The sequence below is a fragment of the Protopterus annectens genome, chromosome 3.part1 (genome assembly GCF_019279795.1).
Source record: "Protopterus annectens isolate FY-2018-M chromosome 3.part1, PAN1.0, whole genome shotgun sequence".
NCBI classification, from domain to species: Eukaryota; Metazoa; Chordata; order Ceratodontiformes; family Protopteridae; genus Protopterus; species Protopterus annectens.
Window position 1 is genome coordinate 1,821,646,762 of NC_056732.1, and position 288,358 is coordinate 1,821,935,119.

The 288,358-nt window shown below is 40.1% G+C and overlaps 1 protein-coding gene across 1 annotated transcript; it reads right to left on the reverse strand.

Annotated features, from left to right (window-relative positions):
- Positions 1-84,496: 84,496 nt before the first annotated feature.
- LOC122797886 (zinc finger protein 300-like) lies at positions 84,497-241,012 on the reverse strand. Its single transcript, XM_044066405.1, has 5 exons — positions 240,885-241,012; positions 212,942-213,068; positions 186,460-186,582; positions 123,670-124,601; positions 84,497-84,664 (listed from the first exon to the last, which is right to left on the reverse strand). The coding sequence occupies exons 1-5, from the start codon at positions 240,894-240,896 to the stop codon at positions 84,497-84,499; spliced, it is 1,362 nt and encodes a 453-aa protein (XP_043922340.1). The 5' UTR covers positions 240,897-241,012.
- Positions 241,013-288,358: the final 47,346 nt, after the last annotated feature.

The window sequence follows — 288,358 nt, forward strand, 5'->3', positions numbered from 1 at the left end:
AGCATTTTACCTCCAAAACTGGAGACAAAGCCAGAAATAATCAGAGCAGACACACTTCTCAGAATATGTGTACTATTATTAACTAGAGGAATTGACAGAATAAAAGAATGACATTAATTTGCATTTATTGAAGTAAAACAAGTATATGTCTATAATCATTGTCATTATTTAAAACGTGTTTTCTACCTCTTCTTTCAAACTGGCCAGTTTATAGGAAAAAGTGGGAGGAACAGGTGAAACTTTTAAGTCAAAATCAGGGACATTTGGGAGGTATGCTAGTTCTGTATATTTACATTTTCCTTCAGACTCCCATCATGTGTGCTATTATTTATACATTATGTCTTACATTTTAATAGCTCTGCTGTCACTGTTTCAGATGCTTTATCAGATTAGGATCAGTGTGAACAGGTATCAGGGGTCTTAATATCGATACAGATTACAAAACTGCGCAAGGAGTTCTGTTCAGTCTTTGTACTGTACTGTATTGTATATATAAAAGAACAAGGTTCACTGCCACTTGTGACAGGCTCATGTGTAGCTGTATGATAAGTTGTCTAAGGAATACAACAGACAGGGGTGCTACTGTGCTGTGTATTTTTCCTTCATCTACCACTGATCAGAGAAACATAGGCTTCTAGCAAAATATGAGGACCATTTGTCCCATATTGTCTGCACATTTCTCTTCCTTCTATAAAAGTTGCAGATAATTCATCTTATATCCCCCATAAAGTACAGTTGTATAAGATCTTACCATAATGGTAGATGCCCTTCTCTTCCATGTTGCAGTATTCTTTACAATAGGGATCCCCTGCCAAGGGTGGCCCAATGTCCAGCCAGGATACCAAAGCCTTTATGTTGCCTATGCTATGCTGTACATCATCCAGACTCTCCCTGCATATAAGAGCCCCAGTAGGAATGCCAGTCCAAGAAATAGAGAGGTAACAAGTACATCCAGAGGAGAAAAGATCCAGTTGGAGGAGGGAGGGTGTGAATACTGCAAAAGTGAAGATAAGGACATCTACCATTACGGTAAGATCTTACACAACTGTATTATGTCCTTCCATTTCACTGTTGCAGTACACTAGGCAGAGTGCAAAAGCTCAGGAAGATGAGAGGGAGGAAGAAGGACCAGCAGAGCCTCTAGGAACCCATGAAGGATGCCTTTAGCAAAGCCAGCTCTAGCTCTGGATATCACATCCAATTTATAGTACTTGGTAAATGTATGAACACAAGTCCAGGTGGCTGCCTCAAGAATAGGGTTAGTACCCAAACCCTTGAAAAAAGCACCAGAAGAAGCCACAGGCCTAGTAGAATGAGCCTTAACAGAAGAAGAAAAACAGCTCTTGCCATAAAAGGAATAATAAAAAGAAATGGCTTTAAAATCCAAGAAGAAATAGTTTGATTGGAAACAGAAAAACCTAAGGATCTGGGATGGAAGGAAACAAAGCAATGATAAGATTTATGAAAAGTTTTAGTTTTGTACAAATAAAATCTGAGTTGCCTATGCACATCCAAAGTCCGCAGCATCTTCTCACTAGCAAACTGTGGAGAAGGGAAAAAAGTGAGCAAATGAATAGACTGATTAACAGAAGACTCATTAACCCTTTGGGCATAAAAGAATGATCAGTACAAAAGGAAATCCTGTCCTTATGGAACACTAGAAAAGGAGGACAAGCCATAAGGGCTTTAAGCTCAGAAACCCATCTGGCAGAAGTAATGGCTAACAGAAGTACAGTCTTCCAAGAACAATACTGTAAGGAAGCTGAAGATGCAGGCTCAAAAGAAGCCTGGGTCAATTTTTCCAAAACAAATTTAAGATCCTAAAGAGGAGAGACATGTTTCCTGGAAAGTCTGATGTGAAGGATGCCTTTAGAAAACTGTTTAGCATCAAATCTAGAAGCTAAAGGAGGTGATAAAGGCAGGCAAGCAAAACTAGCTGATAAGTGGGCCTTAACAGAAGAATAAGCCAACCCCGCATTGAACAATTCACACAGATAAGAGAAAACCAAGGAACATCCACAGAAAATGGATCCAGATTACGAGAAAGACACCAAACCTCTTCCATATGGCTAAGTAGGATTTCCTAAAAGTGTGCTTCCTGGCCTCCTGCAGGATCCTAAACATGTCCTCAGAAAAATGGTGTCTGTATGGAATCAAAATCCTATAACCAACAGTTACAGTTGAAGAATGAACAGCTGGGGATGGATGAGAAATCCCTTCTCTTTTGTGAGTAGATCCACCCTGCAAGGTAACTTATGATGATTTCCCTTTGCTAAATGCAGAAGAAGAAGAGGGAACCAATACTGTCTTGGCCAAAAGGACATCACCAGCAATATTTTGGGAGTATCCTGTTCTATTTTGAACAGGACTTTTGAAATGAGAGGAAGGAGGGAAAGGCATAAAGAAACATCCTCTTCCATGAAAAAGAGAGGGCATTTATCTGCCAAACCAGAGGACTTGGGTTTCTGGTACAAAAAAGAGGTAGTTGTCTGTTCAAAGAAGTAAAAAAGATCTACTTGAAGAGTGCCCCACTGACGGACAGTACCCAGAAACACATCTCTGTGCAACATCCACTCATTGGATGGTGTTATGTACCTGCTCAGAGTGTCTGCCACAATGTTCTGGTCTGAAGGAATGTAAACTGCCTGAAGTGTCACATGATACTGGATAGCTAATTCCTACACTAGAAGTGCCATCCTGCATAGAAGGTAAAATCTCATCCTCCCTTGCTTGTTGACTTACCACATTACTGTAGTATTGTCTGCAAACACATTGAGAGGCCCCGGGGAGAAGAGAGGTTGGAATGCCTGAAGAGCCAGCAGAAAAGCTCTCATCTGTTTGACACTGATGAGGCGACCTAGCCCTCTGCACTTTTAGAGAGCCAAAGGATGCCCCTCGTCTCACATCTGAACCATCTGTGAACAGCTCCTGAGCAGAAAGAGGAGTTTGAAAGAGGAGCCCTGGGCTGAACGTCAGCTGGTGAATCCAACACTGAAATTCCAGCTTTAGACATGGATGAAAAGGAGTTAAGTAGTTGAGGAGATGAGAACTCTGAAGCCAAACTGACTTCAGAAACAACTAAAGTTTTCATATTTGTAGTTTGCCAATAGGAAAAGAATGGTGGAGGCCGTAAACCCTACATCTCTTGGAAACTCCCTGGTCATGATAGAAGTCAGAGGAAGAAGGGACGGAAAGAAAGAAAGTAGAATTAAGGCACTGGGAAGAAGGAGGGATGGCAGCACTGGAACTGTCTCGATCCTGCACTCTAGAAGTACATGATCTTGAGAAGGAGTCAGCAAAGACTTTTGGAAATTTACAGTGAACCCTGGCTTTGCAAAAGGGACATGGTGAAGTGCAGATGCTGCAGAAGAATCTCTGGAGAAGATGCCTGAAAAAGATCATCTAAGTAGGGAAAACATGTATCCCCCCCAAAACAATCAAAGGATCAAGGTATTTGGTGGATACCGTTGGGGAAGTAAAGAGGCCTAAGGCAAAGCAGAGAACTGAAAATGCCAGGAAACAACAGGGAAATGTAAAAACTTCCTAAAAAGGGGATGAATAGAGATATGAAGATAATAATCCTTGAGGCCCAGAGACACTAGTAAAGCCTGAGGGAGCAAAGTCTGAAGGGGCAACATCCAAAAGGATGGAACTTTTAGAAAGGTGTCTGAGTGAGAAAGATCCAGAATGGGTCTCCAAAAAGTGCCTTCTTTCATTGGGACCTAGAACATTCTGGAATAAAACCTCTTCCTCCTTTGAGAAAGTGGAATCTCCTGAATAGTTTCCTTAGTCAAACGATCCTGGAGCACCCCTGAAAAGAAAGCCAACTTTTCCTAAGAGGGCTGAGGAATGCCCATGAAGGGGGAAGAGATTTCCAGACTATGAAGTACCCTAGGTGGATAATGGACAGAACCCAGGAATCCTGAGTAATTGTAACCAAACAGGAAGAGACAGGGAAAGGCAAAGATAAAGAGGAATGTGGCTGAGAAGGACAGTATAGTCAAACAACACCTCGTTTGTCAGGAAAGGAAGATTTCTATGATACAGGAGTCTATGTGGCTTTAGCAGGATAAGCCCATTTACTATATTCTTACTCTTTGTAAGGGGACTGGACTGCCTAAAACAAAGGTCGGCTTATTAGGGTAATGTCTAAAGACATGTTTAAGTTCCTGTAAAGCCTTGCCCTTATTTTTATTTTATTATTTATTATTTATTATTTGTTTGACATTTGTTAACAGGGTTAGTCTGACTGGGCAGCAACCCTTTTTCAATGGATGCCTGAGGAGAAAAGCTCCAAATAGTACAAGTAACAAAGTAAACGTATAACAGAGCTTAAAACTAAAACAAAACTAAAAAATAAAATATAACATTACAAATACATGAAACAGTACGAAGAAACAAAATGGTACAAATGGTCAATACAATTATGAGAGTAAGATAAAAAAAGATGCTAGAAATGTTCAAATAAGTTGAACGTAATAGAGTACAGAGTACATACAATATTTAGCACGATACATAAAATATTGACCAGTTTTCAAAACGGAGAAAACAAAATATATTGTAAATGTTGAATCTATACAAAAGATTATCCAAGGCAAAGACCTGATATACAAGACTACAGCTCTGGGACTACTGACTATTTGTAGATTTTTAGAAGCAGAGGCAGAGAAATGGTTTAAACTGGGTCACTGCATGGGTAATTCTATGATATGCAGAGAGTGTCCTTTAGTGTTGTTCTGAAAGAGTTAGGGTTAGAGATCTGTCTAACACTTGATGGTAGATTATTCCAGCCATTTGCTAGTAACTATAGAGTAGTTTACCTATATTTTTATTGGGCATACAGACTTGCAGATGATGCTGTTGGGAGCTAGAGAGAGACAAGCAGCTACCACAAATAAGTGCTTGTTATCTAAAACAGCATCCAACAACTTAGTCTTAACATCATCAAGCAAAGGCTGAAGCTGAAGCCAGGGATACCTGCTCGTCACAGAACCAAAATCAGTAACTCTAGAGGAACATCTGCATCATAACTGCACTTAATGGAATGGCAGGTCACACGAGAGGAAGTGCTTACCAAGGAAAGAGCAGAAGTCTTACCTTCTGAACCAGGAAGGTCAGAAATTATCTAACAGGCCTGAGAAAGGAGAGCCAAAAGATATCTTGACATATGGGTCTGATAATTGGCAGTGCTAAAATCAATGGCAGCTGAGGTATACACCTTCTTACCCAGCCTTTCCATATTTCTGCTGTCTTTATCAGAAGTAAGCAACTTAGAGGAAGACCATTACCAACATGAGAGATAGATGCTCCACACCAGTGGTCACCCCCTCATTGGTCAGATCTGACCATAAGCAAATCACCCTTGGCATCCACATCCCACCCCTACCCCCCAGTAAGGAAACCTCTGTAAAAACTTCTCCAAAGCCAACTTCATGCTACTCAAGTCAAAGTGACAAACTGCATGACACCCATGCAGAAGGGAGATGAAAGTTCGACTGCTGAATCCTACACTAAGGCACTGTACAAGCACATCCACTCGTGCATTAATCGTGCCATCCCAAATAGAACCAAGACGCTCTCCTCCAAAAAAAAGGAAGCCAATCTGGTGGTCTCTTGCCATAAACAAACTATACAACAGAAGGAAGAAATTGTTGCAGTAAAGGGAAAAATCCCAGGATGGAAAAAAACTCCCTTACCAGCCTCAGTAAGAAGCTGCGATCCCTCATAAAATCCTCCAAAGCTAGTTACGAAAATAAAATTGCCAAAGATTCCAAAGACAACCACAAGACATTCTATAGTTATGTCAAGAATCTAAATGGCAAAGCTCAGATCTGCTCTGAGCTACAACAAAATGGCATTAAATATACTGATCCCAAGTATATTGCCAATATACTGGCAGATCGATTTAGTGCAAACTTCACCCCCCTCTCACTCCCTAAAGGGCCCATCTCAATACCAAAAGATTGCCAAATTCCAGTAATGACAGCCACACAGGTAGAAACCGCACTATCCAAAGCTAAGAATACAGCATCCATGGGACCAGACTGCATCCCGGGCTGTGTACTACATGAACTACAAAATTAACAGGCACCTCACCTAAGTGTCATGTTTAATCATAGCCTCACCTCAGGCTTCGTGCCCACTGAGTGGCACACAGCTACAGTTATCCCACTCCACAAGGGGGGATCCACCTTGGATCCTGGGAACTACTGTCCCTTCAGTCTGACAAGCCTGATCTGCAAGGGCACGGAACGCATTATCATGGAACTTATAAACAAAGACATTGGTGACCTTCAAACACTAGACCCCACCCAGTTTGGGTTCGTGAAGGTCCGATCTTGTCTTCTGAACCTGATTGACTTCTTCGAATCAGTCTCCAGAGCTGTGGACAAGGGTAAGACAGTCCACACAGCCTATCTGGACCTTGCTAAGGCCTTCAACATAATCCCCCACTCTGGAATCATAGATAAACTTACTAAGCTGGGCATAAATCCCTACGTCACTCGATGGGTTGCCAACTGGCTTACTGACAGAACCCAGACTGTAAAAGTAGCCGACTCCAAATCCAGCTCTAGACAAGTGACAAGTGGAGTACCTCAGGGTTCAGTCCTGGGACCGCTCTTGTTTGGCATCTACTTCTCTGAAGTACGGGCCAACACTAAGGGACTCTGGCTAACAAAGTTTGCAAACTGGGAGCCATTATTGAATTCCCAAATGATGTGGATATTCTACAAAAGGGTCTTACAGAAACAGATGCTTGGTGCCAGAGCCATGGGCTCAAGCTTAATGCCAAGAAATTTATAATTATCCCCTTTGGGAAAAACCATGTGCCCATGAATTACCACATAGGTGGCAGTACACTAAACACTGAAAATGTGATGAGAGACTTAGGGACACAGGTGGACAGTAGTCTCACCTTCGATAACCACATCGCCACAACAGTCAGGAAATCCTTCTATGTGGCACACCTCATCACTAAGGGCTTTTCATCCAGAAAAAAGGAGGTCATTGTCTTACTGTACTCATCCCTCATTAGACCCATTATAGAGTACAACGTCCTGTTTGGTATGTACCTCACAAGACATCTGCAACAGCTGGAAAGGCCACAGAAATACCTCACTAAAAGAATCACAGGCCTAAAGCAGATGCCTTATGCTGATCGTCTAAAAAAACTCCAGCTATACTCTGTGGCATATCGTCTACTCAGAGGCGATCTCTGCTTAACATACAGGGCCATGTCAAACCCTGAGCTGTTGGACATGCTCCACTTAAAGAAATCCGAATCCCTCAGAGCCACACACTCCAGGGATCTAAACCTTGCCATCACAATGAACAAAACATCCTGGAGGGATAGGTTCCTGACCCAGAGACTCCCCATATTCTGGAATAGACTGCCCATACATGTCAGGCAAAGCACCTCCTTGGTCCTCTTCAAAAGGAACCTTGATGATTGGATGGGAGATAGGAAATTCACCCCAGGGATCATGTCAGTCACCCTGCTAGACAGGGGTCCAGGGAAGTAAATATTGTGGGAAGAAATATCCAGGGAATTGTTATGGCTAGGCTTGTATAGGCCCTAGGGTCGATAGTTTAGTACCAACCTATGAACCTATGAACCTAAGACAGTAACTGAGTGGGCTTGTCAGATAACACAGACACCAATGAGGGGTCTGCAGAAGGGAATCTATAAAGAAACTTGCAGTCATCAGGCACCCATTTTTTTGGGGGGGGCTGGGAATCTGGGGCCTGAGACGCAGTACAAAAGGCATCCAACAAGGTAGTCAAAGTCTAGGAGAATCCATTTGCAGAAGTTCATAATACCTCTTCTGGACCTCAGAAACCTGGGAACAATCCCATTTAAAAAACTCCATCATTCTGGAAATATGGACACCTCTTCCCCAGAACCATAATATAAATTAGAGGGAATTTCAGAAAAATAAGCAAGGGATTCCTCATCAAAATCCTACTCCTCCTTAGAGGAATCCTGTTCTCTAGGTCTTTTAAGAGGAGTGGAAGACCAAGGAAGGGCAGGAACAGAAACACCTTGAACAGCCATAAGGGTGATAAACAAACCTTGAGTGAAATTTCGCCATTCACTCTGAGGGTCCTTAAGAGCAGGAAAAACATGTTTTGTTTTTTGTTTCTTTTTCAAAGGGATGTCTGGCCTGTAAAACTGAGAAGGCTCAGAAACTGGATGGCATTCCACAATTGTAGTCAGACTTCCTCCTTAACCAGAATCTGAGGAGCACCCTTAGACCCCTTGGTAATAATCAGCCGCGGTTTCCCCTGAAGTCCAACGTAGACATCTGCAAGGCCTCCTGGTATATGCGTGAAGTCGAATCCATGCCAGCCTGTGAAGTGGTTGCAATAGAGGAATCTGGCAAAGGAACCAGATGTTCATACTAACCTAGGGAGAAACATCTAGGGAGGCACCACAGAAGAAGCATTGCCCCTGGACTTCCTGGCCTTCTTCTTCAAAGACTGCTGACCCTCGGACAGAGAAGTTCCCTCAACAGTGTCTTTCGCTAAAAGCTTAAGATGTTGATCCTCCAAATACAGGACCAGAGAGGAAAGCTGACTATGGAGAGTCTTCAGGATGAAAGCCTGACAAACTGTACAGGACATATGGTCATTGGAAGCACTAAGACAAAATAAACAAGGCTTATGATGGTCTTTATAGGGAATCTACCCTTTCTGGATAACATGAACCCCACAGCAACAAACAAAGGTTAAAAAAAAAGGAGATGAGAGAAAAAAAAACAATTGGGCATTTATCTGCAAATGGCTTGGTAAACCAGCAAATGAAGAGGGTGTTCAGACCAATGATCAAATGCTGACATTCAGACTGGGAGCAAAGAAGTTCTGAGGATGGTATATTCAACATCCCTTTTATGTCCTACGCTATATGTGTGGAGCATATGTGTGACATATGGTGTACCATATGGTGTACCATAGGCAACCTAAAGGCTTCGGTATACTGACTGGATGTCAGGCTGCCCTTGGCAAGGGTTCTCTATTGTAAAGAATCCTGTAATAGTGAACTGGAAGGACATCTACTCTTGCACACTTTCTCGAATTGTGATAATGTTTGTAACTCTACCACCTCCTCATGACCACTTGTCCATCCATAAGTGCTCATTCACCCAAACAGACAAACACTTGCAAACAGATAGATAACTCAGATAACACAGTGTGTGTGTGTGTGTGTGTGTGTGTGTGTGTGTGTGTGTGTGTAACTATAAAATGTGATCACAAAACTGCAGTCTCTCCTATAAAGAGCAAAATTTGAAACAGTCTTTAACTATATAAATGCTTTTGCCTGGGGTGAGCTTCACCCTTCTACAATGTCAACATATGTCTCCACCTTCATCCCAATGCTATTTATGTATACTATGAACTCGCTTTGCCTCAATGTAAAAGGGATTCTTGGAGACACCACAATCTCAGTCTTTGCATGTGAACTACAATGTAGTGCATCATACTAACTGCCACACACAGACAGATGTATACTTATGTTCACTTACTTTGTTTAAAGATAAAACAAATATAAACATTTATTCACCTAGACATCTATTTTCTGAACTTTTTTTCTTAGTGAAGGCTAGCATGGAGGCAAGTTGAGAAGAGAATATCAGGATTCTCAGTTCCCAGCTGGACTGCCCACCTCCTTCTTTGAGATCCTCTAGCCTTCCCAGGCAAGGATGAGAGATGTAATTTCCAGCACATCCTTGGTTTGCCCTGGCATCTCCTCACAATGGACTATGTTAGGAAACGCCCAGAGGATAACAAGACCATGTGCCCAAACCACCCAGCTGATATGGTTCTACTCCAATACCATCCTAGATTGCTAAGCTTCTCACTCTTTGATGGACACTGAACCGGCAGCCATGCAGATAAACTTCATCTATGCCACTTGGTTCTAAAGATAAATGAGGCCATAATAATAGGTGAAACAACTGAGATTGACAACAGGTAAGAATGGAATGACTGCCATACTCACCATCCCATGTCATCAGTGAAGTACATTATTGCAACTTTCATCTTAGATGTCGAAAATGGTTGCAGTGTCAACATGGATGCATTATATTATATAAATATACATACAGCTATGAGTGCCATTAAAGGATATGGAATCGTTCACTTAATTTTCTGTGGAGTTGAGACGTCAGGGAGAAGACATGTCAGAAAAATAATTGTTCCCAGTATAAAACTCTTGTCAGACCAGCCACTGAATACTTTACCATGTAACTTAATCATATGCCAGCTGGTGCACCTGGAAAACATACAAAGATTCCTCAAAAACAGAATCAAAATGTTTAAAGGTCTGTGATATAGTCAAAGCCAACAGAAGCTCTCTCATTTCTCTGTGTCTTATTAGCTTCTTAGAGAAGATCTATGACTGAAATTCAAAGTATCGAAGGTGCTACTACTGTATGAAGTTTTAATATGATTTGAATGCAAGAGGACACTCAACCTCCATAAAATTAAAGGCAATCATACCACAAATTGTGACAAGTCCTTGTCTTGAAGACTTGCACAACATATCTCAATGTCCCTCTATGACAAGCCACAAAACAGCACTCGGCAAGTGCTTTACCATATTTTTTTTATTTTTCACATTTCAACCTCCAGCCTCCATTTCAAACATGTTTCTCATCTTTCACTTTCACAGTGTTATCAATGGTTTCACACAAACCATGCAATACATTTTTTAAATCTACTTCTTCTACTTCATCAGTTCTAAACTCAGTGGTGGCTGGTGACTTCAAATCAAAGGGGGGGCTGCAGGAGATAGCTGAATGGGTGGGGTCAATAGGAAGGGGTGTGGCCAACTAGAAATGGGAGGAGCTATGCTCAAAACCACAAAAACTAACTTTAATTAAATATGCCGCCCTGGGTGCCAAACCCTCATTATGAGAGACCAATCAACACAAATGAAGTATAAAAGAATAAAAATATTTCAATGCACTGGCTGCATGACAGCTTACTTAATATCTAGATGGAAACAAAAAGGTTGTGAGGCATGAAAAAATAAATTACTTTTTAAATACATTACTGGAATGCCAGTCAAAATCAAGTATAAGAAAAACAAGCAGCACTCAACTCAAACCGCTTCTCCTTGCACTGCAGTTCTAATTATAATTTATATTCAGCTTTATTAACATACCAAGTAACATGCTAAAAGTAGCAATCTCTGTGATGCCCTCACTTGTAAAAAATGTTTCTTATCCAAAAAAGACCTGCTGCCTGACAACTATCTACTTCTTTCATGGGGAAAACATGATCAAAGTAAAAAATGATAAGCAAACAAGAAACAAGTTCAAGATACATTTCTTAAAGGATTACTGTATAGGTTATGGACCACACATGAATGGCATTCTGTTTAGTTTACGGGTAAAGCCCTCAGAGATCACTGGAAGTCTCCAACAAGTGTAATGAGCTTCTTAAAATAATGTAATCCTGTCCTTTATTACAAATACTGTCATATGCATTTCAATACCCAACGCTTATACATTATCTAGTTAAGTATTCTCTACATGGCAACAACAGAAAGGCTTTCAGTGTTGGCAATTCTTTAACAGTATGCTTATTAAAGCTTACTTGCATGTTATGATCTCAGACAAGCTTACCTGATGGTCATTAAAGCATTGCTACTTAAACACAGAGCAACAGGCACTTTCTGAGTAATAAGCATAAATCAACAGTACAAAAATATGACAGAAACCAGACCATTCTGCAAAATCAAGAACAGATGAAAAGCCGCTGTAATACTTGTGTCTACCTAGGATGGGGGGATACCCTGCACATTTACACTGCATAACTGCTCCTTGCCTTGCTTGGACACATCCAGAGTCACTACATGGGGGAGTGGGTGCAACAAGTATGTCACAATTTGAAATGTCCCTGGCTGACTGTGATGGCCCTGACACATTTGTTATACCTCTCAACCTCAGAGCAAGAAATCTGGACAAAGCCATACATAGAAGTGGGACAAAGGCCCAAAAATAAGGACAATGTTTAAATATTGCTCTTATAAACTTAGAAATATAATAGAATAGTAGGTCTTGCATTAGTATGAATTTTCTGAAGGATATGAAATCTGAAACTCAAATGTCTCATTATTTTCTAACTTCAGTCTTTAACGATTTACCAGTAATTTGCCAAAAAAACCCCACAATTTTATGAAAAATGGACCAAAAATGTGATGCAAAAATATAAAATAGCCACACAATACAGCTGGGAACCTGTCAAAGAAGGGACACTTTTTTAATATTAGTACTGCTAACATGAGCAGCTGACAAAATAAAAGAATCTACATGCATTTCTGAAATAAAAGTAATCTATAACTCTGATTATTACAGTTATTTCTTAATTGTAAACCCTCCATGTTTTCTTCCAAAATTGCTATTTTGTGGAGGGATTATTAGGGGAAGAGCAACATCTTGAGCCAAATTCGGGGACAGTTGAGAGGTTTGGCTATGCCTAATTCTATAAAGCAATTTATTTGCATGTACCTCTTAACCTTTTAATGCAATAAATCTGGACAAGGCCAAATATATTGGGGGAACATATAAACAGTACTAAAAATTGCCCTTGTATAAACTAAGACAGTTGATAGAATAACAGGTCTTACTTTCGCATGCATTTTTCTGAAGGTTATGAAGTCTGAAACTCAGTTTGTCATTATATAGTGACTTCATTCCTAAATGATTTTCCAGAAAACCAAATTTTATGAGGAACAAACCAAAAATAAGAAGCAAAAATCTATTCATTCTGTGAAAATCTGGACAGTTGGGAGGTATAGTTCAGCTGGGGCTGTCTGAGTTTGCCGCCCTTCCCCCTCACAAAATCATGGTCGAATGGAGCCATTCCAATGATCCATTACTTGGCTATTTCACTCCATTTACCATAAACACTAATGTGCATACTGCTTTACTTCTATGATGATTTGGATTTCATTTGAAAGTTTTATTTTGCATTTTACAGTACAAACACTAAGACATCTGCTAAACAAAGCAACGCAGTCTCACAATGAAAACAGGCTTAGCATTAAAACTTCTCTGCCCTTGAAGCTCACATTCAATGAAACAGCATTGAAACCCACATTCAAAGAAAATACATTTTGCCAGTGGCAGATAAAGATTAACTTTGGGCTGTTTTCAAATCATAGGCCCCTTGCACATGAAACATAAGGCAGGATTCACGATGGCTTGCACGGAGTCTAAGAGTAGTGTAAGACTCCATGCAGCCATAGCGATCCAGGAACAGCCTGTATTTGCGTGTAAGAGAGCACCTAAAATGGCTCTTACACGGACAGGGCGTGGATATGTTAATTACCTCACTTGCAGCCGAAAGGCATGCAAATGAGGTAAGTTAGTGATCCAGGAAGCAGAAACCTGCCCGTGTAAGAGCCGTGTTATCTGCAGAAATGTACTCAGTTGACAACTGACTACCATTCTGCAAATAACACAATGGAGCCTTGTCAGCTCCAAATAAAGGTTGCATATGTTCCAGGCAGCATGCCAATGGCCAAATATGTGGCCATTGGCAACGTACCCCGATGCAAAAATGAAATAAATTTTTTTTTTCGTCGATCGCCAATGTTTAAACATAGCGCAGTGCTGCGCAAACGGGTTGCGCTATAAAAAACAGAAAAATAAAAATTTAAAACCCAAATGTAAAGGAATAGCAGGCTGAAAACAACATGGCCACCGAGTAGGGGTTGCTAAGGGGGGAAGCTGAGTGTAAGACATGTAACTAAGCATTAGTAGGCAATCCTATGTAAATGAGTGGTAGGATAGTGAATCGCACTGTAACATAGCAAATGAGCACATTCCCTGGAGTGTAGGAGTAGGATAAGGGAGAGTAACAGAGTAGGAGATAGGTGACATCACAGGGGGGTATGTATGAAAGAAATTAAGCTCATTGGAGCACAGTGGCATGTGAAAGATGTCAGTCACACATCATGGAAAGAGGAGTGTCAACAAGTAGCCATGGGAAAGCCAAAAAATGGAAGGTGTACACTATGGATAACACCAAAGTTTCTTGCTGGGCGTGCAGACGCATGTGTGCATGCTGGGAGGCACGAGTAAGATAGAATGCGCGCGTGTAAGCGTGAGTGCGTGCATTTAAGCTGGAGTAAGCATGTAGGGGCCTGTTTAAAGACCTGTAAGCTTGTTTGCGCTGGTGTACGTGTGTTTTAACCCAAATAAGCAGATTCTAGTCCGTCTAAGCATGTGTGCGCACGTGTTAGCCGCTGTGAGCGTGTTTGCGCTTGTATGCTCATCGCTCCTCCCTGAGGAAACAGAAAGGAAAAAGGAAGCAGGAGAAATAGCAGGAAGCTAGCAGGGAATACTGGTAGAGCTAGCAGGTGAAAACAATTAGAAGCAGGCAATTACACAGGCAGAACAGTAGCCCAGCCCAGCACTTAAAACCCTGCAAACAGCATTGCAGTATGTTTCTCTCAGGAGACATTGCAACAGAGGAGTAAGCTATTAGAAGTGAAAATTGAAAAAGCTTCACTCAGACCAAAAATGCTAGGGGCTGCCATAGCTGTTATAAGGAGACATAGGAGACTTGCTGAGGGTGGTGACAATGCAAATGCTGCCAGACAACCCACAGTGAGGAGACGGAGAAGAGTGTACAGGCCCAGGGTCACCTACCAGGGGTTACATGAGCTGGAGATAGTGGAGCGCTATAGAGTGGACAGAGACCTCCTACAGCAAATTGTTGAGCTATGCAGGCCACGCCTCACACACAGAACCAACAGAAGGGAACCCATCTCAGTGGAAACCAAGGTATGTGTTGGCCTAAGAATACTAGCAACTGGTACCTTCCAGAGACCAACTGGTGATATGATGAGGATATCACAGACATCAGCATCCAGGGTACTGCACCAGTTCCTGGATGCCATGTCAGCACATGCCGGTGATCATGTATATTTCTCCAATTCCCGTGAGGTATTGGCCAGCAATATGCGTCTCTTCCAGCAAATAGCGGAATACCCTGAGGTAGTGGGTGCAATAGACTGCACGCATATACGCATCAAAGCAAGAGCTGGTGAGTGGGGTAGGGCCTACATTAACCGCAAGGGCTTCCCCTCCATCAACTGCCAGGTTGTGTGTGATGTCCAGGGCATAATAATGAATGTGTGTGCTGGCTGCCCTGGAAGCTACCATGATTCCCATATCTGGCATTTGATGCAGCTGTACCAGACATTTGCCAATGGGGACATCCCACATGGTCACTTAGTGGGGGATGCTGGTTACTCACTGGAGCCGTGGCTGATGACACCCATCAGAAATGCACACACACCTGAACAAGAATGCCATAATGAGGCACATGCACAAACACGAAATGTAATCAAGCGGGTGTTTGGGTTGCTCAAGTCACGGTTCCAGTGCCTGGACACATCTGGTGGAGCCTTGCAGTACTCACCAACTACATATACCCAAATTGTCATGGTATGTGCTATGTTAGATAATATGATTGTGCGAAAACAGCTACAGCAGGACCAGCATAGGGCTGGGCCAAATAGCCCCCCACCATTGCCAAGGCCATCACAGGCAGAGCGTGACTCGGAGGAGGAACAACCTGAGCCTGCCCCAGTAGGCAGAAGGAGGCATGCCCAGTATGCCTTGGCCTTAGCAAAGAGGCAACGCATAGCACATACACTGGCTCAGTAGGAACCCTAGAAATGATACCTCTCTCTGACTCACACATATAGTAAAAGGGATGCCTAAGTTGACACAACCTGCTTTCAAACATGTACAGGGAGTGTAGTATGTGCATCCAACATAGACAGCCCTGCAGCACCACCTGAGGCATGATTGCCATGTGTTAAACAATGTAACACCATGTAGTATATGCAAACTTGATGACCCTGACTAACATCCTGCCCTCACCAAGCATGATGCCACAATATGAAGACAAGATGATCAATTACAATAATTGGCTTAAGTATTGCTTTTAGTCAAAGGGGATCCAATGCCTGTCAGCCTGGGATGACATGCTGAGCAAGACACGATGCTCCACCTGCTACGGATGGCTTGCACCTATCACCCCTGGCCTTTTGGATACTGGCAAAGGCTGTTGTCACCCCCACCGTGCCTTGAATAGGTAAGGCTCAAAACACAAACCCACCTCCATAGGTATCACAAGGGATAAGAACCTAGAAGTAATGCTACCCAATGCCAGAAGTCTAAACTGCAAGATGCATGCAGTCCAAACTCTCCTCAGCATGGAGAATGTTGATATCTGTTCTGTAACAGAAACCTGGGTCAAGGCTCACAAGAGCACCCTAACACTACCAGGTTACACCTCATACCATGCTTTACAGCCCCAAAACATGGAACACACTACAAAAGGAGGGTGACTATCAATAATTGTCAAGGATAACTACACCCCCAGGTTGTTGCCACAGCAAGAAGCAGCATGGACTATCCACGGGCAAGTAACAGTGGCTAAAACTGCATCCCAGTTAGTAGCCTGCTACAGACCACACTCCTAACTCCAGGAACTGCACTTGGCCTACTTCAGAACACATGAAAATATCAAGGTCTCTCCAAACATCATTATACTGGGCGACTGAAAATACTCAAACATAGACTGGGAGCATTATTCTAGCTCCAACACCCTAGGCCAAAGGTTCCTAGAATTCATAAACCAAAATGCTATGGAACAACTTACCAGTCCCACAAGAGGGGTAAGCATATTGGATGTGATAATCAGCAACATGGGTACTCTATGCCCAAGATGAGAAGTGTATCCCTCACTGGTAAGATCAGACCATAGAGTAATCCCACTGGATATTCACATCCTGACCTCAGTCCCTGGGCAGAAAACCACAGTGAAAAACATGTGTAAAGCAAATGTTGCACTCCTCCAAACTGAGGTGGAATCCATTAATGGCCTTGTGCCTGTGGAAAATATGGGCCAGACCTCAGAACCCTTTATAAATGCATTCTATGAACACATTCAGGAAAGCATGGATTATGCAATCCCAAATAAAACCAAGACCCAATCCCATACATGCAGGCATCTGGCCTGGTGGACCCCAGCCATTACCAAACCATGCAAGAGAAGGAGGAAGCTACTACATGATAGAGCAAAACCCAAAAAGGGAAGTAATCACTGATCAGTATTATGGCAAAAAATATGGCCACACATAAAATCCTCTAAGGCCAGCTAACACATGTTGAATCTGGGAATCTTGAGGCAATGTTACACCTGCCTCATGTACACAGACAACCTCCTCCTCCCCCCAACAAATACAAATATATGTGAGAGATGCAACTATTTAGCCAAACTGGAGGCTGAGCTCTCTGAACTCAGTACTGGCAAAAAGAGTCAGGAGGAGAAGGTAACCACACACACCACAAACCCAGTCTCACATAGACCTATCACAACTGCAAACCAAACACATAAACACACAAAAACATTTCCGGAAGCTCTAATTAAAAATCTACCAAAACAACAGAGGCCTCCAAAGCAGACACCCAAGCAACCACTACCTCAAAACATAGCACATGCAACACATAGTTCACAAAGTCAGTGTGCCAAAAAGTCACAGCCCTTAAGGCCAAACAACATGCCTGATACAATTGTAATAGGTGACTCCATAGTCAGACACACTGATGTCCCGCTCACCAGACTGAACTAGGAAACGGTTACAGTAACCTGCCTGTCGGGCGCTAGAATCCACCACATAACACAAGCACTCAGGTCACTCCAAAGCAAGTACAAATATGACTCAGTCATTGTCCATGCCTGTGTGAATGACCTGAGACGTACCTCCCTGGACTACATAAAAAGAGACATAGAGGAGCTCTGTGATTATGTAGCCCAGGCTGGTATGACCCTGACTCTGAGCAGCATCTTACCCTCACCAAGAATGATGCCACAGTACAAACACAGAATGATCAGCTTTAACAATTGGCTCAATTACTGGTGTCATTCTAAGGGGATCCAATGTCTGTCTGCTCGGGATGACATGCTTGACAAGCCACGCTGCTTCGCAAGGGATGGCTTGCACCTGTCACCCGTGGGCTTTCGGATATTGGCCAAGGCTCTTGCCTTAGGCAGGGCTCAAAAGACAAACCCACCTCCCTAGAAAACACAAGTGGAAAAAAACTAAGGGTAATGTTGCTCAACGCCAGAAGTCTAAACCCTAAGATGCATGCTCTCGAGGCCCACCTCAGTATGGAGAACATTGATGTCTGTGCAGTGATGGAAACCTGGTTCAAGGCTCCTGAGAGCACCCCAGCACTACCAGGTTATACCTCATATCATGCTTTTTGGACCCAAAACTTGGACCGAACCACAAAAGGAGGGGGAGTAGCCATATTCATCAAAGATACCCACACCTCCAGGTTACTGGCAATGCACGAAGCATCGGAGACCATCCATGTGCAACTAACCGTAGGCAAAACTGCCATACAGTTTGTAGCATGCTACAGACCACCCTCTCAAACTCAGAAACCCCACTCAGCCTTCCTGAAGACACTGGAGAGTATGAATGTCTCTCCAAATACCATCATATTGGGAGATGTCAACTACCCAAACATAGACTGGGAGCATTACTCAAGCCCCAACACCCTAGCCCAAAGGTTCCTAGAATTCATAAACTCAAATGCAATGGAACAACTAGTCACCACTCCCACAAGAGGAGATAATATACTAGACCTGATCATCACAAACATGGGGACACAATGCTCCACACCGGAAGTATACCTGTCATTGCTGAGATCAGACCATAAATTAATCTCACTGGAAATCCACATCCCACCCCCACCCCCTGCACAAAAGACCACAGTGAAGATTTTCTCAAAAGCCGACTTCACACTTCTTAAGACTGAAGTGGTATCCTTCAAGGCCCCTGGGCCACTGGAAACCACAGACCACACCGCTGAATCCTTTATAAACACTTTCTACGGACACCTTCAAGAATGCATGGATCATGCAATCCCAAATAAAACCAAGACCCATTCCCTCAAAGGCAGGCGTCCTGTCTGGTGGACCCCAGCCATTAACAAACTTTACAACAGGAGGAGGAAGCTACTACATGACAGAGCAAAATCACTAAAAGGGAAGGCATCTCTGATCAGTACTAGCAAAAAACCACGATAACTCATAAAATCATCCAAGGTCAACTTTGACAGAAAAATCGCAAAGGACACAAAAGACAATCACAAGGCCTTCTTTACTTATGTTAGAAACCTGGGTGGAAACGCCCAGATATGCTCAGAGTTAGTCCAAAACAACACAAAATACACTGAACCCACAGACATTGCCAACATTCTGGCAGACAGGTTCAGTGGAAATTCCCCCCCTCCCCCCCAAAAGGAGAAATATCTATCCCAGCAGAGTGTAGCCTCCCTAACATCTCAGATGCCCAGGTGAGAGCCACCCTCTCCAAAGCTAAAAACACAGCATTAATGGGACCAGACGGTGTCCCGGGTTGCATGCTACATGAACTCCAAGAGGAACTAAACCCGCACATAAGGCTGCTGTTTAATCTGAGCCTTACTACAGGATACGTACCCAAAGAATGGCATACAGTAACAGTGGTCCCACTCCACAAAGGAGGTGCTTCTACAGACCCTGGAAATTAACGCCCCATAAGCTTGACGAGCCTGGTCTGCAAAGCTATGGAGAGGATCATTATGGAACTCATAAACAAAGACATTGGGGACCTACAGACACTGGATCCTACCCAATTTGGCTTTGTCAAGGGCAGATCCTGCCTTTTGAACCTGGTCGACTTTTTTGAAACAGTCACTAAGGCCATTGATGAGGGTAAGGCAGTTGACACTGCCTACCTTGACCTTACAAAAGCTTTCGACACAATACCCCACTCGGGCATCATAGACAAGCTCACCAGCTCAAATGTAAACCCATATGTCATAAGATGGGTTGCAAACTGGCTCAAGGACAGAACCCACAAGGTCAGAATTGCTGGAGCCATGTCAGACTCCAAGCCAGTCACAAGCAGTGTCCCACAGGGCTCTGTCCTGGGACCCCTCTTGTTTGGCATTTATTTTTCCGAGGTGCAAGCAAACATAGGAGGATTGTTGCAGAAAAAGTTTGCAGATGACTGCAAACTGGGCGCCATAATTGATACTCCAGCGTACACAAGCATCCTTCAGAAAGGCCTCATAGAAATGGATAACTGGTGCCACAGCCATGGCCTTAAACTGAACGGCAAAAAATGTATAGTCATACCCTTTGGGAAAAACAAGGTACCCACAAATTACCACATAGGTGGTAATCCATTAAGTACAGAAGAAGTAATCAGGGACCTAGGGACACAAGTTGACAGTAACCTCTCATTTGACACTCACTTTGCCAAGGTGGCTAGGAAGACTTTCTATATTGGCCACCTTATCACCTAACCACCTTACCTCTGTGATTATGTAGCCCAGGCTGGTATGACCCTGACTCTGAGCGGCATCTTACCCTCACCAAGAATGATGCCACAGTACAAACACAGAATGATCAGCTTTAACAATTGGCTCAATTACTGGTGTCATTCTAAGGGGATCCAATGTCTGTCTGCTCGGGATGACATGCTTGACAAGCCATGCTGCTTCGCAAGGGATGGCTTGCACCTGTCACCCGTGGGCTTTCGGATATTGGCCAAGGCTCTTGCCTTAGGCAGGGCTTAAAAGACAAACCCACCTCCCTAGAAAACACAAGTGGAAAAAAACTAAGGGTAATGCTGCTCAACGCCAGAAGTCTAAACCCTAAGATGCATGCTCTCGAGGCCCACCTCAGTATGGAGAACATTGATGTCTGTGCAGTGATGGAAACCTGGTTCAAGGCTCCTGAGAGCACCCCAGCACTACCAGGTTATACCTCATATCATGCTTTTTGGACCCAAAACTTGGACCGAACCACAAAAGGAGGGGGAGTAGCCATATTCATCAAAGATACCCACACCTCCAGGTTACTGGCAATGCACGAAGCATCGGAGACCATCCATGTGCAACTAACCGTAGGCAAAACTGCCATACAGTTTGTAGCATGCTACAGACCACCCTCTCAAACTCAGAAACCCCACTCAGCCTTCCTGAAGACACTGGAGAGTATGAATGTCTCTCCAAATACCATCATACTGGGAGATGTCAACTACCCAAACATAGACTGGGAGCATTACTCAAGCCCCAACACCCTAGCCCAAAGGTTCCTAGAATTCATAAACTCAAATGCAATGGAACAACTAGTCACCACTCCCACAAGAGGAGATAATATACTAGACCTGATCATCACAAACATGGGGACACAATGCTCCACACCGGAAGTATACCTGTCATTGCTGAGATCAGACCATAAATTAATCTCACTGGAAATCCACATCCCACCCCCACCCCCTGCACAAAAGACCACAGTGAAGAATTTCTCAAAAGCCGACTTCACACTTCTTAAGACTGAAGTGGTATCCTTCAAGGCCCCTGGGCCACTGGAAACCACAGACCACACCGCTGAATCCTTTATAAACACTTTCTACGGACACCTTCAAGAATGCATGGATGGGGGGCGTGGCTAGGATGCTGAACTGATAGCTGCACTTCATTTCAGCTCTCTTACCTCAATACAATTCCTGACAGGAATTTTACAAAATAATATTTAATTTGAAGAAATTTTTATTACTAACTTATTTCTAATAACTCTGAGCATCTATAAGAAACATTTTATTGTCAGAACTTGAATAATTCCTGTCAAATTAATTACTGGAAAATCAGCACCAATATCAGCTTTACAGCATGAGTCATCTAAGGAATACAGCACAAGACTCTTCTCTCAAAAAGACCTGCAGTCTCTCATTACAAATATACAGGAACTTACAATAAAAATCGACAAGATGGACAATAAAATAGATACTTTTAAAGAAAAGTGCTCACAACAACTGGAACAGCTTCAAGAAATGTTTACACAGCAGAAAGGACAGATATCACTTATTGAACAGTCATTAAGTGACATTGACACTAGAGTCCAAATAGAAGAACAACAAACTGAATTCTTACTTCAACAGAATACATATTTACTAGAAAAGCTTGATGATATGGAAAACCGAACAAGAAGAAATAATATTAGAATATATGGTCTACCAGAAAAATCTGAAGGGGACAATATGATAAACTTTCTTACCACCTGGATACCAGATGTAACAAAAATACCTGAAGCTCTTTCATATGGTATAGAACGGGCATAGATCACTAGCAGCTTCTGGAAATGCTTCTTCTCCGGTAAGAACAAGCCGAGATCTATAATTGTGAGACTTTTTCTACACAAGATAAAGATCTTATATTAAGAAATGCTTGGGCAAATTCTCCCATCAAATACAATGATTCATTAATAAGATTTGACAATGATTATTCTACAAAGGTGGTTTCAAAAGAAAAGAATTTCTACCAATAAAAAACCTTGAAGAAAAAGCAACTGAAAGTCCATCTTTTATTTCCAGCAAGACTGAAAGTTTTTCTACCAAATGGAATAAAAATCTTTGAAACAGTAGATTCAGCAATAAAATACCTTACCAACAACAACATCCTAACACATGAAGAATCTATGGACTGGACAATAAGTACACAAGAGAAATGCTGAAGTAAATAATTGGAAAACTGTTGAGCAAAAGAAAAAAAAACTAAAGGACAAATAATCTTACATATGTTATATTCTGTAAAATCTAAATAATAATACTAACAACAAAAGAAAAGTTCTTACTGTCTTCAAGTTACACCAAAACAGGTACTGTTTTCAATTATATTTTAAATGTCAAAATTAGCATAAATGTAAATACATTTATTTCAAATCACATCAATATACTAAGCATAATTTAAACATTACTCTATTTTTCATTATTATCCATCTATTATTTTCATAATCAGAGTAATCAATGCATAATAATGTTCCCAAATAGTTTATTTATTTATTTATTTATTTTCTCTCTTTGTGTTTTGTTGTTTTTATTTTTCTCTTCTTTTTATTAAATCTTCATTAACTTATAATACTTTAATCAGTATATGGTTATATTGCTTAATAGGTATAGTAATGGCTGCTATATAACTTATTATTAGTTACATCCCTGATAGTATTACTTTTTATAAGTTAAAAGTGTCCCTGTTTGGATAAACGCTAATGCTGGGCAGAAATGTGTTGCTTTTGAAATGAAGTATTTCAGTTAGGATGTATCATAAGACTACTTTAAATAATCTTAAAAGATGTTCTGCCTTTGACCCATATGCACATACTGATATAGTCCAGTGAAAAAATATGTTTTAAGTGATATTTTGAGGCTATAAGTCATGTGTGTTGTGGCTCCAGACATCCGGAGTTGAAAGATGCTTGTGACTAGCTTAGATATCCTGTTGTCTTTTCTTTTGTAGAGAAATAAGGCATAGCATGTTTAAAATGCAAAGTTTGATAGTTGTGAACACTACTCCGTAAACTAGAGTGCTCGCGTGCACACTACATGAGTTTGTCACCAAATAAGAGGAGGGAAAAGAAAAAAGAAAAAACACATACCTTTTCCCGCTTGGTTCTCGAGACAATTTAACAGCCACAAACATCACTAGAAACTTGAGTTACTTATTGCTTGTCGCATTTACTTGTGTACGCCATCCCTTGACTCTTTCTAATTGACGTCTAGTCAGAAAATAAGCTAGGTTCACATTTAAAGATACAGAAACCTAAATTCCTTCTAAGGAAACATAAATAATATAAAAGGTTCATATAAATATACACAGATATTTATTTTTGAAGCACTTTCAGTTTATGGCTACTGATGTCTTCTAGCACCTTGATAGATAAGGACATATATCTACTTGTCTTTCTATCAGTTTAGATTTCCAGACATTTTAGCTATCCCTTACTATGTTTTATACAGCAGAGTTTAAAAAGCAGAAATTAATCATCAGCAAATAAAATCACTGCTGTTTTACAAATTCTCTAAAGAAACTAGTAAATGTCAAGCAACTGACAGGTTTGTTCCGGGGAGGGTTGCCATTTCCCACGCTGGTGCTCCTGCAGAATACTACTGATGTCCTGCTGCCAAGGTATGCCCTCAGGTGGGCAGGTGGGATGCAACAAGAAGGTTGGATGTGCATTTGGCAAATCAAACATTTAGATGGCGTTATGGTATACTAGATGGAGAAAGTGGAAGCAATGATTGTATAGGCAACTATAATGAGTAACATAACAACAGTGGATTTGACCCGGTGTGTCAGTTATACAATGTTTATATCCCATGTGGCTTTGGGCTTTGTCGAAGCATCTGTGTTCTACACACATATTGTGTTGGATCTGACTTGAGTGGAAGGGGGAGAGGCTTAGCCCACACCCTAATTTGTTACTGGGTTGCCATGCATTATGGGCATGCATTGTAGCAGGTACTCAACGGGCTATCCATCCTTAGATGGCTCATGCTGTTCCCGTTTGCTCATCTGAATGGTGACTGCGGCTGTGCTCTTCTTGTTATGTTGCCTGGCTGTGGCTTCACCCTTCTTATAATATTGTCTGGCTTTTTACATTATCAAGAATGACACAATACTAGTGTATGCGGGTATATCATGTTACTGTTAGTGTGGACAAGGATGCTTGACAATGCAACTATGATTCTTGGACCTTTCTGCAGACGGGTGTGTTGTCTGGCAGTTGAGAGCCTGGTTGTTCCTGATCAGCGGACCTGTATTTTTGTGTTTCAATGTGACTGCATGAAAGGATGCCAGTATTGGTCTGCAAGTTTGGTGGGCAGTAGATTCGTTGGGGATTGATTTGAGGAGACACTTGTATTATGGCTGGGGCACTTGACATTTGATAAATGTATCCTCTCAATGATGCGTTCTGTCTGGTCATTGGCTGTAAAACAGCTTTTCTGAGAAATATTGTTGTGGTGCCAGTTAATGATTTGGATTAAATGTTTCTATATACAGTCGTGAAGCAATTGCCAGGATAAAATGGTACTCTTGCAGTGCATGGATCATCATGGCTGTCCTCCGATGTTGGAGGAAAAACAAGCTTCTTGGACACCTTTTGACGTGGTAAAGGTGTTACCCCATGGTTTGAATACGTTTTGTCTCTTTGCTGCAAAATGGGTTGGGAATTTTGGCCTGTAATATTTTCATACATGGTGGTTTGAATCTTGGCAGCTTCCATTGTTTTGATGTGTTCTCCAGTATACTTTTGTTCAGTCATAGGATTGAATTACTGGTGTTGAGTAGGTCAGGATTGTATCTCCAGCACTTGTTATCAGCAGATAGACTCACTGGTTGGGTGTCAGTCTAAGCTGTGGGAGTTGATGTGTGATATACATAGATGTTTGCTTTGAGGGTGTGGTCAAGTGCGCTGCAGTTTTACCTCTGTACTGTGTCAGTTTTCATTGTGCAGGGTCCCTCTGAGGGTTGATGGAAGTGTTGGCAACAAGACACTCAATCAGGTAACAACATTATGAGTGGTCTCTTGGATAAGGGAGCTGTCTAAATTGTGATCTTGTTGTCTCCAGCCATGGGAATTGTCATTGAAAAGCTGAAAAATGCAATCAGAGGAACATATTTAATGTCTACTAAAGAAATATTAATATACTTATACATTGTATCGCATTTCAGTTTATGTTAAACATGAAATATGATGTGGTTTCAGAACTATTCATGTTTTTATTCCAATATGACTTTGCAAATATTAATTTAAACACTGGTTTCGGACTTGAGTAGTCTAAAACAATTGCACAACAATGGTACTGTATTATACAGTAATGTCAGTAAATAGTTTTCAACAGATGTATGAAATATACAGTTATAGATTTTAACATGTTTATTAATACCCTAAATTATTTTGAAATGATACTACCTTAATCTAAATATTTGTACCTTTTTGAAACCTGCTTAGAAGTAAGTATTATTGAATTACAATAAGATGAGTAAAGAATATATGTATATATTTTAGATGATTAGATTATCTTAATATATTATTCAATTATCTTTATTTAAAACTAAGAGGATAAGAGAAACTGATCCAAATATTATTTGTGAGGGTAGAAAGTTTGTTTGGTTAGATTCACTAACCAAACGAAGAGGTATATTACCTCATAGCAATAGGGAATGGTTTTTAAGGTTAAGAATTACAAGTTTGGAAGTTCTTTGTTTTTTTTATTCTATCACTTTGGTGTCACTCAGAAACATGCAAAATCATACAAGAAAAACTTTTTGAATTCTGTATCCAAGATGGAACTAAGAATAAACAATATTTACATAAACTCACACATAAAACAAACTCAAAACTAGGAAATGAAATGTTTATCCATAAATTTTAATGGTCTAAATAATAGTAATAAAAGGAGAAGCCTATTCAAGTACATAAACTTACATAAACCACAAATAGTCTTTTTACAAGAGACACACTTATTAGATAGAGATATAAACAACTTAAATATTAATAATTACACAGTACTAATAAACTCTCAATACAAAACAAAAAAAGAGGAGTAGCTATACTACTTAGCAACTCAACTATAACACCTAAAATAATTACTACTCATCAAGATACATCAGGTATGTTTTGTCTAGTTTCAATAGAGTTAAATAAGAGAATCTATACGTTAGTAAATCTATATTGGATCCCAGGACTAGGATTAAAAACAGTTAAACAGCATTTTGAAGAGATAATTCATTTAACTAAGGGTAGCTTGATATTGGCAGGAGACTTCAACTGTATAATGAATGAAAAAGATACAGATTCTAAATCCAAAAGAAGAAAACAACCCATCTCTAAAGCACTATCAAAATTTATAGATACATTGTATTTAAAAGATATAAATGAATTTGCAGAACCAGACTCACTAATTTTCACATTTTATTCTCATATATATAAAACTAACTCTAGAATTGATAGAATATATGTTGCCAATGACCTAATAACAAAAATTGACAAAGTCAAAATCATAAATTGTCCTTTATCTGATCATAATGCCATAGTCTTTGAGATAGAGCTTACACCATTTTATTCAAATCCCATTACTAGGATACCTTCCTATATCACAAAATTGAGAGATTTCAAAGAATTTTATGAAGAAACAATCAAAAACTTTCTAGAAATAAATTACACAGAAGATATTTCAGAAATATGTGTCTGGGATTCATTAAAAGCAGTTACATATGGGAAGATATTATCCTGGTACATAAATAAAAGGAAGTTATGGAATAAAGATATGCTAGACTTACAAAACAAAGCAGATAAATTGAAACTGGAAATACAAAAGGGTAATGCTACTCAAGTTCAAGAACTTACACAAATCAATAAGAAGTATACAGAATTGCTACACCATAAGATTATGATTAACTTAGAAAAGATAAAAATAAACTCATACTCTACTAATTCAGCACACCTGAGATACTTAACTAATAGAACAAAAAATAATTAAATCTAAGCAAATAAAAGAAATATTTATTCCCAATACTAACAAAAGAGTTACGGAACTAAATGATATTTTAGAAGCATTCAGACTCCAATTTAACATTGATAATTCCATAAATACTCAAGATACACCTACTAAGGATATAAAAAATACTTAGAAAACAATATTCATATTAAATTAACACAAGAACAAATAGACATTATAAACAAACCAATCAATATGACAGAATTAAAATCAAAATTAAAAAGCTCAAGACAAATAAAGCACCTGGCCCAGACAATATGCTACCAGAAATGTATAAATTAATACCCAATCAAGCCATATCTTTATTATTAAAAGTATATGATATAGCCAATAAAGATTTGAATATACCACCCTCTTGGAAATATTCATTGATATCCCCAATTATCAAACCAGATAAAGATGAGAAACAGTGTTCCTCATATAGGCTAATATCATTACTCAATATAGACTACAAGATGTTTATGGCTATGTACGCAGATAGGATCAAACACTTTCTTCCTTTCTTAATTCACAAAGATCAAACAGGTTTTATTAAAGTAAGAAATACTTCAGATAATATTAAAAGAATACTAACATTAATAGATTATAGCAAACATAAAGTCCTAAATTTAAATGAATCTCATTAGATATTAATAAAGCTTTTGATTCGGTTAATTGGAACTTTCTTTCACTAGTTTTAAAAGAATATAACTTTCCTTCTAATTTTAATAATCTTATCCAAATACTATATGAAAAATCTACTGCATATGTTAAACTGGGATCATATAGATCAGGGCCTATAACAATAAAAAAGGGAACTAAACAAGGTTGCCCTTTATCACCATTGTTATTTGCATTACTCATAGAACCCTTTGCAAATCAAATCAGATCAAATAATAACATAAAGGGCATTTGTATTAATAAAATGTTAAACCTTAAAATCCAACTCTTTGCTGATGACATACTATTAACTCTCTCAGATGCAAATGAGTCTTTGAATGCTCTATTTAACTCCATGAATAAATTTCAAAATATTTCAGGCTTAAAATTTAATGAAAACAAAACTAAAATTATGCCCTGTAATTGTAAAAAAAAAAAATAATATAAACAAAAGATTTTCCAAATATATAGTAACAGAAAGTAAATTATTATATCTGGGAATAAATCTACTCAATGAATTAACAGATTCTCTAATATCTAACTATAATAAAATACTAGACAAAATAGAACAAACAATTGGTTACTGGAATAAATATATCTTTTCAACAGCAGATTATATCTTATTAAAATAATCATATTTCCCAAAATATTATATTTAATACAACATTTTTCATTGCCACCTCCCAAATATATTATTCAAAGATACAATAAACTAATTTAAAATTTTCTATGGTTTCCAAATAAACCCCGTATAGCCTTAAATAAACATTTGCCAGATTGGGAAGATGGTGGAATTAATTTACCGGATATTGATTTATATATTACCTCATCTGTTATTAAAAACATAACACTATGGTTAAATAATTCATACACACCTATATGGAAACAAGCCCATGAGCAGATTTACATAGAAATCAATTATAATCACATACAAGACAACTTAACAGTAATACCATCACCCCTTATATGGATGTTAAAAGATTATTTTTTAAGGAAAAGGAATAATATTAATAAATTGCCATCAAACTATGTAAGTTCTACACTTTCAGTGTTCAGAACATATATAAACAAAATACCAAATATTAATTCTTGGATTTTTCTTATTTTCCTATAGCTTTTACACCAAATATTCTAGATACATTCCAAATATCTAAAATAAATATACTTAAAGAAGAAACATTACTCTTTTGGCATCAACTTATAGAGAAAGGGAAAATTCTAACAAAGGAACAGATAATTTATAATTATAATATAAATAAAGACAATTGGCTGTTTTACAAAATCTAAGGCATTTTCTTATAAATAAAATAGAACAAATGCAACCTTCACTTAGACATGAAGCTCCAAAACTCATTGAATACCTTATTCTTATCACAAAACAGCCTTATCAGGGTACAGGTTATTTGTCTAATATCTATAAAATTGTTAAAAAACAAAAACTATCATGAAAAATCATACTGGGATTATTATACTTTAATAAACAACCATCCTCCAGTTGAAGAAGAAAAAGTAATATTCTAAAATCTTCCAAATTTTCTACATTATCAAAATACTGGCAATTATTCACTTGGAGATATCTACACAGAAGTTTCTATACACCACATAGGTTAGCCAAAATGTATTCTATTGAAGATCAATGTTGGAGATGCCATATCAAGATAAAAGCAGATTGGCAGCATGTTTTTTATGAATGTATATGTCTCAATATGTACTGGAAATCCATTAATTATTTTTTCAGACTGTTTATAATGATAATTTTCAATTAACAAAGTCTTTAATTTTATTCAACTCTCCTATTCCAAACTGTGTACCAAAAAAAGACACTAAAATCCTATGGTCACTATTGGCAATTTCACGTAAAATCATAACTATACACTGGAAAAATGAGGCTTCGCCTACGTTCAAGGAATTTGAGACTTTAACAACAACAGTTGCTCACATGGAAATATTAACAGTGAAGAACAGAACTAAAAGATCTACTTCTTACTATTACTCTTGGATGAAAGTACTGGAAATACTTGAAAATATCAAAGAAGATATATCATCTTATGTTTCTAACTCTATATAATATAGAATTTCAATGTTATTTGCATAGACACCAATGTAACTAGTTATATAATGGTTTGAAGTTAGTAATGTTTTAGAATTGTAAATATGTTATTTATCTTTATTTCATGTAATGTTTAAGACATCTTATTTGAAATAATAAAAAAAATATTTAGTGAAAAAAAAAAAGAATGCATGGATCATGCAATCCCAAATAAAACCAAGACCCATTCCCTCAAAGGCAGGCATCCTGTCTGGTGGACCCCAGCCATTAATAAACTTTACAACAGGAGGAGGAAGCTACTACATGACAGAGCAAAATCACTAAAAGGGAAGGCATCTCTGATCAGTACTAGCAAAAAAACACGATAACTCATAAAATCATCCAAGGTCAACTTTGACAGAAAAATCGCAAAGGACACAAAAGACAATCACAAGGCCTTCTTTACTTATGTTAGAAACCTGGGTGGAAATGCCCAGATATGCTCAGAGTTAGTCCAAAGCAACACAAAATACACTGAACCCACAGACATTGCCAACATTCTGGCAGACAGGTTCAGTGGAAATTCCCCCCCCTCCCCCCCAAAAGGAGAAATATCTATCCCAGCAGAGTGTAGCCTCCCTAACATCTCAGATGCCCAGGTGAGAGCCACCCTCTCCAAAGCTAAAAACACAGCATTAATGGGACCAGACGGTGTCCCGGGTTGCATGCTACATGAACTCCAAGAGGAACTAAACCCGCACATAAGGCTGCTGTTTAATCTGAGCCTTACTACAGGATACGTACCCAAAGAATGGCATACAGTAACAGTGGTCCCACTCCACAAAGGAGGTGCTTCTACAGACCCTGGAAATTAACCCCATAAGCTTGACGAGCCTGGTCTGCAAAGCTATGGAGAGGATCATTATGGAACTCATAAACAAAGACATTGGGGACCTACAGACACTGGATCCTACCCAATTTGGCTTTGTCAAGGGCAGATCCTGCCTTTTGAACCTGGTCGACTTTTTTGAAACAGTCACTAAGGCCATTGATGAGGGTAAGGCAGTTGACACTGCCTACCTTGACCTTACAAAAGCTTTCGACACAATACCCCACTCGGGCATCATAGACAAGCTCACCAGCTCAAATGTAAACCCATATGTCATAAGATGGGTTGCAAACTGGCTCAAGGACAGAACCCACAAGGTCAGAATTGCTGGAGCCATGTCAGACTCCAAGCCAGTCACAAGCAGTGTCCCACAGGGCTCTGTCCTGGGACCCCTCTTGTTTGGCATTTATTTTTCCGAGGTGCAAGCAAACATAGGAGGATTGTTGCAGAAAAAGTTTGCAGATGACTGCAAACTGGGTGCCATAATTGATACTCCAGCGTACACAAGCATCCTTCAGAAAGGCCTCATAGAAATGGATAACTGGTGCCACAGCCATGGCCTTAAACTGAACGGCAAAAAATGTATAGTCATACCCTTTGGGAAAAACAAGGTACCCACAAATTACCACATAGGTGGTAATCCATTAAGTACAGAAGAAGTAATCAGGGACCTAGGGACACAAGTTGACAGTAACCTCTCATTTGACACTCACATTGCCAAGGTGGCTAGGAAGACTTTCTATATTGGCCACCTTATCATGAAAGCATTCACATCTAGATCAAGAGAGATCATTGTGCCCCTATACTCTTCTCTTATCAGGCCCATAATTGAGTACAATGCCCAATTTGGGATGTACCTTACCCGACACCTGCAGCAGTTAGAAAGACCCCAAAAGTACCTCACCAAGAGGATAAAGGGTCTCAAACATTTGTCATATGCTACCCGGCTGAAGAAAATCCAGCTCTACTCAGTCGCATACCGCCTACTCTGAGGCGATCTATGCCTGATGTACAAGGCCATGTCCAATCCGGAATTAATGGACATGCTCCACCTCAGAAAATCCAAATCCATCAGAGCCACGAGAGCGAGAGATTTGAACCTCAACACAGAAATAAATAGGATGTGCTGGAGGGACAGATTCATAACCCAGATGCTCCCTACACTCTGGAACAGAATCCCAGTCCATGTTAGGCAGAGGCCCTCACTGACTCTCTTCAAGAGAAATCTTGACGAGTGGATGGGAGATCGTAGGTTTACACCGGGGGTCATCTCTGTGTCACTACTAGACAGAGGCACAGTAAACTAAACCCTAAATGGGCATAATATTCACATTCCAAGGGGTGGTGAAAGCCACACACACTCTGGCTAGGCTTATAAATGCCCTAGGGCAGATAGCCTAGTATGAACCTATGAACCTATGAAGATACAAATTGTACAGGACACTAAGGATAATCACAAGGCTTTCTTAACTGATGGTAGGAACCTTGGTGGAAATTCACAGATATGCTCAGAATTCCTCCAAAATTACAAACAATAAACCAAACCCACACACATATTGCCAACAACCAACCTGACAGGTTCAGTGCAAAATCCCCCCCCACCACCACCAAAATGCCAAATATCTATCCCAGCAGAGTGCTGGCCCCCTGAAATTGCAGATGCTGAGGTAAGAGCCAGCGTCTCCAAAGCAAAACACACAGCATCAATGGTACCAGATGGTGTCCTGGGCTGCATCCAACATGAACTCCAAGAAGAATGGAACACCAAATAAAACTACTGCTCAATCTCAGCCTTACCTCTAGGATATGTACCCAAAGAGCAGTGTACAGCAACAGTGGTCCCTCTCCACAAAGGTGGTGCCTGAATGGATACTGCAAACTATCACCCCAGAATCCTGACTAGCTTGGTCTGCAAAGCTATGGAAAGGATCATCATGGACCTCAGAAATAAAGATATTGAGGACCTACAGACACTGGACCCTATCCAGTGTGGCTTTCTTAAGGGCAGATCCTGCCCCTTAAACATGTTTGACTCATTTGAAACAGTCGCCAAGACCATTGATGAGGGGAATGTGGTCCACACAGCCTATCTGGACCTTGCAAAAGCCTTCCATACAATACCCCACTTGTTCATTATAGATAAGCTCACCAGCTTAAATATAAACCCCTATTCAAGTAGATGGGTTGCAAAGCAGCTCAAGGACTGACATGGTCAGAAATGCTGCAGCCATGTCAGACTACAAACCAGCTACAACTGGCATCCCACAAGGCTCAGTCCTGGGACCTCCCTTGTTTGGTATATATTTCCCAGAGGTACAGGCCAACATGGAAGGACTGTGTCTGAACAAGTTTGCAGATGACTACAAACTGGGCACCATATCTGACCCTCCAGCTGACACAAGCATCCTACAAAACGGCCTCATAGAAACAGACAACTGGTGCCAGAGCCATGTCATCAAGCTAAATGCAGAAAAGTGTATAGTCATCCCCTTTGGAAAAACAGTAAGTGCCCACCAATTACCACATAGGTGTTAACCCATTAAGTACTTTCAAAGTAATGAGACCTGGGGACGCAAGTTGATAGAAATCTTGCATTTGACAACCATGTGGCCGTAGTGGTTAGAGAAACATATCATATACCCACCTAATCATGAAGGTATTCACATCTAGATCAGGGGAGGTCACCGTGCCTCTTCAGTCATCCTTCATCAGCCTCACAATTGAGTACAATGGCCCTTGTGGGATGCACCTTAGCAGACACCTCCAGCAACTGGAAAGACCCCAAAAGTACCTCACCAGGAGGATCAAAGGGCTCTAACAGATGCCATGTGTTGCCTGATTAAACAAACTTCAGCTCCACACAGTGCTATACTGCCTGCCCAGAGGCGATCTGTGCCTGATGTATAAAGCCATGTCCAAGCTGGAATCAATGCACATGCTGCACCTTGTAAAATCTGAATGCCAGTGAGCTATGCACATGAGAGACCTGAACCTCAGCACTGACATAAATAGGACATGCTGTAGTGATTGATCCATAACTCAGAAGCTCCCTCCACTCTTGAGTAAACTCCCAGTCCAGTTAGCCAGAGAGTCCCTCATTGACTCTCTTCAAGAGGAATCTTGGTGAGTGGATGGGAGATGGTAGGTTTACCCTGGGTATCACTTTTACGCCATGGGTAGACAGAGGGACAGTATACTAACCTTGAAAAATGTCATGGCGAACTCCAGTTAAAATGTGTGTTGAAGGACAAACACACTGACTAGCATTAGAAATGTCCTAGGGCACATAGCTAGTGTTTGTCAATGTCCACCCAAGTTGCGGAATACACTACTAATGTTGGACAAGCCTGGTTTAAGTAGTCCATAGCTGAACAAAATGCAACATGGTCATATTTGCACAACTGGCCCTTATCCAGTCTGGTGTGCTCCGTATGAATATTTAAAGCAGTGATAGGACTGAAACCCAGGATACTGTCCACCACAGTGAAAGTACTGAACCAGCACACTATATGATATTACAGTGTTTGGTCAGTATGAAAGAATGTTGACAACTGTATGCAAACTATCCCATGGAAACCATGCAGGCACAGCATAATCCCTGTTGGGTTCAGACACAAAGCAGTTGGGCAGTAAGAACACAACATGACTTCCAACACACAACTATAAATGTGAAATATTGTTGAAGTTCACACACAACCACAAATGTGGTGGACCTCAGATCTCAACATATGGAAAGCTCACACTGAGCATGCTCGCACACTTTGATAAATGAGACATATGTCAGGCAACAAGCCATGGAAAGCCTGAACTGGGCATGCTTACACACTTAGGCCATGTCTCAGTACAGCAGTTGGCCACACATATCTGGCATTTGTATGTGTTAAGCCCGGAAACTCCCACAATACAGCAATCTGCCCAGTGCACACAGTTAAATGACAACAGAGACATAAGTAATATAGTGGATCCCTCTCATATTCAAACATCTTCCACAGATACACAAGTTGTTCATAGAAACAGGGAAAGCTATGGCAATAAAGACCTGCAAACAGTTTATCAGCAACAAATATTGTGCGTCTGAAACTTAAACATATGGGTGTAGAGGTCAATACTAGGCTGTTTGCCCTAGGGAATACATAAGCTTAGCCAGAGTGTATTTGGTGTGTGCCTCCCCAGTACAGTAGGCTACTGTGCCTCTGTAAAGTAGGTCACAGAAGGCACCGTTTAAGGTTAGTGTGCTGTGCCTCCATCAAGTAGGGACACAGTGGAGATCCCAGGGCTTGAATTTGCAATGTCACATCCATGTGACTGGAGTTTGCTGGAAGAGGGTTGGCGAGGAGTTATAACATTAATTGGGATTCAATTCCAGACTGAGGGGAGCCTTATCTGCAGTGTCTGGACAATTTCACTGTCAACACTTGCAAGTGATGATCTTGAGGGATTGAAGTGTCTTGCCAATACTGTTCAGAGATGTCCTCCCTTTGTGGGATATTGCTCTGTAATGTATTAACTCCCTCCTTCTGTTGTACAGCTTATATATGGCTGGTGTAAACCAGACAGGTCTCCTATTGAGGAGGAGTCTTGGTTTTATTTGGGATAGCATGATCAATGAAAACCTTCCAGATGATCATCGAATGCATTTGTCAAGGATTCTGCAGATTGGCCTGTATAATCCTCCAGCATGGGTCCTTTGAAGTATTCCACCCCAGTCTTCACAAGTGCAAAGTCTGCTTTTGATAAATACTTTGTTTGCAGTGATTTCCTTGCCTAGGGGTGGGGATGGGATATGGATGTCCAGGGAAAGTTGGTTATGGTCAGATATTAAAAATGGTGGTCTACCTCTGGTGTGGAACATAGAGTCCCCATGTTGCTGATGGTCAGGTCCAATATGTGTTCCCCCTTGTGGCTCTGGTGATTGGTCCTGCCATAGCACATGGATTCACAAATTGTAGTGGCTGTAGGGTGATGTTGTTGAGGCCTGAGTAGTTCCCCCAATCAATATTCCTGTACCTGAAGTTAACCACTGTAATGGTGTATGTGAACACCCTCATATCCTACACTGTTCCCAGGGAAGCCAAGTGTGGTTCCTGGATATGGGAGGGGCGGTCTGATCTGGTTGTGTTGTGTGTTACAAGTCCTGTGGTCTCGAAGCATGGTATAAAACATAACCTGGCAGTGCTGATGTGCATATGTGACCCTGAAGTAGGCGTCTGTTAATGCATATATATGCTATCCCCCATACTGATGGAGAGTAATAGATGTACATACCTCTTTCTAAATAATGATGTCAGCACCCTATAAATACAGCAGGAGAAGAAAAGACACCCAGTAATTCGAATAGCGCGCTCCGCTAATGCATCTCTCTCAAGTGTCATAACATAGTTAGGTAGGCGTTTGGATCCTGCAAATTCTCTGTGTGTGTGTTTGGGGGGGGGGCAGGGTGTGTACAATTCTCTTTGAAAGAAATGGCCCTTTTGGCAACTGGAAGAACACACTACATGATGTACATTCCTCTTTCGAAAGACTGATGATGTCAGCACCCTATAAGTATAGCAGGAGAAAGGAAACCTCCCAGTAATGCTAATAGTGCGCTCTGCTAATGCATCTCTCTCAAGTCTCATAACATAGCTAGGTAGGGGTTTGAGTACTGCAACTGTTCACTGTGTGTTTTTTTTGGGGGGGGGTTAAGGTGTGTGCAGTTTTCTTGGAAAGAAATGGCCCTTTTGGCAATTGGAAGAACACACTACATGATGCACTCTTTTGAAAGACTGATGATGTCAGCACCCTATACGTATAGCAGGAGAAGGGAAACCTCCCAGTAATGCGAATAGTGCACTCTGCTAATGCGTCTTTCTCAAGTGTCATAACATAGTTAGGTAGGGGTTCGAATCCTACAAATGCCATGTGTGTTTTTGTCAATGTGTGGTGGGTGTTGCTTTTATTATTGTATGACATATATTATAGCAGTAATTTCAATGCACACATGAGGTATGTGTGTGCCACATAGAGATATGTACCTGTGACCTTAAATAGTTCCTATGTGTGAAGCCTGCCTCATGTGAATACATGGAATTTGCATTACACAACTTTTTCACTGTGGTTTTCTGTGCACTGGCTGGGGTTGGTATGTGAATATAGTGAGATTACTCTATGGTGTCATCTTACCAGTGAGGGATACCCTTCTGGTCTGGAGCATAGAGTCCACATGTTGGTGATGATCAGGTGCAGTATGTTTTCCCCTCTTGTGGGAGTGGTAACAAGTTGTTCCATAGCATTTGAGTGTATGGATTCTAGGAACCTTTCGCCTAGGGTGTTGGAGCTACAGTAATGCTCCCAGTCTATGTGTGGGTAGATGCAGCTGCCCAATATAATGTTGTTTGGAGACACCTTCATATATTCATGTGTTCTTAAGTAGGCCAAGTGGGTTACCTGTGTTTAGGAGGGTGGTCTGTAGCAGGCTATGAACTGGAAGTCAGTTTTACCCACTGTTAGTTGCACGTGGATAGTCTGTGATGCTTCATGCTGTGGCAACTACCTGGGGGTGTGGGTATCCTTGACATTTATTGAGACTCACCCTCCTTTCATAGTTAGTTCCGTGTTTTGGGGCTGTCAGGCATGGTATGAGGTGTAACCTGGTAGTGCTAGGGTGCTCTTGGGAGCCTTGAACCTGTTTTCTATTACTGTACAGATATCAACATTCTCCTTGCTGAGTAGAGTTTGGACTGCATGCATCTTGCGGTTTACATGTCCGGCATTGAGTATCATTACTTCCATTTTCTTCTCCCCTGTGCTACCTATGTCGGCGGGTTTGTGTTTTCAGCCTTACCACCAGAATGCCAAGATGTGCAGACATTACAGTGTTGTAATTAATAGTGGTGTATAAAAAACTACAATGACAATCACACTGTTAATGCATCAGGCATGCTGGGATATACCCACAATGATATCATTACACTGTACTGTTAACAGCATAGGTTCATAGGTTCATACTAGGCTATCTGCCCTAGGGCATTTATAAGCCTAGCCAGAGTGTGTTTGGCTTTCGCCACCCATTTTGAATTAATTTTGCTATGCCCTTTTTCGAGGTTAGTATACTGTGCCTCTGTCTAACAGTGACACAGAAGTGATACCCAAGGTAAACCTATGATCTCCCATCCACTCATCAAGATTCCTCTTGAAGAGAGTCAATGAGGGACTCTGCCTAACCCGGAATGGGATTTCATTCCACAGTGAAGGGAGCCTCTGGGTTATAAATCTGTGCCTCCAGCATGTCCTATTTATTTCAGTGCTGAGATTCAAGTCTCTCGAGTGCGTAGCTCAATGGGATTTGGATTTTCTGAGGTGCAGCATGTCCATTAATTCCGGGTTGGACATGGCTTCATATGTCAGGCACAGATCGCCTCTGAGCAGGCGGTATGCCACTGAGTAGAGCTGGAGTTTCTTTAACCGGGCAGCATTTGGCATCTGTTTGAGCCTTTTGATCCTCTTAGTGAGGTACTTTTGGGGTCTTTCCAGTTGCTGCAGGTGTCTGGTAAGGTACATCCCAAAAGGGGCATTGTACTCAATTATGGGCCTGATGAGGGATGAGTAAAGAGGCACGATGACCTCCCCTGATCTAGATGTGAATCCCTTCATGATTAGGTGGGCTATATAAAATGTTTTTCTAACCACTTTGGCCACGTGGTTGTCAAATGAGAGATTGCTATCAACTTGGGTCCCCAGGTCCCTAATTACTTCTTCTGTACTTAATGGATTACCACCTATGTGGTAATTTGTGAGCACTTTGTTTTTGCCAAAGGGGATGACTATACACTTTTTTGCGTTTAGCTTGAGGCCATTGCTCTGGCACCAGTTGTCCGTTTCTATGAGGCCCTTTTGGAGGATGCTTGTGTCGGCTGGAGAGTCGATTATGGCGCCCAGTTTGCAGTCATCTGGGAACTTGGTCAGCCACAGTCCTTCCGTGTTGGCCTGTACCTTCGAGAAATATATACCAAACAAGAGAGGTCCCAGGACTGAGCCTTGTGGGACACCACTTGTAACTGGTTTGGAGTCTGACATGGCTCCAGCAATTCTAACCATGTGGGTTCTGTCCTTGAGCCAGTTTGCAACCCATCTAGTGACATAGGGGTTTATATTTAAGCTGGTGAGCTTATCTATAATGCCCGAGTGGGGTATTGTATCAAAGGCTTTTGCGAGGTCCAGGTAGGCTGTGTGGACCACCTTCCCCTTGTCAATGGCCTTGGTGACTGTTTCAAAGAAATCGACCAGGTTTAAGAGGCAGGATCTGCCCTTAACAAAGCCAAACTGGGTAGGATCCAGTGTCTGTAGGTCCCCAATATCTTTATTTATGAGGTCCATGATGATCCTTTCCATAGCTTTGCAGACCAAGCTAGTCAGGCTTATGGGGCGATAGTTTCCAGGATCCGTTGAGGCACCACCTTTGTGGAGAGGGACCACTGTTGCTGTACGCCACTCTGTGGGTACATATCCTGTAGTAAGGCTGAGATTGAACAGCAGTTTTATGTTTGGGTTTAGCTCTTCTTGGAGTCCATGTAGAACACAGCCTGGGACACCGTCTGGTCCCATTGATGCTGTGCTTTTTGCTTTGGAGAGGGCGGCTCTTACCTGAGCATCTGAGATGTCAGGGGGGCAGCACTCTGCTGGGATAGATATTTGCCCTTTTGGTGGGGAGGAGGGGGGGAGTTTGCGCTGAACCTGTCAGCTAGGATGTTGGCAATGTATGTGGGTTCGGTGTATTTTTTGTCATTTTGGACTAATTCTGAGCATATCTGGGAATTCCCACCCAGGTTCCTAACATAACTAAAGAAAGCCTTGTGATTATCCTTATTGTCCTGTGCAAGTTTTCTCTCGAAGCTGGCCTTAGACGATTTTATGAGTGCCCGTAGTTTTTTGCTAATACTGATCAGAGATGCCTTCCCTTTTTGGGATTTTGCTCTATCATGTAGTAGCTTCCTCCTTCTATTGTATAGTTTGTTTATGGCTGGGGTCCACTAGACAGGACGTCTGCCTTTGGAGGATTGGCTCTTGGTTTTATTTGGGATTGCATGATCCATGCATTCCTGAAGGTGTTCATAGAATGCATTTATAAAGGATTCTACGGTCTGGGCCATATTTTCCACAGGCCCAGGGGCTTTGAAGGATTACACCTCAGTTTGAGGAGTGTGAAATTTGCTTTGGAGAAGTTTTTCACTGTGGTTTTCAGGGCAGGGGGTGAAGTCGGGATGTGAATATCCAGTGAGATTAGTTTATGGTCTGATCTTACCAGTGAGGGATACACTTCTGGTCTGGAGCATAGAGCCCCATGTTGGTGATGATCAGGTCCAGTATGTTTTCCACTCTTGTGGCAGTGGTAACAAGCTGTTCCATAGCATTTGAGTTTATAAATTCTAGGAACCTTTGGGCTAGGGTGTTGGAGCTAGAGTAATGCTCCCAGTCTATGTTTGGGTAGTTGAAGTCACCCAGTATAATGGTGTTTGGAGAGACCTTCATATTTCTCAGTGTTCTCAGGAAGGCCGAGTGGGGTTCCTGGGTTTGGGAGGGTGGTCTGTAGCAGGCTATAAACTGGAAGGCAGTTTTACCCACTGTTAGTTGCACATGGATAGTCTCTGATGCTTCCTGCTGTGCCACCAACCTGGAGGTGTGGGTATCTTTGACGAATATTGATACTCCCCCTCCTTTTGTGGTTCAGTCCAAGTTTTGGGGCCGAAAAGCATGGTATGAGGTATAACCTGGTAGTGCTGGGGTGCTCCCAGGAGCCTTGAACCAGGTTTCTGTTACTGCACAGATATTGATGTTCTCCATGCTAAGGAGAGTTTTGAGTGTGTGCATTTTGAGGTTTAGACTTCTGGCGTTGAGTAGCATTACTCTTAGTTTCTTATCCCTTGTGATACCTATGGAGGTGGGTTTGTCTTTTGAGCCTTGCCTAAAAAAGGCACTATGGGGGTAGCAAGAGCCTTTGCCAATATCTAAAAGCCCAGGGGTGACAGGTGCAAGCCGTCCCTAGCGAAGCATCGTGGCTTGTCGAGCATGTCATCCCAGGCTGACAGGCATTGGATCCCCGTTGAATGACACCAATACTTAAGCCAATTGTTGAAATTGATCATCTTGTCTTCATATTGTGGCATCATTCTTGGTGAGGGTAAGATGCTACTCAAGGTCAGGGTCATACCAGCCTGGGCTACATGCTCAGAGAGCTCCTCTATGTCTCTTTTCATGTAGTCCAGGGAGGTACGTCTCAGGTCATTCACACCAGCATGGACAATGACTGAGTCATATTTGTACTTGCCTTGGAGTGACCTGAGTGCTTGTGTTATGTGGCGGATCCTAGCGCCCGACAGGCAGCTCACTGTGACCTTCTCCTTGTTCAGCCTGGTGAGCGGGACATCAGTGTGCCTGAAGATAGAGTCACCTATTACAAGTGTATCAGGTGTGTTCTTTAGCCTTAAGGGCTGTGACTGTTTGGCACACTGGCTTTGTGAGCTATGTGTTGCATGTGTTTTGTTTTGGGGTAGCGGTTGCTTGGGTGTCTGCTTTGGAGGTCTCTGCTGCTTAGGCAGATTTTTATTTAGAGCCTCCGAGTATGTTTTTGTGTGTTTATGTGTTTGGTTTGCTGTCGTGGTAGGTCTATGTGAGACTGGAATTGTAGTGAGTGTGGTTTCCTTCTCCTCCTGACTGGTTTCACCAGTACTGAGTTGAGGGAGCTTAGCCTCCAGTATGGCTATATGGTTGCATCTCTCACATGTGTTGGAATTTGTTGGGAGGAGGAGAGGTTTGTCTGTGTACATGAGGCAGTTGTAACATTGCCTCAAGATTCCCAGATTCACCAGCTGGACTGGAGAGGAGATTGACAACTGACCTTTGGACATGCTAGAATAGTATTGGGAATTCCTTTATAATTGAAAAAACAGGGCCAATGGGGAACGAGGTACTCAAGGGGAGTTTGTGAGGGTGTAGTGCTTTTAATATTTTAGTGCTGACTTATATATTTGCTTTAGTGAGCAAGTGCCAGGTAACTTGAATGCAATGTGTTACAGGTAACTTAAATGCAAAAATGACAAACAGTAACTTTCTTTCAAGTGAAACATGATAATATTACTACAGTTCTATGTAGTCACCCTGTCCATCAGCACCATGTTATCCTGTTCCTGCATCAATGTGACAGATTGCAGGAGGTGGCACAGTTTCATCTTATGCACAGGGTGTGTACTTGGTTTGCCTGAGTCTGCCACAGATACATCCAATCGACATGTATGTGTGTGTGTGTTAGTGAGGGACAACAGTACAACATGGGGCAATGTTGATGCGGTGTGTGTGTGTGTATGTGTTAGTCCTAGGTGTTAGCATTATGCATGTGTGTATGCATGCACACAGTTCCACCTCATGGCTGCCATATACGGGTGTTTGTGGACAGCCACAGACTGTACCTGCCAGGTCATACAGATCACTGTCTCTGGCCACGGACACGGTACCTGTGCCTGGCAGGGGTGCTACGGACAGTATCAGGTACTAAGCCAGACTGGGTACTGTCATCAGAAGCAGTTGGTTGATGACTGGACACATGTCCCTGCTGGGACTGTCCAGAGCCACGTGCACGTGGTCTCCTAGGGCGGTCTGATGACAGCACAGACCCAGCATTGCTGGGGCTGGTACTGGCACTATGGGAGCGGCTGCGGGTTTGTTGTCATCCGCGACGACTGCCAGCTGCTGATGCTGCTGGCATACGTCTACATCGATGCCTCAACCGTCCTGCGTTGCCCTGGCTCATGGACATGTAGTTGTGGAACAGATCTAATGTGTCCCCCCAACGTCTGTCAATGACCTCGCCGACAGTATGGATGGCAGCCGCAACGTCACGCATAGTGTCATTCATAGCAGTGCGATGTGTTCTAAGCTCCCTCAGACCCTGTCTGGTGTACCGTTCCATACGTGCCTGTGCCTGCATTACAGCCCGGAACAGAGCTGAGGTTGAAAGACCTCTGTGTTCACGTCTGACAGGGGCAGTACAACCACGGATGCTCCCACGAGAACCCCTGGACATCTGCCTGTGTGGTACCATGTCAGGACTCTGGCCATGGCTGCTGTGAGGGGATGCATGTGCCACTGATACCACATTACCCTGGTCAATGCCCACTGTACGCTGTCCCTCAGCTAAGGACATTGGTGACAATGGATGTATCGGCAGGATGACTGTGCACATTGATGGGGTTGACTGCTGTCCACTGTCGATTGGCTGACCAACAACAGACCCTGACACACCTCCCTGTGCCATTACACATGTATCATCATTATCACTATCCCAGGCAGTGGCTTCAGGTTCCCTGCTGCACACCACCAGAGCAACACCAGAACCTGTGAGAGGAAGACAGGAAACACAGTTTACAATGTGTACACAATGTTACCACAGATGCACACGGGCACATGCACACATGTGCACATGGGCACATGCACACATGCACACATGGGCACATGGGCACATGCACACATGGGCACATGCGCACATGCACACATGGGCGCATGCACACTCCTCAGTACATGAGATACAAACACACACACACAAACACACCTGCAATCCAACACATAACAATACTGTCTGAGGGTATTATTACTATTATTATCATTAGTATTAAAAATATTGTTATTACACACTCACCAGCATGGATTGGCTGCCTTGCTGTTACTCCAGAGGGACCTGCACAAATAAGACAGTTATTGTCAGTGGGCACAACTGTGCCATTAATACTGTGAGTATGATACAGTACAGTAGTACAACAGTTGGCTTTCACAGGTGCACTGTTGATATTGAGAATATAAATCTTGCACAATAATGTCCATGATAACAGCTACAAACACAGTACACATCTCACACATGCATAAACTACCAGTGCAGAGAACAGTCAGCTACAGATATGGCATGTTACCTGCACACTCCATGTCCACATGCTGGGTGGCTCCAGCCTCCATCATTACACACGTCTGTGGATGTTGTTGTTGTTGGGCTGGAGCCACAACACTTAGGAGGAACTCCTCCAGTCTGGTAAGGGGGGGTGTATAGGTGCCCCACCACCTGTGGCAAGCTGTTGCCTGTGGATATCAGATGCACGCTGACGGACATTTCTAATTAAATCACTACAGTGATGGCGTACCTGCTCATATGTCCGGTTATGCATGCCTATGTCATTTACCCAACAGACATGGTCTTGCCACAGTGCAGCCCTCCCCTGCTGGTTCTGGCTGGTCCGGGAAGAGAGTGATGAAAAATCCCACACCAGGCTCTGGTGTATCTCCTCATCCTCTGCTGCCGAATAACAGGGGTTGCGCTGATGCACCATTGCCCTGGAAGGAAAAGGAAAATATGTGAGCAAGTAACATGGCACACATAATACTCTACTGTACTGATATCACTGAACTGCCATATATAGCATCTGTCTGTCTATCAGCGGATACACATGTAAATGACCACATATCAGTGCTCAGCCAACAACTGTGTGACAGTGCCTGCCACACTCCTTACAACAAACTAGTATGCACCAGCACTCAGCACACTGTTTGAGGTCCAATGCACAACCTCATACTGGGGGTATGTATTAAGGTAATGGATGGGGAATATTGTCATCCCATGCAATGCATGCAATGCACAGTTACAATTTCAATGGTAATGCACACTAGTCTTTGTGGCCATACCCCTACCTACACCGCAGTCATATACATGGAACCACAGCACAACATATGGCAATGTAGTATGTTTGTATCCCAATAACTGACACATCTTTCTCTGGCCTCACACCAAGGACACACACTACCATGACAGACACAAAGTCATGCTGAGCAATCACACCATTACAGACCTTGCACACAGTCAGTGGCACACTCATTCCACCTCACATAGTTGGTATTGCAATGAGTACATGTGTGTGTGCATTGTGTCATAGGTACGTAGTATGCTATTGGCTTTGGGCCTACGACAGCATACTGTCAGCAACCTTCAGCTACAGATGTATGTCCAGCCTTCACTAACAGTTGCAGTATGTCCCTTGCCCTATGCACATCTTCATATAAATATAGATACAGACTGATAACACATATGGAGGGTTCACAGTATGTAGATTATTAGATTATGTACTTTACATTACCTTTGTTTCTGACTGCTGTTTTGGGTGGCTTGCTGCTGGCTGGCTTGCTGCTGCTGTCTTGATGTTTTTTTCTTTTTATTATTTTTTTTTTGGTCTCTCTCTCTCTCTCTCTCTGTCTCTGTCTCCCTGCAGTTGCTGCAATGATATTATTGCATGTGTGGACTGGGAGTACAGGCTGCTTTTGTAGGTATCTGCACATGTGCATGTGATGGCCTCTGCACCAATTGTTAGCCAGCATTTACTAATTGCATGCAGCCTGCTGTGTGGTAATTGCAGTTCTCACTGTGATGTCAGGACAGTGCTATAAAATGTTAGGTTAGGTAGGCATAGCCCTTTCAGTTTTTCAAGGTGGGGACCATGCTGGTTTGCTGTGGACACTGTTCTGTGAGTGTAAAGGTTGGTATGTCTCTTATATCTAAGGCTGTGTTGTAGGCACTGAAATGCATGTTGTACTGAAACTTGACTGTTGCTTCTTCCAGTTCATTCTTCTCAGTGTGTATGTTAACTGACACCTAATAATACTAATACTGTTTACATGGGAGTATGTGCTTTCCTGTGGGACTTGTGGATTAACTGGTATACAACAGTAGCTCTTGCAATTTGTTGCTATGGCTTCACTACTTAGCCTTTACATTCACTCCTTGAAGGCCTGCTAAGTGACTTTACTGGAATGTGTTGCTATGGCTTTCCTATTTTCCATTTACATTCACTCCTTGTAATGCATGATATATTTCTTTCAGCAGCAGTTCCTTATATGTTTGGTGTGGTTTGGTGGTACTGCATGCAGTCTGGTAAGGCCAAGGTGTGGGGTTTGACACCTACAAGGGTATCTTATTTTGCTGCTGAGCAGTAGTGGGGCCTTGTACTTTGTACTAACAGTTATGAATAGCAGGCACATGCAGTGCTTGTAAACTGTTATACTGTCCTTACTTTATTAGATGGCTACATCCTTTAATATTTCTGGGTTGTACACCTACATGAGGGTGTGCTTGTGGAAGCAATTCTACAGCTATTCACAGAGTGTGTGACAGCAGACAGAATGATGTGCCTGTGAGTTTCTGACGCTTGCAGGCCTCAGATACTCTCAGGTGTATATTTTAGCAGCCTCAGGGAATGGTACATATCAGTGGGATACACCCGTGATATATTTCAGAAATTCTGCAGTTGTGACTGTGGGGTATTTTGAGCATATGTATTACTACACCATTTCTGACATGCAAGTAGTGTGCACTTTAACTAATTGAGAGTTACCATTACGTGGGATTCCACACCTTTCTGCCTACTGTTAGTACATTTCACAGGGAGTCAGTGGGGCACAGTTAACATTTGTTTGCAAATCAGGAACATCCCTGTAAATCAGTCACAGTTGCGAGGTCTGGCCTCTTACCTTTTCAAATATGGCAGTGTTTATCCTGCTCTGATAGTGTGTATGGTTTGCAAGGTGCTACTGTCACATTATTACCTACTAGCATGGCTGTTTCTCTTATCACACTAATGTAATGCAATTCCACATGAATTGCCAGTAAAGATACAAGAAAAGCTTTGTGTAATAGCCTTCCTATATTCCCTTTACATTCAGTCCTACTATTTCATGATATATTGCTTTCAGCACAAAGTTCTTGTATATCAGTCATGGCTTAGTGGTAGGTCATGCAGACTAGTGTTTCCAAGGTCCTGGGTTCGAGACTGACAGAGGAATTTTATTTTGCTGCTGACCAGACTACAGGCCTTGTCATTCAGAGTGACTAAGGCACTTTTAAGCAGTTGTAAGCGGGTTAGCGCTGGTTGGTGCGGTGCTCACGCATGCGCACTGTCACTTAGCTTTGCGCACACATGCTTAGCTAAGCGCACACAAGCGCATGCCCGCTGACTACTGCTTAAAAGTGCTTACTCTCGTGCACACCCGCAATAATTTCTTTTAAAGAAAAGAAAATGGGGAGATAGGAAAGTGGTGAAAAAGGGGGCACAAAGAGGGTAGGACAGTAGGAAAACAGGCTTGGGATTTGCAGGAAGGATGTAGGAAAGGCCCATAGCTGCCCATTTCTTTATCAGCAACAGCTGTGCATATGTGTGTAATTTGGTGTGAAATTTGAAACCTTCCACCCCTGAGAGGGGGGTGAGGACAACAAAATTTGTTGTACAGCCAGTTGTAATTACCAGTTGACAGGTCCAGCAGACATGTCTGCAAAATGGGCAGCTATGTATGGGGCGTAATTTTTTTGTGGGAACAGAGTGCCCTTTTTTTATTATTTTTTCAGGTGAGAGTGGAATGTGAGGTACAGGAAGTAGGTATATTTGGGGAGGTAGGTAGGGGAGGTTAACAGACAAGACAAACAAGACGAATACAGAGGCAGAGTATGACATATGTGGGGGGGGACATAATTGACGGGGACGGATGTTTGGATATCGCGAGCCCATGAGCCCACAGATGGCAACAGTGGAACTGAGATCCCCACCCATGGGCAGTTGCTACTGCACCTTCACTGCCCAGAATGGGGCTGTGCTGGGGGCTGTGTAGGACGGGCAGGCACACCTGTGAGTTGCGCCACCCGTGCCTCAAGCTGGTGTAGGGGTTCAAGCACAGAATGCCTGATCTCGCTATGCACCACAGACCGGACACTTTGGAGGGTGAGTGGACGTTCTCCTCCGGTCACGCTTGCAGAGGGGGGACGAGCCCCATCCCCTGCAGCGCTTCCACCCGAAGGTGGCACAGGGCCACTGGAGGAGGTTCCGGCCTGGGTACTAGTGCCAGGTGCACTCGCCAGCTGAGGTGGGAGAGGTGGGTCCGCTGGAACCCGCCTTCCCTGTTGTCCTATGTTTAACAATATTTTATGACATTTTGGGTTAGTAACAAACAATACCATTCAAAATTAGTTGTAACAGCATGCATCAGTATTCCCATTAACCAAACACCCATGAATTCCAAACATTGAACAGCAAGCATAATACACGCATATTTTGAACAACAGTACACAATCCAACAGCATGCAGGGTTGATTGATGGCAACAGGCCATCAGGTTTGGATATGTGAACAGGGCACATGCATCAACGTACATGCAAATATGTATCAACCAACAGGACAAATGTCCATGGGAATTAATTGTGAATACACATACCCAGTTTGGTGTGGAATGGCATTATTTGTGAAAATAGGGTAGGGTGAAGAAATATTTCATTAACAACTTCATCTACCTATACATATGCTGTACATTTCTAGTAGCTGCAGATATATATACCCTACAGGTCTTAGTACAGTTTCCTATATGTAACCTTAGGAATGTTGGTGATGGGAATGTTACTGCTACATTAATATACATTGCATTTTTATTCATACATGTTCATATCTGGCTGTGTTCAGGTACAGCATCCTGCTACATTTGATTTATATGGCTCTAGACAACTATGGATGTTCAGTATTTCATACAACCATACTATCTCCATATTGCAAGGGTACAGCAACATATCCAAATTGTGGGACAGACACATTTCAGCTTCAGTACTTTATTACAAACATTTCACTCTTTAGTTGTGGCTGTCTCATTCATTTCATTATGTACTGACTGCAGTATAACTTTATTCAAGTCTTATTACAGCTTTCTTGGTCGATTCATACCTCTTTCTCACACTCTCACTTGTTTTATTTTTACAATTCAAGATGGTACTTAATTCTAGGCGCTATTAACATTTATTACTTGGTTACAACAATCCTTTCCAACAGACTCACTTGTTTCATATGGCAGATTTTAAAAGGGGATGTATTTGACACATGGCTATCGTCTTTAACTTGTTTACCAGTAATTTTCAGGCTGAAGCACGTTATCTGATATTACAATACAGGTGGAAAATCTCTATTTCAGACTTGTTTAATTTTTATTTCTGGATTACAGGCTGCATCACTTATCTAATCTTACAGTACTAGCAGAATCTTTCTTCTAGTGTTATTTGAACTTTATTAATATGTAACAACACTGAACTCTTTTACAAGCTGTCTCACTTATATTCTATAACAATTCCAGCAAAATAATTACTAACCTGCCTGGTGGCGCAACCGCACCAGCCTATCACCATAGGCTCGCCGATTCACGGAACGCACACCTGCAGCTGTAATATAAATGAAGTAATATTGGAACATACATCACCATAATATCAGCTAGGATAATTTCTTACATACTTAATTACATGGATACTTACTCAGTAGTGGGGCGTTGGGCATTTGCCGGGCCTCCTGGATCCAACAGTTCAGTTGGTCCTGCTTTCGTCTCTTCAGGTCCGCATGGTGGTGATGGACCTGTTCATCAGTCCTTGGTATGCCTGTGGCACTGGTGAGATCATGTGCCAACTGGTTCCATGCCTCTGCCTTGTACGCACCCTAGAGAACCTGGCCCTGCATGAGTTGAGCCTCATGATCGTGGACTAGGAGCCAAACCATACATTTGGACTCCTCAACACCCCACCTCTGTGCTCGGAAGCGACTGCCCTCTCCTACACCTGCCATCCTGACTGCAAATAGGTTCCACAATCGGTTATGCTGTGTATTCCCGCCTATGGGGCTTATATATGCCGTTTTTCCCGCACTTATCTGTGATTGGCCATTTTGGAAATGTATCAGCTTAAAAAAACCTGCTTTGTCATGCTTCTATTTCCATTCATTCCTATATATATGCTAATACTGCATTGTTCAGTACAACTGTCATGGCTTAGTGGTTTAGTACTTTGACTATGATGCACAGTATCCTGGGTTCGAGCCTGGGCATTGTTTTTTTTTTATTTTACGACTGTCTAGACAGGCTAGGAGGTGTGTGTCTGTGTAAAAGCAGCTTTGATACAGCTTGCTCAATGTTGCCCGCCGGTAAGCCAGTTGGCGCGCTGCGCAGCTCCGTGCAAATGGCTCACGCTGGTTAACACATTATTTGGCTATGAGCACGCATATTACGTTGTGTGAAGCGTTGCTCAGCTACGGGCACACAGTTTCAGCGTGTTAAAGTGCTGCTCAACTCCAGGCACTCATATTACACCTGTTAAACCACTGCTCACCTGCGGGCAGTCATACTCAGCTTGTTAGAGCGCTGCTCAGCTATGGGCACTTATAACATTTTTTTTTTATTGTGTCAGATTTCTTCAAAAATACATGGCCCATTTCATTACATTTTACTTAAATTATAGTTTTATATATATATATATATATATATATATATATATATATACATATATGTCAGGGGATTGTTTCGTGCTTATTTCACTAAAAATAGAAAATGATGTTGTTGGGGCTCGAACCGTGACTACCTCCTCTTTGGCCAACGTCTCTACCGCTACGCTATTGCTACTTGGCTTAATTTGCATATTTAGATCTTATATGCTTTTTCAATGACTGCTAACTGTGGCTGAGCGAAGGGCACACCCGTGCAAATGAGCGCAATTACGGGCAAACATTTTTGAAATTATAAAAAAAAATTAAACTGTTGATTTTTACGTTTTACATTACAGTTGGGTTTATAGTCTGTGGGGGCATGTGTGGTGTGTTTCTTGACATTCCCGCAGATTCGCTCGTGGGAGTTTACTTTCAGGACTGTGACTCTTCTGGGGGCATGCCCCTTTGCAGAACTCGCCGTGCGGACACGCCCCCTACTTTCCTACACGGACCGTGTTAGCCTAGGTTGTGATTCAGCATGCCCTCATGAATATGCATGGCATGCTGATGTCACACCGTTTAACTGCAGCCTCCGTGTAAGACATATTAACTCTTACACGGAGGTTTCTTGAATCCTGCCCATACATGTGCTCTTTGATACACCTTCCTGATTGTACTAAATTATATTCCTTGTACAATACAGTACAGTTGTTAGATGAAATTTTAAATTTATTGTTTTGAACATTTTTCCAGTAAACAATGAAACAAAATGCATGCACCAATGACAAAACTACCCAATTCAGAACATTTCCATCATAAAAGTCTACTCAACCTTCTACAGTTCACCAGTATGAGTAAATATGCACAATCTCTGAAGTAGTAAAAGTCATCTAAATAATTCCACATTAAAGAAATCTGTAACAATGAAGAGGTTGCTGCTAGCAAACAACTTTATATGTCACTGTTTATTCATCTACAAATAAAGTGCCTGTTGCCCTTGAGGAATAAATTGCCTATGTTGCATGCATTAAAAAAAATGATAAGCTAGTAATATCGCAATAGGAACTGTATGGCAAACTGATAACAGGTTCATAGTTACTACTCTAGGTATCTTTGACAAAAAGGACTGCAGCATCCACCCACTTTACAACACAGTACAGTATCAGTAATGCATCTATCTACTGTGGGAGTAGAACCCACAGCCTTCTGCATCAAAAGCAAGTACACTACCTGTTGTGCTATTAACAATGCAAGCAGACTCAGAATAAGCAGCACTAAAGTTTTGTTCCCCTGCAGCTCTCAGCTCCTTGTAAAAATCTACTCGACACGCAGTTGTATCTCTGAACTTTGCAGCACAAGAAATCTGGAAAAAGCCAACATTTATTGGGGGGGACAAAAGCCCAAAAACCAGGGACACATTTTAAACATTGCTTGTGTAATGTTGGAAAGTTGCTAGAATAAAATGCTGTGTTACCACTATACATTTCACTGCCACGTCTTTAACCCAGGGGACCCTGTGTAAAACAGTCAGAGAAACATACCACTATGCCAAATCAGCTGTTTTGTGAAAGACAGGAAGACGAACTTAAATGGCTACCATTTAGTGAATTCAGTTCTCGCCATAGCTGTTAACCTCTTGGCACAAAACACCTGAACAAAGCCAATAATGGGGGAATACAGCCCCCAAACATATTCAGTGAATTCAGTTCTCACTATAGCTCTCAACCTCTTAGCAAAAAAACATGTGGACAAAGCCAGTAATGGGGGGAATACAGCCCCCAAACATTCAATGAATTCAGTTCTCACCATAGATACCTCTCAACCTTAGCACAAAATACCTGGACAAAGCCAATAATGGGGGAATACAGTCCCAAAAATAGGGACAAATTTCAAATATCCATGTTATAAACTTAGACAACTGCTAGAATAAACAGTTGTGTGTTACCATGTACTTTCTGAAGAATATGAAGTCTGAAATTCAAATGCCTGTTATTTTTAAACATTTAACCAAGAAACTAGTCTGACTTGGAACAAAAGACCATTTTCAGCAGAGCAGGGAGAAATGCCAGACACATCTTTGTAAGATGGGAGGACATGCAGACACCACACAGAAGGCACCCCAGCCAAGAATCAAACCAGAGAACATGTAGCTGTTAGGCAGCAATGCTACCAGTGCACCACTGCACTACATTCTTAGCAAGGAAAAATGTAGATACAGAAACCACAGATTTTATGAGGAACAGAACAAATATGAGGCAAAAATCTGCAATTTTTTTTAGAAATGGTGGTGGATAGGGAATTCAGGTCCTTGCCACCTGCATCCAAGGTACAGGGTTCAAGCCTGAGTATCTCTACCCACCACCATTTGTTCTCTCTAGTCACCAGTATATAGTAACTGGGGCATTTCACACACACACACACACACACACACACATGCACACCCCTTTTGTTCAGCAGTATAAAAGCCCAAACTCCAGCCAGCGATATAAAGCCTTCACCTACCAGCCCAAACTCCAGCGACCGAATGAACACCTACCCGGTTTCACGAAGTAATCCAGATTCAGTGAACGAAGAAAGCCCACAATCCGAACACCTACCTGAAGCCTTTGTCCAGCAGTAATCCACGAAGCCCGTGCACTGAAAGTCCCGCGAGAGCAGCTCAGTCCTCCTCATTGGTTCTGACTGCGACTGAAGCAGTCCGGAGCTCCTCTGTTCTGTGCAGTCGTCACCGCACAGATTCCTGGTATCTCACAGCAATGATTGCTGGGTACTTCTTTGTCCATATCCGGACTGCTGATAAAGGTAGTCTGTGCATGTGCAGAGGATCGGGACCCGTGTCTTTTTTTTGTTTTACAGATTTTTCTTTTGTTTTTTTCTAGGTGGGAGGGCTGCAGTCTGGCAGTCCGATAGCACAAGCCGCCCCTATCTAAACTGCAAAGAAACATTTTTATATTTAAGTTGCTACCAGAAAACAAATACTTGCTCCATGAATAAATGTTTTTCTTTTTATCACACAGTTCAAGAAACCTCATCAGTTCCTCTGTTTCAAATGTTGTCATAAAACAGTTCTGTCCCTCTCCCTCTTTGTATAAAAGACCAAATTTCTTGAGTTTTAAATCCCAAAACAGTTACCAAGTTGTCCCATACATAATATGTCTATAACTGTCTCATTTTTGTTCTTATTTTCATAGCTGGTCTTCTCTTCTTTTTAAAATGAAACAGTTTTACTTACGGTTTGTAGTTGCTCACCTTTTTTATCAGCTGTCACTGCTGTATAAGTTTTAACTGCTGCATTCTCTAGTGCAACACCACATTGTTCCGTCTACACATAACATTTTTTGGAATTGCTGAAAATGGTAATCTACCATCTCACTCCATGACACAGCAGAACTGTCACCTGGATCATCCTGGTTGAATATTTTCAACAGAACATCATTTGCAAGCCCTGCTGATACCAATTATGTTGTCTGCACCACTCCAATGGACTGACTCACTTCATTTTCCATTGAGACAAACGGTACTCATTTGTAACATCCACTGCACAGAAATCTTTAACTGCATTCTGATTTGCCATATCAAATAAATTTTGCTCCAAATTCTCATTTTCCACCTCCAAATTCTCCTTAGCGTTTCTCTTCTCCCTGCTGCTGCAACTTTTAGATATCTTCCTTGCTGCTATAGCAGCCATCCGGCACCATCTAGCGGCTCCAAAGAGAAAAGAGTAGGGGAGTTCCCTGATGCCTAATTTCCCCTAGTTGTATAAATACCATCTTGGGTCCCCTGAAAGGCATTCACTAGCCTAGTGGGGCTAACCAGGACATCAAAGGATAGACAGGAAGATAATGGTGCTCATTGCTTCTTTCTCAAGGTTGGTATCTGTCAATCCAGCCTGATGATCTTTATGAAGATGGAGGCACTTTCCCCTGTGCTGTTTGGTCTGAAACAATGATAACCCTTAAATCTCAGAATTTGTGGGATGTTAGTTTAATCTATGAACTACATGTCTATGACAGTACAGATTTCCAAAACATCCAGCAACAAGAAAAGTCCAAATTACAGATCTTCAGAACAAAATGTCTAACAGTTTGACCTGCATCAAAAAGGTAAATTACAGGAAGAACATCTATTATAGACTCGCATCCCTGGGGAAGGAAGTTGGGACCATCTCATGCAAATTAGGTAGTGAAACACACATCAATATCAATGTGAAAATGGTTTTAATCTCTCATGAATGGCAGGAATATGAAAGGCAGTTATTAAAACCAACTGTGTTTATATTTAGGCTTCAGAAGGAGATGCCTTATATCAGTGGATTTTTGCATGGTGCCTCAGTTTTCTTCTACATCCTAAACATATTTTGGTAGATGAATTGATGATGTTTAACATGCCTGAAGATGTCCATGCAGTTTGGAAGTGAGTACATGTATGTGCCATTTACAGATTGGCACTCTATCCAACAATGGTTCTATGACTCAGGCACTGACTCCCTTTGATCCTACCTAGAATAAAGCAGATAAATAAGCAAAGGTTCACCAAAAAATGAGAAAACTCAACTATACTTTTATATTTTTTAATCAAAAAAAAAAAAAAAAAACAGTAAATGCTTTTGAACTTCAAAGAGTTCTTCTTCAGGCTGCTTAAAAAGTACCGTCACAACTTAATATACATGCACCATGGTCATATGACAAGTCTCATCACACCGGGGATCACACCAACAGCACTACTAGATAGGGGCCAAGGGTACTAGCTACTAGTACAAGGGTCTAGGGAACTACTAAAGGGGCGGTGAATACCGCACAACATGGCTGGGCTAATATATGCCTTCGGGCAGATAGCCCAGTACCAACCTATGAACCTATTCAAATCATTGTTTATATCTTTTGTACTTCCTGTTGTGTTTAATATGCTTATGAACACATTTGTTATTAAAAGAACCATTTGGTCATGAGTGACCATGCTCATTTAGTCTTGTCCAATATGTTTAGAGATTGGCTTTAACCATCCCATGTTCAATAATTATATATTACTGTTAATGAAAATAACTGGGATTATACCACAGATAACTTCAGGAGAACCATGCATGGGATAAAGCATTTAGGAGCTGTTTTTTCCCATTAGTAGTGGGGGGGGGGCAGTCCTGGAGTAAATTCTCTGTTTCCCACCCATAGATCCAAGTTGTTGTTGAATATGGCGAGGGATCAGATTTGTTTTATGTGGATGGGGAGTCTGTCCCAAAGTAAAAGTATCCTCTGCAAGATATACCTGTCCCTCCAAACCATTCTGCTGATGTTGCAGAAGAGGTTTACATTCCTAGACCAAGTATTTATGATGCAGTTTGACTTGCTGATGTGTAGTAAATTGATCAGTATTGGGTCAGAGGAAGCCTTGTATGCCAAACACAGGTCAACTCTTAGCAGTCTGTAGGATAATGAGTATTATGACAGGGCTTTCAGCCAGTCCATGTAGGAGATGTTTAGACCTTATATCATTTTAGTAAGGCATCTCTACAAGCACTCAAGTTATTGCATGTGTCTGGACAGATACATGATAAAGGGGGCATTATATTCAATTACTGAGCTAATGAGGGCTGAACAGATTTCCTTTGTAATGTGCCCAATCATGGTTAATAGCATGGAATATAAATCTCTTGAACTTCTTACATTTTTCTTTGTCTTTATAATAAGGCATTAATTTCACTTTTAGTTTAAATACCATATTTATGGTCATAAATAGGAGTCTTCAACTTTCTATTAGTCTTGTCTGAATCACATGTCTGTCAGTGGGGACATACTGTTGTATATTCTATACACTCAGAGTTACAATCACAGTATCCATGCACAACTTGGACAGCCTGCTATAAACCTGCAATAAGAACATTATAAACACTGACAAGTTCATTTTTCATTTGACTGCCTTGCATGCCTGGATATTCTACAATTTTATGCCCCTTGGGACCCACAGCACTGTAGTCACAATGTGGTTCTTCATCTTTCTATCTATCCTCTTAACTTGTACATTCTAAACAGCTGGTACTGGAACATTAATTCTTGGTGGCTCATTATTTGAATGCTTTACAAGTGCTGGTGCATTCTAACATCTGCAATAGTCTCCAATGTAACAACCATGACACCTTTCAGTATATACACACACATTTTCATAATATAGGACAGCCAGAGACAAGGAGTTCAAATATTTCTAGTGGAAAATTACAGAATCTCTGTTTTGTCTGTATTGCCCCGGTTTAAATTCTCAGTTGTTTAGAGTTTTTTAATGCTATGACAGTCTTTAGATAGGCCAAACTCCTAACTTAGGACAGTACTTAAAGTTTATGAAATCATCACTGCTCCAGTCTTTGACATTTGTTATAAGTGCCCTCCTTAACCCATGCAATGCACCACAAGCATTGTTGGTAGTCCACTTAAATAAATATGGGAAATATTTTAATCGGCTCTTCCTCTCCCAGAACTACTGGGATTGTGTTGGTGGCCATTTTCCACACTGTCCCATTTCCTCCTTTTATTTATTGATATTTTATATTTTTACATAATTTAGTTTGCAGTACCCATGAGTCAATAGGGGTGGCTATTTAATGTCAGCTGCAAAATTGTGCTTCATGTCTAGTTTCTTAAGTTGGCTCCATATGATCACTGATTCTTCATTTTCAGTAATTCTTTGTGGTTTTCAAGTGTTTCCCAGCTACTTCTATAATATAATGTCTGCACATATTCCCATGTATCAGTTTGGATACATAGAACCATTTTGATTAAAAAAAACCAGCTGTAACTAAATCACATTATACCATGACCCCCATTAATATTCCAAAACGTGCACGCTGATTGGCCAGCGTGCACGTTGTAAATCGACTTATACTAATGGAAAAAGGTCCGGTCGCCCGGACTTTTTCCATTAGTATAAGTCTCTTTTAAAACACTGTCTCGCTATGTTAAAAGAGTTTAACATAGCGACACAGGTTTTAAAAGCAACGGAGATCTCCGTTGCTTTTTAAAGCTGTCTCGCTATGTTAAACTCCTTTAACATAGCGACACAGTGTAAAAGCAACGGAGATCTTGCTTTTTCGTTGCTTTTTTAAACCTGTCTTGCTATGTTAAATGGGTTTAACATGGCGAGACAGCTTTAAAATAAGCAACGTAGATCTCCGTTGCTTATTTTAAAGCTGTCTCGCTATGTTAAACCCATTTAACATAGCGAAACAGTAAAAAGCAACGGAGATCTTGCTTTCTCCATTGCTTTTGGCCACAGCTCTGATGTACTGCGTAGGCATGCGCAGTACATCAGAACTGCCGCGGATACCAGACAGCTGCGGAAGGGTAGCAAAGAGGCATTATACAATGCCATTATTTAAGAAAAGCAATTATTTCTTTTCTTAAATAATGTCATAGTATAATAGCAATAACCCACTTCTGGGTGTGGGTAATGCAGGATTTACCCACGGTTGTCTTTGTTTGGTTCCTTGGGCTTCGCCCTCGGGACCAAACCATGCCAACCGTGGGTAAATCCCGCATTACCCACACCCAGGCGTGGGTTATTGCTATAGTCACTACAAACTTGCTAGCATCAGTATCTCCCACCTTTTTCTTTCAGTTTTGTGAACGTTTGTGAAAATGTATGTACACAGACAAGTGTAATATTTCATTTTTTTATTTCTCCAAATGTTTCTGTTTTTTTAAATTTGTGATGAGAACAGACCCACTTTCTAAGTCACAACACAGTTAAATGTCATGAAAATGGATGGCATTGTTTTCTTTTTATTTCTCCAAATGTTTACTGTTTTTAATGTCATGGCAAGAAGAATCCCCTCCCCCATTCCTAAGTCAAGGCACAATAACATTTTGTCACATTATTTCTGCAATGTATTTGTTTCATTTTGTTATTAAAATGTTTAGATGTTGAACAACCATACAACTTACAAGAAAAAAAACAGAGAGAGAGAACAGGCAGCAACAGATTGAATAAATACAATAAAATAGGGCAATTAAAAGCATTACATATATTAGACGTGTCCAACCTGCGGCCCACGGGCCGCATGCGGCCCTCAGAGCCCTTCCATGCGGCCCTCAACCTCTAACTGCAACATCGATGTACGCATGCCCCAAAACACTTTTTTTGTTTTGTGTTTTTCACTCCCGTGACCTGTAATGCTAATGTCGGTGTGCGCATGTGCCAAAGCACCCTTCTAGTTTTGTTTTTGAGCCCAAAAAGCGTCAGTGTGTTTACGCCATTATTTTGCACCAAACAATCAGTGTGTGTGTGTGTGTGTGTTCTCGCTGAAGAGGGACTCGTGTATGGATTTGCCGCTGTTGCCTTTGAAAGGGACAGCAATTACCTGTGTTAATAGGTAAGTACGGAGTGAGTGCATGCATGAAATCAGAATTGTGTGCGTGAAAGTAGAAGAAGAGTGTGTGTGTGTGTGTGTATGTGTGTATATGTGTGCATGACAGAGAGATATGCATGCACAAAGAGGCTAACAATGATCAGTCTACCTACTGAACACAAACAAGTTAGCTCACAAATACATCATACATTAAGAGTACACTTTCATTAAATTGCGGCTTTCCTGACAGGGACAGTGTTGTATTGAACATGAACACATATCTCTTAACTGTATGGATTTTCAAGGAATGTCTGGATTTTTGCTTCATCTTCCAATTTGTGTCTTTTGCTTAGGAAATAAAAGTAGTCATCCAAGGTAATGCAGTTCCAGGGAGTAAGAATGAGACAGCAGCCTAGGGTTAATGGGTCAGTAGTGGACTGACTATGTGGGACTGTAGCATACAAAGTTGTATTGTTTTTTCAGACAAACAAAAAAGCACTTAGTACTGTTTTTTCATTGGTGGGTTCTAAGCAGTGGTAAATTGGACAACAGTAAGCATAGCTTTGGCGGATCATCAATACTGGAAAATCAAATGGGTACAATGTTATTTTTTAAATGTTGGGGATTTTAGTGTGTATGTGTGTGCCTATGTGTTTGGAGTGCTGCAAAAATAGATGATTATTAAAGACAGAGACTTACGGACTGTGGAGAATAGGTTTCTTTGTTTCAAAACCTAATACTTGGGTACGCATGCCAGAAGTAGATTTTTTAAGACATAGCTTCTTGCCATTTACAGTGGATGGATATTTACATTTAATGGACAATGTATTAGCTTGGGCCTGTGGGGTTCTGAAGGATGCCAAGTCTACCACTGCCAATGTCTTGTAAAGTGACCTGGAAATGGATATTAGATGTTACTGAAAAGATACAATAAGTGGGCATAGAAATATAGTTTAATTAAACAAAGTGTACTTTCAATTTACAGGCCATAATTTAATTTATTTCAGGTAGTCCAGATACTGGTGGATTGTATACCATTTGACTTAATTAGGGAGAGCTGTCATTCTGGGGAAACAAGCAACCCTAGTTTCAGTGAAAGCTCTGTGGTTGCTTGCAGGTAGGAAGTTGCAGGATGTGGATGCAATGTGTTTTATTTATTATTTTAATGCATTTGTCATTTCAACGCATGGTTTTCTTTGATGCAAAAGAAGGCAGGACTGAATGAGCCACATAATGTTTAACTGACACTGATGGGATAGAAAGATTATAAGTGATGTATAATGTTTGCAGCTACAGTTGTTTCAATGGTGTCTGTGATGCATAACTATTTTTGGGCCTGTGTCCCACTTTTATATTTCGCTTTGTCCAGATTCCTTGCTCTAAGGTTGAGAGGTATAGTTCCATACTAAATCAGAAGTTGTATTTACCTTGGAAGACTTTTCGGCATAATTATGAAAAACAGAGCCTTTTTAATATCTCTGCTTATTTCCAATATAAACTGCCATGTAACCTTGCAAATAACCTTCTTATTAAGCTACTTTACTTCTTTTGGAATTGACAGGTATGATTCATCTGTTCGGACATAAGCATAGAGTGCTAATGTGACTTTGATTTCTTGCAGCAGTTTGTGGTTTACATAATCACAATAACTTTTCTGTGTTTCTGGGTGTGTATGTAATCAATTTAATAGTTTTAAAGATGTTTTCCAAAAATAAATAAATAATCCTCTCTACACTTTGAGCTATTGACAAAGCCTGGGAATTTGTTTTTTTCAAAAGCAAAGGTCAGCATTACAGCTCAGTAAATGTCAGTCTGTGAGTAACTTCTGCACAAATTAAAATGTCGGAATGTCAAATGGCTTTAGATTGGAGGGAAGTTTATTTTTATTTATTTTATTTTATTTTACATTTGTTTACCGGGAAAGTCCGACTGGACACAGGTCCATTTTCAGCGGAGGCCCGGGGAGAAAAGCTTCAAAAATAACACAAAACAATATAATACAATACATGAGAGAGAGACAGCAAATTATGAATGTAGTACTCATACAATATGGCAGAGATTACATCTTGTAACAGTGAGAATCATTGAGGTACAGAATAAACTTAAAAACATTTTTTTTACAGTTATAATTGCAGCAAGGCAAATATCAATGAGTTAAGTTTTTAGGATAAAGCTGTTTGTACATAGCTGAAACTCTGAAACAATCTTTTGGTATGGATTAACCTGGGGATTGACACAAGTTATATGTTTACACCAGTATGTAGCATTATAATTTATGGTGTTCTTATTGATTTACTTTTTGCCGAGCAGTTGTTTGTTGATTTATTGATGGTCCTTTTGGTGGTTGGAAATTGCATGGATGAATCCATCTCTATTATGATTTTTTTTTTCAAATATTTTGACTTCCAGACAATTTAATTCAGTGAGTGTGTCATGTGATTACTGAGGTTGCCTATTTTACAAGTAGATTTTTTTTGTGCATGTGTGCGTGTGTGTGTGTGTGTGTGTGTGTGTGTGTGTGTGTGTGTGTGTGTAAGAGAGATAGAGAGATTTAATATGTATACTGAATATAATTTTGCAAATGGAATTCTTAGTTAAACATGCCCCTCTTCTTGGGCAACTAGATTTGAGTAACCAATATTAGATCTTAGCCATCCAGCTGGGAAAGGTTAGTATGTGGATTTTCCATCTGGTTTGATGAAGGCTATGTTACTTACCCAAGGACTACATTTATGGCTATCCATCCAGTAATCGTGTTGCTGAACTACATTGTTTGATAATGACAGGAGCTTTTTACAGAAGTTGTTTTTGCGTCAAGAACCTGTCCATAAAAAGTGGCTTGTTTATGTTGCAGTGAAGGCTGTGGTCTTTGTAGTGAGTGTTTTAAGTATAACCAGTATGTCTGAGGTAGAGGACGTCTCTTAAGGCAGGATCTTTCTTAGCCTGGAAAGCAAGCCAATGATGAAATTTATAGGGGCCAGTGAGAGAAAGAGGAAAGCAAGAAGCTTTTTAGTCTGTTTGGATAACTAAGTGAACTTAGTCCTTTGACCTTTTTTTGTCAGAAATGGTTGTAGTCTTTCTTTTGGCAGGGTGTTTTGCTGAGGCACATGCCAAAAGGGGCATTGCACTCAATAATGGCTCTTGTAAAGGAAGAATACAGGGATGTTATGACCTCCTTGTCCCTGGATGAGATACCCTTACTAATGAAGTGGTCCATGTAAAAAGCTTTCCTTACAACGGAGACAACGTGGTGGTCAAAAGTCAGGTTTCTATCAACCTGGGTGCCCAAGTACCATACGACTTATTGCATGCTTACAACATTGTTATTAATGTGATAATTTGTGGGGACATCACTCTCCTCAAAGGGGATGATGATGCATTTTTTGGCATTTAGCATGAGACCATATTTCTGGCACCAGTTATTTGTTTGGGTGAGACCCTCTTGTAGCTTATTCAGAATTGTTTTATTAAGTCAGTAATGTGAATTCTTTACTTTATTGCATATTTGTTGGGTTATTTTTGTGGATTATAGTATTATAGGACTGCTGATGTTGACATTTTACGTAGTTGGACTGCCGGAATGGTTTTCCCAGTGAGAAATGCTAGTGCTGTAGTGAATATCTGTTTATTTGTAAAAAAAAATATATATATATATATATATATATATATATTAACTAAGATGTTAGAGTTAACTGTTAGATTAGGGAATTAGAATGAGAATTTGAATTTTAAGGCAAATATTAGGCATTTATTACATTTATTCATTGTTCAAATGCACCTACAGTACAGCCAGGAGGTCGACTGTGGTCTTCCGGAGCAACAAAAGACTTAAGTATATGATATATTTTATATGCGGCCCCAAGACTATTTCTGTTCACTCAATGCGGCCCCAGCAAGCCAAAAGGTTGGACACCCCTGACATATATTAATAGGAATTTCAAGGCTATTTTAGAGTAATAACCATATACCCCTTGCCAATAGTCAACCTTTCTCAGAGAGCGGTGAAGTAGTCCCAGGGTATATCTGACAACAGAACTACACAAACTCAAGGCAGTCTGCAATGTCTAACAAGAAAAAGCCAAAATACAAATAATCAGAGACTTTATTGATGAAAAATAAAATGTTGAGCACTTTCATTCTTACTTTAGGACTTCATCATAACATACAAAGACGAATTTAAAACATTTATACCTGGAAATACTCATCATGTGATCAAAAATAACAAATCCCAATGAAAAATCTAAACTGGCTGGTGAAGACAGGAAATATAGGAATATAGGGAGATAAAAAGCATGTAAACATCCTTTACATCCCTAATAAATGTAAATAATAATAATAACATGTACTAGTATTTTAGATGTTATGAGTCTTTAATATAGCAGTAAGCAAGGCACAGATCATCCCACAGAAGTCACTAAGAGTTCACGGATAGGGCTTCTTTCCTCTCATTTTTAAGTTTGTAGAAATGTCAAGTCAAGTACATCCTAAAGGAAGCATTTACTTTATATGGGTTTAGATCATGCTAAATATGGGTGGGAAGTGACATCTTTGAATCAAACTGAAATACCTGTGGCTATTAGTTATGCTATTAGTTATGCTATGAAGGATTCCTTGACTACATTTGCAACATGATGGTCAAACTAGTTCAAAGTAAAATGAACTATCAACCCATGTGCCCAGGTTCCTAACTACCTCTATATTTAGTAAAGGAGTGTCATCTCCATTTTATGTAGTAGATAATTGCTGTTTTCTAAAGTTAACAATACTACACTTTTTACCATTTAGTTTGAACCCATTTTGCAAACACTAGATATTAACTAGGTTTATTTTTTTCTGTGGGGTACAGACATCTGTGGGTATTTTGACTACTGTACCCAGTTTGTGGTTGTCTGCAATACTTGTTAACCAGAGGTCCTGATAATCAGTTTTGAGATAAAAAAAAAACAGATGCCAAACATGAGAGGACCGAGAACAGACCCTTGGTGGACTCCATTTTCTACATTACCACAATCTGAAGAGGCATCTGCCACATTACCTATGTGGGCTTTATCTTTTAGCCATAAAGTTATCTATCTTAACATATAAAGATCTATGTTTTACAATTCCAGCATGAGGTATGGAATCAAATGCTTTGTCCAGATAAGATAAGCTGTATAAAGAGCTTGACCACTGACAACGGCTTCAGTGACCCTCTTGAAGATGTTAACAGCATTTAATAGGGGCAATCTCCCTTTGACAAAGCCAAATTGCTATAGGTCAAAGCTAATGAGATTCCTGATACTATAATGAATAAGACTGATTATGATGCACATCATAGCCTTACAGGCCAGACTTTTAAGGCTAAATGGTCCTTAATTTCCAGGATCCATGATAGGGACACTCTCATTGAGGAGTATCACCACAGCAGTGCACTACGATTCATGAACATAGCCTGTGGCTAAACTTACATTAAACATTTTAAGGAGATGTTCAGGGACAGGATGTTTGACGCTGTTTATTAAGCATTCAGGTATGTTGTCAGGGGGCATACAGAAAGTGTTTTGGTCATTAGTAACACCTTAAGAACATACTCCTTAGTGATGATGGGGTTGTAAAGGATTCTGGGATTAGTGGTGTTTGTGTTGAACTTATTTGCTGGAATATTTGTGATGTGACTGTGGGCAAAGTGGGGAGGTCCCCATTAAGGAAAAGTTCAGAAAAATGTTGAAAGTTATTTCTTAGTTTTCTAAGAAAGCTAAAGAAGGACTTGTAGTTATCCTTTTGGCCTCTTTTGGGTTCACTAGGTCCAAGGAATTACTGTTTATCAAATTAAAAAAATCTCTGGACATACTATGCATTAGAGAAATCTAGTCTATGACAGGGCAACTGAAGTCACCTAGGATTATGAAACAATTGCTGCTTATATGAATTTTTTTATAAAACGTCCAGGAATCTAGCATGATTAACTGGAGATAAAAAAGGGGGTTCTGTAGCATGCTGTAAGTTGGAAGTTTGATTTGCCCATGGAAAACTGAAGCTTGAGAAGCTCAGTTTGTGCATATCTAGATGAGATGAAGTCCCTGATAAATATGGAAACCGTTTCCATCTGGCCTGAAAGCATAACAGGCTCAAAACCTAGCACTGAGAAGTGCCATCAATGTACTAGAACAAGAAAACTTGTGCAGCTACCTACTTAACTGAATAAACTACTTGAAACTTCAACAAGGCATCTTTATTCCTCCCATTGGGAGGGTATGAGAGACAGTCTCTCCTAGCTCTGTTAGCTAAAGTGATTTTCTCTGGACATATCCTTGGTATTCCATTTCTTGTTACCCTCTGGGTCACAGGTGGGATACCAGCCTTGACTTGAGGCTTCTGGATTACCTCCATTTTCTTTTTAGGTTCAGGAGAAATATTTTTAAATTTTCATTTTCTTGTTTTTACTGTTTCCCCAATTGAATATTTTTTTTTCTTGGATTTATGTACAAATAATCCCTGATCCTGAGAATTAGATCTTTCAATGGGTAGAACTTCAAAAATATATTAGTATCAGTCCCTTCTTTTGACATATGTTCCTGCATGCCCTCTCTCATTTCTCCTCCATATTTTTTCTTCTTTACCTAGTTCACCCTGTCTCCCAGCCTCTTGCTGTCCTTCCTTTTGTATGTTTTCTTCCTTTCTCCTTCATTATTTACTGCTCGCTCTTGATACTCCTTCCAAAAGTGACCCCCTTTTATACAACATGCCTTTTTTCATGCAACATGCAGTCAGACACACACCTGCTTGCTCTATGTTTTTTCAACGCACACTGGTGACATTGCACATTGTTATAATCATTAATTAAATGATAAATGTCTCCACAAAAGAAACATGATTTTGGTTGGCCAGTATGTCTTAATGTCCCTCAAGAACCACACCTAAAGATAACACTTAGCAAGAATTTCACCTCCCACCCTCAATTCTATGTTTCTGTCATCTCTAGCTTTCACAAAAGTTTCACAAAGACCCCACATGCACTTTTTAAGACTGTTTTCTTCCAGTTCATCAGGTCCATACTGTGAAGTAACATTTTCCTAATGTGTAAGTTACTACTACAAACCAAACTGTTACACATATAAATGTCCTTTTCTACACAGATCCAGAAATTGCATCAGTTTTAAATATTAAGTCACAAAAAGGGTCTGTCACAAAATATATTAAAAAAAAAAGTACTGAATTTGTCGGGCTTTAAAACCCAGAAGAATTACCAAATTGTCCCACACATATCTATTACAGTGCCATTTTTTTATTATTCTCTGAATTGGTCTTTTCATTTTTTTAAGAGCAGTTTTGCTTGCAGCTCGCTGCAGTTCTTTTTTTTGCCTGCTGTTACTGCTGCATATGTTTTGTTTTATTTGCTGTTTTAACTGCTGCCACAGAACCAGACACCTTTATAGCTTGTTGCTAATTTCCTCTTTTATTTTCTGTCACTGCTAAACTAGGTTTAACTGCTGCATTCTCTGATGCCACATCACCTGGTTCATTTTTTACATTACCATCCTCAGCACTTTGGAACAAGTTATCTGCTATCTCACCCCAAGGAACAGTAGAACTGTCACCTAGGTAATCCTACTCAATTATTTTTAACAGAACATCATTTGCAAGCCCTTCTGATGCCAGTTCTGTCATCCTCACCACTTCAACAGACTCACTTACTCCCTTCCCCACTGAAGACAGCTAAACACTTTTCATTTATAACATCCACCGCACTTGAATCTTTGTTTACATTCTGAAGCTACGTAACAATTTTTCCTCTCCTCATTCTCACTTTTCACCTTCAAACTCTCCATATATTTTCTCTCCTCCTCCATGTTACTGCTTGCCTTAGGCATCTTCCTTGCTGTAGGCTCCCACCACCATCTAACAGCTCCAAAAAGTAGGGGAAGTTCCCTAGTGCCCTGGCCAAAATTCCCAAGTCAGTAAAAATACCACTTCAGACATCTCATACAAAGAGGGCATTGGCAAAGGGGGACTACATGTTCAACAAACTGAACAAGACTGCTTCAGTTTAAGATGACTGCATCCAGTGAACAAGTATTCCTACAGTAAACCCCTAAAATAATTGTTGAAAATGTCTCATTTGGGGATGTAAACAGGTCTATCTGTGGGACATTCCACCTGTCATTAATCTCCAAAATGTCTCTCAGTCCATCGCATACTTAATCTATATTGACTTTCAAAGTTCCTACTAAGCTGGTCAGTCATGCTATTGTCTTAAGTACAGATGTAGGCAGTTCACAGTTTATATTGCAGAGCATCTTTCTAGACTTGCATGGCCTGCTTGCATAGCTAATAGGAGTGCACCCCTTTAAAGCAATGTGCCACAGTGGCTAATTTTAGCATCCCAGGTGCTCACATCATCCTGAACACTAACAGACTAGGTAACTGACAGGCCCTTCTTAATGTTACGTACTGGATGCCCTCTTGAAATGCCCAGTTTTCTTGCACTTTAAGATTCAGGATGTGGGCACCCAAGCCAGTTCGGAGACATCTGTAATCAGCATCTAGTTTGGAACAGTTAGTCTGAAGGTAATTCATTTTTATGGTCTGTGCCATCAATTAATCGAGTTCCCTTTTTGATACAAAGAAGAACAGGTATGGTAGCTTCCAAGGGGTCCACCTGTTGATCTCTTGTGCCCCTTAGGAACTACTGTAGATTCCAGATGTGTAATTAAGCTAGGGGGACCATGAAGATGCTAGATGCCATGAGGCCCAGGACCCCCTACTATCTGGTTGCCAACATTTTTTCCATCACAGTACATAATTGACTGAGCAGAAAATGTTCTTTCTCCATGGGAAGGAATGCTCTTGCAGAGGTTTGTGGCACAGAGTGCCCCATAGAAAACTGTTGTCTGAGAAGGGTGCATTTCTGATTTGCCCGTTTAATGTAAATCTGAGGCTGTTGAATCATTATGGCTGTTAAGTGTGTTAAACAATAAACGTGAAAATCAATTCTGGTATAAAAATGCAAAATGAATGAGGCATACAATAAAGCTTGCTTAAATGTAGAAATAGAACTTAGCAATATGTAATGAGCATCCATACTCTAGTGTGACATAGCTCTGACTGTATCTATTAATAGACATGCTTTTTTGTAAACTCAGCAATACGTGAGCTTTTACAAAGCTGTTCCCTCAAAAAACATGTTCCCCCATAGTTTAAGTTCCTCAAAAATATTAATATCAGCAGCACAACCGTTTGCCGTATTCTTACAGATAATTCCTTTCTGACTTCTGTTAAAGGACATGTTTTTGTAAAATCAGCAGAAAAACAATTTCTGATTCTGACATCAGCAAAAGTGTTTAAAGGGTTTCACAGAAGGACAACAGGAAAGTCTATTACAAAACATTTCCTGAAAACAAGTCTAAAAAGAAAAGCATCAGCAGAACAGATGTTTCCTACAAAGCCAAAAAATATATACCAAAAGAAAAACAGGATCTTAAGTGTGTGAGAAAAACTGTATAAGTAGACTGTTAGAATTCAGCTATGTTAGAGGTATTTGGTAGGAACACACTTGTTCAGAGGTATTGTATTGCAGAGGCAGTTATAATCTTCCATACCAATCAAGAGTAAAGTCTTGGTACCTTTATGTTACAAACTAACAGAAGAGTATGTGTCGTTTGTTACAAAAATAAGTTCTTTATTAGTAACTGTGCTTACAGTGAAATAGCATTGTGTTGCAAGTTATATTTTCTTATTAGTGCAAGTTGCAAGGCTCTGTGTTTAAACAAACTGCAAATACAGTTATGCAAAACTCTGTGTTAACCAGACTTTGATTCAGAAGTTCCAGTACAGTCAGCAAGACTTTGTGTCTTAAGAAGACTTTGGTTCCAGTTCCAGTTCCAGTTCAGCACAGCAGCACTTTCTTTCAGAAATTTTTTTAATGTTGACCCTGCCGTGATGTGATGCCTTGTATAAGGTCACTCCAGTAAGAGCACAGTAACTAAAATTTATGTTGAGTACTTCAGTTTTCTACAACTTCTACAGCTCATAGCCGTACAGTTTCTCAGATGTCAGAATCAGAAGTGAGACTGCAGTGCAGGAAAATCACAGTGCCATAAATTCTTCAAGAAAGGTGAGCACATAAACTACAAAGTCATCCACTGCCAACTTTGTTTCACCAGCTTCTTGAGTAACTGCAGAAAAATGTCCAGACATCTGCAATAACAGCCTGATCACCTGTTCTCTCTAAGACTTTTTTCTGTGTCACATAGAACTATTACGGAGTATAGCAGTAAATGTATATAAAAAAAAAAAAAAAAAGCTTTACGCTTAATGTCTCAGACCAGCCAGATAAATTATGGGAAAAAATGCAATGCCGGTATATTCAGAACAGTAGCAAGTGTAAAACCTTATTAGGGCAAGTTGATGTACATGCATTATGTAAATGGGTTGTAACATTTGATTGGTATCTGAAACAAAAAATGAAGCATTTCATAGTAAATATTTATTGTGTGAATCATCTGAACCTGCTTTTTGTGTGCAATGCCATAAAAATACAGTGCAGGCTATAGTTCAAAGGTTTTGTAAAGACATACTTGTTAATAGTGATGAACCAACAAAAGGTAAAATGCTTATGTTATATCCAGATATTAAACAATTGTGTTCTGTTACTGCATTAATATCAGAGTTAGAACAGCAGTCAAATCTATTATTGACAGAATCCTCTATAGATCCTGTTACACCCTTTAAAAAATATGTACAACAGTGGAATGAAGCCACTGCTCAACACAAAACAGACGAGGATAGGAGCAAGGTTCTGGATCATTTAACAGAAGAATTTAACACATTTCTAAGAGACAGACAAGGTGAGGTCAAAAAGTTCAGAAGTGATATACAAGACCTCTGTCAAAAGTGCATTGGGGCCCTACAATCAACAGAAGAGTCTACTAAAAAGTATCATAAAACCTGTAAAGAACTACAAAAGGAAATATCAGCTCTTAAGCAGCAGTTATATGATAAAGCAAATCTGGTTAGTGATGTTCAGGATAAACTAATTTATTTTTTATTTATTTTATTTTTATTTTATTTTACATTTGTTAACCAGGAAAGTCCGACTTGGAACGAGCCAATTTTCAGTGGAGGCTGGGGGAGAAATGCTCCAGATGCATGTCTTTGTAATACAAGTAAGTGTAGAAAAATGACCAAAAACCAAGAAAAAAATCCAAAACAGCCTAGTAGAAGGCAGGAAACACACCAGCAAAGGTTCCACTGTTTAATTCCACCAAGTAAGACACGAACATATAAAAACTGCAGATTAACGCTCTTGACAAAATTGCGTTTTCGTCTCCAATGATAAAGACTTCATCAGATAATGCTGAAATTAATAAATTATATGCATTATAAATACTGTTATTTTTCAAAAAGTATCCAATCAGTCGATGTGCATCAAGAAACAACCAATCTGTTACTGCCTATCATGAATATTAAAAACACATATCATTAAAAATAAATGACCCAAAATTTACATATTGTTAATAAAAAATACACTTTTAAAATATAAAATATCCAAGATATATAGAATTGATATTCATATCACAAAAATTGATAGAGTGCAGGAAAAAAATTTTTTTTCTTTTATATTTGAAAAAAGACTTTTCTATTTAAGATAATGAGACACAAATTCATTGCAAATCATTACTTTTTATGAATGAAAAACACCATCTAGTGGTCATGAATGCAAATTACAAGTAAAGGTTTTATATTTGTTGTTTGTTGTTTTTAAATGTCAGCAGATTTAATTTTGAGTACTGATGTTATTGAAACACTCTCATTTAAGCCTGGTTTTTTTGTAGCATTGAGAAAAATTTGCCACCATAATTCCCTATAGGCTACTCTTTCTTCCCATAAACCTCCCTTAAATCCTTTTGACCTGTTCAATAACAAAAAGTTGAAAACAGCTTCTTCACACTCTTTTGTATGCCTATACAGGGCATTAGTGTCTTTAGCCTTGGAAATCTCATAATAGTGTTAGTATATTCTCCTCCTCAGAATGCGTTCAGTCTTTCCTATATAGAAGGAATTGCATTTTTACAAATGCTTATGTAAATTACCCCCTTGGTCTCACAATTATAAAAACCTTTGCTCTTTATTATTATGTTATTCCTACTAGGAATAATTATTTCCGTAGCGTTTGACATATATTGGCATTGGTTGCAATGACCACACTTATAACTACCTTTCTTTTCTTGTCCATCTATTCCATAACTTATTCTATTATGCTTTGATTGGGATTCAAAAATATTCTTTATACTCCTAGAATTTCTATATACAATTTTTGGCATCAAATTATTGATGCCATTTATATCAGTTAAAGCTAAAAATTTTTTCCATTCATTTCTAAATATTTCACTAACTCGAATGTTGGACACATTGTATTCCATAATTAAAGCTTGTTCAAATCCTGGTTCTTTTTCACTACAAGTTGTTTTATTTTCTACCATTTGGATAATATTGCTTTGTCCCTTTATTGGCTGAAATTTGGTGTTTCTCCCCATTTCCACCTCATTTCTCAACTTCATTATGAAATTGCTTGGGTAGCCTTTCTTCAAACATCCTGGTAAGTAAGTTGCATTCTGCCAAAAATCTTCACTAGCTGGTCATTCTACTACCCCTCACAAACTGACCTTTTACAATATTTTTCTTACAGTGTGAGGGGTGTGCTAGTGAAGTGAAGGAAGGAGTTGCAAAAGGTTTGCTTCCTAAAGATCTTAGTTGCAAAATCACTTCCTGTCTTGTATATTTCAACATCTAAGTATTGCAACTTCTCCAATGAAAGAGTATATGTAAATTTTAAGAAATCTGTGGAATTGTTGATATAGTCAAAAATTCGTAAAATTTGTCTACCCTGCTATCCAAAATATGACTATATCATCCAAATATCGCCGATACAATGTCCAACATTTGTTGTAAATAGAATTGATTATATATTCATCCTCCCACTTAGCTAAAACTGTATCTGCATAAATAGGTCCACAAGCTGCACCCATTGCTGTGCCTTGGACCTGTTGATAGTATTCTCCTTGGAAAGTAAAGAAATTATATCTTAATACCATATCCACTAAACTTATAGTTACACTTTTTCAGCCTGAGTCAATTTTGTATCTCTGTAAACCATTTCTTCAAACATATTAAGGCCTTCTTGGTGTGGTATGCATGAAAAAGATCAACTACGTCCACAGTGACAAATAGTAGGTCTTCATTATATAATTGTGAACCAATGCATCTTAAGAAATCCCAAGAATCTTTCAATATATATGGATTTTCACTACTTATGTGTTTTACCTTATTGTCCACAAATTTTGCTAAGGGAAGTGTTTTAGACCCTGCTGCGAGACAATAGGTCTCAAAGGAGGGTCTTCCGCATTCTTGTGGACTTTAGGTATTCCAAATATTATTGGTATTCTTGGTTTTGCCACGTCCAAAAATCAAAGGTTTTATTGTCTATTGATCCTTCATACAATAAACTATCTAATAAATTGTCAATTTTGCAATATGCTAAATTTATTTCATTAAGTGAGACCAAGGTGTATTTAACAGTATCATTTATTATAGAATTCATTTTTCCTTCATATATAATATTTTCCATGAAGACAATACCCCCTTATCTGGTTTCATTACTCTCAAATCTCTGTTGTTGCTTAAGTCATATAATATTTGATTTTCCTGCTTAGAAAGATTGAATTCCATAACCTTTTCTTCATACAACTTTCTAATTTCGTTTTCCAACATATTATCAAAATTTTTATTTGAGGATGTAAGGGTGGGTTGTATGTACTTCTCTGAATCAAAACTGAATCCTGAGGAGGCAGATTACACTTAATATTTGAATTGGTAGAAGCAAACAAAACACTGAAATTGATTTTCCTTAAGAAAAGCTTCATATCTATAATAGTTTTCACCAATTCACCCTTAACAGAGGGAATAAATTTGAACCCTTTACTTAACAAATGAAAATGTGTTTCAGTAGGAATAATATTGCTGAAATTGTAGATGGTAAAATTTTCAAAAGTATGCTTAGTACCATTAACTTGAATTGTATTATGATGTAACTCAGAATCAGGGGTGGGGTGTATTTGGACTAATACCCCCCCCCTTCTCCCCCCCCTTTTTTGAAAATTTTGATATCCATCTTGTTTATTATAAGAATTGAACGAATTTCTCCTCAGGGGTGGGAATTCACTATCGTATTCTAAATGAACCCCTACCTGACCATCATTTTCATAATTTTCATCCAAGGTATCAACACTATATTTGTAATAATCATTTTTCTTAAAGGGTGGTTTGGGATAGTGGGTGTTATTCTCATACTCATTTAAATCTCTTTTTAATTTACTTATTTTCCTTTCTATGACATCGCTGCATTTCCATTCAATATCATCCTTTACTTTGTAGTATTTGTCCCTTTCTTCCCTAATTTGAAAAATAAGATCTCCCTTAATAAGTTCATCTAAAGTCTCTATTTCACTTTGCAACAATTCCTGCACTCTTTTGTTTTCTTGAATAATCAATTTTAAAACTTCGAGACCACATTGGTTAAAACTTTTAACAATTCCTGATGAAAAAAGAACCTCCTATTACATTATTAGGGTACTTATGTACCCTAAGTCCTTCGAACCACATTTCTATTAATGCACTCATTTAAATATTCATTCTCTATAGTAAGTGTCTTAAATTTCAACATTAATTTATACAATTTGTCCAACTTATTGTGATAGCTTGTGCCATCACTAGAAAAATGTTTTTGTCCGCTTTTAAACTGTATATTGAAAGGCATTTTCAGCCAATCATTAATATCATTTTTCTTCCACGAGTTGTGGAAAGAATAATTCACAGTACCTTTGCTCCTATTGGCGTTTGTGGGGTTATCCGAGTATCGCTGGCTTCAGCCAGCAAAGAAGTAGATCCATTTTCAGGTTCCGTTGCCAAAACCATTGGCGTCTTAGCGGATTGAATGTTTCAGCATAAAGTTGTTCCCCTTCTAAGTCGCTGTGTGTAAGAGCACTTTTGCGACGCTTTTCGATTTGGCACCCATTGACCATTCGGTCCGTTCAGTCCTTACCAATCCATTGGTAACCTCTCCCCTTGCTTCCGGCATAGCGTCTGGCATAATGGCGTCAAAAGGTCAATAAGCTGCGTTAATTGACCTATCAGTCTCCGTGATTCCCCCATCTCTTCCTTTGGCGTTCCTCCTTCCATCAAGGTTGCAAAACACGAAACCAGTAAGTGTAGAAAAATGACCAAAAACCAAGAAAAAAATCCAAAACAGCCTAGTAGAAGGCAGGAAACACACCAGCAAAGGTTCCACTGTTTAATTCCACCAAGTAAGACACGAACATATAAAAACTGCAGATTAACGCTCTTGACAAAATTGCGTTTTCGTCTCCAATGATAAAGACTTCATCAGATAATGCTGAAATTAATAAATTATATGCATTATAAATACTGTTATTTTTCAAAAAGTATCCAATCAGTCGATGTGCATCAAGAAACAACCAATCTGTTACTGCCTATCATGAATATTAAAAACACATATCATTAAAAATAAATGACCCAAAATTTACATATTGTTAATAAAAAATACACTTTTGAAATATAAAATATCCAAGATATATAGAATTGATATTCATATCACAAAAATTGATAGAGTGCAGGAAAAAAAATTTTTCTTTTATATTTGAAAAAAGACTTTTCTATTTAAGATAATGAGACACAAATTCATTGCAAATCATTACTTTTTATGAATGAAAAACACCATCTAGTGGTCGCGAATGCAAATTACAAGTAAAGGTTTTATATTTGTTGTTTGTTGTTTTTAAATGTCAGCAGATTTAATTTTGAGTACTGATGTTATTGAAACACTCTCATTTAAGCCTGGTTTTTTTGTAGCATTGAGAAAAATTTGCCACCATAATTCCCTATAGGCTACTCTTTCTTCCCATAAACCTCCCCTTAAATCCTTTTTGACCTGTTCAATAACAAAAAAGTTGAAAACAGCTTCTTCACACTCTTTTGTATGCCTATACAGGGCATTAGTGTCTTTAGCCTTGGAAATCTCATAATAGTGTTCGTATATTCTCCTCCTCAGGCGTTCAGTCTTTCCTATATAGAAGGAATTGCATTTTTACAAATGCTTATGTAAATTACCCCCTTGGTCTCACAATTATAAAAACCTTTGCTCTTTATTATTATGTTATTCCTACTAGGAATAATTATTTCCGTAGCGTTTGACATATATTGGCATTGGTTGCAATGACCACACTTATAACTACCTTTCTTTTCTTGTCCATCTATTCCATAACTTATTCTATTATGCTTTGATTGGGATTCAAGAATATTCTTTATACTCCTAGAATTTCTATATACAATTTTTGGCATCAAATTATTGATGCCATTTATATCAGTTAAAGCTAAAAATTTTTTCCATTCATTTCTAAATATTTCACTAACTCGAATGTTGGACACATTGTATTCCATAATTAAAGCTTGTTCAAATCCTGGTTCTTTTTCACTACAAGTTGTTTTATTTTCTACCATTTGGATAATATTGCTTTGTCCCTTTATTGGCTGAAATTTGGTGTTTCTCCCCATTTCCACCTCATTTCTCAACTTCATTATGAAATTGCTTGGGTAGCCCCTTTGTTGGACAAATTGTATAAATTAATGTTGAAATTTAAGACACTTACTATAGAGAATGAATATTTAAATGAGTGCATTAATAGAAATGTGGTTCCGAAAGGACTTAGGGTACATAAGTACCCTAATAATGTAATAGGAGGTTCTTTTTTTCATCAGGAATTGTTAAAAGTTTTTAACCAATGTGGTCTCGAAGTTTTAAAACTGATTATTCAAGAAAACAAAAGAGTGCAGGAATTGTTGCAAAGTGAAATAGAGACTTTAGATCAACTTATTAAGGGAGATCTTATTTTTCAAATTAGGGAAGAAAGGGACAAATACTATAAAGTAAAGGATGATATTGAATGGAAATGCAGCGATGTCATAGAAAGGAAAATAAGTAAATTAAAAAGAGATTTAAACGAGTATGAGAATAACACCCATTATCCCAAACCACCCTTTAAGAAAAATGATTATTACAAATATAGTGGTGATACCTTGGATGAAAATTATGAAAATGATGGTCAGGTAGGGGTTCATTTAGAATACGATAGTGAATTCCCACCCCTGAGGAGAAATTCGTTCAATTCTTATAATAAACAAGATGGATATCAAAATTTTCAAAAAAGGGGGGGGAGGTATTAGTCCAAATACACCCCACCCCTGATTCTGAGTTACATCATAATACAATTCAAGTTAATGGTACTAAGCATACTTTTGAAAATTTTACCATCTACAATTTCAGCAATATTATTCCTACTGAAACACATTTTCATTTGTTAAGTAAAGGGTTCAAATTTATTCCCTCTGTTAAGGGTGAATTGGTGAAAACTATTATAGATATGAAGCTTTTCTTAAGGAAAATCAATTTCAGTGTTTTGTTTGCTTCTACCAATTCAAATATTAAGTGTAATCTGCCTCCTCAGGATTCAGTTTTGATTCGTAGAAGTACATACAACCCACCCTTACATCCTCAAATAAAAATTTTGATAATATGTTGGAAAACGAAATTAGAAAGTTGTATGAAGAAAAGGTTATGGAATTCAATCTTTCTAAGCAGGAAAATCAAATATTATATGACTTAAGCAACAACAGAGATTTGAGAGTAATGAAACCAGATAGGGAGGACGGTATTGTCTTCATGGAAAATATTATATATGAAGGAAAAATGAATTCTATAATAAATGATACTGTTAAATACACCTTGGTCTCACTTAATGAAATAAATTTAGCATATTGCAAAATTGACAATTTATTAGATAGTTTATTGTATGAAGGATCAATAGACAATAAAACCTTTGAATTTTAAAACCAAGAATACCAATAATATTTGGAATACCTAAAGTCCACAAGAATGCGGAAGACCCTCCTTTGAGACCTATTGTCTCGGCAGCAGGGTCTAAAACACTTCCCTTAGCAAAATTTGTGGACAATAAGGTAAAACACATAAGTAGTGAAAATCCATATATATTGAAAGATTCTTGGGATTTCTTAAGATGCATTGGTTCACAATTATATAATGAAGACCTACTATTTGTCACTGTGGACGTAGTTGATCTTTTTCATGCATACCACACCAAGAAGGCCTTAATATGTTTGAAGAAATGGTTTACAGAGATACAAAATTGACTCAGGCTGAAAAAGTGTAACTATAAGTTTAGTGGATATGGTATTAAGATATAATTTCTTTACTTTCCAAGGAGAATACTATCAACAGGTCCAAGGCACAGCAATGGGTGCAGCTTGTGGACCTATTTATGCAGATACAGTTTTAGCTAAGTGGGAGGATGAATATATAATCAATTCTATTTACAACAAATGTTGGACATTGTATGATATTTGGATGATATAGTCATATTTTGGATAGCAGGGTAGACAAATTTTAATTTTTGACTATATCAACAATTCCACAGATTTCTTAAAATTTACATATACTCTTTCATTGGAGAAGTTGCAATACTTAGATGTTGAAATATACAAGACAGGAAGTGATTTTGCAACTAAGATCTTTAGGAAGCAAACCTTTTGCAACTCCTTCCTTCACTTCACTAGCGCACACCCCTCACACTGTAAGAAAAATATTGTAAAGGGTCAGTTTGTGAGGGGTAGTAGAATGACCAGCTAGTGAAGATTTTTGGCAGAATGCAACTTACTTACCAGGATGTTTGAAGAAAGGCTACCCAAGCAATTTCATAATGAAGTTGAGAAATGAGGTGGAAATGGGAGAAACACCAAATTTCAGCCAATAAAGGGACAAAGCAATATTATCCAAATGGTAGAAAATAAAACAACTTGTAGTGAAAAGAACCAGGATTTGAACAAGCTTTAATTATGGAATACAATGTGTCCAACATTCGAGTTAGTGAAATATTTAGAAATGAATGGAAAAATTTTTAGCTTTAACTGATATAAATGGCATCAATAATTTGATGCCAAAAATTGTATATAGAAATTCTAGGAGTATAAAGAATATTTTTGAATCCCAATCAAAGCATAATAGAATAAGTTATGGAATAGATGGACAAGAAAAGAAAGGTAGTTATAAGTGTGGACATTGCAACCAATGCCAATATATGTCAAGCCACGGAATATGGAAATAATTATTCCTAGTAGGAATAACATAATAATAAAGAGCAAAGGTTTTATAATTGTGAGACCAAGGGGTAATTTACATAAGCATTTGTAAAAATGCAATTCCTTCTATATAGGAAAGACTGGCATTACCCTGAGGAGGAGAATATAAACACTATTATGAGATTTCCAAGGCTAAAGACACTAATGCCCTGTATAGGCATACAAAAGAGTGTGAAGAAGCTGTTTTCAACTTTTGTTATTGAACAGGTCAAAAGGATTTAAGGGAGGTTTATGGGAAGAAAGAGTAGCCTATAGGGAATTATGGTGGCAAATTTTTCTCAATGCTACAAAAACCAGGCTTAAATGAGAGTGTTTCAATAACATCAGTACTCAAAATTAAATCTGCTGACATTTAAAACAACAAACAACAAATATAAAACCTTTACTTGTAATTTGCATTCGACCACTAGATGGTGTTTTTCATTCATAAAAAGTAATGATTTGCAATGAATTTGTGTCTCATTATCTTAAATAGAAAAGTCTTTTTCAAATATAAAAGAAAAATTTTTTCCTGCACTCTATCAATTTTTGTGATATGAATATCAATTCTATATATCTTGGATATTTTATATTTCAAAAGTGTATTTTTATTAACAATATGTAAATTTTGGGTCATTTATTTTTAATGATATGTGTTTTAATATTCATGATAGGCAGTAACAGATTGGTTGTTTCTTGATGCACATCGACTGATTGGATACTTTTGAAAAATAACAGTATTTATAATGCATATAATTTATTAATTTCAGCATTATCTGATGAAGTCTTTATCATTGGGCAATTTTGTCAAGAGCGTTAATCTGCAGTTTTATATGTTCGTGTCTTACTTGGTGGAATTAAACAGTGGAACCTTTGCTGGTGTGTTTCCTGCCTTCTACTAGGCTGTTTTGGATTTTTCTTGGTTTTGGTCATTTTCTACACTTACTGGTTTCGTGTTTTGCAACCTTGATGGAAGGAGGAAAGGAAGAGATGGGGAATCACGGAGACTGATAGGTCAATTAACGCAGCTTATTGACCTTTGGCCATTATGCCAGGCGCTATGCGGAAGCAAGGGGAGAGGTTACCAATGGATTGGAAAGGACTGAACGGACCGAATGGTCAATGAGCCAAATCGAAAGAAAAGTGCTCTTACACACAGCGACTTAGAAGGGAACAACTTTATGCTGAAACATTCAATCCGCTAAGACGCCAATGGTTTGGAACCTGAAAATGGATCTACTTCTTTGCTGGCTGAAGCCAGCGATACTCGGATAACCCCACAAACGCCAATAGGAGCAAAGGTACTGTGAATTATTCTTTCCACAACTCGTGGAAGAAAAATGATATTAATGATTGGCTGAAAATGCCTTTCAATATACAGTTTAAAAGCGGACAAAAACATTTTTCTAGTGATGGCACAAGCTATCACAATAAGTTGGACAAATTGTATAAATTAATGTTGAAATTTAAGACACTTACTATAGAGAATGAATATTTAAATGAGTGCATTAATAGAAATGTGGTTCGAAGGACTTAGGGTACATAAGTACCCTAATAATGTAATAGGAGGTTCTTTTTTCATCAGGAATTGTTAAAAGTTTTTAACCAATGTGGTCTCAAGTTTTAAAACTGATTATTCAAGAAAACAAAAGAGTGCAGGAATTGTTGCAAAGTGAAATAGAGACTTTAGATCAACTTATTAAGGGAGATCTTATTTTTCAAATTAGGGAAGAAAGGGACAAATACTATAAAGTAAAGGATGATATTGAATGGAAATGCAGCGATGTCATAGAAAGGAAAATAAGTAAATTAAAAGAGATTTAAGCAGTATGAGAATAACACCCATTATCCCAAACCACCCTTTAAGAAAATGATTATTACAAATATAGTGGTGATACCTTGGATGAAAATTATGAAAATGATGGTCAGGTAGGGGTTCATTTAGAATACGATAGTGAATTCCCACCCTGAGGAGAAATTCGTTCAATTCTTATAATAAACAAGATGGATATCAAAATTTTCAAAAGGGGAGAAGGGGAGGGAGGTATTAGTCCAAATACACCCCACCCTGATTCTGAGTTACATCATAATACAATTCAAGTTAATGGTACTAAGCATACTTTTGAAAATTTTACCATCTACAATTTCAGCAATATTATTCCTACTGAAACACATTTTCATTTGTTAAGTAAAGGGTTCAAATTTATTCCCTCTGTTAAGGGTGAATTGGTGAAAACTATTATAGATATGAAGCTTTTCTTAAGGAAAATCAATTTCAGTGTTTTGTTTGCTTCTACCAATTCAAATATTAAGTGTAATCTGCCTCCTCAGGATTCAGTTTTGATTAGAAGTACATACAACCCACCCTTACATCCTCAAATAAAAATTTTGATAATATGTTGGAAAACGAAATTAGAAAGTTGTATGAAGAAAAGGTTATGGAATTCAATCTTTCTAAGCAGGAAAATCAAATATTATATGACTTAAGCAACAACAGAGATTTGAGAGTAATGAAACCAGATAAGGGCGGTATTGTCTTCATGGAAAATATTATATATGAAGGAAAATGAATTCTATAATAAATGATACTGTTAAATACACCTTGGTCTCACTTAATGAAATAAATTTAGCATATTGCAAAATTGACAATTTATTAGATAGTTTATTGTATGAAGGATCAATAGACAATAAAACCTTTGAATTTTTGCGTGGCAAAACCAAGAATACCAATAATATTTGGAATACCTAAAGTCCACAAGAATCACGGAAGACCCTCCTTTGAGACCTATTGTCTCGGCAGCAGGGTCTAAAACACTTCCTTAGCAAAATTTGTGGACAATAAGGTAAAACACATAAGTAGTGAAAATCCATATATATTGAAAGATTCTTGGGATTTCTTAAGATGCATTGGTTCACAATTATATAATGAAGACCTACTATTTGTCACTGTGGACGTAGTTGATCTTTTTCATGCATACCACACCAAGAAGGCCTTAATATGTTTGAAGAAATGGTTTACAGAGATACAAAATTGACTCAGGCTGAAAAAGTGTAACTATAAGTTTAGTGGATATGGTATTAAGATATAATTTCTTTACTTTCCAAGGAGAATACTATCAACAGGTCCAAGGCACAGCAATGGGTGCAGCTTGTGGACCTATTTATGCAGATACAGTTTTAGCTAAGTGGGAGGATGAATATATAATCAATTCTATTTACAACAAATGTTGGACATTGTATCGGCGATATTTGGATGATATAGTCATATTTTGGATAGCAGGGTAGACAAATTTAATTTTTGACTATATCAACAATTCCACAGATTTCTTAAAATTTACATATACTCTTTCATTGGAGAAGTTGCAATACTTAGATGTTGAAATATACAAGACAGGAAGTGATTTTGCAACTAAGATCTTTAGGAAGCAAACCTTTTGCAACTCCTTCCTTCACTTCACTAGCGCACACCCCTCACACTGTAAGAAAAATATTGTAAAAGGTCAGTTTGTGACGGTAGTAGAATGACCAGCTAGTGAAGATTTTTAACAGAATGCAACTTACTTACCAGGATGTTTGAAGAAAGGGGCTACCCAAGCAATTTCATAATGAAGTTGAGAAATGAGGTGGAAATGGGGAGAAACACCAAATTTCAGCCAATAAAGGGACAAAGCAATATTATCCAAATGGTAGAAAATAAAACAACTTGTAGTGAAAAGAACCAGGATTTGAACAAGCTTTAATTATGGAATACAATGTGTCCAACATTCGAGTTAGTGAAATATTTAGAAATGAATGGAAAAAATTTTTAGCTTTAACTGATATAAATGGCATCAATAATTTGATGCCAAAAATTGTATATAGAAATTCTAGGAGTATAAAGAATATTTTTGAATCCCAATCAAAGCATAATAGAATAAGTTATGGAATAGATGGACAAGAAAAGAAAGGTAGTTATAAGTGTGGTCATTGCAACCAATGCCAATATATGTCAACGCTATGGCTATGGAAATAATTATTCCTAGTAGGAATAACATAATAATAAAGAGCAAAGGTTTTTATAATTGTGAGACCAAGGGGGTAATTTACATAAGCATTTGTAAAAAATGCAATTCCTTCTATATAGGAAAGACTGAACGTACCCTGAGGAGGAGAATATACGAACACTATTATGAGATTTCCAAGGCTAAAGACACTAATGCCCTGTATAGGCATACAAAAGAGTGTGAAGAAGCTGTTTTCAACTTTTTTGTTATTGAACAGGTCAAAAGGATTTAAGGGAGGTTTATGGGAAGAAAGAGTAGCCTATAGGGAATTATGGTGGCAAATTTTTCTCAATGCTACAAAAAAACCAGGCTTAAATGAGAGTGTTTCAATAACATCAGTACTCAAAATTAAATCTGCTGACATTTAAAACAACAAACAACAAATATAAAACCTTTACTTGTAATTTGCATTGACCACTAGATGGTGTTTTTCATTCATAAAAAGTAATGATTTGCAATGAATTTGTGTCTCATTATCTTAAATAGAAAAGTCTTTTTTCAAATATAAAAGAAAAAATTTTCCTGCACTCTATCAATTTTTGTGATATGAATATCAATTCTATATATCTTGGATATTTTATATTTCAAAAGTGTATTTTTTATTAACAATATGTAAATTTTGGGTCATTTATTTTTAATGATATGTGTTTTTAATATTCATGATAGGCAGTAACAGATTGGTTGTTTCTTGATGCACATCGACTGATTGGATACTTTTTGAAAAATAACAGTATTTATAATGCATATAATTTATTAATTTCAGCATTATCTGATGAAGTCTTTATCATTGGAGATTTTGTCAAGAGCGTTAATCTGCAGTTTTTATATGTTCGTGTCTTACTTGGTGGAATTAAACAGTGGAACCTTTGCTGGTGTGTTTCCTGCCTTCTACTAGGCTGTTTTGGATTTTTTTCTTTGTAATACAAGCTAATCTTCAAATAGAAGAGTTAAAGAAGGAATTGAAGAGCACAAAACTAGTACAAGTCATAGAACAGGGCACCACTATATGCACAGTCTAGATTATTACAAAGCTTACCACAGTGGAATGATAAAAAAGGCATTTTTTATAACATGCTTGCATTTGAAGAATGGGTATCATACACAGCAGGATCTGATGTATGGACAGATGCATTACTTAGATGTTTCTGTATTTTTATTCCTAAATGTTTTAAAACTTTCATTCAGTTAAAGAAAGACGCTTACCAGTTAAACACTAAAGTAGGATGTATGACAGCTGTTCTAATGGCATATACTCAAGGGCAGCCTGTCACAACTAAGCTGCTAGATAATTTTAAAATCACCATCTCAGATAAATTAATGGAACAAGCTGACCATTTCAGACTTGCTTTTCAGATCCAATATCAAAGGTCAGACAGGGACATGCAAAAACCAGAAACAGAGAAACAGTTAATACACTGCTTTCTAGAACAATTCAAAGGGGTCACAGGGGATATAAATGCATTTATGAAAAAAAATTCAGATACCCTCACTGATTTGATACAAAAATTAATTAGGGTACGGACTATGGCCGATGATGGGACATTATACTCAAACCATATCTTTGCATTAGGAGAGGGTAGTGAGCCATTTGAGGTAATTGGAAAAGTTAAAAACAGAGGAAGGAAATGGTCGTATGAAAAACCACCAGCTGGTAGAGCTGGATCTCCACCACCAGCTCCTGTTCCTGTGTCTGTAGCACCAGGATCAGGTGGAGGCAATGAACAAAAGCTACCAACATGTTTTTTCTGTAAGAAAAAAGGGCATGCTAAACAAAATTGTGACCATTACAAAGCTTGGCATAAAAAGAAGGAAGAACAGGTTGTTTTTCCAAAAACAGAACCAAAAGATTTGCAAGAAAAATCAGAAAAACAGGTCTATGCACAGAGACCTTTCAATATTGGTAAAGACGGTTATAAGAGCCATCAATACACAGGAAAAGGCGATGTATGCCCCATAGATTTTCAAGCAGCTTCACCTGTAAATTAAAAACAGTTGGTAGAGCAGGCAGAAGGGATGGCTAGGCAGCAGTTATGAAAAGACAAACATTGAAAAACCTAAATATGTAGATCACTCAGACACAGAGGAAGATCACAAGCAAAAACATGGTGTATCATATTGCATTTGACAATAAAGGGGAGGAGGAATGGATCTCCTTACAATAGCTGTGTAGCCCCCTACTCTGGTATATTTCTTGACTACTTTTAAAAGGGGTCGTGATGGATGACCACTGATTGATATCTGGGTAGAGGGGTCACTATTGCAAAATGTCTTATTAGACACAGGAGCAGCAGTATCCATCACAAATAGACAGTTACCTGTAAATCCTATACAAAGGTTTGCATTTCAGCATTTAATGGCACAGGATGCTATGCAGTGAGTAGCTAAGATGTAGACATAAAATTTAACCAAGTAGGACAGACATGGAAAGGTGCATTTTTAATGCATCCATTTTGTTCAACAACCGTTATTAGTATGGACATTCTAAGACCTTTGGGCATAGTGACTGACTTGCCTAACAGTATTCTGTGAATAGTAGACAGGAAAAAAGAAGAGGGAGAGAGAAAAGTGTAGGTTGCTGTGCAATCTCTCTTCCTGAAAAACCGGACAAGCCTACAGGATATGTGAATACGGACAGCGAGGATGTGTGGCAGCATTTACATCAGCAATTCCCAAATCTGTAGTCCAACGGTCCCAGTGATTGTGGAAAACTAAAAATGCAAGTAGGGGTGGGTAGTGATCAGGATTATATACCTCCATTCCAAAAACAATATCCCATTCCTAGGGAGGCAGAAGAACATATGGAAAAATGCACTGCAGAATGGGAAAAGGAAGGAAGGAATTATACAAAAAGGCAACAGTCCCACAAATTCACCAATCTGGCCAGTCAAGAAAAAAGATGGGAGCTATTGTCTTGTTATTGATTTATGGAAGGTTAATCAATACACAGCTCCTACAGCACATTTGATTCCAGGACTTCTAGAGTTGTCTGCACATATTAAGCCACAAGGCAAGTGGTTTACAATAATAGATTTAGCAAATGGCTTTTTTGTAGTACCACTCAGGAAAAAGGATTGGCCACGATGTGCCTTTACACTTAAAAATCAACAATATGTCATGACAAGATTACCTCAAGGATTTCAAAACAGTTCAGTTATCTTCCACCAGACAGTGGGATCCATCCTGCAACATTTAGAAAAGGATGGCTCAGTGTTACATTACACTGATGACATATTAATCCAGTCTGAGACAGTAGAGGAGCATCTACAGCTTCTTAAAATGTTTTTATATTTTACAGCAGCCAGGGTTTAAGGTAAAAGTGAAAAGATTCAGTTTATGTCTCATGAAGTCAAGTTTCTAGGTACTATAAGAAAACCATCAGGAAGGTCTCCTTGCCCTACACGTGTGCAAGGCATTTTACAAATTGAAAAGCCATTGACTATAGCAGATCTACATAAATTCATGAGAATCATGAATTACAATAGGAGAATTTATAGAGGATTATGCAGCAGTGACTGCTCATCTTTACAAAATGTTACAAAAACAGAAGAGCTCCACCTTTCTAGAGTGCAGACCCCAAGAGGATGAGGCATTTTCACAAATGAAAGTAAAATTAGCACAAGCTACAGAATTAATAGCACCCACACCAGAGTTGCCATTTGTGCTACAGGCAGCAGCAGGAAAAAAAAGAAAACATTATCTGTGGTGCTATTACAAGAATGACCACATGGTGGCAACAACAGAAAAAATCATTACATCCAGTTACTTTCTGTAGTAGAAAGATGACGCCAGTGGAATTGGGCTACTACTCTTGCATACAGCAGTTATTGGGCATTTACTGGGGTATCAAGCAAACTGAGTATTTGACTGTATTTTCCAGTATTATAGTGCAAACACCACACCAAGCAGTAAAAGCTCTAGTAGAGTGAGAGACAGTTCACTCCACAACAAGTACTGCTATGACTCTGTCATTGTCCATGTTGGTCTGAATGACCTGAGATGAACCTCCCTGGACTCCATGAAAAGAGACATGGAGGAGCTCTCCGATCTTGTCGCCCAGGCAGGTATGACCATAGCCCTGAGTAGCATTCTGCCATCACCTAGAATGATACCACAGTACAAGGACAAAATGATTGACTTCAACAATTGGCTAAGCTTCTGGTGTCATTCTAAGGGGACCAGTATCTGTCTGCATGGGATGGCATGATCGACAAGCCACGATGCTTTGCCAGAGATGGCCTGCACCTGTCGCCCATGGGATTCTGGATACTGGATAAGGCTCTTGCCACCCCTATAGTGCCTTTTTTAGGCAAGGTTCAAATGACAAATTCACCACCGTAACAGGTACAAGCAAGCAAAATCTGAGGGTAATGCTACTCAATGCTAGAAGTCTAAACCTCAAAATGCACTAATTCGAGACACTCCTTAAAATGGAGAACATCGACATCTGTGCAGTGACAGAGACCTGGTTCAAGGCTCCAGAGAGCACCCCTACATTACCAGGCTATAATTCATACCACACCTTTCGGCCACCTAACCTGGACTGAAACACTAAAGGTGGAGGCGTGTCCATATTCATTAAAGATATCCACACCTCCAGGCTAGTTGCTCAGCATAATGCATCCGAGATTATCTAAATGCAGCCTAACTCTGGGCAAGACTGCAATCCAAATTGTAGCTTGCTACAGATCCCACACCATGCCCCAGGATTCCCACTCCTCATTTCTTGATACACTGGAAAATATTAGGGTACAACCCAACACCCTAATAATGGGCGATTTCAACTACCTCACCATTAACTGGGAAATCTACTCATGTACCAACTCTTTTGCTCAACATTTTCTGGAATTCATTAATTTCAATGCCTTGGATCAACTTATCCACACCTCCACCAGGGGCAGCAATATCCTAGTCCCGGTCATTACCAACAAGGGTGACCGGTGTTCCATACCAGAGGTCAATTCCTCATTGGTCAGATCTGACCACAAGCTAATAACCCAAGACATCCACATCCCAACCCCACCCACCATTAGGGAAACCACCTTAAAATATTTCTCCAAAGCCAACTTCATGCTTCTAACTTCAAAACACCCATGCAGATGGACAATAGAGGTGCGACTGTTGAATGTTACACAAATGCACTTTATAAGCACTTATATGAGTGCATGGATCATGCTATCCCCAGCAGGACCAAGATGCTATCCTCCAAAAAAAGAAGCCAATCTGGTGGTCCCTGCCATAAACAAACTCTACAACAGATGAAAGAAACTGTTGCAAAAAAAAGTAAAATCCCATAATTGGAGGAACTCCCTGGTCAGCCGCAGTAAGAAGCGGAGATCCCTCATAAAATCCTCCAAAGCTAGTTATGAAAACAAAATTGCCACTGATTCGAAAGACAACCACAAAGCATTCTATAGCTATGTCAAGAATCTTAATGGCAACACTCAGATCTGCTCTGAGTTACAGCACAATGGCACTAAATATACACAACAAACTGATATTGCCAACATCCTGGCAGACAGGTTCAGTGCTAACTTTACCCCCTCTCACCTCCTAAAGGGCCCATCTCTATACTAGAAGAATACAAAGTTCCTGTAATCACGGCTGCACAGGTAAAAACCACAATCTCCAAACCCAAGAACACAGCATCCATGGGACCTGACAACATCCTAGGCTGTGTTCTACATGAACTACAGAACAAACTGGCACCCCACCCAAGTACCATGTTCAATCATAGCCTCACTTCAGGCTTTGTGCCCACTGAATGGCACACAGCAACCATTATCCCACTCCACAAAAGGGGCAGCCACCACGGACCCTGGGAACTACTGCCCCATTAGCCTAATGAGCCTGGTCTGCAAGGCCATGGAACTTATAAACAAAGACATTGGTAATCTTCAAATTCTGGACCCCACCCAGTTCGAGTTTGTAAAAGGCAGATCATGTCTCCTAAACCTGATAAAATTCTTTGAAGCAGTCACCAAAGTTGTAGACGAGGGTAAGGTGGTTAACACAGCCTATCTAGATCTCGCCAAGGCTTTCGACACTATCCCACACTCTGGAATTATAGATAAACTCACTAAACTAGGTATAAATCCCTGTCACAAGATGGGTTGCCAACTGGCTCACTGACAGAACCCACACTGTGAAAGTAGCTGACTCCAAATCTGACTTCAGGTAGTGACAAGTGGAGTACCACAGGGTTCAGTCCTGGGTCCTCTCCTGTTTGGTATCTACTTCTCTGAAGTACAGGCTAACACAGAAGGTTTTTGGCTAATGAAATTCGCAGGTGACTGCAAACTAGGAGCCATAAACAAAACTCCTAATGATGTGGACATCCTACAAAAGGGCCTCACTGAGACAGATGCCTGGTGTCAAAGCCATGGCCTCAAGGTCAATGCCAAAAAGTACACTGTCATCCCCTTTGGCAAAAACTCTGTACTCATGAACTACCACATAGGTGGTAGTCTACTTTACACTAAAAGTATGATAAGAGACATTGGGCACAGGTGGACAGTAGTCTCTCCTGTGATAATCACATCACCACAGTAGTCAGAAAATCCTTCTACGTGGCACACCTCATCAAAAAAGGTTTCTCATCCAGAAAAAAAGAGGTCATTGTTCCCCTCTACTCGTAACTCATTAGACCCATTATAGAGTACAATACCCCTTTTGGTATGTACCTCACAAGACATCTACAACAACTGGAAAGGCCACAGAAATACCTCACAAAGAGGATTACCAGCCTCAAACAGATGCCTTATGCAGAGCTTCTCAAAAAACTCCAGCTTTACTCTGTAGCTTATCGCCTACTCAGAGGCAATCTCTGCCTAACATACAAAGCTATGTCAAACCCAGAGCTGGTGGACATGCTCCACTTAAAAGAAATCCCAATTCCTCTGAGCTACACCTGCTAAGGACATAAACCTTGTCACCACAATAAACAGAACATGCTGGAGGGATAGATTCCTGTCCCAGAGACTTCCCATACTCTGGAAGAAACTACCTGTCTATATCAAGCAAAGCTCCTCATTAGCACTCTTCAAGAAAAATCTTGATGATTGGATGGGAAAGAGGAAATTCACCCCGGAGATCACTTCTGTGGCTCTGCTTGACAGTGGCACAGGAAAATAATTTTCTTGGGTGGCGAAAGCCAGGGTACCTTTTTGGCTAGGCTTATACAGGCCCTAGGGCCAATAGCCTAGTACCTACCTATGAAATGAACAAAATCGCAGATGGTATTAGTCAGGCAGTCTTTGCAAAATGGATGGCATTGTTCGGAATGACAATTGTCACAATTCAGACAGTGGACAAATAGTATTTGTCACATCACGTGGGATATGAAGGGAAAAGTACAGTTGTGTACACTTACCATAAATGTAGATGTTCGAGTGTATTCACTGTTGCTGTCATTACATTTGGGTAATCTGCTGGCAGGTTGCTCTCAGTCGGCCTGAATTCCAAAGTCTTGGGTCCTGCGTAGGTAGCTGTCTTCTCTTCCATGACGTCAGGTCATCAGGGGTATAAAACATGCAGCTGACACCATTTTCTTTAGTTTTTCTTGCCCCCGATGTCAGTTGCCCCCCAAAAAGGTAGCAATATTCTAAATATATATATATATATATATATATATATACACATACATACATGCATCAATACAAACTTTAGCTTCATCTACAAGCAAATACACCACATAGGTTGTAGAAGATAGAGAAGGAAAGATAAACTGTAGAATGACAGGGGATGGCGTGAGGGTAACCTGGACTGCAACAGTGAATACACTCGAACATCTACATTTATGGTAAGTGTACACAACTGTACTATGTTCTTTGTGTTTCACTGTTGCAGTCATTACATTTGGGTAGAATCCCAAAGCTATGGTTGGGAGGCTGGAGCTAAACAGCATTAGGTGAGGCTATAAGGCCCTGAAGCACTGCAGTGGCAAAGCCTGCCCTGGACTTAGAGTAGAGAGGCAAATGGTAATGCTTTGTAAAGGTGTGAACAGAACTCCAAGTAGCAGCCTCTAGAATGTCCTTGGTTGGTACTCCTTTGAGAAAGGCTGCTGACGTAGCTGCAGCCCTGGTGGAGTGAGACCTAATGCCCTTGGGCACTGGTTTGCCATGGTGTAAGTAGCAGAAATGGATGCAATTGCTTATGCACTTTGAAATTGTCTGCTTTGAAATAGCCTTTCCTTCTGATCCTGCAGCACATGACACTAGTAATTGCTCAGTTTTTCTTAGAGATTTAGTCCTGCTCAAGTAGAATCTTAGCTGTCTATGTACGTCCAAGGAATGCAGAATTTTCTCCCCTTTGTACTGCAGATTTGGATAAAAAGTTGGCTGTTGAATTGTTTGGTTAAGAGCCACACTGGAAATGACCTTAGGCATAAAAGTAGAATTTGTCCTCAGAGACACCCTGTCTGGGTAAAATATGATAAAAGGCTCTACAGCCATGAGGGCCTGTAGCTCTGAAACTCTTCTTGCTGAAGTAATTGCTAGTAACAGAGCTGTCTTCCATGATAAGAACTTTATATCAGCGGTAGCAGCTGGTTCAAATGGAAGCAGGGTAAGCTTTTTCAACACATAATTGAGGTCCCATGCAGGTAATGGTGATCTTCTAGGAGGCCTTAAATTTTTGGCTCCTCTAAGATACTGCTTTAGTAAAGGATGAGAAAAGATTGGTGGCTCTGTATTGTAATGAGCCAAAATGGCAGAGGCATGGATTTTGATTGATGAAAAAGATAGGCCTTTGTCAAGCATCTCAGTTAAGTAGTGTAATATCGGAGTAATTTGCGGGTCTGCTGTATCAGTTCCTTGTGCTTGATTCCAAGCACAGAATATCTTCCATTTGTCAGCATAGGATTTTCTAGTACTAGGCCTTCTGGCTTCCAAAATGACATCCATCACAGCTTTACTGAAAGGTGTCATCTGTATGATTACAGGATTAGCCATGCTGCCAGGTTCAGAGTCTGTAGTTGATTGTGCAGGATCTGATTGTTTTGCTGGGACAATAGTTGTGGTTTTTGAGGCAAGGTCCAAGCTGGGTATTGAGACAAGTTCCTTAGGATTGGGTACCAGTATTGGTGGGGCCAGTCCAGGGCAATTAATATCATCTTTGGCTTCTCTTGTCTGACTTTTAGGAGGACCTTGGGTAAAAGAGGCAGAGGAGGAAAGGCATAAACTGATAGGTTTTTCCAACTGAAGGACAGGGCAGCCACTTTCCATGCTTGTCTGTGATAAGTCCTTGTCAAGAATCATTTCAGTTGATAATTTTGAGGCGAGGCAAATAGGTCTATGTCTGGGCTCCCCCATTTCTCTGCTATCATGCTGAAGACCTGTGGATTTAGTTTCCACTTATGAGGATCCATAAGGATTCTGCTTAAATCGTCTGCCAGAGTGTTTTGTTTTCCTGGCAGGAATTGAGCTTGAAGATTTATTTGGTAGGTCAAAGCTGTGTTCCATAGTTCCATGGCTAATCTGCAAAGGGGGTATGAGTGTGTGCCCCCTTGCTTGTTTATATACCACATGACTGTGGTGCTGTCATTCTTTATCAGTAGTTGTCCTGGATGAAGTAAGTCCTTGAAGGCTGTTAAGACATTTTGAATGGCTAGCATCTCTTTCTGGTTGATATGTAGATGCATTTGGTTTGGTGCCCATATGCCCTGAATGCATCTTCCTACCATGTGGGCCCCCCAGGTATAATCTGATGCGTCTGTAGTTAAGGTTTGGCTGGGAGGGGGTAGAGTGAAGGGCCATCACATGTTTTGGTGACAGGTCTTTGCCCACCATAAAAACTCCTGTTGCAGGCAGGGGATGAGAGGAATCATTGTTTCCAGACTGTGTGAATGTTGACTATAAACTTTTTAGGTAACATTGAAGTTTCCTCATATGCAGTCTTGCATATGGAATTAGTAGGATGCAGGATGCCATGAAGCCCAGAGCCTGCAGAATTTGTCTTGCAGAAGACTGTGTTTTTGTTGCCATTAGTTTGAAGTAAGTAGTCAGTTGCTTTTGTTTGTCTGGTGTGAGGTAAGCCATCTGGGAAGTTGTATTCAAGCTTGCACGCTATCTTTTGAGAGGGTACCAGTTGTGATTTCTTTTCGTTTATTGTTTACCCTTGGGATGTTAGAAGCCTTTTCACAAATGCCAGGTCTCGTAGAAGAGTGTCCTTGTTCTCTGCTTGAATAAGACAGTTGTCCAATTAAGGATATATCTGAATACTTCTTTGTCTGCAAAATGCAATTACTGGTGTCAGGCACTTTGTAAAGACCCTGGGTGCAGTAGATAAGCCAAAGGGCAGTGCAGAGAATTGGTAATGCATTAAGCCAGCCTTGAATCTGAGGTATCTTCTGCACAATTGTCTTATTGGGACATGCAGATATGCCTCTTTTAGGTCTAAAGTCACCAGCCAAGCATTCTTGCCCAGCATGGGCAGAAACTGTTGCAAAGTGAGCATTTGAATTTTGGAATGTCCAGGTATGTGTTCAAAATCAATAAATCCAGTATTGGCCGCAAGCCCTTGTCCTTTCTGGGTACCAAGAACAGTCTTGAGTAAAAACCTTTTTCCTGTTCTGGCACTGTCTGAATGGCCCCCATATCCATGAGGGACGTAACCTGTTTCTGTGCCTCTGCCCATTGTCTTTTTGGCAGATCTGGCCAACTATTTGTCATTGGCAGAGTGTGGAAATGGAATCTGTATCCTTGTGAAACGATGTTTAGTATCCACTTGTCCTGGGTTATTAACTGCCAATTTTGAGCAAAAAGTGCTAATTTTCCCCCCATTGGTGCTGTCAAAAGATAAGTGCTTGGTGTAGGCAGAGGGAAGTCATTGGGATTGCTTTCTGTAGGTTTGTGCTTTATCTCCTCCAGATTTGGAGGTGGATGCGCCCCATTACTTTGACCTGTACGAGTCTTGAGCCTGGTACCTGGAACCCTTAGGGCATCTGGATTTGCCCCTTTGAGCTCTGTCTGACACAGGAAAGGACCAATTTTTTGTAGGCCAGTGTCTACTGAAGCTGGGTGGCTGCACTTGTAAGAAATCTTTAACAGTTTGCATAGACTTAGCTTTGTCTTCCATTTTCTTTAAAATCTCTTCTGCCTTAATACCAAAGAGAGAATCATGCTGTAAAGGTGCATCTAGCAATTTAGCTTTAACATGATCTGGCAAATTTTGTTCCTTTAACCAGGCATGCCTCCTAATCACAGATCCAGTAACTGCGGCCCTGCAGGAGGTCTCTAAAGAATCAAAACCACATTGCAAAGTATGCTTTCCAACTTGTTCAGCTGCATGCAATAATTCCTGCAATTCCTTATTTTCTGCACATTCTGAAATCAACATCATTTTCTGTTTCAGCAATCCCATAACATGTTGTTGGTACTTAAGCATATGAAATTGACAGTTTAAGGCCCTGATTGCCAAGGTTGCAGATGCATAAACCTTTTTTCCCGATCTGTCTAGTGCCCTTGAATCTCTATCAGAAGGGGTAGGGTTTTTTGCTGTTGAGGCCTTAACTCCCTTTGGACCCTGTGAAACAGTTTAAGGATCAGCAGCAGGGTTTCTAAATAAAAATTTATGAGAGTCAGGGACCCTGTAATACCGGTCAGGCTTACTGGGAGCCGGAGGTAAGGAGTCAGGGGTAAGGCTCGCCTCTGAAAACACATCATCCACAATGTCTAAAACAGGGGGAATGGCTAAAGGCTTGTGCTGAGGGAGAAGAAGGAAATCCCCGAGCCTCTTTTTTGAATCTGAGAAGTCTTGACTCTCCCAGTGAAAATGCTCCCTTAAAGTATGCAAGGTTTCTCCAAATGAATAGTCCTCAGGAGGAAATGCAGATGGAATAGACTCCTCAGCATCAGAATCCTCATAGGGAGGTAAAGATTATTCCTGATCAGAAGAGGAATCAGAAGAAATAGAAACCTGATCTGAAGATTCATAGTCAGTGTCTTGCCTAGGCCTCTTATCTGGAGGGGGATGGGTACCCCTGATCAAGGTAATAAGGTCTTCAGCCATTTTGATCATCTGTTTTTTAGGCATAGAGGCCTGTGCATGTGGCTCAAGCATCGGTTGTTTAGTTTTAGAAGGTGTCTTTGCCTTTGCAGCTTTCGTCGGTTTGATATAAAAATGTTGAGGTCTGAATACACCCTCAGAAGCCGGTGCCTGCTCAGCAGCTCCAGACCCATCCGAGGGAGATGTATTCATCAGTCCAATACCTTGAGTATCTTGCGGCATGCCGGACTCCACATAGGTGTCAGTAGAGGCCTGCGACTCTAAGGTAGTGGGTATCAGGGGTTGCAAAAGCACCTCACTGAGTACCGGCGACTGGCTTCGGAGAAGCTTCATCGTCGGTTTTGGATCTCGACTGCCTTTCTCTGTCCTTTTCTTTGCGTTTTTTATGTACTCCGGTAGTTGGATTGCTATCCGACGACATTTCTGGGTAGTTAAATCGGTTTCCAAAATACTTAGATGCATAAATATACCAACGCTTAATAGTGCATTGGTTAAATCTAGAGCAAAACAAACAGCCAGGCACGTTGTGATCAGGGCCTGAATACAGTATAAAAGGAAATCCTTATGAGGTATTTGCTTCCCACAAGTAATACAATTATTAACTTTTTCTGACATCGGTAAAAAGCAAGAAACAAGTTTCCCCACTGGGGTACTTAGCTTTAGTGAAGACTTCGGTTCTGAAACTCAAACTCGAATATTCCAGTAGTCAGCCGACCGGCACTTGCGAAATGCTTTCTGCTTCGGGCACCGCACGGCAAGAAAGACTGAAGAAAATGGAGTTGGCTGCATGTTTTATACCCCTGTCGACCTGACGTCATGGAAGAGAAGACAGCAACTGACGTAGGACCTAAGACTTTGGAATTCAGGCCAACTGAGGGCAACCTGCCAGCAGATTACCCAAATGTAATGACTGCAACAGTGAAACACGAAGAACATCAGCAGAACTGCCTAGAAAAAATAATGTCACCAGATGTGCAATTTCTGGCATCTGATTTTGACCACTTTAAACCATCCACCTTTATAGATGGAAAATGGTATTGGGACAAAGGCAAATTCTGGGCAGGACTTGCTGTAGTTCCTGAAAATACACAGATGGGTTTTCTCAAACTAATCAAGTTACCAGGGTATATGTCAGCTCAAAGAGCTGAATTGGAGGCAGTACTGTACTAAGGTATTATAATCCTGTTAACATTTTCTCAGACAGGGCTTATGTAGTAAATTCTTTAAGACTACATATGGACACCTGGATAAGGTGAGGATTTGTACACAGTGTAGACAAAGCATTACACCATGCTGAAGTATTAAAAGTCATATATAAAGTCATAACAATGTCAAATCAACAAGAACAGCACAGCATTTTAAAAGTAAAAGCACACCAAAAACCAACAAGTGAAACTTTCAGGTTAAATGCATTAGCTGACTCATTAGTAAAACAAGCAGCACAAAGTGGGGAAAAACTTTCAGGGTATGCGTACATTAATACAGAAGTTAGTGCTTTAAAAACAGAGGTTAGTACATTAAAAGAGCTAGACCAACAATCAATTAAGGAAGATCTCATAAATATTCAAAGAAAGCAATGTTTAAAAGAACAGACCAATGCATGATTGCAGGATTATTGCCAAAGGAATATTATGTATACCCCACTACAAAAGGGTCACGGTTGCCTTATGTGCCATATCATTTAGCACGTCAGTTGGTCAAATTAAATCACCAAATACTGGGACATGTAGGAGCTGATAAGCTATGGGCGGTTGTAAAAGAAAAATATTGGAACCCAAATTTAAAAAAAGGTCTGTAGACTGATTGCAGAAGAATTCACAACATAACCACTTGAAACATTGCAACGGGGAGATTTATCATTTACCTCACTTATAATGTTATGGTTAATGTTGTTCATAAAATCCCTTGTTGCTTTGTTCCTGGTATCGCTTGGTGCCTTGTCCCCCCCCCAATTATTTTGTTGTACATTACAAAAAGTTTTTTGAAATTGTTCTGTTTGTTGAGCCTCTGGCAATGTTGGAAATTCTCTGTTCTCCCCTTCTTCCTCTTCAAACATGTATACTGCCCCTCTGACGCTGAATAAGAAGAGTCTTGTGGTTTTAAATGGTTTCCTGGTTCTGAAAACCTGACATGATTACCTGTCTTCCTGCAATTATTCTTGCTTGCAAAAGCATTCCCCCTCTCATAATCCTTAACATCCCAAAGTAACTTGCCCTTCTTTCTATCAATGATTTCTGCTTCATACATTTTTAGTTTATTAATGTCCATTAAGAATTTGTCCAGTGTCTCAACAGTATTACTAGATGATAGGGTGCAAAATAATAAATTAATAGATTCTTTTAAGTTGTTTTACTTTCACTCTGTCCCACGCAAGCAAAATCTGGACCCATTCAATGGTACATTTATGGGCAGCTGCTACCCATCACTTGTGAAACACAACATCAGTCTCACTTTCTACGTTAAAGGGAAAAGAGGGGTCTTTATATGCTCTTAAATCCCTAGGGGTAATGTCCAAATCAATGTACTTCTGCAAGCTTTGTAAGTTAAAAAAGTATCAGTCTCTTTCCAGATATCTTTCTCAAGTTGCTCAAAAAGTAACTTACTTTCTGCTGGTAAGAAAACAGGTAGCCGACGCCCCACATCGCACATGATTGTAGAAGAATGTCTAATCTGTTTGCAGATAAATGCTAAAAACAAAAAGCCTCAGTTACATTGGGTACAGCCAGCAGATGGGCCACGGTATGCAGTCCAAATAGATTATGCAGGTCCTTTGCCAACAACAACAAAGGGAGGTTACAGATACCTACTAGTAGTAGTGGATGTTTTTTCATAATGGGTAGAAGCAATTCCTATCAAAACCATGGCAGCAAAGGCAACAGCAGAAGCCTTATGGAAAAATATTTTCTGTCATTGGGGATGGCCACGGGTCATAGAGTCAGACAATGGCCCACAGTTTGTTAGTGATCTCATTAAACAAATGTGTAATTTGGTATATAGCAAAGATTTCATGTACCATACCATCCACAATCCAATGGCATAGAAGAGTTCATGAATTGGATGTTAAAAGAATGTCTAAAAAAGGCATGCTTGGAAAAAGGCAATACTTGGGTACAGCATTTGCCTGGCATTTTAATGGATATTCAGGCAACACCAAATCACAAAACAGGTATTTCACCGTATGAAATAATGAAAGTTCATAAAATGCCCATACAACTACCATTTGATCAGGATATACCTAATGATAGGCCTATGTTGGAAATCAGTAAGCATCAGCAATGGTTAAAAAGGCTTACAGAAATATGTGATTACAATGCAAGAGAACAAGTGTTCCAACTGTGAAGAAAGGAGCCAATTTTCCCGCCTGCAGAACAAAAGTATTGGTAAAAACATTCCAAATGGAGGGTCCATGAGATAGCAACTGGCAAGGTCCTTTTGAAAAAGCTGAACAAATTGGACCATTAGTGTATAAAATCAAAGGAAAAAAGAAAAACAAAACAATGTTGGTATATAAAGATCAATTAAGAGTTATTAAAACTAGTGAGCAATATAAATCTGATTAAGTGTATTCTCTTATAGGTTTCCCACAGAGAAAACGTAATGAAATTGAGATGGTTTAAAATGTATCCTTTTGGAAATCCAGTTTGGATGACCAAAGGCAAAATGATTCAGAAAATGGAATTTCTATTTAAAGGATGTTTTTTTTTTAATTGATAATAGCTATCATACTAACTATTATTGTATTACTTAGTATTAAATTGTACTTACAACCTGCTAATCAAACTGTAGTTACATGAGAGAGAGAGAGAGAGAGAGAGTAAAGAAATGTGGAAAAATGAGCAAGATTGGTCACCATCTTTTAACACTTTTTTGGCAAGACAATGTTGGTATGCAAAAAGTATGAATGTTTCTAATTGCTGGGTATGTAGTTTAATACCTAAATAACAGGGGTTATGCCTCTAGTGCCAATTCCACTAAATTCTATCAATAGTTGGAGGGTATTAATAAATGAGACAGGAGATCAAGTTATAAATGTACAGTTCATAAAGCAGGAGTACAGTCATCTGCTATAGTACAGGGAATCACAGGTTTTCAACAAAATGGAACCATCCCAGTGGGTGATAGTAATTGTATTCAAACAACTGAAATGATAAACGTTCATAACCACATACCAGTACGTGGGGTATTTTTTCATGGTTTTCCTATTCTAATACCAGCTAAGGGTCAGTTAATATTAAGTGGCACAGTGGTATTTCATTTTTCACAAAACAATAAAAATGAGTGCAAAACCAACGTTACATGTAAAACAGATGAAACATTTTGCGGTTGTACACAATAAAACTACTATGGGACAGGTGAATGGCAGTCTAGTAAATAGCACTGTTGCCCTGTCAGATGGGTTATATTATATTTGTGGTAAATATGCTTATAAATGGTTACCAAAGGGATGGGATGGCACCTGCTATAATAGGACCAGCAATGCATCATGTAAAAGAATTACCAAAGGGAACTATTAGAAATGGAAAATGGAAGAGAGACATATTACCTGTAATTGAAAATGCAGTAAACACCTTAGATACATCACGTATTTACCATGAAAATCTTGATTATTTAAAATTAAAACATATGGATATAGGAGATGATGCAGTTTCTGCAGCAGGTATATTCTCTTGGTATGGAGCAACAAAAGGCATTTGGGAGTTAAGAAAACTATCTAAATTGGTTGATGTATTGGCAAACACCACTTTCAGTGCAATGTCAGACATTACTGTCGAAATGACAGACATACGAATTTTGGTTTTACAAAATGGAATGGCATTAGATTACATACTAGCATCCCAAAGGGGTGCATGTGCCCTAATAGGAGAACAATGTTGTACATTTATTCCAGATAAAACAGAGTCTCCAGAAGCAGATTTAGAGGTCACTGCGCAAGTGTCACAACATACTAGAAAAAAATGGAATGATGATTGGAGTGAATAGTTTAATAATCTATTTACAGGGTGGACAGAAAAAATGATCATATTTTTAATTGCTATTATTGTTACTGTAGTGCTTACTTGCATATTGCTTACATGTATTAAAGTTTGCTTAAAAGTTAATCAACAAGTTACTGTTGTCAATTGTCATAATAAAAATGTACCATCAAACAATGACAAATTTGTCTCCCTGGTTTAAAATAAAAAGGGGGAACTGTTAAGTGTGTTAATAAATAAAGGTTAAAATCAATTCTGGTATACAAATTCAAAATAAGTGAGGCATACAATAAAGCTTACTTAAATATAGAAACAGAGCTTAGCAATATGTAATGAGCATCCATACTCTAGTGTGACATAGCTCTGACTGCATCTACTAATAGACATGCTTTTTTATAAACTCTGTTTCCTTAGAAAACAAGTTCTCCCACAGTATCAGTTCATCAAAACATTTTTTTTCAATATCAGCAGAACAGTTTGATGTATTCTTACAGATGTTTCCTTTCAGACTTCTGTTAATGGACATGCTTTTGTAAAATCAGCAGAAAAACAATTCCCGATTCTCACATCAGGAAAAGTGCTTAAATGGTTTCACAGAAGGACAACAGGAAAGTCTATTACAAAACATTTTCTAAAAACAAGTCTAAAAAGAATAGCATCAGCAGAACATATGTTTCTGATAAAGCCAAAAAAGATACCAAAAGAAAAACAGTATCTTAAGTGTGTGAGAAAAACTGGATAAGTAGACTGTTAGAATTCAGCTGTGTTAGAGGTATTTCGTAGGAACACACTTGTTCTGCGGTACTGTATTGGAGAGGCAGTTATAATCTTCCATACCAATCAAGAGTAAAGTCTTGGCATATTTATATTACAAACTAACAGAAGAGTATGTGTCGTTTGTTGCAAAAAATAAGTTCTTTATTAGTAACTGTGCTTACAGTAAAATAGTACTGTGCTGCAAGTTATATTTTCTTATTAGTGCAAGTTGCAAGGCTCTGTGTTTAAACGAATTGCAAATACAGTTATGCAAACTCTGCATTAACCAGACTTTGATTCAGCAGTTCCAGTACAGCCAGCAAGACTTTGTGTCTTGAGAAGACTTTGGTTCCAGTTCCAGTACAGCACAGCAGCACTTTCCTTCATAAGTTGGTACTAGGCTATCGGCCCAAGGACCTATACAAGCCTAGCCATAACAATTCCCTGGCTATTGCTTCCCACAATATTTACTTCTTTGGACCCCTGACTAGCAGGGCGATTGACATGATCCCTGGGGTGAATTTCTTATCTCCCATCCAATCATCAGGGTTCCTTCTGAAGAGGGCCAAAGAGGTGCTCTGCTTGACATGTATGGGCAGTCTAGTTCAAAGTCTGGGGAGTCTCTGGGTCAGGAACCTATCCCTCCAGCATGTTTTGTTCAGTGTGATGGCAAGGTTTAGATCCCTGGCGCATGTGGCTCTGAAAGATTGGGATTTCTTTAAGTGTAGCATGTCCAATAGCTCTGGGTTTGACATGGCCTTGTATGTTAAGCAGAGATCACATCTGAGTAGACAATATGTGACAGAGTATAGCTGGAGTTTTTATAGATGGTCAGCATAGGGCATCTGCTTTAGGCCAGTGATTCTTTTAGTGAGGTATTTCTGTGGCCTTTCCAGTTGTTGCAGATGTCTTGAGAGGTACATACCAAATGGGGTGTATTCTATAATGGGTCTAATGAGGGATGAGTACAGTGGGACAATGACCTCCTTTTTTCTGGATGAAATGCCCTTAGTGATGAGGTGTGCCACATAGAAGGATTTCCTGACTGTTGTGGCAATGTGCTTATTGATGGTGAGACCACTGTCCACCTGTGTCCCTAAGTCTCTTATCACCCTTTCAGTGTTTATTGTACTGCCACCTATGTGGTAATTGACAGATACAGGTTTTTTCCCAAAGCAGATAACTATACATTTCTTGGCATTGAGCTTGAGCCCATGGCTCTGGCACCAATAATCTGTTTCTGTAAGGCCCTTTTGTAAAATATCCACATCATTTGGAGATTCAATAGTGGCTCCCAGTTTGCAGTCATCTGCAAACTTTGTTAGCCAGAGTCCCCTAGTGTTGGCCTCTATTTCAGAGAAGTAGATGCCAAGCAAGAACGGTCCCAGGATTGAACCCTGAGGTACTCCACTTGTCACTTGTCTGGAGCTGGATTTGGAGTTGGCTACTTTTACAGTGCGGGTTCTGTCAGTAAGTCAGTTGGCAACCCATCGAGTGAGGTAGGGATTAATGCCCAGCTTAGTAAGTTTATCTAGGATTCCAGAGTGGGGGATGGTGTCGAAGGCCTTGGCAAGGTCCAGATAGGCTGTGTGGACCACCGTACCCTCATCCACAGCTCTGAAAACTGATTCAAAGAAGTCAATCAGGTTCAGGAGACAAAATCGGCCCTTCACAAACCCAAACTGGGTGGGGTCAAGTGTTTGAAGGTTGCCAATGTCTTTGTTTATAAGTTCCATGATAATGCGTTCCAGGGCCTTGCAGATCAGGCTCATCAGACTGATGGGCCGGTAGTTCCCAGGATCCAAGTTGGATTACCCCTTGTGGAGTGGGATAACTGTAGCTGTGCACCAGTCAGTGGGCACGAAGCCTGAGGTGAGGCTATGATTAAAAATGACACTTAGGTGAGGTGACAGTTCATTTTGTAGTTCATGTAGTACACAGCCCGGGATGTCATCTGGTCCCATGGATGCTGTATCCTTAGCTTTGGAGAGTGCAGTTTTTACCTGTGTGGCTGTTATTACCAGAATTTGGCAATCCTTCAGTTATTGAGATGAGCCCTTTAGGGGGTGAGAGGGGAGTGAAGTTGGCACTGAATTGATCTGCCAGGATATTGGCAATATCCTTGGGATCAGTATATTTAATGCAAATCTGTTGTAGCTCAGAGCAGATCTGAGCATTACCATTTAGATTCTTGACAAAGCTATAGAATGCCTTGTGGCTGTCTTTGGAATCTTTGGTAATTTTATTTTCGTAACTAGCTTTTGTGGATTTTATGAGGGGATATCAGCTACTTACTGAGGCTATTAAGGAGTCTTTTGCATCCTGGGATTTTCCTCTTTTCATTAACAGTTTATTCCTTTTGTTGTAAAGTTTGTTTATGGCAGGGGACCACCAGATTGGCTTCCTTTTTTTGGAGGAGAGCATCTTGGTTCTATTTGGGATGGCACGATTCATGCATGAGTGGATGTGCTCGTACAGTGCCTTAGTGTAGGATTCAGCAGTCAAACTTTCAGTTCCATCTGCATGAGTGTCATGACATTTGTTACTTCTGACTTGAGTAGCATGAAGTTGGCTTTTGAGAATCTTTTTACGGAGGTTTCCTTACTGGGGGTGGAGGAGGGATGTGGATATCAAAGGTGATTAGCTTATGGTCAGACCTCACCAACGAGGGGGTGACCATAGGTGTGATTAGCTTATGGTCAGACCTCACCAACGAAGGGGTGACCATAGGTGTGGAGCATCGATTTCCCATGTTGGTAATGACCAGGTCTAGGATACTGGAGCCCCTGGTGGGACTATGGATTAGTTGATCCAGGGCATTGGAATTTATGAATTCGAAGAACCGTTGGGCAAAGGTGTTGGTACAGGAGTAGTTTTCCCAGTTAATGGCAGGGTAGCTGAAAATCACCCAGTATTAGGGTGTTCGGTTGTATCTTAATATTTTCCAGTATTTTTAGAAAGGTGTGGTGAGAATCTTGGGGGATGGTGGGTGATCTGTAGCAAGCTATAATTTGGATTGCAGTCTTACTTAGTATTAGTTGCACCTGGAGAATTTCAGATGCATTGTGTTGGGCAACTAAGCCTGGTGGTGTGAATATCCTTGGAGAATGTAGACACTTCTCCACCCTTAGTGTTTTGGTCCTGGTTTTGTAACCGAAAAGTGTGGCAAGAGTTGTAGCCTGGTATTGCAGGGGTGCTCTCTGGAGCCTTGAACCAGGTTTCAGTTACTGCACAGATATCAATGTTCTCCATTTTTAGGAGTGCCTCGAGAGAGTGCATTTTGAGGTTTAGACTTCTAGTATTGAGTAGCATTACCTTCAGATTTTGCATGTTTATACCTGTTACGGTGGTGTTTTTTCCCCTTTGATCTTTGCCTAAAAAGGCACTATAGGGTGGCAAGAACCTTAGCCAGTAACCTGAATTCCCAGGGGTGACAAGTGCAGACCATCTGTGGCAAAGCATTGTGGTCTGTCAATCATCTCGTCCCAGGCAGACAGATGCTGGATCCCTTTTGAATGACACCTGAATCTTAACCAATTTTTGAAGGCAATCATTTTGTTCTTGTACTGTGGTATCATTCTGGGCAAAGGTAGGATACTACTCAGGGCTAGGGTCATACCTGCCTGGGCCACATGATCTGAGAGCTCTTCCATGTCTCTTTTCATATAGTCTAGGGAGGTGCATCTCAAGGCATTCACTCCAACATGGACAATGACAGAGTCATATTTGTACTTGTTGTGGAGTGACTTGAGTGCATGCATTATGTGGCGGATCCTGGCACCCAACAGGCAGCTGACTGTAATTTTCTCCTTGTTCAGCCTGGTGAGTGGGCCATCAGTGTGCTGACTATAGAGTCACCTATGACTAAAGTGTTGGGTATGTTGTCTTGCCTTAAGGGCTGTTGTTGGGAGGCACACTGGTGTTGTGAGCTATGGGACACTTTGGTTGTGATTGGTATTTACATTTCAGCTTCAGAGTTCCTTGTTGCTTGGGCAGGTTACTGTTAAGGGCCTCCGCATATAAGGGTTTAGTGTTGCTATAGGAGGGTTTTGGTGGTACGGGTTTAGAAGGACTATGTGTTGCTTGAGGTGTAGTGCGGGTGTTAACCTTCTCCTCTTGAGTGTCTAGCACAATCTTGGTGGAGAGAGCTTTGCTTCCAGTTTGGTAGGAGTAGAGGGTTTTCTGTGTACATGAGGCAATTGCTGCATTGCCCCAGTATGCCCAGATTCACCAGGTGGACAGGAGAAATCACCGGAAGCTGACCCTTGGACATGCCTGGTTTGGTGCTTTTTTTTGTAAAGTACAAGGGCTGTTTTCCTTTACCTTAGCAAGGTACTTTGCAAATATAGGCTGTTTAGTGCCTATGATTAATTTCTCCTTATTAACAAAGAGAGTTGAGTGCTTGCATCAGTTTAAGGCTTCCTAGTGCTTTCCAGCAAGTGTTAGTCACAGGGATGCTTAAAGGTATGATGAAAAAAAATGGTTTATCCTAAAAACTGCAGTATGCACTAGAGGAGTTAGATGTGAAAGTAGGTAACTTACATTTTACCTGTCTAAAACGTTAAGTTTTAGTGGAGAGTCACTATTTTTAAAACAGCAAGATAGATTGAAAGGGGGTGGTCACTTTTGTATTCTGGCACTATGGAATACAGTAGGATGGCCAATAAATTTAAATAGTTGAAGGGGAGTGATTTCACAAAATGATCATTTTGTGCTTACTCACACAAGCCAGTAAAAGCAGAGAGGAAATGAGATATATGGTCAAATTAACATAAGGGGCAGGCAACTAGAAAGACAGTGGTATTCAAGAACACAACAGTAACCGGGTGGAAGGATGGGGAAAAAATTTCTGCCCGACTCACAAGACACAGAGCTGTTGTCTCTTTTCAAGTTTTAATACGCAGTTAAAAGTAGAATACAAATAAAACACAAGGTAAAGAAACAGTACTCAAATAGAAAAAGGCAATAAAGTAATACAAAATACAACAAATAAAAAGCAAACCAACCTTTCCCTCACAGCAAAGTGCAGCAGAGTCTTGCTGAGCTTTTCTAGTAAAGCTCTGAAATGTTTTATTTTACCCCTTAAATAGAAGGTTTAGTTCTTAGCTCCACTCCCCTCAGTTCACAGATGATTAACCTTAACTGACCTGTTCTATCTTATGTGTGAGTCCTTAATCGATCTGTTCTGATTTTTGCCTGACTCACAAATTTTTCAGTGGCTTTCTCTTATACTGTTTGAGCATAGATCAGCCAAAAATTCAGATAGGTATGGACGACTCTGGATTTACAGTGTGCTATCACTAGGGACAGACATTTTGTAAAAACCTTGACTGTGGTAATTAAACCAAAAGGCAAAGGAGCAAATTGATAATGGGTTACCCACCATAAATCTCTGTCACTTGAAGATGGGAATATATAAACAGGCATCTTTCAATTTCACATTAACTAAGTTAGTGTAGCAATAATTGTCTGCACTTGTACTTGCTTTATACAGCGATTAGTAATGTTTTGAGCATTTTTAAAACATTTATTTAATTTTGTGTCAGAAATAGTAATTTCTCTGTCTGTTGAATTTTCCAAATCAGCTTGCAGATATGTGAATTAGCTAGGGAGTTAGCTCTTTAAACGAGTTCCTATTACATTATCAAAGGATAATGTAATCAAATGACCAAAACATTGAAATGGCCGCATTTCAAAGTTTGCATTGTGGGATCGCAGTACAGTGAAGATTGGGATATTTGCCCTTTCCTCAATGTAGTGCGATCTCATAGATGGAATATATATTTAGCAGGGGGGGGGGTGCAGCCCCCCCACAATAACATTTTAAAATGTGGCTATTTCGATGTTTTGGCCGTTCGCTTACATTATCTTTTGATAACGTAATATGAACCCGTTTTAACTGCACTAGAGAGCTACTTTTGTTGTGCTCTTACACTAATTTCAGGATTATCCTTGTAAGCAAAAGGTGTTCACCCAGTTTCTCTGAGGTGGGGAGCACTTCAGGCAGCTTAAAGCATTGTCATTTATTGGCTAGAGTGCATAGGAGTCAGTTTTCAAGCTACTCTTTACTATAAATCATGTGAGTTTGCACAGAGCTGTCCACCATGCAGAAGCAGCTGTTAGCAGTGCCCTGTATAGTGGCAAATGCCTACACTGTAATATTCCCTTATAAATTTAAACCTTTTTAACACTGCGGCATTGTGCAGAATTAAGATTAAAGCAGCTAGCTTGTGCATCTAATAGCACTACCATATCCTAGCACTATATAACATATTGTCTTTAACCTCAAACTACCTTAGGAGACCCCTGATAAAACGCAATCCTTAATCATAAATATCCCACTCCATATTACAGGACTGGACAACATGGATAAGCAATTTCCTAATGTATATATGACCAACTTGGTAGATCTGTGTATCCTAAGGCACTATAACAATTGTCTCATGTTTTCAGACAACTAGTTAACCGTTAAAGAAAATAATACAATATAAGAGAGATGTAAATTCTCAACTTCCTTTGAGGCAAAAATCTCACATGCAAATGAGGCTGTCAATAATACCCACACTACATCCTTTACACAAACCACTCACCAAACATGCAGACTGTCTTATGCTGGGGGGCTAAAAATAAAATTCCCCAAATCACAAAGACCTTCAAAGCCTTATAATGGTAACACTGCTCCTCAGAAATTACTAAAACACACACCAAAAGCAGCACCAAGCATTTCACATAAGCCTGCACCCAATGCTCCCCCAACAGCAAAGCCCATAAGGCAAGCATACACCTTACCTAATACTCTTGTCATCAATGATTCTATTGTGTGGCACAAAGATGCTGTTCTCACCATGTTAGAGAAGGAAAATATAATGGTTAGTTGTCTATCTTGAGTCAGATTCTGCAGTTTCACACATTCACTCAAGTCACTGCACTCCAGGCACCAATATGATTCTGTCATACTTCATGTGGGTGTAAAAGACCTAAGAAGTACCTCACTGGACCATATGAAAAGAAACTTAACGGATCTCTTGGAATATTTGTCAGACAGGTACAAACCTTGAACTAAGCAGCATTCTACCTTCACAAAGGATGATGCCACAATATGAACATGAAATGATTAACTTTAGTAATTGGCTTAGTGTCTGGTTCTTGTGTCACTTCAGGGGAATCCAGTATCTATCAGCATGGGAGAACAAGGTCAACAGACCATGTTGCTTTGCCAATAAGGGCTGCACCTGTTTCTGCTAGGCTTTCAGACACTAGCTTAAAGTTTATTCATCCCCCTTAGAGCCCTTTTTAGGCAGTGTAAAAAAAGACAAAACTATCAATATTGTGAAAACGTCTCAAATTCCTTTAAGGCATTACTGGTCAATGCTAGGAGCCTAAACAAAACACTCCATACCCTTCAAGCCCTCATCACTGTAGACAATGTAGACTTCTGTGGCAAGACCAAGACTTAGTTAAAATCACAGATAGTACTACAGTAGTGCAAGGCTACAGTGCCTTCTACACATTTAAACCAACAACAGCACAGACTGAGGCCAAGGGTGGAGGTGTCTCGATCCATGTTAAGAGCAAGCATACTTCCAGGTTGGTTAACCAGGATGATACGATGAACACACCCAAGTGGAATTCACTTTACATAAGGTCTCATACCATATTACTAGCTACTGGTCACCATTTATGCCCCTAGAGTATCACATCTTTTACCTTCTGGAGGCATTTACCATTCAACCAAATGCCCTATTCATGGGTGACTTTAACTAAACTTCTATAGACTGGGAAATGTACAACTGCCTCAAACTTACAGGCACAACCCGGAAAACCCAGTTAAACCAATAATGGTTAGGAACTATTCTAAGGCAAACATCCCATTAAGGGGCAGTGTGTCAAAAGTCAAGGTCCCCCCTCCCCACCAACCCCGAGAGCACAGCTACCTACTGTATGCAGAATTACTTACATATTCCCTACATAAACACATGAATGGCTGCTCAGAAGCAGTTGTACCTATCAGAAGAAAACCCAAAGTTAACAGTAAAAACAAACCTCAATGATTAAATCCTCACCTAAACAGGGTATAGAATAAAAAAATATAAACTTATGGCCAAAATCAATAAGAGCAACTCCCTTAAAGGCAAGTGCTCTCTTACACAACTAAACAAGAAACTAAGAGGTTTTAATTATGCCCAACAAAGCCAACTACGAGGTTGGAATAGTCTCGCAAGCTAAGGATAAACAGGCCTTCTTCAGCTATATCCAGAACATTAAAGGTAACACACAACATTGTGCTGAAAATGGTGGTGAATGGTGGTACCTTCACTGATCAGGGTGACCTAACAAATCTACTGGTTGATAAATTCAGCTCAGTCTTCACCCCCCCCCCCCTTCTTCAGGTGAAGTTCCTCCAAAATACTTCTCTCAACTGTTTGCAGGGACCAGGTACTGGCAGCACTCACTAAAACCAAGAATACTACCAGTATGGGTCCCAACAACATCCATGGCGACCTCCTGGACTACTTGAGGCACTCTTCAACTGCAGCCTTGAAACAGGCTAAATTCCAAGCAAATGAAGGACCACTACAGTCACTTCCCTTCACAGGGCAGGCTAACAACTGACCCCAGGGAACTGCAGACCCATCAGACTAAAAAGCTTAATATGCCAAGCCATGAAACAAATGGTCATGGAATGCTAAACAAGAATAATTACAACCTACAGACACTAGACCCATCCTAATTTAGCTTTAAAGGGAAGATCATGCCTACTTAACCGATAAGACTTGAGTACCACCAAGGCAATGGACAAGGATAAAATAGTGTATACTGCATATCATCACCTGGCCAAGGCATTAAATAAAATACCCTACGCAGGCATTGTTGACATGCTCTATGAGTTAGGCATAAATCCCTACATAACTCTTTGGATTGTTGGCTGGTTCACAGACAGGACCTAAGAGGTCAGGATCAGTTAGACTACATTTACCAAGAGACCGGTCACCAACGGAGCACTCCTGGCTCTCTATGCTAGGCCTGCTTCTGTTTGCCATCTACTTCTCAAAGGTTATGGCTAATATTTAAGTTCACAAAAAACTGCAAACTGGGAGCTTTTATAGATTCCTCCCAAGAAACTAGCATCTTGCAAGAGAGTTTAATACAGACAAATGACTAATGCCAAACCCATGCCCTAAAACTCAATATGAAGAAATGCATTATAATGGCCTTTGGGAAATTGCCTACTCAAAATAGTTACTCCATTGATAAAATACAATACCCCTAAGAGTTGACCTGGTAGAAAAGGATCTAGGAACATATGCAGACAGCAATCTGGTGTTTGACCAATTAACTAAGATATTAAGAAAATCATTCTGTGTTGCCCAACTTATAGGTATGGGTATGGAATCCAGGTCCAAGGAAGTTATAGTGCTACTGTAGTCAGCCCTTGTAACACTTTGAGTACAATGTGCCCTTTGGTATGTGCCTAACAAAGATACTTGAAATGACTGGAATGCCCATAAAGAATTTTTGATAGGAGAATTCAAGGCATGAACATCCTGCCCTACTCGGATTGCCAAAAGGCAATGTCTCTGTATTTAGTCTCCTAAAGGCTGCTGACAGTGGATCTATGCCTGGCTTACAGGGCTTCCTCAGAACCAGTCTTAATGGATCTGTTGCACGTGAGCAAAACAAACAGCATCAGAAATCAGAAACACTAGATCCAGGAATCAGAACTTCACTTGTGAAATAAACAGGACATGATGGCGAGACAAATGTGTGTCCCAAAAGATCCCTGTACTATGGAACATGCTCCCTATCCATGTAAAACAGAGTTCATCCTTGATACTATTCCAACAAAACCTTGGCAACTGGATGCAAAATGATAAATTTATCCCCAGTCTGGCCCCCCTGTCCTTTATGGACAAAGGCCATCAATAAAAAAAGGAGTACCCTAACACCCCCCTACAAATCCCTTCGATACCTCTCTACATACATGGCCCCTGCCTCCACAATACTCAGTTTGGGGTGTGCAGCTAGGCTTGTAAGGGCACTAGTGGTCAGTAGCCTAGGAATAACCTAAGAACCTATACATCATTAGCTCAGATGCACACATAGATGCATTCTGTGATTAAAAACAGTAGGAGGTTTTTGCTGCAATTCAGACATACATCCAGATCAGTTATTCTTAAGGTCACTGGGTACACAGCATGGTACAGTGTGGCAGATTTTTTTCTGCTTTAGTTTACTCAGCAAATGCTATACATGGCAGATATTGAGGGGAATTATCCCAGTGACGAAAAGCAGTGACAGAACCAAGAGTTCATGACGTGAATTTTATGTTTATTTTGAAAATAGGAAGGTCTTAAGTCTGCTCAACTAAAGGATGGATACTGCATAATGTATTTGTTGACATTTGTTTACTGCAAAAGTCTCACTGTTTAATTTTATCTATTTTCTGCAGAGGCCTGACGAGAAATTCTCCACAAATAGCAGAACAGAAAATACCTATAAATTGGTAAAAACTGACATATTACAATGTACTGTAAATACAAGTATTAATACACATATGATATGTAGAAGAATTCACATATACCATCATTAAAACAAGAGAACTACAATATCCTGTAGAACGCACTAATGTGTTAGCATGTTATATTTACTCAAAGCATATGTCAGACTGGAACATTTAAATAAGTGGAAAAGATGAGTATTGGAAGGGAGGGAAGAGTGAGAAATAAGTAATTGTTAGTGTTACAACTACTGTAGATATGGCAGACAAGAGAAATAAAGTAAAAGCAAGATTAAGGATTAGAGAAATAAGATTAAATTAAATAAAGACAAGGAAAGGGGGAGATAGGTTGTATATATGTATGTCATTAAGGTACTAACCTCATGTGATTTCAATGTAATTCAAACATATTTTACTCTGAGTTACGGCTGGTTTACTTGTAAATTTAACCATCTGTGTTATTGAAAATAATTTGATTTCCAGACATAACACTTAATGTCTAATGTCTCCAAGTCTTTTCAAAGAAAGTGAGTTGAAGACAAAAAACAAAAAGCATTATCCTTCTCCACACACAATTTATGACACTCTAGCATCCTTCAGATTAGAGATGGATGACTGCAGTGGTACCCATAAATTTACTTCTTTGCCCTTCTTAAGAAAAGGTTGCAGCATGAGGGTGACTGCTAGTAAGGAGTAATTGGTATCATGACTCAATTACCTTGTGCTTCATGTGATCCTACGATCTCAACATGTACCTCACAAGTATGCATAGCTATAGGACTTTATCTTTAAGTCTATAAAATGCTCATGTAGCTTCACTTGAGTAGCATGTGAAATCTGGCGAGTGAAACACACAGTGAGTGCACAAGCACATCTGCCATATATCACATTTATTGAAGTACAAGTAAAAGTTTTGCAATCTGAAATGTTCACTTACTGACGTCTAATATCCTTAACATGCTTGAAGAAATTACAAAGAGTCGCAAATAAAATGGGAGGAACTAAAAAACTAGCAAACAAATCTCTTCACTTTAATGTCCTATACACCTATATGGGCAAATTATCTTCATCATTTTAACTATTCTGGAAAAATAGAACTGAATTATTGTGTCCTCTAGTAGAATGATCCTCAGTCATACAAATGTCATAGCTGGCTACAAGGTATGCGACTATTCTTAGTTCTGTATTTGAAAACCTCTTTTTATAAGCCTCCTCCCAGTCTTAATATGGATTACAAGAATTGCTGTATAAACATTCCACTGAGGTGCTATTAGTCTGTCATGGTTTGGTTTAAGATCACCTCTCCTTAACCATTCACGTGTCAAGATCTTGCTCGACATTTGGCTGTCCCAGCAATTCTATACACTGACACTATAGTTCTGGGTTTTGTAGTTTTCTCTTCTTTTACAGTCATGATCTTTACATTCCTTACTTTGACCTGTCAAATTATTGCACTTTATGTTGTCACGTTTTCTTGCCCAATTCTGGCTTGATGTTCTTATCTGCTCACTTCTGAAATGTTTCTGCTAATTGGAGAATGACTATAATCTTAAATTGTTTCTTCATGGTTGAAAACATTCACGATCTTTGGATAGAAGGATGCCAACAAATATTTTTGCACTCCCACAAATGCTGCATACATGGACAGTCAATTTCTTTGAAGTACATGCTTCCTTCACAGTGTGGGATTTATAGTCATTCTGTGAACGGTGTTATATCTTGTGATATTTTCAATGTCATGTTCTTGTTTTTCTGTCTGATACAACGCTTTTAAGAGACTGCTGATCACACCAAGGATATCAAAATGATTTTTACCTAGAACGTTTTCCTTAGTCTAAAATGTACCTTCCTAAGCTTTGCTCTCATTTGTTCATGACATATTGCTGACCTTATAACCTCTAGGGCACGTGTGCCCGTTATTATTTATCACATTCTTTTCCTAGGTACAGACTTTCCCGATGCTTCAGTTTCCTGCTTTTTAAGGCCACTTGATCATGTCAGAGCTGTAAGCTAGTACCAGAAGCCCAAGCAGAGTTACACCTTGAACTTTATTCATAAATGCCAAACAAGGTTTTGGTATTAGCTTCAGTTTTCTAAAATATCCCTTACTAAACTTTTTTTCTAATTTCTTCATGTTGAAGTGGTGCTCCTTCCACCTACTCCTAGACATTTATGCACCCCCCCTTATTGTTTTTCCATACTACATTCCTCTCCTGGGGAGATATTTTCTAAATGCTTCAGGTGTCCTAATATATAAATGTTGTACCTGCACAGCTACGTGAGCCAAACTTCATTCTTATATAATCTGAAATCTGTCTAACCATTTTAGTTGCATTTTAACTTTCTATCAGATGAACTACATAGTTTTTAAGACTACCTACAATAAGGGGGTGAGATGTTATTCAACAAGATTGTTTTCCTGAAGTCAAACTTTAGCCAAAGCTTAGTGTGCTCAGTAAACAAGATTAATGGAATAACAATAAGATGATAGTGACAAATGTATTACCCAGGAATACTCTCTGCAGAATTGTCACATGTAAGAGAGTAATTCACACTTTTTCATGTCTTGTCACTTTTTTCTATTAAGTACTGCTTGAATTGTTACTAACTTCAGAATATCTGCCTAAATACTTTATCTATAAATCATCAGGCTCTACTTATTAGTTTCCCCTCAGGTGTTTGGCAGTGCCCCGTATAGACACAGACACCTTGAGTGACATTTTCCTGTAAAACCACCACTGAAATTTTACCAATACCTAGATACACACAGGACAACTAAGTTTGCAGTGACAAGCACTGCCCCCAGAGCTGCAAACCAGATACTTCCGACATTATATTCTCATTCCAACTGCCTAATCAATAAAAAAGGGTCTGTTGCCATGGATATGAACTTTCCCCTACCTCCATTAATTGCCTTATGTTTACTGATAACCCATTAATTCTTAAACAAATTGATAATGTATTTGAGAGATGTATTTACACAGTCACTTGAGACAAAGCTCTCACATAAAACCACTCCTAATGTCAATAAGGTTGTCAGTAATGCTGCACCCATCATATACAATTCAAAACAGACACATAGACCCACATATGCTGAGGTACTTAAATGTAGCCATCTTAAACCCCTCACCTTAAAGACCTCATATATGAAGTACACATAAAACTCCCTCAGTAACCCAGAATGCACTCTTCCAAAACAATACCTACCCCAACACACACACAGCCACATCTCATGGAGCCTCTACTTCTAAGGCCATAAGGCAGGCCAACACAGACTCCAACATTCTAGACACTGGAAAGTTCATTGAGAGAGACACTGATGTCCCTCTCACCAGGCTAAGGACAAAGTCAAGGTCAGTTGCTTATCAGGGTCCAGGATCCACCATATTACTCATACACTCGGATTACTGGACCACAAGTATCAGTATAACTCAGCCATAGTCCATGTAGGTGTAAATGACCTCAGATGTACCTCACTAGACTATATATATAGAGAGACATCATGGAGCTTTCAGAATATCTGTCCCAGGCTGGTACGAGTCTAGCACTGAGCAGCATTTTACCTTCTCCAAGGATGAGGCTACAATATGAACAAAAGATGACCGACTTTAATAATTGACTTATTTTCTGCTACCATTCTAAGGGGTGCACTACCTGTCAGCATGGAAGGAGATGGTCAACAGACCATGCTGCTTTACCAGGAATGGTCCGCAACTTTTCCCTTTAGGCTTTTCAATATTAGCTAAAACATTATACCCACCCATACTGCCTTTTTAGGCAATGCGAAACTGTAAGTACTTCCAGCATACCAAATCGATAGGTTCATAGGTTCATAGATTAGCACTAGGCTAAGTGCCCTTGTGGGCCATTTTAAGCCTAGCCATTTACCCCATATGAGAATCGAACCCTGCACCTTGTGTCTGTAAGGTAAACACCTTAACCATTATGCCAACCTCCCACCCATAAAGGTGATACTACTCAGTGCTAGGAGTCTAAACAAAAAAAATGCACTCCCTAGAAGCTCTCTTCACCCTAGAGAATGCTGATGTCTGTGTGTCACTGAGGCATGGTTTAAAGCCAAGTACAGGACATCACACCAACAGTGGAAGGTTATAATGCCTTCCACACATTTAGAGCAACTACTACCCAAACGGACTAAAGGTAGATGTGTCTCAATTTACATCAAAAATAAATATACTTCAATGCTGGTCATACAGGACAATGCACTTGAGCTTCTTCACATTTAAATCACCATAGGTAAAATTCAGTACCACTTTCTTGTAAGCTATAGGTCCTCCTCTATGAACCAGGAAACCCATACCATGTACTGAAACTTATTGGAAACATTCATCATCCAACCCAATACCATACTGATGGGTAAATTTAATTACATCACTAGTGAGTAGAAATCATATACAACACCAAATGTACAGGCACAGAGGTTCCTCTGGTCCTCACTAATATGGCAGAATACTGCACACCTATTAGTGTAATGTATTCTCTGGTAAGGTCAGACCACAAAATGGTCTCATTTGAAGTAAAAATAAAACCTGGAAACCCAGCTAACCCTGGAATATTCAGAAGCTACTCTATGGCTAACATCCTACTATTAAGTGATAATCTGTCAAAATTTCAAACCCCATAAACCCTGAGAAAACAGTTACCTTTGCAGAACTGTTCACAGAAACACTGTACAAGCATGTTAACACCTGTATACAGGCAGCTGTACCCACCAGGAAGAAGTACAGAACTAACTCAAAAACAAGCCACTCTGGTGGAATCACATTATCAATAGGCTATATAACAGAAGGAGGAAAACCATGGCAACAATTAGGAAGTGCAGCACACAGCAGAATAAAAGCACTCCCATCAAACTAAGCATACAACTCAGAGGAAAAATAAAGTCTATCAAACCTAAATTTTAGGTAAGTTTGCACTCCCAGGCTTAGGACAATGACAATGCATTCTTTAGCTATGTCCACAACCTCAAAGACAATACACAATTGTGTGCAGAGCACATTGCAAATGGAGTCACCTATACTGAGCCAGAAGATATAGCAAACCTACTGGCTGACAAATTCCACTCCAACTTTACCACTCTCTCTCCACCAACCTTCCCTCAGGAAATACCATCAAATATTCCTCCTCCTGTTATCACTAGGCAAGAGGTCCTTAATATTCTCTCTAAGGCCAAGAGCACTGCATCAATGTGCCCAAACAATATTCCAGGATGCCTTCTAAATTGCATGAAATGTGACCTATCAGGCCTTCTGGATTGCTATTTAACTGTAACCTCCAAAAGGCTTTGCGCCTCATGAAAGAACAGCAACAGTCATCCCTCTGCACGAAGGCGGGCCATCTATGGACCCAGAAGTCTCACTATTCTCACATGCAAAGCCATGGAAAGAATTGTCATGGAAATAATCAATAACAACATAGGAAACACACATAAAGAGGAGAGACCTAACCCAGTTTGGTTTCATCAAAGGCATACTCTACCTGGTGCCTTCGTTGAGAAAGTCACCAAAGTAATGGAAGAGGGCAAAATGGGTCACACTGCCTACTTGACCTGACCAAGGCATCTGACATGATTCTCCACTCCGGCATTGTTGACAAACTTAAGAAGTTAGGTACAAAGCCTTCTGTATCCCGGTGGATAGCCAGCTAGCTAAGAAACAAAACCTAGGAAGGTAGAATTGGGAATTCACCACTACAAAGAAGCCAGTCACTTCTCTGCAGTCAAGGTCAATGTCAATGGCCTCTGGCTGATGAAATTTGCAGATGCTTGCAAAATTAGGAGCCGTCACTGAATCACCCACCGGCACAAATGTTCTCCAGCAAGGCTGTCACAGACAAAAACTAGTGAAAGAGCCATAGACTAAAACTAAATGCCAACAAATACATAATAGTCATCCACCCCTTGGAAATATCTTATTGACAACACACCCCTAAGGGATGACCCAGTAGTCAGGGACTTAGGGACACACACAGACAGTAATTAAGCCTTTGACCGTCATGTATTTACAGTAATGAGGAAATCTTTCTATGCTGTGCAATTTATAAACAAAGATATGGCATTCAAGGTCCAAGGAAGCCACTGTTCCACTGCAGTCAGCATTCATCAGACCTATCACTGAGTACAATGCCCCCTTTGATATGTACATAACCAGGCATATCTAACAACTGGAATGTCCGCAGAGGTTCCTCACTAAAAGAATACAGGGCATAAGTATCATGTCCTATGCAAACCACCTGAAGGACGTATCTCTTTATTCTATCCCCTACAGGCCATGGAGGGGAGATCTATGTCTGGCATGCAAGGCATTGCCGGACCCCACTCTGATAGGCCTCTTGCACATCTGCAAAGTAAACAGCACCAGAATTACCCATTTTAAGGACCTAAACCTTGCCTGTGATATACATAATTTTTATTAGCCTAGTTGTTTGTACTACCACTAGAACTACATGTGTCCTTATTTTATATTGCTCCAGTTCCTGCTTGCATCTTATTATAGGTTCATAGGATGATAATAGGCTATTGGCCCAGAGGCCCTTAAAAGCCTAGCCAAGAATTTCGCCCATGTTCCCTCAGAGGTCTTTCAGTTCATAAAATGCCATACTAATTGGGGAGCAATTCTGACAATGCTGCTTTGTTCTTCCTCCTTGAAAACTCTCATCTACTTGTAGTTTGTAATGTTTGCACAGTCTCTGGTGAAACAGTCTTGCCACAACAGTTTTTCAGTATACAAACCTTCATACACAAGTGTTCTGCAGCCTACGTACACAGCTCTTTCTAGTTCCTCATCACAGAACTTACACGTGTGTAGTTCCAATCTTTCTATATGTTTTCTGGACCACTGCATTTGTAAACCACTATCTTGAGTTACCACTATTAATCTTTTGGCTTGCATTCATCCAGCCCAAGGCATTTTGCATCAGCTCTATCAACATAGAGTTGTTTTAGCAGTTCTCTGCACCTTTCACTATAACCGTGAGTTTTCCAGTTAAAATTATTTTTCTGGCCACATTCTCTATCTTTTTCCATTTTTTTTTACTTTCTGTTGTTACATGCTTTTTTTTTTTTGGTCCACTTCTAGTTTGACTTTCATGCCTGCTCCTTCCCATATGCGCCGGCTAACCAGCACAAAGACATCATGTAAACACTTGTTTACTTCATTGTTTAGAACTTTCACCGTCCGCATCTGATGATGTCAGTAAACATGTATGTAAGTCCCACAATCTCAAACCTATACATGTAGTTGATCTAAAGGACACCTATGCCTCCTTCTGACTGAGGAATATATAATCTAGGCAAGCACTAGTTTTTGTACATCATTTACAGGCATGAATTAGTTTTCCTGTTTTGGTATTTATTTTATCCAGCACTTTTTAGGGCTAGTTGGTCGCACCAAAGTAAGTTGCAACAGAGAGGGTAAGTTGATTTACAGTGTGAACTTTACTCAGACATGTCAAATCAGGTTTCAGTATTAGCTTTAGTCTTCCATAATATTTCTTACTAACCTTTGTTTTCATTTGTTTATGTGGTGTTGCTGTTCCTTCATCTATTATATACTCCTGCAATCCAATTGTCTTATACCAAATTCCTTCCCAAGTATTATATTCTCCTGATGTTTCAGTTTTTCTGCTACAAATGTTGCTTTTGCACATGTCAAAATTAAATTATTTTCTCATGTCATCTGAAAGGGTTTTTAACAACTTGAAGTTGCACTTTCAGTTACTTGCCAGATGATTTATATAGCTTTAGAACATGCAAATGAGATTACATTTGAAAGGGCTGTTTATCCACTCAACTTTTGTTTATTGCTCCAAATGATTATATCCCTTGACAGGAATGGACCTCATCCCTAAGTCAAGACATAACTAAAGTTCATGAATTCAGTTTTTCGTCAGTATTTGATGTTTGCTCTGCACCCACGCCATACCCAGAATTGCTTCTTTCTGCAGTTCATAAGGCATACTTGTATGAGAAGCATCTCTAAATCTACTTGAAAACTTGTGTATGACTAATCTGATGCTGAACTATCTTACCGTCATTTGTAAAACTTTTGTCTAACCTGGTGCATTTATAAGACTACTGTCTTTTTAAAAATTTTCCAAGTCTTTTGGGTTTCCTAATACCATGATGGGAATAGACTCTATTCCTAAGTCAAAGTATGATTAAATCTCATGAAATTAGTATCATTTCAATCTTTGTTGTTAGCCAGAAATGCTGTTCGCAGCACTCACAATGTGTCCTGTAATGACTCTCTCTGCAATTTGTATGGAGATTTATCTCTCCTTTCAGACCACTCATCCCTCCATCTGGACCCTTCAACTCTCCATTCGGAACCCAATGTCCCCTGTTGCTGTTCTGATGCCTTGCAATATTACATATTGGTTTCATTCCTTGGAATATTGCTCTTCCACATAAAATTCTTGATTTCTGTCTTTTTAATTTCGCCAAGTGTTTTGGGTTTCTAATATCATGACAGGAATGGACACCATTCTTAAGTTAAACAATGATTGAACTTCATGAAATTAGTATTGTTGCAGTCTTTGATATTAGCTAGAAGTGCTCTTCGCAGCATTCGCAATGTGTCCAGCAATGATGACTTCTGCAATTCATATGGAGCTATGTGTATAGATAACCTATCCAAGTACGACTGTAAATTCTTTTTTATAAGATCTGTTGCTGTAAATTCATTTTTATAAGACTTGTTACTGCTACTGGAACTTTCTGGGTATCCTTCTTCCATACTGGTCTTATTTCTGCTTGCAAATCCTAATAGATTATGACTTTGTGTCTCTGTACATAAGACACTGTATCCAATGACTACAGTGTCTTATGTACAGAGACACAAATCCTCATATGTTATGACTTTGTGTCTCTGTACATAAGACACTGTAGTCACTGGATATAGCAATTTCAATGATCAATGCTACTTTTGTCTTCTTTTTATGGACTACTATATCTGGTTTTCTCACATCTATTTTTGAACTGTTGTTAATGGGTGTGATGTGATACAAACCATTATTTTCTATGATGCTTTTTGTGGCTTATGTTTCCAGTGTTTTATAGCCACTTCAGTACCACATGTTTGCACAATCCCTAGTGCCACAGTCTTGTCACATTACTATACCTTTCAGTATACAGTCCTTCTGCTATTAGTATATCACAACCATCTACAACATGTGCAACTGTTTTCAATTCTGTTTTACAAAACCTACATTTGTCCATTTCTCTGACATGTTCAATGGACTTGGTAAACCAACATGTGCATAGTCCACTATTTTGGGCCGCCAATATTAACCTTTCATCTTTTGGTTTAGAATTCACCTCTCCTTAACAATTCTTGCCTTTGATTCTGACCAACATGAGATTGTTCCAATAGTTTCCTATACTTGCTACTATATTTATGCATTTTCCACATTTCTTGCCTGTTCATCTGATCCATCACCTTATATTCTTTTTGTTTTTTTGGCACATTCAGTTGCTGCCTGATTTTTATCTGCTTTTGGTTTGATTTCCATTCCCACTTTACGTCAATTTGATTCTATTAAACTAAGCAGAGAACTCATCTTAGACTTATTCTTCTCATGTTTCAAAACTTTCACTACGTTTGTCAGGTCAGCAGATATATATTGCAGTCCCAAGATTGCAAATCTATACATGTAATAAATTTTGAGGAGTCCCATACCTCCTTCAGAATGGGGAATATATAATCTTGGTATGCACTGATTTTAATGAATCATTTGATGAGCATGAAGCATTCTTCTTGTTTTTCTGTCTAACCTATCCAACACCTTTTGTGGTCAATCATAAGTTAGGACAGGAAGAGCAAATTGGTTTATAGCTTGGACTTCGTTCCTAGATGTCAATGCTCTTTTCAGTATTAATTTTAGTCATCTAAAATACTCCTTACTGAGTTTTATTCACATTTGTTTGCGTTTCATTGTCGATTCTTCATCAGTTCCCAAATATTTATACACTCCCTTCTTGATCAAGTTCTTTTATATCACATTCTTGTCCCAAACTGATATTTTCCTGGTACCTCGGTTTTTCTACCTTAAAGGTTGCTTTTATCAAGACCAAATGACATTCTTATATCTAAAAAAGTTTTAAGCACTTGCAGTTGTGCTTTCAGTTTGTCATCTGATGATCTATACAATTTTAAATCATCTACAAAAAGAGGATGAGAAGTCTTTTTTTACATTTTTTGTTTTCTGGGAGTCGAATTGTAGCCATGAACTACTCTCATAAGCAAACAATTTATGGTTTAAGGGCAAGACAAAAAGAGCAGTGGTGACACAAAGTCACCCTGGAATATCCCCTTTGAATTTTTATCCCTGGAATAATAGTTTGTCCTTCAGCATTGCTTAACAGCAAAATGGTTGGCCACTGTTTCATGGTCAGTGTAATGTAATCAATCAGTGTAGGGTGTATCTTACACATTTTTAAACACTCTTATCCATGAATGAGGGTTACTATCAACTTGCTTTTTCATAATCTATCCATGCCATACTTAGATTATTCCCCTTTCTACAGTTCTCCAACATGACTTTTAATAACAAATTATCCTTTGTTCCACATGACTTTCTTTTATTTTCCTTTTGTTCTAGTGCCATGACTGAGTTTTCTTCCAAATGACTATAAGCTCTGTCAACATCAATTCTAGTCTATAGTTTATAAATCATTGTAAGACAAGTTATAAGTCTATAGTTTTTAGGATATCTTGCAGGTTTGCCCTTAAGTAGGAATATTGTTTTTTCTCTTGTTAACCAGGTTGGTGTCTGTTCGGTGTGTACATATAAACAGTTCTTACTCATGACTAAATCTGCATAAAACTATGTTAATACTTTCAGCCAGATGTTCGGTACTGCAGCTGCACCTGGGGTTTTCCAATTAGGAGCTTTTCTTAACTTTGTTTAAAACACTCTGACCATTACTTCAGCCCATTTCATATCTTCCAAGTTTTTCTGCCTGTGCTGATATTTTTAGTTTATTATTTGTGACAGTGCACGATAGGATCCTGATCTGTTAAGACACTGCACATTGCTTTTCTCATGTCTGAGTAATATTGTTTATCTGTTTCCTCTTCTATACTCTTCTAACAGTGACACTTCTCATCTTAATTGCTTTATAGTTTTCTCTATTTGATACTTCCATGATGGCATTTGATTTCTCCCCTTCCTTTCCCTTACTGCTCTGTGTTTTTAGTGTTTTTGTGGTAAGACTTATCTGTTATTTATTTAGCTGCACAGCAATATATATTATTTACTTCTGTTATATTGCATGCTCATTTCTCTTATCAAACTTCTAACTTTTGGGGTTTTATTGACTTTCTGTAGTCTATTCTTCTCATTGCTCTTAACATGTCTGTCCATCTCTATTAAATCAAGCAAGTCTTCTCTTAAATCATTTTCTTATAAACTGAGGGCACATTATTTGTTCTCCATTTCCTGTTGATATTCTACATGAAGTTCTTGTGCCACATTCTCCTCAGTTTCATCCTGTATCATCCACTGCTCTTTCATATGGGAACTCACTAACCTATCACTCCACAACAGTGACTGAGATGCCACAGTTGCCTCTTCCTTCCCTTGCTGTGCAACACCAACTGAAATTTTGTACTAGTTTTCTATGGAAGAAGCGTCTTCATATGGCAACTGATCAGATATTTCCAGCTCCACTCGTTTCTCCTTTATTTGGGGATCTATTGCTTTATCCTGTCGTGATATTGTCAGAGTTAGATTTTCTACAGTAAATTCTTCACTTTGCAGGTAATCTATAACCTCAGTTTTTATTTCTTTAACTTTTCTATTACTAATTCTCTTTTCTACTTTTCCACTTTGCTTTCTTGTGTTTTGTAATATTTTCCACTTCCAGATGCCTTTGTCTGTATTTCTCTTCAAATATCTTTGGTGCTGCTCTTTTTGTATTGGATTAGTTTTGCTTTCTCCGTTGCATAAATATTTCACCATATTAAAGTCTCTTTCTTTCTCATGTTCATATTTTTTTCAGGTGTCTACTGCTCCTTCTGTTTTTCCTTATTTGGGGGACTTGTTGCTCCATCATGCTGTGATATAACCTGTGTTAGACTTTCTACACCAAGTTCTTCACTTCTCACGTATTCTATAACTTCAGCTTCTATTTTTTTTAACTTCTATTTTACTAATCTTCTGTTTTGCATTCGCTCTTTATGATCTTATTTTTTGTATTGTGAAATGTTCCTTATCTGGATGTCTTTGCCTGTATTTCTCTTTGAATATCTTCGGGGCTTCTTTTTTTCTATTAATTAACTTGGCTTTCTCCTCTGCATAAATATTGCATCATATCAGATCTCTGTTTCTTTCCCATGTCCATATTTCCTTTTTATACCTTTCAAAAATGTGGGGTTAGTGTGCTCAGTAGATAACACACTCACCTTTTGTGCTAGACCAAAAGGCTGTGGGTTCTATTGATTGCTGACACTGTCATGCAGCATAACAGAGGTGCTGCACTCTTGAGTGTGCCATCCTTCGAATTTAAAGTTAAACTACGATCTAATCTGCTTGAGTTGGTGGTAGTTCAGGTGGATGTAAAAAGCTTCTACAACACCTGAAGAAAAGAGCACAGCATCTGGGAACTCACGCTACTATGATCCTATATTGGATTGGAAACCATAAATACACCCTGGGGGTTTCACCTGTGTCCCCTTTTGAATAGGGGCAGTTGGTGCTGATCATACATTTGTGCACTAATACAGGCTATTTCTCTGTCTATGAGAGAACAAGGGCAAAACACGTCTAGGCTTGTAATGGCCCTCGGGCCAATAACCTAGTAACCTCCTATGTTCCTATGAAAAATCTTTCTATGTTGTTAGTTATATTTTTGCACTTCCTTGGTTGCTTCTTTTTCCAAACAGCCCAAAGTTTCTTGGTCTACATAATGTTTTTCATAAATCTGCTGTATTAATGAACACAAATTTTTATTTGAAGCTTCCGACAGTTTTTCTTGTGGAAGTATATTTTTGTTCCTCTAATTTCTCTCAATCTTTTTGAATATCTTCTGTTTGGAAATTCTGGGCTTCTTGCATAATAGTAACAATACACAATTTATTTCTTATCCTCACTAGGTGTTCAGCGTGGATAGTCTGATTATGTGCCAGGTTTGCCTTATATTTAAAATTCTTGTCACATATACCACATTGATATGTAGTCTTTAACTGCTGGTTTACCATTTTACTTTTATGTGTGTAACGCTTGTCACACACACTGCTTTTGCAGGACTTCTGCTCAGTGCAAGTATCATGACTTTGCCTTTTGCTACCTTTCTGTATATAACCTTTGCCACGTGTGGCACACTTAGTGTTTTTTTGCCTACTGTGGCTGCTCTCATGTGTTTCCATATTGCTCTTCGTTATAAAACTCTTGTCACACTTAGAGCATTTATAGGGTCTTTGTCCACTATGGACAAATTGATGCATTTGCATGTTACCTTTCCGTATAAAACCCTTGCCACATGTGGTACATTTAAAGGGTTTCTCCCCAGTATGGACCTTTTGATGTGTTACCATAGCACTCTTCTGTGTAAACCTCTTATCGCACATAGCGCACTTATAGGGTTGCTGTCCAGTGTGGATGCTCTCATGCATTTCCATAGTTCTCTTTGATACAAATCTCTTGTCACATATGGTGCATTTATATGGTTTGTTCCCAGAATGGACATTCTGATGCTGGTTCAGGTTACTCTTCTGTGTAAATTCCTTGCCACATATAGGGCATTTATAAGGTTTCTTTGCCAAATGGATGTTCTGATGGCTTAACAAAGAACTTTTATATATAAACCTCTTGTCACAGATTGGGCATTTATAGGGTTTTTCTCCAGTGTGGCCAAGCTGGTGCCCTATTAAGTACCTCTTATCTGAAAATGTCTTGTCACATATATCACATTTGTGTGGATTTTCTTTGGTGTGCGTATATTGGTGTTTTATCATGTTACTCTTCTGTACAAAACCTTTGTCACACAAAGCACTTCTACATACTTTTTTGTCTTCATTCTTGACATACTGATGGTCTGCCAACTCTACCTTTTTTGTGAAACATGTGGCACGTATGTCAGGTTCAACTTTTCTCTCATTAACAGATGCAACATATTCTTTTAGGTTTTTCCTGCTGAAAACAGATTCATCTGTTTCCAATGTATTCTTCTGATTTTTCTCATTATGATTCAAAAGGTCACTATGAGAGGGTAATGTGTTGTTGGAATTAACCCATATGCATGTACTTTCCTCTCCAGAACTTTTCAGATGCATTTCAAGTTTAGTTTTCTGTACAAAACCATCAGTGCTTTCCACACAGTTATGGTACTGGTTTTCGTTTTTCTCCTGGTCACATCTTGTACTAAAAACCTTAGCAGGCAAAGTTTTGTGACATCTGAAGTTCTTGCATATTCCACATGATGGCAGCTGACTCTGAATTTCATTGAAATCTGTATTCCTGCTAACTTAAAAGAAACATGAATTAGTTAGAATAGAATAGTTCACAATCAGGGTTTACTTTCTAACTTATGTTACATTCTGCATTATATGATTGACAGACCTTTCTTAATTTTTTTAATTTTAGTAAAAAATGAACTGCTGCTATATAAACTTTCATTAAAAAGTGTCACCAACAAAAAAGTGTAGTAACGTTAGCACATTAAATATAATAATAGATGTTTGGAGTACAAGGATTAATGCATCAGTAAGATTAGTAATGAGCAGGAAAAAATATACCACAGACACCGACTACAAAGCCTGACTTTCACAGATTTAGACATAATCTTTAAGGGGAGGGATTCCTCCCCCCTTAATTCTGTGGACATCACCAGGATGGATGGAACAAAGAAGAGAAGAGCTTACGCCATCTTCAGTTCTTTTTTTTTTTTCTAGAATGATTGAGGTGGTCACCAAAAAGTGCACCCACAGCACCTGGTTATGAGGCTAAACATGAGTCATTCCCACAGGAGTAAGTGCACATGTATGGTAGTTGGAAGTTTCCTCTTCTCTTACATCAATCTTCTAATTATGGTAGGAATACTGAGGCATGCTGGGAGATGCGCAGGATGGGGCCATCACTGCAGCAACGATCGTTATACTACATTTACTGTTACGGTGAGTATGCTCACACGTCTCTACGACGTGTAATGTAACGATCACCGCTATATTAGCATTCACCAAAAATAGGTAGAGTACTTACGCAGCACAGAATGTGGCCACATCCTAAGAATATACGAGTAAGGCTGCAGGAGCAAACCATGCTCTGTTCCCAGAGAGAACGTTCAATATATAATGCCTACAGAAAGGAAGAAAGTTGTCCAATTAACTGCCTCACAAATTCTCTAAATATAAATACACCCTAATAAATCTGTGTTAGCATCTACTCCATTTTACCCTTGAGGAGTGGGAATTCTTTGAGTGTCCCAACACCCCTCCGCCAACAAGGACAATACACATAACATCGACATACATTCAGACCTTAACCTGTGCCTGACACATTCATCACTTTAATGTATACATAAGTCTGCACAAGCAACCTTAAGAATCATGAATGAGACACTGACTGGCATTTATCTACAATGTTGTTGCACTGATGCGGTAATGAGGTTTGTCACAAAGTACCCAGCATTAGACAGCAACTCAACCTGTAACAATATTCATAGTTATAGTCAAATATACCACGTATCTCAGCCATGACCGCAAATTATAGCATTTTGTATGCCAGTTCAGACCGAGATCCACACAGATAGCACTTAGAAACCCATTTTAGTATCATGCATGAAACTTAGCCTATCATTTTGAAATGTGTTTTTTATGTAGCTTGGTCTGTCCACAAGCCCTCTGTGGTTCAGTGCTGGCACTAAACAGTCCTTAAAGAAAAGGGTTCCTATAAGACACTTAGGTTCATAGGTTCATACTAGGCTATCTGCCCGAGGGCATTTATAAGCCTAGCCCATTGTTTTGTGGCTTACGCCACCCCTTTAGTATGGGGAACTATACCCATTATTTTGCTGTGCCTCTGTCGAGCAGTGACACTGAGGTAATTCCTGGGGTATATCTGCGATCTCCCATCCATTGGTCAAGATTTCTCTTGAACAAGGCCAGCGAGGTGCTCTGCCTCACATGTACCGGGATTTTGTTCCACAGCATAGGGAGTCTTTGGGTGATGAATCTATCCCTCCAGCACGTCCTATTAATAGCCGTGTCGAGGTTTAAGTCACCCGCCCTTGTGGCTCTGATGGATCTAGATTTTTTGAGGTGAAGCATATTCATCAAATCTGGGTTTGACATGGCCTTGTATGTTAGGCAAAGGTCACCTCTGAGCAAGCGGTAAGCGACTGAATAGAGCTGGAGTTCTTTCAGTCGGGCAGCATAGGACAGATTTTTGAGACCCTTTATCCTTTTGGTGAGGAACTTTTGTGGCCTCTCCAGCTGCTGCAAGTGTCGGGTCAGATACATTCCGAATGGGGCATTGTACTCAATCATTGGTCTGATGAGTGATGAGTAAAGGGAGACTATGACCTCCCTTGATCTAGATGAGAATCCCTTCATGATAAGGTGGGCAATGTAGAAGGACTTCCTAACTACTTTAGCTACATGGGTGTCGAATGACAGACTACTATCAACCTGGGTCCCCAGGTCCCTGATAACTTCTTCTGTGCTCAGTGGATTGCCACCTATTTGGTAGCTAGGGGTAACCTTGTTTTTCTCGAAGGGTATGCCTATGCATTTTTTGGCATTTAACTTTAGGCCATGGCTCTGGCACCAGTTATCCGTTTCTGTGAGACCCTTCTGAAGGATATCTGTGTCAGATGTGTTTTCTACTATGGCCCAGTTTGCAGTCATCTGCAAACTTTGTCAGCCATAACCCTCCTGTGTTTGCTTGTACTTGGAAAAGTAGATGCCAAACAAGAGTGGGCCCAGGACTGAGCCCTGTGGGACACCACTTGTGACAGGCTTTGAGTCTGACATGGCGCCAGCAACTCTGACCCTGTGGGTTCTGTCACTCAGCCAGTTTGCAACCCATCTTGTGATGTATGGGTTAACATTTAAGCTGATGAGTTTTTCAATGATACCCGAGTGGGGTATTGTATCGAAGGCCTTAGCCAGATCGAGGTAGGCTGTATGGACTGCCTTTCCCTCATCAATGGCTTTGGTGACTGTTTCAAAAAGTCAACCAAGTTTAAAAGGCATGATCTGCCTTTGACAAAGCCAAACTGGGTTGGATCCAAAGTCTGCAAATTCCCTATGTCTTTATTTATGAGGTCCATTATGATCCTCTCCATGGCTTTGCAGATAAGGCTTGTCAAGCTAATGGGCGGTAATTTCCAGGGTCTGTGGAGGCACCGCCTTTGTGAAGTGGGACCACAGTTGCAGTGCGCCACTCCCTGGGTACGTATCCAGAGGTAAGACTTTGATTAAACAGCTGTCCTAGCTGTGGGTTTAATTCCTCATTGAGTTCGTGGAGCACACAGCTGGGGACACCATCGGGTCCCATGGATGCTGTGTTTTTTGCTTTGGAGAGAGCAGTTCTCACTTGGGCGCTGGAGATGTTTGGGGGCTGCACTCATTTGGTATAGATATCTCTCCTTTTGGGGGGGAGGGGGGGCAGAAGTTTGCACTGAACCTGTCAGCCAGTATGTTGGCAATGTCTGTAGGATCAGTAATCTTCACATCATTTTGAACTAGTTCTGAGCATATCTGGGAGTTTCCTCCTAGGTTTCTAACATAGCTAAAGAAGGCCTTATGATTGTCTTTTGAGTCTTTAGCTATTTTTCTCTCGAAATTTGCTTTGGATGATTTTATGAGAGCTCTTAGTTTTTTACTTATAGTGATCAAGGGTGTCTTACCTTTTAAGGATTTTGCTCTATCTTGTAGTAGCTTCCTCCTTTTGTTGTAGAGTTTGTTTATGGCTGGGGTCCACCAGACTGGACGCTTGCCTTTGGTACAAAGAGTCTTTGTTTTGCTTGGGATTGCCTTATCCATGCAGTCCTGCAGGTGCTGGTAGAAGGCGTTTGTAAGTGATTCAGCGGCTTGAGTATTGTTTTCCCGGCTCGGGGCCTGAAAGGAGACCACACTAGTCTTTAGAAGTGTGAAGTCGGCTTTTGAGAAGTTCTTTACTGTGGTCTTTTTATTTCAGGTGGGGTGGGATGAGGACCTCCAGCGAGATTAGTTTGTGATCTGATCTCACCAGTGAGGGGTATACTTCGGTGTTGAACATTGTGCTCCCATGTTCGTGATGATGAGATCAAGTATGTTATCTCCTCTTGTGGGGATGGTGACTAGTTGTTCCATGGCATTTGAGTTTATGAATTCCAGGAACTTTTGGGCTAGGGTGTTTGGGCTTGAGTAGTGTTCCCAGTCTATATTAGGGTAATTGAAGTCACCTAGTATGATGGTGTTTGGTGATACATTTATCCCTCTAGTGTTTTCAGGAAGGCCATGTGAGTTTCCTGAGTTTGTGAGGGTGGCCTGTAACATGCTACAATTTGCAGAGCAGTCTTGCCTATGGTTAATTGCACCTGGATGGTCTCCGATGCATCGTGCGTTGCCACCAGTCTTGAGGTGTGGGTGTCCTTGATGAATATGGATACCCCTCCTTTCTTGGTATTGTCCGGATTTTGGGGCCGGAACGCATGATATGAGGTAAAACCTGATAGCGCTGGGGTGCTCTCAGGAGCCTTGAACCAGGTTTCTGTCACAGCACAGACATCGATGTTCTCCATACTGAGAAGGGCCTCGAGTGCGTGCATTTTGAGATTTAGACTTCTGGCATTGAGCAGCATTACCCTTAGTTTTTTCCTTTTTGTGTTCTAGGGTGGTAGGTTTAGAATTTGAGCCTTGCCTAAAAAGGCACTATGGGGGTGGCAAGAGCCTTTGCCAATATCCGGAATCCCAGGGGTGACAGGTGCAAGCCGTCCCTTGCGAAGCAGCGTGGCTTGTCCAGCATGTCATCCCAGGCAGACAGATACTGGATCCCCTTTGAATGACACCAGTGTTTAAGCCAATTGTTAAAGCTGATCATCTTATCTCTGTATTGTGGCATCATTCTTGGTGAAGGTAGGATACTGCTCAAGGTCAGGGTCATACCTGCCTGGGCTACATAATCAGAGAGCTCCTCAATGTCTCTTTTCATGTAGTCCAAGGAGGTGCGTCTCAGGTCGTTTACACCAGCGTGGACAATGACTGAGTCATATTTGTACCTGCTGTTGAGAGACCTGAGTGCTTGCGTTATGTGGCGGATTCTAGCGCCCGACAGGCAGCTTACTGTGACCTTCTCCTTACTCAGTCTGGTGAGCGGGACATCAGTGTGTCTGACTATGGAGTCACCAATGACTAGTGTGTCTGGCATTGTGTTTGGCCTTAAGGGCTGTGACTGTTTGACACTCTGACTGTGAGGTCTATGTGTTGCGGTGTTGTGTTCTGAGGTGGTGGTTGTTTGGGTGTCTGCTTTGGTGGCCTCTGCTGTTTTGGTAGATTTTTGATCAGAGCCTCCGAGTATGTCTTTGTGTGTTTATGTGTATGATTTGAGGTTGTAATGGTACTATGTGAGACTGGGTCTATAGTGTGTGTGGTAACCTTCTCCTCCTGACTGGTCTTGCCAGTCCTATGTTGAGAGAGCTCAGCCTCCAGTTTGGCCGTATAGTTGCATCTCTCGCATGTATTTGTGTTTTGTGGGAGGAGGAAAGGGTTGTCTGTGTACATGAGGCAATTGAAACATTGCCTCAATATTCCCAGGTTCACCAGCTGAGCAGGAGAGGACACTAGCAACTGATCCCTCGACATGCTAGAAGGGTAGACGAAAAACTTTAAAAAAGATTCCGGGGGACGTGGGTGACCGAGAAATGGGGGTTGCCTTTTTGGGGTACTATCTATGACAAGAGTGCCGTATCAAGGTAATAAGTACTGTAGGAGCAAGTGATAGGTTTAATAGATATAGAATAGTCTACTTGGAGTCAAGTAGAGTTGATCTTTTTAGTTATAGGATACGCTGATTTGATCAGTAGTATAGTTCGAGGAAGGTAGTTTTAAGGGAAAATTTGAAGAGTGGACTTCAGGTAGCTCGAATAGTTTAAACCTGCTTAACCGGCACTGCCCTAGTGTGCAACAGTGGCAGCTCCGGCTAAATCGCTCTAAATCGCTTAACGCGTTTAAGCTGCTTTATACCAGGGGCTGGAAAAAGCTAGAAACTGGCCCAAAGCGACCAATAAACTACTAGTTACTGGCTGAAACCTCACAAAACTGGACAAAGGCAGCTCAATGCTTCCCACTCCCACTGGTAAGCAAGGTAGCTTCCCTTCCCCAAATAAGGCAAGGAAACAGTACACAGGAACTACAACCAAAGCCCAGGAATCAGCAACTCTGAAACTGGACTAAACTAGTAAAGCAGGAAAAACAAGAGATATTTTTTTCTTTTTTTCTTTTTTTCACAAAACAGGCAGAAACAGGTACAGCAAACACTTATAAATGCTATGAATCAGCTACTACAGCTTACACAGAATAATTTGCTACAAATACAGTCAAATAGTAACAAACAAGGATTCCAAGTGCAATATTAAGTTAAATGCAGTAAAACAGCTTCAATGTAACAGAAAGGCAGGCGAAATACAGTTGCTAGGTATTCAGATGTGGAAAGCAACAAAAATATACTTAGTATCAAGAAAAGTCGCTTATTCAGCTCTCTGCAGCCTGGATTACTCTGCTGGCCCACGTGGAGTCTGTGCTGAGTAGGTACAAGCTGAAAGTTTTATACCAGGGGGCTGGAAAAAGCTAGAAACTGGCCCAAAACGACCAATAAACTACTAGTTACTGGCTGAAACCTCACAAAACTGGACAAAAGGCAGCTCAATGCTTCCCACTCCCACTGGTAAGCAAGGTAGCTTCCCTTCCCCCAAATAAGGCAAGGAAACAGTACACAGGAACTACAACCAAAGCCCAGGAATCAGCAACTCTGAAACTGGACTAAACTAGTAAAGCAGGAAAAACAAGAGAATGTTCTAAAAATCTTAATACTCTTAATGCTCAAAACAATATTCTAAACTTTTCTCCTAATTCTAGGATATTTATTGTATATAAGGAGCACATCTAGTAATAAAGTAAACATCTCCCTTGTCTTCCCTAATAAATAACAGGCACTAGAAATCTATCCTATTATGATGTTTATTACACATAATCCTCTTAAATGTGTTACTAAGAAGTTCTAATTCCTAGCCTCTACCTAATATGTAATTTCTGATTTCTACAGCTGCCTACTGAATTCATCTTCATCTGAGCAGGTTTTATGCACTGATAAAAATAAGTGTGAAGAGGGCAATACAGTCAGAGGAAAAAAAACTATTGGCTAGTGCAGGCTTTGTATACATTTTTACTGTGATTCCATCATGTTTCATGGCTAGTTACAAATTCAAACTTTCTACTTAATTATGCATCATTTAAGTGACTGAGACTAAATCTAATCATACTGAAAGGTAGAAAGGTCACACAGACAAACCATTCAGAAAAAAAATGGTAAGTCAAAGGTGTTTGGATGTTGGTTGGGATATTTTGCAGGCATCCTAATACTTATGAACACCAGTCTTGATTTTAAGCTCTGTGTTTCTAACTCTAACTGTTCAACTGTTGGTGAACTATCCTACTAACTAACTGTAAACTTAATGAATACAAAACTCTTACTATTGCTGCAATCTACACACCTCCCGGAGACAACATTCCATTACTAGAAAATACTCTCTCCTGGTTTTCCCAGAACATTCCTAATGAAACTACCATTCTAAGAGAAATGAACATTAACTGGCTATCCTTGACCTCTGATTCACCAAGATCCTTCATCAACCTACACGGATTCACCCAAGTAATCTCCACTTCCACTTACTTCAATAAACCTACCAAGGCACATACTTTAATCGACTGGATATTAGTTTCCAATCCCAACCTCTCCCATCATCCTATATCTCTACAGTGACCACTCTCCAATTAGTAATCAAATATTCTCCCCTTACCATCCTAGGCCTCCCAAATTTATAAACTACTGTAACCTCTCCATATTCCACCCTAATCTAGTCAATAATATGCTCTCCTTCATTAATTGGACTTTCCTCTCTCACCTTCCTCACAGTGAAGCTGTACAAAGCTTTAACTTTATATTTCTCAACATACTCAACTTTCACCTCTCTGAGAGTCGAGAGTAAAATCTCTCAGCCCTTCCTAGCTATCCCAGTCCACACATTCTCTCATGCACAAAACAGACAAAACATGGCAACTCTCGACTAATACCAAATCTCCCACCCATCTCCAAACCTATAAAACACAAACCTTACTACAAAAACAAGTCAATAATGATAAAAAAAAGGTTTATACTAAACCCTAAACAACTCAGCTCAGCAAACCCAAAATATTCTGGAACAATATCAACCAAATCCTGCACCCCGTTAATGCCTCGTCTCCTAACCCCTGTCCAAACAACACTGCTCTAGAAACAGCCACCATGCTAAACTCTTATTTCATTGAATATCAGTAAACTAATACAAACATCCGATTCTCCCCAAACCTAACCTCCCTCTCTCCACCTCTAACCATAATAACTCCCTCTCTCTAAAACCTATTCCCACTAGCTACATAAAAAGGCTCTTCCTTAAGCTCAAGGCTTCCTCTTCTTCTGCTGATAAACTACCTCCACTCTTCCTTAAACTAGCTGCATACTTCATAGCACACCCTAACTTTATCCTTATAAACCACTCAATATCTGAATCAACAGTCCCCACACTTTGGAAAAAATTCTTCACCATACATATTCACAATGGTGGTAATTCCGCAGATCTGTCAAACTACTGGCCTACAGCCATTTTATCCCCACTCTCAAAAATTCTTGAAAAGTCTGTACACAAATACTAGACCATCTACTCTAAGAAAACCTCACCCCCCCCCACCCAATACGTTTTCCGCCCCAATCACAGCACCTCTACTGTCCTCGTCTCCTTTACTCAATCAATATCCCTCACCAGAGATCATAGTAGCTTAGAGCAATTCAGGCTTATACTTGGTTATAACTGTATACTTTAAATAGCCTGTTTCTTGTCACTGTTTTAACTCTTTCTCTGTTGTATTCAAGAATACGCTTTAATAATGTCTAACTAGTCACTGTTTTAACTCTTTCTCTGTTGTATTCAAGAATACGCTTTAATAATGTCTAACTAAGAAATGTTTTATATATGTTATGTACTGTATTTCAAGTACTTGTTGTGTCTTTCGGCTTATCCCGGTTAGGGGTCGCCACAGCGGAACTCCGGTCCGCTAATGTTTGGTAGTTGATTTTTACGTGCAGAGTTACCATCCCTGATGCACAACCTTCAACAAAGGCATGCCCATTCACGCATATTTTAAAATATATAGTGATGTGGATCTTTTCTCTCTGGGTCTTCGCTGAAAAAGGGCTCTTGCTCAATTGGACTTTTCTAGTTGACAAATGTCAAATAAATAAATAAATAAAAATATTTACACTACTTCACATCTTTCAATTTCTGGATAAGACTCCCTCTATCTTTTTATGTAGGAGGGTAAAGTCATAACTGTAAGCAAAAATCAATAACCAAACAGTCCCTTTCCAGGGGACCCTAAACTGTGATAGTTATTTATCGATCCTTGTTGAATGGGGAAATTCTGAGTGGGACAGGTACCCTTTTTCAGCAGAGGCCTGGGGAGAGAAGCCCCAATATTCAAATCCATAGGCAATATACAGGTACATTTTCATTTTCCAGACTGTAAATAATATTTTCATCTTGGATACATAAACATTTTGGCATACATAATTAGGTCTAACAGATGTATCATACAATTTGTGACTATAGCAAGAGGAGAAAATAAGAGATTGTCCATGCATTTGTATAAGGCTGTAGCAGACAGAATTACAAAGAAAAATAAGGTGAGACAAAGTCGTGGTTGTAGTATGACGAGGAGAACAAGGATTAAGTAGGAGAAAGTAGTTAAGGAATATAATCAGAAATGCACAACAGCAGCCTAACAAACTCAGAACTTTAATAACAAAGGAAAAATTTGAGGATACAAGCAGCCACAACTTAGCACTTTTGTCTTGTATAAAAGACATCATCAGAACTGTGAAACAGGAAGTAAAAACAGTTTTTAAAGGAAATTCATAAAGACACCCTCAAAACACTCATTCAGGTGACAGAAAAGTACAGTTTTGTACCTACCATAAATGTAGATGTTTGAGTGCTAATACAGCTGCAGTCATAACAGATGGGTTCTCCTGCCGTCAGGCGGGTCCTCGGTCGGCCGAATACCAAAGTCTAGGTCCGGCGTCGGTTGTCATTGCTTCTTCCCTGACGTCAGTGCGACAGGGGGTATAAAAGAACCAGCCAACACCATTTTCTTCAGTTTTTCTTGCCCCAGATGTCAGGTGCCCCCAGAAGGAAGGCAAAACATAAATTTATGTAATAAAGCAAATGCAATATAATCAAAAAACAGTAGTTGCAAGCAAATACACCATAAAAGAATACCCCAATGAGGTTGTATGAGGAGGCGTTAGCCATAAGGCCTGTCCCAAGAGGGGAATGAGGGAGGGAAACCTGGACTGCAGCTGTATTAGCACTCGAACATCTACATTTACGGTAGGTACAAAACTGTATTATGTTCATCGTGCATACAGCTGCAGTCATAACAGATGGGTAGAATCCCAAAGCTAATAAAGGGGTGGTAGGCACTAAGTGGAGCTAGGTGGAGCCAGAATGCCCTGCAAGACTGCAGTGGCAAAGCCTGCTCTAGTTTTGGAGTATAATGGTAGGTGATAGTGCTTGGAGAAAGTATGTACAGAACTCCAAGTGGCTGCTTTCAAAATATCTTTGGTAGGAACCCCCCTGAGGAAAGCTGCAGAGGTAGCTGTGGCCCTTGTGGAGTGAGATCTGATGCCTGCAGGTACAGTTTTACCATGAAAAGAGTAACAAAAGCGTATGCAGTGGGCTATCCATTTTGAGATTGACTGTTTGGAAATAGGCTTCCCTTGAGCACCTGTAGCATAGGACACAAAGAGTTGCTCTGATTTTCTGAAAGGCTTTGTTCTGTCCAAATAATAACGGAGCTGTTTGTGAATGTCCAAGGAATGTAGTAACCTCTCCCCTTTGTTTTGTGGATTAGGGTAAAAGGTAGGTAAGTGGATAGCCTTATTCAAGGCTACCCTGGATACTACCTTTGGCATAAATGAAGGATTAGTTCGTAAGGAAACTCTGTCCTGATGGAAAATGATGAAAGGCTGCACAGCCATGAGGGCTTGTAGTTCCGAAACCCTACGTGCTGAGGTGACAGCTAGAAGGAAGGCTGTTTTCCATGACCAATATTGCAGATCTGTTGAAGCAGCTGGCTCAAAAGGAGGCAGGGTTAGTTTTTCTAGAATGAAATTGAGGTCCCAAGCAGGTACTGGTTGCTTCCTTGGGGGTTTATATTCTTAGCCCCTCTGAGGAACTGCCTTAAGAGAGGGTGAGAGAATAAAGGGGGATCAGTGTTGTACTCTGCAGAAATGGCTGAGGCATGGATTTTGATGGAAGAGAATGAAAGTCCACTGCCTAGCAGCTCGGCTAGGTACTGTAGTATATGCGGTAAATTCAGTATTCCAGGATTCTGACCCTTTTTCTGATTCCAGACACAAAACCGTTTCCATTTTACGGAGTAGGCTTTTCCATGTGGCTAGACTGAGTGTTTTCAGCTGACTGTGAAGAGTTTTGAAGTTGTGCTGAGTCAGAAGAGGCATTAGAGGCAGGATCCATGGTGGGGAATGCTTCAGGCTCCTCAGGAGTGGGTACCAGTGTTGTCTTGGCCAGTCTGGAGCAATGAGAGTCATCTTTGGTCTGTCTGCTCTGGCTTTTAATAGAACTTTGGCCAGTAGTGGAAGAGGTGGGAAAGGCATAAACTGTCATTGTTGTCCAACTGAAAGAGAGTGCGTCCACTTTCCAGGCCTGTGGATGAAAGGTCCTTGAGCAGAATTTTGCCAATTGGTAATTTCTGTGGGTGGCAAAGAGATCTATGTCTGGCCTTCCCCATGCTTGAATGATCATTGTGAAAACTTGAGGATGCAACTTCCATTTGTGTGGATCTGTCATATTTCTGCTCAGGTTGTCTGCCAGTGTGTTTTCCTTCCCTGGCAGGAATTGTACTTGAAGTTGGATTTGCAATTCCAGAGCCATGTTCCAAAGGGACATGGCTAGTCTGCACAGGGGATATGAATGAGTTCCTCCCTGTTTGTTTATGTACCACATCACTGTGGTGTCTGTTCTTATCAATAGTTGTCCTGGATGCAGTAGGTCTTTGAAAGCCATAATAGCATTTATTACTGCTAGCATTTCCTTTTGACTGATGTGTAGGTGCCTTTCTTTTTGTGACCATTTGCCCTGAATGCACCGAGCTGTCATGTGCGCCCCCCAGGCATAGTCTGAGGCGTCTGTTGTGATGACTTGATTTGCTTGAGGCTTGCAGAATGGGAGACCTATGTTTCTTTGGCATGCTTGAGCCCACCACAGAAATTCCTTTTGAAGACATGGAATTAGTGGTATGATTGCTTCCAAACTGTGGCTGTGTTGAGACCATAAGTTTTTTAGGTACCATTAAAGTTTCCTCATATGCAGCTTTGCACATGGGATTAGCAGGATGCAAGATGCCATGAATCCCAGAGCCTGCAGGATTTTCCTTGCAGTCAGCCTGGTGAAGGTTGCCAGTTTTCTGAAGTATTGAGTCAATTGCCCTTGTTTCCCTGGCGTGAGGTAAGCCATCTGGGTGTTTGTATCCAAGCTGGCACCCAGGAAAATTATTGTTTGAGAGGGTATTAGTCTTGACTTCTTTTTGTTGACTGTGTATCCCAGAGATTTCAACAACATTATTACAAATGCCAGGTGTTTCAGAAGAGTGTGTTTGCTGTCCACTTGGATCAGGCAGCCATCCAGATATGGGTATATTTGTATCCCTTGATGTCTGCAGAAGGCAATTACTGATGACAGGCATTTCGTGAACACTCTGGGCGCAGTAGATAAGCCAAAGGGCAATGCAGAGAATTGATAATGGGATAAACCTGCAAGAAATCTGAGGTATCTTCTGCAATCTTGTCTGATTGGGACATGCAGGTATGCCTCCTTGAGGTCCAATGTTACCAGCCAAGACTCCTTGCCCAGCATGGGAAGAAGCTGCTGTAATGTGAGCATCTTGAACTTTGGTACGAGTAAGTATGTGTTTAGGATGGATAGGTCCAAAATAGATTGTGTGGCAGGTTTGGCATGCCTCTCATTTGTGGAAGGGTGTGAAAGTGGAATCTGTAGCCTTTGTCTATAATGTCCAGGATCCATTTGTCTTTTGTGACAATATGAGAATTTTTCGAAAATAATGCCAGTTTTCCACCTAGAGGTGCTGCCATTTGAGCCTTGCTTGGCATGCAAAGGGGGAAGTCATTGGGTCTGCCTTCTGAATGGCTGTGAACTATCCTCACCCCCTCTTGGTGTAGGTGTTTGCCATTGTCTGCCTCTAAATGATCCTTGAGATTGCCCTCTACCTCTCGGGCGCCTGTATCTACCTCTTTGAGGTCTGTCCGTGGCTGGAAAGGACCAATTTTTTGAAGGCCAATTTCTACTGAAACGTGGCGGTTGTACCTGTAGGAAATCTTTCACTGTTTGCATTGATTTTGCCTTTTCCTCCATTTTCTTTAATACCTCCTCAGCTTTAACACCAAACAATACATCTGTTTGAAGAGGTACATCTAGTAATTTAGCTTTGACATGGTCTGGTAAGGTTTGCTCTTTGAGCCAAGCATGTCTACGTATGACTGATGCTGTAACAGCAGCTCTACAAGAGGCCTCTAAAGCATCAAAACCACATTGCAAGGTATGTTTACCCACTTGCTCTGCTCTATGCAACAAATCCTGCAACTCTTTCAAGTCTGGTTGTTCATGTTGTGACATTTTGCTTTTCAACTGAGATAACAAAAACTGTTGATACTTTAACATATGGAACTGACAGTTTAAAGCCCTCATGGTTAAAGTGGCCGAGGTGTATACCTTTTTCCTCCACCTTTCTAAAGCTCTGGAATCTCTCTCTGAAGGTAATGGATTTTTGGCTGTGGAGGCCTTAATTCCCTTGGGACCCTGTGAAATAGTTTCTGGGTCAGCCGCATGGCTTTTGTATAGGAATTGGTGTGAATCAGGAACCCGGTAATACCTGTCAGGCTTGACTGGAGCTGGAGGTAAAGAATCTGGGTTAAGGCTGGCCTCTGAATACACATCATCTAGTATGTCTAAGACAGGAGGTATAGCCAGAGGCCTGCGCTGAGGGAGCAAAAGAAAATCCCTGAGCCTTTTCTTGGAGTCTGAGTACTCTTGGCCTTCCCAGTGGAAGTGTTCCCTCAAGGTATGCAAGGTTTCCCCAAAAGAGTAATCCTCAGGGGGGGGCGGGGACAGAGGGAATGGACTCCTCTGCCTCAGAATCTTCGAAAGGGGAGTAAGAATGTTCCTGGTCCTCAGAATGTTCTGAAGTAATGGAGGCCTGGTCCGAGGAAGGGTAGTCTTCCTCCACTCTGGGCCTTTTGTCCGAGGGGGGTTGAGAACCCCTGATAAGAGTAATCAAATCCTCAGCCATTTTGAGCATCTGCTTTTTAGGTATGGGGCCTTGAGAGGGGCCCTATGGAGCTTGTCTTTTAGAATGCATGACTGCTTTAGATTTAGTGTAAGCCTTAATGGAAAAAGAAGGAGAAGGCCTGAAGACACCTTGAGAGGTGGCAGACCTGTCTGAACTCTGAGTTTCCCCGCCAAGAGTGACTTCGGTATCTGTAGTCGGGGTGAGGGCCGAAGAGCCTGCGACCTCGGGCACAGAAGAAACCGCTAATGAAGTGTCATCGGTAGTCAGGGGCTGCGTAGGCGCCTCGCTGAGAACCGGAGCACATGTAGGCGGCTTTAGCGTGTCAGTGTCGGTAGAAGTCACGGACCTCATATGTTGGTCCTTATCTTTACGTCGTTTACTCAAAATTGGAGTTGGAGTATCCGACATGTTGTAATTAAACTTTTTGCCAAAACAGTGTTGGGCGAACTCCGCCCGACGGTTAACAGTGCGTCTGTTGAATGTAGCACAAAAACGACAGACCGAGACGTCGTGGACTGGGCCTAAGCAAGGTATACAGAGGGAATGGAAATCCTTATGCGGTATTTACTTCCCACATGAAATGCATTATTAATTTTGTCTGACATCGGTCTGAGGCAAGAAAAGTTTCCCCAATGGGGTACTTAGCTTTCAAGAAGATTTCAGTTAAGAAATATTCGTAATCTCAGGTGCTGGCCGACCGGCACTTGCGAACTGCTTCTGCTTCGGGCACCGCGTGGCAAGAAAGACTGGAGAAAATGGCGTCGGCTAGTTCTTTTATACCCCTGTCACACTGATGTCAGGGAAGAAGCGACGACAACCGACGCCGGACCTAGACTTTGGAATTTGGCCGACCGAGGACCTGCCTGACGGCAGGAAAACCCATCTGTTATGACTGGAGCTGTATTCACGATGAACATCTACTAAAAGCCTAGGAAAATCTTAAAGAAACAGTAAATGCAAAGTGAATAACACTATTTACAACTTGGAGGCTCTTTTTTAAGTTCACTGATGATAGAAATGCCATCATTACTTCCTGACAAATGTATGGCATCTAATCTAAGTTGACACAACATTTCACAGGGCAATAATTTGTACTTCCACTCCCCTGTATAGTCAGCTGCTTGTACTTTTTCCAGAATAAAAAAAATGAAGTTTTTAAAACCTACACAGGATAGAGAAGGCCTAAACAAAGGGGCTCTTACAGTCAGCCTTCTGTATACTGTAAACATACTGATAAATTATTTTGTTGAAAGGCATTGTTGGTTTTGCCGGTGTAAAACACTTGACATTGGGTACAAGCCGCAATGTATACCACCATTTTAGAATAGCAATGAAACTTGCCCCCTTTCACATATTTCATGATAATGTCCAGTAAAGGACCCGTGTAGTTGTTCTCAATGTAACAGCACTGAAGACATCTCACAAATTTCAAGGTCACTGGAAGTCTGGAAACAAGATTAAGACAAGGTCTCTCCAATAAATTTTTGATGTTAGGCTTCCTTTTATATGTAATTGTGGACGGGCTATTAACCAACTGCTGGGTCCCTTAGTCACTGGAAAGAACATGCCAGTTTTTGCAAATAATCTCTTCAATATTCTTAAAATCCAGGGAATATTGAAGAACCACACTCTTTTGATCAGTGGATTTATTAATGTCCTTCTGGTTAAACCCAGTAGAATTCACCAAGCCACACTTTATAATAGTTGCATACCTCTCTGTTCTCCCTTCCCATACCTCAGCTTGAACACCGTCCAAAAGGGAGATGGGGTATCCTCAGCCTAAAAAACATGTTCTTAAGGACTGAGAATTCATCTAGACAAGTGGCATCATTGGAAGTCAGTCTAGAAACTCTGATAAAAATTGGCTTTTCACAATTCCTTTCCTTTGGTGAAAAGGATGATAACTTGTGAAGGACAGAAATGAATTGTAATAGGCAGGCTTCCTGTATACGCTGGTTTCTAAACAAGCATTACTTGTCGTTTGGATATTCATGTCCAACAAGTTGCACATCCAAATTCAAGTAAACTTCAAAAGTTTGTACTAGCCCCATCACTTCCACTAATGCCAAAAAGGTGGTACACTTCCACGTGAATAATAAATCATCCAAATATCTGAAATAACCAAGAAAATCAATAAATAATGGCATCATGAAAAGAGTATCACATTATCACTTCAGGAAGATTTCATTTGCAAAATGGGGGCACATGCAGCCCCCATCACTTCTCCTGGAAGTTGTTTGTAATATTCACCACCAAGACCATGAAGTTGTTATTTAACACAATGTCCATAACGTCCTGCACAAGTACTTGACCTTATTCTGAAAGGTCCTCAACTCTTTGAACTCTTTTTCCACACCATTCCAACCCCTCATCATGAGAGATAACTTAAAATAAGTTTTGTCCGTCACAAATAGCAAATAAGGAAAGAAATATTATCAACATTAATGTGACGTAATTTCTTCAGCAGGTCCCAAGAATCCCTGTTAACGTGAGGGAATGGGTAAAACATATTCTTCAGTTTCAGATCTATAAACTTCACCAGCAGTTCTGTGATTGAGCCACCTACAGCCACAATGGGCCTTAAAGGAGGGTCTTCAACATTGAAATGCACTTTTGGGATTCCAAAAATGTTAGGATCCACTGGATTGGCCATGGAAAGAAACACATACAGTTCATTTGTAATGTTGTCAAATAATAGCAGTTCATCAAGACTGATCTTAATACTTTTACATGCAATGGATATTTCATTGAGAGAGACCACACTGTAGGCTTGGGTGTCTCCTAACAAACTGCACATATATCCCTCATAGCCCAGGTATCCCATAATCACTAAGTCACCACTTTTATCAGGCTTCATACACCGTATTTCTTTATTTGTAGTGACGGCTTTCAGGACTTCTCTGTATGACAAAGAGAGATTGCAGAATCCCTTATTATCTATCAGTACCGGGTTTCCTGCTTATTTAAGGAATAAGTGCAATATGACCATGTGGGAATTTATTAAAAAGAGTAGCTATAATTTTGTCAGACGTATTACAGCTTCTATTTTCTTCAGCACTGGAAATTGTCCAGCCATAGAGCAAGAGCAGAGCCAAGTGCCTTGTAGATGCTGTTTTAGCAGACTTTTAAAGCATGTGTTGTTTTCTGTAAGCTTTACTTCTAATAGACACGGTGAGAATGGAGTGAGTTTCCAGCAGTGTTTTGAGATACTTACAGCTATGAGAAATTTGTTACTGGAGCACAGTGTTCTGTTCTTGCTGTATGGTAGCAACATTTTCTTTTAGAGAGAAGCAACTATATGGCTTGTAGATAAGCTTGTGGGCAGTTATGAGCTGAGAGTAGGTTACCTAATATAGGAGTTCTAGCTAATTTAGGTCCTTTAGGGCTGTGCAGTGGTGGGTTTTATGAGATAAATATATTGCAAATCTGCTGTGTTATTACAGCAGGCAACAAGTTTGGACCAGAGGGCATTGTTGAGATTAGCGAGGATATGGGATGCATGCAATTGAGGTGGGAGTAGGTAGGTTGCTGTTATGGATTTTCTTGTAAATACTGCCAGTTATTGATTTGATTTCTGTATGGAACCTAGTTTTTGTCTGTATTTTTGATACTTTGTTCAGTATGTTGGTCATATATGAGTTTGTTGTCTAGGAGTACTCCCAAGTAATACGCCTGCTATCATGGTTTCAGTTTTTGTACTGTCAGATGAGATAATATGGAAACTGTATTTCTGAACATTAAACTTTTTTGGGGGAAAAGGAGCAATAGTTTCATTTTTTTTTGCATCTAGGAGTAGGTCTGCATTGCCTAGCCAGGATTCAACAGATGAGAAAGACTCGTGTGTGATTTCCTGGAGGATTTGTAGTGTTGGGGAAGAGCAGATAAGGGGTGCATCATCTGCATACTGAACTTAACTTGTTTTTTGTGGAAGTCTGGAGTTTGTTTACAAATATATTAAACAGACGCAGGCCTAGAACTGATCCCTGTGGGACTCCAATTGTGACAGGAAAGAAGGGAATTCTTATTCTCATATTGACTGTCTACTTGTGAAATAGCTATGAAACCAGGTGACAGATGACGGATTCAGACCTGGGGAGGAGAGGTCGCTGGGAAGTTTCGGGTGGGAAGCTATGTCAAAGGCCTTTGACAGATCCAAGAAGACTGCTGATACTAGTTGGCACATTCTGAGATTTTGTTATTAAGCTTGTGGTTAAAGGATGTCACCTTTTTTATACACAAGGGTTGAAACTTCTACCAAATATAATATTGGAAAAATCTCAAACAAGTCAAAATAAGGATTTTATAACGGTTTTATGTTGACCTGCAGACAGCACTCACTGTGAGAATCATTTGTATAAATCAAACCCCATGAAAACCACATTCAGTGGACCTTAAAAAAGTTTGTTTTTGAAGAGGGCTTACCACCCTGCAAGCCCCTATGTGGGGGAAAACAACCAAACCTGTATGAACTGCACACAACAGTGATGAAAAGTACAGTTTCAATACTGGTTTGTAGAAAGTGTTCTTCAAGTGAGTTTGACTCTGACAAATGGTGGTCACAGACAGTGCTGCTAGTAAATCAACTGTCTGTCTTTAGAACATATGATGAATTTCTGTAATACCGCTGCCTCAGCATTTTTAGTTTTATAATTTTGATTCATCCTAATTGAGATTTTCTCTTTCATATAGTCTTCCAGATGTTTACTTGTATCTGAATCAAACACATTGTCTTTTAGAAGCTGATGTTATATATAGTCAGGCAGTAGGAGAAAAAGATTAACACTGAGCTGTAAAACAAGCTACTTCCTGTAGTACAGAGTTTGAATCCCATACCCTTTACTTATCTATTGTTTGACCTTAAGCAAGTCACTTAATCAGACAGTGCTTTGGGGAAATTGGAAATTTGGGTAAGTTACTTAGTGGTCTCCACGGATGCTTTCCTACTAACTACCAATGCATGTATTATATATATATATGCATTACAGCTGCACTGTATTTTTTCACTGTTTTACTGTTAAACTGTTTTATTAACCGAGTGTGAACTGTTCTGGTAAAGTGTGTTAAATCAACCTAAGCAGAGTTTAACTATCTTTAGCATAGTTGGTTTACATGTTTTGTTGTATCCAGATCTGTTTGTGCGATTGCTGCGTTTCCTTCTACATCATCCTGTTTTCGCTGGGGCCTACCTGTTTTCGCTGGTGCCTACCTGCACTTAATGGGAGTAAGTGAACTCATTAGAATTGGTCTGAATAGGGTGTTTGACTAGGAGCTCAGGGGCAAGGGTTGATTGGTCAATTCCACTGTTTCTATTTTATTTTCAGTTTTGCGATACTTACGCACCACTTTCACATGGGTTTGCACTTGTTTGTGCATCTCGTACCGCTGCTGCACTGTTTTAACTCTTGGTAAGGTATCTCAGCTGCAGTTTTTCCCTTACTAGCACTCCTGTGTAAGTGAGACCCTACCTTGCAACTACTGTATTGATTTTATCTAGCCCTACTCACACCTGTAGGTACTCTCCTCAGATAGTACCCAGTCTACTATCCCTGACCTCTCTTCCACAGATTCTGACAACCATGGGCAGACAATTTCCTATGGTTTCTCCTGCTAGTCTGGTTGATATGAGCATCTTGAGACAGTGTAGCAACTGCCTCATGTACACGGACAACCCTCTACTACTACCACCAGCACATCTGGCACTGAGAAGGTTGTCTGCTTAAACATCACACCTATAACACCACACACACCTGTAAAACACACATATGTGGGGGTTCACAACAAAATCATACCTAAACAAGAGACCTCTGAGGCCAAAACACACACGCACATCACAACCCACAGCACCAAGCACCACACATAATACATACGCCTGTGTCTCACAGCCTCTAAGGCCCAGCCACAAACCCAACATACTAGTCATAGGAGAGACTATTGTGACACACACAAATGTGCCTCTCACCAGGCTAGACAAGAACATCACAGTAAGTTGCTTGTCAGGTGCTAGAATCTACCATATCATGAACACACTCAAGTCTCTCAACAACAGGTACTGTTATGACTCTGTCATAGTTTATGTTGGTATGAATGACTTGAGACGTACCTCTCTGGACTATATGAAGAGAAACATGATTGAGCTCACTAAATGTGTGTCCTAGGAAGGGATGCCCCTAGGCCTAAGCAGCATCCTACCATCACCAATAATGATGCCTCAATACAAACAGAAAATGATTGACTTTAACAATTGACTCAGTTTCTGGTGTTACTCCAAGGGGATCCAGTACCGGACAGCCTGGGAGAACATGAGCTGCAGACCACGATGCTTTGCCAGAGATGGCCTTCATCTGTCTCCCCTGGGCTTCACTCTTCTGGCAAAGGCTCTTGCCTCCCTCATACTGCCTTTTTTAGGCAAAGTCATGAGGACAAAATTACCAATGTGAATAATTCTTCTAAAAGAAATATAAAGGTCATGCTGCTAAACTCTAGGAGTCTTAACAAGAAACTGCACTCACTGCAAGAATCCCTCAACCTGGAAGATGCTGACATTTGTGCAGTCACTGAAACCTGGTTCAAAGCTGCGGAGAGCACCCTAGCCTTATCACAAAACCAAAGGAGGTGGAGGTTCAATCTTTATCAAAGACATACACACTTCCATGCTGATTAAACAGTATGATGCACAGGAGACACTCTCCAGGTGCAGTTAAGTGTTGACAAAAACACCTATTCAAATTATAGCTAGCTACAGATCCCCAACCATGACTAAGGACACCCACTCCACCTACCTGGACTTACTTTAATCCATCAAGTTTCAACCATCTAACCTGACCCTGGGTGAATAACTACCCAACCATAGAGTGGAAGACCTATTCTAGCCCAAACATGAATGCCCAGAGATTCCACAACTTCATCAATGCCAATGCACTGGGTCAGCTGGTTGACACCCTCACGAGAGGTGAAAATATCCTGGACTTGGTACTAACCAACATGAGCAGCCACTGTAGCACCCTTACAGTGTCATCCTCCTTGGTAAGATCCGGCTATAAAGTGTTCACTTTCAAAGTCACCATCTCCCCTGCCCTCCCTTGTCAGGGTCAAACAAAAAACGTTTCCAAAGCTGACTACAACCTCCTGAGAGCAGGTACAAGCAGATTTACAGCCACTGTCCCTTCAGCTGGAACTAACACTAATGTTCAAGCCTACACCAGAAAGCTATATGAGCACATACATAGCTGTATGGACTCAGCAATATGAGACAGGACCAAATCATCTTCCTCAAGGAAGAGTAAACCATCTGGTGGACAGCAGCAATAAACAAACTCTATAACAAAAGGAAGAAATTGCTACCCAGGACCAAGGAGGTGCAGGTGCTAAGTTGGAAACAATCCGTCCTTTCTCTGAATAAGTAAATAAGGTCAGTGGTGAAATCCTCTAAAGCTTACCTCGAGTCAAAATTGGCCATATCCATTAAGGGCGGTCTTCACATATGTCCCCAATCTCAAAGGTAACACTAAATCACACAGTTTAGTTTTTGTTAAAGGGAGATCATGCCCATTACACTTGGTCAACTTCTTTGAAACAGTCACCAAAGCCATGGATGAGTTGAAGATGGTGCACACCGCCTACCCTGACCTAGCCAAAGCTTTCAACACTATTCTCCACTCGGGCACAACAGATAAACTCTCCCGGCTAGGCATCAACCTGTATTTTACCAGATGGGTAGCTAACTGGCTCACTGCTAGAACCCACACAGTCAAAATAGGGGAAGCCACCTCTAGCAGTAGACCTGTAATGAGTGGGGTACCCCAAGGATTGGTCTTGGGGCCTCTACTGTTTGGGATATACTTTTCTGAGATGTAAGCCAAAACCAAGTGGTCTGTGGATGACCAAGTTTGTGGATGAGTGCAAGCTGGGTGCCGTCTTAAATTCTCCTAGTGATGTGAACATCCTCCAAGAGGGCTTTACCCAAAAGAATGACTGGTGCGAGAAGCATGGCCTCAAACTGAATGCCAAAAAATGCATCAATATCCCCTTTGGGGAAAATGGTATCCACACTAATTATCACATTAATAACAACGTACCAAACATGCAATCAGTCATGAGGGGCTTGGGCACTCAGGTTGTTAGCAACCCGAATTCTGACCAGCACTGTCTGTTGTATGGAAGACTTTCTATATGGTCCACCTCATAAGTAAGGGTATTTCATCCAGGAACAAGGAGTCCATAACATCCCTGTATTCCTCCCTTATCAGACCCATTATCCAGTACAATACCCCTTTCGGCATGTACCTTGCCAAGCACATGCAGCAGCTGAAGAGACCACAGACGTTCCAGACCAGGAAAATCCAGGGTCTCAAACACCTACCCTATACAGATAGGGTAAAAGCCCACTCCCTCTGCTCAGTATCATAAAGACTGCTCAGAGGTGACCTGTGTCTGGCATACAAGGCCAGCTCAGTCCCAGCCTTGATGGAGTCCCTGCATATCCGCTCAAGCAACCAGCTCGCATGGCATCAACTTGGTCTATGACATTAATGGAACTTGGTGGGATAGATTTTTTCCCAAAGACTCCCCTAGCCGTGCAATAGACTCCCTCTCCATATCAAACACAGTATCTTACTGGCCCTCTTTAAGGGGAATCTGGATGATTGGATGGGAAACAGAAAATACATGCGTGAGACCCCACCTGTGTCCTTGCTGGACAGGGGAAAAAGGTGCTGACTTTATGGGAACATGGACAAGATTCCTGGCTAGCTTATAAGGGCCTCCTGGCCAATAGCCTAGTATTACCCTATGAATCTATGAACCTATATGTCTGTATTATATATATATATATATATATATATATATATATATATATATATATATATATATATGTATGTGTGTTTTGGGCCTCAGCCATCTGTGTCCTGACGTTATACAATTTATCTTCCAAACTTTGAATGTGTGGTGGTGTATCACTGGTCAGTCTCTGAGGTTTGAGATATCGACCAGCTGAATAACAGTGCATGAACATAATATGGATTGTTTAATTATATATACAATTTATTAACCTCGATCTGTGCCGTGGGGTACAGGGCAGCTGAATAATACTGCATGAACATAATACGGATTGTTTAATTATACATATACCATTTATTAACCCTGGATCTAAGCCGTGGGGTACTGAGTAGCTGAATAACACTGCATGAACATAATACGGATTGTTTAATTATATATACAATTTATTAACCTTGATCTGTGCCGTGGGGTACAGGGCAGCTGAATAATACTGCATGAACATAATACGGATTGTTTAATTATACATATACCATTTATTAACCCTGGATCTAAGTCGTGGGGTACTGAGTAGCTGAATAACACTGCATGAACATAATACGGATTGTTTAATTATATACACCATTTATCAACCCTGGATCTGTGCTGTGATGTACCGAGCAGCTGAATAATACTGCATGAACATAATACGAACTGTTTAATTACAGATATCACTTATTAACCCTGGATTTGAGCCATGGCGTACCGAGCAGCTGAATAATACTGCATGAACATAATATGGATTGTTTAATTATAAATACCATTTATTAACTATGGATCTGAGCCATGGGCTACCGAGCAGCTGAATAATACTGCATGAACAGAATAATGATTGTTTAATTATATATCCCATTTAGTAACCCATGATCTGAGCCATGGGCTCAAAGCATACTGCATGAACAGAATAAGGATTGTTTAATTATATATAACATTTATTAACCCTGGATCTGAGCCGTGGGGTACGGGGTAGCTGAATAATACTGCATGAACATAGTAAGGATTGTTTAAATATATATATATATATATATATATATATATATATATATATATATATATATATACACATACATACACATACACACCATTTTTTAACCCTGTAGGCTCATTGCTCAGGCAGCATTTTCCTTTCAAAGTATTAAGTTTTGAGGCTGTTACAACCATTGCAACTTGTAGTGTGTTGTTTCAACTTACGGCTTGGCTAATATTACTAATTTGGATGAGAAGAGTTTGTCTTTCTTATTAAGATGAAAGAGAGTTGATCAAATTAAAAGTTGTGGATTTATATAAAACACGTGGCATCACTGATGCATTTGCAGTTCTTCAGAATTCAGAGAATGCAATCAAGTCAACCTTTTCTTAGGTGCACATGCGTATAAAGGATCAAAATCTGTTTTGCTAGTGAATGCAGCAAACAAAGTTAATGGCTATACAAGCACTAATGTGTCCAAAACCAAAAATGAGCCACACAAGGCAGAACGCTATCAGTTTGTGAGTGAAGTTTATCTTAGTGTTGAGTTGTCATTAAATTCCAAATATTAGCAGCTAAACCACTAAAAACATGGACTTCAATGTTATGCATACTTACTACATTTCTTACACTTATGCTCAATGCTGGAGATAAATGAAACAGTATTACGGAAAGTCCTTTCAGACTAGACTTTGAAATTTCCTGCCTAAGCCCAGTATCTCAATACTGACAACTTATGTGCATAAGGAGAAACAAACACGTCACACTAAGCCAAGTTGTACTTAAAATGTGAGGGCAGAAGTCAGTAAATTTAGTGTGTGTAAATAAAGACAAAAGTACTACAGTGTAGTCTACACAGTGACAGTGATTGCTACAAAGAATCAATGATTTGGACATCTTCAGAGGCAATGTTTCACATGCCCACAGCAGCGCTGACCTACTCATTCATACAGTACAGAGTATAAAGCCTCAGGAACAGAATGCAGTATTCAGTGATGTGGGATCATAATTTTATCACTTGGCATTGGAAAACACAATAATGGCATTATTACATCAGCAGATAAATTATCAGAATTCCTTCCTCACACTGAAAATGACTCGGTTACAGTTACCGAAAACTACAATGCAACTGAATGGCTAAGTGATATGAAAAATGTTCATTAACAATTAAGTTTGAAACACTGTATCAAAATTCATGAATCACACGGAGTGATGTTCAAACCTGACAGAGTGACTGTGCTACTTGCTACATAATCCCATATTAGAGGGAATATATGTTGCACATTTTGGAATTGTAAAGTGTAAAGAGACAATTCCAAAATGTTAGAAATTGGCTAGAAATGTCAAAAGATACTGATATGAAGAAATGTCTAATCTGTAAAACAAGCCACAAAAAATGCTCCAAACATGCAATGATACCTTCCCAAATTCCAGACAGAAGATGGAGTAAAGCTGTTTGAAATGTATTTCAGCCTGAGTCAGTCAACATTTCATTTTTGTTTGTTACTGTTCTGAGTGCACTGAGGTCATTAAGCTAAACATCTCTTCATCAACTGCCACAACACTGCTGAAGTCAGTTTTTTTCTCAACACTGTATTCGTTACATATTCACTGCAAACAGTGGTCCACAGTTTGCAGGTCAAGAATTGTTCACCACAGTGACAGTCCTATTGCATCACATTATGACCAATATGCCCTCAATCAGGACAGTGAAAACATAAAAATGTGTTGTCAGTTAAAGCAGGACTGTTATATTGCATGTCTAGAGAAAGAACGTACTTCAAACGACAGGACTTCTACCTCTGCAGTTATTGAGGAGGAGAATTTGAACAAAGTTGCCAGCATCTTTGGTTTCTACATCTGCTGGAAGAAGCAGCAGACATCTAATTTGCATGGCAAGCTGTTCAACAGAAACAAGAACAAATACCATTATGGCAGATCAGCTAAGATATCACCCTATCATTTAAGATATCACCCTATCATTTCCTTAAGAAGTATATGAATTTTAGTTCCGTTGCAATAACAAATCAGTATGTATCTATTCTTGACAGTATTTCCACTGCAATGTGATGATAAGTCGTAGACACCAACAGTGGAAACCATGTATAATGAAGATGTTCATGTTCTGACAACATATTTATAATGTTATATGGTGTGTGTGTGTATATAAGCTATATTATGATACTGCGGTGACGGTGCTGCGGTAGCGTTGTCGCCTCACAGTAAGACGTTGTCCTGTTCGATTCTCAGCTAGAGCGTCTTCTGTGTGGAGACATGCGTGAATGGGCATACCTTCGTTGAAGGTTGTGCTACAGGGCTGGCAACTCGACAGGTACAAATCTACTGCCAATCATTAGCGTACCGGAGTTCCGCTGTAGTAACCCCTAACCAGGAAAAGCCGAAAGACACAACAATATATACTATATTTTATGTGTGTGTGTGTGTGTGTGTGTGCACATTTATTTGTTGCGACATGAATCTAAAGACATTTACAGTAAAGATGTCTTTGTTAAAATAAAAATCCAGAGCAACCAATTAACTGCATACACCTCAAATATCAGTCTGCAATCCTAAAATAATAATTGTAAACATAAACATGCAAGTAATGTATTTCAAATAGTTTCACTTAAGCATTCACTGAACCTGTTAAAACAGGTTGATAAATACTTAAGTGTGATCAAATGACAACAGGAAGTAATGTCTCTTTCATCCTTGGCCTGCTTCAGTACTCGCCAACTATATTAATTCAAATGGAATGTGTAGACCACAGACATCTGATTGTGATCAAATAAAAAGTTCCTCTGTAATGCATTTCAATGTATTTTACATAAACATACACAAGCTGTGCCAAGCCACGTCTATGACTGATCAAACAGCTGGGGTCTGTCACTGTAATTAACAGGTTTGTGGACCGCATACATCTCAGATGTCTGATTGTGATAAAAACATAAAGTTGTACTTCATTCTTTTTACTTAACACTACTTCTCACAAGACAGATCCACGACTGCTTAACCAGAGGTCAAATGACGTCACAATTAAGTCACTATTTTCCACAGACAGCCTCTTTGCCCACAAATTACAGTCACTTAACCAATGCTATATACCTCAGATGTCCGACTATGAACTACACACACACACACACACACACACACACACACACACACACACACACACACACACACACACTATATACATACATATATATATGGGAGCCATTCATAATCTCGAAATATTGAAATGTTGAATTTCAGTATCTCAAGACTATAAACCCGAATGTTTAAAATAGCGAAAGTTCATATGTCAGGTAAGTGAGTGTTTTATAAGGCATTTGAGTGGGAGTTATTTGAGTGTGCTGATATGTTTGATGTGTGTGTGAGGGACTGGAGAATGTGCATGTGTGAGTTTGCTTTTGTTTCCTGTTTCTGCGATCTCGGAGTTAGTATATATAAGTAGGAGGGGTGTGGGGGGTGCATGTGTGTATGACTTGTGTATGTGTGTAGTTTTCGTTTATGCTGTGATGTGGGTGTTGCGGTATATGTATGGTTTAGTGTATGCGGTTTGTTTGGGGTTTTGAATTTCGCGGTTTTAGGCTCGGGGTTTTGTAGTTTTGGTGTTTTGTGGATTTGGTTTCATAGTTTCGAGATACTGAAATTCGATGTTTCAGTATTTTGAGATTATCAAGTGAATCCATGTATATATATATATATATATATATATATATATATATATATATATATAATTTTTGTCACAATGGATATTGAGGCATTATATACAAATATTCCACATAACGACTGTCTAATGTTTTTTAAACTTTTAATCAAGTATACTACCTTTTCCACTACCAAGATTAACACTTTGTGTACGCTAGTTAACATTGTGCTTAACAATAATGTTTTATTCTTTAACAAGATCTATAAACAGATAAAAGGCATAGCCATGAGGTCTAAGCTAGCTCCAGCATTTGCAAACTTGGTCCTTAGCACTTGGGAATTAGAACACCTGTCTTACCTACACAATTTCTGACAAGCTATCTTGTACAAATGTTACATAGATGATTTTTTTTTTTGCATGGAGAGGTGATGGCACCAGTCTTGATTCGTTTATTTCTGACATGAAAATCAGTAAAAGCTTTCTTATCCTAGTGGTTTCTAGCAGAGGTCACTCATTCAATTTTCTAAACACATAGGTTGATCTACTTCCTTCAGGTGAATTTCGATCCACGGTACATAGAAAGGATACTTATAAAAATTTTTTTAGACTTCAGGTCAGCATCCTTTTGTTTTATGAAAAAAAACTTAGTAAAAGGCCAGTTCAGATGCATTTCTAGACTGACTAGCCATGATGATGAGTTTTTTTTAAACAAGCCACTCTTCTTAAGAAATTGTTTCACTCAAGGAACTATCTATACTATTTAGTTCATCAATTGTTTGGTACATCTGTCAGCAGCTAGTTCATTAAACACTTTCCTGTTTTGAAATTTGGTTTTCAACCTACACCTAGAAATAATTTGAGTAGAGATAAATCTTTGAGTTTCCCTTTACTTATCTCCAGGGACATGCACAGCATTAGACAAATTATCACCAATAATCGAGATATTCTATTAGAATCTCAGCAAGTTGGTACTGCTTTAGGGACCACACTTTCCTTTATTTTTAAGAGATCTAGGAATATATGTATGTTTCTTGAAAATAGAGACCCCCCCCAGCTTTTAGTTAATTACCCTTACATTAACTCTAAGCCCATTGGCATGCACAGGTGCAACAGATGTGTTGTATGCCCATATATTTATGTAGGATCTGATATTACTTTTTCAGATTGTAAATGTACTGTTACTTTCCGCAAACATTTTAATTCTCATTCATCTTCAGTGGTTTATTCTGGCATATGCACTTCATGTAATACATTTTATGTAGGGAAAACTTTACGTAGGCATTCTGACCGCATAAAAGAACATTTGGGAGCTATAAGAGCCCAAAACCCTAATAATGCACTTGGCAAACACAGCTCAATTTGCCTCAATTTTGAAAAGTTTCATTTCATTGTTTTAGAACAGGTAGATGCTTTCTTTGGGAAAACTGACTTGTTTCTAGAATTAAGAGAGCTTAAATGGCAGTTGCACTGGACTTCTGAAATTACTCCAGGTTTGAATGAAAGCATTAATATTAGGTGTGCACTTAGATGGTTAAACTAATGAATATTCATCACACTTTTTTGCATATATCTGAATATTCATGCATTTCCTTAGTTCATTGGTGACATTTAAAATGATACACACTGCTTATTGGTTACTGTACCTATACTACTGTCCTCGCATGGCTTGTATCTCTATATTATTGTCTGACAGCTCGTTAATTTTGAGCATTCATAAGCACAAAGTTTTTCGTGTGTGTGTGTGTGTGTGTGTATATATATATATATATATATATATATATATATATACACATATATATACATATATATATATATATATATATATATATATATATACATATATATATATATATATATATATATATATATATATACATATATATATACATATATATATATATATATATATATATATATATATATATATATATATATATATATATATATATATATATATATATATATATATATATACATATATATATATATATATATATATATATATATATATATACATATATATATACATACACACACACACACACACACACACACACACACACACACACACACACACACACACACACACACACACACACACACACACACACACACACACACACACTGTCTCCAAGGCCAGTATGATGTTCAAATGATTTTACACACAGTTTTTCTACCCTTCCCAAAAAAATCACTCTATCTGTATAATTTTTGTTGTCTAACTGTGAAAAAGAGAAAGACATAAAAGATAGTAATGCATTTTAGCTTGCATCTGAATCCTGATCTCCAAATATAGTCTCCCAGTATTAGCAAAAAACTACGGGTACACATAAAATTGTCTAAGGCCAGCTTCGAGAGAAAAATTGCACAGGACACTAAGGATAATCACAAGGCTTTCTTTAGTTATGTTAGGAACCTGGGTGGTAATTCCCAGATATGCTCAGAATTAGTCCAAAATGACAAAAAATACACCGAACCCACAGACATTGCCAACATCCTAGCTGACAGGTTCAGCAAACTCCCTCCCCACCAAAAGGGCAAATATCTATCCCAGCAGAGTGCTGCCCCTCTGACATCTCAGATGCTCAGGTAAGAGCCGCCCTCTCCAAAGCAAAAAACACAGCATCAATGGGACCAGACGGTGTTCCGGGCTGCATCCTACATGAACTCCAAGAAGAGCTAAACCCAAACATAAAACTATTGTTCAATCTCAGCCTTACTACAGGATATGTGCCCAAAGAGTGGCATACAGCAACAGTGGTCCCTCTCTATAAAGGTGGTGCCTCAACGGATCCTGGAAACTATCGCCCCATAAGCCTGAATAGCTTGGTCTGCAAAGCTATGGAAAGGATCATCATGGACCTCATAAATAAAGATATTGGGGACCTACAAACACTGGATCCTACCCAGTTCGGCTTTGTTAAGGGCAGATCCTGCCTCTTAAACCTGGTTGATTTCTTTGACAGTCACCAAGGCCATTGACGAGGGGAAGGTGGTCCACACAGCCTACCTGTACCTTGCAAAAGCCTTCGAATACAATACCCCACTCGGGCATTATAGATAAGCTCACCAGCTTAAATATAAACCCCTATGTCACTAGATGGATTGCAAATTGGCTCAAGGACAGAACCCACATGGTTAGAATTGATGGAGCCATGTCAGACTCCAAACCAGTTACAAGTGGTGTCCCACAATGCTCAGTCCTGGGACCTCTCTTGTTCGGTATATATTTCTCGGAGGTACAGGCCAACACGGAAGGACTGTGGCTGACCAAGTTCGCAGATGACTGCAAACTGGGCGCCATAATCGACTCTCCAGCCGACACAAGCATCCTCCAAAAGGGCCTCATAGAAACAGACAACTGGTGCCAGAGCCATGGCCTCAAGCTAAATGCCAAAAAGTGTATAGTCATCCCCTTTGGCAAAAACAATTTGCCCACAAATTACCACATAGGTGGTAATCCATTAAGTACAGAAGAAGTTATTAGGGACCTGGGGACCCAAGTTGATAGCAATCTCTCATTTGACAACCACGTGGCCAAAGTGGTTAGAAAAACATTTTATATAGCCCACCTAATCATGAAGGGATTCACATCTAGAGGGGACGTCATCATGCCTCTTTACTCATCCCTCATCAGGCCCATAATTGAGTACAATGCCCCTTTTGGGATATACCTTACCAGACATCTGCAGCAACTGGAAAGACCCCAAGAGTACCTCACCAAGAGGATCAAAGGGCTGAAACAGATGCCATATGCTGCCCGGTTAAAGAAACTCCAGCTCTACTCAGTGACATACCGCCTGTTCAGAGGCGATCTGTGCCTGACGTATAAAGCCATGTCCAACCCGGAATTAATGGACACGCTGCACCTCAGAAAATCCAAATCCCATCGAGCTACACACTCGAGAGACTTGAACCTCAGCACTGAAATAAATAGGACATGCTGGAGGGACAGATTCATAACCCAGAGGCTCCCTTCACTCTGGAATAAAATCCCAGTCCAGGTTAGGCAGAGTCCCTCACTGACTCTCTTCAAGAGGAATCTTGATGAGTGGATGGGAGATCGTAGGTTTACCCCGGGTATCACTTCTGTGTCACTGTTAGACAGAGGCACAGTATACTAACCTCGAAAAAGGGCATAGCAAAATAAATTTAAAATGGGTGTCGAAAGCCAAACGCATTCTGGCTAGCCTTATAAATGCCCTAGGGCAGATAGCCTAGTATGAACCTATGAACCTATGAACCAATGTCAGTTTGTGAAAAGAGTGGAAAAAACTGCCACAGTAACGTATTTCATCTTGTTACTGTCATAGGGATATGGTCTTCTGCCAGACAAAACAAGTCATATCAATAATATTTTCCTGCCAAAGCTTTCACAGATACGTTTCTTCCCTTTGTGATCATCTTTGTTTTAACAATTATTAGTCTTATATATAGTAGAAGCAACCAAACACAATTAACAAACACAATCGACATATTTACAAGGTCTACAGTGAGCCATATAAGATCTAAAATATCTTGTATTAATAAACTGATGTGCAATCATTAAGAAAATGAAATGTATTTCAATTTGCTGCTGCCAGTCACAGGTATTCCCGTTCCAGTTTTTTGTAATAAACGTTATCCATAAAAAAATGAATCAATCACTTCTCTAGGAATTGTGTACTGTTACCACTGCCCAGAGGTACATCTTGTGTCCTGACCGTATTTAGTAAAATGCTTGCAGAAGAAAAACAAACGTCTCTGAAGATCCAGAGTACCTGTTCCTGCTAATCTTGCTTGCAGTCAGTCTCTTGTGCTTATTTCACACAATCACTATGACAGCATACAGAATGGCTAGTCATGTCCTTTTACTATACAAAAAGGAGGGTTCTAATCTTTCATTACTTCTCCAATTATCCTAATTAGCATGGCAGCATACTGACTGGGATAAAGTAGGTAAAATGTGCAACTACACAATGAATGAGATCAGTCATTTTTCTGCTTCTACTGTTATTTTACCCCACTGTTGCAGCTTTTGTGGGGCCTACACATAGACATGGATTATAGGGCCTCCAAAGCCAGTGGTTTTATGTATGATTAATGCTGACTATACCTTACAGGTGCTCCCAACTATTACAACAGAAAGATGCAACCATCTAGCCTCTTAGAAAGGGTTTGCTTGCGAAATGGTCTTGCATACCTTACTGGCATAAAAGAATCATACATGTGGCCCATTTTCCTGCAGTCTTTAATATAATTTGCATATTTATTAACTTAATACTGACAATTATGAATTGGTTTCTGAACATAACCAATTAAATGTATTCAATACACTGCATACTAAGAAATTCACCTCAAGAGCTAAGTGAAGTGAATAAGTGAAGCTTGACATCCATATTAACAACACATAACAGTTATGGTAAGGCAGACCTAATTGTAATTCTTTTTATTACAGTGAACATTATCTGCTTCATGTACTACTGGTTGCAGAAAAATAGTGGAGTATTTCAAAGTGCTGCACGCCCTTAGGCCATGCACCCAGCTGGCAGAAGTGAAGTAAATAAACTTTAAAAACTATTATACATGTTACTTTGCCACACTTTTCCAGTGTGTAACAAAAACATGAGTAACAGCTTTAAACGCCTTTAGTGTTTCTCTTCTACTGTGGTGACTGTCATTGCCCATGATTACGCACCCGTACAAGACTTGAGCTTAACAGTGCAGAGAGGCACTTAACTTTAAGCACCTTTCTTATATCAAAGTGTTTAACAAGGGTACATCTTCCCTGATTTTGCAGCATAATTATGATTGTCCTATTTGTTTATCAATAATGTCTATCTGGTAAATCCCACTTTCAGTGTGTGATCATAGAGAGCTCTCTAAATTACAATTCACTGTTAAGTTCCAATGTACTGAATTTATGATAAGTAACATGCAATATCAATGAATAAACGCATTCAAGATAAATGCTTACCTGATGTACAGGTGACAGCAATCAAAGATCAGGCTTTTGAAAATAAACACATTTTCTGTGTAACACAGCAGCACAGAATTAAGTTACTACAGCAAAAGATATAGTTCATATTTTCAAGTTTGTGATGTGTAAAAGACATCAAGTGTGTGCATGTGGGGGATAAAGATGAAAAGTTAGTGGTATATGTATGTTATGCCATACTTACAAAACTTATTGCTCTAAAAACGGGCGGTCACTAAAGTCTTAAATTCAGTTTTATTATGGGTGCTTCATATCTTGGGGAGGTTTAAGCCATAGTTTGCTACTGCATGGTAGAAATTCGATGTTTGCTGATCCCAGATTCTGCAACAGAGGCTATCTGCTGTGGACAATCGCTTACGTTTTATAGAGAGGATAGCTATGGGATGGTTTTAAACAATGCAGGGAAGACGGTCTGAAGATAAGTTCATCAGTTAGGCAAGTTGTGTTTAATAAGAAACTGGTGTTAAAATTCAAGGCACCCACTGTCAAGTAGTGAGTAGCAACAGGGGGTTCTACTTCTGTACCCTTGTATCAAATCAAATATCATGTAATAACCTAATTCTGATTCCTAATGTAATGGAGAGACGAGGTTAGTTAACAAATGAGAGTGGTAGTAGTAGTAAGAGAATTAGAGACAGCAGTGGTTACTCCAGCCTTATGAGTGAGAAAAGACTGTCATACATTTTACAAAGTTAGGGATTGTTTATTTACCACAAAGCCTATAAAGTGAAGATCAAATTTCAGCTAGTTGTCACGAGTGACACCAATAAATGTTGTGGAGTCTTGACTCAGTTCGAACAGAAGTAGCGATCACTGTAATTCATAGTGAGGTTGTGTTTGTTGGGTCAGTCTTACTTTTTAGATGCCAACTTTAGTAAAATTATTGAAGTAGGGAGAGGTATGTTAGAAAAACTTCACAGTCATTTTCCATAGGATCAAAATGCAGATCCATCCTCTTTAACTTGTTCTGAAGGAAGTAAAAAGAAACTTGAAGTTTAGAGCTGACATACTCAAGAGAACTTCCAAAATGAACTCTGAGACAACTGCATGCTAAGAAAGCCTGACTTTCCTTCTATGACTTACTGCATAATTTACAGAGTATGAATAAGAATGGGACAAACACCGACCCATCACCTACTCCAGTGGTGACTGGAAGCAGGAATGAGATTGTACTGATCCATCTTACTGCCCATTTCCTGATTGTAAAATAATACAAGAACCATCTGTAGGCACCGAGAGAAAAGCTGGTAATTTTAATGGATTATGGCAACATGGCATGAGATACCATTCAAAGGGTTTTGTGTGTCAAGGATGACTGTACCAACACATTTTTCAGAATAGAGTTTTCAACGTCTGACATAATAAGGCATGACACACATCACATCAAAGGCTTTTAATATATCAAGGAAGACTATAACAACAAATGTATCAAAGTGGACAGCCTCATAGTTGAATTCCAAGACAACTACTGGTAAATCTCAGTGCCATGATTGGGCCAGAAAGGATGCTGGGTACTGGAGACAGAGATGGCATGCAAGAGATGTTTCACTTGTTGTTTAAGTACTTTTCCAGGACTTTTTTTAAAAGAAACTTCATTATTAAATTTTATTTATTTAACATTTGTTTACCAGGAAAGTCTGACTTGGAACAAGCCAATTTTCAGCAGAGGCCCAGGGAAAAATGCACCAGACGCATGCCTTTGTTTATCATGTATGACAAAATGAAAATAAACCATTGCAATACAATTTCAGTTGCAAACATTATACATCACAAACCATGACAACACAACTGTAGCTGCAGACATTATACATCATGTCTAATATATCCAGTCATTATGAGTTGAACATTATTACACAGCTCATTCTAATCCTGCCTCCTTTTAAACCTCATTTCTCCCCTTCATGTACTGATCCAACATTTCCCATTGTTTCCTATGTAATTTGCTCCTACCCTTTTCCAAAGTTCCCAATTCCAGTTGTTTTACCTTTGTTACTGCCTTTGCTACTTCTAGTGAAGTTGGTTTGGACTTTGATTTCCATTTTCTAGTAACTTCTTTTTTTGGCAGCCATCGTAATTAGACTCAACAAGGCCTTACTATGTCTAGGCAATTCCAATTCTGTAACACAGCTCAAAAATATCATTTTCTTAGTTACTCCAATTTGCTCACCCAGCATCGCTGACACAGCAGTCTGCATGCAATCTTTAAAGTCTGCCAACTCATTACACTCATAGAAAATATGTTCCCAGTTATCTCTTTCTTCCCCATCACACCTCCAACATTTGCTGTCTACCTCAGGAAAAATCTGTTGGAGTCTATGTAGGTATTGTTATACGCCAAGTAAACACTTTCAAGCAAAGATCCTAAATCTTCCAGATTTTGTTGCATATCTGGGCGACATACATATATCCACCCATCATTACTTTCTGAACTGCTTATACAATCTTTCTTCCCAATCCTTCCTAACCTCCTCCGATTGATTTTTACAGTTAGCATGCAATATTTTATATGCTCTACTAATGATTTTAGATTCTACTAAAAACTCTACCAGTGCTGGTCTTTCATTCAGGACCCCCTACTTCTCTTTGCCTATACTCATATCAATCCTTCATAGGCAAGGTAATATCTCACCTGCAGTCCAAATAGTTTCTTGCCATTCTCCCATTCTATTACCTTTCCCCTCGCTAGTTGTTTGCTCCCAATACCTTTGTTTCTTTGCCAGTTTTCTCCAATATATTCCAGACCCATCTTGCCTACTGCCTGCATCCCTAAGTGCAGCCATCCCTATTGTCAGGATCTCCTTTCTCCATTCCTGTGTTGGCTTAGTTCTTAGAATATTTCCTGCTACTTTACAAATATATTATTCTGTAGGATTATTGTTCTCCTTAAAGGTCTGCATCCAAAATCCCAGTCTCTCCTTGTTTCTTGAGCTTTTCTCCATTTCATCATGTCTTTTCACTTTGAATTATAGTTTTCTGTTTGCGCTATGTATAGGAGCCTTAACTGTGTTGCTCTGAAATGCCCATTCAACTCTGATAATCCCAATCTGCCCTGTTCTATTGGACGAATAATCTTACCTCACTTGACTCTTGCTGTCTTCACCTCCCAGATAAAATCCTTCAAGTTCTTTATTAATTGCTATCCACAACTTCACCTCTGGTTGATTATAAATATGCCTGACTTGTGTATAAAACTAAAGGGACTAAAAACATTTTAATATCAAGATACAAATAAAAGACCTTCCACTTTCTCCATTTTTGTATTATTTGTGGTTTACGTCTCTTCCCACATATGCTTAGCTGCCACACCAAAATCATTTTTATTCCATATTCCTAAATACTTCATTTTATCACATCCCATAATTATGGATATTGCTGAACCAATTTGGATGTGGGTACATTTGACACTCTTGCTTATGTTTTCATTAATTTTGTATCTTGAAAAGGACTGAAACTGTCTCAATATGTTTCACAGAACTGTAATGTCCCTATCTAGTTTTGTCAGGTATAGAATAATGTCATCTGCAAATGGAGCCAGTTTTTCTTGACAACCATATCAATTACATCCTTGAATTTCTGAGTCCCTTATTTTCTTTGGCAATGGTTCTAAATATAATGCAAATAAAGGGATGAGAGGACACTCCTGCCTCATTCCTCTGTTCAAGTTGAGATTATCAGAGAAGACTGACCCACCTTCTCATATATTCTCCTAATTCACCTTATAATTTTATCAGGGAATGCAAATGCTTCCATTGCTCTGCTTATAAAATGCCAGCTTACTATGTCAAATGCTTTATCTGCATCAAGACCCACCAACAACTGTGGTATTGTCTTACACTCTGCTTCTCACTGGCTCATCACTGTTCTGTTAATGTTGCCACGTTTGTCACTCCTCCACAAAACCATACTGATCCATACCTATCAATTTTGGCATCACTTTTGCCATTCTTTTAGCTAATATAGACATGCACACTGTATAACCATGATTTAGTACTGAAATGGGCCTGTTCAAAGCTGGATCTGATGGATCCTTACCCTCTTTAGGTATTACAGCTATGATCACTTTTTTCCAGGATGCTGGTACTTCTCACAAAATACTGTTACACAAAACCTTACAGATCTTCATCAGTTTCTTCCCTCCTAGATTCCAAACTTACACAGGAATACCATCTATTTCCTGGGGACTTTCCTGAAGATTGATTACACATTGTCATTTCTATCTCACCTCCTCCTATCCTGTTAGTAATTGCGTTTTATCTACCTCTAACCTTGGCACAATTAATTCTTCCATAAGCATTTCCATTTCTCACTTTTCTTGATTTCTAGATTTCTCCGATTTAAACAACCTTACCAAAGTTAAGCACTTTCATCGAATTTACCAATTTCTTCAGAAGACGTCTTGGTAAATTAGACACAAGTGCTCAACTTTGGTGTTTTTTTAAAGTGTTTTTTTTTTTTTTTTTTTTTTTTATTAAAGTGGATTTTTACATCTCATTTGAGTTGCTGGCTGATTGGTGTGGTATAACACTGTAGCTTCCATACCGCGTTTTTTGTGGTTGCTAGTTTTGTGGGTCCAGTTCCAGTTTTGGTGTTACTTCTAATCCTTTTACAGGATCCCTTCTTATAGGGTCCCTAAGCCTGTTGACGGCCCTTTCTACTTTCAAATGCCTGAGTTGTTGTCCTACAAGTTCTTGTGCTTTAGGGTTATTATCAAAAAACAGTTGCTTAACAGTAATCTTTCTAAACTCATGCATATTTTCGAGGTAATCTCTTATTTTCTGTTTAGTACTCTGTTTGCAGTTGCTCCTCTTCTTGTTCTATGAGATTCCCCTATCTTGCAATACTAGTCAGTCCCTCGAAAGAATTCTTGTTACTTCTTAACCATATCTCCCTTTCTTTTACTTTCACCCTATTTTTAAATTCCACTTTAATTGTATCCCAATCCCTAGCTATATTTTTAAGAAAAAAAAAACTTCTCTAACAGATCCTGAAAAATGTCTGCTACTCATTCTTTCAATTCTTCTCTTTTCAACAGATAGGTGGGAAAGTGCCAGTGTCTCATTTTATTTCATTACCTTGTTTTTATTTTAGTTATTATTAGTGCATGACCTAAAATAGTTATTCAGTGTGTATTAAGACCTTGAATTACACGCATACATTCCTGTGAAATGTAAGTTCTGTCTAGTCTAGCCCAGTTTTTGTATCTTGGTGAGTAATATGTAAATTCATTCCAAACTCCTAGTACTGAGTTCACATCTTCCATGCCGAATATTTTCAAAAATTTCTTTAAAAATCTACCTTCCTTTCTTATACTGTCGCTTTTGGGCCCACCCCCGGACACATCTTCACTGTTGCAATCAAATTCCACTCCCCACCTCTAAGCAATATTCCTTGCTGAAAGCTCATTATTTCTCCCAGAATTTTCTTAAGCTCCATTATAGCAGTTTTCAGTGGAATATAAATACATGCCAGTGTAATCCTTCTCCCTTGCAGGTAGCCCCTTAGTACTACAAATCTACCATTATCGTCCTTTTTATCCTCTTCCATTACTATTGGAATGCTCTTGCAGTTAACAGAACTACTCCTGTCTTCCTTTGCCCCAGATGCTCCACCGAATAACCATCCGGAAAACCTCTCTTTATCAAATTCATATGTTCAACTCTTTCCAAGTGTGTTTCCTGTTGCATAGCTACTTGCGCTCTACATTTTTAATATAGTTCATTACTCTTTTCTTTTTTGTATTTATCTGTGACATTAACATTTAAAGACATTACAGAAAGAATCATATTCCTGAAGGATTATTATTCTCAACTTTTATATATAATAGCTTTTTCATTAAATGTTTAATCACAGCTTTTATGTTAAATGAATCTACTGTTTGGCAGGGCAGGGTAATCTTTTTCTACAATTGTTTCTTGTAATCTTCATTTGAGCCTATGTCACATCTTGCAAAACTTTTTGCAAAAATACACACACATACCCATACCCCCTAAAACCTATTAACTTAATAACACACAAAACTATGTACATCTTCAAATACTGACATTCTACCCTCCTAATACGAACAAATGCTCCAAACTGACAGCCACAAACACAGACGTAAGTTAAGTAAAAGTATAATTATTCAGGCTAAGACACATCGTAGAGCCTGTTATTCTATTAAGTACCATCTTATCTTTATAGCTCTCTCAGCTAGGAAAACACTTGAATGCTTTCAGAAAACATTTTTTTCCAAGCTATTTCTCTTTATCAGATTGTCTGTTAGAGACATGAAAACCTGATACAAATCTGTTTACTAGGAAAAAAAAGCCTTATACTATTCAACATTCTTTTCATTTACTTGCTTTCTCCTAAAATCTGTTACTATACAAAGCTGATGGCCTTAACTCAGTCATTCCTCTAGGCAAGAATGAGAAAAAGCACAGTAGTGTTTCTTTCGTCATGCTCTTTTAACCAGATCTTTTTTTACATGGCGGTGTCAACATTTCTTAAAGCTGAACAAGGACACTGAAGAAGGTAGAAAGAAAAAAAAAGAATAAAGGGGCACATATTCACATTAGTATCCCTACTATACATACAAATAACTGAGAAAACTTTACTTTATAGCATGCAAAGAAAACCATGCACCATTTAAACAACAGTACTCAGAAAAAAAGTTGTTTTACTTGCACTTAACTTTCCCCCTCCTCATCTCCTCACCTGAGTATTTTTCTGAACATTAATGACATGGAGTAGAGTATATGCCTTAGAGTCCCCTACAAGTTTAACAAAGTCGAAGAAAGTCCAAAATTTCCAGATCCTATTGTTCTATTCCTGTTCCACCCCATCTCCCAAACCCTGTCTCTGCCTCTTTTTCCAGTGCACTCCTGATTCTTTTAGCCAACGCCTGTGTTTTCTCCCTCTCTCAAGCATTTTACGTTGAAAGACTGGAAAAGGTTTCACTGGCATAGTCTCTGTGTAGTCTGTATTATCAGAAGAACAGGAAGTAGAATCTCCTTCTGTTGCACAGATCACTTTTCTAACTTTTTTTTTTTAACAATTCCTGTTGTGGAATACCAGTCCAGTTGTTTGTGCTTTCATAAAATTAACACAGTCTGTTCCTTCCAGCTTCACAGGTATATCAGAAAATCTCAAGTTTTCCTTCTGTGATCTGTTCGCTAATTCAAAACATCTCTTCTTGTGCAGTCTCATATTCAGCCAGCTCTTTCTTCATTTTGACCTCTGAGTTTTTGAAGTTTTATCACCTTCTCTGAGCATCTGTTTAAAGCTTCTTCCATTTTCTCCAGCCTTTTATTGTTTGAGTTGATATACTTCATCAGTGTTTCATTTATTTCAGTCAGGTCTGTGTGCAGTTGCTTATACTTTCCTTGTGGTTACTGGAAGTCATGTCTGGAGCTTGTACTGCTTTTTGCTGAACAGCTACAGTACTTTTCCAAGTCAGTGTTTTTTGTCGCCTTTTGTAGATGATTTTCCTTCAGGTCCTCTGTATTTCTTTCTTCCTGGCATCCAGGCAGTGCACTTACTGAAATGTACTCAGAAATCCTGATACACTGGCCTTCTCTGCAAAGTCTCTGTTTTCATACTGGGAGAGCTAGTATTAAGCAGATTATCAATGTGCAGCTATCTTGGAAGTCACTCTCGGAAACAAATACTTTTTGAGAGATACAAACTAGTGCTTAATCTTTCTTTGATTAAATTAAGAGGATCAGGAGCAGGTGGACAAGTTGCGAAACAACAAAAGCTATGAAACTCCTTGTATGGCATTTGCTTCCTACACCTCAAACAATTATTAACTGTATGAACTGACATTTACAAAAAGCAACGCAAACATGGAAAAAAGATACAAAGTTTCACCAATGGTGTTCGACAACTGAGACTCTAGCTTCAGGCCAGCTTAAGAAACTGGGGACATGGCATGTTCAGGGAACTGTGTTAAGAAGGCATGTTCAGGGAACTGTGTTAAGAAGGAATTAAAGATAGCACTAGCCAGCTACACCTTATACCACTGACATCCTGATACTGGAATAGGAGGTAGTCAGGCATGCCAGGAAGAGGAATGCGAAAGATCTGATGTTCAAGCCAGCTTCTGGAATCCTGCATGCAGAAATTCCAAAAGTCAGTACTGCAACAAACTGAAGGTAACGTCAAGGGGCATGTTTTTTCCTTGATGCCTTATATTAAGCAGCCCTTTTATGAACTGCTTGACTACAGGGGCAGATACCAGTACAGACTAAAGAGGAAAACTAAGATAACTGAAAGATCAGCTTTAAGGCAATGTAATAGGCCTTTGCCAACCAGACATTTTAGGTAAAGAAACGCTTCCAGAATGGAGGCTGTCCATGACCCACAACCTTTACATTGGGTAAAAATTTAGATCACTTAGCCAGGTAGGACCTCCTAGCAGCAGGTTACCTAGCTTACTTTAGCAATACCTTAGTGGGAAACAAGGCCCAGTGTAGGATTTGGGACCCATCTTCTATGCTGCTAATTTGAGGGACTTTAATCTTGGTTGAATCCTCTTTTAGATTAGCAAATTCTGAGAGTATGACAATATCGGTTTACTTTTACTTAGTTATGGCAACTAGGAAAACCAGTGACTTACTCGCCAAAGTGGGAAAAATTGCTATTAAGTTGTCTCTCTCTTGCCTAGCCTGACTCTGAAGATGAGGGAAAGGGTAGCAAGTATAGAGAAGACTTGTTCCAAAGGACTGAGAGCATATTCAATGCTAGAGCAACCATGCATACATAAATATTGAAATATGGCAATTTTGGCCAGAGGTAAACAAGTCTAAATGTACCCCATGTCATGCCTAACCAAGAAAATGCCTGCAGATTTAGTTTCCAGTTTTGGTGGGTAGGCAGGGGTCTACTTGGATAAGCTACTGAAGAGCTATGAAGTAAAAGCTTGTGGCTGGTAGGTCCCAGGAAATCATGGTCAGATTACATAGCTGATAACAATATGTCACTGCCTGACTGTCAATGCATCAGATGACCACAGTGCTGTCTGTGACCACTTGCAGCACATCTGGCTTCAAGACTGATATGAATATCTTAAGTGCAAACATTAAGAGCCAGCATTTCTTCAGCAATCATGTCTTTGGTTTCACCCTGGCTGTTCCACCTTCCCTAAGCCTTCAGTGCTCCTGTCTGTACCCAATACAAAGTCTGATACATCTGTTGTCAGAGCTTGGGCATCCTGTGGTTTCACAACTGACACCCCCAGGTTGTCAATAAAAAATAAGACTAGCATCTGAACCCTTTGTGGATGTAAGGCACGAGTGGTAGCACCTTCTGCAGTGGATGAAGAGGGTGTCATAACAGGTTTCTTAGGACACTCCAAATTTTCTCAGGTGTAATCTAGCAAGAGGAACCATCAGAATAGAGGTTGACATGTCCTCATGAGCCTTCAGGATGGCTCTTGCTGTCATAAATGCCTTCTGTGCAGCTTGACAGGAAAAAGCACTCCGCAATGAAATCGTTTCTGGGAAGGGGAGGGGTATTCAGCTGTTCTTCATGTTCAGGACTGCAGTACGGCATGCCTTTTCTTGACAGTGAGAAGGACAAAAAGGTCCAAGCTGGTTAGCCATTAGATGGTGTAGTCTGGAATATATAACAGCTCTTCATGGGAGATTATCTGGATCATGAAGTCACATAGGTAAAAAAATTACTCCAGCAAATCATATTTATCTGTTAGTGCAGATTTAAGTTTTTAGTGCAGGTGTTTGCAGTGTCACTATTTTTGTGAAGAAATAGGAGGTCAAAAAGACAGGGTCTCTCATGGCTTTAAAAGTGAGATGCAGGTCACCTCACAGCAACCTTAAAGCTACACAGTATAATAAGAGTTGTTCAAATCTATCTGGTTAGTTGAAGGATTTAAGACCTTTAAATTGCTTGGTTAGAAATCTTTGGGGCCTTTCCTACTGAACAATATGCTTGGACTTGTAGACAGCAAAGGGGGCACTGTAATTAATGATGGGTCAGATAAGGGAAGAGTACAGAGGTAGGGTGACTCATTTGGAACTTGAAGATTTCCACACAATGGTTAAGCGATTTCTTCCCTGAATCGGGACTTCTTCAGAACAATTTACAAACTAAAACACAATCCTTATAAAAGATAACCCCACCCTTCTCAGCAATTAAATAATTACATCATTAATACAATCTATTAAAATTCAATCCAATGACCCTATTAACATCATATAATATCAAAAAGACGTATTGAATTACATTGTCATAAAAAATTACCATGTTTAAAAACAGCAAAAACACAAAAAAATGTATATAATTTATAATTCAAAAACTCAATTTTTACCCTACCAGAACCACTAGTCAGCCTAAAATATGATTCAATTTTAATAAACACAAAATGTTAATATTTTCATTAATACAAGGGGACTGGGTGGCACTTAATCTTAGTTGCCACCTGAGTTCACATATATCAAATTGCAGCTCTAACACTTTCCCTTGGGCATCCTTAGCTACCTGCTGAAGAACTAAAGATTTAAAATTGTGTTGATCATGCTGTTGTAGGGGTCTGCTTCATGCATGGGTCATTTTACGATTCCTAATATCCAAAAGATGTTCTTTAACCCTGTCTTTCAATCACCTACAGGTCTTCCCCACATCAAATGCGGGGCACATTTGGCACTTAGCCAAATAAAACCACATTTATGCTGTACAATTATAATGCCCCGTTTTTTTATATTATATATATATATAAATGTGTCAGTGAGAAGCTGAGATCCCTCATAAAATCCTCCAAAGCTAGTTATGAAAACAAAATCGCCACTGATTCAAAAGACAAACCACAAAGCATTCTATAGCTATGTCAAAAAATCGCAATGGCAACACTCAGATCTGCTCTGAGTTACAGCACAATGGCACTAAATATACAGAACCAACTGATATTTCCAACATTCTGGCAGATAAGTTCAGTGCTAAATTTACCCCCCCCCCCCACCCCTTAAAGGGCCCATCTCTATACCAGAAGAATACAAAGTTCCTGTAATCACGGCTGCACAGGTAAAAAACACACTCTCCAAAGCCAAGAACACAGCATCCATGGGACCTAACAACATCCCCGGCTGCGTTCTACATGAACTACAGAATGAAATGGCACTCCACCTAAGCACCTTGTTCAATCATAGCCTCACCTCAGGCTTTGTGCTCACTGAATGGAGTACAGCGACGGTTATCCCACTTCAGAAAGGGGGAGCCATCACGGACCCCGGGAACTACCGCCCCATTAGCCTGGTCTGCAAGGCCATGGAATTTATCATCATGGAACTTATAAACAAAGACACTGGTAATCTCCGAACTCTGGACCCCACCCAGTTCGGGTTTGTAAAAGGCAGATCATGTCTCCTAAACCTGATTGACTTCTTTGAAGAAGTCACCAAAGCCGTAGATGAGGGTAAGGTAGTTCACACAGCCCATCTAGATCTCGTCAAGGCTTTTGACACCATCTCCCATTCTGGAATTATAGATAAACTCACTAAACTCGGTATAAATTCCTATGTCACAAGATGGGTTGCCAACTGGCTCACTGACAGAACCCACACTGCGAAAGTAGCAGACTCCATATCCGACTTTAGACCAGTGACAAGTGGAGTACAACAGGGTTCAGTCCTGGGTCCTCTCCAGTTTGGTATCTACTTTTCTGAAGTACATGCTAACACAGAAAGTCTTTGGCTAATGAAGTTCGTAGATGACTGCAAACTAGGAGCCATAATTTTAACTCCTAACAATGTGGACATCCTACAAAAGGGCCTCACTGAGACAGATGCCTGGTGTCAAAGCCATGGCCTCAAGCTCAATGCCAAAAAGTGCATTGTCATCCCCTTTGGTAAAACTCTGTACCCATGAGCTGCCACATAGGTGGTAGTCTACTTAATACTGAAAGTGTGATAAGAAACCTTGGGACACAGGTGGACAGTAGTCTCTCCTTTGAAAATCACATTGCCACAGTAGTAAAGAAATTCTTCTACGTAGCACACCTCAACACAAAAAGTTTCTCATCCAGGAAAAAAAAGGTCATTGTTCCACTTTACTCATCACTCATTAGACCCATTATAGAGTACAATGCCCTTTTTGGCATGTACCTCACAAGACATCTACAACAACTGGAAAGGCCACAGAAATACCTCACAAAGAGGATTACTGGCCTCAAACAGATGCCCTACGCAGCCCATCTCAAAAAACTCCAGCTTTACTCCGTTGCATATCACCTCCTCAGAGGCGATCTCTGCCTAACATACAAAGCTATGTCAAACCCAGAGCTATTGGACATGCTCCACTTAAAGAAATCCCAATCCCTCCAAGCTACATGCTCTCGGTAACCTAGTACCTACCTATGAACCTATTACCATCCAAACTAAGGCAATCTTTTGTTTCCAGCAAATTCTTACAGCAGACTCCCATACCATATTTACAATTCCCCCTAGTTCTAGAGCAAGTGAACAATGTAATTCAATATGTCTTTTTAATATTATGTGATGTTAATAAGGTCATTGGCTTGAATTTTAATAGACTGTATTAACGATGTAATTATTTAATTGCTGAGAAGGGTGGGGTTATCCTTTATAATTATTGTGTTTTCCTTTGTAAATTGTTCTGAAGAAGTCCCGATTCAGAGAAGAAAGCGCTTAACCGCTGTGTGAAAATTTGTTTGGAATAAACTGAAGATGGATTCTATCTGCTGTGGAATTGGTTTTGTTTGGCTTGAGTTTTGTCCTTGTGGATTTTTGGGTTATCTGGAACATGAAAATGTTTCTTTGGAAATTGTCTGGACCAGACAGAAGGATATTATAGCTATGGTGGAAACATGATGATTAAATCACAAAAAGCTATCCACGTACCTGGGTCTCTTATACCTGCCTGAAGTGGAGTATCATTTAGAACAAATGTGGTGGGAACAACCATTCTGCCAAATGCTACTAAATTCACTATTTTATTTAGTTTGCGACAGTTTTTGATAAACGATGCATCTGCATATTCCAGCCCTTGCCGGAGCGGTTTTCTCTCAGTGAAAGAGACGACAACAGTGTCCAGTTTGCAGACATCAGCTAACTTGGTCAAGCAACTTCTAGAATATTGGCATGGGTGTCTGCAAAACAAATGCTGAACAGGAAAAGGCCCAGAACCGATCCCTGTGACACCCACAAGTTACAAATTTTATTCTTCCTAGCAACCTTGATGTGAATGCAAACCGATAGACTCACTAGCTTCTAAACAGACCTACTCTAAGGTTGCATAAACTTAGAGACGGAGGTGGAAAACAAAACTAAACTCACCTTCTCCCTGTCATTTGACTCCATAATGCAGTCAATGTACAATCACAGTACTGATGCAGCAAAATGTAAGTTATTGGAAACTCTCAGCCTTTTGACTTTCCAAGCTTCTCTGCTCCTGACTGGGAAAAAGCATTAGTTTCTCACTGAGAATATCTGTGCTTGAGTGGGAAATCATACAAATTACATCTAGTCCATACAAATGTGATGAAAAGGGAACAAAGAAGAGAGCCCTTCAAGCAGGAATCATATGAGAAACAGCCATTGCAAAGTTATGGTAACAGTCCGCTCACAATTTTGGAATACATGAACACTCCACTTCAGAGACACAGTCCCTCACCAAACGAATTGCTAACGGGCAGAAGGTTGAATGAAAAATTACCCACTTCATGTACATTAGTACTGCCTGAAAAATCAAGTGACCCTGAACCCCTAGTTTAGCACAGATACACCTCATTGGTAGAATCAACAATTTCCCAACTTATCCTTGTTCTGCCCTCTTCTGGGTTATCTGTACACAAAATACAAAGGACTAAGCACTTCCATTGTGACACAAGATTAGGTTTCTTAACATACTCAGAGATCAGCACCCTAGCAAGTACCTATGAACCTAAGGAATGCTGCACAGAAATTAGCAATGACTGAAATACACTGCACAGAAGGACAATTTAGACCAGCTACTGTACAGAAAAGGTGAAAAGGTGGAGGTGTCTCAATATACATCAAAAACAATCACATGTCAATGCTGGCCAATCGGTATGACACAACGGAGATCCTCCATGTAGAACTCACCATAGGCAAAGTCCCTTAAAATATCTTAGTGAGGTACATCTCGCCCTCCAGGATCCAGGAAATCAATACCACTTGAGTTAATTTCCATTTGACTGAATACCACACTCCTGGGTGATTTGAATGACCACACTATAAATGGGGAGGTACAATGATTCCTGGGCTTTGTCAACAAGAATGCCATGGAGCAGCTAGTCTAGATGCTCAATAGGGGAAGCAACATTCATTACTTAATCCTCAACAAAATGGGGGAATGTTGCACTCCAAGTGTAATGTCCTCTCTAGTCAGGTCAAACCATAATGCTCTCTGCTTCAAAATGAAAATAAAATCTGAGGCACCAGGAAATTTTCGGAACCATTCCAAGACAAGCTTCTTACTTTCATGTTCAAGCCCTTCTTTACCCAGAGTATACCAATATGTATGCAGAGTTGTTTACAAAAACAAAAAACCTAAAACACCACAGTTGCTGTTGCATGAGAGACAAAACTTTTAATTTAACATGAAATAAAACATGGTAAGTCTTTCATGACTTATTGCTTCATCAGACCATTTAAAAACACAAAGTTAAAACTCATATTAAATATAAAGCAATTAAAATCCTACCAGTCACTGTGTAAAACCAATTAATCAATTAATGGAAAACAAATGAAGAATGTTACTACTACTGAACTTCACAATCCAAACCAATGTTATATTATCCCTGTTCTTGCCCTGGCTGCTGAGTGTTCCAGGCCCCAGAGGAACGTCTGTATTCTCTCTACTGCCTATCCTGCACTAAAGGACCTTGCCTGGACTTTAAGGACCCCTTTCATCCAATTCCAGCCATCCCAACGCCTGGCCAAAGATTTCTGCTGCCCCAGTGATTTGTTTTCTTCCCTGTTTCTAATGGATTAAGAAAGTATGCTACACCCAAGCCCTACTTCTTCAAGTGTATCTATTTAATTTACATTTTACCTAGTATAGGTTGTAGACTTGTTTCTGTGTAATTTATCTTGTACCAAGTAGAGATAGTATTTAAGCCACTGAGTCAGGAAACCAGCAGCCATACTCCTCTCTGTGTGTTCCTACTGCTAATTTTCCCATACCCACTGAACCCATTATCTGTTTCACCTCTACCTGCTACCTTTATCACAGTTACCTTGTTGTATTCTGCTTTCTGCCCACTAGGTGGCACTCCAAGCTAGCCTTAGGCTATAACTATTGCCCCACTTTCCCTAGTTTCTTCTCTAGATCTTCTCTCAGACTTTTCCCCTTGACTAGCTGCTAATCTTCCACATTGTTTTGCTGCTCTTATCCCTTTCCTTTCACACCCCCTAGCTCCATTGCTGCTCTTATCCCTTTCCTTTCACACCCCCTAGCTCCATTATATTTCTTCTATTTCCTCCCACTCCACTATCCTTTTCTACCTTCAACCTATTTTACCAAACTCTACTTACCTGTGACCACCTTCACTGCACCTGGAACCTACTACTCTCTGATCATCTCTGCTAACTCTTTCTCTACCTGCTCTATCCCGCTCCATTCGCCATGCGGGCTCACTCTGCTCCCCTACCCTACCCCCAATTCTCACCCACCCCTGGTGCTGTTAGCTTTACACTTCCATAGCCACATCCCCTACCCCTCAACTACACATCACTACTTCCACTTACCCCCTCCCCCAACTACAATTACTCCTTAAAGTTACTTAACACCTTTACACCCTCTTATCTGTCCTTACTATATCCTCCTGTATTTACCAACTAAACATAACTTCCTTTCCTATTGTAACCTTATAATAACTCATATTAAACTTTTTTTCCTCAGTCCACTCTATCTCTTAAAACTCTCCCTACTTCTGGTTCCTTTATTTTCACCTGATACTAGACACCTTTATTTCTACACAATACAAGACTCCTTCCTTCATCTCATTCCACCCTTTCCTATTCATCCTAATGGCCTTTAAACATAACTCTATTTACACATACCTCCTACTCTTACCTATTATTCTAGCTTCCCTAACCCTAGCATTCTCACTAACGTTCTTTGAACATTTTTCTCTGCCTGAACAGCACCACCCCCACCAACAAACCCAACCAGTATCACATATAACTTCACTCAACCACATTAACATAACCTCTACTTCTAGCTGTACTTCCAAAGTACCACAGATCTAACCATATCACTTACTTCCATGACAAGAAATCCCCTAACAACTACTATAAAATCATAAAACTAATACAAAAACCTCAACAACATCTCCTATTAGATGGTGATATTCATCCAAACCCTGGCCCCAATACAAGACTTCCCAGTAACCCACTAAACCAAAAATCCCATACCACCTTTACCCCAACAAGTTCATCTAACTCCCTCCTGATAGCTCACCTTCACATCCGTAGCATTAACAATAAAATATCCCACCTACATGCACTCCTAGATGTGCACACATTCCATAGCCTCTGTATTACTGAAACTTGGCTTAAACCTTCAACCAAGGACCATGAGATTAGCCCCCCCCCCAGGATATAACATCCTGAGATGTGACCGCATTACCAAAAAAGGTGGGAGAGTAGCCATTGTGTATAAATCAGAACTCCAAGTGTTGCTTTTCAATGTGCCACTTCCCTCAAACTCCATTACAGAAACCCTTACAGCTAAACTTCAAATCAATAACTATAAATCCATCTATATAATCTGTTCCTATCGTTCCCCCCGGAAACAATATCTGTACACTTGAAAATATACTTAGTGGCCTATCTACCCACCTACCTCAGGAAACCATTGTGTTAGGTGACTTTAATATAGACTGGGCTACCTGTAGGTCCCCCAATCCCATCAACCACATAAATCTTTATGGTTTCTCACAAATGATTACCACTTTGTTTGTGGGTTCTAGTAGGGGTGGTTAAGAAACCACACTAGACTGGATCCTCATAAACAGTCACCCCAGTACTTATAAGCCAGGAACCCTTCCAGATGACATCAGTGACCATGCTCTAACCTATATAATTAAACAAAAACTTCATAGCCCTAATGCTACTATTTTCAAAACCTCCAGTTCTAAAAAAAAAACTTTCATCCTGAGAACTTCCAAACAGAACTGAAAGCATGCAACTGGTCACCACTGCTCCATCTTCAACTTGACGCAGCAGTGACCTACTTTAATACTAGATTCCTTCAAATCCTAGACTACCATGCCCCCTATTGCTCTTCCCGAATAAAGAACAAAACTGCCCCATGGCTCACAAAACAAACTAGGCAAACAATCCTCCTAAAAAATAAAATTTGGGCCAAGTGAACAGACTCTAAAAGCCCATCAGATCACCTTTACTTTAAACAATTAAGAAATGCCACCAAAAAAGAAATTCTGATAGACAAAAAAAAAACTTTTACCTCCACCTCCAACAAACCCACAAACAAAAACCACAAAATTTCTGGTCAGCTATGAACAAACTACTTCGGCCAGGGCACTCCAAGACTCCTACCCCATCAGGAATCACCCATAATAACCCTAAGCTAATCACAGATTCCTTTAACAACTACTTTACAGAAGCCATTCAAACTCTAGCTAATACTCTATCACCCATTAGCACCCTCCCACCTAATACCACAATTAATCCAGTTCCTTCCTTTCACATACAACCGGTACCTACATCCCTCATTTGTAACCTCCTTCAAAAACTCAAGCCATGCACCCCTTCTGCTGACTGTCTACCAGCAGAATACCTGCAAATTGCAGCTAAAGCCTTTGCCTACCCTATTTCTATCCTTATACATAATATTACAGAAAGCAAAATCCCTTTTATATGGAAGGTCTCTCACATCATCCCTCTACATAAAGGTGGGACATCAACTGATATTTCCAACTTTAGACCAATCGCCCTACTCTCTCCAATAGCTAAAATAATGGAAAAATGTATCCATCAACAACTACTTGACCACCTCCTCCACAACAATTTACTTGCTAATTGCCAACATGGCTTCAGACCATTCCATAGTACAACTGCCCTGCTATCCTTTTCTGACTCTATAAACAAAAATCATAACAATAACTCTCTTTCCTCCACACTATTTATCAACCTTTCAAAAGCCTTTGATATGGTCAACCATAATCTGCTTATTGAGGTACTAAAAGCCCATTCACTGGACACACAAGCATTACTCTGGTTTAAATTTTATTTAGACAACCGACAGCAAGCAGTACTTTGGGATAATAAGCTTTCAACTCCCCTCCCTGTAAACATTGGAGTACCGCAAGGCTCAATCCTAGGCTCTATTCTCTTTTCAATGTTTATTATTAATGAACTAAATACTAAAATTCCTCAAGCCACCTGCATACAATATGCTGAGGATTCAACTTTAATATGCTCAACTAGGTCCTTAACCTCACTCCAGACCCTCACCCAAACTGTATTTCATATTGTGGAAAATTGGTTCATGCAACACTGCCTCCTCCTGAACCCCCAAAAAACAAAATTATTACTCTTTGCTCCTACTCAAAAATTACCACAAATTCACTCCACAATAACCTCTAACAATGGAACCACCATATCTCCCGATACCACAACCCATCTCCTGGGGATAACCATAGACAACAACCTTAGCTATGACGACTATATTAACACTACCATAAAGTCTGCCAACAAAAAAACTAGGTTCCTTAAACCCTTCCTTACACCAACAGCCAGAACCACTATTGCCCAGACCCACCTGATCTCTACCCTGTTGTATGCTTCTGCAATTTAGACCAATCTTTCTAAAAACAACCTTAACAAACTTGTCACTAGCTATAACAACATAGCCAGATTCGCCTCTGGCAACCCTTTCAGAACCTACCACTGTCTCAACCTCAAACAATTGGGATGGTTAGAACTGCAGCACCAACTACTCTGTCATCAACTTACTATAACCCAAAATATACTTTACCACCCTAATAATACCCCAATCCTCACTAATCTAATCTAACTACCCCTTACAAAAGCCTTACAACTCTTCGCTCAGCTAATAAGCTTCTAGTTTCCACTATTAAATCTAACAAAGCTGGGGAGTCACTTTTCACTAACACAGTGGGAAAAGCCTGGAACCAGCTTCCAAGTCAACTTTCTACTCTCTCTTCCACACATCTTTTAGAAAAACATCTTAAAGAATATCTTAAAAGTCACTGGCTTTGTCCCTGCACAAACCCTGACTGATTTTCCACTTTACCCATCCTGCTCTCCCTTTTACTTCACTTCTCTACTGTACTATGTTGCCTACTTGTACTAACAATTAAGCTAACCTCAAACCAAGAGGTAATATGATCTCTGTCCTAGTAAAAAAAACAAAACAAAAAAAAAAAAACAAATATCGTTTATTTTCTGTATTTGATCTTAGTTAATTCCCCACTAAATGACACTGTACACATTATTTTTTCTCTCAAATATTATTATCTGCATTTGATCACAGCTTAATATTTTATATTAATGTTGTATAATAAGTTTCTGCCTATGCTTGGAGCTTTTCTCCCTGGGCCTCTACTGAAAATGGACATGTACCCAGTTAGATTAGCCCGGTCAACAAATGTAACTAAATAAATAATAGAATGAAACCTCAAAACTAACTAACCTATCAAAACTAGTAAATTCCACACTAAACCGATCACAATTCATAAAATATACGAGTCCGCCCAAAATGGGCGCAGATATACCAACCCATACTCATTGTATTAAAGCAATCAAATAATGAATCAACATGTTCTGCAAGCTCCTGTCAAAACAGCTGGATTACTATCCTAACAGTATTAGCAACAGCTCAACACCACCAATCCATCAAACATCAATCTAAGACGAAAACAGTCTCTGAATATTAAAGAAACGTTTAAAGCCAATCAGGAAACAATAGCCTGTGGGCCTATCAAAATCTACCAAAACAGAATTTGTCCAATAAAAAAAAAAAGAAAGGGTTCATGCAGCTTTGTGATTGCTGTATAAACCAAAATAAAATCTATTGGGGTTGAAAATCACTACCTCTAGAGCTAAAGCGAAAGCGAAGGGCAACTATCTCCTTGTACATATTAATACATAAAACTAAATGCCCCAAGTAAACCCCATAATCACTCAAGGCAGACATCAACTCGTGCCTTTCATACATCTGCCCAATCCACATCTGCTTGAAATTGAACTGCTTCAAAATACCACTCAGTCCCTAATTATAAATTAACGATAACACTAATTAGTGCAAAGAGAAGTAGACTGCTACCCCATGCATATACTGTTCCATAAACCATTTCTAAGGTTGGTGAAAGCAATATCCTATCAGGATCGTGCTAAAATTAAAATCAACAACCAAAACCCACAACTCGGTCAACAAATCTACAGGAAGGAAGCAACTTCAAGGCATGTCTAAAGCGTACAAGTGTGAATCGGCTTCCAAACATTAAATGACCTATCAAATCACATAGAAATGAAAGTAGTTTTTCTATTTGTTAAAACATCAACAAGTGTACTATCAACTTCATTTTCTGAATAACTTTTGTAGAAAATCTTTACACATGTCATTAAAATTTTTTCAAGAATTTTAATCATTATTATTTAGCCCAGTGGCTCTAATAAACTGACCCTTCAAAACATTCTTATATACAAGGCGAGGATGCATACTACTTCTGTGTACTGTAGTATTCTTTTTGCAGCTTTTTTTTTATATATAGTATTAATACAATCATCATCTTTAACACCGATACATCCATAAAATTAAACTGTCATAGTGCTTGATAGTAATTTTCAAAAAGGTCGTAGTGTTATGCAAAAATTCAATAAACGTATACAGATCTTGTATTGACCCTGTCCAAATAAATATATACAAACAAAATGTACATAGAATTTGAGATATTTAGTGAATAGATAACAAAATGTAAACAGAGTTTTAGTGAATAGATGGCCAGTCAAAACATGTCAATTCCCATAAAGCCAAAACTCTGTTCGCATAGCCATTGGTGCATACAGTGCTCATGGCAACACCCATTTCTGTAAATAGTATTTCTCATTAAACAAAAAATATTATTTTCTAAAATTGAGAAATATGGGTATCAAATTTATTATGCTATTGGTGTAATTAGTATAATTTGATAAAAATTGTCTCATTATCTCTTCTTTCGGCTATTCCCGTTAGGGGTCGCCACAGCGGATCCCTTGTTTCCGTTTCTTCCTGTCCTCTACATCTTGCTCTGTCACACCAACCACCTGCATGTTCTCTCTCACCACATCCATAAACCTTATCTTAGGCCTTCCTCTTTTCCTGTTACCCGGTACCTTCATCCTTAGCATTTTTTTCCCAATATACCCAGCATCCCTCCTCAGCACATGACCAAACCAACGTAATCGTGCCTCTGTGGCTTTGATAAAAATTGTCTAATACTTCCAATCTCAAATTCATTGGGTATCACAATAGATAATGAATTTACATCCCGTCTGACAAAGAATACGTTTCTATATAATTAACATTTTTATAGACTTGAGACAAATGCATAGCATCTCTTGTTCTGTAGTACTGCTCACCCCCAGCCTTCAGTACCACACCATGTTCTGTAGTACTGCTCACCCCCAGCCTTCAGTACCACACCATGTTCTGTAGTACTGCTCAGAACCAGCCTTCAGTACATCATGTTCTGCAGTACGGCTCAGTTTCTCACCTCCCACATTTGAAGGATTTTGTGATGTACTATTTTTTAGTCCTAGATGCAGTTCTTATGCTGTTCTCTACTCTTTACGCTTTAATTCTGTTTCAGCAGTTCTGCTTCTGGTCAACAGACCTTCTCTCATTATAAAAGACAAATGACATTTCCAAATGGAGCCTATGAAAATAAAACTAGCAGCTTTGATAAGATTGCTGCACTTGGTATATTTAAGACTTTTTGCTAGACTGATGCACTCCATTCATCCTTTACCTACTTTGATTCTTAGTTTACTGTTAGACAAAAACAGGGGAAGAACTGAAAACTGTAATTAACTGATCATGTACTTACTGTCAGTGCTGTTACCAGACTGAAAACTGTAATTAACTGATCATGTACTTACTGTCAGTGCTGTTACCAGACTGAAAACTGTAATAACTGATCATGTACTTACTGTCAGTGCTGTTACCAGACTGAAAACTGTAATTAACTGATCATGTACTTACTGTCAGTGCTGTTACCAGGCTGAAAACTGTAATTAACTGATCATGTACTTACTGTCAGTGCTGTTACCAGACTGAAAACTGTAATTAACTGATCATGTACTTACTGTCAGTGCTGTTACCAGACTGAAAACTGTAATTAACTGATCATGTACTTACTGTCAGTGCTGTTACCAGACTGAAAACTGTAATTAACTGATCATGTACTTACTGTCAGTGCTGTTACCAGACTGAAAACTGTAATTAACTGATCATGTACTTACTGTCAGTGCTGTTACCAGACTGAAAACTGTAATTAACTGATCATGTACTTACTGTCAGTGCTGTTACCAGACTGAAAACTGTAATTAACTGATCATGTACTTACTGTCAGTGCTGTTACCAGACTGAAAACTGTAATTAACTGATCATGTACTTACTGTCAGTGCTGTTACCAGACTGAAAACTGTAATTAACTGATCATGTACTTACTGTCAGTGCTGTTACCAGACTGAAAACTGTAATTAACTGATCATGTACTTACTGTCAGTGCTGTTACCAGACTGAAAACTGTAATTAACTGATCATGTACTTACTGTCAGTGCTGTTACCAGACTGAAAACTGTAATTAACTGATCATGTACTTACTGTCAGTGCTGTTACCAGACTGAAAACTGTAATTAACTGATCATGTACTTACTGTCAGTGCTGTTACCAGACTGAAAACTGTAATTAACTGATCATGTACTTACTGTCAGTGCTGTTACCAGACTGAAAACTGTAATTAACTGATCATGTACTTACTGTCAGTGCTGTTACCAGACTGAAAACTGTAATTAACTGATCATGTACTTACTGTCAGTGCTGTTACCAGACTGAAAACTGTAATTAACTGATCATGTACTTACTGTCAGTGCTGTTACCAGACTGAAAACTGTAATTAACTGATCATGTACTTACTGTCAGTGCTGTTACCAGACTGAAAACTGTAATTAACTGATCATGTACTTACTGTCAGTGCTGTTACCAGACTGAAAACTGTAATTAACTGATCATGTACTTACTGTCAGTGCTGTTACCAGACTGAAAACTGTAATTAACTGATCATGTACTTACTGTCAGTGCTGTTACCAGACTGAAAACTGTAATTAACTGATCATGTACTTACTGTCAGTGCTGTTACCAGACTGAAAACTGTAATTAACTGATCATGTACTTACTGTCAGTGCTGTTACCAGACTGAAAACTGTAATTAACTGATCATGTACTTACTGTCAGTGCTGTTACCAGACTGAAAACTGTAATTAACTGATCATGTACTTACTGTCAGTGCTGTTACCAGACTGAAAACTGTAATTAACTGATCATGTACTTACTGTCAGTGCTGTTACCAGACTGAAAACTGTAATTAACTGATCATGTACTTACTGTCAGTGCTGTTACCAGACTGAAAACTGTAATTAACTGATCATGTACTTACTGTCAGTGCTGTTACCAGACTGAAAACTGTAATTAACTGATCATGTACTTACTGTCAGTGCTGTTACCAGACTGAAAACTGTAATTAACTGATCATGTACTTACTGTCAGTGCTGTTACCAGACTGAAAACTGTAATTAACTGATCATGTACTTACTGTCAGTGCTGTTACCAGACTGAAAACTGTAATTAACTGATCATGTACTTACTGTCAGTGCTGTTACCAGACTGAAAACTGTAATTAACTGATCATGTACTTACTGTCAGTGCTGTTACCAGACTGAAAACTGTAATTAACTGATCATGTACTTACTGTCAGTGCTGTTACCAGACTGAAAACTGTAATTAACTGATCATGTACTTACTGTCAGTGCTGTTACCAGACTGAAAACTGTAATTAACTGATCATGTACTTACTGTCAGTGCTGTTACCAGACTGAAAACTGTAATTAACTGATCATGTACTTACTGTCAGTGCTGTTACCAGACTGAAAACTGTAATTAACTGATCATGTACTTACTGTCAGTGCTGTTACCAGACTGAAAACTGTAATTAACTGATCATGTACTTACTGTCAGTGCTGTTACCAGACTGAAAACTGTAATTAACTGATCATGTACTTACTGTCAGTGCTGTTACCAGACTGAAAACTGTAATTAACTGATCATGTACTTACTGTCAGTGCTGTTACCAGACTGAAAACTGTAATTAACTGATCATGTACTTACTGTCAGTGCTGTTACCAGACTGAAAACTGTAATTAACTGATCATGTACTTACTGTCAGTGCTGTTACCAGACTGAAAACTGTAATTAACTGATCATGTACTTACTGTCAGTGCTGTTACCAGACTGAAAACTGTAATTAACTGATCATGTACTTACTGTCAGTGCTGTTACCAGACTGAAAACTGTAATTAACTGATCATGTACTTACTGTCAGTGCTGTTACCAGACTGAAAACTGTAATTAACTGATCATGTACTTACTGTCAGTGCTGTTACCAGACTGAAAACTGTAATTAACTGATCATGTACTTACTGTCAGTGCTGTTACCAGACTGAAAACTGTAATTAACTGATCATGTACTTACTGTCAGTGCTGTTACCAGACTGAAAACTGTAATTAACTGATCATGTACTTACTGTCAGTGCTGTTACCAGACTGAAAACTGTAATTAACTGATCATGTACTTACTGTCAGTGCTGTTACCAGACTGAAAACTGTAATTAACTGATCATGTACTTACTGTCAGTGCTGTTACCAGACTGAAAACTGTAATTAACTGATCATGTACTTACTGTCAGTGCTGTTACCAGACTGAAAACTGTAATTAACTGATCATGTACTTACTGTCAGTGCTGCTGTTACCAGACTGAAAACTGTAATTAACTGATCATGTACTTACTGTCAGTGCTGTTACCAGACTGAAAACTGTAATTAACTGATCATGTACTTACTGTCAGTGCTGTTACCAGACTGAAAACTGTAATTAACTGATCATGTACTTACTGTCAGTGCTGTTACCAGACTGAAAACTGTAATTAACTGATCATGTACTTACTGTCAGTGCTGTTACCAGACTGAAAACTGTAATTAACTGATCATGTACTTACTGTCAGTGCTGTTACCAGACTGAAAACTGTAATTAACTGATCATGTACTTACTGTCAGTGCTGTTACCAGACTGAAAACTGTAATTAACTGATCATGTACTTACTGTCAGTGCTGTTACCAGACTGAAAACTGTAATTAACTGATCATGTACTTACTGTCAGTGCTGTTACCAGACTGAAAACTGTAATTAACTGATCATGTACTTACTGTCAGTGCTGGTACCAGACTGAAAACTGTAATTAACTGATCATGTACTTACTGTCAGTGCTGTTACCAGACTGAAAACTGTAATTAACTGATCATGTACTTACTGTCAGTGCTGTTACCAGACTGAAAACTGTAATTAACTGATCATGTACTTACTGTCAGTGCTGTTACCAGACTGAAAACTGTAATTAACTGATCATGTACTTACTGTCAGTGCTGTTACCAGACTGAAAACTGTAATTAACTGATCATGTACTTACTGTCAGTGCTGTTACCAGACTGAAAACTGTAATTAACTGATCATGTACTTACTGTCAGTGCTGTTACCAGACTGAAAACTGTAATTAACTGATCATGTACTTACTGTCAGTGCTGTTACCAGACTGAAAACTGTAATTAACTGATCATGTACTTACTGTCAGTGCTGTTACCAGACTGAAAACTGTAATTAACTGATCATGTACTTACTGTCAGTGCTGTTACCAGACTGAAAACTGTAATTAACTGATCATGTACTTACTGTCAGTGCTGTTACCAGACTGAAAACTGTCATTAACTGATCATGTACTTACTGTCAGCGCTGTTACCAGACTGAAAACTGTAATTAACTGATCATGTACTTACTGTCAGTGCTGTTACCAGACTGAAAACTGTAATTAACTGATCATGTACTTACTGTCAGTGCTGTTACCAGACTGAAAACTGTAATTAACTGATCATGTACTTACTGTCAGTGCTGTTACCAGACTGAAAACTGTAATTAACTGATCATGTACTTACTGTCAGTGCTGTTACCAGACTGAAAACTGTAATTAACTGATCATGTACTTACTGTCAGTGCTGTTACCAGACTGAAAACTGTAATTAACTGATCATGTACTTACTGTCAGTGCTGTTACCAGACTGAAAACTGTAATTAACTGATCATGTACTTACTGTCAGTGCTGTTACCAGACTGAAAACTGTAATTAACTGATCATGTACTTACTGTCAGTGCTGTTACCAGACTGAAAACTGTAATTAACTGATCATGTACTTACTGTCAGTGCTGTTACCAGACTGAAAACTGTAATTAACTGATCATGTACTTACTGTCAGTGCTGTTACCAGACTGAAAACTGTAATTAACTGATCATGTACTTACTGTCAGTGCTGTTACCAGACTGAAAACTGTAATTAACTGATCATGTACTTACTGTCAGTGCTGTTACCAGACTGAAAACTGTAATTAACTGATCATGTACTTACTGTCAGTGCTGTTACCAGACTGAAAACTGTAATTAACTGATCATGTACTTACTGTCAGTGCTGTTACCAGACTGAAAACTGTAATTAACTGATCATGTACTTACTGTCAGTGCTGTTACCAGACTGAAAACTGTAATTAACTGATCATGTACTTACTGTCAGTGCTGTTACCAGACTGAAAACTGTAATTAACTGATCATGTACTTACTGTCAGTGCTGTTACCAGACTGAAAACTGTAATTAACTGATCATGTACTTACTGTCAGTGCTGTTACCAGACTGAAAACTGTAATTAACTGATCATGTACTTACTGTCAGTGCTGTTACCAGACTGAAAACTGTAATTAACTGATCATGTACTTACTGTCAGTGCTGTTACCAGACTGAAAACTGTAATTAACTGATCATGTACTTACTGTCAGTGCTGTTACCAGACTGAAAACTGTAATTAACTGATCATGTACTTACTGTCAGTGCTGTTACCAGACTGAAAACTGTAATTAACTGATCATGTACTTACTGTCAGTGCTGTTACCAGACTGAAAACTGTAATTAACTGATCATGTACTTACTGTCAGTGCTGTTACCAGACTGAAAACTGTAATTAACTGATCATGTACTTACTGTCAGTGCTGTTACCAGACTGAAAACTGTAATTAACTGATCATGTACTTACTGTCAGTGCTGTTACCAGACTGAAAACTGTAATTAACTGATCATGTACTTACTGTCAGTGCTGTTACCAGACTGAAAACTGTAATTAACTGATCATGTACTTACTGTCAGTGCTGTTACCAGACTGAAAACTGTAATTAACTGACCATGTACTTACTGACAGTGTTGTTACCAGACTGAAAACTGTAATTAACTGATCATGTACTTACTGTCAGTGCTGTTACCAGACTGAAAACTGTAATTAACTGATCATGTTCTTACTGTCAGTGCTGTTACCAGACTGCAAACTGTAATTAACTGATCATGTACTTACTGTCAGTGCTGTTACCAGACTGAAAACTGTAATTAACTGATCATGTACTTACTGTCAGTGCTGTTACCAGACTGAAAACTGTAATTAACTGATCATGTACTTACTGTCAGTGCTGTTACCAGACTGAAAACTGTAATTAACTGATCATGTACTTACTGTCAGTGCTGTTACCAGACTGAAAACTGTAATTAACTGAACATGTACTTACTGTCAGTGCTGTTACCAGACTGAAAACTGTAATTAACTGATCATGTACTTACTGTCAGTGCTGTTACCAGACTGAAAACTGTAATTAACTGATCATGTACTTACTGTCAGTGCTGTTACCAGACTGAAAACTGTAATTAACTGATCATGTACTTACTGTCAGTGCTGTTACCAGACTGAAAACTGTAATTAACTGATCATGTACTTACTGTCAGTGCTGTTACCAGACTGAAAACTGTAATTAACTGATCATGTACTTACTGTCAGTGCTGTTACCAGACTGAAAACTGTAATTAACTGATCATGTACTTACTGTCAGTGCTGTTACCAGACTGAAAACTGTAATTAACTGATCATGTACTTACTGTCAGTGCTGTTACCAGGAAGCTGCTTTTGATGAACCATCATTCCTTCTTCACTGTCACCAGGTGGAATTGTCTCATGTTTCTTAATAATTAACCAAAGTTGGTCCACTGGGATGTTGTAACCTGAAAATAATCAGGAATCGTTACAGAAGTTTATACTATGTTTATACTGGTTTATTCCTACCTAGCTGATGGGCAAACAAACAACTTACTAATAAACCATGGATAAAGACGCTACCTCTGCAGTCAAACGGCTGTGTTCTATAGTCATTTACTGTTCCTCCATTGTGCTGTCTTTTGCAATGACTAGTGCCAGGCCATGTAACTTAAAAAGACTTAAAACTTTTCCACATACTTACCCATTTTGCTTTTTCTATATGAATGCTATTTCAGCACTGTTTTCCTAACATTGAATTTCAGAAATATTCATTTCTATCAGTACTCATTAATAAATTCTCTTGACAAATCTCTTTCTCTATTTTAATGCAGTGAAGAATAAATAAACACAAGGTAAATAAAAGTAAGACCAGAAAGCCTCAACAGAATGAGCAGAGTACGGCAATGCACAAGTGATTAAACTGATTGAAGAAATAAGCACAAGTTTATTTCAATACCTTGCATCAGACATCTTGCAATCTGTAATTAACCTTGTCATTTTTTTTTTTTTTAAGTAACACCAAGTACTAGACCATCAAGGCCTTTCAGGGAGGTATAATTGCAGTTTGACAATGCGCAGTCATGTCATTTGCAGGAAATGCATTCCTGACAAAGATTTTAGATTTGAATATGCCAAATCACCTAAACAGGATTTGGTAAGACATTGGAAAACTGTATAATTTTTTTAAATGTCAGTTTATTCATTTTAGGTGCTCTGGTCCTAGGAACTTTTTTACCAGAATCTTAATCAGAAAGTCAGAAAAAAATGAGAAACGGGAAAAAATGTAGAGTTAACATATGAAAATGCATACAAGTGACATACATACTGTCAACACCACTCAAACAGAATCACATGCAATTAAATTATGATGAACTGTTACACACTATTACTACACAGGAGTTAACATCTGGGCTTGTGAATATTCCATGTACACAACAAAAAGCATCTACAAACACATTGGTAAATGCAATAATGAAAGCAACAATTGTGCAAAATGTGTACAGTCATGCAAAGATTACTAAGGTAAGTATTTAGTTTACTTATTACTTATAGACATTTGTTTCCTGGGAAAGTCAGACTGCATCTAAAAGTCCCAGGAAGAAAAGCTCCAAAGTACATCATTTATCTAATAATATATGCAGTTGATACAGTGTTTCACATTTTAAATGCACAGTTCAGGTAAGACTGATTACATTGTTACAGAAATATTTACGTTGTGGAAGATAAGTCATTAGTGGCAGTACAAGGTGCACAACGTTAGTCCTGGGTTCGATACCAGATCAGTATAAATGAGGAAGATGATCTCATTGTAAGAGTAATGCAGTACAAAGTATACATGTGAGAGAGCAGTAATTAAAAGCTTCAGTAGATGAGAGAATAGCTTGTATTAAATTAGGAAGAAGTTACAGAAGAAAGTTACAAACAGCAAATAGGAAGATAGGAGAAAAGGAATGTTAATTTAGGAGTTGGAGGAAGTGAGATTCATGATATAAGGAAGTTCAGAATGGGTGATATCAAATACGGAAAGAGGAACACACCCATAATTTAGTTTAAAAGATTATGTAAAGGAGACTGTGGAAAAAAGGTTAAATGCCACGTTCCCTCCTGGCCTAATGATCAGGTTTCCATAATCCCAATATTTAAAGAAAAAGCAGAATTTTTAACAAATATATTTACACATTTACATTAAAGTTTTTAATAGGAAACTGGGGGGAAAAGTTTTTGGTGAGGGAGATATTTTTTACACAATCATCTTTACACAATCTTTTTTACACAGTATCTTATTTTAACGATTTTTTACAAAAGCTGAACAAGGTTTGTGTAACATTCACACAGCAAATAAGAAAAAACAAGTGGAATGGTTAATTGAGATATGGCCCTTTAAGGATGGTGGAAAGTTTACATAATTAATTGATTCTTTAATTATCTGTAATAAGGAAAGTATGTATATACAGAATGGCAGCAGTGTGATGGATTATCTGATGAAGTCTCTTTGAAGGGATGAAAGCGCTTATGGTATTATTGAGCAATAAATTATTTTTTACTTTCACACCTTGTAGAGAGACAGACTTTATTAATTTTTACTTATTTGATAGTAGTTTTGCCACTTTTTATTGGTTTTCATGATTCAAGTTTTGATTTTACTGATATGAAAATAGGTGCTTATTACAGGAGTGAAGCTAAGAGGTAGGTGGTGGCAAGGTTAGCTTTGGTAGAGATATTTAGAAAATGTTTATACCTGTATAACATTCCTAGTTTCTTATGCGTTTTCATATTATTTTGGATATGAAAATGAAATTTCTGGTTTACATTGGTTATAACTTCTATTAGTTTAGTATAGGAGACAACTTTTGATTTCTGGATTGTTTTGAGAAGGGTTATAAACTTTCCTTTTTCATGTAAAAAGAAAATAAGTTTCACTTTTAAGGGTTAAGTAACACTTGGGAACTTCTAAGCCATGCTTTGACAGAGGTGAAGGCTACTTGGGTTATCTGCTGAAGGTGTAATAGATTATTTGAAGACCAAATAATAACAGAGTCATCTGCATACTGAATTAGTGATCCATGGCAGGTGGAACTATCAAGGTTGTTGATAAAAATGTAGTAGACCAAGAACAGACACTTGCAGAACTGCGGTGGATTTAGGTAAGTATGGGTAGAGGGTACCTTGTCGTATTACTGATTGTTACCTGTTAGACAGACAGCTAGTAACTGTTGGATAGAGGGAGGGGGAAGATATAGGTTGGAGAGCTGATATAGACATTTTGTATGGGGAAACATGGTCAAAAGCTTTTGCCAGATTTAAAAATAGTACTGAGACTATTGCACCAGTGTCCCTAACAATATTAACAGTGTTCAAGAAAGACAGCAGAGCTGTTGTTGTATTGTGGGCTGTTCCAAAGTCATGCTGAGTTGAGGTTAAATTGTTAATTTAGGAGTAGATGTTGAAGAGACTGGTGATGTATATATTTCTCTAGTAGTTTGGAGAGGGGGAGAGGATTTCTTATTAAATATAAAACAGAGTCATTCTATTAGTAACAGGTTGTGTTTTCATAAAGCATGTGTGACATGACTACTAGACTGATATTAAACACTAGAAGCAGCATACGAGAAGAAAGGCATGAATGGGAATTGTGGGAACAATACATACAGAGGAGGAATGAGGGTTAAAAGGCGGCAGAATATGAATTAGATATGTCATTGACTGACAATGATTGGGTAGATTATAAGTGATGTATAATGTTTGCAACTAAAATTATTTCAGTATGGTTGGGGATATAAAATGCTTGAAACTAAGATGAAGTTAATATGGTTTGCTTTCATTGATATAAATGTATGATTACCACTTTTCACATAGGCAATTTCATAAAAATGTTTGTTTAAAAGAAAAGAAAGACATGCAACTAGTTCACTTAGGATGTTATGTACAGTAGTGACAGCATGATAAAAAACAAATACAGAGCCAGCAAGCAGGACACTGGTACTGAAGGTAATGAGATACAACAGTTTCAATCTATACATTAAGGCTATTCTTCAAGACTGATTTGATTGTCTCTAATTGCAGAGGGTTTTTTGGATGAATCCTGGGCACTTTGTGTAGATGTAGAAGGCAGTCAGGGAGTGGAAGAAAAGCCTATTTTTCCTTAAGAAGGAACTGCAGAGTCTCTGTATTGGATTTATCCTACATATACAGGAAAGTCAGAGGAATTATATAAGCTGCTGCAGGTCTTTTTTAAAATCTGCTGGTGTGTGCCTAATCCAGGGTACATAAAAGACTAAGGAACCATTTCTTAATATTGCCAAAGTGAGGTACCTGCTTGGTACTGCTGTATTTGTTGTCAGTCTGCACTAAAGGTTTAGTTGTCCTAGAGGTGAGTATTCTATCTTGGCTAACAAATTCAAACAAACAAACAAATAAATAAATAAATAAGACTCTGAGAAAGCTTGCTGACTGAAGATTCAACATTTCTGTTTGCTTTTCTAATAAAAGCAACAAATATTTCTGTTGGGTTTTGTAGTAAAACAACAAATTTTCCATTTATGCTGAATTCTTGTTTATCAAAAAAGTTTACTTATTGCTGAACTCTAGAGTTTCTTTGAATTTTGCTCACGAAAACTGGAAGATGCATCACAAGAGCCACCTCAAGCAGTCAACAAGTAATGAGTGGTATACCGCAGGGATCAGTCCTGGGGCCCTTGTTTGGGATATACTTTTCTGAGGTTCAGGCCAAAACCAGTGGGCAATGGCTGATCAAGTTTGCAGATGACTTTAAGCTGGGTGCTGTCATCAGTTCCCCTAGTGATGTGGACATCCTCCAAGAGGGTCTCATCCAAACATATGACTGGTGCCAGAAACATGGCCTCAAACTGAATGCCAAAAAATGGGTCATCATCATCCCCTTTGTGGAGAGTGACATCCCCAGAAATTATCACATTAATAACAAGGTCCTAAGCACCAATCAGCTATGAGGGACTTGAGCACCCAGGATGACAACAAACCGACTTTTGACCACCACATTGCCTCCGTTGTACAGAAAGCTTTCTACATGGCAGACCTCGTTGTACAGAAAGCTTTCTACATGGCAGACCTCGTTAGTGAGGGTATCTCATCCAGGGACAAGGTGGTCATAACATCCCTGTATTCTTCCATTATAAGACCCATTACTGAGTACAATGCCCCTTTCGGCATGTACCTCACAAAGCACATGCAGCAGCTGGAGAGACCACAGAGGTTCCTCACCAGGAGAATCCTGTGCCTCAAACATCTACCCTACACAGATAGGATAAAGGCCCTGTCCCTCTATTCAGTCTCCTACAGACTCCTCAGAGCTGACCTCTGTCTGGCAATCCCAGAACCTGTCTTGATGGGACTGCTGCATATCTGCAAGCCTAACTCCACTCGAGTAACCCTCACGTGCAACCTCAGTCTGGTGTGTGACATCAATTAGACATCTTGCCAGGACAGATCTGTGTCCCAGAGACTACCTCTTCTGTGGAACAGAGTCCTGCTCCACGTCAAGCAGACTACCTCATTGATGCTTTTTACATGCAACTTGGATAACTGGATGGGGAACAGAAAATACACCCCTGGGATTCCACCTGTGTCCCTGCTAGACAGGGGCATCAGGTGCTGACTTGTCAGAACATTGGCTAAATTCTTGGCTAGGCTTGCAAAGGCCTCAGGGCCAATAGGCTAGTAACTTCATATGGTCCTAAGAGCTACAGAATGTTCTTTGAAAAAACAGACATACAGACTCACCAGTGACTGTGAAGATTAAAAAAAAATCTGTGGTGAATATTTTGTGTTGCCTGGAAGGGTCTGTCTTCCAAAAATAATCAGCAAATGGAAATAGACTTTTCTGTTAAAAAAGCTTGGGAACAAACAGTGTCATTCTTAAATATCTTAAAACAGAATTTATCAGGGTCACTAGAAACCCTCTTTAACCACAGCCTTTGGATGGGCTTTGTCCCAGAGGAATGGAAGGCTGCAACAGTTGTCTGTCTGCACAAGGGGGGGTGGGGGTGGGCATCAACTGACCCAAGGTACTAGAGACTCTTAATCTTAACTAGTATTATCTGCAAGGCCATGGAGAGAATTATCATGGATCTGAAAAATAACGACATTGAAATTCTCCAAAAATTGGACCAGACCCAATTTGGCTTTGTCAAAGGGAAGTCTTGTCTCCGTAATCTGGTGGACTTCTTTGAGAAGGTCACCAGGGTCATGAATGAAGATAAAATGGCACACCTCACTTATCTAGATCAGGCCAAAGCTTTTGACAAAATCCCCCACTCTGGATTATAGATAAAATGACTGAGTTAGGCATAAACCCCTACGTCATCAGATGGATAGCCAACTTGCTCACTGACTGACCCATGCTGTCTGGATAGGTGAATCCATGTCTGATAAGAAACCTGTTACAAGCAGTGTATCACAGGGCCCAGTGATCAGACACCTCCTGTATGTATACTTCATTGAAGTGATGGCCAATGTTGGGGCCTCTGGCTCATCAAATTTACTGATGACTGTAAGGTAGAGCAACCACTGAATCCACAAACAATGTTGACATCACATGTTGACATCATAAAAACGGGCCTAAAAATGACAAACGACTGGTGCCAAAACCATGCCCTGATTCTAAATACTAAAAAATGCATAAACATACCCTTCAGTAAATCAATTATCCCTGCAAATGATAACACTGATAGTACACATCAGTTATCCCTGCAAATTATAATACTGAAAGAAGACCCCTAAAAGTAGAACCCAGTGGTTAGTGACCTAGAAACAAAGATAGCCAGTAACAAACTTTGACTACCAGGTAGCTAAAGTAGTGAGGAAATCCTTCTGTGTGGTCCAACTTATAAGTAAATGTATGGCATGAAGATCAAAGGAAGTCATAGTGCCATTATACTCAGCCCTCATCAGGCCCATAATTTAGTACAATGGTTCCTTCTGCATGTATCTAAGCAGACACTTACACCAACTGGAGCGGCCCCAGAGGTTATTCACTAAAAAAAGTTCAAAGTGGAAGACACACGTCTTATCCAGACTGACTAAAAGCTCTATCCCTTTGTTCAGTCTCTTATTGTTTATTGAGAAGGGACTTGTACCTGACCTACAAGGCATTCTCCTATCCAGCCCCGATAAAAATATTACATATTTGCAAGAAAAATTATAAAAGGGTTACACATTACATGGACCTGAACCTTATTTGTGACTCTAACAGAACTTGCTGGAGAGACAAATTACAAAGGCGACCTCATCTATGGAGTAAACATCTCATGTACGTAAAACAAAGCTTGTCTCTCACTCTCTTCAAAAATAATTGGGATAAATGACAAGGGAACAGCAAATTCACTCCTTGGGTACTTCCCATGTCCCTTATGGACAGAAGCAGTATGTAAAACGACTCAGCACTCCAACATCCAAATAACCACTACCCCATCCCTTATCTGTAAAATATAATATTGGGATATCCTGGGTATTATTGGCTAGGCTTGTAAAGGGTCTTGTGCCATTAGCCTAGTAATCACCTATGAACCTTAATGTCAGCACCATGGAAATGTGTATAAAATTGCAATTAATTTACTAATCAATCCACAATTTTTTTTCACAATGGAAATAATGTAAATTGCTTTACGAATACTTTTCTACATTACTAATTTTACTACCACTGTCAAAATATTAAATTTTACTAAGGTATTCTTTTACACTGTGACACTGTAATATGTAATGGCATAAAGAGCTTTTCTCTTGGCCTCTGCTGAAAACGAGTATTTTTCCGGAGATGGACTTTCCTGGTAGACACGTGGACATCTGAATATTCCAATCAATCACACAGGATACAGCACATCAGAGCTCATTTGAAAACACATACAGAGAACATTTATTACAAGTCCAAATGGAGAGGTGAAATCTGCAAGAAAAAGAGCATAATATAGGTGGAACAGAGTTCACCTTCAAGTCCTGGTGAGCAGTTTCATTTGGTGGACCTTTTCTTTTTACAAAATCTACCAAGGACAGCACTGATATACAGAATGCACTTTATATACAACAGGAGAAAAGCAAGTGAAAAGTTAAACAAAAAAGAATACTGAATGTACAAGTCTGAGGATAAAAAAGTGCCCAATCCTGGTGTACACACTGGTGCCAGGACTGGAAAAAAAAAGCCAGAGTGTAGAATCCCCAGCACATGGAAACATATCTCTCAACTGCCCAGATTTTCTCAGAAGGTTCAGTTTTTTGTCTCAAAATTTTAAGTCTGTTCCTCATAAATATAGGGTGGTGCAGTAGTGCAGCGGTTTGCATTGTCCTCTCACAGCAAGGTTATCTGGTTCGAATCTCTGCTGGGGTGTCTTCTGTGCAGAGTCTGCATGGCCTCCCTGCATTTGTGTGGGGTTCCTCCTGGTGCTATGGTTTCCTCCCACATTCCAAAAACATGCATCTGGAGTGTTTCTCTCCAGGCCTCTGCTGAAAATGGGCTATGTCCCAGTTGGACTTTCCCAGTGTTAAATAAAATAAAATAAAATTTTTGATTTTCTCGCAAATCACTGGGATGATCCGAGGAATGAAATTAGTAAATAATGTTGTACATTTGAGTTTCAGACTTCATATAGTTTAGAAAACAAATTGTAATACATACCCTGCTATTCTATCAACTTTCTAAGATGATAAGAGCAATACATAAAATCTGTCCCTATTTTTGGGCATTTGTACCCCCCCTCCCATTATGGCAGGCTTTGTCCAGATTTTTTGGGCTAAGAGGTTGAAAGGTATGCATGGAAACCTTCCGACAACAGGGTTAGGCCAGGCTCAGGGAGAAGATGTTTCCCTGTGGAAGAAAAATAGTCCACAAAACTGACAGCCCAACCAAGAAGCAGAGAGACAAGAAAGTGGACTGCTGAGGACAAGGAACAAAATCATACTGTTACTATTAATCAAGAAGCCCAGAATTTCCTGACAGAGGATATGTAGGCAAGAGCACAACAGAAGTTAGAGAAAAGAAAAATACTTGCACAAGAAAAACTGCCAAAAGCTACAAGTAAAAATGTAACATCTTTAATAAATGCAATAGCTCATGGAAAAATATGGGGGGGGGGGGGGGGGGGGCTAAAAAGAAGCCTTAGAAGAAATGGCAAAAGGTAAAGAAAAAAAACATTTTTTGAAAGGTATAAAAAAGAACCATGGATATGGGAAAGAAAGACAGATCTGACATGGTATACAACATGTCATGAAAAGGATTACATAGATAAACATTTGGTTGCCTAAAAAAATAAATGGCAGAGAAAGTGAGAAAAGGTGAAGGAAAACAAGCTGATGTTTTTGAAAGGTATAAAGATGAAAAATATCCGCAGGAAAGAAACACGATATCTGATATGGTACAACGTTTATGCAAGGAGGAAAGCCAGACTAATCAAAGAAAAATTAGCTCCAAATATATTTGTAGGGAAATACCGGCAAAGACACTCAAATATAGCAAATTTCACAATAAAAAAAGACTAGAGAGGGAGACTGTGAAAACAAGGAAGATTTATGAGGAAGAAATGACACAGAAACTGAGGTGATAGACCATCTGCACAGTGAAGGACTGACTGTGGAAACGCCAACACAGGCAGTATCACAACATGATGGGCCAATGGGTCCCCAGACAAAGGAGCAGCAGGTGGAGTGGGAAGTATCTGAAGAAGACCTGCCACAGGATGACACTGAAATTGCACAGCAACAGAAGAAGCAGGTGGCAACTATGACAAGTGTGATGTCACGGCACGATAGGTCAATGGGTCCTATGTGGGGGAGCAACAGATGAAGCATTTTCTGATTCTTCCACATTTCTCTTCTGCATTACAAGCCCCATCTTAAATCTGGTTCATCAAGTACTTTATGTAACATAAAAATCAGGTGAACAATGATGAACTACAGGTTTTATCATGTTAATATCCATGACTCTCTTCTTTATGTGAGCGTTTCTTAGTTCAGGTTAATCCAGACCATCTAGATTACTTAGTAACAGGCTGCAGTTCCATCTCTGTCTACCTGGTAAACGTATACACACCAGTTAAACATGTCCACGCATCAATGATGAATGTCTTCAAAAAGTAAACTTTCCTATTGAATGGCATAGTGAAACTATTAATTAACCTACCTATAGGTTTTATAATCACTGACAACCTTCTACTCTTAGCAGTTAGATTGCTGATAGGTTCATAGATTAGTACTAAGCTAACTGCTCTTGTGAGCCTTTTTTAAGCCTAGCCAATTACCCCTTGTGAGACTCAAACCCGTACCTTGTGTTTGCAAGGCAAACACCTTAACCATTAGTCAACCCTATGACCTAATTACTTTCAACTGACTTCATCCCTTTAACTTCATTTTTATATTTTCTACTTCCTGTACATTTAACAAAATTATTTTTAAGTTAATGACTGCCTTCTCCTTGTAATGTAAAGTTTATTCCATAACTTTGTATGGCAGTGTGTAACGTATGTCACCTATTTATTTTTTTTTAACACTTTTATTGAATTATCACGTAGGACATAGGCAAATGTACATGTATATGTATATAAAAGAAAACAAAACATATTAAAATGTTCCTAGTTACAAACATTACACTTCACATATGTTGATTTTTTGGTACAACTATAATCAATCCATCATTACATAAATTGCTCAATTTCTGCCTTCCCTTAAACCTCACTCCTTCTCCAAAACATTATTCGTCATGCATTGTTCCCACAATTTCTGTTTTTCTCTATGTAATATGCTCCTACACCTTTCTAATGATGCCATCCACTTCCACTTCCAGTTCTTTTATTTGGTACAATATTCAATACTTCATATACAGTTGCTTTAGACTTCAATTTCCGTTTTCTAGTATTTTTTTTTTTTAGGCCAGAATTAAACTTAGCAAGGACTACATCTACGCAATTCTTATCTTGTTTCCCAGTTCAAAACAAACATACATAAATAAATTTCCTGAGATACACACATTTACTCACACAGTATTCTTGACGGAGTACTCTGTAGGGAAATGTTGAAGTCTGCCAACCCATCACAGTCCCAAAACATATGTTCCAAGTTACCCGTTTCTTTCCCAGCACAACTCCAATTACATTGCAGTGACTACGAAACAGTGGCAAACCACTTTTCAGCTAAGCTATGACAAAGGGCAAACATCTATCTCAAAGATAAAATTTAAAGGAGGGATATTCCAAGGTGATTCTTTGTCTTGCCCTTAACCTCTTAACCTATTAAGCTGTTTACTTAACAGCTTAGGACATGCTTACAGTTTAACTCACAGAAACAAACATTGTTTAAAAACGTATCATATAACTTTTGTGGATGATTTAAAATCGTATAGTTCATCAGGTGAGGAGCTGAAAGCACAACAATAAAAGGTTAAAAAACTTACTCAAATGATATAAGAATGACATTCGGTCTTGATAAATGTATAAAAGCATCATCTAAAAAAGAAAAGTTGCAGCACCAAGAAAAAATGTCAAATTGGGACAGGAATGTGTTACAAAGGAATTTGCATAGGAGGGTATAGAAATGTTTGGGAAAAGATGAAGGGTTAACCATAAAACATAAACAAATTAGAATAAAGCTCAATACGGAACATTACAGAAGACTAAAGGTAATACTAAAACCTGCATCAACTTCTAGGAATAAAGCCCAAGCTATATTTATTTACTTATTTTTAACATTTGTTTACCAGGAAAGTCCGACTTGAAACAAAGCCAATTTTCAGTGGAGGCCCAGGGAGAAACACTCCAGATGCATGTCTATGTAACGTGGGAGGAAATCAGAGCACCCAGAGGAAACCCACATGAATGCAAGGAGGACATGCAGAACACAGAATGCACCCCAGCCGAGAATCGAACTGGAGAACCTCTTGTTGTGAGGCAAAAATGCTACCGCTGCAACAGCCATATAAATCAATTTGCTCTTCCTGTTCTAATTTCCAGCTTTGGTATGACTGCCTGGCCCCAAAAAGTATTAAATCAACTGGATCTACTGCTTCATGCTTATCAAATGATACATAAAATTAGTGCATTCCAAAATTATTATATTCTTTCCTCAGAAGGAACGGGCCTCCTCGACACCGACTACATGTACAGATCTGCAGTCAGAAGACTGCATACAAATCTACTTATCTCATCAGATCCAAACATAGTGAAAGTTCTAAAGTATGAAATGAAGTTTAGGATGACATATTTGCTTAGCTTTAGCAGAAGCATTTCTTAATAAAAGTTGAATGGATGTCAAACCACACGTATGACAAAAATCGGACAGCAACCGAATTAAAAAAAAAAAAAAACAGAATATCAAGAAAAGGACAACGAGAGAGGGCAATAAAACTGGAAAGTACATAAATGTAGTGGCAAGTACAGAAAACTTCTGAAACAACATGTTTACCAAGATTCGAGGCAGTAATGGTTAAGAGGAGGTAAACCGAAACCAAAAGATAAAAGGCTAATAATGACGGCCCAAGTGAGTGGGCTTCAGACAAAGTCCACTGCAATAGTTATAGAAACCGACAAATGCAAGCTCTGTAAAATATAACTGGAGACAGTTGCACATGTTGTTGCTGGATGCAACACACTCATGGTTAAGGAATCTGTATACTGAAAGGCACAACAATGTGGCAAGACTGTTGAACTGGGGATTGTGCAAACACTACAACTTAGAATTAGCTAAGCAGTATTGGAGACACGAACCACAAAGCAATATGGACAATAATGATGTTTATACCACATGGGTCACACATTAACAACAGTCCAAAAACAGATGCACGAAAACCAAATATAGTAGTCCAAGAAAACAGACATACGTAGTGTTGATCACTGAAACTGCTACACCCAGTGATTACAGGGTATTAAGTACAGAGAGGAACACAGTCTTATAATACCAGGATTTGCAGACAGAAACAGGAGCAAAGTGGAAGAAAAATACCCAGACAGCTCTGATAGTAGTAGAAGCAACAGGTATGATAAAAAATAAATTATAGTTGTAGTTAAACTTGCTACCAGTGCATGCAATCCCATATGAAATGCAAGAGGAGTCAATTCTGAGCACATCGCAGGTGCTCGAGAAAAGCACTCTTAACGAATAAAAACTGAAACAATACTAATTTTATTAACTCTAATCCTACCCTGACTTACGAATGGTGTCCATTCCCATAAAGGTATGTAAAATAAAATAAACATTTGGAGATCTTATGCCAACAGCACTAATGAAAGCAGGAATTAAGAAAAATGCAAAAAAAGCAAAATTATGCAAAACTAAGGTGAAGTACATAAAGATTGCACCAGTCCCACTATCAGTGGGGCACTCAAGTGTCGGGGCTCTCAATCCAGTCACCTGCAGTATAAAGCAGTGGGACGTACAAATTCCAACTTTCCATACATCACAGAGGTTCAACACAAAAACTGCAATTATTTCAGATTTTTTGTCGGTGATTCAATTATATCACCAACCTGGATCTGCAAAGAGTTGTTCCCTACTGGGTCCGGCTGCCGATAATCATGTAAATTTATCTTTGGGTGAAATTTGTAGAAGGGGTGTACTTATATAAGGTAGAGCCCTACAAAGCCCCATGGCTGTAGAAGCACTCGTTTCTACAGCCTTGGTAGAATAAATCTGAATTTTTTTTTTACCAGTGCAGAGTCCGCCAGAGAGCCAGCCAGCCAACCAAGAAGCAAACAAGTTAGCCAGCCATCCAACCTGCCAGTCCAGACGGAAGCCATCCATCCAGCCCACCAGTCCAGAAGAAAGACATCCATCCAGCCACCAGCTCAGAAGGAAGACATATATCCAGCCACCAGCTCAGAAGGAAGACATATATCCAGCCACCAGCCCAGAAGGAAGCCATCCATCCAGCCCACCAGTCCAGAAGGAAGACATATATCCAGCCACCAGCCCAGAAGGAAGCCATCCATCCAGCACAGAGGCCCAGAAGTAAGCCAAACTTACTAAGACAGCAGCCCATGAGGAAGGCATCCCACCAGCCCACAATATGCAAACAGTAATTTTTAATGGTCAAAGTATGTGTAGACATACATTTTTTCTGTTTAGAGGTACAAACAGCATGTTGCTAATGGATTTTACAGTTGCTGTTTCAGGATAGTTTTTAAGAATTTAATTTTTGAAACTGTACATGTGCTAGATGCTTGAACATTACCTAATGATAGACTCTGATAAACCCGCTTACGTGCAGATTTTATTATTATTATTTCATTTTTGCATTAAGCGTTTGAGCATTTTGAGATGTTTTGTTCACTTTATGCTTTTCTAACTCATCTTTTCAAAAACAAGTTGTCTGTGTATTTAGGCCATTACTGGTGTAAACGTCTACAGCTCCTATGGAACAGCTTAGTAGCGCCTCTTTTTTTTACCAGTGTTAACAGCTTTGGAATGTTAGGCTGTTAGAAGTGTATGGTCATCAGTTTTGCAATATTTCCTGTTCAATGTAGTTAGAATGTAGTGAAAGTATAAAATGATTTACTGGAATATTAGAATGTCGGTAATGTGTGCATAAGTGTTTTTTCAGTGAGGCTTACTCTTTTTACTGTTACAGGTGTATCACTTTAAATGTTTTATGCAGGAGATTTTAGTATGCTGTTACCATATACCAGCACACTGTTATTGGCCACTCCCTCTACCTATGATTGTGGAGAGAGAGAGAGAGAGAATGCAAGGCTATAGTAATAAAAATGGAACGATCTTTCAGGGTACGAAATCCTTATTGACCAAAAGGACTTTACAAATGTCTACAGCAATGCATGAACTTTTCCAGATCAGTTGTTGCCTTTCCCATCTGGCTTCAACCTGTGGGTTTGCAGATCTGACTCAGATTGAAGCTGGTCACTGTAGAGACTTCAGTCTGAGAACTTTAAACTCTCTCCCCATAGTAGCCTGTTCTCGCCTTCTGTCCTCTAGACTTGTTTGCCACCTTAGAGAGTGCATCGTGGTCTGTGAGATCCACCCAATGTATCTTTTTGTGCGGAATGTAGCCTTATTGTTTAGTATACTCTACCCTTGTTTTTAGTGTTTTAGATAATGTAGGTGTTAGTTTTAGTGAGTGTTATGTGTTTGTTTCATATTTTTTCTTTCTTAGTGCTTGTTTTGTCATATGTTTCCACCTTTTCCCTTCCCTACATAAGTGAAAAAAATGGTTGTCTAATTATTTTAATTTTTCAGCAGTTGTGCTGTTATGGGCTGTTATTTAGGTAGTTAGGTAGTTGGGGTTATATTGTTACTGGAGTTAGATCTGTATTTGCTTTGCTGCCATTTTTTTCCTGTGGAGAGAGACAGAGAAAGTGAAAAAGGGTTCAAGAAGTTTGTGTCTTACAGGCACAAGCTGCCCATGATTGTTGCATCATTTCTTTAGACACTGCCACCTTGAATCCAATCATTCAGATTATGCTACATTCGGGACTTGAGATGTCAATGAGAAACATGCCAAGTTGGTTCTTAAATGGATGTTTCCTTTGTCTGCAGCTGCTTCTTCTTCTTCCCCTTCTCTAAGTAAGAGGTCTGAGAAGAGGGAGAAGTCTTGATCCAAAGTTCGGGGGGACCACAAACAGTCTACCTCACTGGTCGAAGATCAGATGGAGATGAAGGTTCACCAAACTTTGGCACCTCTGGCTCCAATTCCAACTCAGGTTCTGCCTCAATCACCTGGACTGCAAGTGTTGGAGATGCCCATGTCTCCTTCCCTCAGTATTCTCAGTCGCTTCTTAGCTATGGACTGTTCTGCTTCACTAAGTAGGTTACATGCCACATTTTTTTGCCAGTTACCCCATCATAATTCACCCTAGAATATTCCCCCTCTCAGCCCAGGATCTAAGCTTCCCTGGTTTAGATCCTACCTCCAGAAGAGATCTTCCAAACTATCATCAGTGGCATCTTACACCTGGTCCATCAGATTCACCCCAGAATTTTCCCACTTTCAGCACTGGATTCAAGCTTCTCCAGAAGTAGGTCTTTCAAACCATCACTGGTGGCATCTTCCACCTGATCCATCAGGTCAGGTCAGTTGGGCGCATGAAGCCATTGAACTTGGACCAGCTGCCAAAATCCTCCATGCATTCTCAGACTCAACAAAAGATTCTTCCAGCCTTCTCAGCACCACTGCCTGAGGTTTTGGCTCTGAATAGTTTTTGCCTCTCCAGTCCCTTGTACTCTGGGTTTACAGGTCTTATCTGTATTGCAATCCCCCTGTTAGTTTAGACTCCCTGACCACTTCAGGCACCAGTACTGTGGCACTGTCCAGGAGCTCTCAGGGGGAGAGTTTGGAGCCTTGGTCGACCCTCTGGATTTCAGACTCATTCCTGCCCCTGGGAGCTTCAGCACTTGACAGTTTGGCAGATATCTCAGTTTCAGAGCCAATTTGATTGGCACCAGATACTGTTATTTCATTCAGTCCTCAAATCCAAGGACTGCCAGGTCCAGTCATCTGGTTTTGGCCTTGGCTTCTGACTCTGTGGAAAGGATGTTGTTCTTCTAGGAAAGGTGATTGTCAACAGTGACTTGGGATTCTACCCCTTGCCCAGTTCTGGGCTTGATGTATGCATTCAGGGCCCCCTGTTTCTTCTGCGTCTGTTCTAGACTCTCCTGTCAGGGGGACATAGTAAGAGGAGATGTAACAAGAAGCATATGGATTCCCCTCGATGAATCCCTCACCTAGTACACTGAATCTGATAAAGAGAATGTCTCTCCCAAATCCACCTGTGGCGACACCTCTTTTGGCTATCTTATGGTGTTGTTGAAACAACATGGGTGACAGACCACAGAAGTCCCTTCCCCCAGAGAAACTGGTGTTTCTGGAGGAATTTGTCATGGACCCATCCATGTCCTCAGCAGTCCCTCCTCTAAATGACCTCATTGTTCTGGTGTCTTGGAGTGCTTGGAGGGAACCTTATGTATTGGAAACAATCTCAACTATGGACAGACCCCTATGGAGTAAGTATCCGGCAGTTAATGCTACCATGGTAGCAGCAGCCACAAAAAAGGATAACTCACAATAAAGTTTGTTGGTCCATCTGCCTAACAGGGAGTCTTGGGCTCTGGACCAATTGTGAAAGTGGACATACAGTTTATCAACCTTAGTGTTGTGTGTGCTGAACCACCTTGCTCATTTGACAAGACTTCAATGAGACCTAGTGTCTGAAGTGCTGAATATGGTGTAGATCCAGCAGTTCCCAGAGGCTCAAAAGTCTTTAGAGGGTCAGTTGTCAATGATGCAGTCTATCAAGAATGCGTCTATGAGGCTGTTGTCCACTGTAGCTGATGGAATGTCTCTCACAGCAAGCCCCAGCACTGCCATGCCCAGATATGCCTGAATGTAATTATGCAGTTTGCAGACAGCTTTAAAATGTCCATCAGTACTCCAATCAACATTTCTTGCCTTTTTGGCCCAAAGGTCAAGATGATGTTAGTCTTTCCATCCTGCTCACTCCTACCTATCTACTACAGGAATATGCTCTGCTACCCCTAACTGATCTTACCCCAGGAATCAGAAAGGGGGCAAGCATCTCTTTTTCTTGTAAAGCACAGCAGCCTTTCAAAGAGGCGGGGATGGAATAATAGCCAAGGTGTTTACCTGAGAAACACAGGGTAGTGTCTGGTTCTCACCTTTGAAAGGAAACTGGCTAGGCTTAAAATGGCTTGCCAAAGCAGCTAGCCTAGTACTTATCTATGAAACTGTGAATCTAAACAATCCCTTTTTTATACACTCCAAAGGATGCTCAGAAACTTCTGCAGACATGCCAACTGATCAATGAAGGGATGCAGCAGTCGAAATCCCAAAGGTGCTAGCCAACTGCCACCGAAGAGTTCCAACCAGACCAGCAATGACCCTGGCTCTATTCCAGGTTCTTATTTGGTTCCAAAGAAGAACAAAGCCCTTAGTCCAATTCTAGATATTAGAAACTGAAATGCTTTGGAAAATAGACCATGTTCTGGATGGCCACAGTGCAGTCCATCCACCTCTCCTGAAGAATTACAACTGGAAGTGCTCGACTGAGATCTCAAAGATGCCTACCATCACTACCATCACATAAAGGTAGCAAGATTTTCCAGGAGATTTTTGAGCCTTCAGCTGTCACTAATCTTTACCAATTACAAACTCTACTGGTCTCAGCACAGCTCCCCGGGTGTTCACCAAATCCATGGTGGTAGTGGCAGCCTGGGCCCAGACTGCAGGGACTCCAGATGTTCCTGAACCTGGATGATTTGTTCCTCACTGCTTCAATGAAAGCAGGTCTTATCAAGGCTTGAGACTCCTTACTCCAGTTCTGCATATGTCCTTGGGCATTACAGTGAATCAATAAAAGCCCTGCTTGGAAGCAGGACAAGTGTTGGAATTTATAGGCTGCCATTTGGCTGTGTGAGAGAGAACTTTCCTTCACTTGCAGGCTTCCAACATTTTTCAGGTTCCCAAGCCTCCGATGGCTATGGTTTGATGGCTCTGTGGCATACAGCAACTTCTGCTTTTCTGTCTGTCCATCTAGTTCCTTCATATGAGGTTATTGCAGTGGACTCTAGCAGTTCAGTGGTCTTACCTCACACATCCCATGGATTTTCCAGTTTCCCCGAAGATCATTTTCCACCTTCACCGGTGGTTACACTCACCACTAGTTGGTACAGGGCAACCTTTCATTCTTCCTCATCTCCATGCCACAGTCACTACATGGACTTCCCATCTGGGGTGGGGGAGACATTTGGAATGGAAAATGGTCAAGGGACCTGGTTGAGCTTCAAGGTCAAACTTCGCATCAATGTCTTGGAGAGGAGAACAGTCCTCCTAGCACAGCAGGCCTTCTCCCCAAGGACATAATGCCACTCAGAGAACATATGCGTGGTTTGGTACTTGACCAAACAAGGGGAACACTCTCCTACCCCATCTTGACAGACCATGTAGGCTTGCCAATGGGCAATGTCCTCTCACTGGTTTCCAAATGCAATGCACATCCCACAGAAAACCAACATTCTAGAGGACAGTTTGTGCATGAACCTTCTGTAGCCTCATGAATGGTCCCTGAACCCAAAGGTAACAGCTCATATTTTCAGCTGCTGGGGCACCCCCCCCCCGCTGCAATCATTTTACCACCCCATCCAATATGAAGTGCAATAGTCTTCTTTCTCCTGATCCCTCCTGAGGGCAGTCACCCAGGGTCGCTTTCCTGTAATCTTGGCCCTTGGATCTCCTGTACAACTACCCTCAGATGCCCTTGATATCTTCAGAAAGCATCCCACTGCAGAGCCTCACTGCCCCGATTCTGGCTTCAACGAGTGTATCCTCTCTTTCTCTGACCTCACCTATACCACTCTTCTTGTGTGCTGAATCCATTTCCAGATCTAATCTCCCATCCAGCAAGGATGCCTCTGCTCAATCTCTGCTCCCTCAACTTAATGCATGGTTTCTCAAATTCCAGTGATGGGACAGGAATCCCAAGCTTCCTGACAGAGTGATTCATATTCTTTCTTCTTCCCAGAAGCCCTCCCCTACGAAATTATATGTTAGCAAGTGGAAACGTTTCTCCATTTGGGCCTCTTCCAAAGGCCTACATCCTTTTTTGCTCCCTTTGAATGTTATCATAGGCTTTGGGACAGTCTTTTTCATTCTGGTTCGAAATATTCTACCATTAAAATACAACTGCCTGTCATTTCTAAATTGATGGCCCTCCTTTTTGAACCTTCAGCTACAGTAAGTTATTGTCATGATAGACCCTTTTTTCTTGTGGCTTTTATGTCTGCCAGGAGGGTATTTGAGCTGCAAGCACCATCTTCTATTCCTCCCTAATTAATTTTTTTATAGCGCCAAGTTTATCTTGGAGTCTACTTTGAACAAGCTGATTCAATTACCAGGCTTCTTTCCAAATTTCACTAACAAGGAAAAGTATTAACTTCATTGTTCAGATGTGTATATTTGGATACAACTAAAAGTTTTAGAAAATCTGACCATTTCTTTCCCATTTTAAGGTGGGACTCAGAAGCTTGTCTCTAAAATGAACCTAGTCATATAGTGCTATAACTATATCTCCTTTGTGTATTCCTTGAGGGGAATATCCTTACTTACAATGCCAACATGTTATTCAGCTAGAGTAGTGGCTACTTCGACTGTCTTTTTCTTACAGGCTTCAATGATGATATATGTGCTGCAGACACCTGGTCTAGTGCGCATACCTTTGTCGTCCATTATAAACTGTATGTTCAGTCTAGTTCAAGAACTTCATTTAGTTCCACAATTTTGTGGACATTTTCTCTCCTAGGGACTCCCAGGGGTTATTTCTAGATGGAGACTCTGCTCCATAGGTTGAAGCCTGATGGAAAAGAAAACATCGCTTATGAAACTTATCTACTTAACAGAATGATAGATTTGTGTTGTCTTCTTCCAACAAATTCAACTGTCCCTCTCTCCCTCCATTCCCCATACCAAACTGTCACAGTGGCTAGCCGAGTGCTACTTATTGGTATGTCAGCCGGGCTATATCAGCCACCTTGCAAGAGTCCTTGTCTATTGCCTTGTTCTTGTTTTTTTCTTGCTACGTGTTATACAGACTGGACAATTTGTCAGACAGCATAGTATGGGGTAAACTCAATCTGAAAAGAGAAGGGGAGACCAGGGTACTATTGGTAGAGGAGGCAGAGCTCTCAGATGCAAGACTCTAAAATGGCCAGATTCAGATTAGAGTCAAATCTGATAACACACTGGTTGAACCAGATGGGGGAAGGCAAAACAGAGATGTCATTATGGTAAGTACATAACTTTCATTTCTTTTAACAAGGTGAGTTAAGAATATCCATGGACCATCACCAAACATTCAGACTAATTCAGTACTTTAACAAAACTTTAAAGCCTATTGCTTAGCTGCAAAGTGGTTTGCCACTGTTTCATAGTCAAAGGCTGGATAAATAGATACAAACAAATGGCTTAAGATCAGTGCTGTTTGATGCACTTTTAGGTTCATAGGTTCATACTAGGCTATCTGCCCTAGGGCATTTATAAGCCTAGCCAGAATGTGTTTGGCTTTCGCCACCCATTTTAAATTTATTTTGCTATGCCCTTTTTCGAGGTTAGTATACTGTGCCTCTATCTAACAGTGACACAGAAGTGATACCCGGGGTAAACCTACGATCTCCCATCCACTCATCAAGATTCCTCTTGAAGAGAGTCAATGAGGGACTCTGCCTAACCTGGACTGGGATTTTATTCCAGAATGAAGGGAGCCTCTGGGTTATGAATCTGTCCCTCCAGCATGTCCTATTTATTTCAGTGCTGAGGTTCAAGTCTCTCGAGCGTGTAGCTCGATGGGATTTGGATTTTCTGAGGTGCAGCATGTCCATTAATTCCGAGTTGGACATGGCTTTATCACGTCAGGCACAGATCTCCTCTGAACAGGCGGTATGCCACTGAGTAGAGCTGGAGTTTCTTTAACCGGGCAGCATATGGCATCTGTTTGAGCCCTTTGATCCTCTTGGTGAGGTACTTTTGGGGTCTTTCCAGTTGCTGCAGGTGTCTGGTAAGGTACATCCCAAAGGGGCATTGTACTCAATTATGGGCCTGATGAGGGATGAGTAAAGAGGCACGATGACCTCCCTGATCTAGATGTGAATCCCTTCATGATTAGGTGGGCTATATAAAATGTTTTCTAACCACTTTGGCCACATGGTTGTCAAATGAGAGATTGCTATCAACTTGGGTCCCCAGGTCCCTAATTACTTCTTCTGTACTTAATGGATTTCCACCTATGTGGTAATTTGTGGGCACTTTGTTTTTGCCAAAGGGGATGACTATACACTTTTTGGCATTTAGCTTGAGGCCATGGCTCTGGCACCAGTTGTCTGTTTCTATGAGGCCCTTTTGGAGGATGCTTGTGTCGGCTGGAGAGTCGATTATGGCACCCAGTTTGCAGTGATCTGCGAACTTGGTCAGCCACAGTCCTTCCGTGTTGGCCTGTACCTCCGAGAAATATATACCGAACAAGAGAGGTCCCAGGACTGAGCCTTGTGGGACACCACTTGTAACTGGTTTGGAGTCTGACATGGCTCCAGCAATTCTAACCATGTGGGTTCTGTCCTTGAGCCAGTTTGCAATCCATCTAGTGACGTAGGGGTTTATATTTAAGCTGGTGAGCTTATCTATAATGCCCGAGTGGGGTATTGTATCGAAGGCTTTTGCGAGGTCCAGGTAGGCTGTGTGGACCACCTTCCCTCGTCAATGGCCTTGGTGACTGTTTCAAAGAAATCAACCAGGTTTAAGAGGCAGGATCTGCCCTTAACAAAGCCGAACTGGGTAGGATCCAGTGTTTGTAGGTCCCCAATATCTTTATTTATGAGGTCCATGATGATCCTTTCCATAGCTTTGCAGACCAAGCTAGTCAGGCTTATGGGGCGATAGTTTCCAGGATCCGTTGAGGCACCACCTTTATGGAGAGGGACCACTGTTGCTGTACGCCACTCTTTGGGCACATATCCTGTAGTAAGGCTGAGATTGAACAGTAGTTTTATGTTTGGGTTTAGCTCTTCTTTGAGTTCATGTAGGATGCAGCCGGGACACCATCTGGTCCCATTGATGCTGTGTTTTGCTTTGGAGAGGCGGCTCTTACCTGAGCATCTGAGATGTCAGGGGCAGCACTCTGCTGGGATAGATATTTGCCCTTTTGGTGGGGGAGTTTGCTGAACCTGTCAGCTGGGATGTTGGCAATGTCTGTGGGTTCGGTGTATTTTTTGTCATTTTGGACTAATTCTGAGCATATCTGGGAATTACCACCCAGGTTCCTAACATAACTAAAGAAAGCCTTGTGATTATCCTTAGTGTCCTGTGCAATTTTTCTCTCGAAGCTGGCCTTAGACAATTTTATGTGTGCCCGTAGTTTTTTGCTAATACTGATCAGTGATGCCTTCCCTTTTTGGGATTTTGCTTTATCATTTAGTAGCTTCCTCCTTCTATTGTATAGTTTGTTTATGGCTAGGGTCCACCAGACAGGACGTCTGCCTTTAGAGGATTGGGTCTTGGTTTTATTTGGGATCGCATGATCCATGCATTCCTGAAGGTGTTCATAGAATGCGTTTATAAAGGATTCTGCGGTCTAGGCTGTATTTTCCACAGGCCCGGGGGCTTTGAAGGATTCCACCTCAGTTTTGAGGAGTGTAAAATTTGCTTTAGAGAAGTTTTTCACTGTGGTTTTCTGGGCAGGGGGTGGGGTCGGGATGTGAATATCCAGTGAGATTAGTTTATGGTCTGATCTTACCAGTGAGGGATACACTTCTTGTCTGGAGCACAGAGTCCCCATGTTGGTGATGATCAGGTCCAGTATGTTTTCCCCTCTTGTGGGAGTGGTAACAAGTTGTTCCATAGCATTTGAGTTTATAAATTCTAGGAACCTTTGGGCTAGGGTGTTGGAGCTAGAGTAATGCTCCCAGTCTATGTTTGGGTAGTTAAAGTCGCCCAATATAATGGTGTTTGGAGAGACCTTCATATTTTCCAGTGTTCTCAGGAAGGCCGAGTGGGGTTCCTGGGTTTGGGAGGGTGGTCTGTAGCAGGCTATAAACTGGAAGGCAGTTTTACCCACTGTTAGTTGCACATGGATAGTCTCTGATGCTTCGTGCTTTGCCACCAACCTGGAGGTGTGGGTATCTTTGATGAATATCGATACTCCCCCTCCTTTTGTGGTTCGGTCCAAGTTTTGGGGCCGAAAAGCATGGTATGAGGTATAACCTGGTAGTGCTGGGGTGCTCTCGGGAGCCCTGAACCAGGTTTCTGTTACTGCACAGATATCGATGTTCTCCATGCTAAGTAGTGTTTCGAGTGCGTGCATCTTGAGGTTTAGACTTCTGGCGTTGAGTAACATTACTCTTAGTTTCTTATCCCTTGTGATACCTATGGAGGTGGGTTTGTCTTTTAAGCCTTGCCTAAAAAAGGCACTATGGGGGTAGCAAGAGCCTTTGCCAATATCCGAAAGCCCAGGGGTGACAGGTGCAAGCCATCCCTAGCGAAGCATCGTGGCTTGTCGAGCATATCATCCCAAGCTGACAGGCATTGGATCCCCTTTGAATGACACCAGTACTTAAGCCAATTGTTGAAATTGATCATCTTGTCTTCATATTGTGGCATCATTCTTGGTGAGGGTAAGATGCTACTCAAGGTCAGGGTCATACCGGCCTGGGCTACATGCTCAGAGAGCTCCTTTATGTCTCTTTTCATGTAGTCCAGGGAGGTACGTCTCAGGTCATTCACACCAGCATGGACAATGACGGAGTCATATTTGTACTTGCCTTGGAGTGACCTGAGTTCTTGTGTTATGTGGCGGATCCTAGCACCCGACAGGCTGCTCACCGTGACCCTCTCCTTGTTCAGCCTGGTGAGCAGGACGTCAGTGTGCCTGACGATAGAGTCACCTATTACAAGTGTATCAGATGTGTTGTTTAGTCTTAAGGGCTGTGACTGTTTGGCACACTGGCTTTGTGAGATATGTGTTGCACGTGTTTTGTTTTGGGGTAGCGGCTGCTTGGGTGTCTGCTTTGGAGGTCTCTGCTGCTTCGGCAGATCTTTATTTAGAGCCTCGAGTATGTTTTGTGTGATTATGTGTTTGGTTTGCTGTCGTGGTAGGTCTATGTGAGACTGGAATTGTAGTGAGTATGGTTTCCTTCTCCTCCTGACTGGTTATGCCAGTACTGAGTTGAGAGAGCTTAGCCTCCAGTTTGGCTATATGGTTGCATCTCTCACATGTGTTGGAATTTGTTGGGAGGAGGAGAGGGTTGTCTGTGTACATGAGGCAGTTGTAACATTGCCTCAAGATTCCCAGATTCACCAGCTGGACCGGAGAGGAGATTGACAACTGACGTTTGGACATGCTAGAATAATATTGGGAATTCCTTAATAATTGAAAACCAGGGCCAGTGGGGAGTGAGGGTGTAGTGCTTTTAATTTTTAGTGCTGATTTATATAATTGCTTTAGTGAGAAAGTGCCAGGTAACTTAAGTGCAATGTGTTACAGGTAACTTAAATGCAAAAACGACAAACAGTAACTTTCTTTCAAGTGAAACAAGGAAATAAGTACAGTAAGCAATGCAGATATCACTAGTGAGCCACAGAAGCGCTGAGAAGCCGCGTATTAGGTGGAATTAGCGTTCCAGGGAAATAACAAGCAAACAAACAACAAGCATATAAACAAAGCTATATTCAGCAGGCCTGGACCTAGTCTATGCTACAGCAAACAAGGTGTACCAATTTCAGTAAGATACAGTTCAAATATTCAGGCACTATAAACCTTTAACCAGAAATTCCCAGCTCAGAAGGGCAGAGTCCAGCCTCTTCTCCCACAAGAGTGCAGACCACAAACCTTCTTAATGTAAAATAACTGGCCTGAAGCCCAAGTGCCTAAACCAGAACTAATACACTTTAAGAATAACAGACACTGGGCTCTCAATCAGCAGTTCCCAACTTAGAAGGATGAAAGCTACCTGTCCTGCCACCACAGTGCATGCCACAAACCTTCCTAATGTAAAACAACTGGTCTGAAGCCCAAGTGCTTAATCCAAAAGACTTAGAATGACAGCTAAACTTTAATCAAGTTACTACCAAGCAGTAATAAATACAACTGAATACTTTAGAGAATGCCTGGATTAGTGCTCAAGTTACACAAACAAAGCTAGATCCAGCAGGCCCGAATCCAGTCTATGCCACAGCAAACAAGGTGCACCAACTTCAGTAAGAAGCAGTTCAGATATGCATGCACTATAAGCCTTCAATCAGAAATTCCCAGCACAGAAGAGCAGAGTCCAGCCTCTCCTCCCACAAGAGTGCAGACCACGAACCCTCTTAATGTAAAATAACTGGCCTGAAAGCCTAAGTGCTTAAACCAGAATTAATACACTTTTAGAATAACAGACACTGAGCCCTCAATCAGCAGTTCCCAACCTAGAAGGATGTAAGCTACCTGTTCTGCCACTACAGTGCAGACCACAAACCCTCTCAGTGCAAAACAACTGGTCCGAAGCCCAAGTGTTTAAACCAGAAGGCTTAGAATGAGTTACACCAAGCAGTAATAAATACAATTGAGTACTTTTAAGATGATGCAAAAGTAAAAAAAAGTAGGTAGAAACACAAGTACAGTATAAGCAGATTAAATTTTTTTTTTTTTTTTTTTTTTCCTGAACAAGTGCTGAGATCAAAGAAACAGATTTGAGTGCTGAAACTAGAAAACTGGCTAGTTATAGGGAAAAAAAACTAAGCTAGAAGGCTTCCCTCCAACACAGAAGGGCTTGGGGGCTCAAAAGCCTACAAATAGTCTATACCACTTAACAGGAAAGGCAGGAAACAAGCTTAATTTTTTTTTTTTCTCTGTTTCCCAGATGCTCTCTTTGTACACAGTAGGAGTGCCTGAAATCAGAATATGATCTCACTGCACTCAGTTGAGTGAGCAAATGAGATGGGCCCAGAAGGAGTATCCAAACACAAATTTACAAGAGGGGCGGGCAGCTGCAAGGCCACTAACATTAACACCAAAACAAAAACAGGGAGGGTGGGTGGGACAAACTGAAGAGCAGAGTGAAAACTTCCAGTTCAGCTAAATATTCTTTCCACACAGTTAAAATCAATTTAAATACTGTATTTTTTTGAAAAAAAAAAAAGCAGATAAAGGTACTTAAATTCTCTTATACGTCCAGTTGAATATAGCAAGTTGAGAAGGGAAGAAAGGTGTGACTACAGAATCTATGAATCACTTTACATTTTCTTTACACATAAGAGCATTTACAAGATTATAAAAGTAAATATAACCTCAGACAATGACAACTCCTCTATAATTCCCTTACCTACAGAAATCATATTCTCATAGTTCTGTACCATCACCTCCCTATGCAGCTCTTTCTCCTGGTCACTTAGTAGGTCCCACTCCTCTTTTGAAAATCCAACAGCAACATCTTCAAATCCTTCTGGCAACTGAAAACACACATTATTGGTTTGGTTATTTGTTACACTGTACAGATAGTTAAATTTGAAATGCTTAATGTAAAAAGTCGAATATCTGATTTGTATGCTATACTGTAAAAACACAATACACCCAGCATGTACATAGTAAACTTATTTAGTGAAGAAACAATTCTGTTGTGGTAAAAATGTTCAATTGAAACTGTAGTACATTCAATAAAAATATAGCTGCAAGCAAACTTAATAGTATTGTGAAGAAATTAGACACTGTCATTTGTGCTACAATGTCTGGATGAAGCTTTTTGATTTCAGATTAACCTGTGTATTATATGACAGCATGACTAGGTATGACATTGTAAATAAGTTCTTACATGTTGATTTATAATCTGTTCGTACAGAATGTTTTAAAGACTTGAACAGTCTCGCTTTACATTTCTAACTTTGCATATTTGTTTAGAAGATTCAATCTGTCTCAGAATTAGTTGATCTGCAGATGATGTCATTGTAATGATGACAGTTGCTACGTGTTACTGTCAGAGGTTGAAAGACAGGAAGAAACTTTAGTAAACATCTGTTGGTTGATTTTCAAAATATAAAATAAAAATTAGAACTGGAACAGTTGTGATAGTTTGTCTATAAAAGAGCCTGCTGAAGACAGCTGAAGTCAGTTACAGTTATAGTTGCTGTCAATTACAGCACAGTTGTGTACACTTACCATAAATGTAGATGCTAGAGTGTATTCACTGTTGCAGTCATTACATTTGGGTAATCTGCTGGCAGGTTGCCCTCAGTCGGCCTGAATTCCAAAGTATTGGGTCCTGCGTCGGTTGCTGTCTCCTCTTCCATTACGTCAGGTCGTCAGGGGTATAAAACATGCAACTCGGCTGCATGTTTTATACCCCTGACGACCTGACGTAATGGAAGAGGAGACAGCAACCGACGCAGGACCCAATACTTTGGAATTCAGGCCGACTTGAGGGCAACCTGCCAGCAGATTACCCAAATGTAATGACTGCAACAGTGAATACACTCTAGCATCTACATTTATGGTAAGTGTACACAACTGTGCTGTAATTGACAGCAACTATAACTGTAACTGACTTCAGCTGTCTTCAGCAGGCTCTTTTATAGACAAACTATCACAACTGTTCCAGTTCTAATTTTTATTTTATATTTTGAAAATATAAAATATATTTATATACATATATATATATATATATATATATATAAATATATATATATATATATATATATATATATATATATATATACACACACACACACACACACACACACACACACACATTGGGGGCATTGGCTGCATGTTTTATACCCCTGACGACCTGACACACATACATATACATACATATACACATATATACATGCATCAATATAAACTTTACCTTCATCTACAAGTAAATACCCCACATAGGTTGTAGAAGATAGAGAAGGAAAGAAACTCCAGAATGACAGGGGGATGGCGGGAGGGTAACCTGGACTGAAACAGTGAATACACTCAAACATCTACATTTATGGTAAGTGTACACAGCTGTACTATGTTCTTCATGTTTCACAGTTGCATTACTTTTGGGTAGAATCCCAAAGCTATGGTCGGGGGGGCTGGAGCAAGGCCCTGCAGAACTGCAGTGGCAAAGCCTGCTCTGGATTTAGAGTAAAGAGGCAAATAATAATGCTTTGCAAAGGTGTGAACAGAACTCCAAGTAGCAGGCTCTGGAATGTCTTTGGTTGGTACTCCCCTTAGAAAGGCTGCTGAAGTAGCTTCAGCTGTGGTGGAATGAGACCTAATGCCCTTGGGCACAGGTTTACCATGGTGCAAGTAGCAGAAACGGATGCAGTGGCTTATCCACTTTGAAATGGTCTGCTTTGAAATAGCCTTGCCCTCTGATCCTGCAGTATATGTCACTAGTAATTGCTCAGTTTTTCTTAGAACTTTAGTCCTGCTCAAGTAGAATCTTAGCTGTCTGTGCACATCCAAGGAATGCAGAATTCTCTCCCCCTTGTTCTGCGGATTTGGATAAAAGGCTGGCAGATGAATTGTTTGGTTAAGAGCCACACTGGAAACCACCTTAGGCATAAAAGTAGGATTTGTCCTCAGAGATACCCTGTCTGGGTAAAATATGATAAAAGGCTCTATTAGCCATGAGGGCCTGTAGCTCTGAAACTTTTCTTGCTGAAGTAATTGCTAGTAGCAGAGCAGTTTTCCATAATAAGAACTTTATATCAGCGGTAGCAGCTGGTTCAAATGGAGGCAGGGTGAGCTTTTCCAACACATAATTGAGGTCCCATGCAGGCAATGGTGATCTTCTAGGAGGCCTTAAATTTTTGGCTCCTCTAAGATATTGCTTTAGTAAAGGATTTGAAAAGATTGGTGGCTCTGTATTGTAATGAGCCAAAATGGCAGAGGCATGGATTTTAATTGATGAGAAAGATAGGCCTTTGTCAAGCATCTCAGTTAAGTACTGCAATATCCGAGGAATATTTGGTTCTGCTGTATCAGTTCCTTGTGCTTGATTCCAAGCACAGAATCTCTTCCACTTGTCAACATAAGATTTTCTAGTACTAGGCCTTCTGGCTTCCAAAATGACATCCATCACAGCTTTACTGAGAGGTGTTGTTTGGATGACTACATGATCAGCCATGCTGCCAGGTTCAGAGTCTGTAGTTGATTGTGCAGGATCTGATTATTTTGCTGGGACAGTAGTTGTGGTCTTTGAGTAAAGGTCCAAGCTGGGTATTGAGACAAGTTCCCTAGGATTGGGTACCAGTATTGGCCGAGCCAGTCCGGGGCAATTAGTATCATCTTTGGTTTCTCTTGTCTGACTTTTAGGAGGACCTTGAGGAGAAGAGGCAGAGGAGGAAAGGCATAAACTGATAGGTTTTTCCAACTGAAGGATAGGGCGTCCACTTTCCATGCTTGTCTGTGATAAGTCCTTGTGCAGAATCTTTTCAATTGATAATTTTGAGGAGAGGCAAATAGAGCTATGTCTGGGCTCCCCCATTTCTCTGTTATCATGCTGAAGACTTGTGGATTTAGTTTCCACTCATGAGGATCCATAAGGTTTCTGCTTAAATTGTCTGCCAGAGTGTTTTGTTTTCCTGGCAGGAACTGAGCTTGAAGATGTATTTGGTAGGTCAAAGCTGTGTTCCACAGTGCCATGGCTAATCTGCAGAAGGGGTATGAGTGTGTGCCCCCTTGCTTGTTTATATACCACATGACTGTGGTGTTGTCAGTCTTTATCAGTAGTTGTCCTGGATGAAGTAAGTCCTTGAAGGCTGTTAGGGCATTTTGAACAGCTAGCATCTCTTTCTGGTTGATGTGCAGATGCATTTGTTTTGGTGACCATATGCCCTGAATGCATCTTCCTGCCATGTGGGCCACCCAGTCATGATCTGATGCGTCTGTTGTTCTGGTTTGACTGGCAGGGGGTAGAGTGAATGGCCATCCCATGTTTTGTTGACATGCCTTTGCCCACCATAGAAATCCTGTTGCAGGCAGGGAATGAGAGGAATCATTGTTTCCAGACTGTGAGAATGTTGACTCCATAAACATTTTAGGTACCATTGAAGTTTCCTCATATGCAGTCTTGCATATGGAATCAGTAGGATGCAGGATGCCATGAAGCCCAGAGCCTGCAGAATTTGTCTTGCAGAAGACTGGGTTTTTGTTGCCATCAGTTTGAATTAAGTAGTCAGTTGCCTTTGCTTGTCTGGCGTGGTAAGCCATCTGGGCAGTTGTATTCAAGCTTGCACCCAGGAATATTACCTTTTGAGAGGGTACCAGTTGTGATTTATTTTCATTTATTGTTCACCCTAGGCATGTTAGAAGCCTTTTCACAAACGCCAGGTGTCGAAGAAGAGTGTCCTTGTTCTCTGCTTGAATGAGACAGTCGTCCAAGTAAGGATATATTTGTATACTTCTTTGTCTGCAAAATGCAATTACTGGTGCCAGGTACTTTGTAAAGACCTTGGCGCAGTAGATAAGCCAAAGGGCAGTGCAGAGAATTGGTAATGCATTAAGCCAGCCTTGAATCAGAGGTATCTTCTGCACGATTTTCTTATTGGGACATGCAAGTATGCCTCTTTTAGGTCTAAAGTCATCAGCCAAGCATCCTTGCCCAGCATGGGCAGAAGCTGCTGCAAAGTCAGTATTTTGAATTTTGGAATGCCCAGGTATGTGTTCAAAATCAATAAATCCAGTATTGGACATCAAGCCTTGTCCTTTCTGGGTACCAAGAACAGTAGAGTAAAAACCTTGTCCTTTTTCCTGTTCTGGTACTGTCTGAATGGCCCCCATATCCATGAGGGACGTAACCTGTTTCTGTGCCTCTGCCCATTGATTTTTTGGCAGATTTTATTTATTTTATTTTATTTATTTGCAGTTGTTTTACCAGGATAGTCCATTGGGCCTTGAGAACCCGTTTTCAATGGAGTCCTGGGGAGAAAAGCTCCACATTTAGATTATACAAGGATTTAATAGCACACTTGATTACAAAGACTATCATTTGTACAAATTGGTTTTATAACACTTAATCTAGCGAGTTTACATTGAGAGTAGTATAGACACAGACCAAAAAAGACAAAATGAAAGTTAGAAGGTTTTTTTTTTTTTTTTTTTTTAGGATAGCTAGAGAGCTAAGAAATTACTGGTGTAGTTAGGGAGATATATGCTGCAGGCAGGCATGCAAGCATGCCTTTGCTATAAGGGATTTAAAAGAAGGAGTAGAGAAAAGGTTTTGTGAAAAAGAGTAGGTTATGAGGGATGGGAGCAGGAGCATTCCCAAGTGGATGTTAGGTGAGAGTATAGTAATTTTTTAAAATCTGGGATGCTAGCGATTGTGCGAATGGTGGGGGGAAGGGAGTTCCATAGGCATGCAAGTGAGAAGGATAGGAGGTTTTGTCCTGGGGAATGGAGGGGTCTATGGACTTCAATAAGGTTTTGATTGTTGGATCTTAAGAGCCTTTGTGTGTGGTGCATTTTAAAGGTAGTAGAGAGGGAGGGACAGAGGTGTGGTTGAAATATGAATTTATGGGCATATGTGAGCTGGGTATATGAGAGGTAGTTGGGTAGTTCTAACCAGTTGAGTTTGTGGAGAGGTTCACAGTGATGTATAGATGATTTGGTACTGGTGGCGATTTGGCTATTTTATTATAACAAGAGGATAGTTTGGTTTTGAGTGATGTTTGTTAGAAGAGGGGCACCATAGAGACGGGAAGGAAGGAGAAATGTAGAGGAGAGAGAAAGCTTAGTAGATCTGGTGAGGAGCCGATTGTGTCGATAGAGCATGACAAGTTTTTGGTGGGTTTTTTTTTATATTTAGTAATAGGTGGAGTTGAATTTCAGTTTGTTGTCGATTTGGACTCCTAACAGTTTGGATTCGGATACTAGCTGTAGAGGCGTATTATTTTGGCTGGTGATGGGGAATTAATTTTTATCAAAGTTATTGGCTTTAGAGGGTGTAAATATCATAAGTTTAGTTTTAGTGGCATTGAGTGCTAGATGGTTGTGTTTCATCCATTGTTCTGTTGTGGAGAAGGACTCTTGAGTAAGTTTTAGAAGAGTTGGAATGGATGAGGCAGCACAGATGATTGTGGAATCATCAGCATATTGTATGATGTTTGCATGAGGGATAGAGAGGAAGAAGTCATTTATGAAAATATTAAAGAGGAGGCGGCCTAATATAGAGCCTTGTAGGACACCTGTTGGGGTATTGAGAAAGGAGGAGGTTGCTTTTTTCCACTTGACAGCTTGTTGTCTGTTGGAAAGATAGCAGGTAAACCAAGTAAGGGATGATGGTGAAAGGTTTAGGTTGGATAGCTTATTAAGAAGTAGGTTATGAGAGATAGTATCAAAGGCCTTAGAGAGATCTAGTAGAATGGTAGAAACAGTGAGGCCAGAGTCTCTAGCTTTATTCACAGTTTCTAGGAAGGATAGGAGGGCTGTCATAGTGCTATGATGGGGCCTGAATCCGTGCTGGGTAGGAGTTAATAGTTTGTTGTCTAAGAGATGAGGAAGTAGTTGAAGATGGATGCATTTCTCTAGGATTTTTGAAATGGGAGAGAGGATGGCGATGGGACGGAAATTGCTAATGTTATTGTCGGTACCACCTTTATGCAGAGGAATGATACAGGCTTTTTTCCAGATTTGAGGAACAGTACTTTCTAGGATAGAGCGGTTGATAAAGATACTTATTAGGAGAGCAATAGCTTCGGTCGCTATGCTGAGGAAGTATGAGGGGATGTTATCGGGGGCACTGGTGCATGGTTTTAGTTTCTGTAGGAGTTTTTTTATGATGGAAGTAGGAATAGGTTTAAGGAGGAATGGAGGTGGTAGAGAGGGTGGGGAAGGAGAGAATGGTGTTTGTGGGCAAGGTGGTTGTAGAGAGGTGGAGATAGGAGGGGGGTTGTTATTTGAAAAAGAAGAGGTAAGTTTGGAGATAGAGTCTATGAAGAAAGCGTTAAATTGGGTGGCTAGGTCAATGTCTAGTGTATCTGGGGAGGGGTTTGGGTTTTCAGTAGTACCTAGTTTTAAGAGGGTAGATATGCCTCTCCAGAACTTTTGGGGATTGCTTTTGTGGTTGCTTTGTAGGTGGGTGAAATAGTTTCGACGGTCTGCTGAGATGAGTTTTTTAGCTGTGTTACGGAGGGTTTTGTATTTATTAAGGTTAGATGTAGTTTTGTTTCTATGGCATTGTGTCCAGGCTTTGTCTCGAAGTTTCATGGTGGTTAGTGTTTCTTTAGTTAACCAGGGGGAGGTTTTCTTTTTTATTCTTTTCGTTATTGGGGGAGCATAAGTATCAAGAACTTTTAGGAAGGTTGTGTTAAAGTCAGAGATAGCATTTTCAAGGGGTAAAGTTTTTAAGCGGTTCCAGTTGATTGATTTTAGGGAGTCAGAGAAAGCTTCTGGGTTAAAGTTTTTATGGCAGCGGGTGGTGATAATAATTATGTGTGACTTGCAATGGAGAAGGCAGACGCCTAGTGAAGATGGGGAGTCAGAAGGGTGCCACTGTTGGGGTAGTAGTGAGGGTGGGAGACTAGAATCCAGTCTAAGATGTTACCACTAGTGAAGTCTTTGCATGGTCTAGTCATGGTGTTGATAAGTTGGATATAGTTATATAGGTTAATATTGAGGGGGTGAGTAGGGGATTGAATGGAGGACCAATTGATATTGGTGTCTCCCATAATTATAGTTTCATTTGAGATATTAGTAGAAAGCCAAGAGAGGATCTCTTCGAGTATTGGGATATTGTTTCCAGGTGGAATGTAAATGGAGACTATGTATATGGATTTATATGTGTTTAGTTGAAGTTGAGCAAGTAAAAGTTCTGCATTAGTGAACTGGGGAATAATTTTATTATAAGGTGTTATACACAGGGAGGATGAATACAGTAGTGCTACACCACCACCTTTTTATGGGTTCTGTCAGCTCTGATGATAGACTAATTGGTTGGGACTATTTCTGCATTTTGTATATGAGGTTTTAGCCAGGTTTCAGAAATGGCTAAGATGTCTGTTTTGTTATGTAGCAGCCAGGCATGAAGATTAGGAATTTTGTTAGTTAAGCTTTGTGCATTTAAAGATGTAAATAGAATAGATTTAGTAATTGATGAAGAGGGGTTTGGGCCTGGGTTGGGGTGTATGTCACCAGATAGAAGTGTGGGAGTTAGAATTTGGGTTAAATAGTTGAGGTGTTTGGGTAGTTTTGTATGTGTGGTGCGAGTAAAGAACTTAGTGGAGGTTATGGAGGGGAGAGTGTTTGTTGAGGTTTTATGCGGAGGTATGATTTTATATTGAAAATATAGATTATGTTTGATGGGATATAGTTCTGGAGAGATGGAATTGTAATGGTTGGTTTGTGAATTGTGGTGGTGGTAGGTTGTGTGCAGGAGTGGGGTGTGGATAATGGGATTAGGCTTGGTTAGATAGTATATGTAGCAGAGGTTTAGAAGGAGTAGTATTTAAAATGTGAAAAAAGAGTATTTTACAAGCATGTTAGGATTTGGTAGGCAGGGTAGATGTTCAATAAGGGGAGGGGGACTGTGTGAAGAAGGTTGGTGTGTGTGGGGGTGGGTATGGGGAGTGGGAGTGGTGTTAGTGTTTGGAGAGGAAGTAGGAGTGGCTTAAAGGGTATAAAGTTAGATGTAGTGGGGGTGGGTGGGAAATGGGGGGTAAAGCCCGCAGGGCGAACGGAGCGGGGATCAACAAAAGAAGAGAGTAGTAAAAAAGTATCAGCTGCAACTGCTGGTGGTGTGGACACGTAAGGAGGTATGTTAGGTGGAGAAACCAGATAGGGATGAGTGTTCTGTAGGGATGTGCGAGAGGTGTTTAGTTGAAAGTAGTGTTGTACAGGGGGTAAACCAGAAGGTAGTCAGAGAGAGAAATTCCAACTCTAAAATAGGTAGTCAGTTTAAATAGGATGGAAGTCAGGTAAGGTTACAGATAAATTGGCAATAGGTTATTGGGTGCTGCCACCTAGCGGTGACATGGAAGAAAAGCAGGCAGCAAAGGAGCAAGGACACTAACAGCTTTTGCTGTGAGAGTATCTGGAGCTAAGGTAACTTAGGGGGAGAGAGTAAGTTTGTGTGGTCCACGGTATACTACTGTGTCACTTACAATAGATACTAGACAAAGAAAAAGTATTACTAGGTAGGCAGTACAGACACGGTGGATAAGGCTACCTACATTCCAAGTTTAACTTTATGGGCAGTCTTCAGGAATTCTGTGATGCAGTCAAACAGGTAAGTTCCAGGGTGTCCGCAGAGGTGAAGCAGGAGGAATTCCGTAGGTGGAATGAGGAGGGGTGGGAGCTTCTATTGAGAGATTCTGGAATAAGGAACTGCAAAATGAGAGGAGAGTTACACTAGGTTAGGTTTATACAATAGTTTAAACTGCAGATAAGACAGGAGGGAGTAAGGGGGAAAAAATCAGTAAGGAAGGAATCTTATACAGATCTAGCCAAACATTTGCCATTGGCAGAGTGTGGAAATGGAAACTGTATCCCTGTGATATGATGTTTAGTACCCACTTGTCCTGGGTTATTAACTGCCAATTTTGAGCAAAAAGTGCTAATTTTCCCCCTATGGGTGCTGCCAAAAGATAAGTGCTTGGTGTAGGCAGAGGGAAGTCATTGGGATTGCTTTCTGTAGGTTTGCGCTTTATCTCCTCTAGATTTGGAGATGGAAGCGCCCCATTGCTTTGACCTGTATGAATCTTGCGCCTGGTATCTGGAACCCTTAGGATGTCTGGATTTGCCCCTTTAAGCTCTGTCTGCCACAGGAAAGGACCAATTTTTGGTAGGCCAGTGTCTACTGAATCTTAGTGGCTGCACTTGTAACAAGTCTTTAACAGTTTGCATAGACTTAGCGTTGTCTTCCATTTTCTTTAAAACCTCTTCTGCCTTAATACTAAACAGAATCATGCTGTAAAGGTGAATCTAGCAATTTAGCTTTAACATGATCAGGTAAATTTTGTTCGTTTAACCAAGCATGCCTCCTAATCACAGATCCAGTAACTGCGGCCCAGCAGGAGGCCTCTAAGGAATCAAAACCACATTGCAAAGTATGCTTTCCAAATTGTTCAGCTGCATGCAATAATTCCTGCAATTCTTTATTTTCTGCAAATTCTGAAATCAACATCATTTTCTGTTTCAGCAATCCCATAACATGTTGTTGGTACTTAAGCATATGAAATTGATAATTTAAGGCCCTGATTGCCAAGGTTGCAGATGTAACCTCCCCCCCCCCCCATCTGTCCAGTGCCCTTGAATCTCTGTCCGAGGGGGTAGGATTTTTTGCTGTTGAGGCCTCAACTCCCTTTGGACCATGTGAAATAGTTTCAGGATCAGCAGCAGGGTTTCTAAATAAAAATTGATGCGAGTCAGGGACCCTGTAATATCTGTCAGGCTTACTGGGAGCTGGAGGTAAGGAGTCAGGGGTCAAGCTTGACTCCGAAAACACATCATCCACTATGTCTAAAACAGGGGGAATGGCTAAAGGCCTGTGCTGAGGGAGAAGGAAATCCCTGAGCCTCTTTTTTGATTCTGAGAAGTCTTGACTCTCCCAGTGAAAATGCTCCCTCAATGTATGCAAGGTTTCTCCAAATGAATAATCCTCAGGAGGAGATGCAGATGGAATAGAATCCTCAGCATCAGAATCCTCATAGGGAGGTATAGATAATTCCTGCTCAGAAGAGGAATCAGAATAAATAGAAACCTGATCTGAAGATTCATAATCAGTGTCTTGCCTAGGCCAGGGGGATGGGTACACCTGATCAAGGTAATAAGGACTTCAGCCATTTTGATCATCTGTTTTTTAGGCATAGAGGCCTGTGCATGTGGCTCATGCATCGGTTTTTTAGTTTTAGAAGTTGCCTTTGTCTTTGGTTTTGCAGCTGTCGTCGGTTTGATATACAAATGTTGGAGGTCTGAATACACCCTCAGAAGCCGGTGCCTCCTCAGCAGCTCCGGACCCATCTGAAGGAGATACATCCATCGGTCCAATACCTTGAGTATCTTGTGGCATGCCGGACTCCACATGGGTGTCAGTAGAGGCCTGCGATTCGAAGGTAGCGGGTATCAGGGGCTGCGAAAGTGCTGGTGAACCGGCGACTGGCTTAGGAGAAGGTTTGTCGTCGGTTTTGGATCTCGACTGCCTTTTCCCTATCCTTTTCTAGTTTTTATGTACTCCAGTAGTTGGATTTCTATCCGACGACATTTCTGGGTAGTTAAATCTGTTTCCAAAATACTTTGATGCAAAAATATACCGACGCTTAATAGTGTGTTGGTTAAATCTAGCACAAAACCAACAGCCAGGCACGTTGTGATCAGGGCCTAGGCAAGGAATACAGTATAAATGGAAATCCTTATGAGGTATTTGCTTCCCACAAGTAATACAATTATTAACTTTTTCTGGCATCGGTAAAAAGCAAGAAAAAAGTTTCCCAATGGGGTACTTAGCTTTAGTGAAGACTTTGGTTCTGAAACTCAAACTAGAATATTTCAGTAGTCGACTGACCGGCACTTGCGAAATGCTTCTGCTTCGGGCACTGCGCGGCAAGAAAGACTAAAGAAAATGGCATTGGCTGCATGTTTTATACCCCTGACGACCTGACTTCATGGAAGAGGAGACCGCAACAGATGCAGGACCCAAGACTTTGGAATTCAGGCTGACTGAGGACAACCTGCCAGCAGATTAACCAAATGTAATGACTGCAACAGTGAAACACGAAGAACATCAGTTAGTTGCCAGTTGCAGTTGCAAGATGTTCACAGTTGTATTGTACAGTGGATACTCAGAAGGACTCATCAACATCTGTAAGCCTGCCTTTGCTCTTTTGCAATAATTTATTTTAAATCAGGGACAGTGTTCTTTAGTCAAGATAGGAAAATTATACGTAATGAGTTAAAGTTCTTGAAAAGGTTGGATTTCTATTCTTTAGTATGGATTTCATGTTCCTGGTGACTGAGCTCTGTTTGTTTACTGGAAATTACTGTTTCACATTTTTAATCATTTTGTTTACTATTAAATATTTTTATTAATGTACATTGTGGCTGGTCAATCAGTGCTTTTCTTTAGTGATTTGAGAGTGCTTATATCTGCTTTGATAACTTCCCAAACAACTCTGAAAGCCTGGCTGCTTTAGGTCATTTGCTATCATTTGTTTTAATATCTTATTTTCTTATCTGGACACACCTTTAAAAGGGCATGAAGGCTCTTTGACTGATGACAGTGTGTTATTGCATTATTTTGGAGAAGGGGCACAGCTGGAAATCTGTGTCAGGTTTTCCCAGAATTGTTTGGATGTGTAAGATTTAATTTATTGTGCATCAGAAGTCTTAAACTGGGACACATTGGTCTGAAGTGTGTAAAAAGGAGTTATATTAAGGGTGGACAGAAGTATACAGTTCAGTTCCAGATTATAGAGCATGTTCCTGTTGTGCTCTTAGGGGAAAATTGTGAAATTTTACTCCTGTTTAAGTGATGCTCTCCTATTGGAATCAATAGTGAGGACTGAAGCTCCTTAGTTACTGACCCAGGATAGTAAGGGATGTCACACTATTTGTTGTCAGTGGTGTGGGATTTTTAATTGGACTTCAGTAGCTTATGGTTAGTTGTCATTTAGGTATGCACTCTTGACAGCCACAAAGTAAACACACAGAATCTCAGTTTACCAGTTTTATTTATTTTTAGTTAGTCAGCGATAGCAGGCAAAGCTGTCAGCAGAAGACTATACTAAGCTGACAAGAGCCAGTTGGCCAAGGAATGTGAAGCCAGAGGACTGGTGCATGCCAAGCTGACTAAGGAAGCAAATATTTTCAGCATTAGTTGCAGCTTCAGCTAAGAACAGCCATTCGGAGGATATCCAGTTTGGCACTGGGGATGTGCAGCCTGCTGGGACAGGAAAGTCCACCTTTTCTTTGAGGAACCTGAAAATCCATCTGGAATTAGAGACACTATGCCTGGAGGTTGAGAAGCAGCATCAATATGAACTGGAAGAGACTGCAGCTGGAGGACAAACAACTGGAGGCTGAAGAAAGAGAGAAGCAGCACCGATATGAACTGGAGGATGAGGAGAAGCAGCATCCATATGAACTGGAGGATGAGGAGAAGCAGCATCCATATGAACTGAAAGTCCAACAACTGGAAGCCAAATTTTTTGAACTGGAATCAGAGAGACTGAGATGTTTAGAAGCCAAGGAAAATGAGATGCAGCGCTGGCATGAAGTGGAACTTCTTGTCTATTAAGAGGGTCGTGGAGGTAATGGGGAAGGAAATAACTGGACCCCAGAAACTGTAGAGGTCAGTAAATGTTTTATTCAATACATAGACGGGGATGACTTTGATAGTTTTATTCATATATTTGAGAGGGTATGTAGACAGCATGATGTTGACAGTGAGCCGAGTTTGACTCCTGTCTTCCTTACTCCATGGTAGATTTGTTCAAGCCATGTCAAAACTGTCCGATGTAGATTGTTTGCTTGAATTATATTGAACTGTCTTCTTGTTTGTTTTAAACTAACACCTGAAGCTTATAGAAAAAGTTTTGTGAACATAGATGCAAAGCAGAGCTTGCGGATTTAAGTACTTACTTTCACAGATGGGTGAGTGGGTGTCAGGTCACCACTTCTGGTGGACTGGCAGACCTTTTGGTGAGGGAACAAGCCCTCAGTACCTTGCCTGATGACATGAGAATCTGGTCAGCAGAGAGAGAGTGTAAGTTTACGGATGAATTGGGGAGATAAGAGGACCTCTACTTAGCAAGCAGAGCACCAATGCATATGAAAGGGATACCCATTGCTTTGCATGGATATAAGGGAACCCATGGGGGCAGTCTAAACCACTCCAACTGAGTACACCAGTAACAGGGGTAACTACTAGTCCAATTACATGGTTGGGGATTAGATGTTTCAAATGTAACCAGAGGGGCCACATAGCAGTCAATGTCCATCAAGGCAGGGTGAGAAACAAAAGCTGAGGGAGCCAGCAAGTCGGGATGACAAACTAACAGTGGTAAATTGTTTAGAAACAATGGGATGCCAATCACCAAAATTTATATCCTATCTTAGTAGATGGTAAACAGCTTACGGCTAAGAGAGAGAGAGCTACTGATATAACCATTGTGAGACCTGCAGTGGTTAGAAAACAGCAGTACTTGCTTGGTCAGTCCACTCCAGTAAGAGCTTTGGGAGGGACCCCATTCCAAATACCTTTCACTAGGGTTCATCTTGACTGGGAGGGTGGAAGAAGAAGCTAGCAGGTAAGTGTTTTGAGTATATTCCTGCAGATGTCCTGATAGGGAATGACTTTGATGACACAATACCTTCTGTACATGCAGTGACATGCAGTCAAGCTTGGAGACAGGCATTTAAGTCCATTAGCCTGGGGGGAAAACCAGACAGATCTCATACCTGAAAACTGGGACTGGTGTGGTGGTTGTTTCACATTAGCAGCTATCCTGTAGTAGTAAGTCTGAAAGTGAGACAAAGCTGTTGGTAGGTACTGATGTTCCCTTGGACATGGTGATTGCAAGGATGGAGGCAAGTGATAGTGCATAGATTGAAAGCAAAGCACAGCTGTTGGAAGTTACTAGGCTTTCTCACAAATGTAGAGTGGAGCAGGCTCAACTTATGGACCCTACTTTACAAAACTTGAGGGGAGGTGGCTAAGGAAGCACCTGATGCTCAAGGAAGACGGAAGTCTGTATATATGGGAACAAGGTTTGTTGTATAGAGAGTGGACTCCTAAGGGAGGGCTGAAAGGTGAGGCAGTACGGCAGTTTGTAGAGCCTGGAGCCTATCGTCCACCACTTCTAGCTATAGTCCCTAATATTCCTTGTGCAGGTGATATTGAGGCAGAGAAGGAAGGTTTGCTATATAAAGGGTGGACTCCTAAGGGAGGGCTGGAAGGTAAGTTAGTAGAGCAGTTGGTAGAGCTTAGAGCATACCATCTGCCACTTCTAGCTATAGTTCCTAATGTTCCTTTGGCAGGTGATATGTATATAGAAAAGGTGGCAAAAGCTTTGCTAGAAATTTTCAGCAGGGTAGATCTTCTGAGGGAGATTCTGACTGACCAAGGTGCCACCTTCATGTCAGACTTGCATACTTGTTTGTGGAAGCATTGTGGGGTAATACATTTAGAGACCACTCCCCCCATCTATCCCCTGACTAATAGTCTTGTGGAGAGGTTAAACTCTACAATAAAGACTATGTTACGAGCATTTGCAGACCAACTTAAAAGGTCAAAGTTAACTATTAAACTCAGTAAGTGTCAGGTGGGTATGGCAGAGATCAGTTACTTAGGTAACAGAGTGGGGAGTGGTGAGATTAGGCCAGAACCTGTCAAAGTAGAAGCTATTCAAGCGTGGCCAGTTCCCGTTACTAAAAAACAAGTGAGAGCATTTCTTTGGACAGTGGGGTACTGTGGAAAATTTGTGCCCAGTTGTGGTGCAATGCCTGTACCCCTTATTGATCTAACTAGGAAAAATAAACCAGATAAGGTAGTGTGGACCACAGATTGCAAACAGGCATTCCAAAAGCAAAGAGATTATGGGACGACCCTCTGTGTTAGCTAATGCAGATTATAGTAAAGAACTGGTTGCGCAAGTAGATGTATCAAATGATGGGATGGGAGCTGTAATCAGCCAAGTTTCCTCAAAAGGAGAAGAACACAGTAGTGCGGTTAATAATGCCAATGCAAATGAATTGCCCAGGAGAGGAGTGGGTTGATATTCCCTGACAGACCCATTTTTCTTAAGGTTCGTTTTTCAAGGGTCACTTGAAAAGCATGCTTGAGTCATGGGGGGGGTGTGCGAATAAATTAGACACTGTCACTTGTGCTGGCATGTATGGTTGAAGCTTTTGCATATGATTTCAGATTAACCTGTTTATTATATGCCAGCAGGACTAGCTATGATATTGCAAATAGGTTCTTACATGTCGATTTACAATCTGTATAGAATGTTTTAAAGACTTGTACGTCGTGTCTTTACATTTCTAACTGCACAAATTTGTGAAAAAGATTCTAACAGTGTGACACAGAATTAGCTGATCTGCAGATGATGACATTGGAATGTTGACAGTCGTTATGTGTTACTGCCAGAGGCTGTTTACCAAACTATGAATTGAAAATTAGAACTGGAATAGTTGTGACAGTTAAGCTAGTCTCTGAAAGAGCCTGCTGAAGACAGCTGAAGTCAGTTACAGTTATAGTTGTTGTTAGTTATCAGTCAGTTGTTAATTGTTCATAGCTGTACTGTGCAGTGGACTGACACACCAAGAACTGTAAGCCTGCCTTTTCTCTGTTTCAATAACTTAGTTTAGATCAGGGACAGTGTTCTTTAGTCAGATAGGAAAATAATAACTAATCAGTTAGAGTTTTTCTAAACATTGGGTTTCTATCCTTCAGTACTGATTTCATTTTCCTGGTGATTGAGCTACATTTATTGGAAATTAGTGTTTTATATTTTTAATCATTTTACTCATTATTAAATATTTCTATTAACTTACATTGTGGCTGGTCAATCAGTGCTTTTCTTTAGTGATTTGATAGTGCTTATATCTGCTTTGATAACTTCCTGGGCCACTCTGAAAGCCTGGCTGCTTTAGATGTTAAAACAAATAATGGCAAATGACCTAATTTTCATAATTGGACACCCCTTTAAAAGGGCATGAAGGCTCTCTTGACGGGTGGCAGAGTGTTAACTTTTTACTCTGGGGAAGGGAGACAACTGGTAATCTGTGTCAGGCTTTCCCAGAATGGTTTGGATATGTGAGATTTAATTTATTTAAGTGTGAGTGTATCAGAGGTCTTAAACTGAGACACATTGCTCTGAAGGGTGTAATAAGGAGTTGCATTAAGGGTGGACGAAGAATACAGTCCAGTCCCAGATTTTAGAGCATATTCCTGTTGTGCTCATAAAGGAAAATAGTGAAAAATTACTCATGTTTAAGTGACGGTCTCCTATCAGAGTCAGTAGTGAGAACTGAAGCTCCTTAGTTACTGACCCAAGACAGGGATATCACATTATTGTTGGCAATCCAACAGGGTATTATCTGGGCATCACAAGAATAATGAAATGTTCCACCAAAAAAGTGTAAAGATGGTAACATATATATTAAAATAATGGTGATTCAATAAAGGTGTTAAAAATTAAATTAATAGTTTATATATTAATAGATTGCTTGCTGTCAATATTCACGATTAATAAAGTGTATTTATTTACTTATTTATTTTGACATTCATTAACCAGGCATGTCCGACTGAGAAGAAACCCATTTTCAGTGGAGGCCTGGAGAAAGCCCCAAATAAACAATAATTACAAATATAGTTACAATAACAGTTACAACAAAGATTATTGACAATTATAAAAGATTTTAAGATAGAATAAAATAAATAATGTTGTGTCAGTAGCGCAACAGCTAGCACACTTGCTTCTCATGCAAAAGGTTATGGGTTCTGTTCCCACACCAGGTATACTGACTGCCGACACTACACTGCTTTTTCCCCACTGTACTTAACAGAGTAATCACAGAGTGCAAAGTTCCCTTCAGTATGTACTGGACAAGGCATATGCATCAACTAGGGTGACCTCAGAACTTCCTTACAAAAAGAATACAAGGCATAACAAATCTGTCTTCTGCAGAGCCTTAAAGCCCTTTCCCTTACTCAGTCTCCTATAGACTGCTGAGGGGTGATCTATGCCAGGCTTACAAGGCATCCACAAACCCCACTCTCATGAATATCCTGCATACTTTTAAGTCACATAGTATCAGAAATACAACTAAGGACACAATTTTTGTCTGAGACTTAAACAGAAAATGCTGGGGAGACATATGTGTCCCACAGACTGCCTCCTCCTATGAAACAGCCTGCTCATACACATGGAGCTGAGTTCATTTATTACCCAACCTATGAGCAACCTCGCCCAGTGGATGGGTAATAGGAAATTTGCACCAAGCCTGACATGCATGTCTCTTGCGGACAGAGGTAGCATATAAATGCCTGGCCCGTGTTCTATTTGGATACAGGAAGTCATTCTTTTGGGAAAACCTGGCTATGCTTAGAAAGGTCTCCTGGGTCATTAGCCTAGTAACAATCTATAAATCTATGAATCTATAATATGCGACATAATCATTGGCCTTTGTCTAAATTTTTATATTTTTACATATTTCTATACATATACACATTATTACAATACGCTTTATAGTTAAAGAAGCTACATTAGAGTAAACTTTTACAAATACTATCAGAATTAGAGTTTTCATAGGTTCATAGTTAACTACCTGGCTAGCTGTACTTGTATGCCATTTTAAGTCTAGTCAATTTCACTTTCAAAGGTGAAAATTAAACCTCATGTCTGTAAGGTAAACACCTTAACCATTACATCAACTCCTAACCTCCAAAGAAAGTGCTCTGTCTTGTGCTGTAAGCACTTACAGGCACCTACACAAGTACTAGGTTAGGTGCCCTATTTTAAGCCTAGCTAATTTTCCTTCTAAGGTGAGAATCAAACCCTGTTCCTTGGGTCTGTGAGGTAAACACCTTAACCGTTAGCCTGTACTGTGAAACATTCTCTTTTATTCCTTAGTTGAGAAAGTCTTTATGTTATGAGACAACTTCTGAGAGATGCCTATACTTATTCAGTTTGGAGGCTAGCATCCCAAGTATTGAGTACGTCAGTAAGCAGCTCACGACAGGCTAGCATCTCACATACCAAGTACATCAGTAAGCTTCTCACCACAGGCTAGCATGCCACATACATCTGTAAAAGGCTCACCACAGTTTAGCATCCCACATACTACATACATCAGTAAGCTGCTCACCACAGGCTTGCATTCCACAGACCATGCATATGAGTAATCAGCTTACCACAGGCTAGCATCCAGCACACCATGTATCACTAAGCAACTTGCCACAGGCTAGCATCTCACATACCGCATACATCACTAAAAAGCTTACCACAGCCTAGCATCCCACATAGAGCATACATCAGCAAGCAGCATACCACAGGCTAGGATCGCACACACTATGTACATCTCTAAGCAGCTTACCACCATATCACAGCCACCCAAAGTTAAATCATTATGTGGAGGTTTGAAGTCTCCTAGATATTGTTTAGAAAAACAATATCCACACAGTACCATACCCACAAATACACCCTAATTTGTACCTTCCCTCATACAGAAAATGACTTGTTCTGGCTCCAAGTTCACAGCGGTAGGGTCTCGTCTCCAGAGGCTGTGGTCACATAAGGAAATGTTTTAGTAATAGGAGACTCCAGTCAAACTCTATAATAATCCACTCACCTGGCTGAACAAACATAGGGCCATGGTCAGCTGTTTCATCTAGTGACAAGATTTATGATGTGATCAGAACCTTTGGTTACCACCACCACCAATATGAGTATGCTCATAGCAGAGTAAATGACCGGAGATATTCAAAATGATTAAAGATGCATCGAGACATGGTTAAGCTCTCCATGCATATGTCCACAATAGGAAATAAACCTGCCTTGTATCTTGCCATCTCTCAGAATGACGCCACAACTCCAAACCAATATAACTGACTTCAACAAATAGATAATTAGTTGATGTTATTCCACGGGAGATCCAATATGTGCCAGCATGTGTTGGGCAGCCTATTTCAACAGGTGTGACCTGTCTCTCTGTCTCCTGCAGGGCTTAGCATATAAGCTAAGACTACTTTCTATCCACACAATTCATTTTTAGGCAAGCTCCATCGCTTGGTTATTCCAACCTGGCTAATACCAAGCCAGCACTGTTCAGTAATAGGGAGTTTTCATAAAGAAATGCCCAATCATGAGACCGTCCTGAGCCTCATACCCACTCATACACATAGGTTCACAGGTTCATAGGTAGGTACTAGGCTATTTGCCTGAGGACATTTATAAGCCTAGCCAGGGTGTGTCAGCTTTCGCTGCCCCATTGATTAATTAACTGAGCCTCTGTCAAGAAGAGCCAATGAAGTGATCCCAGGGCTGTATTTTCTGTTACCCATTCACTCGTCAAGGTTTCTCTTGAAGAGTGTTCGTGAGGGGCTCTGCCAGAATGTAGTTAGGAATTTTGTTCCAAAGCATGGGGAGTCTCTGTGACAGGAATCTATCCCTCCAGCATGTTCTATTTATTGTTGTGGCGAGGTTTAGCTCACTAGAGCGAGTGGCTCGCAGTGTCTTGGATTTCTTTATGTGGAGCATGTCCATCAATTCTGAGTTGGACGTGGCTTTGTAAGTCAGGCAGAGATCACCTCTGAGTAAGCGATATGCCACTGAGTACAGCTAGAGTTTTTCCAGTCGGGCTGCATAGGACATATGTTTGAGACCAGTAATCCTCTTGGTGAGGAACTTTTGTGGTCTTTCCAGCTGTTGGAAGTGTCTTGTGAGGTACATCCCAAATGGGTCATAGTTATCTATGATGGGTCTGATGAGTGACGAGTAGAGGGGCACTATAACCTCTTTATTTCTAGATGTGAACCCTTTAGTAATTAGATGGGCTACATAGAAGGATTTCCTAACTACTTTGGCAATATGATTGTCAAAGGAGAGATTACTATTTACCTGGGTCCCCAGATCTCTTATTACCTCTTCTGTATTAAGGGGGCTGCCACCTATGTGGTAATTCATGGGTGTTTTGTTTTTCCCAAACGGGACGACTATACATTTTTTGGCATTTAGCTTGAGACCATGACTTTGACACCAGGTGTCCGTCTCAGTAAGGCCCTTTTGGAGAATGTCAGTGTCAGCCGGTGTGTCAATTATGGTTCCCAGTTAGCAGTCATCAGCGAACTTGGTTAGCCATAGTCCTCAGAAGTACAGGCAAACACATGAGAAGTATATATCAAACAGTAGGGGTCCCAGGACCGAGCCTTGTGGGACACCACTTGTGACTGGTTTAGAATCGGACCTGGAGCCCACTATTCTTACCGTGTGAGTTCGGTCTGTAAGCCAGTTGGTAACCCACCTCATGACGTAGGGGTTTATGGTCAGGCTGGTGAGTTTTTCTATAATTCCCGAGTGGGGAATGGTGTCAAAAGCCTTGGCGAGGTCAAGGTAGGCTGTGTGAACTACCTTCCCCTCATCTATGGCCTTGGTGACTGTCTCAAAGAAGTCAACCAGGTTTAGTAGGCATGATCTGCCCTTAACAAAGCCGAGTCGGGTCAAGTGTTTGGAGGTTTCCAATGTCTTTGTTAATGAGTTCCATGGTGATGCGCTTCATAGCCTTGCAGACCAGGCTAGTCAGGCTTATGGGGCCTAGTTACCAGGGTCAGTTGTGGACCCTACTTTGTGGAGCAGAATAACCGTTGCTGTGCACCATTCTATGGGCACGTAAGCCTGTGGAGAGGCTGAGGTTGAACAGTGTGTTTAGGTGGGAGGTTAGTTTGTTCTGTAGTTCGTGCAAGACACAGCCTGGGACACCATCTGCCCCCATTGACACTGTGCTTTTGGCTTTTGAAAGGGCTGTTTTCACCTGTGCGTCTGTGATTTCCGGGACACTACACTTTTCCGGTATTGTTGTGGGCCCTTTTGGGGGTGAGAGGGGGGTGAAGTTTGCACTGAATCTGCCAGAATGTTGGTAATATCAGTGGGTTCAGTATATTTTGTGCTATTTTGCACTAACTCAGAGCATATCTGCGAGTTGCAACTTAGATTCTTGACATAGCTAAAAAAGGCTTTGTGGTTATCTTTCGAATCCTTGGCTATTTTTCTTTCGAAGTTAGCCGTGGATGATTTTATGAGGGACCTTAGTTTCTTACTGATACTGATTAGGGATGTCTTTCCTTCTTGGGATTTGCTTTTTTTCTGAACTAGTTTCCTCCTTCTATTGTACAGCCTGTTTATGGCAAGGGTCCACCAGACTGGTTTCCTTCTCTTAGGGGAGTGAGTCTTGGATTTGCTAGGGATGGCACGATCCATGCATCCTTGTAGGTGCTCATAGAGTGCATTTGTAAAGGTTTCTGCATCTTGGGCAGCATTATCCTTTAGCGTGGGGGCTGTGAAACTTACCACCTCTGTCTTAAGTAAGGTGAAGTTTGCTTTAGAAAATTTTTTTACTGTGATTTCCTTAGTTGGGGTGGTGGTGGGGTGTGGCCATCCAGAGTGATTAGTTTATAGTCTGATCTAACCAGTGATGGGTTGGACTCTGGTGTGGAACACCCGTCGCCCATGTTGGTGATGACCAGGTCCAATATGTTTTCACCTTTGGTAGGGGAGTTTAACAGCTGATCCAGGGCATTTGAGTTGATAAATTCCGGGAAGCGCTGGACCTTCGAGTTTGTACTCGAGTAGTTTTCCCAGTTAATGATAGGGTAATTGAAATCGTCCAATATCAGCATGTTCTGTAGGACTTTCATGTTTTCCAGTGTCTCCAGAAAGGTGGAGTGGTGGTCCTGGGTAATGGAGGGTGATCTGTAGCAGGCCACAGTTTGCATTGCAGATTTGCCTGATCGTTGCACATGGATGATCTCAGAGGTATCATCCTGCGCCACTAACCTGGAGGTGTAGGTATCCTTGATGAATATGGATACACCCCCTCCTTTTGTGTTTTGGTCCATGTTCTGTGGCCGAAATGTGTGGTACGAGTTATAGCCCAGTAGTGCTGGGGTGCTCTGTGGAGCCCTGAACTAATCATCCATGTGTAGTTACTGAAACAAAGTTTCAGTGTAGTGTTAGGCACTGTAGCCTAGTTTGGAGGGACTACTATCACTTCTTCAGACCAAAACCTGTTATTCTATCAACTTTTCAAGTTTGTAAGAACAATATTTAAAAATTGTCCCTATTTTTGGGCCCTTGTACCACTTTTATTGATGGCTTTGTCCAGATTTCTTGCTTTAAGAGATATGGCAGGTGGAAATGACAACTGCTTTACAGAATGCTCAGCTTATCTGTTATCAGAACTGTAGACACAAAGGCTATCTTAGCATATTGTCTTAAAGGAGAAATATTACTCATCCTAAGCTTAACATTTGGCAAGCTATTCACCAAAAACATGCACAATTCTTTGAAACCAACGAGTCCTCAGTATCTTATAGATCCTGTTTTTATTTTATTTTTTTTTTTAAGCAAGCTCAGAGCTTTTACAAAACAAACAAAAAAAAAGCTCCTACATTCAGGTCAAGTAAATCACAATATCTGAGGTGTTCAACATTGTAAAAACAAATAATAGAGCTACCATCTTAACTTGTCTGACAAAATTTTGCAGCCTTGACTACACCGTTTTCATAGTACTTCCTTTCTGATTTACTACTTTAGTTGCTTTCTGCCCAACATTCTTCTCTTAAAAAAAGACAAAAAAAATGTCTATGTGTTTGTTCTCAGTTGCCCTGAAGTTGTTGAAAAGCTATTCTCTGTAATACTTGCCATCTACAATGATCCCTCAATACCCTTGCAAAACAATGGACGGAGCCTTTCCTCTTCATCTGCAGCAGCATATAAACTGTGACAGCTCTCCCAGGAAGGTTCACCCAGACCCAGGCTGGATACAATAGCTGACATTTAAACCTCCCCCCACTTCACAACTTCATTAGACGATGCTCTCTCTTGTCTTGTTTCTGATGAAAAGTTATGTTCATATCACAGACTTTTCACTACCTTTTTATAATTGTTATTTATTTATTTTTTAAGCCCACAGTTTTGGTAAAATTCTTTTTTAAGACTGTTTGTGTGAAAGCAAACTAAGAAGGGGGTTAGGAACCTAACTAGAGTGATTGTGAAAGAGAAGCTGATGCCAGGGAACAGGTAATTCTGTTTATACTGCTTACCTGGACCTTTTCAAAGTCTTGGATGTGGATTCCCAATGTTGCACTCCTGACAAGCCCAATGGTCCAAAGTTAAACCCCTATATCCCATAATGGGTTGCAAATTGGCTCTTTGATCAAACTGACCCAGTTATGGTTGACTGGGCCATCTTAACTAAAAGGCTTGTCACTAGTGGTCTCCCTCAGGACTTTGTCCTCAGTCCCACAAAAACCAAGCCTGCAGATGAATGTAAGCTGGGTGCTATTACTGATAACCTCCACAAGATACTCATATCGTACACGTGGGGGGTGCCAGAACAAACACTTGCTATACAGATCATTACCTTAAAGTAAAAAAAAAAAAAAAAACCTAGCATAACTGTATTTGGGAAGCAAGTCTATCCTACATTAATGGAGCCCTAGTTAAGATGAGCACTTTCATAGCTGATAATGTATCCTTCAATCACCAGGTATCAGTTGCAGTTAGGAAATCATACCGTGTCCAATGAATTACCAAAGGTATATCTTCCATATCTAAGGATGCAATAATCCCTCCTTAATTCCTCAGTTAACAATGCACTGTTTGGAATGTACTACTCCAAAACCCCTCACCCAACTCAAAAGACTGCAACTTTTTCTACCTAATCACGACTAAATGAATAACAACAAATTTACTCCTGGGATAAGCAGTATAGCTTTCATTGAATAGGGTGGCAATGAGTAAGCTCTACATTGTCGCACACGCCATCAGTCCAGTAAGAACCTATTAATTTGTAATGAAAGGCCCTATCCTGCTTGACCGACTACGTGTCCAAAAGACTGCTAAAACCATGAAACACCTGCTCCATGGATTTAGCTCTACATCAAAATATTAAAAGAACTAGTTGAAGGCATACAAATCTCTCTCAAAGGAGCCCCTTATCTATGGAATAAAGCTCTCAAGCCTTCAAAGTGCATACTTCTCCAAAAGTGTACTTGTGAGATGATGGTGATCTATACATTCACCCCTGAGCTGCAACCTTTGGTTCTTCTTGATAAAGGGTACTAAAACACTGGACATGCAGTGACAAAGTTTTACCTGTTTAATGAACTGATTTGCCAAATACGAATCTATAAGGAAGTTCACGTTAACAGGGAAGAACAACAGAGCATCATCTATTGGCTGCAGTACTCCAGGTAGGTCCATGATGGCTAAATGTGGTCAGAAATCCTCTTCATCATCAACCCCTATTTTTTTTTCATTTTTCTACACAGGATCAAGCATTGCATCAAATGTTGTCATCTTTCTTGGTTCAGTACCACTGTGCTACCTTCAACAGTCATGCTCGACTGTCACAGGTGGTCTTTCATTCAGTGCAGCGATCCAGCTCTCCATCCTTCCTATGAATATCTTTTTGATCCTCTTACTTTCTTCCTGTCTCGTCTCAAATAATCTTCACCAGATTGTTTTCTACGTTCCTGCAAATGTGTCCAAATCACCGTAATCTGTTGTATTTGATGTTCTCTGCAACTGAACCTACATTGTCTTCTGCTTTCCTACACGTGCCAAACCACTGTAATCTGTTCTGATGTTCTTGAAAATTGAACCTACTTTGTTCTTCTGCTCTAATGTTTTCATTTCTTCATCTGTTCCACAGTGTTTATCCAACCAGGAACTTAATCTCCATCATCTCTAGTTTTCTCAGTTGCTCAACCTTTACTGCCCATGTTTTCTGTACTATACAGCAATAGTGATTGCAGCACAATACTTTTCAGCTTCTTTGGTATTCTTCTGTCACACACTACCCCTGACACTCTGTCAGTTGGCTGCACCCCCCTCAATTCTAGTTTTGACCTCCTCATTCAGACTTCCCTTCAATTCAGCTGCCCCTCCCAGATACTTGAAGCTGTTAACCTGTCACACTATTTCCAATTCTATCGCAATTTTCATTTGCTTCTGACTTCCACCATTTACTGCCAGGACAGCTGTTGTGGTTATCCTCAGCTTTATCCAGTGTGACTTCAGTTTTGTATTCAATTACCCTAATAGAAATCCTGAATTTTGTATTAAAAAAAAAAAAAAGCAAGTCCTAGCACTTATTTAACTTTCCATGAACTGACATATGACAACATAAATTTATTTAAATATGGTCTTTTAGAGTTTGAATTAATTCTTGGTCCAAATAAGTTTTTGAAGATGAACACACTTATTAGTTTTAGTTTATTAGAAGTGGTCTTTTTATTTATTTTTACAGTTGTAGTTGCTTTTACACTTTCCCTGTACCTTTGTGAGCCTCGTGACAGCAGAATCAGTGTGCCTGACTACGGGATCACAAATTACTAGTGCATTTGTATTTGTGTCTGACAAGTGTACTGATGGACTAGATTTGGGATAATCTGGTAATTCATAGCTCTTGTTATACCAATATGTGTTGTAGTGCTTTGTTTATGAAGCATCCATTTCTTAATGGGCCATGGAAACTTGGACCGGACTCAGCCTCAGCATCCGACTAAGTTTGTGCAGAATGTTGTGTTACTGTGTGTTGTTCACAAGTTGGTTAGATTGTGAGACTCTAGCCTTCAGTTTAGTTAAGTATTTGAATCTCTCACAAATAGTTATTGTCGACCTAAGCAATATTTTGCATCTGTGACCATCTGTCAATTGCTACACTGCCTGAGTTACAAGACTGGCAACAGAGGTGGGACTAGCTTGTGCATCCCCCATTTTAGTCCAAGGTACAAGAAAGAAGGGGAGCTAAAATAGTGCCAGGTTGATACTATCTGGTATAAAAAAATAATTGCGTTAATTGTAATTTATGATTTCTAAAAATAATTAAATAGCTAAATGTGAACAAATAATAATAAATACAAAACAGTCCCCAAACCAATGATAAAGTCCACAGAAAAAGATCACAAATGGCAAAACCCAAAGTATTCCGTGTGACAGCAGGCAGATGTGAAGCAAATGACAGATCCACTACGAAAAATACAAGCCGTTTATTCAAATGTAAGTGCTAATAATTACCCATTTGTTAACCAGGTAGGTCCACTGGCCATGGTGACCCTTTTTAGGGGCAACTGGACAGCAATAGCAAGTTAAGTGACCTGGTCACAGTCAGACAGAAGGTAAATGAGGCCTGAGGGAATCAAACCCTGTATCACAGAAACTACAGCTCACAGATTGAATAGCTCAATTTTATAGTATTTAATATAAAATGAATGTATTAAGCAGATGTATTTAGCACTAAACTCTTGACATTGCTTCGATGCTTAAAATTATTTAATAGTGGTTTGTTAAAATTCAGCTATAACAGTATGTTACAATAATCCAGCCTAATCAGCTTATACATACAAGTTGCTACATTTCTGGTTCTTCAATATTTAAGGTTCTTAGGGTAGAAACTGAAACTGCTTGAATTTATCAAATGCCCTACTGCGAAGTGCCCATTTAATGCAAATTGTGACTTTTTAAAATCATACAACAGTTCCAGTCACAGAAAGGAAGCAAAAATTTAAAACAAAAACAAAAAGGCAGCTACAGTGTTAGAAAAAAATGCATACACAGTGACTTGGGTGTTTCAGAAGTCCTGTACTGCAAGGGAAGTGCATACTGTTAAATGGGACTTAAACTTCAAAACAGCTCAAAATGATCAAATTCATGCTTTTGAATCCATACCGGAGCCACTTATAAGGAGAAGGCAGAACTATATTTCATAAATGGCCTTCTAGAGTTCAGAAAACAACTTCCAAAATCTGCATCTTTTTCAATGTTGTTAAACATTTTGAAATGCAAAATGTAGAGACTGCTAATGCCACCTAAGCCAGTTGAGAGAGTGTGCATGTAGGGAGAGAGAGCGAGAGGAAAAAAAAAAAAATCAGGCAACAAACCCACTGGTTGTTTAGTTGATGTCAGTCACAGTGAGACAGATGGTATGATGCAAATGTAACTTGGAACCTAGGTCACTGATACATGGGCTGCAGCATTTATCTACCCATGGCTGTAGGGGATCTAACGCTGTATAATGAAAATATAGTGATGGGCAATGCTGAATGGGATTTGGGGGTTCAAGGGCATCACATTGTACTAAGGCATGATTACAGTATGCAATGAGGAAGCCCTATGCACAGCATTAACTGTGGTTGATATATATGTATGTATATTTAACACAACCACACATAAATCAGTTAAAACTTGCAAGAGTGTAACATAACAGACAACAAAATAAGAACACAGGCTTACCATAATTGGAAAACAATTCATTTTAGAGTTTTATTTCTGGAATAGGTCATATTGCCTCTTCAAACCAAATAATTTAATTGTAAAGACATCTGTACTACACCTCCCAGCACAATATATATCCCCTGCCACCTTCACAATCCTGGTTCTACCCAACAGAACAAACTGCGTATTTCACAAATAAGATGCTAGAGGATTTAAAAAAAAAAAACAAAGGCACCCACTTCCCTATCAATGCTATCTGCATTGCTCACAGAAACAAACTGTTTCTCATGAATTTTGAAGTACAGACACAAAAGGTGCCTGCAGACAGAAAGCAACTATTGTCATCAGCAAACAAGTTCTTACCTCTAACATCATGATCCCTGGTTCAGCCTCCAAGTGTTGTTTGTAAGGACTAACAGTCCAACAAATGAAAAAACAGTCATATAAATCCAGATACTTTTGAAACTGCCTGCACAAATAGCAAGGTTGCCTTCAACAACTTTAGAGGAACCTGGCCCTTAACTTCCTGTTCATCTTTGAAATGAGTCCCTGCACCAGGTTTGGTAATAAATATTCATGATATACAGCTGTGATGAATGTGTAGGAGGAATTTGTTTAAATATTTAATGAGATAGGAGGTGCATACATTTTCAGCCCACTCAGCTAGGGAAAGTATGTGGCACTTAGTTTAGATCTACTAATATTCACAGCTCACAGCATTTTACCTCCAAAACTGGAGACAAATCCAGAAATAATCAGAGCAGATATACTTCTGAGAATGTTAGTACTATTATTAACTAGGGGAATTGATGAAAAAACAGAATGTAAATTCATGTATATTTACTGACGTAAAACAAGTCTATAATTACTGTCATTATTTAAAACGTGTTTTCTAGCACCTCTTCTTTCACAATGGCCAGTTTTTAGGAAACAATAGGAGGAACAGATCAACATTTTAAGTCAAAATCAGGGACAGTTGAGAGGTATGCATGTTCAGTATATTTACATTTCCTTCAGACTCCCATCATGTGTGCTATTATTTATAGACTATGTCTTACATTGTAATAGCTCTGCTGTCACTGTTTCCAATGCTTTATCAGATTAGGATCAGTATGAACATGTATCAGGAGGTATTAATATCGATCTTCCGTTCATGATTGGCAGTGGAGTTTTACGGTGCCAAGGTGCCAGCCTGGTACCCAACCTTCCACAGAAGGCACACACACACACTCATACCTAGGGCTAATTTGGAGTGTCCAATCCACCTACAGCATGTCTTTCGGATGAAACCGGAGTACCCGGAGGAAACCCACGCGACCACAGAGAGGACATGCAGACTCCGCACAGAAGGCACCCCAGCAAGAATCGAACCAGAGAACCTCTTGCTGTGAGGCAGCAATGCTAACCGCTGCACCACCGCGGCCACCCCAGGAGGTCTTAATGTCGATACAGATTACAAAAGTGCACAAGGAGTTCTGTTCAGTCTTTGGACCGCACTGTATTGTATATATAAAAAAAAAGCAAAGTTCACTGCCCTTTTTGTCAGGCTCATGTATAGCTGTACGATAAACTGTCTAAGGAATACAACAGACAGGTGTGTTACTGTGCTGTGCAGTTTTCCTTCATCTACCACTGATCAGAGAAACATAGGATTCTAGCAAAATTTGAGGACCATTTGTCCCATATTGTCTGCACCTTTCTCTCCCTTCTGTAAAAGTTGCAGATAATTCATCTTATATGCCCCATAAAGTTCAGCTGTATAACATCTTACCATAATGGTAGAGGTCCTTTTCTTCACTGTTTCAGCATTCTTTACAACATCTGGCCAGTGTACAAAAGCCTTTAGGTTGCCTATGGTACACCGTACGTCACATGTACACTCCCCATGTATAGCATAGGGCATAAATGTGACATGGGACATATCATCCTCAGAACTAACAGCCCCAGTAAGAATGCCAGTCCAAAGAGTAGAGAGGCATCAAGCACATCCAGGGGAGAAAAGAACCGGCGAGAGGCGGGAGGGAGGGAATAAATACTGCAACATTGAAGAGAAGGACATCTACCATTATGGTAAGATTTTACACAACTGTACTATTCCATCCTTTTCCCTGTTGCAGTATTCATTACATTAGGGAGAGTGCAAAAGCTTAGGGAGAAGAAAAGGTGGAAGAAGGACCAGCAGAACCTCCAGGAATCCATGAAGGATGGCCTTAGCAAATCCAGCTCTAGTTCTGGATATCACATCCAACTTGTATTGCTTGGTAAATGTATACACAGAAGTCCAGATGGCTGCGTCAAGAATAGAATTGGTATCCAAACCCTTGAAAAAAGCACCAGAAGAAGCCACAGCTCTAGTAGACTGAGCCTTAACAGAAGAAGAAAGGCTCTTGTCATGAAATGAATAACAAAAAGAAATGGCTTTAGAAATCCAGGAAGAAATAGTTTGCCTGGAAACAGATAATCCTAAGTATCTAGAATTCGAGGAAACAAAGTGGTGATAAGATTTATGAAAAGTCTTACTTTTGTATGAATAAAACCTGAGCTGCCTATGTGCATCCAAAGTCTGCAGCACCTTCTCACTAGCAGTCTGTGGAGAAGGGAAAAAGTGAGCAAATTAATAGACTGATTAAGAAACAACTCATTCACCACTTTGGGCATAAAAGAAGGGTTAATACAAAGGGAAACCCCATCCTTATGGAACACTAGAAGAAGAGGACAAGCCATAAGGTCAGACACCCATCTGGCAGAAGTAATGGCTAACAAAAGTACAGTCATCCAGGAATAATACTGTAAGGAAGCTGAAGCTGCAGGCTCAAAAGCAGCCTGGGTCAATGTTTCCAAAACAAAATTAAGATCCTAAAGAGGAGGGACAAGTTTCCTGGGAAGTCTGACATGAAGGACACCTTTAAAAAAATGTTTAGCCTCAAATCTAGAAGCTAAAGGAGGTGATAAAGGCAGACAAGCAGAAATAGCTAAGTGGGACTTAACAGATGAATAAGCCAACCCAGTATTGAGCAATTCACACAAATAAGAGAGAACCAAATAAACATCCACAGAAAGTGTATCCAGGTTACGAGAAAGACACCAAACAGAAAACCACTTCCATTTGGTTAAGTAGGATTTCTTAGTTTTGGGCTTCCTGGCCACCTGCAGGATCCTAAGCATGTGCTCAGAAAAACAGTGTCTGCATGGAATCAAATCCTGTAACCAACAGTTTCAGTTGAAGAATGAACAACTGGGGATGGATGAGAAATCCATTGTCTTTTGTGAGTAGATCCACCCTGTGAGGTAACTTATGATGATTGCCCTTGGCTAAATGCAGAAAAAGAGGGAACCAATGCTGTCTTGGCCAAAATGAAAGTCACCAGCAAGATTGTGGGAGTACCCTGTTGTATTTTGAACAGGACTTTAGGAAAGAGATGAAGGATGCAAAGGCATAAAGAAACATCCCCTTCCAGGAAAAAGAGAGGGCATCCATCTTCCAAACCAGATACTTGGAACTCTGGTAGAGAAAAGAGGAAGTTGCCTGTTCAGAGAAGAGGTAAAAAGATCCAGTTGAGAGTACCCCTGCTGATGGACAATGCCCAGAAACACAACCCTGTGCAGCGTCCACTCATGGGATTGTGTTTTGGACTTGTTCAGTGTGTCTGCCACAATGTTATGGCTTGAAGGAATGTAAACTGCCTGAAGTGTCACATGATACTGGATAGCCAAGTCCCACACTAGAAATACCATCCTGCATAGAAGGTACGATCTCATCCCCACTTTGCTTGTTGACTTACCACACCACTGCAAACACCTTGAATGTCCCCGTGGAGAAGAGAGGGTGGATGCCTGAACAGCCAGCAGAGGAGCTTTCATCTCTTTGAGAATGGTAAGGTGACCAAGCCCCCTGCACCTTCAGAGAGCTGAAGGATGCCCCCTATACCACATCTGAACCATCTGTGAACAGCTCTTGAGCAGGAAGAGAGGGGTTGAAAGAAGTGCCTTGGATTGAGAATCAGCTACTGAATCCACCATTGAAATGTCAGATTCAGACATGGAAGAAAAGGAGTGAAGTAGTCAAGGGGATTGAGAATGCTGAAGCCAAACTGACTTCAGAAACCACTAAAATTTCTCATATGGAGTTTGGCAAAAGGGAGCATAAGAATGGTGGAGGCCATAAACCCTAGAGCTCTCAGAAACACTTTGGTCATGATAGAGGCTAGAGGAAGAAGGGACTAAAACAAAGAAATTAGAATTAAGGCTGTGGGAGGAGGCAAGGATGGCAGCGGTGGAACTGTCTCGATCCTGCACTCTAGAAATACATGATCCTGAGAAGGCGTCAGAAAGGACTTTTGGAAATTTACAGTGAACCTCAGGCTTTGCAAAAGAGAAATGGCAAAGTGCAGATGCTGAAGAAGAATCTCTCCAGAAGATGCCTAAAAAAGAAGATTGTCCAAGTAGGGAAAAACCTGTATCCCCCTTAGCCTACAAAAAAAAAAAACAATAAAAGGAGTGAGGCACTTGTTGAATATCCTCGGGGCAGTAAAGAGGCCAAAGGGCAATGCAGACAATTGAAAATACCAGGAAGCAACAGAGAAATGTAAAAACTTCCTGAAAAGGGGATGAAAAGACATATGAAGATGATAATCCTTCAGATCCAGAGAAACTAGTAAAGTCTTAGGGAGCAACAGGGGGAACAAAATCTGAAGGGTTCATAGGTTCATAGGTTCATACTAGGCTATCTGCCCTAGGGCATTTATAAGCCTAGCCAGAGTGTGTGTGGCTTTCACCACCCCTTAAGATGAAAATACTATACCCATTAATTTGCTGTGCCTCTGTCCAGCAGTGATACAGAGATGATTCCCGGGGTAAACCTACGATCTCCCATCCACTCGTCAAGATTTCTCTTGAACAGAGTCAGTGAGGGGCTCTGCCTCACATGGACTGGGATTCTGTTCCATAGTGTAGGGAGTCTCTGGGTGATGAATCTGTCCCTCCAGCACGCCTATTTATATCCGTGTTGAGGTTTAAGTCTCTTGCTCTCGTGGCTCTGGTGGATTTGGATTTTTTGAGGTGGAGCATGTCCATTAATTCCGGGTTGGACATGGCCTTGTATGTCAGGCACAGATCACCTCTGAGCAGATGGTATGCGACTGAATAGAGCTGGAGTTTCTTCAGTCGGGCATCGTATGACATATGTTTGAGCCCCTTTATCCTTTTGGTGAAGAACTTTTGGTGTCTTTCCAACTGCTGCAGGTGTCGGGTAAGGTACATTCCGAATGGGGCGTTGTACTCAATCATTGGTCTGATAAGTGAAGAGTACAGGGTACAATAACCTCTCCTGATCTGGATGTGAATCCTTCATGATCAGGTGGGCAATGTAGAAGGTCTTCCTAACCACTTTGGCAATGTGAGTGTCAAAAGAGAGGTTACTGTCAACTTGGGTCCCCAGGTCCCTGATAACTTCTTCCGTGTTTAATGGATTACCACCTATGTGGTAATTAGGGGTTACCTTGTTTTTCCCAAAGGGTATGACTATACATTTTTGGCATTTAGCTTAAGGCCATGGCTCTGGCACCAGTTATCCATTTCTATGAGACCTTTCTGGAGGATGTCTGTGTCTGATGGAGTGTCAATTATGGTGCCCAGTTTGCAGTCATCTGCAAATTTTGTCAACCACAATCCCCCTATGTTTGCCTGCACTTCAGAAAAATAAATGCCGAACAAGAGGGGGCCCAGGACTGAGCCCTGTGGGACACCGCCGGTGACCGGCTTAGAGTCTGACATGGCACCAGCAACTCTAACCCTGTGTGTTCTGTTCTTGAGCCAGTTTGCAACCCATCTTGTGACATATGGGTTTACATCTAAGCTGGTGAGCTTTTCTATGATGCCTGAGTGGGGTATTGTGTCGAACGCTTTTGCTAGGTCAAGGTAGGCTGTGTGAACTGCCTTACCCTCATCAATGGCCTTAGTGACTGTTTCAAAAGTCGACCAAGTTCAAGAGGCAGGATCTGCCCTTGACAAAGCCAAATTGGGTAGGATCCAGTGTCTGTAGGTCCCCAATGTCTTTATTTATGAGTTTCATTATGATCCTCTCCATAGCTTTGCAGACAAGGCTCGTCAAGCTTATGGGGCGGTAATTTCCAGGGTCCGTAGAAGCACCACCTTTGTGGAGTGGGACCACAGTTGCCGTACGCCATTCTTTGGGTACGTATCCTGTAGTAAGGCTAAGATTAAACAGCAGCCTTATGTGTGGGTTTAGTTCCTCATTGAGTTCGTGTAGCACACATCCGGGGACACCATCCGGTCCCATTGATGCTGTGTTTTTTGCTTTAGAGAGAGCAGCTCTCACCTGGGCATCTGAGATGTTTGGGAGGCTAGACTCTGGTGGGATAGATATTTCTCCTTTTGGGGGGGAGGGAGAGGAGAAATTTGCACTGAACCTGTCTGCCAGTATGTTGGCAATGTCTGTGGGTTCAGTGATTTTTTTATCATTTTGGACTAATTCTGAGCATATCTGGGAGTTTCCACCCAGGTTTCTAACATAGCTGAAGAAGGCTTTATGATTGTCTTTTGTGTCATTAGCGATTTTTCTCTCAAAGTTGGCCTTGGATGATTTTATGAGTGATCGTAGTTTTTTGCTAGTATTGATCAGAGATGCCTTCCCATTTAAGGATTTTGCTCTGTCATGTAGTAGCTTTCTCCTCTTGTTGTAGAGTTCGTTTATGGCTGGAGTCCACCAGACCGGGTGCCTGACTTTGGTGGAAAGGGTCTTGATTTTATTAGGGATTGCTTGATCCATACATTCCTGGAGGTGCTCGTAGAAGGCATTTGTAAGGGTTTCAGCAGCGTGGGTTGTGGTTTCCACTGGCTCGGGGGCCTTGAAGGATACCACTCCAGTCTTAAGAAGTGTGAAGTTTGCTTTTGAGAAGTTCTTCACTGTGGTCTTTTTGCTGGGGTGGGGCGGGATGTGGATCTCCAGTGAGATTAATTTATGGTCTGATCTCACCAATGAGGGATATACTTCCGGTGTGGAGCATTTTGTCCCCATGTTTGTGATGATCAGGTCTAGTATATTTTCTCCTCTTGTGGGAATGGTGACTAGTTGTTCCATAGCATTTGAGTTTATGAACTCAAGGAACCTTTGGGCTAGGGTGTTGGGGCTTGAGTAATGTTCCCAGTCTATGTTTGGGTAGTTGAAGTCACCCAATATGATGGTGTTTGGAGAGACATTTATACTCTCCAGTGTCTTCAGGAAGGCTGTGTGGGTTTCCTGAGTTTGAGAAGGTGGTCTGTAGCATGTTACAAACTGTAGGGCAGTTTTACCTATGGTTAATTGCACCTGGATGGTCTCTGATGCTTCGTGCGTTTCCACTAACCTGGAGGTGTGGGTATCCTTTATGAATATGGATACTCCCCCTCCTTTTGTGGTTCGGTCCGGATTTTGGGGCCGGAACGCATGATATGAGGTATAACCTGATAGTGCTGGGGTGCTCTCAGGAGCCTTGAACCAGGTTTCAGTCACAGCACAAACATCAATGTTCTCCATACTGAGGAGGGCTTCGAGGGTGTGCATCTTGAGGTTTAGACTTCTGGCATTGAGCAGTATTACCCTTAGTTTTTCTCCATTTTTGTTTTCTAGGGCGGTAGGTTTATCATTTGAGCCTTGCCTAAAAGGCACTATGGGGTGGCAAGAGTCTTTGCCAATATCCGAAGCCCAGGGTGACAGGTGCAAGCCGCCCCTTGCGAAGCAGCGTGGCTTGTCAAGCATGTCATCCCAGGCAGACAGACATTGGATCCCCTTAGAATGACACCAGTAATTAAGCCAATTATTAAAGCTGATCATTTTGTCTCTGTATTGTGGCATCATTCTTGGTGAGGGTAGGATACTGCTCAGGGTCAGGGTCATACCGGCCTGGGCTACATAATCTGAGAGCTCCTCTATGTCTCTTCATGTAGTCCAGGGAGGTACGGCTCAGGTCGTTCACACCGGCATGGACAATGACTGAGTCATACTTGTACTTGCTGTGGAGTGACCTGAGTGCTTGTGTTATGTGGCGGATTCTAGCGCCTGACAGGCAGCTAACTGTGATCTTTTCCTTGTTCAGTCTGGTGAGAGGGACGCCAGTGTGTCTGACTATGGAGTCACCTATAACAAGTGTGTCTGGCATTGTGTTTGGCCTTAAGGGCTGTGACTGTTTAGCACACTGACTTTGAGAACTATGTGTTGCATGTCTTATGTCTTGAGGTGGCAGTTGCTTGGGTGTCTGCTTTGGAGGCCTCTGTAGTTTTGGTAGATTTTTGATCAGTGCCTCCGAGTATGTCTTTGTGTGTTTATGTGTTTGTTTTGCAGTTGTGATAGTTCTATGTGAAACTGGGTTTGTGGTGTGCGTGGTTTCCTTCTCCTCCTGTCTGGTCTTGCCAGTCCTGAGTTGAGAGAGCTCAGCCTCCAGTTTGGCTATATAGTTGCATCTCTCACATGTATTTGTGTTTTGTGGGAGAAGGAGTGGGTTGTCCGTGTACATGAGGCAATTGTAACATTGCCTCAAGATGCCCAGATTCACCAGCTGAACAGGAGAGGACGCTAGCAACTGACCCTTCGACATGCTAGAAAAAGTGAAAAAGTTTGCTGTGTAACTGAGTCAGAAGGGACCTATAGGGAAATGGGTATTCAAGGGGATTCTAGGCTAATGTAGTACTTTGTTTAGTATACAAGTACTTTACCTATATAAAAATGCTTTAGGAGCAAGTGCTGAGCTATTGAGATAGAGAATAGACTGTTTAGATTGCAAGTAGAGAAGTTCTAAGGGAAAAATTGAAGAGCAGACTTTACGGAGCCAGAAATAGTTTAACCTTGTCTAACCGGCGCTGCCCGATAGTGCTCTATGGGCAACTCCGCGCTAAATCACGCAAAAGCGCGCTAAAGTGGGCTTTATAGCAGGGGGTTGAAAAGACCTAGGAATTGACCCAAAATGGCCAATAGACTACAAGTTTCTGGCTGGAACCACTGCTCTATGGACAAATAGGCTGCTCAGTGCTCCCCACTCCCACTGGTGAACAAAAAAGCTTCCCTTTATCCAAATAAGGATATGGAATAGCACAGGAACCAAGCCAATGCCCAGAGATCAGCAAACTCTGAAGACTGGACTATTCTAGCTCAGTAAGGCGGGAAAACAAGATTTTTTTTTTTTTTTTTTTGTTTTTTTCTTTTTTGCAGAAAACAGAAGAAAAACAGACAGTAAATGCTATAAATGCTTTTAAACGGCTAGCGCACTTGAGTGTGTTAGCCTACAAGTAAAATTAAGCAACAAATAACTTTTTTAAAAGTGCAAAACAGTTAATCAACACAAAAACAGTTTAAATAGAATGCAGAGCTGTATAAACAGGTGAAAATGCAGTCGCTAAGCAGTAAATAATCAAAAAGCCAGAAAAAAATACTTAAATCAGGAAAAAGTCACTCTTTTGCTCTCTGCTGCTTGTAGAACTCTACAGTACACCACGAGGAGCTGTGCTGAGTTGAATACAAGCGAAAAAGCGCTAAAGCGGGCTTTATTACAGGGGGCTGAAAAGAGCTAGGAATTGACCCAAAATGGCCAATAGACTACAAGTTTCTGGCTGGAACCACTCCTCTAGGGACAAATAGGCCGCTCAGTGCTCCCCACTCCCACTGGTGAACAAAGACGCTTCCTTTTATCCAAATAAGGATATGGAATAGCACAGGAACCAAGACAAAGCCCAGAGATCAGCAAACTCTGAAGACTGGACTATTCTAGTTCAGTAAGGCGGGAAAACAAGATTTTTTTTTTCTTTTTTGTTTTTTTCTTTTTTGCAGAAAACAGAGGAAAAACAGACAGTAAATGCTATAAATGCTTTTAAGCGGCTAGCTCTCTTGAGTGTGTTAGCCTACAGGTAAAATTAAGCAACAACTAACTTTTTAAAAGTGCAAAACAGTTAATCAACACAAAAACAGTTTAAATAGAATGCAGAGCTGTATAAACAGGCTAAAATGCAGTCGCTAAGCAGTAAATAATCAAAAAGTCAGAAAAAAATACTTAAATCAGTTATAGCAAATACAGTTATAACAAATGCTCTGAAATATACTGTATATTTCCAAAATGTTTGAGAAGGACAGTCAGAACACAAGAAGGTTCAGGCGAAAGAGAAAAAAAAAGTTTTGTTTTACTTTTTGAAAGGGAAAAAGGAGGAACAGAAGGCCTTATCAAATGTTCTCTCTGTATTAAGCAGAATGAGCTAATGACACTAGACTGGGAGGTGTGTCACAGTAGGGGCGGGCAACTGCAAAGCCACCAAGTATAAGAGCAAGACACCAACAGGGAGGGAGGGAGGGTGGGACAAAATAGCCTAAGACAGCAAGCACTAGAGACAAATGAAAGTTTTTTAAACAGATAAGGATTTGTGAAGATACTGAATAGACAAAGTGCAAACATTCGAAAGAAAGTGACCTTCAGAAAGATGTTCAAGTGAGAAAGACCCAGAATAGGTCTCCAAAAAGTGCCTTCTTTTCTTGGGAGCAAGAACAGTCTGGAGTAAATCCCTTTGAGAAAGTGCAACCTCTTGAATAGTTCCCCTGAGTCAAACGATCCTGGAGCACTCCTGGAAATAAACCAACTGTTCCTGAGGGAACTGAGGAATGCCCATGAAAGTGGAAGAGATTTCCAGACTATGAAGCACCCTAGTGGATAATGGACAAAACCCAGGAATCCTGAGTAATCTTTAACCAAACAGGAAGTGAAAGGGAAAGGCAAAGAGAAAGAGGAATGTGGGTGTGAAGAACAGGATGATCGGTCAGCCCCTGGTTTATCAGGAAAGGAAGACTTCTGTGATCACGAGTCTGTGTGGCTTTAGCAGGAAGAGCCCGCTTACTACCTTTCTTACCCCTGGGAGGGGGACTGGACTGACTACAAACAAAGGTCAACTTATTAGGGTAATTCCTTTGAAACTTAGGCACAGGAGACACAAAGACATGTTTAAGTTCTTGTAAAGCCTTGCCCTTATTTTTATGTTATTACCTAATATATATTTAACATTCGTTAACCACATTAATATGACTGGTCAGCAGCTGTTTTTCGGCAGAGGCTTGAGGAGAAAAGCTCCAAATAGTACAAGTAACAAAGTAAACATGTGGCAGAGTTTAAAACTAAATCAAAAATAAAAATATAACATTACAAATATGTAAATAGTAAGAAGAAACATGGTAGAAATGATCAATAAAATTATGAAATTACAATATGTCTAAGAGCAAGATGAAAAACATGCTCAACATGTTCAAATAAGTTGAGCATAACAGAGTACAGAGTACATACAATATTTAGCAGGATACCTAAAGTATTGACCAGTTTGCAAAATGGAGAGAACAAAGTATACTGTACATGATGAATCTATGCAGGACATGATTCAAGGCAAAGAGCTGATATACAAGACTACAGCTCTGGAAGGTGTAACAACTACTGACTATTAGTAGCCTTTTTAGAAGCAGAGGCAGGAGGGAGGAGGGAGAAATGGTTGCTATAGTAGTATTAGAGGAGAGGAGGAGGCTTAAATTGGGTCATTGCATGGGCAAGTCCATGATATGTGGAGAATATCCTTTAGTGTTGTTTTGAAAGAGTTAGGGTTATAGAGCTGTCTAATACTTGATAGTAGATTATTGCAGGCATTTGCTACTGAGTAGGTATACAGTAGTTTACCAATATTTTTATTGGGCACATAAACTTGCAGAATATGCTGTTGGGAAAAATGGAGAGATAAGCAGCTGCCACATGTAAGTGCCTGTTATCTAAAAGAGCATCCAAGAACTTATCCTTACCAACATCAGGCAAAGGTTAAAGCTGAAGCCAGGAATATCTGCTCATTATAGAACCAAAAGCAGCAACTCTATAAGAAGCATCTGCTGCATCATAACTGCACTTAATGGAATGGCAGGCCACCTGAGAGGAAGTCCCTAACAAGGGAAGAGCAGAAGTCTTACCTGCAGAAGCAGGAAGGTCAGAAATTACCTGACAGGCCTGAGAAAGGAGAGCCGAAAGATATATTGACGTGTGAGTCTGATAACTGGCAGCCTTAAAAATCAAGGCTAGCTGATGTATAGACCTTGTTACCCAGCCTTTCCATGGTTCTGCTGTCATTATCAGAAGGAAGCAGCTTAGAGGAAGCCAGTAACTGAGAGGGCTTGTCAGGTGCCACAGGCAACACAGAGGGGTCAGCAGAAGGGCATCTATAAAGAGACTTGCAATCATCAGGCACCCAATAAAACCTATCAGGTTTCTTGTGGGCTGGGAATCTGCGGCTTGAGATGCAGTCGAAAAGGCATCCAACAAGGCAGCCAACACAGGAGGGACAGACGAAGGTCTACAAGAATCCATTTGCAGAAGTTCATAATGCCTCTTGTGGACCTCAGAAATCCGGGCACAATGCTATTAAAAAAAACCTCCATCATTCTGAAAATAGTGCTCCTAGAGGAAATTGCCACAAAAGGGGCTTTGGGACTAGGGGACTCCTCTTCACCAGAACCATAGTCTAAAGGAGAGGGAATTTGGGAAGAATAAGCAACAGATTCCTCATCATAATCCTCCTTCTCCTTAGAGGAATCCTGTTCTCTAGGTCTTTTAAGAGGAGTGGAAGACCAACGAAGGGCAGAAACAGAAACACTCTGAATAGGTCTTAAAGCTATAAGAGTGCTAAACAAACCCTGAGTGAAATTTTGCCGTTCACTCTGAGGGTCCTTAGCAGCAGGGGAAACATACTTTATTTTTTGTTTCTGTTTCAAAGGGACAACCATCATGTAAAACTGAGAAGGCTCAGAAACCAGATGGCATTCCACAATTGTAGTTGGCACTTCCTCCCTAACCAGAATCTTAGGAGCACCCTTAGGCCCCTTGCTAATAATCACCTGCTGTTCTCCCTTAACATCCAACGTGGACATCTGAAAGGCCTCCTGGTATGCATGAAGTTAAATCCATGATGGCCTATGAAGTGGTTGTGACAGAGGAATCTGACAAAGTAACCAGGTGAACCTCAGGGTTCATACTATCCCTGGCAAAACATCTGAGGAGGCACTACAGTGGAAGTATTGCACCTGGGCTTCCTGGCCTTCTTCTTCAAAGACAGCAGACCTCAGAGTGAGGGGTTTCCTCCACAGCATATTTTGCTAAAAGCTTAAGACATTGGTTCTTCAAATAGAGTGCCAAAGAGGAAAGGCGAATACAGAGAGACTTCAGGATGAAAGCCTGACAAATTGAACAGGACAACTGGTCATTGGAAGCACCGGTACAAAATAAACAAAGCTTGTGATGGTCTTTATGGGGAATCTGTCTCCTACACAGGCATTTACCCTTCTGGATGACATGAACCTCACAGCAACAAACAAAGGTAAAAAAGAGATAGGAGCAATAAACTCCACTGGAGCACTTATCTGCAAATAGCTTGGTAAACCAGTAAATGAATTGAGTGTTCAGGCCAATGATTAAATACTTACATTCAGACTGGCAGCAAAGAAGATCTGAGGATGGCACATCCGATGTCATCTCTATGCCCTATGCTATATGTGTGGAGCATATGTGTGATGTATGGTGTACCATAGGCAACCTGAAGGCTTGGTATACTGACCAGATGTTAAGCTGCCCTTGGCAGAGGTTCCCTTTTGCAAAGAATACCACAACAGTGGAATGGAAGGGCATCTAAAATTGCATACTTTCTTGAATTGTGATATTTTTTGTAACTCTTTTACCTCCTCATGGCCAGTTGTCCATCCATCCAACCATCAGTGCTGATTTACATTCATACACACACACACACACACACACACACACACACAGATTGTATGTGTGTATGTATGCAACTACAAAATGTGATCACAAAACTGCAGTCTCTCATATAAAGAGCAAAATTTGAAACTGTCTTACACTACATAAATGCTTTTGACTGGGGTGAGCTTTACCCTACTACAATGTCAACATATGTCTCCCCCTTCATCCCAATGCTATTTATGTATACTATGCGCTCACTTTGCCTCAGTGTAAAAGGGTTTCTTGGAGACCCCACAATCTCAGTCTTTGCATGTGAACTATAATGTAGTGCATCATACTAACTGCCACACACAGACAGATGTATACTTATGTTCACTTACTTTGTTTACAGATAAAACAAATATAAACATTTATTCACCCACACATCTATTTTCTAAGCTTTCTTACTTCGTGACGGCTAGCGTGGAGGCAAATTGAGAAGAGAATATTAGGATTCTCAGTTCCAAGCTGCATTACCCAACTCCTTTGTTGAGATCCACTGGCCTTCCCAGCCAAACATGAGAGATGTAAATTCCAGCACATCCTTGGTTTGCCCCATCACCTCCTCACAATGGACTATGTTAGGAAATGCCCAGAGGATAACAAGACCATGTGCCCAAACCATCCCAGCTGGTTTGGTTCTACTCCAATACCATCCTAGATTGCCAAGCTCCTCACTCTTTGATTGACACTGAATCAGCAGCCATGCAGAGGAACTTAATCTATGCCACTTGGATTGTAGCATCAGGGTTCTAAAGATAAATGATACCATAATAATAGGTGAAACAACTAAGATTGACAACAGGTAAGAATAGAATGACTACTGTGCTCACCATCCCATGTCACCAGTGGAGTTATCGCAACTTTCATCTTAGGTGTCAAAAATGGTTGCAGTGTCAACGTGGACGCATTATATTATATAAATACAGCTATGAGTGTCATTAAAGGTTACGGAACTGTGCACTTGATTGTCTGTGGGGTTGAGAGACATGTAAGGGAGAAGACATGTCAAAAAGATAATTGTTCCCAATATACAACTCTTGTCAGACCAGCCAATGAATATTGTACCCTGTTCTGTAACTTAATCATATGCCAGCTGGTGCACCTGAAAAACATACAAAGATTCCTCAAAAACAGAATCAAAATGCTTAAAGGCCTGTGATATAGTCAAAGCCAAGAGAAGCTCTCTCACTTCTCTGTGTCTTACTAGCTTCTTAGAGAAGACTTGTGACTGAAATTCAAAGTACTTAAGGTAGTACTACTGTATGAAGTTTTAATGTGACCTGAATACATCAGGACACTCAACCTCCATAGAAATTAAAGGAAACCATACCACAAATTGTGACAAGTCTTTGTCTTGAAGACTCACACAACATATCACAATGTCTCTCTATGACAAGCCAAAAAATAACACTTGGCAAGTGCTTTACCATATATTTTTTTATTTTTCACATTTCAATCTCCAGCCTTCATTTCAAACGTTTTTCTCACCTTTCACTTTCACAGTGTTATCAGTAGTTTCGCATAAACCATAACATACATTTTTTACATCTAATTCTTCCAGTTCATCAGTTCTAAACTGCAAAGAAACATTTTTATATTTAAGTTCCTACCAGAAAACAAATACTTGCTCCATGGATAATGTTTTTCTTTTTATCACACAGTTCGAGAAACCTTTTCATCAGTTCCTCTGTTTCAAATGTTAAGACACAAAAACAGTTCTGTCCCTCTTTGTATAAAAGACCAAATTTCTTGAGTTTTAAATCCCCAAACAGTTACCACGTTGTCCCATACATAATGTGTCTATAACTGTCTCATTTTTGTTCTTATTCTCACAGCTGGTCTTCTCCTCTTTTAAAAACAAAACAGTTTTACTTACGGTTTGTTGTTGCTCACCTTTTTTATCAGCTGGCACTGCTATATAAGTTTTAACTGCTACCACACCACCTTGTTCCTTCTAAGATAACATTTTTGGAATTGCTGAAAATGGTAATCTACCGTCTCACCCCATGACGCAGCAGAACTGTCACCTGGACCATTCTGCTTGAATATTTTCAGCAGAACATCATTTGCAAGCCCTGCTGATACCAGTTATGCTGTCTGCACCACTCCAATGGACTGACTCACTTCATTTTCCATTGAGACAAATAAACTCTGCTCATTCGTAACATCCTCTACACAGAAATCGATATTTGCATTCTGATTTTCCATATAAAACACATTTTGCTGCAAATTTTCATTTTCAACCAACAAATTTTCTACATTTCTTCTCTTCTCCATGCTACTGCTACTTTTAGATATCTTCCTTGCTGCTATAACAACCATCCGGCACCATCTAGCAGCACCAAAGATAAAAGAGTAGGGGAGTTCCCTGATGACCAATTTCCCCTAGTGGTATAAATACCATCTTGGGTCCCCCTGAAAGGCATTCACTAGCCTAGTGGTGCTAACCAGGACATCAAAGGATAGATAGGAAGATATATATATATATATATATATATATATATATATATATATATATATATATGAATTTCAAGGTTGTTTTAGAGTAATAACCATGTACACCTTGCCAATAATCAACCTTTCTCAAACAGAGAGTGGTGAAGTAGTCCCAGGGTATATCTGACAATAGTAGTCACAGGGCATATCTGACAACAGAACTATACAAACTCAAGGCAGTCTGCAATGTCTAACAAGAAAAATCTGAAATACAAATCAACAAAGAGATTTTATTGATGAAAAATAAAATGTTGAGCACTTTCATCCCCAATTCAGCACTTCATCAGAAGATACAAAGACTAATTTAAAACAGCATTTATACCTGGAAATACTCATCATGTGATCATATACAACAAATCTCAATGAAAAATCTAAATTGGCTGGTGAATACAGGAATATAGGGAGATAAAAACCAAGAAAACATCCTTTACATGCCTAATAAATTTACATAACATATAAAAATACTAGTTCATGTTATTATTATTATGAGTCTTTAACGTAGCAGTAAGCAACATACAGGTCATCCTCAGGAGTCAATAAGAGTACAGGGATAGGGCTTCCATCCTCCAATGTTTGAGTTTGTAGAAATGTCAAGTCAAGTACATTCTAAAGGAAGCATTGTTCTGTATGTGGGGTCAGATCATGCTAAATATGGGGGAAAAATAACATCTTTGAATCAAACTGGAAGACCTGTGGCTATTAGTTGTGCTATGAAGGATTCCCTGACTACACTTGGAACACGATGGCCAAACTAGTTCAAAATAAAAGGAACCATCAACCCAAGTGCCTAGGTTCCTAACTACCTCTGCATTTAGTAAAGGAGTGTCATCTCCATTTATGTAGTGGATAATTGCTGTTTTTTAAAATTAACAATACTACACTTTTTACCATTTAGTTTAAACCAATTTTTCAAACACTAGGTATTAACTAGATTAAGTTCTTTTCAAAGGGTTTTTTTTACTACTGTACCCAGCTTATGGTTGTCTGCAGTTCTTGTTAACCAGAGGTCCTGATAATCATATTAGATGCCACACATGAGAGGACCCAGTACAGACCCTTGGTGGACTCCATTGCCTACATTACCATGATATGAAGAGGCTTTTGCCACATTACTTATGTAGGTTTTATCTTTTAGCCATCTAGGTATCCATCTTAACATACAAAGGTCTATGTTTAAGGCAGTTTCCTTAAAATTCCAGCATGAGGTATGGACTCAAATGCTTTGTCCAGACCAAGATAAGCTGTATGAAGAGCTTGATCACTGACAACAGCTTCAATGACCCTCTTGAAGATGTTAACAGGATTTAATAGGCAAAATCTCCCTTTGACAAAATTGCTATAGGTCACAGCTAATGAGAATCTTGATACAATAATGAATAAGACTGATTATAATGCACAACATAGCTTTACGGGCCACACTTTAAGGCTGAATGGTCCTTAAGTTCCAAGATCCATGGTACAGACACACTCATTGAGCATCGTCACCACAACAGTGCACTACAATTCATGACCATGGCCTGTGGCATGTTCAGAGACATTATTTTTGATGCTTTTTATTACGGGTTCAGGTATGTTGTCAGGGTGCATACAGAAAGTGTTTTGGTCATTAGTAACACCTTAAGAACATACGCCTTAGTGATGATGGGGGTTGTAAAGGATTCTGGGATGGATGGTGTTTGAATAAGGGTTTCATGGGTGCAGTTTGTATTTGCTGGCATATTTGTGATGTGACTATGGACAAGGTGGGGAGGTCCCCGTTAAGGAAAAGGTCAGACCAATTTTGAGTGTTATTTGTTAATTTTCTAAGAAAGCTAAAGAAGGACTTGTAGTTACCCTTTGCTTCAGACACTAACCTCTGTTGCTTTACTGTCTTTATACTGTTTTCTGTTTCTTGGTGATGTTTTTGTACTATCCCCATTCTGACATGTTCTAGCTTTACTGTATAGTTTCTTTGATTGCAGTTTGACAGTTGACCTCTAATTGGGATTGCTAGATCTATGTCTTTATACAAGTAGGCATAAAACTCCCAAGTAGAGTTGGCTGTTGTATTGAAGTTGAAGTTGGTAATGTCATAGTTAAATGTAGAGATATTATCATATAATGATAAACGGCTTTTCCTCCTGAGGTCCTTAAATATTATTACCAACATGAGTGACCGGTGTCACAGAACGAACTGGCTCCCCACTTAAGCACCATGTTCAATAATAGCCTCGCATCAGGCTTTGTGCCCACTGAATGGCGCACAGCAACAGGTATCCCACTCCACAAAGGGGGGGCCACCACTGATCCCGGGAACTATCGACCTATTAGCCTGACAAGCCTGGTCTGCAAGGCCATGGAACGTATCATCATGGAACTCATAAACTAAGACATTGGTAACCTCCAAACTCTGGATCCCACCCAGTTCGGGTTTGTGAAAGGCAGATCATGCCTCCTGAACCTGATCGACTTCTTTGAGGCAGTCACCAAAGCCGTAGATGAGGGTAAGGTGGTTCACACAGCCTATCTTGACCTCATCAAGGCTTTCAACAAAATCCCCCATTCTGGAATTATAAGAAATAAATTCTCCTCACCACTACTAAAGACACTGAGGGTAGACAAATGAACAAAGAAAAAAGACCTTGGGTGTCGTCCACAGCTTCAGGCTTCAGACTGTTAAAACACAATTTATTAATCGCTTAAAAAGTGAAGCTGACAGGATGTGAACTTCACTAGAATATGGTGAACTGAAAAAAGTTAAGTATCCAAGCAGTTGTCATCCACAGCTTCAAACTTCAGGCTGTTAAAACTCAATTTATTGAAAACTTAAAAAGTGAAGCTGACAAAATGCAAGCTTCACTGAGATGCTGAAATAATTAGCCTAGTAATTAACATCCACAACTTCAGGCTTCAAGTTGTTAAAGCACAGTTAATAGATGCTTTGTAAGCAAAGCTGACAAAAACATATACTTCACTGGAGTGTAAAAAGCTGATGAAATTGTCCAAACGATAAGCGCTTTCGGCAGATGCCTTCTTCAGATCGTATACGTAGATGAGGGTAAGGTGGTTCACACAGCCTATCTTGACCTCGTCAAGGCTTTCAACAAAATCCCCCATTCTGGAATTATAGCTAAACTCATTAAAATAGGTATAAATCTCTACGGCACAAGATGGGTTGCAACTGGCTCACTGACAGAACCCACACTGTAAAAGTTGCAGACTCCAAATTTGACCTCAAAGCAGTGACAAGTGGAGTACCACAGGGTTTCATCCTGGGACCTTTCCTGTTTGGTATCTACTTCTCTGAAGTACAGGCTAACACAGAAGGCCTCTGGCTAACGAAGTTCGCACCACCTTAGAAAACAATAAAGGAAAAAAACTAAGGGTAATGCTGCTCAACACCAGAAGTCTAAATCTCAAGATGCAGGCTCTCGAAGCACTCCTCAGTATGGAGAGCATCGATGTCTGTGCAGTAACTGAAACCTGGTTCAAGGCTCCTGAGAGCACCCCAGCCCTACCAGGTTATACCTCGTATCATGCTTTTCGGCCCCAAAACCTGGGCCGAACCTCAAAAGGAGGGGGAGTGTCCATATTCATTAAAGACACCCACACCTCCAGGTTAGTGGCAACACACGAAGCATCAGAGACCATCCATGTGCAACTAACCGTAGGCAAAACTGCTATACAACTTGTAGCATGCTACAGACCACCCTCGCAATCTCAGGAACTCCATTCAGCCTTCCTGAAGACACTGGAGGATATGAATATCTCACCAAATACCATCATATTGGGAGACTTCAACTACCCAAACATAGACTGGGTGCATTACTCAAGCCCCAACACCGTAGCCCAAAGGTTCCTGGAATTCATCAACTCAAATGCAATGGAACAACTAGTCACCTCCCCCACAAGGGGAAATAATATACTTGACCTGATCATCACAAACATGGGGACAAAATGCTCAACACCGGAAGTATACCCCTCACTAGTGAGATCAGACCATAAACTAATAACCCTAGATATTCATATCCCACCTCCACCCCCAGCACAAAAGACCACAGTGAGAAACTTCTCAAAAGCCGACTTTACACTCCTTAGGACTGAAATGGTATCCTTCAAGCCCCCTGGGCCAGTGGAAACCACATCCCACACTGCTGAATCCTTCACAAATGCTTTCTACGGGCATCTCCAAGAATGCATGGATCATGCAATCCCAAATAAAACCAAGACCCTTTCCACCAAAGGCAGGCATCCTATCTGGTGGACCCCAGCCATAAACAAAATTTATAACAAGAGAAGGAAGCTACTGCAAGACAGAGCAAAATCCCATAAAGGGAAGGCATCCCTGATCAGCACTAGCAAAAAACTATGTTCGCTAATAAAATCATCAAAGGCCAACTTCGAGAGAAAAATCGCTAAGGACACTAAAGACAATCACAAGGCCTTCTTCAGTTATGTTAGAAGCCTGGGCAGAAACCCTCAGATATGCGCAGAGTTAGTTCATAATGGCAAAAAATACACTGAACCCACAGATATTACCAACATACTGGCAGACAGGTTCAGTGCAAATTTCTCCCCTCCCTCTCCCCCAAAAGACGAAATAAATATCTCAGGTGAATGCAACCTCCCTGAAATCTCAGATGTCCAGGTGAGAGCTGTCCTCAGCAAAGCTAAAAATACAGCATCCATGGGACCTGACGGTGTCCCAGGTTGCGTGCTACGTGAACTCCTAGAGGAGCTAAACCCGCACATAAGAACGCTGTTTAATCTTAGCCTTGCTACAGGATACGTCCCTGAACACTGGCGTACAGCTACAGTGGTCCCACTCCACAAAGGTGGCACCTCTACAGACCCCAGAAACTACCGCCCCATAAGCTTGACCAGCCTGGTCTGCAACGCTATGGAAAGGATCATTATGGAACTCATAAACAAAGACATCGGGGACCTACAGACAATTGACCTTACCCAGTTCGGCTTTGTAAAAGGCAGATCCTGTCTTTTAAACCTGGTGGACTTTTTTGAAACAGTCACTAGAGCCATTGATGAAGGCAAAGCAGTTCATACAGCCTACCTGGATCTGGCAAAAGCCTTCGACACAATACCCCACTCAGGCATCATAGACAAGCTCAACAGCTTAAATGTAAACCTGTTTGTCACAAGATGGGTTGCAAACTGGCTAAAGGAAAGAACCCACAAAGTCAGAATAGCTGGAGCTATGTCAGACTCTAAGCCAGTCACAATTGGAGTCCCACAGGGCTCTGTCTTGGGACCCCTCTAGTTCGGCATTTATTTCTCAGATGTGCAGACAAACATAGGGGGGTTGTGGTTGATAACGTTTGCAGACGACTGCAAACTAGGCACCATAGTCGACACACCAGCTGACACATGCATCCTCCAGAAGGGCCTCACAGAAACAGACTGGTGCCAGAGCCATGGCCTTAAACTAAATGCCAAAAAATGTATAGTCATCCCCTTTGGAAAAACAGTACCCACAAATTACCACATAGGTGGTAATCCATTAAGTACGGAAAAAGTAATCAGAGACCTGGGGACCCAAGTTGACAGTGACCTCTCATTTGACACCCACATCACCAAAGTGGTTAGAAAGACCTTCTACCTTGCCCACTTTATCATGAAGGGATTCACATCCAGATCAAAGGATGTCATTGTACCCTTATATTCCTCCCTTATCAGGCCTATGATTGAGTACAATGCCCCATTTGGTATGTACCTCACCCGGCACCTGCAGCAGCTGGAGAGACCCCAAAAGTACCTTACCAAGAGGATCAAGGGTCTCCAGCATATGTCATATGCTGCCAGACTGAAAAAGCTCCAGCTCTATTCAGTAGCATACCACCTGCTCAGAGGTGATCTGTGCCTTACGTACAGGGCCATGTCCAATTCAGAATTGATGGACATGCTCCACCTCAAAAAATCCAAATCCATCAGAGCCACGAGAGCTAAAGATCTAAACCTCAGCACAAATATGAATAGGACATGCTGGAGGGACAGATTCATAACCCAGAGGCTTCCCGCACTCTGGAACAGGTTACCTGTCCATGTTAGGCAGAGCCCCTCACTGACTCTCTTCAAGAGAAATCTGGACGAATGGATGGGTGATCGTAGATTTACCCCAGGGGTTATCTCTGTGTCATTGCTAGATAAAGGCACAGTAAACTAAATTTAATTTAAATTGTACACTTTTGTATCATTACATGGGGTGGCGAAAGCCACATACACTTTGGCTAGGCTTATAAATGCCCTAGGGCAGATAGCCTAGTACTATACTATGAAACTATGAAACTATGAAGATGACTGCAAACTAGGTGCCATAGTCAAGTCCTCAAATGATGTGGACATCCTACAGAAGGGCCTCACTGAGACAGATGCCTGGTGTCAGAGCCATGGCCTCAAGCTCAATGCCAAAAAGTGCAGTTTCATCCCCTTTGGTAAAAACTCTGTACCCATGAACTACCACATAGGCAGCAATCTACTTAACACCAAATGAGTGATAAGAGACCTTGGGAGACAGGTGGACAGTAGTCTGTCCTCTGATAGTCACATCGCCACAGTAGTCAGGAAGTCCTTCTATGTGGCACACCTCATCATAAAAGGGTTCTCATCCAGGAAAAAAGAGGTCATTGTTCCCCTCTACTCGACACTCATTAGCCCCATTATAGAGTACAACGCCCCTTTTGGAATGTACCTCACAAGACATCTGCAGCAGCTGGAAAGGCCACAGAAGTACTTCACAAAGAGGATTACTGGCCTCAAACAAATGCCCTACACTGACCACCTCAAAAAACTCCAGCTTTACTCCGTAGCATATCACCTACTCCGAGGTGATCTCTGCCTAACATATAAAGCTATTTCAAACCCAGAGCTGTTGGACATGCTACACCTAAAGAAATCCCAATCCCTCTGAGCTACATGCTCTAGGGACCTAAACCTTGTCACCACAATAAACAGGACATGCTGGAGGGATAGATTCATGTCCCAGAGACATCCCATACTCTGGAACAGGCTACCCATCTATGTCAAGCAAAGTTCTTCATTAGCACTCTTCAAGAAAAATCTTGATGAGTGGATGGGAAATAGGAAATACACCCTTGGAGATCACTTCTGTGTCTCTGCTCAACAGTGGCACAGGAAAATAACTTTCTTGGGTGGCGTAAGCCATGGAACCTTATTGGCTAGGCTTACGTAGGTCCCTGGGCTGATAGCCTATTACCTACCTATGAACCTATAGAGATATTGATTATGGGATTTATGGTGGTTCTATAGAGATATTGATTATGGGATTTATGGTCGTTCTAAGATTAGATTTATAAGTTTATGGTCCAAGTTAACTAATGAAGGAAAGACAAATGGAGTGAAACAGGTAGAGACACTATTTGAGAGGATGAGAGCAAAAATATTTTGGTGTGTTTTGGGTTCAATAGGTCCAGGGAATTCCTGTTTATCAAATTCAAAAATCTCTGGACATACCCTGGATTAGAGATATAGTTACTCTAGTCTATGACAGGGTAACTGAAGTCACCAAGGATTATGAAGTAGTTGTTGCTTATATGAATGTCTTCTAAAACTTCCAGGAATCTAGCATGATTACCTGGAGATAAAAAGGGGTTCTGTAGCATGCTGCAAGTTGGAAGTTTGAAAAACTGAGGTTATAGAAGCTGAATTTGTACATATCTAGATATCAGTCTAGATGAGATGAAGTCCCTGATAAATATGGAAACAGTTTCCATCAGGCCTGAAAGCATGACAGGCTCAAAACCTAGCACTGAGAAGTGCCATCAATGTACTAGAACAAGAACATTTGTGCAGCTACCTACTTAACTGAATAAACTACTTGAAACTTCAAGAAGGCATCTTTATTCCTCCCATTGGGAGGGTATGAGAGAATGAGACTCCTAGATCTGCTAGCTAAAGGGATTTTGTCTGGGCAAATCCTTTGCATTCTGTTACTTCTTACTGTCTGGGTTACAGGGGGATACCAGACTTGACTTGAGGCTTCTGGATTACCTCTGTTTTCATTTTAAGTTCAGGAGAAATATTTTTAAATTTTCATTTTCTTATTTTTACTGTTTCCCCAATTGAATATGTTTTCTTGTATTTATGTACAAATAATCCCTGATCCTCAGAATCAGGTCTTTCAATGGGTAGAACTTCAAAAAAATATTAGTATCAGTCCCCTCTCCTGACGTTTGTTCCTGCATGTGCCCTCTTTCTCTTCACTTCCCCTCCATATTTTTCTCCTTTACCTAGTTCACCCTCTCTCCAAGTCTCTTGTTGTCCTTCCTTTTGTATGTTTTCTTCCCGTTCCCCTTCTTATTGTATTTACTGTTCGCTCTTCACAGTCCTTCCAAAAGACCCCCTTTTTTTAATAAAACATTCCTTTTAATACACACACATATATATATATAGGTTCATATGTAAGTACTAGGCTATCTGCCCAAGGGCATTTATAAGCCTAGCCAGAGTGGGTTGGCTTTCGCCACCCCCTTAGATTACTTCCCTGTGCCTCTGGCCAGCAGAGCCATTAGTTTCCTGCACCTCTGTCCAGCAGAGCCACTGCAGTGATCCCTGGGGTAAACGTTCTGTTTCTCATCCACCCGTCAAGGTTTCTCTTGAAGAGTGCTAGTGAGGGGCTCTGCCTGATGTATATTGGAATCTTGTTCCAAAGCATGGGGAGTCTCTGGGTCAGGAATCTATCCCTCCAGCACATCCTATTTATTGTTGTGGTAAGGTTTATATCCCTAGAGCATATGGCTCTCAGGGAATTGTTTTTTTTTTTTTTTAGGTGGAGCATATCCATTAATTCTGTGTTGGATATGGCCTTGCATGTCAAGCAGAGATCACCTCTGAGTAAGCGGTATGCAACCTAGTACAGCTGGAGTTTCTTTAGTCGGGCTGCATAGGTCATCTGTTTGAGGGCAGTAATTCTCTTGGTGAGGTACTTTTGTGGTCTTTCCAGCTGTTGCAGGTGTCTTGTATGGTACATCCCAAATGGGGCATTGTATTCTATAATGGATCTAATAAGTGATGAGTAGAGAGGCACAATAACTTCCTTTGTTCTGGATGAGAACCCTTTTGAGATTAGGTGGGCCACTTAGAAGGACTTTCTAATCACCTTGGCAATATGATTATCAAAGGAGAGATTGCTATCTACTTGGGTCTCCAGATCCCTTATTACTTTTTCTGTATTTAGGGGACTACCACCTATGTGGTAGTTCTCGGGTACTTTGTTTTTTCCAAAGGGGATGACTATGCACTTTTTGGCATTCAGCTTGAGGCCATGATTTTGACACCAGGTATCCGTCTCAGTGAGACCCTTCTGGAGGGTGTCTGTATCAGCCGGAGAATCAATTATGCCCAGTAGTTTGCAGTCGTCTGTGAACTTGGTCAGCCAAAGTCCTCCTGTGCTTGCCTGTACCTCTGAGAAGTATATACCAAACAGGAGGGGTCCTAGGACTGAACCCTGGGGGATGCCACTTGTAACCAGTTTAGAGTCGGACCTAGAGTCTGCAACTCTCACTGTGTGGGTTCCTTCCATGAGCCAATTCGCAACCCATCTCGTGACGTAGGGGTTGATGTTCAGATGGTGAGTTTGTCTATAATACCAGAATGGGGAATGGTGTCGAAAGCCTTTGCGAGGTCTAGGTAGGCTGTGTGGACCTCCTTACTCTCATCTAATGCCTTGGTAACTGTTTCAAAGAAGGCCACCAGGTTTAGGAGGCATGACCTGCCCTTAACAAAGCCAAACTGGGTGGGATCCAAAGTTTGGAGGTTCCCAGTGTCTCTGTTAATGAGTTCCATGATGATGCACTTCATAGCCTTGCAGACCCTACACACACACACACACACACACACACACACACACACACACACACACACACACACACACACACACACACACACACACACACACACACACACACACACACACACGACATGCATTCAGGTACACTCCTGCTTACTCTATGTTCTTTTTCCGCACACTGATTACATTGTACATTGTCATAATCATTAATTAAATGAGAAAACTCCCCACAAAATAAACATGATGTTGCTTGGCCAGCATATCTTAATGTCTCTCTATAACCAGACACAAAAATAACACTTGGCAAGTATTTCACCTCCCACATCTCCATTCTATAAGTTTCTGTCATCACTAACTTTTAGAACAGTTTCACAAAGACCCCACATGCATTTTTAAGCCTGTTTTCTTCCAGTTAATCAGGTCCATACTGTGAAGTAACATTTTGCTACTGTGCAAGTTACTACTAGAAAACAAAAACATTTTTACTTGCAGCTCACTGCTGTTATTTTGCCTGCGGACACTGCTGCATATGTTTTAGTTACTGCTTTAACTACTGCCATGGAACCAGATACCTTCTGAGCCTGTTGCTGTTTTCCAAGTTTACTTTTTGTCATTGCTGCATATGTTTTAACTGCTGCATTCTCTGGTGCCACATCACCCGATTCATTTTTACATTACCATCCTCAGCACTTTGGAACAAGTTATCTGCCATCTCACCCCATGGAACAGCAGAACTGTCACCTAGATCATCCTGCTCAATTATTTTTAACAGAATGTTATCTGCAAGCCCTCCTGATGCCAGTTATGTCATCTTCAACAGGTTTGCTTACTTCCTTATCCACTGACAGTGCTAAACCCTGCTCATTCGTAACATCCATCACACTTGAAGCTACGTAACATTTTTTTTCTCCACATTCTCACTTTTCACCTTCATATTCTCAGTACATTTTCTCTCTTCTTTCATGTTACTGCCTCCCTTAGATATCATCCTTGCTGTAGGATCCCGCCTGTGCCATCTAGCAGCTCAAAAGTGTAGGGAATTTCCCCAGTGCCCTGGCCAGATTTCACTATTCAGTATAAATACCACTTCAGATCTCCCATGAAGAGGGCATTGGCCAAATGGGACTAACATGTTCAACAAACTGAACAAGACCTCTTTAGTTTAATATGAATCCATCCAGTGCATAGGCATCCTTACGGCAAACTCCAAAAAATAATTTTTGACAATGTCTCTTGTTTGGAGAAGCAAACAGGTCTACCTGTGGAACATTCTACCCATTATTAATCTCCAAAATGTCTCCCAGTACATCATATACCTAATGTCAATTTTAAAAGTTCCTGCAAAGTTGGTTTGCCATCCATCTTGAGTAGAGATATAGGCTGCTCACAGATAATTTATATTGCAGAGCATCTTTCTAGACTTGCATGGCCTGCTTGCATAGCTAATGAGAGTGTACCCCTTTAATGCACCATGCCACAGTGGCTATTTTTAGCATCCCAGGCAATCACATAATCCTGAACACTAAGACTAGGTAACTGACAGGCCCTTTTTAATGTTTATTGTGTATGTGCTGGGTGCTCCCCTGAAATGCCCATTTGTTTATGTGCTGGGTGCTCCCCTGAAATGCCCATTTGTCTTGCACTTTAAGATTCAGGATGTGGGTACCCCAGGCCAGGACTGAGACATCTGTGGTCAAGATCTGGTTTGGAACAGTTAGTCTGAAGGGAAGTCATTCATTTTTTATGGTCAGTACCATCCATCAATCTAGTTCCCCTTTTGATACAAGAAGAACAGCAAAAGATGAAATCCTAACACTGAAACACACTCAAAAATAATCCAAAAGTAATGACAGCCTTGGGAAACAGTCCAACAAGAGTTTTATTAAGCACTTTTTGTCCAGTTAGTAACATGAACCTCTTCAGATACCAAACAATAAATTTAAATAACCCTCCCTAATAGTCATGTGATTAACACTCAAATAAACCCCCCTTCTGTTTTAAATGTATATACATATGTAAAAAAAACAATATGAAATGACAAATAAGATAGGTTATAAAAGTTCTTGTTAAAACAAGAATATATATAAAAAAATTATATTTTATATATATATATATATATATATATATATATATATATATATATATATATATGTATATAAAATAAAACTTATCTTTCCATACTTTTTAACTTTAATAAACAATAAACAGAACAAAAATCATTCAGTCCAGGGTGATATATGCATTTTAATGTAATTGCCATAATAGTTTTAATCGTTCTAATTTTAATGCACTAGGTCTACCCCTTGGGTCAGCAACGATCTGATCAATAATATGAAATTTTAAAACAATAATTTATTTTCTCAAGAGAACATGCTTAGCTAGTGCATTTTCAGATTTGCCTCTATAAATGCTGTACAGATATTCATAGACACGTTTTTTGAACTTACGTTCCGTCTTGCCAACATAAAAGGCAGCACATGCTTGGCAGTTAGCTAGGTAAGCCACCATTTTTGAGTTACAATTGAATTTCCTGTTATTGTTGAATTTCATGCCATTTACATTGAATGACTTGCCCAAATTCACATATTTACAATATGTACAAGCCTCACATCTGTACATGCCAGGATACCTAGAATTAGACACATCATTCCCTTCAAGTAGGTATTTAAGGTTCTTTCCCTTTCTGAAAATAAATTTGGGGCAATCCCCTACTTTGTCTGTAATAAACCTGTCCTCAGTAATGAGGTTCCAATTCTTAATAACAATCTGCTTCATATATGCAGAATCTGGATTAAATGTCATGATAAATCCCATGGTGAAATTGGTATTATTGGGGTCGTTTAAGTCAGTCTGTGAATTAAAGGGATGGAAGAAGCTTTCGTTAGAAGTGAGGACAATCAATTTGTTGCTCAAAATTGGTTTATAAAAAACACTATTTCTTTTGGCCCCTACCTCACATATTAAATCATCCAAGAGGGTGACTGGATAACCCTATCTAAGAAACATCTCCCTCAATTTTTCACACTCTAAATTAAACTCATCATCAATAGACACCATCCTTGCCACTCTAACAAGTTGGCCTGAAATTACTGAGCACTTATGGTGATGGGGTGTGTCCTTGAGAAATGTAGGAAAGAGTTTGAATAAGTGTGTGTGTGTGTGTGTGTCTTTCAGCTTTTCCCGGTAAGGGGTCGCCACAGCGGAACTCCGGTCCGCTAATGATTGGCACTAGAGTTTTACGTGCTGGCTTGCCAGGCCTAATGCACAACCTTCAATGAAGGAATGCCCATTCATGCATGTCATCACACAGTAGACGCTGTAACTGAGAATTGAACGGGCAACGTCTAACTGTGAGGCGACAACGCTACCGCAGCACCACCACAAGTACTCTTCCTAAAAATTTTCGCAAAGTATCTACTGTTAAGTCTATCCTTTAAGTTCTACATCCAAACATGAGAGTACATTGTTTTGAAAATAAAACGTAAACTGCAAAAAGTCTGTAGTGCAATTGAAATACTGAATTAACTCCAAGGTTGTTGTATTATCGCCTTTAAGTATAATAAAAATGTCATCTAGACAATGGGTAAAAAAATAGATTTTATTCCATATGTGGCTATAAAAACTTGTGCTCCCAATAAGCCATCACCAGATTCATAAAGCTAGCATTGCAGGGTGACCCCATTGCTACTCCTACTTTTTGGAGATAATAGTCATGTTTAAAAATAACGAAATTATTGATTAAAATGATGTCCAATAAATCTTCTACCAAAGAATTTTCAGTAGGGGTTGTACCTTTTTGTTTCAATAAGCTAGAAACCCATTCTATACCTTGAATATGGGGTATGGACGTGTAAAGATCCTTCATGTCTACTGTTAGAAAATTGTAATCACTATTATATTCAAGGTTATTTATCCTTCCCAGAAATGTCCAAGAATCTTTATAGATTTGTTGTTCAGAGGTGACATATTTTTTTCAAAATAGCATCCACTACTTTGGCACTAGAATATGTTATTTAGTTTCTGCCATCAACTATAGAGCGTAGGGGTGGATTTTGTAGGTCATGAATTTTCGGAATGCCAAACATAACTGGTATCACTGGTGCAGGCATAGTCAAATAATTAAATAATGGCATCTATCCTTGCTTCTATGAACAGATCATTTATATAGGTTTGTATACACTGATGTGCTACATTTACTTCATTTAAAGACACATTGATAGATCTGAAAAACACCAAAAACAGCAACAAAATAAAGAACACAATTCTAGCACTGCACCAGCAATTTTTATTTCAAAAGCGATCTGGTACCTCGGCAATTCGCCTTCATGGATCACAATTGCTTCTGATTTAGAGCAAATATATATGCGTATGCGCACATAAATTAATTCACAGCTGTTCTTAATTAATTCATCAGCAAAATACAAACATTTAAAGTAATAAATGCATATAATAAATATATAGAATTAAATAAATACAATACTATAAAAGAACACACATAAACAAAAGTAATAAATGCATAAATAACTACATGAATTAGATGTATGAATTAAATACATGAATTAAATAGCCAATTCCTGATTTAGACCAAAGGGCTTCAAAGTTTTATATTTTAAAATCATTCTAGTTTCTAATTCAAGTAATCTAGCCACAAAATCACCCCCTCTAGACAGGAAGGGTTTTCCTAATACACAAAATTTCAAACTACTATTAGAGCCATCATGTAATTCAAGAAAATGTTGTGCAACAGGACTAACTTCATTAAAATTTCGAATATCTTTGAGGTGCTCAAGAACACGAATCCTCACCATACGTTTGGTCTATCCAATATACCAAACATTGGAACATGAGCACCCCAAAATATAGACCACCCCCGTTGATCTGCAATTAAAATGATATTTAGGAATAAACATTCTTCCATTAATACTATCTAAATTTATGACCCTATTACAAATGCTACAGTGGCCACATGAAAAAGTTCCCGGATACAAACTATTAATGTTCCCCCCAATAAAATTAAAGTTTAACAATTCTTTTAAGTTTTTTCCCCTTTTAAAGGAGACTATAATATTGTCATGGAACAGATGGCCAACCATTTCATCTTCACACACTATATGCCAATATTTTCTCACAATCTGAATTAACTCCCTTGAGAATGGAGAAAATTTAGTGACATAAAAAAGTTTCCTGTCATCATCAACATCTCTTACTTGTTGCATCCTACTCCCAAATCTTTTATTCCCAGATGAAATATGTGGACCAACAGCATCATTTCCAAGTATTTCATTTATACATCTTAATAATTGACCTCCATCATAGCCTCTTTCCCTCAGCCTAAGCAAAACCTTGTCCAGTTCCTTAATTTTTTCACTTTCATCACTAGTGTGGTCATAAATTGTTTTAAATTCACAGTAAGGTAAGGAATTTAACAAATGTTCCGCATGCATACTCGTCGCATGTAAGAACATATTTACTGAAGTAGTTTTTCTAAAAGGCCTATAACCTCATCTTCATTATATAGAGTTATATTCAAAAAAATAATCTGTTCTCTACTAAGTTCATGAGAGAAAGTAAGACCATGTTTTATTATTAAGATTATCAAAAAATTCAAAAAAATCATTAACATCACCCTTGCAAATGAACATAAGGTCATCAATAAAACGTTTGTATAATAGAACATTATTTCAAAAAAATACAGTGGGATAGATAAATTTCTTTTAAAAAAAACCCATGTATATAACAGCATATGAGGGCGCAAAGGCAGCCCCCATAGCCGTACCTTTTAACTGCAAAAAAAATTCATTGTTAAATGAAAAGTAATTATGAGTCAAACAAAATTCAAGTAAATTAATCAAAAAGGTGGTCCTAGGCCCTTCACCCAACATATCACAAATAGATTCCAAACCCCATTTGAGACTAATATTTGTATATAATGATTTAATATCAATCGTGACCCAATAGTAGCCATTTTGCCATTGAATTCCAGACATTTCATTTATTAAGTCCTGTGTATTAGAAATGTATGCTACAACCTTCTTTAAATGTTCCTTCAGATGGAAATCAAGAAAAATATTCACATTATTTAAAAAAGAACCTACACCTGAAATAATAGGCCTACCCGGAGGATTTTGTAGACATTTATGCACTTTGGGTAAGGCATATAAAATAGGTGTAATAGGCTTTTTAATGTGCAACTTACACACATCCCTATGATCAAAAAAAACAAGACGCTCTCCTTTTCCTAACAGAGCTAAAAGTTGATTATTGAATTCCACAATGGGATCCCTAACTAACTTTTTATACTCATCTGTATTTTTAAGTAAAACATCTACCATATCACAATATTTCTGTTTATCCAAAATAACCCAATTTCCACCTTTATCGGCACACTTAAAAATAAAGTCAGCCTTCAGTTGTTTTAAACTTTTCAAAGCCAACCACTCGTTTTTGTTTAAGTTATAACATTTCTTTTTGCTAAGAAATTTAATAAGTGTTGTAGACATTTCTTTAAACAGAACCTTAAAAAATAAAGTAATGGCAGGCACAGTAATAACAGGAACAAACTTATTATCGGTTACCAAATATGGTAAAGGCAACCTCCCATACCCAGTCTGAAAACAAGTAGGATTATTTTCCATTTCATGTATGCCAAAAAATTCTGCATCATCATAATCATAAAGGGACATATTTAATAAGTCCTCATCCAAATCATCACTCATATCAGAATTGTTTAAAAAAACTTTATCAACAGAATCTACAGCATATCTATGAAAATAAACTTTCAAAAGCAACTTCCTACAAAACGCCTTAAGCTCTAAATACAAATCCGCGATAGAAGGAAAATGTGTAGGTACAAATTTACTACCTTTAGATAATACAACCTTCATATCATGAGTAAGATTCAGACTGGATAAATTTACACACTGTAATGTTCGTACATGAGATTCACATACCAATTCATTACTTAAAATGATTTCTCCCCTTCCTGCCATTTCTCCCCAGATTGGATTTATCAGTCTTTGAGAAATGTTCCACTGCAGGAGAGACCGAGGTATCATTTCTACCCTCAGTTTCCATCGTCACAGAAGACGAGGGAGCAGCAAAAGTAACATTTTTAGAAACATAGTGTTCAGTTGAGGACGCTGACATGCTTTGCCACTTCTGGCTTCCGCTCCTGACCCTTGACCTGCTATGCGCCGGCTCACGCTGCCAAGAAAACAAAGTTCCAGTTTTGTAATCCTTTAAGTCCCACAAAAGCTTGTTCCTCTTCTGTAGTATAATGTCACTTTCTAACTTAGAAATCTTTTCATTGATCTTTGAGATCTGCGCCCAATAATAGGACTCCTCCACCACCTCATCCTGTAGGTGCAGAATCTCAGACTTTAATTTCTTATGCGCTCGCATATTGCGTTTAATAAGAATACAAATCCAGTTTAAAGTACAATCCAAAGAGGTTTTTTTCCATTCTTCGAAAAGGTCATTTTCCTCTTCGGAAAATTGAGTGGCAGGTAGCCTGTCTATAAGTAGCCCCCTTGGAGTGTATTTAATTCATACATCTAATTCATGTATTTATTTATGCATTTATTATTTTTGTTTATGTGTGTTCTTTTATAGTATTGTATTTATTTAATTCTATATATTTATTATATGCATTTATTACTTTAAATGTTTGTATTTTCCTGATGAATTAATTAAGAACAGCTGTGAATTAATTTGTGTGCACAAACGCATATTTATTTGCTCTAAATCAGAAGCAATTGTGATCCATGAAGGCGAATTGCCGAGGTACCAGATCGCTTTTGAAATAAAAATTGCTGGTGCAGTGCTGGAATTTTGTTCTTTAACTGATTGATAGATGTCTGTTTCCAAGATTTGTTTTATTCTGTTTTCATAATCCTCTACATCCATAAATACTAAACCACCCCCCTTATCGGGTTTTGTCACCCTTACCTTAGATGTTCTCAGATGGTTCAAAACATCCCATTCAGCATGATTTAAATTTTGTCTTACTCTAACATTGTTAAAGTTACTATATAAGGCTCAGAAGTCTAATTCACACACTCTTTCAAAAGACAATAGCAGGGGGTGCAACGGTGGATTAAATAAAGTTGGAACCCTAAACTCTCTGTAGTTAGTATGATTGTTACCTAATACAATTGTCAAATTAAGTTTTCGTATGAAAAGCTTAAACTCCAAAATTGTTTTTACCAAATCAGCCCTACAGGTAGGCACAGAAGTTAATCCTTTAGCCAACACCTCAGTCAGTTCAGGAGTTGCAACAGAAGAGGAATAATTATAGATATTGAAGTCACCTTCCTTGTTTTTGATAATAGTGCAGTTCACATTATTGTCTATTTGGCCATCCACATGCATAATATTGGTTACCTCTGTCGCTTGTTCATTCTGCGAGCACTGGATCTGGGTTGCTGGTTCTGTTGGGAAAACTCCTGGTTAGCAGGCCTGGAATTGTGAAGGTTCTGCCTGTTCAGTTGAGGAGCAGCATTTCGGCTGTTACTTTGCTATTGGTGATTAATTTGCTGATGTTGGTTGACTTGGTTTCATATTCGCTCACTCTGTTACACATTCATTTTCACCCATTGAGGTTTCTCAAGAAGTAATAACCTCCATAGGATCATCATCAATGTTTCCTCCATGATTGGGCTGGTCTATGTTCACTCCACCAATCGGCTTCTACGTTTGAGATGGAGGTGGGGGGATAAGCAACCCTGTTCTCGTACTCTAAGCGGTCTCTCAAGTTTTTTTTTTTATTTTAGTGGCTTTTTATTTGCCCAGGTGTTGGTCTATGCTATTAAACACTCTGCTATAATCATATTGATAGCAGTCAAAATCTGCATGCATTTTAATTTTATCATCCAATATAGCCACTTCACTTGCTATGTCCTCTGCCATAATATGGTAATGCTTAACCATAAGCTCGAGTAAGTCCAGTCCTTGCTTATTAAATTATTTAATTAAATCATAGTAGAATGCTGAATCGGGTGTGAGGCCCATGGAAAACTGCCAGGATCTTAAACCTATAGGGACAAGTCATTGCCATAAGCATTCTTTGAAATAAACTATTTCCAGCTGGAGTTTCTTGTAGTTAAGCAGTTTGTGGTCAAACAGCTTTAAGTTGTCAACTATACCGTTCCCTCTGACAGAGTATCCTGGATACAGACTATCGGACAGTTCGTTGAAGTTGAGTGGTAGGGCTCTAAATAAAAATCTACCTAAACAACAGAGACCTCCAAAGCAGACATCCAAGCAAACGCTACCTCAAAACAAAACACACACAACACATAACCCACAAAGTCAGTGTGCCAAGCAGCCACAGCCCTTAAGGCTGAATAACACACCTGATACTCTTGTTATAGGTGACTCTATTGTCAGACACACTGACGTCCCGCTCACCAGGCTGAATAAAGAGAAGGTCACGGTGAGCTGCCTGTCGGGTGCTAGGATCCGACACATAACGCAAGCACTCAGGTCACTCCAAAGCAAATACAAATATGACTCGGTCATTGTACATGCTGGTGTGAATGACCTGAGACGTACCTCCCTGGACTACATGAAAAGAGACATAGAGGAGCTCTCTGATCATGTAGCCCAGGCTGGTATGACCCTGACCTTGAGCAGCATCTTTCCCTCACCTAGAATGATGCCACAGTACAAAGACAAAATGATCAATTTTAACAATTGGCTAAAATTTTGGTGTCATTCAAAGGGGATCCAGTGTCTGTCAGCCTGGGATGACATGCTCGACAAGCCACGTTGCTTCGCTAGGGATGGCTTGCACCTGTCACCACTGGGCTTTCGGATATTGCAAAGGCTCTTGCCACCCCCATAGTGCCTTTTTTAGGCAAGGCTCAAAAGTCAAACCCACCCCCATAGACAGCACAAGGAACAAGAAACTAAGGGTAATGCTGCTAAACGCCAGAAGTCTTAACCTCAAGATGCACGCACTCAAAGCTCTACTCAGTATGGAGAACATCGATATCTGTGCAGTGACAGAAACCTGGTTCAAGGCTCCAGAGAGCACCCCAGCACTACCAGGCTATACCTCGTATCATGCTTTTCGGCCCCAAAACCCGGACCGAGCCACAAAAGGAGGGGGAGTTTCCATATTTATCAAGGATATCCACACCTCCAGGTTAGTGGCATTGCACAAAGTATCGGAGACCATCCATGTGCAACTAACAGTGGGCAAGACTGCTTTTCAGTTTATAGCATCCTAAAGACCACCCTCTCAAAGTCAGGAATCCCATTCGGCTTTCCTGAAAACATTGGAGAACATAAAGATCTCTCCGAACACCATTATATTGGGCGACTTCAACTACCCAAACATTGACAGGGAGCACTACTCAAGCCCCAGCACCTTAGCCCAAAGATTCCTGGAAATTATAAACTCAAATGCTATGGAACAACTAGTCACCACTCCCACAAGAGGGGACAGCATACTAGACCTGATCATTACCAACATGGGGACTCTATGCTCCACACCAGAAGTATATTCCTCATTGGTAAGATCAGACCATAAATTAATTTCACTGGATGTCCACATCCCGACCCCACCCAGCCCAGAAAACCACAGTGAAAAACTTCTCAAAGCGAACTTCTCACTTCTCAAAACCGAAGTGGAATCCTTCAAGGCCCCAGGGCCAGTGGAAACTACAGCCCAAACTGCAGAATCCTATATAAATGCATTCTACGGACATCTCCAGGAATGCATGGATCATGCTATCCCAAACAAAACCAAGACCCAATCATCCAAAGGCAGGCGTCCAGTCTGGTGGACCCCTGCCATAAATAAACTGTACAACAGAAGGAGGAAGCTACTACATGATAGAGCAAAATCCCTAATAGGGAAGGCATCTCTGATCAGTACTAGCAAAAATTACGATCCCTCATAAAATCCTCCAAGGCCAGCTTCGAGAGAAAAATTGCACAGGACACCAAAGACAATCATAAGGCTTTTTCAGTTATGTTAGAAACCTGGGATGCAACTCCCAGACTTGTTCTGAGTTGATTCTAAACGACAAAAAATACACTGAACCCACAGACATCGCCAATATCCTGGCAGACAGGTTCAGTGCAAACCCCCAAAAGAGCAAGTATCTATCCCGGCAGAGGGCTGCCTCCCAAACATCTCAGATGCTCAGGTGAAGGCTGCCCTCTCCAAAGCAAAAAACACTGCTTCCATGGGAACAGATGGCGTCCCAGGTTGCATCCTACATGAACTACAAGAGGAACTAATCCCTCAAATAAAACAGCTATACAATCTCAGTCTCACTACAGGATATGTGCCCACAGAATGGCGTACAGCAACAGTGGTCCCACTCCACAAAGGTGGAGCCTCTACGGACCCTGGAAACTATCGCCCCATAAGCCTGACTAGCTTAGTCTGCAAGGCTATGGAGAGGATCATCATGAGCTCATAAACAAAGATATTGGGGACCTACAGACACTAGATCCTACCCAGTTCGGCTTTGTCAAGGGCAGACCCTGCCTTTTGAACCTGGTTGACTTCTTTGAAACAGTCACCAAAGCCATAGATGAAGGGAAGGTAGTCCACACAGCCTATCTGGACCTTGCAAAGGCATTTGACACAATACCCCACTTGGGCATCATAGATAAGCTATCCAGCTTAAATATAAACCCCTATGTCAAAAGATGGGTCGCAAACTGGCTCAAAGACAGAACCCACAGAGTGAGAGTTGCTGGAGCCATGTCAGACTCGAAACTGGTCACAAGTGGCGTCCCACAGGGTTCTGTCCTGGGACCACTCTTGTTTGGTATATACTTTTCTGAGGTACAGGCAAACGTGGGAGGACTATGGCTCACCAAGTTCGCAGACGACTGCAAACTGGGCGCCATAATCAACTCTCCAGCTGACACAAACATTCTTCAAAAAGGTCTCACAGAGACAGATAACTGGTGCCAGCACCATGGTTTAAAGCTAAATGCCAAAAAATGTATAGTCGTACCCTTTGGCAAAAACAATGTGCCCACAAATTACCACATAGGCGGAAACCCATTAAGTACAGAGAAAGTTATTAGCGACCTGGGGACCCAAGTTGATAGCAATCTCTGCTTTGAAAACCACATTGCCAAAGTGGTTAGAAAGACCTTCTACATAGCCCACCTCATCACGAAGGGTTTCACATCTAGATCAAGAGAGGTAATCGTGCCCCTTTATTCATCCCTCATCAGGCCCATCATAGAATACAATGCCCCTTTTGGGATGTACCTTACCCGACACCTGCAGCAATTAGAAAGACCCCAAAAGTATCTCACCAAGAGGATCAAGGGTCTCAAACAGATGCCATATGCTGCTCGGTTAAAAAAACTCCAGCTCTACTCAGTTGCATACCGCCTACTTCGAGGCGATCTATGCCTGACATACAAAGCTATGTCAAATCTAGAATTAATGGACATGCTCCGCCTCAGTAAATCTAAATCTCTTAGAGCCACACGCTCGAGGGACTTGAACCTCAGCACAGAAATAAATAGAACTTGCTGGAGGGACAGGTTCATAACCCAGAGGCTCCCTTCGCTCTGGAATAGAATTCCAGTTCATGTGAGGCAGAGCACCTCACTGAATCTCTTCAAGAAGAATCTCGATAAGTGGATGGGGGATCGTAGGTTTGTCCCAGGGATTACTCCTGTGTCACTATTAGACAGAGGCACAGAAAACTAAACCTTAAAAAGGGCACAGTATACTCAAATCAAGGGGTGGCGTAAGCCATACAGAATCGGGCTAGGCTTATAATTGCCCCAGGGCAGATAGCCTAGTATGAACCTATGAACCTATGAACCTAGGTGTAACCAGTCATTAAGTTCCGGGACCCCAGTAAGTTTCGATTGATTACTGGGTAATGAAGAACTGTGGAATTTATTCTCTATTATCCGCATTGTTCCGAAACTGTCTAATTTCTTCGTGCATAGATAATAGATAGATAACTTTTATATATATTCTTGTTTTAACAAAAACTTTTATAACCAGTCTTATCATTTCATATTTTATTTATTTATTTTACATTTGTTGACCGGGATAGTCTAGCTGGATACATGTTCATTTTTAGTAGAGGCCCGGGGAGAAAAGCTCCAATCTGTGTAATATAACAGTAGTACACAATGATAGACACCATAGAACAGGCCAAAACTAAAGAACATTAAAAAAAGAAATACATTAAAGTATAGGCTAACATTATAGAAACAACATGACGTGTGTGTACATACAGAGGAACAAACATTAGTATAGGCTAACATTATACAAACAACATGCTAAGAATCATGGGTATACTGTATAGTAAATACAGTAGTTGCAGACACAAGATATACAGGTTAAGGGGTTGACAAATGACAAGGGAGAGTAGGCAAAGTGAGATAGAAATTCACTATAGGTTTGTTTAGAAGTTATACACTCAAGGGGAATAGATGACATACATTCAAAGCTATGAAGTGGGTGCATGGAGCAGGGTAAGTTAACAAATTGTAAGTACTTCAAGGAAGCTTGCAGGCAGAATGAGGCTTGCAAAAAAAAAAAAAAACATTAAAGAGGCTGAGAGAGCAGAAAAAGGTTGTAAAAGACAAGTAATGCTGAAGAATAGGTTTTAATCTGGGTTAGTGCATATGCATTGCCACTGTGCTTTAAGGAGTAGTTTTAGTTGCTTTTTGAAGAGTTGTAGTGATGACAATTGAAGATTGCTGGGAAGCCTATACCAGATTTTCCCTACAGAATTGGAGAAGAGGGAGTCACCTGATTTATTAGTGGATTTCTGGATAGTTGTCAGTAATTTATTTGCTGAGCAAAGGGTAGTAAGATTTCTATAGGGGGTGATAAGATTACTGAGAATAGGAGTATTATTGGGCTGATAAAGTATCTTATGAGTGATGGTAAGTTGTTGAAATGTTAGCTGATTTTTGTAGCTCTAGCCATCCTAGCTGTTTAAGATTTAAACAGTGGTGGGTTCTAAAAGGTGAGCATGTGGCAAATCTGGCAATGTTGCTATAGCAGGTTGCCAGTTTAGTAAGGTTACTTTTAGAAAGATTGATATATATAGGTAAGGCATACAAGAGGGTAGAGATGAGGTGGGTATGGACAATGGTGGTTCTGGTTTCAGGGGTTAGGAAAGATTTTATTCTGTAGAGAGCCAGGTTTTCTGTTAACAGTTTTGATAGTCGAGTTGATATGCGAGTCAAAGTTAAGGTGTTGATCAATTGTTATGCCTAATAGTTTAGTAGATTGGGTCTGGTTTAATGATAGTACCATTATTGGCATTGATGGTGAGGTCAATAGGAGAGGACTTTAGTGCTGGAATGAAAAGCAGTAATTTAGTTTTTTTGGCATTTAATAGGAGGCATCGTTGTAGAAACCATTTTTTCAACTGAGTTAAATACAGTTTGAGTAATGGTTTGAAGCGCAGCTGGTGAGGGGGCAGTACAGACTAGTGTCGAGTCATCTGCATATTGAATGCAGGTGGCTTGGGGAATGTGTAAGTGTAGATTGTTAATGAATATCGAGAAGAGGAGAGGTCCCAGGATTGAGCCTTGTGGGACCCCTAGCGTAACAGAAAGAGGAGTAGAAAGGTTGTTGTCCCAGAGGACAGCTTGCGGTCTGTTTCCTAAATAGGACTTGAACCATTGAAGTGCCTGTGAGGTGAATGAGAGTGATTTTAGTATGTCTAAAAGTATTTGATGGTTCACCATATCAAAGGCTTTTGAGAGGTCAATAAAGAGTGCAGCAGAGAGGTTATTATTGTTACGATGTTTGTTAATGCAGTCAGAGAAGGATAAGAGAACAGTAGTAGTACTATGAAAGGGCCTGAAGCCATGTTGACAGTCTGCAAGTAGGTTATTTTGGAGAAGGTGATCAAGTAGTTGTTGATGAATACATTTTTCCATTACTTTGGCAGGAGGAGATAGTAGTGCTGTGGGGCGATAGTTTGAAAGTTCTGTTGAGTTACCACCCTTATGGAGTGGGATTATGTGAGAGATTTTCCAGAAAGATGGGATGGAGCCTTCGGCAATAGTTCTATTAATTAGTATGGAAACAGGGTAGGACAGTACTTTTGCTGCAATTTGTAGGTATTTGGTTGGTAGGTGATCGGCAGAGGGGGTACATGGTTTAAGCTTGGTAAGTAGTTTGAAGATGAGAGATGTAGGAACTGACTTTAAGTGAAAGGTAGGAGGTGATTTAATAAGAGAAGAGGGGAGGGTTGAGCTACCAGGAGGTAAGGAGTTAGCAAGAAATTGAACAGTTTCTGTAAATAAGGTATTTAGGTCATTGGCAATCTCATTAGGGGTGTTTAAGGAGAGACCTGCAGGGGTTGGAGTCTTGGTGTGGCCTGGGTGCAAAAGTTTATTTCTAGCTGACCAGAAAGTTTGAGGATTTTGTTGATGCTTGTGCTGGAGTTTAAAGTAGTAGTTTCTTTTATCATGGAGTATTGATTTTTTGTGGCATTTCTTAGCTGTTTGTAGTTCTGGTGGTCGGTTAGGTTTTTGGTATTTCTCTATTTAGACCAAATCTTATTTCTTATTAGGATTTTTTGTCTAGTTTCTTTAGTGAGCCATAGAGCGGCTTTACTACTAGTTCTTACAGATCTAGTGGGGGCATGAAATTCCACGATTTGTAGGAATTTAGAGTTGAAATAGCATACTGCTTCCTCAAGAGGGAGGTGTTTTAAGGGAGACCAGTTGCAGGCTTGCAGCTCTGCATGGAAGCTAGTCGAATTAAAGTCTTTTTTGTTCCGAGTAGTTTTAAAGAGAGTTTGGTGGGGAATGAAGGTTTTTTGCCTGATTATGTAAGTAAGGAAATTATCACTTATATCGTCAGGAAGGGTATCTGCTTTGTAAGAGAAGGGATGGCTGTTTACTAGGATCCAGTCTAAGGTACTTTCTTTTTTACTAGGCTTATGGATTCTGTTAGGGGTGGTGATAGCTTGAGAGAAGCTATAGAGATTTATATGGAGTGTAGGTTTGGATGAGGTACAGCTATTCCAATCAATATTAAAATCACCAAGAATTATGGTTTCTTGTAAGAAGGATGTGGAAAGCCAGCAGAGGATAGATTCAAGGATGTTGATATTATTTGCTAGGAGGTAGGTAGGAGCATATTACATAGATGGACTTACTAGCATTGATCTGAAACTTAGAGATAAGGATTTCAGTGTTACTATCTGTAGGTAGTTGTATATCTACTGAGGAAACCTGTAGGCTGGACTTAAACAGGATTGCTACCCCTCCACCCTTTTTGGTAGTACGGTCTGATCTTATATTATACCCTGGTGGGATGACTTCATTATCCTTTGTTACTGGTTTAAGCCAGGTTTCTGTTAGACATAGGATATCAAAGGAGTGGGTGTCTAGTAGAGCATGGAGTTGGCTGGTTTTATTATTTAAGCTCTGGATGTTGAGATGACCTATGAGTAATGTGTTTGGAGTTTTAGTAGAGGTGAAAGGGCTGGTAGCCAGGGGTTGGTAGGGCTTGAGTGGGGTTGTGTTGTATGGAACAGGGTTGGAATGAATGTCACCATGAAGTAAAGGGTATTGATGAGGGATGAGTAAGAACTTTAGGAGTTTGTAGAGATTATTTTGAGACTTTCTAGTTTGTTGCAAGGAAATATGGACTAACCTATGATACTTAGGGGAGAGGTAGTGTGAGGTAGAGGTGATGTTAGCATGGCTATGAGAGCTCGGTTGATTTAGAGGCTGTGTTTGTGTTAGGGGATGGAGACATTCCTTAAAATGTAGATTTTCATATGAGGTCAGAACAAAGGATACAGATAGAATAGATAAAGCAGCATATTGTTTTTTTACATATGTATATACATTTAAAAAAGAAGAGGAAGGTTTATTTGAGTGTTAATCACATGACCATTAGGAAGGGTTATTTAAATTTGAGAGCAGTTGTTTGGTATCTGAAGAAGTTTGTGTTACTAACTGGATAAAAAGCGCTTACTAAAACTCTTGTTGGACTGTTTCCCAAGGCTGTTATCACTTTTGGATTATTATACAAGAGGAACAGGTACGGCAGCTTCCAAGGGGTCCACCTGTTGATCCCATGTGCCCATTAGGAATCATTGTATTTCCCAAATGTGTAATTAAGCTAGGGGAACCATCAAGACTGCAGATGTCATGAAGCCCAGGAGACTCTACTGTCTGGTTGCTAACATTTTTTTTCTGTCACAGTACATAACGGACTGAGCAGGAATTGTCCTTTCTCCATGGGAAGGAAGGATCTGCAGAAGTTTATGGCACAGAATGCCCCATAGAAAACTGTTGCTTCAGAAAGGTGCATTTCTGATTTGCCCTTGTTCAAGGTAAATCCAAGGCTGCTGAATCATTATGGCCATCTCTTATACTGTTTGAGTATGGATCAGCCAATCATTCAGATAGTTAGGTGTGGATGCCTCAGGCTGCGTAATTTGCTATCACTAGGGACAGATATTTTGTAAATACTTTGACTCTGATAATTAAACCAAAGGGCAAAGCAGCAAACTAGTAATGGGTTACTCACCAAAAATCTATGTCCTTTGAAGATGGGAATATGTACATTGGCATCTTTCAATTTTACATTAACTAAGAGACTTAGCATAGCAATGATTTTTCCTGCACTTGCTTCATCCAGTAACTAGTACTGTTTTGAGAATTTTTAAAGCATTTATTTAATTTTGTGTCAGAAATAGTAATTTCTCTGTTGACTTTTCTAGTTCTGCCTCCAAATCAGCTTGTAGATGGGTGAATTAGCTAAGGACTTAGTTGTTTAAACTGCAATACAGTACAATACACAACCTTTGCTGTGCTCTTATACCAAAACATTCCAGAATAATCCTTCTTGTAGCAGAAGGGGTTTACCTGGTTTCTCTTAGATTGATTTTAGTAATTGGCTTAGTGTCTGGTTTTATTGTCACTTCAGGGGAGTCCAATATCTATCAGCATGGGACGACATGGTCAACAGACCATGTTGCTTTGCCAATGATGGCTGCACCTGTTCCTCCTAGGCTTTTAGATATTGGCTTAAAATTTATTCATCCCCCTTAGAACCTTTTGTAGGCAATGTCAAAAAAGACAAAACTATCAACATTGTGAAAAACTCTCAATGCTAGGAGCCTAAACAAAAAACTCCACACTCTTCAAGCCTTCATCAGAGAATGTAGACTTCTGTGGCATGACCAAGATTTGGTTAAAGGTCACAGTAAGTACTGCAACTATGCAAGGCTACAGTGCTTTCCACACATTTAGACCAACAGCAGCACTGACTGAGGTCAAAGGTGGAGGTGTCTCAATCTATGTTAACAAGCATACCTCCAGGTTGGTTAAACAGGATGATACCATGATCTCATCCAAGTGTAATCTTACATAAGGTCTCATACCATATCATCAAGATATGTTTTATGAATGTGGTGAGAGAGGACATGCAGGTGGTTGGTGTGACACAGCAAGATGCAGAGGAGAGGAAGAGTTGGAAACAGTTAATACTTTGTGGTGACCCCTAACGGGAACAGATGAAAGAAGAAGAAGAAGACGACCATATCACCACTATCTACTGGTCAACATCTATGTCCCTAGAGTCTCACAACTCTTATCTAAACATAATAGAAGCACTCACCATCCATCCAAACACCCTATTCATGGTTGACTTTAACTAAAATTCTATAGACTGGGAAACATACACTGCCTCAAACTCACAGGCACAACACTTGCTAGAATTTAACATAAAGACCCTGGAAGAAATAGTGCATGCTCCAGCCAGGAGATCAAGCATACTTTATCTGGTACTCAACAACCTGGGAGAGCATTGCAACCCCCACTCTGTCATATCCTCATTAGTGTGGTCAGCTCACAAAGCTGTCTCCTTTGAAGTAAGAATCAACCCAGAAAACCCAGCCAAACCAATAACAGTTAGGAACTATTCTAAGGCAAACTACATCCTAATAAGTGACAGTGTGTCAAAATTCAAGTCCCCCCAACCCTGAGAACACAGCTACCTATATAGAATTATTCACAGAGTCCCTACATAAAAATGAGAATGGCTGCACAGAGGCTGCCATACCTACCAGAAGCAAACCCAAAGCAAATACTAAAAACAAACCCCACTGGTGAAATCCTTACCTAAACAGGGTACAATGTAGAAAAAAAAATACTTACGGCTAAAATCGGGAAGAGCAACTCACTTAAAAGCAAGTGCTCTCTTATACAACTAAACAAGAAACTAAGAGGCTTAATTATACCCAACAAGGCCAATTACGAGATCAGAAAAGCCTCACAAGCCAAGGACAAATACAAGGCCTTCTTCAGCTATGTGCAGAACCTTAAAGGTATTACACAACACTGTGCTGAAATAGGTGGTACCTTCACTGATCAGGGTACATAGCAAATCTACTGGCTAATAAATTCTGCTCAGTCTTCATCCCCCCGCTCCTCCTAGTGAAGTTCCCTCCAACATACTTCTCTCAACTGCTAGCAAAGCTAAGAATACCATCTCTATGGGTCCCAACAACATCCATGGTTGCCTCCTGGATTACTTGAGGCACTCTTCAACTGCAGCCTTGAAACAGGCTAAATTGCAAGCAAATGGAGGACCACTACAGTCACTTCCCTTCACACGGGAAGGCTAACAACTGACCCAGGGAACTGCAGACCCATCAGTTTAAAAAGCTTAGTATGCCAAGCCATGGAACAAACTGTCATGGAAATGATAAATGGGGATATGTGCAACCTACAGACACTAGACCCATCCTAACTTGGTTTTGTAAAGGCAAGGTCTGGCTTCTTTGAGAGTGTCACCAAGGCAATGGAGAAGGATAAAATAGTGTATATTGCATATCTTGACCTGGCCAAGGGATTAAATACAATACCCTACTCAGGCATTGTTGACAAGCTCTGAGAGCTAGAAGTAAATCCCTACATAACTCTATGGATTGCTGACTGGTTCACAGATAGGACTCAAGACATCAGGATCAGTAAGACTACATCTACCAAGAGACTGGTCACCAGTGAAGTACCCCTTGGTCACTAGGCTGGGCCCTGTTCCTCTTTGCCATCTACTTCACAGAAGTCAAGGCTAACTTTCAAGGCCTCTATCTCAAAAAGCTCATAGATTACTGTAAACTGGGAGCTTTTATAAATTCCTTCCAAGACACTAGCATCTTGCAAGAGAGTTTAACATAGACAAATGACTGTAATGCATTTTTTTGTATTGAGTTTTAGGCCATAGCCTTGGCACCAATGTCCTTTGGGAAATTGTCTACCCAAGTTAATTACCCCATTGTTAAAATACTCCTAAGAGTTGTCCCCGTAGAAAGGGAGCTAGGAACATAGGCATATAGCAATTTGGTCTTTGACCAACACATAACTAAGATCCTGTCTTACACTGATTGCCAAAAGGTGTGTCTCTGTATTTAGTCTCCTAAAGGCTGCTAAGAGTGGATCTATGCCTGGCTTACAGGGGTTCCTCAGACCCAGTCCTAATGGATCTGTTGCACATCAGCAAAACAAACAACATCAGAAACACTACATCCAGGGATCAGAACTTCATCATCCTACCTTCGCCCAGAATGATACCACAGTACAAGGACAAAACGACTGACTTCAACAATTGGCTAAACTTCTGGTGTCATTCAAAGGGGATCCAGTATCTGTCTGCCTGGGAACACATGATCGACAGACCATGATGCTTTGCTAGAGATGGTCTGCACCTGTCACCCCTGGAATTCAGGTTACTGGCTAAGGCTCTTGCCACCCCTATAGTGACTTTTTGAGGCAAAGTTCAAAGGACAAAACCACCACCATAAAAGGTACAAGCATGCAAAATCCGATAGTAATGCTACTCAGTGCTAGAAGTCTAAACCTCAAAATGCACTCTCTCGAGGCACTAATAAAAATGGAGAACATCGATATCTGTGCAGTAACTGAGACCTGGTTCAAGGCTTTAGAGAGCACCCCTGCAATACCAGGCTACAACTCTTACCACACTTTTCGGCCACTAAACCAGGACCGAAAAACTAAAGGTGGAGGAGTGTCCACATTCACCAAGGATATTCACACCACCAGGCTAGTTGCCCATCACAATGCGTCTGAAATTCTCCAGGTCCAACTAACACTAGGTAAGACTGCAATCCAAATTGTAGCTTGCTACAGATCCCCCACCATGCCCCAAGATTCTCACTACACCTTTCTAAACATACTGGAAAATATTAAGATACAACCAAACATCCTAATACTGGGTGATTTCAACTACCCTGCCATTAACTAGGAAAACTAGTCGTGTACCAACACCTTTGCCCAGCGGTTCTTGGAATTCATAAATTCCATTGTCCTGGATCAACTAATCAATAGTCCCACCAGGGGCGCCAATATCCTAGACCTGGTCATTACTAACATGGGAAATCGATGCACCACACCTGTGGTCACCCCCTTGTTGGTCAGGTCTGACCATAAGCTAATCACCCTTGACATCCACATCCCTCCCCCACCCCGCAGTAAGGAAACCTCCATAAAAAACTTCTCCAAAGCCAACTTCATGCTACTCAACTCAGAAGTGACAAACTTCATGACACCCATGCAGACGGGAACTGAAAGTTCGACTGTTGAAGCCTACACTAAGGCACTGTACAAGTACATCCACGTGTGCATGAATCGCGCCATCCCAAATAGAACCAAGATGCTCTCCTCCAAAAAAAGAAAGCCAATCTGGTGGTCCCCTGCCATAAACAAACTTTACAACAAAAGGAAGAAACTGTTGCAGAAAA

What these genes read in the sequence shown, in the direction of transcription:
- LOC122797886 (XM_044066405.1), bottom strand. An exon ending in TGAGAATATGATTTCTGTAG is followed by an intron (nt 186,583 to 212,941) that starts GTAAGGGAATTA and finishes GATTATTTTCAG; the next exon opens with GTTACAACATCCCAGTGGAC. An exon ending in TTACACAGAAGAGTGCTATG is followed by an intron (nt 84,665 to 123,669) that starts GTAACACATCAA and finishes CTGCCTCCCTAG; the next exon opens with GAATGGGATATTGTTTTTGG.